The 275,532-nt window shown below is 48.2% G+C and overlaps 2 protein-coding genes across 3 annotated transcripts; one reads left to right on the top strand and one right to left on the bottom strand.

Moving 5' to 3' along the window:
- Positions 1–55,452: 55,452 nt before the first annotated feature.
- Positions 55,453–174,644, bottom strand: LOC121004788 (minichromosome maintenance complex binding protein). Its single transcript, XM_040437148.1, has 16 exons — positions 174,454–174,644; positions 170,983–171,065; positions 165,823–165,963; positions 165,617–165,658; positions 152,268–152,370; positions 151,757–151,864; positions 144,077–144,216; positions 115,157–115,254; positions 114,729–114,907; positions 114,530–114,653; positions 91,527–91,644; positions 91,249–91,414; positions 90,425–90,558; positions 89,095–89,259; positions 56,124–56,212; positions 55,453–56,022 (listed from the first exon to the last, which is right to left on the bottom strand). The coding sequence occupies exons 1-16, from the start codon at positions 174,536–174,538 to the stop codon at positions 55,896–55,898; spliced, it is 1,902 nt and encodes a 633-aa protein (XP_040293082.1). The 5' UTR covers positions 174,539–174,644; the 3' UTR covers positions 55,453–55,895.
- Positions 174,645–174,881: 237 nt separating this feature from the next.
- LOC121003178 (SEC23 interacting protein) lies at positions 174,882–226,919 on the top strand. Of its 2 annotated transcripts, XM_040434814.1 has the most exons (20): positions 174,882–175,045; positions 179,337–179,722; positions 179,792–179,890; positions 182,886–183,105; positions 183,187–183,380; positions 193,509–193,598; positions 194,667–194,784; positions 198,418–198,507; positions 199,921–200,062; positions 205,541–205,749; positions 214,259–214,362; positions 214,446–214,589; positions 216,427–216,522; positions 216,617–216,787; positions 217,165–217,320; positions 217,408–217,510; positions 217,600–217,785; positions 217,864–218,023; positions 218,348–218,442; positions 226,617–226,919. In XM_040434814.1, exons 1-19 carry the CDS (start codon positions 174,934–174,936, stop codon positions 218,427–218,429), a joined length of 2,862 nt encoding a protein of 953 aa, XP_040290748.1. In that variant the 5' UTR covers positions 174,882–174,933; the 3' UTR covers positions 218,430–218,442; positions 226,617–226,919. The 2 variants fall into 2 exon arrangements, with proteins under 2 accessions (XP_040290748.1, XP_040290747.1); XM_040434813.1 differs by having other exon boundaries at positions 179,337–179,890.
- The last annotated feature ends 48,613 nt before the right edge of the window (positions 226,920–275,532 follow it).

The following is a 275,532-nucleotide window of genomic DNA, read 5'->3' as shown; positions in this document are numbered from 1 at the left end:
AGAGGCTAATGTTATACCGGAGATGTAGCGCAGGTAATGTCACTGCTGTCACCAGCGGCTAATGTTATACAGGAGATGTAGCGCAGGTAATGTCACTGCTGTCACCATCAGCTAATGTTATACAGGAGATGTAGCGCAGGTAATGTCACTGCTGTCACCAGCGGGTAATGTTATACCGGAGATGTAGCGCAGGTAATGTCTCTGCTGTCACCAGCGGCTAATGTTATACAGGAGATGTAGCGCAGGTAATGTCACTGCTGTCACCAGCGGTTAATGTTATACCGGAGATGTAGCGCAGGTAATGTCACTGTCACCAGCGGCTAATGTTATACAGGAGATGTAGCGCAGGTAATGTCGCTGCTGTCACCAGCGGCTAATGTTATACAGGAGATGTAGTGCAGGTAATGTCACTGCTGTCACCAGTGGCTAATGTTATACAGAAGATGTAGCGCAGGTAATGTCACTGCTGTCACCAGCGGCTAATGTTATACAGGAGATGTAGCGCAGGTAATGTCCCTGTCACCAGCGGCTAATGTTATACAGGAGATGTAGTGCAGGTAATGTCACTGCTGTCACCAGCGGCTAATGTTATATAGGAGATGAAGCGCAGGTAATGTCACTGCCGTCACCAGCGGCTAATGTTATACAGGAGATGTAGTGCAGGTAATGTCACTGCTGTCACCATCAGCTAATGTTATACCGGAGATAAAGCGCAGGTAATGTCGCTGCTGTCACCAGCGGCTAATGTTATACAGGAGATGTAGCGCAGGTAATGTCACTGCCGTCACCAGCGGCTAATGTTATACAGGAGATGTAGTGCAGGTAATGTCACTGCTGTCACCAGCGGCTAATGTTATACAGGAGATGTAGCGCAGGTAATGTCACTGCCGTCACCAGCGGCTAATGTTATACAGGAGATGTAGCGCAGGTAATGTCACTGCTGTCACCAGCGGCTAATGTTATACAGGAGATGTAGCGCAGGTAATGTCACTGCTGTCACCATCAGCTAATGTTATACCGGAGATAAAGCGCAGGTAATGTCGCTGCTGTCACCAGTGGCTAATGTTATACAGGAGATGTAGCGCAGGTAATGTCACTGCTGTCACCAGCGGCTAATGTTATACAGGAGATGTAGCGCAGGTAATGTCTCTGCTGTCACCAGCGGCTAATGTTATACAGGAGATGTAGCGCAGGTAATGTCTCTGCTGTCACCAGCGGCTAATGTTATACAGGAGATGTAGCGCAGGTAATGTCACTGCCGTCACCAGCGGCTAATGTTATACAGGAGATGTAGTGCAGGTAATGTCACTGCTGTCACCATCAGCTAATGTTATACCGGAGATAAAGCGCAGGTAATGTCGCTGCTGTCACCAGCGGCTAATGTTATACAGGAGATGTAGCGCAGGTAATGTCTCTGCTGTCACCAGCGGCTAATGTTATACAGGAGATGTAGCGCAGGTAATGTCACTGCCGTCACCAGCGGCTAATGTTATACAGGAGATGTAGTGCAGGTAATGTCACTGCTGTCACCATCAGCTAATGTTATACCGGAGATAAAGCGCAGGTAATGTCACTGCTGTCACCATCAGCTAATGTTATACCGGAGATAAAGCGCAGGTAATGTCGCTGCTGTCACCAGCGGCTAATGTTATACAGGAGATGTAGCGCAGGTAATGTCGCTGCTGTCACCATCAGCTAATGTTATACAGGAGATGTAGCGCAGGTAATGTCACTGCTGTCACCAGCGGCTAATGTTATACAGGAGATGTAGCGCAGGTAATGTTACTGCTGTCACCATCAACTAATGTTATACAGGAGATGTAGCGCAGGTAATGTCACTGCTGTCACCAGCGGCTAATGTTATACAGGAGATGTAGCGCAGGTAATGTCCCTGTCACCAGCGGCTAATGTTATACAGGAGATGTAGCGCAGGTAATGTCTCTGCTGTCACCAGCGGCTAATGTTATACAGGAGATGTAGCGCAGGTAATGTCCCTGACACCAGCGGCTAATGTTATACAGGAGATGTAGCGCAGGTAATGTCCCTGTCACCAGCGGCTAATGTTATACAGGAGATGTAGCGCAGGTAATGTCCCTGTCACCAGCGGCTAATGTTATACAGGAGATGTAGCGCAGGTAATGTCCCTTTCACCAGCCGGTAATGTTATACAGGAGATGTAGCGCAGGTAATGTCACTGCTGTCACCATCAGCTAATGTTATACAGGAGATGTAGCGCAGGTAATGTCACTGCTGTCACCATCAGCTAATGTTATACAGGAGATGTAGCGCAGGTAATGTCACTGCTGTCACCAGAGGCTAATGTTATACAGGGGATGTAGCGCAGGTAATGTCACTGCTGTCACCAGCGGCTAATGTTATACAGGAGATGTAGCGCAGGTAATGTCACTGCTGTCACCAGCGGTTAATGTTATACAGGAGATGTAGCGCAGGTAATGTCCCTGTCACCAGCGGCTAATGTTATACAGGGGATGTAGCGCAGGTAATGTCACTGCTGTCACCAGCGGCTAATGTTATACAGGAGATGTAGCGCAGGTAATGTCACTGCTGTCACCAGCGGTTAATGTTATACAGGAGATGTAGTGCAGGTAATGTCGCTGCTGTCACCAGCGGCTAATGTTATACAGAAGATGTAGCGCAGGTAATGTCGCTGCTGTCACCAGCGGTTAATGTTATACAGGAGATGTAGCGCAGGTAATGTCGCTGCTGTCACCAGCGGCTAATGTTATACAGAAGATGTAGCGCAGGTAATGTCGCTGCTGTCACCAGCGGTTAATGTTATACAGGAGATGTAGCGCAGGTAATGTCACTGTCACCAGCGGCTAATGTTATCCAGGAGATGTAGGGCAGGTAATGTCACTGCTGTCACCAGAGGCTAATGTTATACCGGAGATGTAGTGCAGGTAATGTCACTGCTGTCACCAGCGGCTAATGTTATACAGGAGATGTAGCGCAGGTAATGTCCCTGACACCAGCGGCTAATGTTATACAGGAGATGTAGCGCAGGTAATGTCACTGCTGTCACCATCAGCTAATGTTATACAGGAGATGTAGCGCAGGTAATGTCACTGCTGTCACCAGCGGCTAATATTATACAGGAGATGTAGCGCAGGTAATGTCACTGTCACCAGCGGCTAATGTTATACAGGAGATGTAGCGCAGGTAATGTCACTGCTGTCACCATCAGCTAATGTTATACAGGAGATGTAGCGCAGGTAATGTCACTGCTGTCACCAGCGGCTAATGTTATACAGGAGATGTAGCGCAGGTAATGTCGCTGTCACCAGCAGCTAATGTTATACAGGAGATGTAGCGCAGGTAATGTCACTGCTGTCACCAGCAGCTAATGTTATACAGGAGATGTAGCGCAGGTAATGTCGCTGCTGTCACCAGCGGCTAATATTATACAGGAGATGTAGCGCAGGTAATGTCACTGCTGTCACCATCAGCTAATGTTATACAGGAGATGTAGCGCAGGTAATGTCACTGCTGTCACCATCAGCTAATATTATACAGGAGATGTAGCGCAGGTAATGTCTCTGCTGTCACCATCAGCTAATGTTATACAGGAGATGTAGCGCAGGTAATGTCACTGCTGTCACCAGCGGCTAATGTTATACAGGAGATGTAGCGCAGGTAATGTCTCTGCTGTCACCAGAGGCTAATGTTATACAGGAGATGTAGTGCAGGTAATGTCACTGCTGTCACCAGCGGCTAATGTTATATGGGAGATGTAGTGCAGGTAATGTCACTGCTGTCACCAGCGGCTAATGTTATATGGGAGATGTAGTGCAGGTAATGTCTCTGCTGTCACCAGCGGCTAATGTTATACAGGAGATGTAGTGCAGGTAATGTCACTGCTGTCACCAGCGGCTAATGTTATACAGGAGATGTAGCGCAGGTAATGTCACTGCTGTCACCAGCGGCTAATGTTATATGGGAGATGTAGTGCAGGTAATGTCACTGCTGTCACCAGCGGCTAATGTTATATGGGAGATGTAGTGCAGGTAATGTCTCTGCTGTCACCAGCGGCTAATGTTATACAGGAGATGTAGTGCAGGTAATGTCACTGCTGTCACCAGCGGCTAATGTTATACAGTAGATGTAGCGCAGGTAATGTCTCTGCTGTCACCAGCGGCTAATGTTATACAGGAGATGTAGCGCAGGTAATGTCACTGCTGTCACCAGCGGCTAATGTTATACAGGAGATGTAGCGCAGGTAATGTCACTGCTGTCACTAGCGGCTAATGTTATACAGGAGATGTAGTGCAGGTAATGTCCCTGTCACCAGAGGCTAATGTTATACAGGAGATGTAGCGCAGGTAATGTCACTGCTGTCACCAGCGGTTAATGTTATACCGGAGATGTAGCGCAGGTAATGTCCCTGTCACCAGAGGCTAATGTTATACAGGAGATGTAGTGCAGGTAATGTCACTGCTGTCACCAGCGGCTAATGTTATATGGGAGATGTAGTGCAGGTAATGTCACTGCTGTCACCAGCGGCTAATGTTATATGGGAGATGTAGTGCAGGTAATGTCACTGCTGTCACCAGCGGCTAATGTTATATGGGAGATGTAGTGCAGGTAATGTCTCTGCTGTCACCAGCGGCTAATGTTATACAGGAGATGTAGCGCAGGTAATGTCTCTGCTGTCACCAGAGGCTAATGTTATACCGGAGATGTAGCGCAGGTAATGTCTCTGCTGTCACCAGCGGCTAATGTTATACAGGAGATGTAGCGCAGGTAATGTCACTGCTGTCACCAGCGGCTAATGTTATACAGGAGATGTAGTGCAGGTAATGTCACTGCCGTCACCAGCGGCTAATGTTATACAGGAGATGTAGTGCAGGTAATGTCACTGCTGTCACCATCGGCTAATGTTATATGGGAGATGTAGTGCAGGTAATGTCTCTGCTGTCACCAGCGGCTAATGTTATACAGGAGATGTAGCGCAGGTAATGTCACTGCTGTCACCAGAGGCTAATGTTATACAGGAGATGTAGTGCAGGTAATGTCACTGCTGTCACCATCGGCTAATGTTATATGGGAGATGTAGTGCAGGTAATGTCTCTGCTGTCACCAGCGGCTAATGTTATACAGGAGATGTAGCGCAGGTAATGTCCCTGTCACCAGAGGCTAATGTTATACAGGAGATGTAGCGCAGGTAATGTCACTGCTGTCACCAGCGGCTAATGTTATATGGGAGATGTAGTGCAGGTAATGTCACTGCTGTCACCAGCGGCTAATGTTATATGGGAGATGTAGTGCAGGTAATGTCTCTGCTGTCACCAGCGGCTAATGTTATACAGGAGATGTAGTGCAGGTAATGTCACTGCTGTCACCAGCGGCTAATGTTATACAGGAGATGTAGCGCAGGTAATGTCACTGCTGTCACCAGCGGCTAATGTTATACAGGAGATGTAGCGCAGGTAATGTCACTGCTGTCACCAGCGGCTAATGTTATACAGGAGATGTAGTGCAGGTAATGTCCCTGTCACCAGAGGCTAATGTTATACAGGAGATGTAGTGCAGGTAATGTCACTGCTGTCACCATCGGCTAATGTTATATGGGAGATGTAGTGCAGGTAATGTCTCTGCTGTCACCAGCGGCTAATGTTATACAGGAGATGTAGCGCAGGTAATGTCACTGCTGTCACCAGAGGCTAATGTTATACAGGAGATGTAGTGCAGGTAATGTCACTGCTGTCACCAGCGGGTAATGTTATACAGGAGATGTAGTGCAGGTAATGTCGCTGCTGTCACCAGCTGCTAATGTTATACAGGAGATGTAGCGCAGGTAATGTCCCTGTCACCAGAGGCTAATGTTATACAGGAGATGTAGCGCAGGTAATGTCACTGCTGTCACCAGCTGCTAATGTTATACAGGAGATGTAGCGCAGGTAATGTCCCTGTCACCAGAGGCTAATGTTATACAGGAGATGTAGTGCAGGTAATGTCACTGCTGTCACCAGCGGCTAATGTTATATGGGAGATGTAGTGCAGGTAATGTCTCTGCTGTCACCAGCGGCTAATGTTATATGGGAGATGTAGTGCAGGTAATGTCACTGCTGTCACCAGCGGCTAATGTTATACAGGAGATGTAGTGCAGGTAATGTCACTGCTGTCACCAGCGGCTAATGTTATATGGGAGATGTAGTGCAGGTAATGTCACTGCTGTCACCAGCGGCTAATGTTATACAGGAGATGTAGTGCAGGTAATGTCACTGCTGTCACCAGCGGCTAATGTTATACAGGAGATGTAGCGCAGGTAATGTCACTGCTGTCACCAGCGGCTAATGTTATACAGGAGATGTAGCGCAGGTAATGTCACTGCTGTCACCAGCGGCTAATGTTATACAGGAGATGTAGCGCAGGTAATGTCACTGCTGTCACTAGCGGCTAATGTTATACAGGAGATGTAGTGCAGGTAATGTCCCTGTCACCAGAGGCTAATGTTATACAGGAGATGTAGCGCAGGTAATGTCACTGCTGTCACCAGCGGCTAATGTTATACCGGAGATGTAGCGCAGGTAATGTCCCTGTCACCAGAGGCTAATGTTATACAGGAGATGTAGCGCAGGTAATGTCGCTGCTATCACCAGAGGCTAATGTTATATGGGAGATGTAGTGCAGGTAATGTCTCTGCTGTCACCAGCGGCTAATGTTATACAGGAGATGTAGCGCAGGTAATGTCTCTGCTGTCACCAGAGGCTAATGTTATACCGGAGATGTAGCGCAGGTAATGTCTCTGCTGTCACCAGCGGCTAATGTTATACAGGAGATGTAGCGCAGGTAATGTCACTGCTGTCACCATCAGCTAATGTTATACAGGAGATGTAGCGCAGGTAATGTCACTGCTGTCACCATCAGCTAATATTATACAGGAGATGTAGCGCAGGTAATGTCTCTGCTGTCACCATCAGCTAATGTTATACAGGAGATGTAGCGCAGGTAATGTCACTGCTGTCACCAGCGGCTAATGTTATACAGGAGATGTAGCGCAGGTAATGTCTCTGCTGTCACCAGAGGCTAATGTTATACAGGAGATGTAGTGCAGGTAATGTCACTGCTGTCACCAGCGGCTAATGTTATATGGGAGATGTAGTGCAGGTAATGTCACTGCTGTCACCAGCGGCTAATGTTATATGGGAGATGTAGTGCAGGTAATGTCTCTGCTGTCACCAGCGGCTAATGTTATACAGGAGATGTAGTGCAGGTAATGTCACTGCTGTCACCAGCGGCTAATGTTATACAGGAGATGTAGCGCAGGTAATGTCACTGCTGTCACCAGCGGCTAATGTTATATGGGAGATGTAGTGCAGGTAATGTCACTGCTGTCACCAGCGGCTAATGTTATATGGGAGATGTAGTGCAGGTAATGTCTCTGCTGTCACCAGCGGCTAATGTTATACAGGAGATGTAGTGCAGGTAATGTCACTGCTGTCACCAGCGGCTAATGTTATACAGTAGATGTAGCGCAGGTAATGTCTCTGCTGTCACCAGCGGCTAATGTTATACAGGAGATGTAGCGCAGGTAATGTCACTGCTGTCACCAGCGGCTAATGTTATACAGGAGATGTAGCGCAGGTAATGTCACTGCTGTCACTAGCGGCTAATGTTATACAGGAGATGTAGTGCAGGTAATGTCCCTGTCACCAGAGGCTAATGTTATACAGGAGATGTAGCGCAGGTAATGTCACTGCTGTCACCAGCGGTTAATGTTATACCGGAGATGTAGCGCAGGTAATGTCCCTGTCACCAGAGGCTAATGTTATACAGGAGATGTAGTGCAGGTAATGTCACTGCTGTCACCAGCGGCTAATGTTATATGGGAGATGTAGTGCAGGTAATGTCACTGCTGTCACCAGCGGCTAATGTTATATGGGAGATGTAGTGCAGGTAATGTCACTGCTGTCACCAGCGGCTAATGTTATATGGGAGATGTAGTGCAGGTAATGTCTCTGCTGTCACCAGCGGCTAATGTTATACAGGAGATGTAGCGCAGGTAATGTCTCTGCTGTCACCAGAGGCTAATGTTATACCGGAGATGTAGCGCAGGTAATGTCTCTGCTGTCACCAGCGGCTAATGTTATACAGGAGATGTAACGCAGGTAATGTCACTGCTGTCACCAGCGGCTAATGTTATACAGGAGATGTAGTGCAGGTAATGTCACTGCCGTCACCAGCGGCTAATGTTATACAGGAGATGTAGTGCAGGTAATGTCACTGCTGTCACCATCGGCTAATGTTATATGGGAGATGTAGTGCAGGTAATGTCTCTGCTGTCACCAGCGGCTAATGTTATACAGGAGATGTAGCGCAGGTAATGTCACTGCTGTCACCAGAGGCTAATGTTATACAGGAGATGTAGTGCAGGTAATGTCACTGCTGTCACCATCGGCTAATGTTATATGGGAGATGTAGTGCAGGTAATGTCTCTGCTGTCACCAGCGGCTAATGTTATACAGGAGATGTAGCGCAGGTAATGTCCCTGTCACCAGAGGCTAATGTTATACAGGAGATGTAGTGCAGGTAATGTCACTGCTGTCACCAGCGGCTAATGTTATATGGGAGATGTAGTGCAGGTAATGTCACTGCTGTCACCAGCGGCTAATGTTATATGGGAGATGTAGTGCAGGTAATGTCTCTGCTGTCACCAGCGGCTAATGTTATACAGGAGATGTAGTGCAGGTAATGTCACTGCTGTCACCAGCGGCTAATGTTATACAGGAGATGTAGCGCAGGTAATGTCACTGCTGTCACCAGCGGCTAATGTTATACAGGAGATGTAGCGCAGGTAATGTCACTGCTGTCACTAGCGGCTAATGTTATACAGGAGATGTAGTGCAGGTAATGTCCCTGTCACCAGAGGCTAATGTTATACAGGAGATGTAGTGCAGGTAATGTCACTGCTGTCACCATCGGCTAATGTTATATGGGAGATGTAGTGCAGGTAATGTCTCTGCTGTCACCAGCGGCTAATGTTATACAGGAGATGTAGCGCAGGTAATGTCACTGCTGTCACCAGAGGCTAATGTTATACAGGAGATGTAGTGCAGGTAATGTCACTGCTGTCACCAGCGGGTAATGTTATACAGGAGATGTAGTGCAGGTAATGTCGCTGCTGTCACCAGCTGCTAATGTTATACAGGAGATGTAGCGCAGGTAATGTCCCTGTCACCAGAGGCTAATGTTATACAGGAGATGTAGCGCAGGTAATGTCACTGCTGTCACCAGCTGCTAATGTTATACAGGAGATGTAGCGCAGGTAATGTCCCTGTCACCAGAGGCTAATGTTATACAGGAGATGTAGTGCAGGTAATGTCACTGCTGTCACCAGCGGCTAATGTTATATGGGAGATGTAGTGCAGGTAATGTCTCTGCTGTCACCAGCGGCTAATGTTATATGGGAGATGTAGTGCAGGTAATGTCACTGCTGTCACCAGCGGCTAATGTTATACAGGAGATGTAGTGCAGGTAATGTCACTGCTGTCACCAGCGGCTAATGTTATATGGGAGATGTAGTGCAGGTAATGTCACTGCTGTCACCAGCGGCTAATGTTATACAGGAGATGTAGTGCAGGTAATGTCACTGCTGTCACCAGCGGCTAATGTTATACAGGAGATGTAGCGCAGGTAATGTCACTGCTGTCACCAGCGGCTAATGTTATACAGGAGATGTAGCGCAGGTAATGTCACTGCTGTCACCAGCGGCTAATGTTATACAGGAGATGTAGCGCAGGTAATGTCACTGCTGTCACTAGCGGCTAATGTTATACAGGAGATGTAGTGCAGGTAATGTCCCTGTCACCAGAGGCTAATGTTATACAGGAGATGTAGCGCAGGTAATGTCACTGCTGTCACCAGCGGTTAATGTTATACCGGAGATGTAGCGCAGGTAATGTCCCTGTCACCAGAGGCTAATGTTATACAGGAGATGTAGCGCAGGTAATGTCGCTGCTATCACCAGAGGCTAATGTTATATGGGAGATGTAGTGCAGGTAATGTCTCTGCTGTCACCAGCGGCTAATGTTATACAGGAGATGTAGCGCAGGTAATGTCTCTGCTGTCACCAGAGGCTAATGTTATACCGGAGATGTAGCGCAGGTAATGTCTCTGCTGTCACCAGCGGCTAATGTTATACAGGAGATGTAGCGCAGGTAATGTCACTGCTGTCACCAGCGGCTAATGTTATACAGGAGATGTAGCGCAGGTAATGTCACTGCTGTCACCAGCGGCTAATGTTATACAGGAGATGTAGTGCAGGTAATGTCGCTGCTGTCACCAGCGGCTAATGTTATACAGGAGATGTAGTGCAGGTAATGTCACTGCCGTCACCAGCGGCTAATGTTATACAGGAGATGTAGCGCAGGTAATGTCGCTGTCATCAGTGGCTAATGTTATACAGGGGATGTAGTGCAGGTAATGTCCCTCCTGTCACCAGCGGCTAATGTTATACAGGAGATGTAGCGCAGGTAATGTCACTGTCACCAGCGGCTAATGTTATACAGGAGATGTAGCGCAGGTAATGTCACTGCTGTCACCATCAGCTAATGTTATACAGGAGATGTAGCGCAGGTAATGTCACTGCTGTCACCAGCGGGTAATGTTATACAGGAGATGTAGCGCAGGTAATGTCACTGTCACCAGCGGCTAATGTTATACAGGAGATGTAGCGCAGGTAATGTCACTGCTGTCACCATCAGCTAATGTTATACAGGAGATGTAGCGCAGGTAATGTCACTGCTGTCACCAGCGGCTAATGTTATACAGGAGATGTAGCGCAGGTAATGTCACTGCTGTCACCATCAGCTAATGTTATACAGGAGATGTAGTGCAGGTAATGTCACTGTCACCAGCAGCTAATGTTATACAGGAGATGTAGCGCAGGTAATGTCGCTGCTGTCACCAGCGGCTAATGTTATACAGGAGATGTAGCGCAGGTAATGTCACTGTCACCAGCGGCTAATGTTATACAGGAGATGTAGCGCAGGTAATGTCGCTGTCACCAGCAGCTAATGTTATACAGGAGATGTAGCGCAGGTAATGTCACTGCTGTCACCAGCAGCTAATGTTATACAGGAGATGTAGCGCAGGTAATGTCACTGCTGTCACCAGCAGCTAATGTTATACAGGAGATGTAGTGCAGGTAATGTCACTGTCACCAGCGGCTAATGTTATACAGGAGATGTAGCGCAGGTAATGTCGCTGTCACCAGCAGCTAATGTTATACAGGAGATGTAGCGTAGGTAATGTCACTGCTGTCACCAGCGGCTAATATTATACAGGAGATGTAGCGCAGGTAATGTCTCTGCTGTCACCATCAGCTAATGTTATACAGGAGATGTAGTGCAGGTAATGTTACTGCTGTCACCAGCGGCTAATGTTATACAGGAGATGAAGCGCAGGTAATGTCCCTGTCACCAGCGGCTAATGTTATACAGGAGATGTAGTGCAGGTAATGTCACTGCTGTCACCAGCGGCTAATGTTATACAGGAGATGTAGCGCAGGTAATGTCGCTGCTGTCACCAGCGGCTAATGTTATACAGGAGATGTAGTGCAGGTAATGTCCCTGTCACCAGCGGCTAATGTTATACAGGAGATGTAGCGCAGGTAATGTCGCTGCTGTCACCAGCGGCTAATGTTATACGGGAGATGTAGCGCAGGTAATGTCACTGCTGTCACCAGCGGCTAATGTTATACAGGAGATGTAGCGCAGGTAATGTCGCTGTCACCAGCGGTTAATGTTATACAGAAGATGTAGCACAGGTAATGTCACTGCTGTCACCAGCGGCTAATGTTATACAGGAGATGTAGCGCAGGTAATGTCGCTGTCACCAGCGGTTAATGTTATACAGGAGATGTAGCGCAGGTAATGTCACTGCTGTCACCAGCGGCTAATGTTATACAGGAGATGTAGCGCAGGTAATGTCGCTGTCACCAGCGGCTAATAAAAAATTACAGGGAATGTCACAGCTATTTGGAATGCAGAAACGTTTTACAGGAGATGAGGCGCAGGTAATGTCACTGTCCGCAGAGTCTACGGAAATAATACACTGGATGTCCGATATTTTTAGTATGCGCACGCGTTAAACTGGAGATGTAGCGCAGATAATGACGCTGTCCGCAACGTCTACATAAAAAGTAAAGTGGATGTCACAGATATTTTTAGGATGCGCAAACGTTATACAGGAGATGTAGTGCAGGTAATGTCGCTGCTGTCACCAGCGGCTAATGTTATACAGGAGATGTAGCGCAGGTAATGTCACTGCTGTCACCAGCGGCTAATATTATACAGGAGATGTAGCGCAGGTAAAGTCGCTGCTGTCACCAGCAGCTAATGTTATACAGGAGATGTAGCGCAGGTAATGTCGCTGCTGTCACCAGCGGCTAATGTTATATGGGAGATGTAGCGCAGGTAATGTCACTGCTGTCACCAGCGGCTAATGTTATACAGGAGATGTAGCGCAGGTAATGTCACTGCTGTCACCAGCGGTTAATGTTATACAGGAGATGTAGCGCAGGTAATGTCTCTGCTGTCACCAGCGGGTAATGTTATACAGGAGATGTAGTGCAGGTAATGTCACTGCTGTCACCAGCGGCTAATGTTATACAGGAGATGTAGCGCAGGTAATGTCACTGACATCAGCGGCTAATGTTATACAGGAGATGTAGCGCAGGTAATGTCACTGTCACCAGCGGCTAATGTTATACAGGAGATGTAGCGCAGGTAATGTCACTGCTGTCACCAGTGGCTAATGTTATACAGGAGATGTAGCGCAGGTAATGTCACTGCTGTCACCAGTGGCTAATGTTATACAGGAGATGTAGTGCAGGTAATGTCACTGCTGTCACCAGCGGCTAATGTTATACAGGAGATGTAGCGCAGGTAATGTCACTGCTGTCACCAGCGGCTAATGTTATACCGGAGATGTAGCGCAGGTAATGTCGCTGCTGTCACCAGCGGCTAATGTTATACAGGAGATGTAGCGCAGGTAATGTCCCTGTCACCAGCGGCTAATGTTATACAGGAGATGTAGGGCAGGTAATGTCTCTGTCACCAGCGGCTAATGTTATACAGGAGATGTAGCGCAGGTAATGTCTCTGCTGTCACCAGCGGCTAATGTTATACAGGAGATGTAGCGCAGGTAATGTCTCTGCTGTCACCAGCGGCTAATGTTATACAGGAGATGTAGCGCAGGTAATGTCACTGCTGTCACCAGCGGCTAATGTTATACAGGAGATGTAGCGCAGGTAATGTCACTGCTGTCACCAGCGGGTAATGTTATACAGGAGATGTAGCGCAGGTAATGTCACTGCTGTCACCAGCGGCTAATGTTATACCGGAGATGTAGCGCAGGTAATGTCGCCGTCACCAGCGGCTAATGTTATACAGGAGATGTAGCGCAGGTAATGTCACTGCTGTCACCAGCGGTTAATGTTATACCGGAGATGTAGCGCAGGTAATGTCACTGCTGTCACCAGCGGCTAATGTTATACAGGAGATGTAGCGCAGGTAATGTCACTGTCACCAGAGGCTAATGTTATACAGGAGATGTAGTGCAGGTAATGTCCCTGTCACCAGCGGCTAATGTTATACAGGAGATGTAGCGCAGGTAATGTCACTGTCACCAGAGGCTAATGTTATACCGGAGATGTAGCGCAGGTAATGTCACTGCTGTCACCAGCGGCTAATGTTATACAGGAGATGTAGCGCAGGTAATGTCACTGCTGTCACCATCAGCTAATGTTATACAGGAGATGTAGCGCAGGTAATGTCACTGCTGTCACCAGCGGGTAATGTTATACCGGAGATGTAGCGCAGGTAATGTCTCTGCTGTCACCAGCGGCTAATGTTATACAGGAGATGTAGCGCAGGTAATGTCACTGCTGTCACCAGCGGTTAATGTTATACCGGAGATGTAGCGCAGGTAATGTCACTGTCACCAGCGGCTAATGTTATACAGGAGATGTAGCGCAGGTAATGTCGCTGCTGTCACCAGCGGCTAACGTTATACAGGAGATGTAGTGCAGGTAATGTCACTGCTGTCACCAGTGGCTAATGTTATACAGAAGATGTAGCGCAGGTAATGTCACTGCTGTCACCAGCGGCTAATGTTATACAGGAGATGTAGCGCAGGTAATGTCCCTGTCACCAGCGGCTAATGTTATACAGGAGATGTAGTGCAGGTAATGTCACTGCTGTCACCAGCGGCTAATGTTATATAGGAGATGAAGCGCAGGTAATGTCACTGCCGTCACCAGCGGCTAATGTTATACAGGAGATGTAGTGCAGGTAATGTCACTGCTGTCACCATCAGCTAATGTTATACCGGAGATAAAGCGCAGGTAATGTCGCTGCTGTCACCAGCGGCTAATGTTATACAGGAGATGTAGCGCAGGTAATGTCACTGCCGTCACCAGCGGCTAATGTTATACAGGAGATGTAGTGCAGGTAATGTCACTGCTGTCACCAGCGGCTAATGTTATACAGGAGATGTAGCGCAGGTAATGTCACTGCCGTCACCAGCGGCTAATGTTATACAGGAGATGTAGCGCAGGTAATGTCACTGCTGTCACCAGCGGCTAATGTTATACAGGAGATGTAGCGCAGGTAATGTCACTGCTGTCACCATCAGCTAATGTTATACCGGAGATAAAGCGCAGGTAATGTCGCTGCTGTCACCAGTGGCTAATGTTATACAGGAGATGTAGCGCAGGTAATGTCACTGCTGTCACCAGCGGCTAATGTTATACAGGAGATGTAGCGCAGGTAATGTCTCTGCTGTCACCAGCGGCTAATGTTATACAGGAGATGTAGCGCAGGTAATGTCTCTGCTGTCACCAGCGGCTAATGTTATACAGGAGATGTAGCGCAGGTAATGTCACTGCCGTCACCAGCGGCTAATGTTATACAGGAGATGTAGTGCAGGTAATGTCACTGCTGTCACCATCAGCTAATGTTATACCGGAGATAAAGCGCAGGTAATGTCACTGCTGTCACCATCAGCTAATGTTATACCGGAGATAAAGCGCAGGTAATGTCGCTGCTGTCACCAGCGGCTAATGTTATACAGGAGATGTAGCGCAGGTAATGTCTCTGCTGTCACCAGCGGCTAATGTTATACAGGAGATGTAGCGCAGGTAATGTCACTGCCGTCACCAGCGGCTAATGTTATACAGGAGATGTAGTGCAGGTAATGTCACTGCTGTCACCATCAGCTAATGTTATACCGGAGATAAAGCGCAGGTAATGTCACTGCTGTCACCATCAGCTAATGTTATACCGGAGATAAAGCGCAGGTAATGTCGCTGCTGTCACCAGCAGCTAATGTTATACAGGAGATGTAGCGCAGGTAATGTCGCTGCTGTCACCATCAGCTAATGTTATACAGGAGATGTAGCGCAGGTAATGTCACTGCTGTCACCAGCGGCTAATGTTATACAGGAGATGTAGCGCAGGTAATGTTACTGCTGTCACCATCAACTAATGTTATACAGGAGATGTAGCGCAGGTAATGTCACTGCTGTCACCAGCGGCTAATGTTATACAGGAGATGTAGCGCAGGTAATGTCCCTGTCACCAGCGGCTAATGTTATACAGGAGATGTAGCGCAGGTAATGTCTCTGCTGTCACCAGCGGCTAATGTTATACAGGAGATGTAGCGCAGGTAATGTCCCTGACACCAGCGGCTAATGTTATACAGGAGATGTAGCGCAGGTAATGTCCCTGTCACCAGCGGCTAATGTTATACAGGAGATGTAGCGCAGGTAATGTCCCTGTCACCAGCGGCTAATGTTATACAGGAGATGTAGCGCAGGTAATGTCCCTTTCACCAGCCGGTAATGTTATACAGGAGATGTAGCGCAGGTAATGTCACTGCTGTCACCATCAGCTAATGTTATACAGGAGATGTAGCGCAGGTAATGTCACTGCTGTCACCATCAGCTAATGTTATACAGGAGATGTAGCGCAGGTAATGTCACTGCTGTCACCAGAGGCTAATGTTATACAGGGGATGTAGCGCAGGTAATGTCACTGCTGTCACCAGCGGCTAATGTTATACAGGAGATGTAGCGCAGGTAATGTCACTGCTGTCACCAGCGGTTAATGTTATACAGGAGATGTAGCGCAGGTAATGTCCCTGTCACCAGCGGCTAATGTTATACAGGGGATGTAGCGCAGGTAATGTCACTGCTGTCACCAGCGGCTAATGTTATACAGGAGATGTAGCGCAGGTAATGTCACTGCTGTCACCAGCGGTTAATGTTATACAGGAGATGTAGCGCAGGTAATGTCGCTGCTGTCACCAGCGGCTAATGTTATACAGAAGATGTAGCGCAGGTAATGTCGCTGTCACCAGCGGCTAATAAAAAATTACAGGGAATGTCACAGCTATTTGGGATGCAGAAACGTTTTACAGGAGATGAGGCGCAGGTAATGTCACTGTCCGCAGAGTCTACGGAAATAATACACTGGATGTCCGATATTTTTAGTATGCGCACACGTTAAACTGGAGATGTAGCACAGATAATGACGCTGTCCGCAACGTCTACATAAAAAGTACACTGGATGTCACAGATATTTTTAGGATGCGCAAACGTTATACAGGAGATGTAGCGCAGGTAATGTAACTGTCCGCAGTGGACACAGTCTACGGAAAAAGTACACTGGATGTTACAGATATTTTTAGGCTGCGCACACATTCAACAGGAGATGGGGGAGGAGCTGCTGACTGCTCAACACTTTCCCTGGGTGGCAAACTTGCCACGGCCGGAGCCTCTGTGGGTACCAGGGCAAGGACAATCCACCATTCCTCCTCCTCTAAGGGGATTTCCTCTGTACTCTGAGCAGGAGGAGGCATCTCCTCCACGCACACGGGCTCATATAAATTGCAATGCCTTAACATGTTATGGTGCAAGTTTTGTGAGGGCCCCCCAGTCCCTATTGGCTCTACCTCATAGACCAGGATGGCAGGGTCTACCCTCCTCTAGGACCGCCTATCCAACTCCGCAGACGGCCGGTTGGCTTTCACCATCACTCGGGCATACCCATCCGTCTGCACTGGTCTTGGGTTAGTGTGTACCACTTGTCCCAGGCGCTCCCCCACACCCTTGTGGATTGCTCTCAGCCGGCGGCGGTGCTCTTGCACTCATGCGGTGGTATTTCTCAGTGGTGGCTCCATTGGATCCGGCTTGTGGAGATCTTCAAAAAAGGTAAATTCCAGCTCGCCAAATCCTCCCCATGCACGGAACGAACTGGACAAGTCCTCTCAACATGCAAAATAAAAGGAAAGGTTCCAGCACTTCATATTCTGGTTACGGATTCACCTTTATTTCATTACTGGTTGCAGATTACATCTGGTGGAAATCACGTCCCACCACCGCAACAGGTGAACATGTTTGGAACTCCAACGTTCTTAATCATAACCCTGTGTGGTGTTCAGCTTCAGGGGTAAAAATGGACATCAACCTCCAATAGGAGAATAGGGAGGGAAGAAAAAACATGGGAGGGGGATGGGAAGGAAGAAAAAAACATGAGGAAAGGGGGATGGGAATTCACCCTGGGCTGAACACCTCACAATCAGTCACCTGTCACACTTATAGTCAAACACCAATTGTTGTTTTCAGTGGTTGAACACTAATGTTTTTCTCAATTGCATAAATAAAATCTATACATTCTATAAATGCATTAATTTCACATACAATGGATCGCATAGAAAGAGAAAAACGGTAAGAAAAGAGGAAAAACCCAAAACTGCATGGTGTGAACATGGACATCACAATGGAACGCACTGTGAAAATAAAACCCCTCCTCTAATCAGGGATATCTGATGTATTTAAGATGTTATCCAATATTATATTTTTCATCTCAGACAATTCCCTTTATGTTGTATTTCCGTGCGTTTTGTTACTGCGGTTTCAGATGTTATTTGCCTTTTTATTTTCCATATTAGACTCCACTATCATTAATAAAAAATACATTAACTCCCTTTTCAGAATCAGTCCCGATGGATGTCAGGTATTCAATCTGAAGATCCAGTAAGCTTCTCGTAACAGTGTTTTCTATTTCCACCCCGGGTGAGACCGTTACTTTCTCAATGGCACAATATGTACAGACGCCGTCCAGGCCTCGGTCAGGCTCTTCATAAAGTGATTCGCTGCCCCCCATGTCCCAACTGCCCGGGGTTAGTGATAGAATTAAGATGCTCTCGTCATCTGGTTTTGTATTTTCTGCTCGTACTTCCCACATAGACTAGATTGAGCATTTTATCATATAGACAACCCCCGATGTATTGCAATTATCGGAAAGGTTTCTGTATGTGAAGCAGAGACTCGTGTGAACAGCGATGGAGACAATCAGCTGTGGTGCGAGGTCGCCTCGATACGATCCTACATCCATTCCTTAAATCCTATAGAAGGTCATCCTCATAGAATTGGGAGACATTTCCTTATTGCTTTCTGTATTAGGGGAACTGGAAACTATATGTGAGCACAAGGATAGGTTTTTTGTCATCTCCTATTTATTTTTTTCTGCCTTTTTTATTTGTATTTTTTTTATATCTGTCTTTTTGGATTTAAAAAGGAGCTCTGTTCTCTTTGTATTGTTTGCTGTATCTAGAGCTCTTGAGAACATCCAATTTGCGTCCCCTCTCTGTTTCAAACGTGTCCCAATTAGTTGGCATTCTTTCTGATAAGCTAGATCACTACCAGTTTCTCCTTCCCTTATAAATTCACCCACTGGGACGGCCTTTATTGGGCGATGGCTATTTGCCTTTAATATGGTATTAGACCTCCTTGCGGAAAGTCTGTGTGAATATTCTGATTTGAAATTGGAGTCAGTTTTAAATCCAAAAAGGACACAGATAGTGCGTCCATCTGGTGGGTGAATTATAAATTATACGTATTATTATTATTAACATCATTTATAAAGTCTGGTATGGCAGACACATCAGTGCCCCAGGCAAGAAGCAAATCGTCGATGTATCTGCCATACCAGACTACTGCGTCCGAAAAAGGGTTATCAGAAAAAAGAAAGCGTTCTTCCCAATATGCCATAGTTATGTGAGCAAGAGATGGTGAAAATCTCGCTCCCATTATGGGGGTCTGTGGCTGACACTGCTATGGGGGGGATCTGTGGATGGCATGATACTGCTTTGGGGGGTATCTGTGGATGACATATAAATAGCATCCACAGACCCCCCCCCCCCCTCCATAAGTGTCTCTGTGTAGTGTGAATGACCCCCAATACAGGGGGTGGGGGCCGGCATCTAGTTTTGTAATGGCAGCGGGGCCCGGTGCAGTCACTGTATTCTATTGCACCGGGCCCCGCTCACCGTAGTAATCTTATCGAAGTGCAGGCATTGTTTAACAATAGAATTAATCTTCATTCCAGCAGCCTGTACTACTGTACTTACTAACTTCCGTAGTAGGCAGGGGGCCGGGCTGTAGCGTAACTCACTACGTCACGCGCCCACTTCATTTATAAAGTGGGAGGAGCAGGCGCGTGACGGAGTGAGTTACGCTACAGCCCGGCCCCCCTCCAGCCTACTACGGAAGTTAGTAAGTACAGGCTGCTGGAATGAAGGTTAATTCTATTGTTAAACAATGCCTGCACTTCCATAAGATTACTACAGTGACTGCACCGGGCCCCGCTGCCATTCCTAAACCAGACGCCGGCCCCCAGCCCCTCCCCCCCGATACACCATCCGGCCACACTGTGCAGCATGATGTCGGCAGTGTATCAGTGTAAACTGCAGCATTCACCCCATAAGACGCATGGGGGGGGGGGGGGGGGGGGAGTGCGTCTTATAGGGCGAAAAATATAGTAGTTGTGCATCATAAGAAAAGCAGTCACCTCCTAGATATAGTCAATAAATCCTATTGAAAGACTACTATATCTGTGGAGGTGATATTCAAGTGCTAAAATAGCTAAATTGTGGGGGATCGAGGGATAAAGTGAAGTTACATCCACGGTTAACCAGGATTTGATACTCCATGGTTCTTCATAAAATGCTGGTAACACATCTGATGAGTCTTTAATATACCCTGGTAATCTTCTAACCAAGGGCTGTAATAGCGCATCCAGCCTCTCCCCCATTTTTTCTAGGAGAGACCCAATTCTCGAAACTATCGGTCTTAGAGGAGGGGGATTCGTATTTTTGTGTGTTTTAGGCAGTGCATGTATAATTGGTGTGACTGGTGCCTCGACATGTAGGAAATCAAACGCTTTCTCATTTAGATAACCATTATTTTTACCTTTTATTTAAAATCAGTATATATTCCTTCTGATATTTTTCTATAGGATTTCCTTCTAGTTTCCTATATGTAGAGGCATCAGACAACACAACCATCATTTGTTGAACATAAGCCTCTGTCTAGCACGACAACTGAACCCTAACCCTTATCATTGTTATAATCAGCGCTCCTCTCATTGTTATAATCAGCGCTCCTCTCATTGTTATAATCAGCGCTCCTCTCATTGTTATAATCAGCGCTCCTCTCATTGTTATAATCAGCGCTCCTCTCATTGTTATAATCAGCGCTCCTCGCATTGTTATAATCAGCGCTCCTCTCATTGTTATAATCAGCGCTCCTCTCATTGTTATAATCAGCGCTCCTCTCATTGTTATAATCAGCGCTCCTCGCATTGTTATAATCAGCGCTCCTCTCATTGTTATAATCAGCGCTCCTCATCATTGTTATAATCAGCGCTCCTCATCATTGTTATAATCAGCGCTCCTCTCATTGTTATAATCAGCGCTCCTCTCATTGTTATAATCAGCGCTCCTCGCATTGTTATAATCAGCGCTCCTCTCATTGTTATAATCAGCGCTCCTCATCATTGTTATAATCAGCGCTCCTCATCATTGTTATAATCAGCGCTCCTCATCATTGTTATAATCAGCGCTCCTCTCATTGTTATAATCAGCGCTCCTCGCATTGTTATAATCAGCGCTCCTCGCATTGTTATAATCAGCGCTCCTCTCATTGTTATAATCAGCGCTCCTCTCATTGTTATAATCAGCGCTCCTCGCATTGTTATAATTAGCGCTCCTCTCATTGTTATAATCAGCGCTCCTCTCATTGTTATAATCAGCGCTCCTCATCTTTGTTATAATCAGCGCTCCTCTCATTGTTATAATCAGCGATCCTCTCATTGTTATAATCAGTGCTCCTCATCATTGTTATAATCAGCGCTCCTCTCATTGTTTTAATGCTTCCTTTTGTTTTCTGTTTATTGTAAAGTTCTGAATTGTGTATTGCAGTAAGTTCTTTTTCCAGGGCGTCTTGGAACATATCCATACTTTTCCGCAAGGAGGTCTAATACCATATTAAAGGCAAATAGCCATCACCCAATAAAGGCCGTCCCAGTGGGTGAATTTATAAGGGAAGGAGAAACTGGTAGTGATCTAGCTTATCAGAAAGAATGCCAACTAATTGGGACACGTTTGAAACAGAGAGGGGACGCAAATTGGATGTTCTCAAGAGCTCTAGATACAGCAAACAATACAAAGAGAACAGAGCTCCTTTTTAAATCCAAAAGACCGATATAAAAAAAAAATACAAATAAAAAAGGCAGAAAAAAATAAATAGGAGATGACAACAAACCTAGACTTGTGCTCACATACAGTTGCCAGTTCCCCCTAATACAGAAAGCAATAAGGAAATGTCTCCCAATTCTATCAGGATGACATTCTATATGATTTTTTAAGGAATGGATGTAGGATCGTATCGAGGCGACCTCGCACCACAGCTGATTGTCTCTATCGCTGTTCACACGAGTCTCTAGTAAACCTAAAAGCACTTGGATGAAATATTTGGGTTTTACCATGTGCGGGGGACATCCATGTAAAACATGCAAATATGCCCAACCAACTACAGCCTTTGATAACGCTACACATACAGAAACCTTTCCGATAATTGCAATACATCGGGGGTTGTCTATATGATAAAATGCTCAATTTGGATCTAGTATATGTGGGAAGTACGAGCAGAAAATACAAAACCAGATGACGAGAGCATCTTAATTATATCACTAACCCCGGGCAGTTGGGACATCGAGGGCAGCGAATCACTTTATGAAGAGCCTGACCGAGGCCTGGACGGCGTCTGTACATATTGTGCCATTGAGAAAGTAACGGTCTCACCCAGCGGTGGAAATAGAAAACACTGTTACGAGAAGCTTACTGGATCTTCAGATTGAATACCTGACATCCATCGGGACTGAATCTGAAAAGGGAGTTAATGTATTTTTATCAATGAGTGGAGTCTAATATGGAAAATAAAAAGGCAAATAACATCTGAAACCGCAGTAACAAAACGCACGAAAATACAACATAAAGGGAATTGTCTGAGATGAAAAATATAATATTGGATAACATCTTAAATACATCAGATATCCCTGATTAGAGGAGGGGTTTTATTTTCACAGTGCGTTCCATTGTGATGTCCATGTTCACACCATGCAGTTTTGGGTTTTTCCTCTTTTCTTTTCTTACCGTTTTTCTCTTTCTATGTGATCCATTGTAGTTGAAATTAATGCATTTATAGAATGTATAGATTTTATTTATGCAATTGAGAAAAACATTAGTGTTCAACCACTGAAAACAACAATTGGTGTTTGACTATAAGTGTGACAGGTGACTGATTGTGAGGTGTTCAGCCCAGGGTGAATTCCCATCCCCCTTTCCTCATGTTTTTTCTCCCCTCCCATGTTTTGTTTCCACCCTCCCTATTCTCCTATTGGAGGTTGAGTTTGATGGGCGGTGGTCCTAGAGGAGGGTAGACCCTGCCATCCTGATCTATGAGGTAGAGCCAATAGGGACTGGGGGGGCCCTCACGAAACTTGCACCATAACATGTTAAGGCATTGCAATTTTTATGAGCCCGTGTGCGTGGAGGAGATGCCTCCTCCTGCTCAGAGTACAGAGGAAATCCCCTTAGAGGAGGAGGAATGGTGGGTTGTCCTTGCCCCGGTACCCACAGAGGCTCCGGACGTGGCAAGTTTGCCACCCAGGAAAAAAAAGTGTTGAGTAGTTAGCAGCTTCTCCCCCATTAGATATGCCTGACATCCCCAGTGCTTCTGAGCCTATCACTAGGTCAACGAGGCCCAATGCTGGTGTGCTCCTACAGCGCTATGCCCAGGAGGAGTTTGTATTGGGAGGGCTGCCGAGGACGCCAACCTCTAGTGGGATTGCATGTGAGATGGGGAAACAGCTCTCATTGTCTGAACACTGTTCATAGATTAAATTTAATGATCTGGACTGACATTCTGCTGTTTGGCCGCAAGATGCCGCTGATTCCTAAACAAATCTAACAGACTGCATATATTTCCATATTCATAAGAGGTGGAGTTACAGAGCCTGGAGAAGAAATGGAGCAGCCATCTTAGAGGAAGCAGAGGATCCGACGGCATCCAGGTGTGGGAGCATACCTCGGGGACCGGAGCTGCAGCTAAGGCTACTTTCACACTAGTGTTTTTTTCCGTTACTGATAATACAACCATCTGCATCTGTTATGAACGGATCCAGTTGTATTATCTTTAACATACCCAAAACGGATCCGTCATGAGCTTCATTGAAAGTCAATGGGGGACGGATCCATTTTCGATTGGGTCTGCTCTACATCCCAGGACGGGAAGCAAACCACAGCATGCTGCGGTTTGCTCTCCGGTATGAGAACGGAGCAGAATGTATTTTGGAGCATTCCATTCTGTTTCATTTTGTCCCCATTGACAATGAATGGGGACAAATCGAAAGCGTTTTTTTTCAGTTATTGAGACCCTATGACGGATCTCAATACTGGAAAATATTAACGCTAGTGTGAAAGTAGCTGATAAGAGCCGAGGAGCAAAGTGACATACACTGCGGGACTGCATGCTTGATGGAGATTTGTTCTGTTCAGAGTCACTAGCAGATGCAGAGCAGACCCGGGTCGGTAAGATCGTGCACGCACCTCATTACAGTGTTGGTGCCTAGAGACTGAGACCAGGCCTGTAGTTAGAGTTCTCTGTTTGTGTCAGGCCACAAATGTTAATACTGTTCACTGCAAGGACTCCACAACTTAAAGTAACATTTCACATTGGAGAGCTGATAAACTTCCCACAAACTCAAGCCAGGCTGGCGTTTTGCTCAGAAGGAATAGTCGTGCTACAGGACCAGTTATGGGAGGGGAAATACTGTAGAGCTTTGTAAGATTGTAAGATGTTGCGCTGCACCGCAGGCTAGCCTGTACCACACACCCATACAGTGGTTCTTGTTTTTTTAGGGTAATAACAGGTAAGGTGTGGCAGTTTAGTTGTGGCCACCAGTAGGTAAATTACTGCACTTTCCTCTTGCATCCATCGGAGGGCGCAGTGCAGCACAAGGGCCTCAGCCTTCGGGCTGGGTTTATGTAAATTTATTGTCTGTTCCCAGCATTTGTGGTTGTGTTCATTGCCACGTTTAAGTAAAATTCTGTTTAGAGGGTTCCCCCACTGTGCCCCCTTTCTGGTTTGCCACCCTGTATGTAAATCCATACCATCGGTACAGGGAGGAGGAGACAGCCGTGTTTCTGAAAGGGCATCTTCTTCTACCTGGCTGTGAGCGGGCCAATCGCAGCGGAGCACATTACAGCCTGGGAGGTGGTTGTGAAGCTCTCCACTGCGACTGGACAGCTCCCAGCCAGGGAGAAGGAGACGCCCGATGAGAAACACCCCCCTGTACCGATGGTATGGATTTATATACATAGCAGCAAACATGAACAGGGGGCACAGCGGGGGAACGGAGCATCACAAATATAGAATACTTTTTTTTTTAAAGCAGCAATATCACATGTCCTCAATATGCCCTACACTGCCAGGTATTTATATTGTAATGTCAGGATCGGTGAAAGGTCCTCTTTAAGGGAGACTTGGGAGTTTGGGGACCCTAGATCCCTTGAAGTGGGTTTCTTGAATAAAAACCCCACAGGACTTTAGTGTACACAGTAAAAGAAGCACATGGTTTCTCTTATTGGGCGAATCCTTTGACATTAAAGTTGGTAAAGGTACAGAGTGAGATAGAAGTATCTAAGAAGGGGAGATGGTTGTCTCAGATGGATAAGAACTGGCCTAGCAAAGACCAAAGGTCCAGGAGAAAAATAAGGATGAAAAAAGGAGGAGGAGAAAAATAAAAAATGATTACACTTACCGGTAATGGGATTTTCCAGACCCCACGACAGCACCACAGAGAGGGATCCACCGCCAGGGACAGGAAACCTACAGAATAAAAAGGTGGAGCCTCTCTACCCCTTCAGTGGATTTCAGAGCAAGAGAGCGACTCCTACACAATCAATCATTCTGAACGAGCATATAGACAATATAACACATTTTTGATTTATTTTTGCTACTCCATGTGAAAACACACAACCCATCACCAAGAGAGGGAATTGGGAAGGGTGCTGTCGTGGGGTCTGGAAAATCTGATTACCAGTAAGTGTAATCATAATTTTCCCCCTCCCCCACGATAGCACCACAGAGAGAATTACAGAGGAATAGAACCCTTCCTAGGGAGGGACCACCGCTTGTAAAACCTTTCTACCAAAAGAAAGATCAGAGGAAGAGTGCAGATCCAAACGGTAGTGACGGAAAAAGGTACAAGGCGATGACTACGTGGTCGCCTTACAAAGAGAGCGAGTAGAGTGAGCCTTCACCGAGACTGGAGGAGACAGACCAACCTCCACGTAAGATTGTATAATACCTAGTCTAAACCACCTAGACAAGGTACTCTTTGTAGCCTTCTTCCCTTTATTTGATCCCAAAAAAAGAACAAACAAAGCAGAAGACTTTCTCCATCCTTCTGTAACTTTGAGATACTGTAACAAGCATCTCCGGACATCTAGAGTATGAAATTCTATTTCCCTAGAATTTTTAGGATGGTCACAAAAAGGAAGGAAGAATTATTTCTTGAGACCTATGAAATTTAGAGGACACTTTGGGTAAAAAGGCCGGATCAGGTTGAATAACGACTCATCCAGAACCCTAGTGAAGGGAGGATTAATGGAAATAGCCTGCCACTAGCTTATCCTTCTAGCAGTGGTGAGGGCCACCAATAAAACTATTTCATAAGTAAGATGTTTTTACGCTAGAAGAACAATGGGTTCAAAGGGTGCCTGGGTTAAGGAGTTAAGCACAAGATCCCACGGGGGGACCCTGGGGGACGAGACTGGAGTCATCCTATCTACCGCTTTAAAAAACCTAATGACCCAAGGTTTTGAGGCAAAGTTTTGTTCAAATAGTACCGACAGGGCAGAGATCTGTACTTTAAGAGTATTCTTTGCCAACCCTAATGAAAGACTGTTCTTTAAAAATTCCAGGACCTGGGAAATAGGGACAGATAAAAGGTAAATGTATTGGTTTAAGATTCCCCAAATCTATAAACTTCTCCCAGGTTCTAGCATAGATTGAAATAGTCACAGGCTTTCTGCTTTTAAGCAAAGTTGCAATGAGTTCCTGAGAAAACCCCTTCTTGATTAATAGGTTCCTCTCTAATTCCAAGCAGTCAGATGGAGACCACTTACTGCTGGATGAAATACCAGACCCTGGGACAGCAGATCCGGGATCTCGGGTAGAATCCAGGGGTCTGATACCGACATGGTCCGGAGGAGAGTAAACATGCCCTCTTGGGCTAGAAGGGGGCAATGAGCATAACCCTTGCTTTCTCCTTCCTGATCTTTTTCAGGACTGCTGGTGGGGGAAATGCATAGGCTAGAGGGAAGTTCCACTTCAGAAGAAAGGCGTCCCCCCCCATAGGGGAACTCCCTGGGATTTAGCGAGAAAAATTGGTCTACTTTCTTGTTCTGGCTTGAACCAAACAGATCTATCACCGGCATGCCCCAAGACTTTGTGATCATGGCAAAAATAGAACTGTTCAGGGACCACTCCCCCTGCTTCAGGGGGTACCTGCTTCGAAAGTCTGCGTGAACATTCTCCTTCCCTTTTATATGGAGAGCCGATACATGACTGACCTGTTTTTCTAATATTCCTAGCAATCTCCTCGCTTCCCACCCCAGGGTTATCGATCTTGTTCCTCCCTGATGATTCAAATATGCCACGGTCCCCTGATTGAGAGAATCCTCACGTGGCCCGTGCCTAGAAGGGACTGAAGCTTTCACGGCCAGTCTTACCGCCACTAATTCTTTCCGATTGGAAGAGAACATTTTCTGCAACTGACGGGAGTGAAGTTGAGCCCACTCCACCGCAGGGATGCAAGAAACTAGAGACCCCAGAACCGACATTGCTTTCCGAAGAGTCAAAGAAGTGGAGGAAGTGACTCCAAATTTTTTAAATCTTCTCTTCTGGAAGATATACTCTGTGTTTCTGAATTCAGAGCTAGGCCCGGAAACCTCTGTTTCTTTACCGGTTTTAATCTGGATTTTTTGCAGTTTATTATCCACCCTAGTTCTTGAAAAGTCTGCACGACCATCTGAACGGCCCTCTTGCAGTCGAACCGGGAGTCCGCTATGATCAAAAAAAATCGTCCAGGTATGGTACTATCAACACGTTCTTGAGTCTTATGAATGAAACCATCTCTGCTACCACCTTTGTGAATATCCTTGGGGCCATGGACAGGCCAAAGGGCAATGCCTGGAACTGATATTGTTGAATGTGACCCTCCATCGGAATCGCCACCCTGGGGTATTTCTGAAATTCCTGGTCTTTTAAATCTATTACCGTCATGAAACAATGAGGGAAAAGAAGCTGGACTGTATTCCTCATTGTTTTCATTTTTAACTATTTGTACACCAGAAATTTGTTCAAATCCCTCAGATCAATGATTGTCCTGTAAGAACATTCTGGCTTTGGAACTAGAAAAAGATGGGAGAAATAGCCTTCAGATTGTTCTTCTAGGGCAGTGGTCGGCAAGCCGCGGCTCGCGAGCCACATGCGGCTCTTTACACACTTTAATGCGGCTCTTCTGCAGGGCTCCAGATGCCATTTGCGACTGGACCCGCCGCCGCAGCTCTGCTCAATACAGCGGCGGGGCACAGGAGCTGATAGTTCTCAGCAGCGCAGGAGGAGTCTCTCCCTCCCCCCTGTCCCCGCCGCTGCCAATAAGAAGAGGCAGGAGGAGGAGGGGAGGGGCTGTGGCCACTGCGCCACCAATGAAGATAACTGACCTGAATACAAATACAGGAGGCGGGTGCTGGAATCAAATAGCCGGCACCCGACCTCTGTGACAGGGAGCTGCGATCAGCTGCAGTTGAGTTAACCCTTCAGGTGCGGTACCTGAGGGGTTAATTGTAGCTGATCGCAGCTCCCTGTCACAAAGGTCGGGTGCCGGCTATTTGATACCGGCACCCGCCTCCTGTATTTGTATAAGAAACGTTGGTGGCACAGTGCGCCCCCCCCCCCCTAGTATAAGAAACATTGGTGGCACAGTGCGCCCCCCCCTAGTATAAGAAACGTTGGTGGCACAGTGCGCCCCCCCCCTAGTATAAGAAACGTTGGTGGCACAGTGCGCCCCCCCCCCCCCTAGTATAAGAAACATTGGTGGCACAGTGCGCCCCCCCCTAGTATAAGAAACATTGGTGGCACAGTGCACCCCCCCTAGTATAAGAAACGTTGGTGGCACAGTGCGCCCCCCCCCCAGTATAAGAAACGGTGGCACAGTGCGCCCCCCCCTAGTATAAGAAACATCGGTGGCGCAGTGCCCCCCCCCCCCCCCTTCCCCATTATAATAAACATTGGTGGCGCAGTGCCCCCCCCCCCCCTTCCCCATTATAATAAACATTGGTGGCGCAGTGGGAAGTGCCAATGAGGGTTAAAAATAATAAAAGAAAATTTAATCACCTCCTCGAGTTCATCGCGTAACTACCGGTCTCCTGTACTTACTTCTTTCTTCAGGACCTGTGGTGACGTCACTGAGCTCATCACATGGCCCATTACCATGGTGATGGATCATGTGATGAGCACAGTGATGTCACCACAGGTCCTGCGTCCTGAAGAAACTAGAAAGAAGTAAGAACATGAGACGATCAATTGTAGGAGGTGAGTTAATTTTTTATTTTTTTTTTAACCCTCATTGGCACTGCCCACTGCACCACCAATGTTTATTATATTGGGGTGATGGGGGGGGCACACTGCGCCACCAATGTTTATTATATTGAGGGGGGGCGCACTGCGCCACCAATGTTTATTATATTGGGGTGATGGGGGGGCGCACTGCGCCACCAATGTTTATTATATTGAGGGGGGGCGCACTGCGCCACCAATGTTTATTATATTGGGGTGATGGGGGGGCACACTGCGCCACCAATGTTTATTATATTGAGGGGGGGCGCACTGCGCCACCAATGTTTATTATATTGGGGTGATGGGGGGGGGCGCACTGCGCCACCAATGTTTATTATACTGGGGTGATGGGGGGGGGGCGCACTGCGCCACCAATGTTTCTTATATTGACCTTCTACTATGCCGTCTGTATTCAGAATGCTATTACTTTCCCTTAGAACCATGTTGTTATAAAGGGAAAATAATACAGTGAATAGACTTTCATCCCAGGAACCAAGCGTGAAAATCGCGCCGCATCCGCACTTGCTTGCGATTTCCACACAGCCCCATTAACTTCTATGGGGCCTGCGTTGCGCGAAAAACGCACAACAGAGCATGCTGCGATTTTCACGCAACGCACAAGTGATGTGTGAAAATCACCGCTCATGTGCAGAGCCCCATAGAAGTGAATGGGTCCGGATTCAGTGCGGGTGCATTCCGGTATTCTGAATGCCGGATCTGGCACTAATACATTCCTATGGGGAAAAATGCCAGATCCGGCATTCAGGCAAATCTTCATTTTTTTTCGCCGGAGATAAAACCGTAGCATGCTGTGGTTTTATCTTTTGCCTGATCAGTCAAAATGACTGAACTGAAGACGTCCTGATGCATCCTGAACGGATTACTCTCCAGAATGCATGGGGATGAAACTGATCAGTTATTTTCATGTATAGAGCCCCTGTGACGGAACTCTATGCCGGAAAAGAAAACCGCTAGTGTGAAAGTACCCTAAAATATTAAGTTTAAATCCCCCCTTTCCCAATTTTACATATAAAATATATAAACAATAAATAAATAAACATATTACATAGCCTTTTTAGTCACCTTGTCACCCCAAAAAATAGGATAGGACGGTTCTATTATGGGCCGAATGTTTCATAAAATGCGAAATGCACGCGGCTTTTTTTGGTGTTTTTTTTTTTGCGCGGTATTGAGTATCACAATACTTTTTTATGGTGACGAAAGCGAATCAAAATTTTGGTTTCAAAACAACCCTACGCCGATCTGATCGGCGCAGCATTGTCATGATACCAAAATTTTGATTCAGTTTCGATTTGGCTCCTAAATTTTTCAGTTCAGGAGCCAATGGCTACTAGGAATTTTTTTTAGTCTGGAGCACTGTTCTGTGTGCCGGGCGCCTGCTCCCCTCCCTCCTCTCGGGGGCGGCAGCCTGCGGCTGTCCTGCCTACATGTGTGCCGTGCGGCGCTCAGGCCAAAGGAGACGTCACTGACTGTCAGTGGGGCCGCGGCGGAGGGAGGCGAGGAGGCGGAGCTGCTCTGTCTGCTATGGCCTGTAAAAGCTGCCCCTCCAGGCTGGCAGCAGAAGAACACAGTCACAGAGTAACACTGAGGCACGACTTGTTGGAACTTGGCCGACCCTGCTGGACTCTAGTCTGGACTCTGGAGAAGACACCTTAAGGCAGAGCCAGCTGAGATTGGAGCCAGGACCAGCCAGACCCCAGTGATATATCAGGTACCGACTCCAACATTGTCCCTCATCATGTCACCCCCCCGATGGTGCAGACTCCAACATTGTCCCCCATTAGGGAGCATAATGGATGGGGGCTGACGGCTGTCATGGGGGGCATGATGGCTGACATGGGAGTAATGATGGATGGGTGCTGACAGCTGACATGGGCATGATGGATGGGGTGCTGACATGGGGGGCTGACGGCTGACATAAGGTCATGATGGCTGACATGGGAGTAATGATGGATGGGTGCTGACAGCTGACATGGGCATGATGGATGGGGGCTGACGGCTGACATGGGCATGATGGATGGAGTGCTGACATGGGGGGCTGATGGCTGACGGCTGACATGGGGTGCTGACGGCTGACATAGGGGCATGACGGCTGACATGGGGGGCATGATGGATGGGGGCTGACAGCTGACATGGGCATGATGGATGGGGTGCTGACGGCTGACATGGGCATGATGGATGGGGTGCTGACATGGGGGGCTGACGGCTGACATGGGGGGCTGACGGCTGACATGGGGGGCATGATGGATGGGGGCTGACAGCTGACATGGCCATGATGGATGGGGTGCTGACGGCTGACATGGGCATGATGGATGGGGGCTGACGGCTGACATGGGCATGATGGATGGGGTGCTGACGGCTGACATGGGCATGATGGATGGGGTGCTGACATGGGGGGCTGACGGCTGACATGGGGGGCTGACGGCTGACATGGGGGGCATGATGGATGGGGGCTGACGGCTGACATGGGCATGATGGATGGGGTGCTGACGGCTGACATGGGCATGATGGATGGGGTGCTGACATGGGGGGCTGACGGCTGACATGGGGGGCTGACGGCTGACATGGGGGGCATGATGGATGGGGGCTGACGGCTGACATGGGCATGATGGATGGGGTGCTGACGGCTGATATGGGGGGCTGATCTGAGGTATGATTAACATTGGGGGTCTGATTGGTGGTCTGACCTGAGGTATAATGGAAAATATTGTTTCTTATTATACTCCTCTAAAACCTATGTGCATCTTATAGGGCGAAAAGTACAGTCCTCAAACCAGATTGAAGCAGAGCGAAGATATCAGGACCACACAGAGGAGAAGCCAGCTGCTGCAGACGGGACCAGGACCAGGTGAGCTGCGGGCGGGGCGGGGGGAGGGGGGGGGTCACCGAGATGTAGCTTCGCTTGTGTTGCCAAAAAATCCTTGCACAGGCTCTGGTCACGTTCACGTGACAGGGCTGGTGCAAAGAGTCCCACAGTACCCGACCTATGTGGATACTTGCATGCACAATATTCTCAATAAAAACTTATTGAAACTAAAAACAGTGTACCATCCTATGTATTTTCGGTTTTAAAAATGTGGCTCTCAAAATAAATTTCAATCGTGGTTTTGGCGAGATTTGGCTCAGTTGAAAAAAAAGGTTGCCCACCACTGTTCTAGGGGAACAGGAATCAGGACATCTTTCTCTATAAGGTCTAATACTTCCTTTATTATGGGAAAACCGGAATTAGACTTACCGGTAATTCAGTTTCCATGAATCCACCCTGACGGCACACATAAGAGATTGACCCCTGACCTCTGTAGGGGGAGGAACAGAGAAAGGTTAAATTGACCCCTCCCACCACCATACACCAGTGAGTTCCAGATTACAGTGCTCCGACCCACTATAAGTGTAACATGCATTTTTTTTAATTTTTTTGGGTATTTCCTCATACCGGTATATATTTTGATTTTTTTTTTTTTGTATTTGCTCATACCAATATATTTTTATATACAGTTGCAAGAAAAAGTATGTGAACCCTTCGGAATGATCTGGATTTCTGCACAAATTGGTCATAAAATGTGATCTGATCTTCATTTCAGTCACAACAATAGACAATCACAGTCTGCTTAAACTAATAACACACAAAGAGTTAAATGTGACCATGTTTTTATTGAACACACCATGTACACATTCACAATGCAGGTGGAAAAAGTATGTGAACCCTTGGATTTAATAACTGGTTGAACCTCCTTTGGCAGCAATAACTTCCACCAAACGTTCCCTGTAGTTGCAGATCAGACACAACGGTCAGGAGTAATTCTTCACCATTCCTCTTTACAGAACTGTTTCAGTTCAGCAATATTCTTGGGATGTCTGGTGTGAATCGCTTTCTTGAGGTCATGCCACAGCATCTCCATCGGGTTGAGGTCAGGACTCTGACTGGGCCACTCCAGAAGGCGGATTGTCTTCTGTTTAACCCATTCTGTTGTTGATTTACTTCTATGCTTTGGGTCGTTGTCCTGTTGCAGCACCCATCTTCTGTTCAGCTTCAGCTGGTGGACAGATGGCCTTAAGTTCTCCTGCAAAATGTCTTGATAAACTTGGGAATTTATTTTTCATTTGATGATAGCAATCCGTCCAGGTCCTGACGCAGCAAAGCAGCCCCAAACCATGATGCCCCCTCCACCATACCTCACAGTTGGGATGAGGTTTTGATGTTGGTGTGCTCTGCCTCTTTTTCTCCACACATAGGGTTGTGTGTTTCTTCCAAACAACTCCACTTTGGTTTCATCTGTCCACAGAATATTTTGCCAGTACTGCTGTGGAACATCCAGGTGCTCTTGTGCAAACTGTAAACGTGCAGCAATGTTTTTTTGGACAGCAGTGGCTTCCTCTGTGGTATCCTCCCATGAAATTCATTCTTGTTTAGTGTTTTACGTATCATAGATTCGCTAACAGGGATGTTAGCATATTCCAGAGACTTCTGTAAGTCTTTAGCTGACACTCTAGGATTCTTCTTCACCTCATTGAGCAGTCTGCGCTGTGCTCTTGCAGTCATCTTTACAGGACGGCCGCTCCTAGGGAGAGTAGCAGCAGTGCTGAACTTTCTCCATTTATAGACAATTTGTCTTACCGTGGACTGATGAACGGCAAGGCTTTTGGAGATACTTTTATAACCCTTTCCAGCTTTATGCAAGTCAACAATTCTTAATCGTAGATCTTCTGAGAGCTCTTTTGTGCGAGGCATCATTCACATCAGGCAATGCTTCTTGTGAAAAGCAAACCCAGAACTGGTGTGTGTTTCTTATAGGGCAGGGCAGCTGTAACCAGCACCTCCAATCTCATCTCATAGATTAGACTCCAGTTGGCTGACACCTCACTCCAATTAGCTCTTGGAGATGTCATTAGTCTAGGGGTTCACATACTTTTTCCACCTGCACTGTGAATGTTTACATGTTGTGTTCAATAAAAACATGGTAACATTTAACTCTTTGTGTGTTATTAGTTTAGGCCGACTGTGATTGTCTATTGTTGTGACTTAGATGAAGATCAGATCACATTTTATGACCAATTTGTGCAGAAATCCATATCATTCCAAAGGGTTCACATACTTTTTCTTGCAACTATATATTTTTTTATTTCATTTTTTGGGTGGGATATTGTGCCGTCATAGTGGATTAATGAAAACTGAATCAACGGTAAGTCTAATTCCGGTTTTCCATTTCACCATGGCGGCACACATGAGACCTCACAGATTACCAACATTAAGGGGAAGGGGGGGCTATGGCTTGTAAAACTTTCCTCCCGAAAGAAAGATCTGAGGATCTGGATAAGTCAAATCTATAGTGTCTTGCAAAAGTATTCATACTAGACCATGTGGCTGCTCTGCATATTTGTTCCAGAGAAGCCCCTGCTCTTTCTGCATATGATGAGGAAATTGCCCTGGTATAATGGGCTTTAACTCCTACGGGGCAACTAATACCCTGAATATTGTAACAATCTGAAATCGTCAGTCTGATCCATCTAGCGATGGTTGCTTTTGATACTGCTTTGCCCTTATTTTTTCCTCGGAATTGGATAAGTAAATTATCTACTTGGAGTAAATCCTTGGTGTTTTGCAGGTATTAGAGGGTCGTTCTTCTGACATCCAGGCAGTGGAATTGCTTCTCCCCAGGATTTTCGGGGTTTGTGCAGAAGGAAGCGTCAATTTTGACGTAAATTTGTTTTCCCTTAGTCCTAACAGCAGCACAAGTGGGGTATTCGCCCCTGTGAAGCTGGTCAGGACAGGCGGAATTTTTGCTGAATAAAATTCTGCATCCCAAGTAATTAATTAATTAATTAATTAACTCCCCCCCTCCTTATATAGGCCGCCCTCCACAGGGCTAGTTGCTTTTTTAACAAGTAATCATAACAGCATAGAGGGAGGGATATTTGTGTGCTGCTGTTAGGACTAAGGGAAAACAAATTTACATCAAAATTGACGCTTCCCTTTCGTCCTAACCAGCAGCACAAGTGGGGAAGTAGCAAGGAACCTCGCACAAATTTGCTCTAAAGGGATCAGCCAACAGTCAAGGTCAGCTGCACACAGAAACTGAGTGCAACACTGACCCAGCCAGCAGCCTGGCCTTATATAGCAGGAAGGGGAGGGAGGGGGGAGGAGGGAGCAACAGCTCCTCCTCCAACAATCCCCAGGCTCCACACTGTGGAACTAACTTATGAAATATAGAAAGTTCCCACTGAGATATAGATATTTCCCCTCCTCCCCGCCCCCCCCAGCAAGAATAATACAGCTTAACAACTGTATTTTGTCACGGCCCTGGATTAAACTGCGGACCGGAAGTGACAGTGACGCACTTCCGGTTTCGCGTCTGACTCACCGGAGCTGAGACGCGATCTCAGAGGCCGGACCGAAGGTACAGAGGGAAGGGAGGGGAGGTGAGGGGACGGACAGGAGCGGAGAAAGGACAGGGGAAAAGGGGGCTCCATAGCTCCGCACATATTTTGAACCTGTGCACTTCCCTGTCAAACTTACCGGCTACATCTAGCCAGGATGTTCTTATACTTACGCCCGCTGACAGGCAGGAGACAGCCGTCCTCTGCCTGAACCTGTAAGAGAAGATTTATAAATATAAATATAAGAATAAATATAAAAATAAATGCAGAAATTAGCAATTTCTCCCCAAAACTACAGGGGGAGAGACTCTGGGTAGAGTCATGCCTGTCTGACCAAACCCACAGGACAGAAAAAAAGCAACTAGCCCTATGGAGGGCGGCCTATATAAGGAGGGGGGAATTAATTAACTAATTAATTACTTATGATGCAGAATTTTATTCAGCAAAAATTCCGCCTGTCCTGACCAGCTTCACAGGGGCGAATACCCCACTTGTGCTGCTGGTTAGGACGAAAGGGAAGTTAATATTTCTTGGTTTCTATGGAAATCGGTTACTACATTGGGTAAAAACCCTGGATCTAGTTTGAGGGTTATCCTGTCTTCTTATATAGTGAGGAATGGTTCACGAATTCAAAGGGCCTGGATTTCACTTAACCTCTTAGCTGATGATATGGCTATCAGGAAAGCCGTTTTCTGTGAAAGGTTCGTTAAAGAGATGTCTTCTAAAAGGTTTAAATGGAGCCCCTGTCAGTCCTTTAAGAACCGTATTTAAGTCCCAGGAAGGAATCCGGGGTCTGATTGAAGGTCTTAGTCTAGATGTGGATCTAATAAATCTCCTGATTCATCTATGACTGGCCAGTTCAATGTCAAAGAAGGCACTTAGGGCTGAAATCTAAGCCCTCAGAGTAGAGGGTCTGGGCCCCAGTTCTAGACCCTTTTGAAGAAAGTCTAGGATCTTCTGAATATTGGGCTCTGAGTGGTTAGGGGCGTCCTCTCCACTCCGGATACAGAATTGTTTCCATATTTTGAGGTAAATGGCACCGGTTACCTTTTTTCTACTTGCCTTGAGAGTAGATATTACCTTCTCAGAAAGGCCTTTGCGGATTCAGGATCCATGCTGTTAGTTTAAAGAGTTCCGGATGTGGATGTGAGATCGGGCCCTGGACCAAGGTATCCTTCCTGAGTGGAATAGTTAAAAGGTTCCTGTGGAGATAGTTTCATTAGTATAGAGAACCAACTTCTCTTGGGCCAGAACGGGGTTATTAATATTAGTTTTGCCGACTCCTGCTTGGCTTTCTGTAGAACCCTGGGTATTAGCTGGAATGGGGGAAAGGCATAAGCGAGGTCCCAATTCCAGTTTTGGGAAAACGCATCTATTGCCCAAGGATTGTCCCTTGGGTTCAGGGAGCAAAATAATGGGACTTTTGCGTTTAGTTGGATGCGAATAGGTCTATAGATGGGAGACCCCACTTTTCTACCAACAGGTTGAATATCTCGCTGTTTAAGGACCATTCTCCCTGATCTTTGGTGGTCTTGCTCAGAAAATCTGCTATTAAGTTCTGTTCTCCTTTTAGGTGAATGGCCGAGACAGATTTTACTTTTCCCTCTGCCCAGGAGAATATTTTTGTGGATAGATTCTGTAGTCTTACTGATCTTGTACCCCCCTGATGTTTTAGGTAGGATACTGTTGTTACATTGTCAGATCTTTATGTGGTTGTTTACTATTTCTGCCGAGGCTGCCTTCAAGGTCTCCCATACTGCTCCTAGTTCCAGATAGTTCGAGGATCGCATTGCTATCTCCGTAGATAAGATCCCGATAGAGGTTTTTGTTGACTTTGCTCCTTTTCCCGTGCCGCTTGCGTCGATGTGGATTTCCCTTGATTAAACTGGGGACGAAAGGGCAATTTTCTTTTTGTCGGCTTTTCTTCAGGAAAACCTTTTTTCTTGTTGTTAGCTTTTTCTAGGATTGTGTCCAGGACGGGGCCCAAATACATACTCCCCAGAAAAAGCTAACGAGCATAACTTCATTTTGATGCTATATCTCTTCCCCCCCAGGATTTCATCCAAAGAGCTCTTCTGGCGGCATTGGATAAAGCCGCGTCTTTAGCTGAAAAACGGATAGTTTCTGCTGAGGCATCAGCTAGGAAGACTGTAGCTGATTTCAATAAGGGAATTGAATCTAATATCTGTTCTCGCGATGTTTTATTAATTAGAGGTCTCTCTAGTTCATTCAACCAGAGATACATCGACCTAGCCACTGAGGTTGCGGTGATATTTGTCTTAATGTAATACATTGCCGCTTCTCAAGACTTCCTCAGAAGGCTATCCGCTTTCCTTTCCATGGTATCTTTTAATTGGGAAGAGTCCTCAAAAGATAGCGAGGTTTTTTTTTATTTACCTTTGCTACCTGGATGTCAATTCTAGGTATTTCATCAAATACTTTAGGTTCAGTGGGGTCAAATAATAACCTGCTCTTGAATTCCTTAGACATGCCTAATTTTTTCTCAGGGAATGCCCACTCATCCATAATCATTTCTTTAATGTTTTCGTTTATGGGAAACACTCTAAAGCGTTTAGTTTTTAATCCCCCAAACATCTCCTCCTGACCTGAGAGAGGGTTTTGTACATCCTCTACTCCCATACTATTTCTAACCGCCTTTAAAAGATTATTCATCTCCGTCGTGGAGAAAAACCAGAGTCTGAGGAGGATATATCTATACATTTTGGGCGTTTTGGCGGAGGCGCTGCAAGGGCTTCTTCGCGAAAGGATGCCAATGAAGATCTAACTTCCTTTTGAATCATGGACTTGAATTCTTGCATGACAGACGGCTGTTCCTCTCTCACAATTTTTGTAATACACTCTTTACAGAACTTTTTAGTATATTTATCAGGAAGTTTAGCACAGCATTGGATGCATCTCATAGTCTTCCTGGGTTTCTTCAAGGTTTGTTTAGAGACCTATGAAAGAGCAGCTGTATCAATGCAGGATTCTGTGTATAGTACATCAACAGAAAGTGCAGTATACATTGAAATGTGGGGTACTAGACCAAGGGGAGGCATTCCATAGTAGTTATTTAAAACTACCTCCTATAATCCCCACTATGGACCCTTTTATTGGTGGGTCTGCTGCCACTACACAAAAAAGTGTGCACTCTTTTGTAGGGTTTGGAGCGTTGGAGCGTCAGGCTCTTTTGGCTGCTGTAGCTCCTGGTCCGACATGTTGTGACTGTGTCGGCAAGGTATGGAGCTTTTTTTAAATTCCTCGCCTGAGATAAAGTCACTTCCGGGTATACTCCTTGACCCGGAAGTGACGTCAGACGCCCACACACGTGCGACGCCTCGGCCAGCTGATCTCACTAGGAGAAGGAGGCCCGTGGCAGCCGCAGGGCAGGCTCCTGATTAACAGGGAGCGTGACCCTGCCGTCTCCCTGTCAGCTTCGGCATACGCCTCCGGAGAGCAGAGGACGTACCTGGAACGAGATCTCTGCAAGGGAAGCGCCGAGCTCCCGATGTAGCTCCCAGGTACTAAGAAAATAAAAAAAAGGGGGTACATAATACGTTTCACCTCCCTGACTGGCAGAGAGGACTTTCTCCGTCCTGGCCACTGTAGGGGCAGGAACACACTGGTGTATGGTGGTGGGAGGGGTCAATTTAACCTTTCTCTGTTCCTGCCCCTACAGAGGTCAGGGGTCAATCTCTCATGTGTGCCGTCAGGGTGGTGAAATGGAAAACAGCCTTTTACACAAACGTTTTTTGTAGTAACAAATCTTTGCGGCGGCAAGGAAAGAAATTCTAGTTTTAGACCTGAACGAATGACATCTAAGACTCAAGGCCCCGCAATTTTCTCCCAGGCTGACAGGAAGAATTTTAGCCTTCCTCCCATTTTTGCCCTGGTGTCATTGTTGAGGTTGTTTCTCATTTGTAGAGTTAGAGTTCCCAAATAGGAATCCTCTCCCTCCCAAATTCTTGGATCTGTATCTCTAGTCCTTGTCTCTGACTGCTCTTCTACCAACGTTATTCCTATAAGGACGAAAGTACTGCCTGTTACTACAACCAAATACCCTGAAGGGTTAGGGACCGGAAATCTTCTTTTCCCATCAGCTCCTTTTTCTGATAGGTCATCTAGCTCAGGACTGAACAAAATTTCTCCCTGACAGGGGATGCCACATAATTTTTGTTTTGAGGCCACATCCCCACAACTCCAACTCTTAAGCCAAAGTGCCCTCCGAGTGGAGCTGGTAAGGTATGCAGACTTCCAGTTACTGCAACCAAAGAGCTAATGTCCTAGCCGTAACTGTAGAAGCTATAGCCGGGCGAAAAGATAACGTGGAGGCCTCCCAAGCTCCCCTAAGGAAAGACTCAGCTTTTTTTATCTAAGGGTTCTTTAAGCACACCAGTATTCTCAAAGGGAAGAGAAGATCTTTTTGATACTGTAGAATTGGCTACATCAATTTTTGGGGCTTTCCCCCAAGAGGAGGAATTTACTTCTTCAAAAGGATACTTGAGCTTAAAGGAACTAGTGGCAAAGACCTTTCTACCTGGCTTTTTCCACTGCCTTTGAATTAAGGACATGATACTATTGTGTACAGGAAAACACCCTTTCCTTTCCTGTAAACCTTCAAACAAAGGTCCTGTCATTACTGCAGCGCTCCTCTCCTCCTCCTTTTCAGTCCAGGAGCCGAGGAGAGAGGAGCGCTGCATCGGATCTCCAGCCAGCACCCCCATCTGTTCAAAGATCAGGATCCAGAGATCATCATCCAGCACCCCATCTGTGCCCCAGCACCCCCATCTGTGCACCCAGGTATTTAGGGAAAGGTTAGGTTAGGCAGGGATATTCAGGGAAAGTTAGTGGAAGAAAAGAAAAACGTTTGAATGAATCACCCTAAATCGGGTGTCTGGGGTCCAGATAAAGCAGCATGTCCCCCCCAAGGTGTTCCTGCCTATGACCGCCTGTACAAAATCAGGCGGCCATCGATCACTTTGGGGCCAAATTTGTACAGGCCTATGTACCTGGAAGGGAGGTCGCGGTTGATGAGTCTCTCATTGCTTTCAAGGGGAGATTCATTTTCCGCCAGTATGTTCCCTCAAAGCGGGCAAGGTATGGCGTGAAGCTGTACAAACTTTGTGAGAGTACCTCAGGGTACTGTTACAAGTTTCGTGTGTACGAGGGGCGAGATTCCCGTATTCAACCCCAAGAATGTCCCCCCACTCTGGGTGTTAGCGGGAAACTTGTGTGGGACCTTATGAACCCACTGCTAGATAAGGGTTAACACCTGTACGTGGATAACTTTTATACTAGTATCCCCTTGTTCCAGTCCCTCGCTGCCAGATCCACGTCCGCTTGTGGGACCGTGTGGAAAAATCAACGCGGCCTCCCTACCCACCCCCTCCAGGTACCTATCCCCAGGGGTGCGACCCGTGCCCTTACCAGTGGAAACCTGTTGCTGGTCAGATATAAGGACAAGAGGGATGTCCTTGTACTGTCCACAATCTACGGTAACAGCACCACCCCTGTCCCTGTGCGAGGTACCGCGGCTACGGTCCTCAAGCCCGATTGCATCGTCGGTATATGGGAGGAGTTGATCTCTCTGATCAAGTCCTCAAGCCATATAATGCCATGCGCAAAACCCGGGCATGGTATGAAAAAGTTGTGGCCTACTTAGTGCAGGTTGCCATGTACAACTCTTTTGTACTATCCCGGAGCGCTGGCAGCACAGGGACATTCCTCCAGTTCTATGAGGCAGTCCTCAAGACCCTGATCTTTTCTGACCGGGAAAGAGCAGGCCGGAGTACCTCGGGAACTGGAGGCGCCCGGATCGTCCCTGGCCAACACTTTCCAGGTGTGGTCCCCCATACTGGAAAGAAGGGACGGACCAAAAAAAGATGCATAGTGTGTCACAGGAGGGGAATACGGAAGGACACCACTACTCAGTGCGACACGTGCCCCGATCATCCGGGCCTCTGCATTGACGGTTGCTTCAGGGAGTACCACACTTCCATGGAGTACTAAATTTATATCCCAATTTAGCCACTGACAATCGGATAAAAAAAAAAAAAAATATGGTTCTCAGACTTGAGACACTAAAACAAAAAATGTTTTTTTTCTAAAATATTATTTAGTAAAACTAAAATAAAATAAAATAAAAAAAGTAGACATATTAGGTATCGCCACGTCCGTAAGAATCTGCTCCTTATAAAAATACCCCATGACCTAACCCCTCAGATGAACACTGTCAAAAAAATAAAATAAAAAAGGTATTTTTTTGTCACCTTACATCACAAAAATTGTAATAGCAAGCGATCAAAAAGTCATATGCCCCCCAAAATAGTGCCAATAAAACCGTCCTCTCATCCCGCAAAAAATGAGCCCCTACCTAAGATAATCTGCTAAAAACGAAAAAAATAATGACTCAGACTGTGGAGATACTAAAATGTTTTTTTTTGTTTATAAAAAGAGGATATAGTGTAAAACATAAATAAATAATAAAAAAAAAACATTAGGTATCGCCGCGTCCGTAAGAATCTGCTCTATAAAATTACCCCATGACCTAACCCCTCAGATGAACACGATCAAAAAATAAAATAAAAATGGTGACAAAACTTTTCCAAATTTTCCATTTTTATCAGTTTTTTTCCAGTAACAAAGCAAGGGTTAACAGCCAAAACAAAACTTAATATTTATTACCCTGATTCTGGAGTTTACAGAAACACACCATATGTGGTCGTAAAACTGCTGTATGACCAAACGGCAGGGCGCAGAAGGAAAGGAACGCCGTATGGAAGGCAGATTTTGATGGCCTTTTTTTTGGCACCATGTCCCATTTGAAGCCCCCCTGATGCACCCCTAGAGTTGAAACTCCATAAAATCGACCCCATCTAAGAAGCTACACCCCTCACGGTATTGAAAACTGATTTTAAAAACGTTATTAACCCTTTAGGTGTTCCTCAACAGTTTATGGCAAATGAGGATGAAAATTCAGAATTTCTATTTTTGGTAACCTTGCCTCACAAAAATGTAATATAGATAAACCAAAAATCATATGTACCCTAAAAATAGTCCCAAAAAAACTGCCACCTTATCCCTTAGTTTCCAAAATGGGGTCACTTTTATGGAGTTTCTACTCTAGGGGTGCATCAGGGGGGCTTCAAATGGGACATGGTGTAAATAAACCAGTCCAGCAAAATCTGCCTTCCAAAAAGCACACGCCGCACCTTTCCCTCTACGCCCTACTGTGTGCCCGTACAGTAGTTTACGACCACATATGGGGTGTTTGTGCAAACTACAGAATCGGGGCAATAAATATAGCATTTTGTTTGGCTGTTAATCCTTGCTTTGCTACTGGAAAAAATAGATTAAAATGGAAATATTTGCCAAAAAATTCTTAACCCTAAATTCTGAAATTTATCTCCATTTGCCATTAACTCTTGTGGAACACCTAAAGGGTTAACGACGTTTGTAAAATCAGTTTTGAATACCTTGAGGAGTGTAGTTTCTAGAATGGGGTCATTTTTGGGTGGTTTCTATTATGTAAGCCTCACAAAGTGACTTCAGACCTGAACTGGTCCCTAAAAATTGGGTTTTTGAAAATTTCTGAAAAATTTAAAGATTTGCTTCTAAACTTCTAAGCCTTGTAACGTCCCCAAAAACTAAAATGTCATTTCAAAAATGATCCAAAACATGAAGTAGACATATGGGGAATGTAAAGTAATAACTATTTTTGGAGGTATTACTATGTATTATAGAAGTAGAGAAATTAAAACGTGGAAATTTGCAATTTTTTCCAAAATTTTGATAAATTTGGTATTTTACCAGTGTCATGAAGTACAATATGTGACGAAAAAACTATCTCAGAACAGCCTGGATAAGTCAAAGCGTTTTAAAGTTATCACCACTTAAAGGGACACTGGTCAGATTTGCAAAAAATGGCCGGGTCCTTAAGGTGAAATAAGGCTGTGTCCTTAAGGGGTTAAACTGCAAAAATAAAAACTATCAATAAAACCAAGTAAAATAGCAAATAACTGCTACAGCCAAGAGCCTCAATGCAGATTTTGGCCTTGCATAGGGGACCAAAGAGGTTAACAAAGAGAACTAACTAGAAGCTAGCTATATGAAGAGTCCTGTACCCCAGCTCATGTGTCAGTATGATCTTCGGAGCAGGCCAACCTATTCATGACATAGCATAAATAGGAGGTTAAGTCCTTCTCACAACGGGTCTTAACTTAATTAATAACAAATCTTACCCTTCAGCCATATACCACCAGAGGGCGGATAATGTGCATTGCAGCAACTCCCCACACGAACTGAAACAAGAACTCCATATCAGAGAGGTGAGTATTCAGAGAAGAGCCATCAAGTTCTTAAGGCGGGGTAGGTGGGGCCAGCGATGGCTGCTTGTCTACCTTTTGTCAAGATTCAATCTTCAGAAGTGTTGCGATGGGGGGGGGGGGGGAGTATTATTTACAGGTATTAAAGAAGGTACATAGATGGGAGGAATACCTACAGTTGACCAGGCTTGTTGGAGGTTTTCCGGGGTTTGGGAATGTTCTTCTGGCGTAGTTCTAGAAGAGGACACAAGTCTTAGCCAAGATTGATGAAGCAACGTCCTGGTAGATTCTGACTTCCAAGCCTTCATATCGCACCAGGGACTGGCAGCTGCCAAAATCTTAGCAGTATCCACAAAGGACAGGAGTCCACAAATAACGTCACAATGAGGGTCAGATGGTTTAGGTCGGGGCCGGAGAGATCTGCGAATCCTGTCGATAGCGATGGATGCAGTGGGCTCCTCACCCACTAGACTGGCTATGAGCTCTGCGCTGCGATTGGCCAGCGCTGCAGCAAGACACGCCTCATACAAAAAAATCAGTCAGAGGGAGCGCAGACACCGGAGCCTATACCGGGCGAACGGAGTGGCGCCCAGACATACTAGTAAGTGCAGGGGGACCCCTGGGCGCCGCTCTGCCCACTGATATATAGTTAGTTTTTAGTTTCTACAGTTGTGAAAGGTCCTCTTTAAGGGCTTTGGGGGATACTGAGGTTAGGAATGAAAGTGCTGCCCACCATTCCAGGTAGGTTTCCAGGTGCTGGCACATGCCTCACACCACATTTAGAATCTTTTTTTGCGGTGTCCAATATTGGGGCACAGCTTAATTTGAATCTACAACAAAATGGCCTACAATTTTGGAATATAATTCTGGGACCTAGACCTAGTAAGCTAATAAAGTTAAGACTAGATAGTAACTACCACCATAGATCTGGCATATTCTTAGAATATCTAAATCTTAAGCCACATTAGTACATCTGTCCATTGCTTACACTGTGCATTGGCTGTATGTATGGGGATATTCTCCCCGCGTAGCACTGCTTCTACCTCTGTGCACACAGTAGCTGAGTAGACTCCTCTTTTGAGTCATAGAATCCAAAGAAAAAAAGACGAGAAGAGGGAAACCATTTTGTCCTGTCTACAACAGCCATATTATTGCATCATACATATACAAAATGTGGTCATACATCTAAGTATCGGTGGGAATGCAGCAGGTCAGTCATGTGCCAGATTGTTTGCACAAACCATGCAGCCATCTATGTGCCAGACTAAATTAGCGGATTTGGGAATTACATAAAGTTAGAAGGCACCAGAATGGGCCTGCAAGTGATCAGCTCCATTTACACATACATGTCATACACTTGCATGGCCAAACAGAAGCCAACCAGACATCATATTGCAATTGTTTAGAAATTCTACGCAATCAGCAGCTGAAATAGTCGAGATCCGGCACTGCAGGGAAGTTATCTTCTGCACGTGGCCAGCTTTAGGGGGTGCACCTATCACAAGTCTATCGGCTGCCCCAGTAGAGACTAAGCTTATGCAGGGTGGGGGGGGGGGGGGGGGTCAGCGGTCCTTAATACCCAACGAAAAGCATCATCTGTTGTTCTAGGAAAGGCTTGTTCACGGAGCAGATCATCACCCAAAACTGACTGATGTGAAGAGTGTTCCAGTTTAAAGATTACATGTCACCTCTGCCTATGTACCGGCTGAAAGAAAAAAACCATAACCAGCTGCTCAGTTCCAGCAAACTGGCTCTCGCCACTGGTCTTACAGTCCCCATCTGTAACCTTCTGGATGGACAGGGACACGTGCCACAGTGGTGACAGTGACCAAGTGGCACTTCACTGCAGTCGGGCATCCTGGCCCAACTGCGGGTCTAATGATCCAAACACATGTTGTTGGTGGCTCCAAAACATACAGAAGGCAAACCAACACGAAGCCAGCAACGCCATAGTGCAGAACCAAATACCCCAATGGAGCACAATATATTGGCGTCCATGCCAAAGAAGGAAACTGTATCATGGTCCTGAGGATGGCAACAGAGGTGCATTCAGGAAGGCACGTGCAGTCACATTAATACTGAGAGCATCAGATCTTTATGTACCTGGCTGGCGGCCATGAAGAGGGTCTAGGCGACCCTGCCTTCCCCCAGTCATCGCAGCCCTGGGTCTGACTGCAGGAGGCCTCCACCACTGCAATAGATTTTAAAGAGGACCTTTCACCGTTTTTGGTAAACCAAGTACCTCTACCTGCCATGTACGCTCCGCCGATGCTGCTAGAACTCTTCTTTTTTCCCCCCAAACGCCCCTTGGCTGCCCCCAATCCGTTTTCACGCCCTGCATGTTAATAGGATCGGTACAGGGAGGAGACGACACCAGCGTTTCTCAGGGGGCGTCTCCTTCTCCCTGACTGTGGCATGGTCCAATCACAGAGCTCCATGTCACAGCCAGGGAGAAGGAGACGCCCCCTGAGAAACGCTGGTGTCTCCTCCTCCTTGTGCCGATGCCATCTATTAGCATACAGGGCACGAAAACAGGAGGAGGAGGACAGCCGAGGGGGGTTTGGAAAAAAAAAAAAATTATAGCAGCATCAGCAGAGCATACCCCGCTTGGAAAAGTACATCGTTTAACAAAAAAAAAAAAAGGGGTTGTTCACCCCCAGGGCAGACACCCCTCCCCACCCCCACTCCTCCACCTTAGTGTGGCCAGACCTGCACAGGGAATCCTAAATACCTTATCCACACCAATGGTTTGTCTCCTTTGCTGCCCTTTCGCCGCTGCAGGTCCCCAGTCTCCCTACGTCCACATTTAGATTGAGGTGGGTCACGTGTCTGCTGCTGTTGTCCTGCATGGGGGGACACCAGCGATTGCCTGCAGCAGGCATGTGGCCCACATCTAACCAGGCGTGGACACAGGGAGACCAGAGATCTGCACCAGATCCTAGACCCATAAGGTAAGAACGATTCCCTCCAGAGGTCTGCCAACGCTGGGGGTCTGCCCAAAAGGCGATCAAGAGGAGGAGGGGAGTTAATTATTATTATTTTTTTAACCCTCAATTGACCTTCTACTAAGCATTCTGTATTAAGAATGCTATTATTTTCCCTTATAACCATGTTATAAGGGAAAATAACACAGTGAATAGACTGTCACCTTAGCAACATGTGTGAAAATCGCATCGCATCCGCACTTGCTTGCGGATGCTTGCGATTTTCACGCAGCCCCATTCACTTCTATGGGGCCTTCGTTGCGTGAAAAACACACAAAGAGCATGCTGCGATTTTCACGCAACGCACAAGTGATGAGTGAAAATCACTGCTCATCTGAACAGCCCCAAAGAAGTGAATGGGTCCGGATTCAGTGCGGGTGCAATGCGTTCACCTAACGCATTGCACCCGCGTGGAAATCTCGCCCGTGTGAACCCAGCCAAAATGAATGAAAAAGAAGTGGCAGAGCGGCTATTTGAATTGGTCCTTTCCACATGCTACCTATGTAGTCTACCACCTCATTCCAAAAAGTTTGAAACTTAGGGCACATCCATATAAATCAGTACCCGCTTTTGGCACTTAGGGCAGGCCACCAACCTTTCTGGATTAGCAGGGGAGATAGGTATATTAAAGCCATAGTATGCCAAGTGCATTAGCTCAAAATGCGATTCTCGCCATTTCTCACTAATTATATGTGACCTGCGACCAGCCTTCCAGAATCTGAGGGCCTACCTCTGAGACCTTGAAAGCTGTAGACTATTTTCTGAAATTAAAAGGAACTAACCCTATACTAAACGCATCACGTATAGACTCATATATATATATATTCGATAAAGATCTCTTTTTGTCAACCCCTATAAAAGAATCAAATAGCTGATCTCCAGTCTCCATCAAATAATCTTTAAAGGGAACCTGTCACCTGGATTTTGGGTATAGACATGGGTTGCTAGATGGCCGCTAGCACATCCGCAATTTCCAGTCCCCATAGCTCTGTGTGCTTTTATTGTGTAAAAAACAAAAAACGATTTTACAGATATGTAAATTAACCTTAGATGAGTCCAGCGTTCTCTAACCGTGGCGTTGTCCGACTGTACTCTGACCGGATGACCCTGCAATTGGGGAGTCCAATGGCGAGGGGAGAGGTAGATGGTCCAGAGCTCCAGGATGTTGATGGGCAGTTTGGACTCCGATGGAGACCAAACGCCCTGGACCGTCCAGGTGGCAAAAACCCCACCCCAGCTGTGGAGGCTGGCGTCGGTTGTAATGACAGTCCACGTCACAGGGAGAAAGGATTTCCCCGAAGACAGGTGCGCAGACACGATCCACCAACTGAGTGCATAACGCACTTGTCGAGATAGACGAATCCTGAGCTCCAGAGTCCAGGGATTTGTCCCAGGATGACAAAATGGCCCGCTGAAAACACCTGGTGTGGAATTGGGCGAAAGGAATCGCCTCAAAAGAGGCTAACATTAAGCCCAGGACCCGCATACAGTTGCGGATAGACTTACTGTGGCGCTGGAGTAGCAGACGCACAGACCTCTGAATGTCTAGTGCCTTGTCCAGCGGCAGACGTACCACGGCTGCACCTGAATCTAACATCATGCCTAGGAACCTGACTTGAGTGGCGGGAGATAGGAAGGACTTCTGCAGATTGACTATCCACTTGAAGCGGGATAGAGTGCTCACAGTGATCTGAAGACTCTCCTCGCATTGAGATGCCGTAGGAGCCTTGATCAGATGTTGTCCAGATATGGGACAAGAGTAATGCCTCTGGATCGCAAAAGGCCCAGAAGGGGGGCGAGCACCTTTGTGAATACTCGCGGAACTGTCGCCAGACCGAATGTTAGGGCGACAAATTGGTAATGGGTCGAATGAATGGCAAACCGAAGAAAATGTTGGTGAACGGTTGCGATGGGAACGTGGAGGTAGGCATCCAGGATGTCTATGGATGCCATAAATTTCCCTTGTACCAATGAGGCAACCACGGAACGGAGGGACTCCATCCTGAATCTCTGAATACGGAAGAAGCGGTTCAATAACTTGAGGTCTAGCACTGGGCGCATATCGCCCTCCTTTTTGGGGACTACGAACAGGTTGGAATAAAAACCTGTAAACCTTTCCTCTAAGGGTACCGGCGTTATCACCCCCCGTGAGAGAAGGGATTGAACTGTGTTTAAGAATGCCGCGGCTCGAACTGGATCCCTGGGAGGCTGAGAGAGGAAAAAACGGTTGGGGGGGGGGGGGGGATAGACTTGAACTCTATCTTGTAGCCCGAGGAGATGACCTCGAGTGCCCATGTTTTTCAAATATGGGTTCGCCAAAGGACGGGCCCTTCCGTCGGTCTTGAGTGGACGGTCCCACCGTTGAGGTGGGTGCTGGACGGGTACCCGAGAACCGGTAAAAGGACTGGTAACGGGAGGAGGAAACTCTAGAATGAAAGGGATGCTTCGCCTTGGGTTGGGGCAGATGGGTGCTTTTCCCACTCGTTGCTTCCGAAATAATCTTGTCCAGCCGGGCATCAAAGAGTCGTGGCCCAGCAAAGGGAAGCCTCAAAAGCGAGTGCTTAGAGGATGAGTCTGCCTTCCAGACCTTGAGCCATAACTCTCGGTGGATAGATATCACAAGAGCCGAGGAACGGGCGACCATCGTCCCAGCGTCGAGCCGCTTCGCAGAGATACTTCCCTGCCTGAAAAATTTGGAGCGCTAAGGACTGAAGGTCAGCGGGGGGGAAGGTCGGACGCTAGGTCTTGGTTCAAACGGAGAGCCCACTCAGAGACCGCCTTGGCCACCCATGCAGAGGCGAAGATCGGACGTAATGCCGAACCACTAGCCGCAAAGATAGATTTCGAGAGTGATTCTATGCGATGGTCTACTGGGTCCTGGAGAGAAGAGCCATCCGCCACTGGAATAGCCGTGTTCTTAGTCAGACGAGCGACCGGTGGGTCCACTTTCGGTGGGGAAGCCCATTTTTCCACGCAATAGCCTGGAAAGGGATAGAGTAAGTCCAGTCGCTTCGGAACAATGAAACTTAGACCTGGCCGGTCCAAAATTTTTGCGACAACCACTGAAAAGTCGTTGTGTAATGGGAAAGACTTAGGTGCCTGCCTTGAACGCAGAAATGACACCCCCTGGTGGCTAGTGGAGGGAATAGCCTCCTGAACATGGAAGGTGTCACGTATAGCTGATGAATGAGAGGAGAAAGAAGGGGCCACTGGGGATCAAAAAAAGAAAAAAGAAAAAAAAAAAACAACAACTTATAATGGCGCCAAAGGATACCTCTATATAAATGTCTTAGTGGCAACCGGTAAACTGTCGTGAAGGTTCAGGAGAAGTAATATTACTGAATAGAAAAAGAACATATAATATAAAAATGTAAGGTAAAAAACAAACCATGTAAGTGACTCACTTCACCCAGGAGGAGCAGGGTGGGATAAAGCTAAAGACACCCGCCGTGCTTCCTCCTGCACCTGGGTCGCTTTGTAAAGATCTTAGGATTGACGGCAGTCCAAACGCGGTACTTCTTGTCTAAATCCTTTATTCCAGCACAGGGTGAGGGTAAAGAGTGGCTCAACACGTTTCGGGGTTTTATATATCCCCTTCATCAGGATCATGGAGTATACAATGTGACATACAGTATTTAAAGCTAAAAAAGAGCGCCAACGAACACGTACGTCGTCACTTCCGGTTTGCCGTCATGCATGACGTCACTTCCGGTTGTATAGTGGAGCGCACCAGAAGTGACGTATAGTTGGAAACATAAATGAATATGATAACAACAAGGTAAAAAAGATAAAAAAGAAAGATGCGGCTTATAAACATGTAAAATATACTACATAAAACGTGCACCAACATGATGTGAAAATGCATTGTGATTCGGAGGCCTCTCGCCGGGAGTGATATCACTTCCGGTTCGGGAAAGGGGTAACCACTACTGACTAGGATGTAACCTGAAACCTTTGCAAACCTATTCAGCAAAGGTTTCATAGGGAAAGGAAATGCTCCTTGTTCTAGCGCTTCAGTGAAAAAAAACAGCGTCCCTGCCCCCGATCACTTGAGGCGCTGGGGGCCATTATCAATGGAGTGCAAATGAAAGCCTAGTTTCAAAGAGCTTCCGGTTTCCAATGGAATGCAGGACCGGAGTGCAAAAGCGCATGCACGGTCACTTATATGGTTACATGGGAGTACTAGCCAAAAAGGCCGGACTGATGGTGTACTCTATAGATAATCAAAAAAGTGATAGCGTAGATAGAAAGAGGGCATTGTGTGTAATTTATCATAGCATAAAAAAAACTGTGCATTCCATTGGTGAAATATATAAATCTCTAGATATACATATCTCTATATATAAAAAGTAGTACAATGGTAGAGCCGTATCAAGAGCGATGTGGGTATGTGTCATCCCTATACAGGGCTTCTCTCTTTTCGAACCACAGCTCAAACTGGGCTCTGGCGTTCTTCCATGCCACAAACATATCGTCCGAAGGATGGTTTGAAAATCCAGATAATCTTTCTGCGAGGTGTTACTGGATGACATGTATTTGTTATGCACTACTTTCTTCATTCGAGCCACATATGCAATAATATGACCCCTAATAACAGCCTTTGCCGTCTCCCAAAACAGCGCCGGTTCTTCCTTGTGAGCACCATTACCGATTTCGAAATCCCCCCTACCATTTGTGTAGCTGCTCCTTGAAATTAGCATCATGCAGCAAAAATGAAGGGAAGTGCCAAGAGTAGGCCTGTGCAGTGGGGCGGTAGTCTTCTTGTTTGAAGGCTATGTACCCCTTTGGGGGCAATATTTTTTATTATTGCATTTTACTTATTTTGAGCTAAAAAAATCTTTTCTTCAATTGGTCTTTATTAACAATATGGAATACTTTTTTCTGTACAGAGCTGAGATGCTCTACTAGCTCCTTATCTCTGCTCTGTCAGACCGGGAGCAGACGGGCTCCTCATCTCTGCTCTGTCAGACCGGGAGCTGACTGGCTCCTCATCTCTGCTCTGTCAGACCGGGAGCAGACGGGCTCCTCATCTCTGCTCTGTCAGACCGGGAGCTGACTGGCTCCTCATCTCTGCTCTGTCAGACCGGGAGCTGACTGGCTCCTTATCTCTGCTCTGTCAGACCGGGAGCTGACTGGCTCCTTATCTCTGCTCTGTCAGACCGGGAGCTGACTGGCTCCTTATCTCTGCTCTGTCAGACCGGGAGCTGACTGGCTCCTTATCTCTGCTCTGTCAGACCGGGAGCTGACTGGCTCCTTATCTCTGCTCTGTCAGACCGGGAGCTGACTGGCTCCTTATCTCTGCTCTGTCAGACCGGGAGCTGACTGGCTCCTTATCTCTGCTCTGTCAGACCGGGAGCTGACTGGCTCCTTATCTCTGCTCTGTCAGACCGGGAGCAGACGGGCTCCTTATCTCTGCTCTGTCAGACCGGGAGCAGACGGGCTCCTTATCTCTGCTCTGTCAGACCGGGAGCTGACGGGCTCCTTATCTCTGCTCTGTCAGACCGGGAGCTGACTGGCTCCTTATCTCTGCTCTGTCAGACCGGGAGCAGACAGGCTCCTTATCTCTGCTCTGTCAGACCAGGAGCAGACGGGCTCCTTATCTCTGCTCTGTCAGACCGGGAGCAGACGGGCTCCTTATCTCTGCTCTGTCAGACCGGGAGCAGACGGGCACCTTATCTTTGCTCTGACATAACAAAAACTCATTGCACAGGTCTTACTGATAAGAATGTGGCTTAAAATAAGTGTTTATGTAATCTTAGTAGTTTAGAGAGAAGGGTAATTAGAGGCACAAAGTGAAAGTACCAGTCACACAGCTAGAAAAACTGTTAACCCTTTCTGACTGAACCACTCAATATTTTTAATAAAGGCCAATTGAAAATATATGATTTTTAGCCAAAAATAAGTTAAATGCCATCATAAAAACATTGACTCCAAAAGGTGTGCATAGCCTTTAAGCCTAACTGGTGCATGGTCTGATATCAGCATTTGTTCAATATTAGCAGATGATACTCTGGAAAGTAAAGAACGGCTGATAAAAATATAATCTATTTGGGACACGAGAATGTATATTCCTTGCCATCCGAGTGGCCACGTCTCCATGAATCTATCAAGTTGCGGTCCGATATCAAGGGACCCAAAACCTTATCTTAGGGCCTGGGAGCTGATATCAGGGCTGATATGGTTCCAGAACCATAGTTACATTAAAATCTCCCCAATACCTGGGGATCCAATGACAAGGTTGCGGAGACTGAAAGAACTCTATTTTCACCTTTTGGACCACAGATATATTAAATGGTAGGCGCACCACTGCATGTGCTACTCTCCCCTCCGAATCAGCCTCATTCAACTGCAAGGTGAACGACAGATTTTTATGAAACAATATAAGGACACCCGCTTTACAGTTGACCGCTGGAGACCCCAAAACTTCCCCAACCCAGAGTTTTTTCATGCAGTGAAAATCAGATACCGGTAAGTGCGTCTCCTGTAAGAGTGCAATATCTGGCTTTAACTTTTTGAGATGTCGAAAGACCATCAAACGCTTCCGGGAAGAGCAGCCCCTTCACATTCCAGGTTATGACATTACTCATTTTTCATCACCCTCTAAGATACTTAGCATTTTCCGTGGAACCCCCACCATCTAGTTCCACTAGCCAGATAAATACAGTAGAGTGGTATGAGGTACGGTTCCCCTGTGGTGCCAAATCAAAACATGTGGCATAGTAAAACATACAGAAAAAACTACTGAAACCGCCTTCAGGGAATGTCGCTCTTCTATGGGGCTTCACTTTTTTCTGACATGCGAGATCCCCCCACACCCCTAAGAAGCAAGACATCTAGCACACGAACAAACCAAAAAGGTCCATTGTAAAGTATTTATCTCCCGAACATAGATGAAAGGCACAGAAAAGCTCTCGCCAGAGAGAGTGAAGGTAAGTCAATGAGCGACCTGAACTGAGAGCGTCATATAGCCTGGTCAAAATGACCTTTTACTTGCCACCTCTGTGGTGGGGAGTCTTGGGGGGCCTCTGTGCCTTGGGAACTTAACTTGGAGGAATACTGTCCACTGAGGATCCCGGCGATTTCTGGGGATCAGAGGGGTCCGTGGCTTCTGAAGACTGAGACAAATATTCCGCTAAAGCTGCCTCGGCCTCTTGGGAATCTCGGAATTAATGCAAGGATCCTTCTGGGTAGGTTAGTCGCAATGTGGCTGGATACCGTAGCTGGCATCTCCATCCCTATTTATGCAACCCTGAGCACAGATGGCTAAATCATCTCCTTTGTTTGGTCAGCTCGGCCAAGTAGTCAGCGAAGATGAGGATCTTTAAGTTGGAGATATTAACCGGAATTTGTATTTCACCATGACTTTGCGAGGTCTAGCCGGTTTGTTGTGGCCTTCCATGATCCTGGTTTTCGTGTGTTCCGTAAAAACAGGCAATTGGCTTTTTCAACCCTGCATAGTGAAGCAATTCCCAAAGCGCCGGGAAATCTTCCGAACACAACTTGTGTAACTCAGCAGGAGGAACCGATTTCGGGACTCCTACTCTACGGAGGTTGTTGCGGCAATCTATTTTCCAGGTTTTCTATTTTTTCAGCCATGCAGGTCTGGGTCTGGATTCGGTCCCTGATATGTAAATGGGCGCGCACCATGTCATCTTCTGTGGCTGATATGCGCTGCTCCGCTTTCCCAAATCTGGTCATATTCGACGCTCTCTCTTTCTGCAGGGTCTTCAACGAGGCCTGTACTGTGGAGGCAAGGGTGGATAGTATATCGGGGGTAATTCTTTTTGGCACTGCCACAGCCACAGCTAGATTTTTGTACTCTATGCGGAGGTGCTGCGTACTCGAGTCTGAGTCGCCTTCATTGTCTGGGCTGGGCGGTGGTGCACGTGTTTCTTCTCTTTGGTGAAGCACGGCCCAGTGCCACATGGTGGGAGACATTGTTGGTCTGCATGTATTTCATCTCCTATGTTATCGGATGTAGGAAGATAGAGTGCTGAAGCAGCGTCTTTCTCCAAAACAAATGGGAAAATAGGGCAGAAAAGCGGAGCAGTCTGAGTGAAGTAGGCAAGGCGTGGACGGAGCTACTCTCTGCCCACATGTCAGTGCTGGAAGCCCAAATTTATCATTTCTAGAGTTAGCATTCCTTTAAACAGTTTCAATGGATAATTGCATTTGTACTCATATCTGCATTACCGGTACCTACACCCAACAACTGTGCATGGATCTCTTAAAAAGGGTTTTCTGAGATCCTGATATTGATGACCTAACCCCAGGACAGGTCATCAATATCAGATCGGTGGGAGTTCGACATCCACAACACCAGCCAATCAGCTGTTTGAGGAGACGGTAGACTCCTGGCTGCTTACCAGGCACAGTGCCATGTCCATTGGAGAGCGGCTGTGCTCGATATTGCAGATTATCCCCATCCACTTAAATGTGAGTGAGCTGGGCCTAGGCCATGTGAAGTCACTGGCCAAGGACTAGGCTGCAGAGCCCACTAGAGGCCATGGCCTCTTTAAACAGCTAATCAGCAGAGGTTTTGGGACTTGGAGCCCCACCAACCTGATATTGATGACCTATCCTGAGGAGAAGTCATCAGTATTAGGATCTCAGAAAACCCCTTTAATGAATAATTATATCCTGGATCAGTCTCTGAACTTTGGAAAAGACTCGAGTTCATTGCAAGAGATCAGTCAATAATGTATTGTAACATTTTAATAGCAAAAAATATCCTCTCTAGAAACAAATGCAAGAATCTAAAACCAACAAAGACTAAGGGGGAGATTTATTAAGACTGGCGCTTTCTGTGCTTGCCTTGATCTCCCCCGAGTCACATGCCTCACCCCCCTGTAGTCCGTGCACCTAACCAGAGCTGGTGTAGATTTCTGCCTTCATTTACACAAGGAAACTGGTGTAAAAGATGATAAATTTGTCGCTGAGGCTGGTCATGCCCCCTTACCGGCCCTTGTCACACACCCTTTTAAAAACGTGGCGAGGACTGCAAAAAAGGGGTGATGCAACAATTTTTTCAAAAGTGGCTCTTGTGACTTTAACACCACTTAGTTTATCAGGAGGCATCCATCCCAAGAGGGAGCGGACAGCACATCCATTGTAGATGGAGGGGAACCTCTGCCAGGATTACAGTTCGTTGCTATTCAGATACTTCTGATCCTGCAGTCGATTCTTTCTTTGCATTTCCAGCTCTTTGGCTCGGAGCCAGGTCTCGCGAGACAACGAGGTTTGACCAGTGCCGAGTGACAGCAACCTGCAAAGAGGGGATTGATCACACGTCATATAACCAAAGACCAATATCACATGTTGCTGGGGAAAAGCCCCAAAACTACACTCTGCCCTGGGGTCACTCACCGCGCTACCACCAGCAAGCGATGCAGGTCGTCTGCGCTGATACTCTGCGGGTCGCCTTTCCTCATGTCTACAAAATCATCCTCCACAGCCTGAAGAAAGCACAAAACACAGAGACACAATCAATATACAAAGCATGGGAGAGCCGGATATTCATCGAGAGACCCCGAGGAGTCTACATCAGGCAGAAATGCAGCTTTCACAGGGGAAAAAATAATAATAATTTATATATATATTCGATAAAATGAGGACAGCACTATATAGATATAATGAGGGCAGCACTATAGATATAATGAGGGCAGCACTATATAGATATAATGAGGGCAGCACTATATATATATATAGATATAATGAGGGCAGCACTATATATATATATAGATATAATGAGGGCAGCACTATATATATATAATGAGGGCAGCACTATAGATATATATATAATGAGGGCAGCACTATATATATATATATAATGAGGGCAGCACTATAGATATATATAATGAGGGCAGCACTATATATATGTATAATGAGGGCAGCAATATAGATATATATATATAATGAGGGCAGCACTATATATATATATAATGAGGGCAGCACTATATATATACAGTGGGGGAAATAATTATTTGACCCCTCACTGATTTTGTAAGTTTGTCCAATGACAAAGAAATGAAAAGTCTCAGAACAGTATCATTTCAATGGTAGGTTTATTGTAACAGTGGCAGATAGCACATCAAAAGGAAAATCGAAAAAATAACTTTAAATAAAAGATAGCAACTGATTTGCATTTCATTGAGTGAAATAAGTATTTGAACCCTCTAACAAAAAAAGACTTAATACTTGGTGGAAAAACCCTTGTTTGCAAGCACAGAGGTCAAACGTTTCTTGTAATTGATGACCAAGTTTGCGCACATTTTAGGAGGAATGTTGGTCCACTCCTCTTTGCAGATCATCTCTAAATCCCTAAGGTTTCGAGGCTGTCTCTGTGCAACTCTGAGCTTGAGCTCCCTCCATAGGTTTTCGATTGGATTAAGGTCCGGAGACTGACTAGGCCACTCCATGACCTTAATGTGCTTCTTCTTGAGCCACTCCTTTGTTGCCTTTGCTGTATGTTTTGGGTCATTGTCGTGCTGGAACACCCATCCACGACCCATTTTCAGTTTCCTGGCAGAGGGAAGGAGGTTGTCGCTCAGGATTTCACGATACATGGCTCCGTCCATTTTCCCGTTTATGCGAATAAGTTGTCCTGTGCCCTTAGCAGAAAAACACCCCCAAAGCAAAATGTTTCCACCCCCATGCTTGACGGTGGGGACGGTGTTTTGGGGGTCATAGGCAGCATTTTTCTTCCTCCAAACACAGCGAGTTGAGTTAATGCCAAAGAGCTCTATTTTGGTCTCATCAGACCACAGCACCTTCTCCCAGTCACTCTCTGAATCATTCAGGTGTTCATTGGCAAACTTCAGACGGGCCTGCACATGTGCCTTCCTGAGCAGGGGGACCTTGCGAGCCCTGCAGGATTTTAATCCATTGCGGTGTAATGTGTTTCCAATGGTTTTCTTGGTGACTGTGGTCCCTGCTAATTTGAGGTCATTAACTAACTCCTCCCGTGTAGTTCTAGGATGCTTTTTCACCTTTCTCAGAACCATTGACACCCCACGAGGTGAGATCTTGCGTGGAGCCCCAGAGCGAGGTCGATTGATGGTCATTTTGTGCTCCTTCCATTTTCGAACAATCGCACCAACAGTTGTCACCTTCTCTCCCAGCTTCTTGCTAATGGTTTTGTAGCCCATTCCAGCCTTGTGCAGGTCTACAATTTTGTCTCTGACATCCTTGGACAGCTCTTTGGTCTTTCCCATGTTGGAGAGTTTGGAGTCTGCTTGATTGATTGATTCTGTGGACAGGTGTCTTTTATACAGGTGACTAGTTAAGACAGGTGTCCTTAATGAGGGTGACTAATTGAGTAGAAGTGTCTAACCACTCTGTGGGAGCCAGAACTCTTAATGGTTGGTAGGGGTTCAAATACTTATTTCACTCAATGAAATGCAAATCAGTTGCTATCTTTTATTTAAAGTTTTTTTTTTCGATTTTCCTTTTGATGTGCTATCTGCCACTGTTACAATAAACCTACCATTGAAATGATACTGTTCTGAGACTTTTCATTTCTTTGTCATTGGACAAACTTACAAAATCAGTGAGGGGTCAAATAATTATTTCCCCCACTGTACATAATGAGGGCAGCACTATATATATATATATATATAATGAGGGCAGCACTATATATATAATGAGGGCAGCACTATATATATATAATGAGGGCAGCACTATATATATATATAATGAGGGCAGCACTATAGATATATATAATGAGGGCAGCACTATATATATATATATATATATAATGAGGGCAACACTATATATATATAATGAGGGCAGCACTATATATATAATGAGGGCAGCACTATATATATAATGAGGGCAGCACTATATATATATATAATGAGGGCAGCACTATATATATAGATATAATGAGGGCAGCACTATATATATATATATATAATGAGGGCAACACTATATATATAATGAGGGCAGCACTATATATATAATGAGGGCAGCACTATATATATAATGAGGGCAGCACTATATATATATAGATATAATGAGGGCAGCACTATAGATATATATAATGAGGGCAGCACTATATATATAATGAGGGCAGCACTATATATAGATATAATGAGGGCAGCACTATATATATATATAATGAGGGCAGCACTATAGATATATATAATGAGGGCAGCACTATATATATATATATATAATGAGGGCAACACTATATATATAATGAGGGCAGCAATATATATATATATAATGAGGGCAGCACTATATATATATAGATATAATGAGGGCAGCACTATAGATATATATAATGAGGGCAGCACTATATATATATATATAATGAGGGCAGCACTATATATAGATATAATGAGGGCAGCACTATAGATATATATAATGAGGGCAGCACTATATATATATAGATATAATGAGGGCAGCACTATATATAGATATAATGAGGGCAGCACTATATATATATATATAATGAGGGCAGCACTATAGATATATATATATAATGAGGGCAGCACTATAGATATATAATGAGGGCAGCACTATATATAGATATAATGAGGACAGCACTATATATATATATATAATGAGGGCAGCACTATAGATATATAATGAGGGCAGCACTATATATAGATATAATGAGGGCAGCACTATATATATATATATAGATATAATGAGGGCAGCACTATATATAGATATAATGAGGGCAGCACTATATATATATATAATGAGGGCAGCACTATAGATATATATATATAATGAGGGCAGCACTATAGATATATATAATGAGGGCAGCACTATATATATATATATAATGAGGACAGCACTATATATATATATATAATGAGGGCAGCACTATAGATATATAATGAGGGCAGCACTATAGATATAGATATAATGAGGGCAGCACTATATATATATATAGATATAATGAGGGCAGCACTATATATATATATAGATATAATGAGGGCAGCACTATAGATATATAATGAGGGCAGCACTATATATATATATAATGAGGGCAGCACTATATATATATAATGAGGGCAGCACTATATATAGATATAATGAGGGCAGCACTATATATATATATAATGAGGGCAGCACTATATATATATATATATAATGAGGGCAGCACTATATATATATATATAGATATAATGAGGGCAGCACTATATATAGATATAATGAGGGCAGCACTATATATAGATATAATGAGGGCAGCACTATATATATATAATGAGGGCAGCACTATATATATATATAATGAGGGCAGCACTATATATATATATATATAATGAGGGCAGCACTATATATATATATAATGAGGGCAGCACTATAGATATATATATATAATGAGGGCAGCACTATATATATATATATATATATAATGAGGGCAGCACTATATATATATAATGAGGGCAGCACTATATATAGATATAATGAGGGCAGCACTATATATATATATATAATGAGGGCAGCACTATATATATATATATAGATATAATGAGGGCAGCACTATATATATATATATAATGAGGACAGCACTATATATATATAATGAGGGCAGCACTATAGATATATAATGAGGGCAGCACTATATATATATATATAATGAGGGCAGCACTATAGATATATAATGAGGGCAGCACTATAGATATATAATGAGGGCAGCACTATATATATAGATATAATGAGGGCAGCACTATAGATATATATAATGAGGGCAGCACTATATATATATATATATAATGAGGGCAGCACTATATATATAATGAGGACAGCACTATATATATATATATATATATAATGAGGGCAGCACTATAGATATATATAATGAGGGCAGCACTATATATATATATATATATATATATAATGAGGGCAGCACTATAGATATATATATATAATGAGGGCAGCACTATATATATATATAATGAGGGCAGCACTATATATATATATATAATGAGGGCAGCACTATATATAGATATAATGAGGGCAGCACTATAGATATATATAATGAGGGCAGCACTATATATATATATAATGAGGGCAGCACTATATATATATATAATGAGGGCAGCACTATATATAGATATAATGAGGGCAGCACTATAGATATATATAATGAGGGCAGCACTATATATAGATATAATGAGGGCAGCACTATATAGATATAATGAGGGCAGCACTATAGATATATAATGAGGGCAGCACTATATATATATATATATATATATATAATGAGGGCAGCACTATATATATATATAATGAGGGCAGCACTATATATATATATAATGAGGGCAGCACTATATATATATATAATGAGGGCAGCACTATAGATATATAGATATAATGAGGGCAGCACTATAGATATATATATATATATAATGAGGGCAGCACTATATATATATATATATATAATGAGGGCAGCACTATATATATATATAATGAGGGCAGCACTATATATATATATAATGAGGGCAGCACTATAGATATATAATGAGGGCAGCACTATATATAGATATAATGAGGGCAGCACTATATATAGATATAATGAGGGCAGCACTATATATATATATAATGAGGGCAGCACTATATATAGATATAATGAGGGCAGCACTATATATAGATATAGATATAATGAGGGCAGCACTATATAGATATAATGAGGGCAGCACTATATAGATATAATGAGGGCAGCACTATATATAGATATAGATATAATGAGGGCAGCACTATAGATATATATAATGAGGGCAGCACTATATATAGATATAATGAGGGCAGCACTATATATAGATATAGATATAATGAGGGCAGCACTATATATAGATATAGATATAATGAGGGCAGCACTATATAGATATAATGAGGGCAGCACTATATATAGATATAGATATAATGAGGGCAGCACTATAGATATATAATGAGGGCAGCACTATATATATATATAATGAGGGCAGCACTATAGATATATATAATGAGGGCAGCACTATATATAGATATAATGAGGGCAGCACTATATATAGATATAATGAGGGCAGCACTATAGATATAGATATAATGAGGACAGCACTATATATATATATAATGAGGGCAGCACTATAGATATATAATGAGGGCAGCACTATATATAGATATAATGAGGGCAGCACTATATATAGATATAATGAGGGCAGCACTATAGATATATATAATGAGGGCAGCACTATAGATATATATAATGAGGGCAGCACTATATATAGATATAATGAGGGCAGCACTATATATAGATATAGATATAATGAGGGCAGCACTATATATAGATATAGATATAATGAGGGCAGCACTATAGATATATAATGAGGGCAGCACTATATATATATAATGAGGGCAGCACTATATATAGATATAATGAGGGCAGCACTATATATATATAATGAGGGCAGCACTATAGATATAGATATAATGAGGGCAGCACTATATATATATATAGATATAATGAGGGCAGCACTATAGATATAGATATAATGAGGGCAGCACTATATATATATATAATGAGGGCAGCACTATATATATATATATATAATGAGGGCAGCACTATATATAGATATAATGAGGGCAGCACTATATATATATATAATGAGGGCAGCACTATAGATATAGATATAATGAGGGCAGCACTATATATATATATAATGAGGGCAGCACTATATATATATATATATATAATGAGGGCAGCACTATATATATATATAATGAGGGCAGCACTATATATAGATATAATGAGGGCAGCACTATAGATATAGATATAATGAGGGCAGCACTATATATATATATATATATATATAATGAGGGCAGCACTATATATATATATAATGAGGGCAGCACTATAGATATATATATATATAATGAGGGCAGCACTATATATATATATATATAATGAGGGCAGCACTATAGATATATATAATGAGGGCAGCACTATATATATATATAATGAGGGCAGCACTATAGATATATATAATGAGGGCAGCACTATATATATATATATAATGAGGGCAGCACTATATATATATATAATGAGGGCAGCACTATATATATATATATATATAATGAGGGCAGCACTATATATAGATATAATGAGGGCAGCACTATAGATATATATATAATGAGGGCAGCACTATATATATATATAATGAGGGCAGCACTATAGATATATAGATATAATGAGGGCAGCACTATATATATATATAATGAGGGCAGCACTATAGATATATAGATATAATGAGGGCAGCACTATAGATATATATATATAATGAGGGCAGCACTATAGATATATATATATATATAATGAGGGCAGCACTATATATATATATATATAATGAGGGCAGCACTATAGATATATAATGAGGGCAGCACTATATATAGATATAATGAGGGCAGCACTATATATATATATATATAATGAGGGCAGCACTATATATATATATATATATAATGAGGGCAGCACTATATATAGATATAATGAGGGCAGCACTATAGATATATATATAATGAGGGCAGCACTATATATATATATAATGAGGGCAGCACTATATATATATATAATGAGGGCAGCACTATAGATATATATATAATGAGGGCAGCACTATATATATATATAATGAGGGCAGCACTATATATATATATATATATATATAATGAGGGCAGCACTATATATATATATAATGAGGGCAGCACTATAGATATATAGATATAATGAGGGCAGCACTATATATATATATATATATATATATAATGAGGGCAGCACTATAGATATATATAGATATAATGAGGGCAGCACTATATATATATAATGAGGACAGCACTATATATATATATATAATGAGGGCAGCACTATATATATATAATGAGGGCAGCACTATATATATATATAATGAGGGCAGCACTATAGATATATATAATGAGGACAGCACTATATATATATATATAATGAGGGCAGCACTATATATATATATAATGAGGGCAGCACTATATATAGATATAATGAGGGCAGCACTATATATATATATAATGAGGGCAGCACTATAGATATATATATAATGAGGGCAGCACTATATATATATATAATGAGGGCAGCACTATATATATATATATAATGAGGGCAGCACTATAGATATATATAATGAGGGCAGCACTATATATATATATAATGAGGGCAGCACTATATATATATATATAATGAGGGCAGCACTATATATATATATAATGAGGGCAGCACTATAGATATATATAGATATAATGAGGGCAGCACTATATATATATATATATATATAATGAGGGCAGCACTATAGATATATAATGAGGGCAGCACTATATATATATATAATGAGGGCAGCACTATAGATATATAATGAGGGCAGCACTATATATATATATATATATAATGAGGGCAGCACTATATATATATATAATGAGGGCAGCACTATAGATATATAATGAGGGCAGCACTATAGATATATATAGATATAATGAGGGCAGCACTATAGATATATAATGAGGGCAGCACTATATATATATATAATGAGGGCAGCACTATAGATATATAATGAGGGCAGCACTATATATAGATATAATGAGGGCAGCACTATATATATATAATGAGGGCAGCACTATATATATATAATGAGGGCAGCACTATAGATATATAATGAGGGCAGCACTATATATATATATATATATATATAATGAGGGCAGCACTATATATATATATAATGAGGGCAGCACTATAGATATATATATATAATGAGGGCAGCACTATAGATATATATATATATAATGAGGGCAGCACTATATATATATATAATGAGGGCAGCACTATATATATATATATATATAATGAGGGCAGCACTATATATATATATATATAGATATAATGAGGGCAGCACTATATATAGATATAATGAGGGCAGCACTATAGATATATATAATGAGGGCAGCACTATATATATATATATATAATGAGGACAGCACTATATATATATAATGAGGGCAGCACTATAGATATATAATGAGGGCAGCACTATATATAGATATAATGAGGGCAGCACTATAGATATATATAATGAGGGCAGCACTATATATATATAATGAGGGCAGCACTATATATATATATATATATATATAATGAGGGCAGCACTATATATATATATATAATGAGGACAGCACTATATATATATATAATGAGGGCAGCACTATATATATATAATGAGGGCAGCACTATATATATATATAGATATAATGAGGACAGCACTATATATATATATAATGAGGGCAGCACTATAGATATATAATGAGGTCAGCACTATATATATATATAATGAGGGCAGCACTATAGATATATATAATGAGGGCAGCACTATATATATATATAATGAGGGCAGCACTATAGATATATATAATGAGGGCAGCACTATATATATATATAATGAGGGCAGCACTATATATATATATATATATATAATGAGGGCAGCACTATAGATATATATATATAATGAGGGCAGCACTATATATATATATATAATGAGGGCAGCACTATATATAGATATAATGAGGGCAGCACTATATATATATATAATGAGGGCAGCACTATATATAGATATAATGAGGGCAGCACTATATATAGATATAATGAGGGCAGCACTATATATAGATATAATGAGGGCAGCACTATATATATATATAATGAGGGCAGCACTATATATATATATAATGAGGGCAGCACTATATATATATATATAATGAGGGCAGCACTATATATATATATAATGAGGGCAGCACTATAGATATATATATATATAATGAGGGCAGCACTATAGATATATATATATATAATGAGGGCAGCACTATAGATATATATAATGAGGGCAGCACTATATATATATATAATGAGGGCAGCACTATATATATATATAATGAGGGCAGCACTATATATATATATAATGAGGGCAGCACTATATATATATATATAATGAGGGCAGCACTATATATAGATATAATGAGGGCAGCACTATATATATATATATATATAATGAGGGCAGCACTATATATATATATATAATGAGGACAGCACTATATATATATAATGAGGGCAGCACTATAGATATATATAGATATAATGAGGGCAGCACTATATATATATATATAATGAGGACAGCACTATATATATATATATATAATGAGGGCAGCACTATAGATATATAATGAGGGCAGCACTATATATATATATAATGAGGGCAGCACTATATATATATATATATAATGAGGGCAGCACTATAGATATATAATGAGGGCAGCACTATATATATATATATAGATATAATGAGGGCAGCACTATATATATATATAATGAGGGCAGCACTATATATATATATAATGAGGGCAGCACTATATATAGATATAATGAGGGCAGCACTATATATATATATATAATGAGGACAGCACTATATATATATAATGAGGGCAGCACTATAGATATATAATGAGGGCAGCACTATATATATATATATAATGAGGGCAGCACTATAGATATATAATGAGGGCAGCACTATAGATATAGATATAATGAGGGCAGCACTATATATATATATATATAATGAGGACAGCACTATATATATATAATGAGGGCAGCACTATAGATATATAATGAGGGCAGCACTATATATATATATATAATGAGGGCAGCACTATAGATATATAATGAGGGCAGCACTATAGATATATATATAATGAGGGCAGCACTATAGATATATATATAATGAGGGCAGCACTATAGATATATATATAATGAGGGCAGCACTATATATATATAATGAGGGCAGCACTATAGATATATATATAATGAGGGCAGCACTATATATATATATATAATGAGGGCAGCACTATATATATAATGAGGGCAGCACTATATATATATATAGATATAATGAGGACAGCACTATATATATATAATGAGGGCAGCACTATATATATATATAGATATAATGAGGGCAGCACTATAGATATATATATATATATAATGAGGGCAGCACTATATATATATAGATATAATGAGGGCAGCACTATATATATATAGATATAATGAGGGCAGCACTATATATATATATAATGAGGGCAGCACTATATATAGATATAATGAGGGCAGCACTATAGATATATATATATATAATGAGGGCAGCACTATATATATATATAATGAGGGCAGCACTATATATAGATATAATGAGGGCAGCACTATAGATATATATATATATATAATGAGGGCAGCACTATAGATATATAGATATAATGAGGGCAGCACTATAGATATATATATATATATAATGAGGGCAGCACTATAGATATATAATGAGGTCAGCACTATATATATATATAATGAGGGCAGCACTATATATATATAGATATAATGAGGGCAGCACTATATATATATAGATATAATGAGGGCAGCACTATATATATATATAATGAGGGCAGCACTATATATAGATATAATGAGGGCAGCACTATATATATATATATATATATAATGAGGGCAGCACTATAGATATATATATATAATGAGGGCAGCACTATATATATATATATAATGAGGGCAGCACTATAGATATATATAATGAGGGCAGCACTATAGATATATATAATGAGGGCAGCACTATATATATATAATGAGGGCAGCACTATATATATATATATAATGAGGGCAGCACTATATATAGATATAATGAGGGCAGCACTATATATATATATAATGAGGGCAGCACTATAGATATATATATAATGAGGGCAGCACTATAGATATATATATAATGAGGGCAGCACTATATAGATATAATGAGGGCAGCACTATATATATATATAATGAGGGCAGCACTATAGATATATATAATGAGGGCAGCACTATATATATATATAATGAGGGCAGCACTATATATATATATAATGAGGGCAGCACTATATATATATAATGAGGACAGCACTATAGATATATATAATGAGGGCAGCACTATATATATATATAATGAGGGCAGCACTATAGATATATATATAATGAGGGCAGCACTATATATATAGATATAATGAGGGCAGCACTATAGATATATATAATGAGGGCAGCACTATATATATATAGATATAATGAGGGCAGCACTATATATAGATATAATGAGGGCAGCACTATAGATATATATATAATGAGGGCAGCACTATATATATAGATATAATGAGGGCAGCACTATAGATATATATAATGAGGGCAGCACTATATATATATAGATATAATGAGGGCAGCACTATATATAGATATAATGAGGGCAGCACTATATATATATATAATGAGGGCAGCACTATATATATATATATAATGAGGGCAGCACTATATATATATAATGAGGGCAGCACTATATATATATATAATGAGGGCAGCACTATATATATATATAATGAGGGCAGCACTATATATATATAGATATAATGAGGGCAGCACTATAGATATAGATATAATGAGGGCAGCACTATATATATATATAGATATAATGAGGGCAGCACTATAGATATAGATATAATGAGGGCAGCACTATATATATATATAATGAGGGCAGCACTATATATATATATAATGAGGGCAGCACTATATATATATATAATGAGGGCAGCACTATATATATATACAATGAGGGCAGCACTATATATATATAATGAGGGCAGCACTATATATATATATAGATATAATGAGGGCAGCACTATAGATATAGATATAATGAGGGCAGCACTATAGATATAGATATAATGAGGGCAGCACTATATATATATATAATGAGGGCAGCACTATATATATATATATAATGAGGGCAGCACTATATATAGATATAATGAGGGCAGCACTATATATATATATAATGAGGGCAGCACTATATATATATATAATGAGGGCAGCACTATAGATATATATATAATGAGGGCAGCACTATATAGATATAATGAGGGCAGCACTATATATATATATAATGAGGGCAGCACTATAGATATATATAATGAGGGCAGCACTATATATATATATAATGAGGGCAGCACTATATATATATATAATGAGGGCAGCACTATATATATATAATGAGGACAGCACTATAGATATATATAATGAGGGCAGCACTATATATATATATAATGAGGGCAGCACTATAGATATAGATATAATGAGGGCAGCACTATAGATATATATATAATGAGGACAGCACTATATATAGATATAATGAGGGCAGCACTATAGATATATATAATGAGGGCAGCACTATATATATATATAGATATAATGAGGGCAGCACTATAGATATATATAATGAGGGCAGCACTATATATATATATATAATGAGGGCAGCACTATAGATATATATAATGAGGGCAGCACTATAGATATATATATAATGAGGGCAGCACTATATATATATATAATGAGGGCAGCACTATATATATATATAATGAGGGCAGCACTATATATATATATAATGAGGGCAGCACTATATATATATATAATGAGGGCAGCACTATATATATATATATATATATATATAATGAGGGCAGCACTATATATATATATATAATGAGGGCAGCACTATAGATATATAGATATAATGAGGGCAGCACTATATATATATATATAATGAGGGCAGCACTATATATATATATATATATATATAATGAGGGCAGCACTATAGATATATATAGATATAATGAGGGCAGCACTATATATAGATATAATGAGGGCAGCACTATATATATATAATGAGGACAGCACTATATATATATATATAATGAGGGCAGCACTATATATATATAATGAGGGCAGCACTATATATATATATAATGAGGGCAGCACTATAGATATATATAATGAGGACAGCACTATATATATATATATAATGAGGGCAGCACTATATATATATAATGAGGGCAGCACTATATATAGATATAATGAGGGCAGCACTATATATATATATAATGAGGGCAGCACTATATATATATATAATGAGGGCAGCACTATAGATATATATAATGAGGGCAGCACTATATATATATATAATGAGGGCAGCACTATATATATATATAATGAGGGCAGCACTATATATATATATAATGAGGGCAGCACTATATATATATATAATGAGGGCAGCACTATATATATATATAATGAGGGCAGCACTATAGATATATATAGATATAATGAGGGCAGCACTATATATATATATATAATGAGGGCAGCACTATATATATATATAATGAGGGCAGCACTATATATATATATATAATGAGGGCAGCACTATATATATATATAATGAGGGCAGCACTATAGATATATATAATGAGGGCAGCACTATAGATATATATAATGAGGGCAGCACTATATATATATATAATGAGGGCAGCACTATAGATATATATAATGAGGGCAGCACTATATATATATATAATGAGGGCAGCACTATAGATATATATAGATATAATGAGGGCAGCACTATATATATATATATAATGAGGGCAGCACTATATATATATATATATATATAATGAGGGCAGCACTATAGATATATATAATGAGGGCAGCACTATAGATATATAATGAGGGCAGCACTATATATATATATAATGAGGGCAGCACTATAGATATATAATGAGGGCAGCACTATATATATATATATATAATGAGGGCAGCACTATAGATATATATATATAATGAGGGCAGCACTATAGATATATATATATAATGAGGGCAGCACTATATATATATATATATAATGAGGGCAGCACTATAGATATATAATGAGGGCAGCACTATAGATATATATAATGAGGGCAGCACTATAGATATATAATGAGGGCAGCACTATATATAGATATAATGAGGGCAGCACTATATATATATAATGAGGGCAGCACTATAGATATATAATGAGGGCAGCACTATATATATATATATATATATATATATAATGAGGGCAGCACTATATATATATATAATGAGGGCAGCACTATAGATATATATATATAATGAGGGCAGCACTATAGATATATATATATATAATGAGGGCAGCACTATATATATATATATATAATGAGGGCAGCACTATAGATATATAATGAGGGCAGCACTATATATAGATATAATGAGGGCAGCACTATATATATATAATGAGGGCAGCACTATAGATATAGATATAATGAGGGCAGCACTATAGATATATAATGAGGGCAGCACTATATATATATATATATATATAATGAGGGCAGCACTATATATATATATATAATGAGGGCAGCACTATAGATATATAGATATAATGAGGGCAGCACTATAGATATATATAATGAGGGCAGCACTATAGATATATATAATGAGGGCAGCACTATATATATATATAATGAGGGCAGCACTATATATATATATAATGAGGGCAGCACTATATAGATATAATGAGGGCAGCACTATATATATATATAATGAGGGCAGCACTATATATATATATAATGAGGGCAGCACTATATATATATATAATGAGGGCAGCACTATATATATATATAATGAGGGCAGCACTATATATAGATATAATGAGGGCAGCACTATATATATATATAATGAGGGCAGCACTATAGATAGATATAATGAGGGCAGCACTATATATATATATAATGAGGGCAGCACTATATATATATATAATGAGGGCAGCACTATATATATATATAATGAGGGCAGCACTATATATATATATATAATGAGGGCAGCACTATATATATAGATATAATGAGGGCAGCACTATATATAGATATAATGAGGGCAGCACTATATATATATAATGAGGACAGCACTATATATATATATATATAATGAGGGCAGCACTATATATATATAATGAGGGCAGCACTATAGATATATATAGATATAATGAGGGCAGCACTATATATAGATATAATGAGGGCAGCACTATATATATATAATGAGGACAGCACTATATATATATATATATAATGAGGGCAGCACTATATATATATATATAATGAGGGCAGCACTATATATATATATAATGAGGGCAGCACTATATATATATAATGAGGGCAGCACTATATATAGATATAATGAGGGCAGCACTATATATATATATAATGAGGGCAGCACTATAGATATATATATAATGAGGGCAGCACTATATATATATATAATGAGGGCAGCACTATATATATATATAATGAGGGCAGCACTATAGATATATATAATGAGGGCAGCACTATATATATATATAATGAGGGCAGCACTATATATATATAATGAGGGCAGCACTATATATATATATAATGAGGGCAGCACTATAGATATATATAGATATAATGAGGGCAGCACTATATATATATATATATATATAATGAGGGCAGCACTATAGATATATATAATGAGGGCAGCACTATAGATATATAATGAGGGCAGCACTATATATATATATAATGAGGGCAGCACTATAGATATATAATGAGGGCAGCACTATATATATATATATATATAATGAGGGCAGCACTATATATATATATATATAATGAGGGCAGCACTATAGATATATATATATATAATGAGGGCAGCACTATAGATATATATATATAATGAGGGCAGCACTATATATATATATATATAATGAGGGCAGCACTATAGATATATAATGAGGGCAGCACTATAGATATATATAGATATAATGAGGGCAGCACTATAGATATATAATGAGGGCAGCACTATATATATATAATGAGGGCAGCACTATAGATATATAATGAGGGCAGCACTATAGATATAGATATAATGAGGGCAGCACTATAGATATATAATGAGGGCAGCACTATATATATAATGAGGGCAGCACTATATATATATAATGAGGGCAGCACTATAGATATATAATGAGGGCAGCACTATATATAGATATAATGAGGGCAGCACTATATATATATAATGAGGGCAGCACTATAGATATAGATATAATGAGGGCAGCACTATAGATATATAATGAGGGCAGCACTATATATATAATGAGGGCAGCACTATATATATATATAATGAGGGCAGCACTATAGATATATATATATAATGAGGGCAGCACTATAGATATATATATATATAATGAGGGCAGCACTATATATATATATAATGAGGGCAGCACTATATATATATATAATGAGGGCAGCACTATATATAGATATAATGAGGGCAGCACTATATATATATAATGAGGGCAGCACTATAGATATATAATGAGGGCAGCACTATATATATATATATATATATATATAATGAGGGCAGCACTATATATATATATAATGAGGGCAGCACTATAGATATATAGATATAATGAGGGCAGCACTATAGATATATATATATAATGAGGGCAGCACTATAGATATATATATATAATGAGGGCAGCACTATATATATATATATATAATGAGGGCAGCACTATAGATATATAATGAGGGCAGCACTATATATAGATATAATGAGGGCAGCACTATATATATATATATATAATGAGGGCAGCACTATATATATATATATATATAATGAGGGCAGCACTATATATAGATATAATGAGGGCAGCACTATAGATATATATATAATGAGGGCAGCACTATATATATATATAATGAGGGCAGCACTATAGATATATATAATGAGGGCAGCACTATATATATATATATAATGAGGGCAGCACTATATATATATATAATGAGGGCAGCACTATATATATATATATATATATATAATGAGGGCAGCACTATATATATATATAATGAGGGCAGCACTATAGATATATAGATATAATGAGGGCAGCACTATATATATATATATAATGAGGGCAGCACTATAGATATATATAGATATAATGAGGGCAGCACTATATATAGATATAATGAGGGCAGCACTATATATATATAATGAGGGCAGCACTATAGATATATATATAATGAGGGCAGCACTATATATATATATATAATGAGGGCAGCACTATATATATATATATAATGAGGGCAGCACTATATATATATAATGAGGGCAGCACTATAGATATATATAATGAGGGCAGCACTATAGATATATATATAATGAGGGCAGCACTATATATATATAATGAGGGCAGCACTATATATAGATATAATGAGGGCAGCACTATATATATATATATAATGAGGGCAGCACTATATATATATATATAATGAGGGCAGCACTATATATATATAATGAGGGCAGCACTATAGATATATAATGAGGGCAGCACTATATATATATATAATGAGGGCAGCACTATATATATATATAATGAGGGCAGCACTATATATAGATATAATGAGGGCAGCACTATATATATATATATATAATGAGGGCAGCACTATATATAGATATAATGAGGGCAGCACTATATATAGATATAATGAGGGCAGCACTATATATATATATAATGAGGGCAGCACTATATATAGATATAATGAGGGCAGCACTATATATATATATAATGAGGGCAGCACTATATATAGATATAATGAGGGCAGCACTATATATAGATATAATGAGGGCAGCACTATATATATATATAATGAGGGCAGCACTATATATATATATATATAATGAGGGCAGCACTATATATATATAATGAGGGCAGCACTATATATATATATATAATGAGGGCAGCACTATATATATATAATGAGGGCAGCACTATAGATATATATAATGAGGGCAGCACTATATATATATATATAATGAGGACAGCACTATATATATATAATGAGGGCAGCACTATATATATATATATATAATGAGGACAGCACTATATATATATAATGAGGGCAGCACTATAGATATATATAATGAGGGCAGCACTATATATATATAATGAGGGCAGCACTATATATATATAGATATAATGAGGACAGCACTATATATATATATAATGAGGGCAGCACTATAGATATATAATGAGGTCAGCACTATATATATATATAATGAGGGCAGCACTATAGATATATATATATAATGAGGGCAGCACTATATATATATATAATGAGGGCAGCACTATAGATATAGATATAATGAGGGCAGCACTATATATATATATAATGAGGGCAGCACTATATATAGATATAATGAGGGCAGCACTATATATAGATATAATGAGGGCAGCACTATATATATATATAATGAGGGCAGCACTATATATATATATAATGAGGGCAGCACTATAGATATATATATATAATGAGGGCAGCACTATAGATATATATATATATAATGAGGGCAGCACTATAGATATATATAATGAGGGCAGCACTATATATATATATAATGAGGGCAGCACTATAGATATATATATATAATGAGGGCAGCACTATAGATATATATAATGAGGGCAGCACTATATATATATATAATGAGGGCAGCACTATATATATATATAATGAGGGCAGCACTATAGATATATATAATGAGGGCAGCACTATATATATATATAATGAGGGCAGCACTATATATATATATAATGAGGGCAGCACTATATATATATATAATGAGGGCAGCACTATATATAGATATAATGAGGGCAGCACTATATATATATATATATAATGAGGGCAGCACTATATATATATATATATAATGAGGACAGCACTATATATATATAATGAGGGCAGCACTATATATATATATATAATGAGGACAGCACTATATATATATATATAATGAGGGCAGCACTATAGATATATAATGAGGGCAGCACTATATATATATAATGAGGGCAGCACTATATATATATATAGATATAATGAGGGCAGCACTATAGATATATATAGATATAATGAGGGCAGCACTATAGATATATAATGAGGGCAGCACTATATATATATAATGAGGGCAGCACTATATATATATATAGATATAATGAGGGCAGCACTATAGATATATATATATATATAATGAGGGCAGCACTATAGATATATATAATGAGGGCAGCACTATATATATATAGATATAATGAGGGCAGCACTATATATATATATAATGAGGGCAGCACTATATATAGATATAATGAGGGCAGCACTATATATATATATATATATATAATGAGGGCAGCACTATAGATATATATATAATGAGGGCAGCACTATATATATATATATAATGAGGGCAGCACTATAGATATATATAATGAGGGCAGCACTATATATATATAATGAGGGCAGCACTATATATATATATATATAATGAGGGCAGCACTATATATATATATATATAATGAGGGCAGCACTATATATATATATAATGAGGGCAGCACTATAGATATATATATAATGAGGGCAGCACTATATATAGATATAATGAGGGCAGCACTATAGATATATATATAATGAGGGCAGCACTATATAGATATAATGAGGGCAGCACTATATATATATATAATGAGGGCAGCACTATAGATATATATAATGAGGGCAGCACTATATATATATAATGAGGACAGCACTATAGATATATATATAATGAGGACAGCACTATATATAGATATAATGAGGGCAGCACTATATATATATATAATGAGGGCAGCACTATATATATATATATATAGATATAATGAGGGCAGCACTATATATATATATAATGAGGGCAGCACTATATATATATAATGAGGGCAGCACTATATATATATAGATATAATGAGGGCAGCACTATAGATATAGATATAATGAGGGCAGCACTATATATATATATAATGAGGGCAGCACTATATATATATATATAATGAGGGCAGCACTATATATAGATATAATGAGGGCAGCACTATATATATATATAATGAGGGCAGCACTATATATATATATAATGAGGGCAGCACTATAGATATATATATAATGAGGGCAGCACTATATAGATATAATGAGGGCAGCACTATAGATATATATAATGAGGGCAGCACTATATATATATATAATGAGGGCAGCACTATATATATATAATGAGGACAGCACTATAGATATATATAATGAGGGCAGCACTATATATATATATAATGAGGGCAGCACTATAGATATAGATATAATGAGGGCAGCACTATAGATATATATATAATGAGGACAGCACTATATATAGATATAATGAGGGCAGCACTATAGATATATATAATGAGGGCAGCACTATATATATATATAGATATAATGAGGGCAGCACTATATATAGATATAATGAGGGCAGCACTATAGATATATATAATGAGGGCAGCACTATAGATATATATAATGAGGGCAGCACTATATATATATAATGAGGACAGCACTATATAGATATAATGAGGGCAGCACTATATATATATATAGATATAATGAGGGCAGCACTATAGATATAGATATAATGAGGGCAGCACTATATATATATATATATAATGAGGGCAGCACTATATATATATAATGAGGGCAGCACTATATATATATAATGAGGGCAGCACTATATATATATAATGAGGGCAGCACTATATATATATATATAATGAGGGCAGCACTATAGATATATAATGAGGGCAGCACTATATATATATATATAATGAGGGCAGCACTATATATATATAATGAGGGCAGCACTATATATATATATATAATGAGGACAGCACTATATATATATAATGAGGGCAGCACTATATATATGTATAATGAGGGCAGCACTATAGATATATATAATGAGGGCAGCACTATATATAGATATAATGAGGGCAGCACTATATATAGATATAATGAGGACAGCACTATATATATATATATAATGAGGGCAGCACTATAGATATATATAATGAGGGCAGCACTATATATAGATATAATGAGGGCAGCACTATATATATATAATGAGGGCAGCACTATATATATATATATAATGAGGGCAGCACTATATATAGATATAATGAGGGCAGCACTATATATAGATATAATGAGGGCAGCACTATATATATATAATGAGGGCAGCACTATATATATATATAATGAGGGCAGCACTATATATATATATAATGAGGGCAGCACTATATATATATATAATGAGGGCAGCACTATAGATATATAATGAGGGCAGCACTATATATAGATATAATGAGGGCAGCACTATAGATATATATAATGAGGGCAGCACTATATATAGATATAATGAGGGCAGCACTATATAGATATAATGAGGGCAGCACTATAGATATAGATATAATGAGGGCAGCACTATATATAGATATATAATGAGGGCAGCACTATAGATATATAATGAGGGCAGCACTATATATATATATATATATATATAATGAGGGCAGCACTATATATATATATAATGAGGGCAGCACTATATATATATAATGAGGGCAGCACTATATATATATATAGATATAATGAGGGCAGCACTATAGATATATATAATGAGGGCAGCACTATAGATATATATAGATATAATGAGGGCAGCACTATATATATATATAATGAGGGCAGCACTATAGATATATATAGATATAATGAGGGCAGCACTATATATATATATAATGAGGGCAGCACTATATATATATATAATGAGGGCAGCACTATATATATATATAATGAGGGCAGCACTATAGATATATAATGAGGGCAGCACTATATATATATATATAATGAGGGCAGCACTATAGATATATAATGAGGGCAGCACTATATATATATATATATATATAATGAGGGCAGCACTATAGATATATATAATGAGGGCAGCACTATAGATATATATAGATATAATGAGGGCAGCACTATAGATATATAATGAGGGCAGCACTATATATATATATATAATGAGGGCAGCACTATAGATATATAATGAGGGCAGCACTATATATATATATATAATGAGGGCAGCACTATATATATATATAATGAGGGCAGCACTATAGATATATATAATGAGGGCAGCACTATATATATATATATAATGAGGGCAGCACTATAGATATATATAATGAGGGCAGCACTATATATATATATATATATATATAATGAGGGCAGCACTATAGATATATATATAATGAGGGCAGCACTATATATATAGATATAATGAGGGCAGCACTATAGATATAGATATAATGAGGGCAGCACTATATATATATATAATGAGGGCAGCACTATAGATATATATATAATGAGGGCAGCACTATAGATATATATAATGAGGGCAGCACTATAGATATATATAATGAGGGCAGCACTATATATATATATATAATGAGGGCAGCACTATAGATATATATAATGAGGGCAGCACTATATATATATATATATATATATATAATGAGGGCAGCACTATATATATATATATAATGAGGGCAGCACTATAGATATATATAATGAGGGCAGCACTATAGATATATATATAATGAGGGCAGCACTATATATATAGATATAATGAGGGCAGCACTATAGATATAGATATAATGAGGGCAGCACTATATATATATATAATGAGGGCAGCACTATAGATATATATATAATGAGGGCAGCACTATAGATATATATAATGAGGGCAGCACTATAGATATATATAATGAGGGCAGCACTATATATATATATAATGAGGGCAGCACTATAGATATATATAATGAGGGCAGCACTATATATATATATATATAGATATAATGAGGGCAGCACTATATATATATAGATATAATGAGGGCAGCACTATAGATATATATATATAATGAGGGCAGCACTATATATATAGATATAATGAGGGCAGCACTATATATAGATATAATGAGGGCAGCACTATATATATATAATGAGGGCAGCACTATATATATATAATGAGGGCAGCACTATATATATATATATAGATATAATGAGGGCAGCACTATAGATATATATATATAATGAGGGCAGCACTATATATATAGATATAATGAGGGCAGCACTATATATATATATATATATAATGAGGGCAGCACTATAGATATATATATATATATAATGAGGGCAGCACTATATATATATAGATATAATGAGGGCAGCACTATATAGATATATATATATAATGAGGGCAGCACTATATATATATATATAATGAGGGCAGCACTATATATATATAGATATAATGAGGGCAGCACTATATAGATATATATATAATGAGGGCAGCACTATATATATAGATATAATGAGGGCAGCACTATAGATATATATATATATATAAAATGAGGGCAGCACTATAGATATATATATATATAATGAGGGCAGCACTATATATATAATGAGGGCAGCACTATATATATATAGATATAATGAGGGCAGCACTATATAGATATAGATATAATGAGGGCAGCACTATATAGATATAGATATAATGAGGGCAGCACTATATATATATAGATATAATGAGGGCAGCACTATATAGATATAGATATAATGAGGGCAGCACTATATATATATATAATGAGGGCAGCACTATATATATATAGATATAATGAGGGCAGCACTATAGATATATATATATAATGAGGGCAGCACTATATATATATAGATATAATGAGGGCAGCACTATATATATATATAATGAGGGCAGCACTATATATATATATATATATATATATAATGAGGGCAGCACTATATATATATATAGATATAATGAGGGCAGCACTATAGATATATATATATAATGAGGGCAGCACTATATATATATAGATATAATGAGGGCAGCACTATATAGATATATATATAATGAGGGCAGCACTATATATATAGATATAATGAGGGCAGCACTATAGATATATATATATATATAAAATGAGGGCAGCACTATAGATATATATATATATAATGAGGGCAGCACTATATATATAATGAGGGCAGCACTATATATATATAGATATAATGAGGGCAGCACTATATAGATATAGATATAATGAGGGCAGCACTATATATATATAGATATAATGAGGGCAGCACTATATAGATATAGATATAATGAGGGCAGCACTATATATATATAGATATAATGAGGGCAGCACTATATATATATATATATAATGAGGGCAGCACTATATATATATAATGAGGGCAGCACTATATATATATATAATGAGGGCAGCACTATATATATATATAATGAGGGCAGCACTATATATATATATAATGAGGGCAGCACTATATATATATATAATGAGGGCAGCACTATATATAGATATAATGAGGGCAGCACTATATAGATATAGATATAATGAGGGCAGCACTATATATATATAATGAGGGCAGCACTATATATATATAATGAGGGCAGCACTATATAGATATAATGAGGGCAGCACTATATATATATATATATATATAATGAGGGCAGCACTATAGATATATAATGAGGGCAGCACTATATATATATATATAATGAGGGCAGCACTATATATATATATAATGAGGGCAGCACTATATAGATATAATGAGGGCAGCACTATATATATATATATAATGAGGGCAGCACTATATATATATATAATGAGGGCAGCACTATATAGATATAATGAGGGCAGCACTATATAGATATAATGAGGGCAGCACTATATATATATATATATATATAATGAGGGCAGCACTATATATATATATAATGAGGGCAGCACTATATATATATATAATGAGGGCAGCACTATATATATATAATGAGGGCAGCACTATATAGATATAATGAGGGCAGCACTATATATATATATATATATATAATGAGGGCAGCACTATAGATATATATAATGAGGGCAGCACTATATATATATATAATGAGGGCAGCACTATATATATATATATAATGAGGGCAGCACTATATATATATATATATAATGAGGGCAGCACTATAGATATATATAATGAGGGCAGCACTATATATATATATAATGAGGGCAGCACTCCGGTCTGGTGATGAAAACAGGTGGATTTTATTACATGGTCCAGGGATTAAAGGTGGGATTTGCACCTGGCAATTTACAGAGTGCTGCTGCCTGTTTTTCATATATATATATATTTTTTATTTTATTTTTTGTTCTAAACCTGCGTAGCCGTGTTTTCCAAATGGCGTATATGTGAAACCGGACCAAGGCCTCTTTCACATGAGCGACGTGGATTGCTTCAGGATCTCTTTGGTTTGGCACATGTTGAATAAGTTGTTTCTGTGATTGCGTTCAGTGGGACTTTTTTCCGTCTGGATTGTATCTGGATTACAGATATTTTTCACGCGCGTGAAGAAAAACTGAAGAATAACCCTCAACATCTCCTAGCAACCATCAGTGAAAAACACCTTGCATCTGGATGCCTTCAGATTTTTACACAAGCCCCATTAATGTCTATGGAGCCAGAGTTGCATGAACCACAATACAGAACCTGCTGCGATTTCTCCTGAACATAAGGACGATGCACAGAACCGTTGAATGGGTCAGGATTCCCACCAGATGCTGGGCTTGTGATATTGCGGTTTGGTGTGGATTTAGCACTGAAAATAATACAATACAAACCACATTGACACATAGCAGAAGTGGGTGCTAGAAGGTGTCCACGGTTCGGTGGCACGGAGCGGTACATGCAGGACACCAGGCAGGTTCTAGTGATAGAATGCCACTGCTGACGTCCAGAGGCGGCGGCATGCTCTGCCATGTTGGATTGCTACCCGCAGTCTGGAGTAACGTCCTGGTATAAAGGCGCAGTCTCTTATCCAGTCCAGGAAACCCACCATTACAGAGCATCCCCTGCTGGGGCAATTCCTCCCCTCTCATATGGTTCTCACAATACAACCTGCATTTGCCGTGATGCCTCTGGCTTTGCAGAGTCCTATCTGGTTGCTCCTAAAATGGCATCAAGGGATAAATCACATTTGGGTGGGTATTAACGAGCTACATCCCACAAATGCCTGACTCGCACCATTTAAAGAGGTTTCCAACTACTTTCTTCAGGCAAATATATGGATACTAAAGCATGTCACTGCTCCTCTCAATCCACCTAAGGAACTAATAGATGGGGCCCCCACCAAACGTATACTTACTGATGGTGGGGGAGAGCTGCCCGCACTATATTAAACTGACTGACGGCTGCTCTCCCCACCACTGTCCACCATACACCGGTGCCCCATATACCAGTTACACCATCAATAACAACAGAGCTCAACCCCCATGCACCAATCCCATCCAGTCCCCCCCCATTCAGACTAACCATCCTAACCCCCAAAAATAGTCAGAGAGCCTGTTCACCACCCCCACAATCGTTTTCAGGCTCACCACTCCCCGCTCCCCAAATTAGTCAGTGCTCATCACTCCATCTCCACAAGCTCACCATCCTCCCTCCATCTCCGATCTGGTCACAGTGCTCATTCCTCCATCTTCACAAGCTCACCATCCTCCCTCCATCTCCGATCTGGTCACAGTGCTCATTCCTCCATCTCCACAAGCTCACCATCCTCCCTCCATCTCCGATCTGGTCACAGTGCTCATTCCTCCATCTCCACAAGCTCACCATCCTCCTCCCTCCATCTCCGATCTGGTCACAGTGCTCATTCCTCCATCTCCACAAGCTCACCATCCTCCCTCCATCTCCGATCTGGTCACAGTGCTCATTCCTCCATCTCCACAAGCTCACCATCCTCCCCCCACCTCCGATCTGGTCACAGTGCTCATTCCTCCATCTCCACAAGCTCACCATCCTCCCCCCACCTCCGATCTGGTCACAGTGCTCATTCCTCCATCTCCACAAGCTCACCATCCTCCCCCCTCCTCCGATCTGGTCACAGTGCTCATTCCTCCATCTCCACAAGCTCACCATCCTCCCCCCACCTCCGATCAGGTCACAGTGCTCATTCCTCCATCTCCACAAGCTCACCATCCTCCCTCACCTCCGATCTGGTCACAGTGCTCATTCCTCCATCTCCACAAGCTCACCATCCTCCCTCACCTCCGATCTGGTCACAGTGCTCATTCCTCAATCTCCACAGGCTTACCATTCTCCCCCCTCCTCCGATCTGGTCACAGTGCTCATTCCTCCATCTCCACAAGCTCACCATCCTCCCCCCTCCTCCGATCTGGTCACAGTGCTCATTCCTCCATCTCCACAAGCTCACCATCCTCCCCCCTCCTCCGATCAGGTCACAGTGCTCATTCCTCCATCTCCACAAGCTCACCATCCTCCCCCCTCCTCCGATCTGGTCACAGTGCTCATTCCTCCATCTCCACAAGCTCACCATTCTCCCTCCACCTCCGATCTGGTCACAGTGCTCATTCCTCCATCTCCACAAGCTCACCATCCTCCCCCCTCCTCCGATCTGGTCACAGTGCTCATTCCTCCATCTCCACAAGCTCACCATTCTCCCCCCTCCTCCGATCTGGTCACAGTGCTCATTCCTCCATCTCCACAAGCTCACCATCCTCCCCCCTCCTCCGATCTGGTCACAGTGCTCATTCCTCCATCTCCACAAGCTCACCATCCTCCCTCTACCTCCGATCTGGTCACAGTGCTCATTCCTCCATCTCCACAAGCTCACCATCCTCCCCCCTCCTCCGATCTGGTCACAGTGCTCATTCCTCCATCTCCACAAGCTCACCATTCCCCCCACCTCCGATCTGGTCACAGTGCTCATTCCTCCATGTCCACAAGCTCACCATCCTCCCTCACCTCCGATCTGGTCACAGTGCTCATTCCTCCATCTCCACAAGCTCACCATCCTCCCCCTCCTCCGATCTGGTCACATTGCTCATTCCTCCATCTCCACAAGCTCACCATCCTCCCTCCACCTCCGATCTGGTCACAGTGCTCATTCCTCCATCTCTACAAGCTCACCATCCTCCCTCCACCTCCGATCTGGTCACAGTGCTCATTCCTCCATCTCCACAAGCTCACCATCCTCCCCCCTCCTCCGATCTGGTCACAGTGCTCATTCCTCCATCTCCACAAGCTCACCATCCTCCCCCCACCTCCGATCAGGTCACAGTGCTCATTCCTCCATCTCCACAAGCTCACCATCCTCCCCCCACCTCCGATCTGGTCACAGTGCTCATTCCTCCATCTCCACAAGCTCACCATCCTCCCTCCACCTCCGATCTGGTCACAGTGCTCATTCCTCCATCTCCACAAGCTCACCATCCTCCCCCTACCTCCGATCTGGTCACAGTGCTCATTCCTCCATCTCCACAAGCTCACCATCCTCCCCCCTCCTCCGATCTGGTCACAGTGCTCATTCCTCCATCTCCACAAGCTCACCATCCTCCCCCTCCTCCGATCTGGTCACAGTGATTATTCCTCCATCTCCACAATCTCACCATCCTCCCCCCACCTCCGATCAGGTCACAGTGCTCATTCCTCCATCTCCACAAGCTCACCATCCTCCCTCCACCTCCGATCTGGTCACAGTGCTCATTCCTCCATCTCTACAAGCTCACCATCCTCCCTCCACCTCCGATCTGGTCACAGTGCTCATTCCTCCATCTCCACAAGCTCACCATCCTCCCTCCATCTCCGATCTGGTCACAGTGCTCATTCCTCCATCTCCACAAGCTCACCATCCTCCTCCCACCTCCGATCAGGTCACAGTGCTCATTCCTGCATCTCCACAAGCTCACCATCCTCCCTCCATCTCCACAAGCTCACCATCCTCCCTCCATCTCCGATCTGGTCACAGTGCTCATTCCTCCATCTCCACAAGCTCACCATCCTCCTGCCACCTCCGATCAGGTCACAGTGCTCATTCCTCCATCTCCACAAACTCACCATTCCCCCCACCTCCGATCTGGTCACAGTGCTCATTCCTCCATCTCCACAAGCTCACCATCCTCCCTCCATCTCCGATCTGGTCACAGTGCTCATTCCTCCATCTCCACAAGCTCACCATCCTCCTCCCACCTCCGATCAGGTCACAGTGCTCATTCCTCCATCTCCACAAACTCACCATTCCCCCCACCTCCGATCTGGTCACAGTGCTCATTCCTCCATCTCCACAAGCTCACCATTCTCCCCCTACCTCCGATCTGGTCACAGTGCTCATTCCTCCATCTCCACAAGCTCACCATTCCCCCCCCCGCCCCACCTTCGATCTGGTCACAGTGCTTGTTCCTCCATCTCCACAAGCTCACCATCCTCCCCCCCTCCTCCGATCTGGTCACAGTGATTATTCCTCCATCTCCACAAGCTCACCATTCTCCCCCCTCCTCCGATCTGGTCACAGTGCTCATTCCTCCATCTCCACAAGCTCACCATTCTCCCCCTACCTCCGATCTGGTCACAGTGCTCATTCCTCCATCTCCACAAGCTCACCATTCCCCCCACCCACCTTCGATCTGGTCACAGTGCTTGTTCCTCCATCTCCACAAGCTCACCATCCCCCCCCCCTCCTCCGATCTGGTCACAGTGATTATTCCTCCATCTCCACAAGCTCACCATTCTCCCCCCTCCTCATATCTGGTCACAGTGCTCATTCCTCCATCTCCACAAGCTCACCATTCTCCCCCCACCTTCGATCTGGTCACAGTGCTCATTCCTCCATCTCCACAAGATCACCATCCTCCCCCCACCTCCGATCAGGTCACAGTGCTCATTCCTCCATCTCCACAAGCTCACCATTCTCCCCCCACCTTCGATCTGGTCACAGTGCTCATTCCTCCATCTCCACAAGCTCACCATCCTCCTCCCACCTCCGATCAGGTCACAGTGCTCATTCCTCCATCTCCACAAGCTCACCATTCCCCCCCACCTCCGATCTAGTCACAGTGCTCATTCCTCCATCTCCACAAGCTCACCATTCTCCACCCCACCTCTGATCTGGTCACAGTGTTCATTCCTCCATCTCCACAAGCTCACCATTCTCCCTCCACCTCCGATCTGGTCACAGTGCTCATTCCTCCATCTCCACAAGCTCACCATTCTCCCCCCACCTCCGATCTGGTCACAGTGCTCATTCCTCCATCTCCACAAGCTCACCATCCTCCCCCTACCTCTGATCAGGTCACAGTGCTCATTCCTCCATCTCCACAAGAGCTCACCATCCTCCCTCCACCTCCGATCTGGTCACAATGCTCATTCCTCCATCTCCACAAGCTCACCATCCCCCCCCCACCTCCCATCAGGTCACAGTGCTCATTCCTCCATCTCCACAAGATCACCACCCCCCCCCCCCACCTCCAATCTGGTCACAGTGCTCATTCCTCCATCTCCACAAGCTCACCATCCTCCCTCCACCTCCGATCTGGTCACAATGCTCATTCCTCCATCTCCACAAGCTCACCATTCCCCCCACCTCCAATCTGGTCACAGTGCTCATTCCTCCATCTCCACAAGCTCACCATCCTCCCCCTACCTCCGATCTGGTCACAGTGCTCCTTCCCCATCCCTCAAATTTACCATCCTCCCTCCCCCTCCGATCTGGTCACAGTGCTCATTCCTCCATCTCCACAAGCTCACCATCCTCCTCCCACCTCCGATCAGGTCACAGTGCTCATTCCTCCATTTCCACAAGCTCACCATCCTCCCTCCACCTCCGATCTGGTCACAGTGCTCATTCCTCCATTTCCACAAGCTCACCATCCTCCCTCCACCTCCGATCTGGTCACAGTGCTCATTCCTCCATCTCCACAAGCTCACCATTCCCCCCCACCTCCGATCTAGTCACAGTGCTCATTCCTCCATCTCCACAAGCTCACCATCCTCCCCCTACCTCCGATCAGGTCACAGTGCTCATTCCTCCATTTCCACAAGCTCACCATCCTCCCTCCACCTCCGATCTGGTCACAGTGCTCATTCCTCCATCTCCACAAGCTCACCATTCTCCCCCCCACCTCTGATCTGGTCACAGTGCTCATTCCTCCATCTCCACAAGCTCACCATTCCCCCCCACCTCCGATCTGGTCACAGTGCTCATTCCTCCATCTCCACAAGCTCACCATCCTCCTCCCACCTCCGATCTGGTCACAGTGCTCATTCCTCCATCTCCACAAGCTCACCATTCTCCCCCCACCTCCGATCTGGTCACAGTGCTCATCCCTCCATCTCCACAAGCTCACCATCCTCCCCCTACCTCCGATCAGGTCACAGTGCTCATTCCTCCATTTCCACAAGCTCACCATCCTCCCTCCACCTCCGATCTGGTCACAGTGCTCATTCCTCCATCTCCACAAGCTCACCATTCCCCCCCACCTCCGATCTAGTCACAGTGCTCATTCCTCCATCTCCACAAGCTCACCATTCTCCCCCCCACCTCTGATCTGGTCACAGTGTTCATTCCTCCATCTCCACAAGCTCACCATTCTCCCCCCACCTCCGATCTGGTCACAGTGCTCATCCCTCCATCTCCACAAGCTCACCATCCTCCCCCTACCTCTGATCAGGTCACAGTGCTCATTCCTCCATCTCCACAAGAGCTCACCATCCTCCCTCCACCTCCGATCTGGTCACAGTGCTCATTCCTCCATCTCCACAAGCTCACCATCCCCCCCCCACCTCCCATCTGGTCACAGTGCTCATTCTTCCATCTCCCCAGGTGCACCATCCTCCTCCCAAACACCAGTCCATTCACATACCTTTCTTAATCTGTGGCAGTCCTGAGGAGGAGCAGTGTAGTTAGGTAAGCAAGCAGGCAGTAGCGTAGCAGAGTTCCAATCTCTTTGGGGGCCAAGGCAGGAAGCATGAAGGTGGTCCTAGCAGACATGGCATGTGTGGCACATCTGAAGGTTCTGTTCATTAAAAGGTAAAGCGCGGCGGTGGGGCAACTAACAAATGGTCACAGGACTGAACAGTCTTGCTGTCGTTTGGAAACAGCTGGCCCGCCAGCAGAAAAACGGTCTGCAGGTCTCCTCTGGCACGCATGGGGCAGGTGGCCGACCCCTGGTATACACAGTGAAATCTCTGCTACTACTCAGTGCAGTCCCGGCCTATCGGGTAAAGCATATGATATCTTCATCAGCACTTTGTACATGAGGAGACACACAACAAGAGGAGTGAAGCTTCGCGGTCTGGAAGCTATCAGAAGGGATTTAATGGCAGCTGATGTAAACCTGCAGTTGGTGAGAAGTCCTCCATGGCGGTCTACACAGGAGAACAAGCTCTGATCTGGCGGCCAGACTGGGTTACGTAGCTGTCCATACTGAAAGGGCTAATTAAGTGGCTATCAGGAGGAGAACATCGTCTGAACAGGGCCTAATATCAGGATTGCTCCTTTCTGTTCAGCATTTGCAGTCACAAGACAGACATGAAAAACTCTGACAACAGGTAGCGGAGCATCTGGACCTTCATAGCATCATCAACTCTTTGTTACCTTGGTGACCTCTTCAGAGATGTTGTAATCCATATTTTGTAGAAGACTCCGGTACATGCGGAACTTGTTGAGCAGGGAAGGGAGGGTGGCGGACATCAGGGCCTCGGTGTACTGCTCCAGGCTGGGTGGACACAGCTGTGGCTTCAGGTGCACGTGGCAGTCTGACTGAAAGAGAAAACACAGACTATGGATCATCAGGGGGAAATGGAATTCAGAAACCATTTGTGGTCACCTCAGTAACGTGGACTTATACCTGCACCCATGGCTTCCTGCTACCTCACCCACCAGCTCAGACAGACTGTCTCTGGGGGTAAACCAATCAAAGCCGCCGTCCGGGCCGCACTTACTGTCAGTTCAGATTCTTCTGGCCTTGCCCTAAACTTCATCAGCTCGCCATATACTCTCTCAACGCATTCATATTCTGGAAGCAGAGCAGCATCCTAAGCCTCTAACGAGACAACCAACCTCGGACTCCAATCGACAAAGCAGCCAAGGTTGAACCACTTGCAACGGAAGAGGTTCCGCTTCGGCGCAAAACCACCGGTGGAGAGGGTCTTATTTGATAAATTCTTTTTTAATTAAAGGAAGCGCATCAATAGAAAACAACGCCTTCATCAGGTTGTGAAGGTGAAGTGTTTGCTATTTATGCGCTTCCTTTAATTAAAAAAGAAGAATTTATCTAATAAGACCCTCTCCACCGGTGGTTTTGCGCTGAAGCAGAACCTCTTCCGTTGCAAGTATCCTTTGGGGGACTGGACATCCTATCCAAAAGAAAACTCTGTCTGCGGCCCCGGCGTAAAGGTGTCATTTACACAAGTTTACAGTAGGGTTGTGCCTATATTAGCCCATAAGGTGAGCCTCCAGATCCCGCACTTCTTTTTTGCATTTGCATGAACATACTACCCTATTGTGCGCCCCTTTCTCTCTTTTCTCTATCTAGATACGTCCATTATCAAAAAAAAAATGTTGAACCACTGACCACAGCAGAACAGTGGACATGTTCTTTAACTGCAAGAATTCAGCGTCTCATAGAAGGTGAGGAATAGGAGCCAGTGGGAGCAGTGACCTCCCAATGACATCAGGGACATTAATGAGAAAGAATTTACATTGTAGGAAATGTCATAATCGATGAAGATGGAATGATCCCCACAGACCTAGGTGCAGCAGAGCTTGATGTGCGCTGCTGGGGGGGGGCACTATGTTCCTTCTGGTTGATATAAGAGCCTGTAATATGACAGGAGCAGAACACACAGCTCTAGACTGGAGACCTGGGACACAACCAGGAGAGGACATGTTCACACAAGGACAAGCAGCAGGAAGGAATACTCACTGGAAGCAGTGACCTGCCCTCTGAGGCAACCAGGACATTAATATTACAGGGGAATTCCATCTGATGGTAACTGAAGTCGTAGTCCACCTTCTGCCAGGTGATCAGGTTACCCAGTGCAGTCAAATTGCGGACTCCTAAAGAACAGATAGATGATTATAAGCACTAAGGAATATTAGTAACCCTCCCCTCACCTGCCCTGACCGGCCAGCCCCTCACCTGCCATGACCGGCCAGCCCCTCACCTGCCCTGACCGGCCAGCCCCTCACCTGCCATGACCGGCCAGCCCCTCACCTGCCCTGACCGGCCAGCCCCTCACCTGCCCTGACCGGCCAGCCCCTCACCTGCCCTGACCGGCCAGCCCCTCACCTGCCCTGACCGGCCAGCCCCTCACCTCCCCTGACCGGCCAGCCCCTCACCTCCCCTGACCGGCCAGCCCCTCACCTGCCCTGACCGGCCAGCCCCTCACCTGCCCTGACCGGCCAGCCCCTCACCTCCCCTGACCGGCCAGCCCCTCACCTCCCCTGACCGGCCAGCCCCTCACCTCCCCTGACCGGCCAGCCCCTCACCTCCCCTGACCGGCCAGCCCCTCACCTCCCCTGACCGGCCAGCCGCTCACCTCCCCTGACCGGCCAGCCGCTCACCTCCCCTGACCGGCCAGCCGCTCACCTCCCCTGACCGGCCAGCCCCTCACCTCCCCTGACCGGCCAGCCCCTCACCTCCCCTGACCGGCCAGCCGCTCACCTCCCCTGACCGGCCAGCACCTCACCTCCCCTGACCGGCCAGCCCCTCACCTCCCCTGACCGGCCAGCCCCTCAGCCACTAACCTGCTGTGTCGAGCTGGCCCTGCTCCAGGACGGTCTCATCTACCACCAGCAGGGTGTGTGACGGCAGCTGCAGGAGGCCACTCACCAGACGGTTTGCGGAGTAATCTTTGCAGGGAATGAAGCGCATGGTGTTCATGTTTTCTATGGTCATTGGAAGATAATGAGACTGCAGAAGGAGAATAAAAATAAAAAACTATCAGGATACTTCACGAGGGCACAGCGTGGGATTTTTCTGGACTGATGTACAACCATTTATCGCACCACACATACTGACTTACCACAGCTACAATTTGCTGCAGGACACGATAAAAATGTTGGGTGAAGCCACTGTTTCGCGGACAACCGCTGAGGTTTAGGGAGAATTTCCCCAGGGGAAGAACGTCTCTCCGTGCATATCTGTCAATGATCAGAGACCAAAAACGTTACTGCGCCACATGACTACTGAACGAGGAGAGACCGAGCCAAACGTCTGCTCGTCTACTCACGACTTAGAGAACCTGTCATGACAACCTACAAAACCACCACCACACCAACCTGTCATCCATGACGGTGACAGGTTCAATGGTGTCCAGATTCAGCAGAATACAGAGAAAGTGTAAATGAAGCGAGAGCCGCACACCTGGGGTCAGAGGTGGCCAAGTGGTCAGACCGCCTTTTGATCGGCACCTCGGAAATAATTGCTTGGTGCTGCGAATAAACTTAAGTTAAAATTGTGTTTTTTTTTCCCAGTTCAACCACACAAATTTTTATTTATTTATTTTTTAACAGTTTCTCCAAACATTTTATGACCCATTAAATGGTTCCATTAAAAACTCTAATTTGTCCCGCAAAAAACAGGCTCTCACAAAAAAATGTGTTATTCTCATTCAAAGAGCTTTTCCTGTGTCATGATGAACCTTCCTGGACACGGAAAGACATCCGTGTGACCTCGTCATCGGCTGGTGGCGGTTTTGGGGACAAAGTCCTCATTTCTCTTAAATAACTGTCAAATTAAAGAGCTGCTAAAATGACACATTCAGGAGATATCACAAAACAAAAAACTATCGGGTGCATAAAACACACAGAAAACTACAATGTATTGCCAGTTTAGGGTTAAAAAAGCCACCCAATAAGCCCCGTGGACCCCCACCCATTTTCAGGGCCCTTCACTGTGGACTAAGACTCGCAGAAGGAATATCCAAAGTATTTAGACTCTGAAAACAACATTTTCGAATTTGGTAAAACTGAATTTTCTAATATTCTCTTGCAAGTTGCACCAAATGTATAAAACTACCGGTGGTAACTGGGGACCGGTCTCTGCACTCATCTGTGGTCTGGTGTTGGACACCCGGACGTGCGATTTGAAGATTTTAATAGTTTATATCTATATGTCAAAACCAGGCTTCCAGCTACTGGAGATGGAGATTTGCCGGTTTCTCTCACAGGAACATTTTTGGCTGTGACCATAATCTGAGGTACAAGCTCCGTCAGATGGGAAAAAAGGAAGGAGACGTTTATTCTGAAGCAATTGACAAGAAAGCCCTTTATTTAACCATCCTCCCCCCTCCTCCGATCTGGTCACAGTGCTCATTCCTCCATCTCTACAAGCTCACCATCCTCCTCCCACCTCCGATCAGGTCACAGTGCTCGTTCCTCCATCTCCACAAGCTCACCATCCTCCCCCTACCTCCGATCAGGTCACAGTGCTCATTCCTCCATCTCTACAAGCTCACCATCCTCCCTCCACCTCCGATCTGGTCACAATGCTCATTCCTCCATCTCCACAAGCTCACCATCCTCCCCCCCCCTCCGATCTGGTCACAGTGCTCATTCCTCCATCTCCCCAAGCTCACCATCCTCCCTCCACCTCCGATCTGGTCACAGTGCTCATTCCTCCATCTCCACAAGCTCACCATCCTCCCCCCCCCTCCGATCTGGTCACAGTGCTCATTCCTCCATCTCCCCAAGCTCACCATCCTCCCTCCACCTCCGATCTGGTCACAGTGCTCATTCCTCCATCTCCACAAGCTCACCATCCTCCCCCCCCCCCCGATCTGGTCACAGTGCTCATTCCTCCATCTCCCCAAGCTCACCATCCTCCCTCCACCTCCGATCTGGTCACAGTGCTCATTCCTCCATCTCCACAAGCTCACCATCCTCCCCCTACCTCCGATCAGGTCACAGTGCTCATTCCTCCATCTCCACAAGCTCACCATTCTCCCTCCACCTCCGATCTGGTCACAGTGCTCATTCCTCCATCTCCACAAGCTCACCATCCTCCCCCCACCTCCGATCTGGTCACAGTGCTCATTCCTCCATCTCCACAAGCTCACCATCCTCCCTCCACCTCCGATCAGGTCACAGTGCTCATTCCTCCATCTCCACAAGCTCACCATCCTCCCTCCACCTCCGATCAGGTCACAATGTTCATTCCTCCATCTCCACAAGCTCACCATCCTCCCTCCACCTCCGATCTGGTCACAGTGCTCATTCCTCCATCTCCACAAGCTCACCATCCTCCCTCCACCTCCGATCTGGTCACAGTGCTCATTCCTCCATCTCCACAAGCTCACCATCCTCCCCCCTCCTCCGATCAGGTCACAGTGTTCATTCCTCCATCTCCACAAGCTCACCATCCTCCCCCCTCCTCCGATCAGGTCACAGTGCTCATTCCTCCATCTCCACAAGCTCACCATCCTCCCTCCACCTCCGATCTGGTCACAGTGTTCATTCCTCCATCTCCACAAGCTCACCATCCTCCCCCCTCCTCCGATCTGGTCACAGTGCTCATTCCTCCATCTCCACAAGCTCACCATCCTCCCTCCACCTCTGATCTGGTCACAGTGTTCATTCCTCCATCTCCACAAGCTCACCATCCTCCCCCTACCTCCGATCAGGTCACAGTGGTCATTCCTCCATCTCCACAAGCTCACCATCCTCCCCCCACCTCCGATCAGGTCACAGTGCTCATTCCTCCATCTCCACAAGCTCACCATCCTCCCTCCATCTCCGATCTGGTCACAGTGCTCATTCCTCCATCTCCACAAGCTCACCATCCTCCCCCCTCCTCCGATCTGGTCACAGTGCTCATTCCTCCATCTCCACAAGCTCACCATTCTCCCTCCACCTCCGATCTGGTCACAGTGCTCATTCCTCCATCTCCACAAGCTCACCATCCTCCCTCCACCTCCGATCAGGTCACAGTGCTCATTCCTCCATCTCCACAAGCTCACCATCCTCCCTCCACCTCCGATCTGGTCACAGTGCTCATTCCTCCATCTCCACAAGCTCACCATCCTCCCCCCTCCTCCGATCTGGTCACAGTGCTCATTCCTCCATCTCCACAAGCTCACCATCCTCCCCCCTCCTCCGATCTGGTCACAGTGCTCATTCCTCCATCTCCACAAGCTCACCATCCTCCCCCCTCCTCCGATCTGGTCACAGTGCTCATTCCTCCATCTCCACAAGCTCACCATTCTCCCTCCACCTCCGATCTGGTCACAGTGCTCATTCCTCCATCTCCACAAGCTCACCATTCCCCCCCCCCCCACCTTCGATCTTGTCACAGTGCTTGTTCCTCCATCTCCACAAGCTCACCATCCTCCCCCCTCCTCTGATCTGGTCACAGTGCTCATTCCTCCATATCCCCCAATCTCACCTAGATGGGAAAAAAGGAAGGAGACGTTTATTCTGAAGCAATTGACAAGAAAGCCCTTTATATACTCCCTAGCTGAGGACACAGAGTCCTACATCAACAGGGAGACCACCAAGCATCACTAATGAGACGGAGATTGTGGAGGTGAGGTCCAAGACAGAGGAATGACAGCTGGAGAAGAGCGCATGGTCCATCCAGTCTGACCGGCCCCCTAGTACAGTGTTGGCGAACCTATGGCACGGGTGCCAGAGGCGGCACTCGGAGCCCTCTCTGTGGGCACCCGCACCCTGGAAAAAGTCTATGGCACACTAATGATTTTTCCTGCCCTTCATCAGCGCAGGGCTCGCTATGAACAGCACAGGCAGCGCACTGAGTGTAGCAGGCTATTATAGCTAAATGATAGAGTACATGGAAGATATACTATGTTTGACTTTAGAATTCAGGTTAAATTACCGTGTTGGCACTTTGCGATAAATAAGTGGGCTTTGGGTTAAAGTTTGGGCACTCAGTCTCTAAAAGGTTCACCATCACTGCCCTAGTAGATAGGTTTGGGAGCCCGAGTGGCGGGGGGAGCTGCTCCGACACCACAGATCTGCTCACATCCTGTCCCCTTTCCTAGTGGTATCATTATCTTTATTAGAAAACGACACTGTACATTTTTAATCATAATTCAAATACAAAATTAATATACTTTATGTCCCCCTTAAACCCCTCCCTTGTGATGCATCTCAGATCCCTCCATCACTCGGGAAAGAAGAAACAAGAGAGGAAAAAGGAAAATTTCTCTTGAGCATTTCTTTGCTTATAGAGAATATTTTCATATTTATCCATGTGTTCGGCTCTGGAACATATGGTGAAAACCAGGGCCGAGCGATCAGAAGTCCAGCCAGAAACCATATTCTTCCTAAAAGGTATCACTCGGTATCCAACATTCTACCATAACAGGAATCTGCAATCTCAATTTATGAATGAGGACATTATTAATAGCGCTCCAATAGTCTTCGTTTTGGACAAGAGCAGATGGAGATACGCCTTCATCGGGATGTTCTCGGAGCTGCCTGCTCCCGGTGACCGCATGCGTTTCAGAGAGCTCGCGGCGCAGGTAAGGACTTACCTCTGCATCGCCGGGCTTGGGAATAAAGATGGCCGATCTCACTGCTTAGGAGAACTCGAAAGTCAATCAACTGGACCTGGACGTGCCAAAGGGTGGGTAGACCGAGCCTCTAGGTGCTGAAGCAACGCCCTAATAGCACCTAGAGGCTTATTTTAGGAGAACGGTGGCAGGCAGGGAGTTATAAAGCTCACTGTCATGTACTGCCGACATGAGCCCATCACTAATGTCAGTCCGCTTCTGAGCAGAGCACTTATGTCGCTGGTTCCTACACTGCCCTGAATATTGTAGGCTCAGGTAAGTCCAAAGAGAGGCGGTATCTTTAGTGATAGGGACCCAAAAATAACCTCGCCACTGGGTTTTGGAGGGGCCTCCTGCCCCAGGATTATGGCCCATATACTAACTTTGAAGGAGAAGACAGACCGGCCGCACACCCTAAATCTGTGGAACTGTTTTGGGCAGGAAAGCCATGCTTGCGGTCGGCCAAATGTGACTTCCATGGAATTCGGGAACCCCTGCTCGGATCTGGGTGATTTTTGGATATGTTGTTCGCCCAGATCAGAGATATCCATAGATGTATAAATTATGGGGATATGTGGGGTTTTGAGGTGTTTTCGGTGTTTTGGGAAAAATGTGTGTTTTCTGCCTGTGAGTGACTAAGATAGCCCATTATGTTTGGTAATTGTATCACAGGCAGAGCCCATTGTGTTCTGGTAATTGTATTTTGTTGATTGCGTCACAGACAATGCCCATTGTATTTTGTTGATTGCGTTACAGACAGAGGGAAGGGGCTTTTGTGTACAATTGCTGGGAGGGTTTTAATACTGTAAATGCATGTGATTGGCTGATATATAAACTGTCACAGTCTTCTACAAGGTCCCCAGGGGGAGTGTCCCTTGCTAGGAGACCTGCATAAAAGGCTGAAAAATAACCCATTAAAGAGTTCCTGTTTTACATTCCCCATAGAGCCTCGTCTCATGTGTGGGGGATTGCTATACGCTGTATACTCCCCTGGCTATAACCCCTAGCTCTTGTAAGAGCTGTTCCTGGTCCTTGTTCCTGTGGTGGTTACGGTGTACAGCGGAGTGCTTGGAGCCCTCGGGAAGCACTAGGAGCATCCATCAACGGAGGTACCCGGTCGGGGTGCCAGGAGATCCGCTACAGGCCCGACACACGTTTGATCAAATATGTGCGCTAAGAGCATCCATTGACTTTTAGAATGACCCCCATTTCTTAGCTCTATTGTTTGTATGTATTAGGGTGTGCAGCCATTTTCTTTTTTATAGTCCGCTACATAACGTTATTTCTCATGACAGAAACCCTTTAAATTCGCAAATATGTTTCCCCATCCCTCTGGTTGAATACCTGGACAGTCAACTCCCCATGGCCTTTGTCCTGGCGATTGTATTTTAATAAATCGTGCCTTAAGTAATAATAATAGGATCCATCTTAACTCTCTGTTCTAAGTTTACTATCAAATCCTTTAAACAACTGGCCGTGCATCTCCAGAATGGATCTATCCTTTACACCAAGGATTGACGATCACAACTGAAAATATCTAAACCATGACAGATCATCCAAAGTCTCGCTTTGTGCGAGCTCCAAAAACGATGATCTCTCTATTCTCCACCACAGGTAAAACATATAAAATACTGATCTCCGGCAATGCGATCTGCAGCCTGTAGCTGGAGATTATACCAATGATTATACCACTGGAGCCATGATCTAGTCGTGCACCAGGATAACCGCTTTCTAGCCGCTCTATAGTCCTGTTCCACATTCATCGATTGGCCAGATTCTAGTAAGGTAAATCTATTGTTGTAGGAAGTCCCGTAGACAATGCACTTTTCTCCCATTCACGATATAACCATAACTGCCCGGCTATAAAACAGCCCTTGAAGTGGGGAAGATTCAAAGCCCCTCGCTCCAGGGGGTATATAAAGCCTTACCCTAAGTCATTAATCCTTCTTTCCATAAGTTAGAACAACTTGTCCTCTATCCATACGGGGGGGGGGGGGGGGGGGGGGGGGGGCTCCTAAGAATAGAGAGGCGTTGGGGTAGGGTCACCCCTTAACCAGGGACACTCTAGATAAGGGGAGACAAAGCCAAACACCAGTTTAGTCAACAGTGGGATCAGATTAAGCTGTAAAGAAATCTTCAATCTTGGGCGATCTAATCAAACCTAAATATTGGAAGGAGTAGGAGACGTGCAACCTACTCCAAAACCCCTCGCTGGAGGGCACACAACTATCCACTGGCAGAAGAGGAGTTTTTGACCAGTTATTTTTAATCTAGGCCTGAAACCCTGCCAAAGGAATTAACTATTCGGATGACTCTTGGAAGACTAGTGTCCGTATGCTCTATAAAGAATAGATCATCTGCGAAATGCGATCCTTAACCCTTCAATTCTAGTATCCTGCCTGATGGCCAAGGGCTCAATACAGATATCACATAACAATGGGGATAATGGGCGACCTGGGCGAGTAGCCCTATTCAAGGTAAAACTAGGTGTCAAACGCCCATCAATATTCAGTCTCGCCAAGGGAGATCTATATAGTAGCTTAATCATATCTCCAAATCTCTCTCCAAATCCCATCCTACCCCAAACCTTCCAGAGGAATCTCCACTCCACCCTGTGAAGGCCCTAGAGCAGTGATGGCGAACCTTTTAGAGACCGAGTGCCCAAACCTAAAACCCACTTATGTATCGCCAAGTGCCAACACGGCAATTTACCCTGAATACTACAGTCCAATATAGTATACGCTCCACGTACTTTATCATGTAGCTATAATAGCCGGCATTCAGTGCGCCGCCTGCTCTGGTCATGGTGCGCCGCCTGCTCTGGTCATGGTGCGCCGCCTGCTCTGTTCATGGTGCGCCGCCTGCTCTGGTCATGGTGCGCCGCCTGCTCTGTTCATGGTGCGCCGCCTGCTCTGTTCATGGTGCGCCGCCTGCTCTGGTCATGGTGCGCCGCCTGCTCTGGTCATGGTGCGCCGCCTGCTCTGGTCATGGTGCGCCGCCTGCTCTGGTCATGGTGCGCCGCCTGCTCTGGTCATGGTGCGCCGCCTGCTCTGGTCATGGTGCGCCGCCTGCTCTGGTCATGGTGCGCCGCCTGCTCTGGTCATGGTGCGCCGCCTGCTCTGGTCATGGTGCGCCGCCTGCTCTGGTCATGGTGCGCCGCCTGCTCTGGTCATGGTGCGCCGCCTGCTCTGGTCATGGTGCGCCGCCTGCTCTGGTCATGGTGCGCCCTGCGCTGATGAATGGCGGGAAAAGTCTAAGGCCTCTTTCACACTTGCGTTGTCCGGATCCGGCGTGTACTCTATTTGCCGGAGGTGCCCGCTGGATCCGGAAAAACGCAAGTGTACTGAAAGCATTTGAAGACGGATCCGTCTTCAAAATGCGTTCAGTGTTACTATGGCAGCCAGGACGCTATTAAAGTCACGTGATCCATGCGCTTGGGGTGCCCTGACGTCACTCTGAAGCGCCCCGGGGAGCCGCACGGACGGTAAGTATGCTGCTCCCCCGCTCCCCGCTACACTTTACCATGGCTGTCAGGACTTTAGCGTCCTGGCAGCCATGGTAACCATTCAGAAAAAGCTAAACGTCGGATCCGGTAATGCGCCGAAACGACGTTTAGCTTAAGGCCGGATCCAGATCAATGCCTTTCAATGGGCATTAATTCCGGATCCGGCCTTGCGGCAAGTGTTCAGGATTTTTGGCCGGAGCAAAAAGCGCAGCATGCTGCAGTATTTTCTCCGGCCAAAAAACGTTCAGTTTCCGGAGCTGAAGACATCCTGATGCATCCTGAACGGATTACTCTCCATTCAGAATGCATTAGGATAATCCTGATGAGGATTCTTCCGGCATAGAGCCCCGACGACGGAACTCTATGCCGGAAGACAAGAACGCAGGTGTGAAAGGGCCCTAAGGCATATTGGTCCACCATAGACTTTTTCCAAGAAGTGGGTGCCTACAGAGAGGGCTCCGAGTGCCATAGGTTCGCCACCACTGCCCTAGAGGCATCCAAAGCCAGGATGGAGCGAGAGTCCCCCCCGGGAGACTGAATATTGGTAAATCGGGGATGTGGGTGAAGAGGAGTACCTTTATTTGGAATAAACCCATTCTGATCTGGATGTATAATTGGAAAGCCCGGAGCCAGAATCCTCGAGAGAAGCTTCACATCCGTATTGAATAATGATAGATCTATATGACCCCAAATCTAGCGGGTCTTTACTTTTTTTCAAAATTAATATAATTACAGCTTCTGTCATTGACTCCAGTAAACTCCCGTTCTCCAATGTCTCATCGAAGACCTTCAACGACCTGGGAGAATAACTCCCCTATATTTACTGTACAATTCATATGGAAACCCATCTGAACCAGGGGGGGAATTCCCAAAGCATGCGAGTCCCTTGGGATGTCCGTGATGGCATCTATAGAGGCGTCTAGAACGTCATCCGGAATATTACTATGGTTCAGAGAAGATCCTGATCAGTAACTATTTTACCGTTATCTATTAAGCGGATGTTACCGATTTGTTTTTTATCATCCTGATTAGAGATCACTCGACAGTCATTTACCGGACGTCCTGATTCAGTAAAATATTTTTGAATTATAGCCTCTGTTGGGCCTTCTCCAACACCAGGTCAGGAGAGGCTTTTCTCCGGTCTTGGTCCTAGAACAGGACTGGGTGGATCAGATCACTGCTTCTTTTAAGGTCTTCTCGTTGATGCTATGTCCTGTCCTTAGATTAGCAATATTCCCCTCATGAATGCCTTAAAGGCATCCCAGACGACCCGAGTCCTGGCTGATTAGGATTCCCCAGTCCAGACATCCAGTAGGGTCTCAATGAGGGTCTCGCCAGATCATCAGGGGACAGCGGTACATGGTCCGAATGAGACCTGGCCTCATATTTCATCCCTTTTACATCACTCATATATTTTACATTACGGTCATAGCTTTTCCAGATTTACTTCCACAGGAGTGAGATCTTCTCCCATGACCTAACCACCCCCAAACGTCCCCAAAACCTGACAAAAGCGTGCCAAGGGCGACCATTGGGCAAGCGTAGAGTCGTCGTCCCTAACAGGCTTCACACAGGGTGAACAGTCCTCTTGGGATTGCTTTTAAATGAAGCCGAGAAGAATTAGGGAATAAACCCGCCCCCCCCCCCCCCCGGTAAGTTTTTGCTCATCCGTGGCATTAAATCTCCGTCATTAACGTAAAGTGTAACTCGTTTCGGTTTAGAGGGCCGTCAGCAGATCTGTCCCTAGGACGCTGGCTGACCGGTTACTTGTGCGCTCGGCAGCTGAAGGCACCCGTGTTGGTACCGTGTTCACATGTGCCCGCACTGCTGAGAATAATAAGGTTTTACTATATGTAAATGAGCTTCTCGGAGCAACAGGGGCGTGGCCATTACACCTAGAGGCTCCGCTCTCTCTGCACTTAGGCAGTAAAAGCATCATCATCACGCCTTCCGGGCAAAGTGCAGAGGACGCAGCAGATGCAGAGAAAGTGGAACCCCGAGGAGTTAATGCCCTCGTTGCTTCTAGAGACTCATTTGCATATAATGAAAGAATATGAACATGGGACCAACAAAGATGTAGCTGTATCCTTCTGACCTGATGATACACTTTTAACTCTTGATGCACGTAGCACTTTTGTATCACACTCTATACAGGCCCTTCGCTCCTATATGTTGGATAAGAAGGGATATGGATATAGGTGTAAGATTACACTTTATGCTAATATTTGCCTCATCACTGAAAGTTTGACACTTTGTATTGACAAGGATTTACTGATAATATGGATGTGTCAGAGGGTCATGTGACAGAGCACCGAGGGGAATCATGGGATTGATAACATGTGACGGCTCTGGCTGTGGGTATATAATCCCTGTGTGGCTTGACAAAGGCCGAAACGTGGCTGGGGAATAAAGTTTGGGGTCTTCACCGAAATCTGGAAGTGCTGCCTTTGGAAAGTATACATCGTGGAGGAGAAGCCGACCTCCGTGAGGAACTGCACCCAGTGCACGCGGTCTGCAGACTAAAAAAAACACCTGGTCGCCATTGGCTCCTGAACGGAAAAATTTAGGAGCCAAATAAAATTTTTAGTCGCCAAATCGAAACCGAATCAAAATTTTGGTATCGTGACAACGCTGCGCCGATCAGATCAGAGTAGGGTTGTTTTGAAACCAAAATTTTGATTCGCTTTCGTCACCATAAAAAAGTATTGCGATACTCAATACCGCGCAAAAATAAAAAAACACCAAAAAAAGCTGTGTCTCAGTTATTCCCACTGTCATAGCTATCATCCAGCCGTGTCTCAGTTATTCCCACTGTCATAGCTATCATCCAGCAGTGTCTCAGTTATTCCCACTGTCATAGCTATCATCCAGCCGTGTCTCAGTTATTCCCACTGTCATAGCTATCATCCAGCCGTGTCTCAGTTATTCCCACTGTCATAGCTATCATCCAGCCGTGTCTCAGTTATTCCCACTGTCATAGCTATCATCCAGCAGTGTCTCAGTTATTCCCACTGTCATAGCTATCATCCAGCCATGTCTCAGTTATTCCCACTGTCATAGCTATCATCCAGCCGTGTCTCAGTTATTCCCACTGTCATAGCTATCATCCAGCAGTGTCTCAGTTATTCCCACTGTCATAGCTATCATCCAGCCATGTCTCAGTTATTCCCACTGTCATAGCTATCATCCAGCTATGTCTCAGTTATTCCCACTGTCATAGCTATCATCCAGCCGTGTCTCAGTTATTCCCACTGTCATAGCTATCATCCAGCCATGTCTCAGTTATTCCCACTGTCATAGCTATCATCTAGCCGTGTCTCAGTTATTCCCACTGTCATAGCTATCATCCAGCCATGTCTCAGTTATTCCCACTGTCATAGCTATCATCCAGCAGTGTCTCAGTTATTCCCACTGTCATAGCCATCATCCAGCCGTGTCTCAGTAATTCCCACTGTCATAGCCATCATCCAGCCGTGTCTCAGTTATTCCCACTGTCATAGCTATCATCCAGCCGTGTCTCAGTTATTCCCACTGTCATAGCTATCATCCAGCCGTGTCTCAGTTATTCCCACTGTCATAGCTATCATCCAGCCGTGTCTCAGTTATTCCCACTGTCATAGCTATCATCCAGCCGTGTCTCAGTTATTCCCACTGTCATAGCTATCATCCAGCCGTGTCTCAGTTATTCCCACTGTCATAGCTATCATCCAGCGGTGTCTCAGTTATTCCCACTGTCATAGCTATCATCCAGCCGTGTCTCAGTTATTCCCACTGTCATAGCTATCATCCAGCCGTGTCTCAGTTATTCCCACTGTCATAGCTATCATCCAGCCGTGTCTCAGTTATTCCTACGGTCATAGCTATCATCCAGCCATGTCTCAGTTATTCCCACTGTCATAGCTATCATCCAGCCGTGTCTCAGTTATTCCCACTGTCATAGCTATCATCCAACCATGTCTCAGTTATTCCCACAGTCATAGCTATCATCCAGCCGTGTCTCAGTTATTCCCACTGTCATAGCTATCATCCAGCCGTGTCTCAGTTATTCCCACTGTCATAGCTATCATCCAGCCGTGTCTCAGTTATTCCCACTGTCATAGCTATCATCCAGCCGTGTCTCAGTTATTCCCACTGTCATAGCTATCATCCAGCCGTGTCTCAGTTATTCCCACTGTCATAGCTATCATCCAGCCGTGTATCAGTTATTCCCACTGTCATAGCTATCATCCAGCCGTGTCTCAGTTATTCCCACTGTCATAGCTGTCATCCAGCCGTGTCTCAGTAATTCCCACTGTCATAACTATCATCCAGCCATGTCTCAGTTATTCCCACTGTCATAGCTATCATCCAGCCATGTCTCAGTTATTCCCACTGTCATAGCCATCATCCAGCCGTGTCTCAGTTATTCCCACTGTCATAGCTATCATCCAGCCATGTCTCAGTTATTCCCACTGTCATAGCTATCATCTAGCCGTGTCTCAGTTATTCCCACTGTCATAGCTATCATCCAGCCGTGTCTCAGTTATTCCCACTGTCATAGATATCATCCAGCCGTGTCTCAGTTATTCCCACTGTCATAGCTATCATCCAGCCATGTCTCAGTTATTCCCACTGTCATAGCTATCATCCAGCCGTGTCTCAGTTATTCCCACTGTCATAGCTATCATCCAGCCGTGTCTCAGTTATTCCCACTGTCATAGCTATCATCCAGCCGTGTCTCAGTTATTCCCACTGTCATAGCTATCATCCAGCCGTGTCTCAGTTATTCCCCCTGTCATAGCTATCATCCAGCCGTGTCTCAGTTATTCCCACTGTCATAGCTATCCTCCAGCCGTGTCTCAGTTATTCCCACTGTCATAGCTATCATCCAGCCATGTCTCAGTTATTCCCACTGTCATAGCTATCCTCCAGCCGTGTCTCAGTTATTCCCACTGTCATAGCTATCATCCAGCCGTGTCTCAGTTATTCCCACTGTCATAGCTATCATCCAGCCGTGTCTCAGTTATTCCCACTGTCATAGCTATCATCCAGCCGTGTCTCAGTTATTCCCACTGTCATAGCTATCATCCAGCCGTGTCTCAGTTATCCCCACTGTCATAGCTATCATCCAGCCGTGTCTCAGTTATTCCCACTGTCATAGCTATCATCCAGCCGTGTCTCAGTTATTCCCACTGTCATAGCTATCATCCAGCCATGTCTCAGTTATTCCCACTGTCATAGCTATCATCCAGCCGTGTCTCAGTTATTCCCACTGTCATAGCCATCATCCAGCCGTGTCTCAGTTATTCCCACTGTCATAGCTATCATCCAGCCGTGTCTCAGTTATTCCCACTGTCATAACTATCATCCAGCCGTGTCTCAGTTATTCCCACTGTCATAGCCATCATCCAGCCGTGTCTCAGTTATTCCCACTGTCATAGCTATCATCCAGCCATGTCTCAGTTATTCCCACTGTCATAGCTATCATCCAGCCGTGTCTCAGTTATTCCCACTGTCATAGCTATCATCCAGCCATGTCTCAGTTATTCCCACTGTCATAGCTATCATCCAGCCATGTCTCAGTTATTCCCAGTCATAGTTATCATCCAGCCGTGTCTCAGTTATTCCCACTGTCATAGCCATCATCCAGCCGTGTCTCAGTTATTCCCACTGTCATAGCTATCATCCAGCCATGTCTCAGTTATTCCCACTGTCATAGCCATCATCCAGCCGTGTCTCAGTTATTCCCACAGTCATAGCTATCATCCAGCCGTGTCTCAGTTATTCCCACTGTCATAGCTATCATCCAGCCGTGTCTCAGTTATTCCCACTGTCATAGCTATCATCCAGCCGTGTCTCAGTTATTCCCACTGTCATAGCTATCATCCAGCCAGGTCTCAGTTATTCCCACTGTCACAGCTATCATCCAGATGTGTCTCAGTTATTCCCACTGTCATAGCTATCATCCAGCCATGTCTCAGTTATTCCCACTGTCATTCTTCTCCTCAGAGATTACGACTTATAGAAGGTCTATAAGATCTTGCAGAATCTGGGTTCCTAATAGTTGATTTTCTCTAATATTAACCCCTTCACTGATGATGTTCTGACGGCAATTAGGCATCGAGTGGTTGACAGTGAACCGGGTCTAACCAAATACTGAAATGCAATGGGAAGAGCGGAGCCTTGTCTGGTACCTCTGACCACATCGGGGCATTGCGTCCGCTCACCATGAGGCCTCTTTCATACGTTCCCCCCCCCCGTTTATAGGCCGTTTTTGGCATTCCGTATACGGTCCATATACAGAACCATTCATTTCAATGAATCTACTCCGTGTGCGTTCTGTTCCAGTGAAAGACAGAACGTGTCCTATTATTGGCTGCAAATCACGTTCCGTGGCTCCATTCAAGGCAATGGGTCCGCAAAAAAAACCAGAATGCATTCCGTAGGTCTTCGGTATCCGTTCCGTTTTTGCAGAACCATCTATTGAAAATGTTACGCCCAGCCCAATATTTCCTATGTAATTACTGTATGAGCCATACGGAAAAACGATGGAAACAAAAAACGGATCCGGGAAATACGGCCGCAAAACATTGAAAAAGCCATTCGGTCGTGTGAAAGAGGCCTCAGGGTGGTAGGAACATCTGACGGGAGCGGATGAGATGACAGAAGGTAGAAGCACCTGCAGGTCGGGCAGCTTCCAACGAGCGCCAAGAAACCGCATCGTTGAGGCTTCACAGCAGCGCGGGGGGAGGGGTCATAATGGTTTGACGGTTAGTGGTGACTGAGTGTGCATAATGGGTTAACATCGGGGTGAACTGAGATCATTGGGGCCAGAAGCCTCGTTATTAGGGGAGGAGGCAAGGATCCCATCTTCTTCCAGGAGGTCACCGCCTGCGGGGTCACGTCGTCCCGGACGTTCCCCATATCGGTGGCTGCGACATTAGTATTCGGGTCCTCGAGGGAGTGAACGGCTGCAGCAAACCCGCCCGTCACCCGTGCACAATAAGCCTCGCAGACGACCCCTTATAGGAGGACCCCGAGGACAGACCTCACATCTTCTGAAGCCTCTCCTGATTTTGGCTCCACTAACGAGGGATGAGCGAATCGACTTCGGAGGCATTGCCTCAGATGAGCCGAAGTTACCGCTTCGTTAAGTCTCACGAGACTTCGCACAAATAATCTACTGTAAAAAAAACATTTCCCGAACTTGGGTTCGGTTCCAAGCAATAACTTCGGCTCATCGGAGCCAATACATTCTAGTAGTGTACGGAGCTCCCGCTACCTACAGCAGGTTTCATCCGAAGTCGATTCGCTAATTCCCCAACACTAACCTGTAAACAGACTCTGCAGTAAATCACGGAGGAGGATGTGCGCTCCTGCTCACTCCTCACCCCTCCCCTCTGCATACAGTGAGTAATGGGATCCTTCTGTGTGATGGGATCCTCCTGTGTGATGGGGTCCTCCTGTGTGATGGGGTCCTCCTGTGTGATGGGGTCCTCCTGTGTGATGGGGTCCTCCTGTGTGATGGGGTCCTCCTGTGTGATGGGGTCCTCCTGTGTGATGGGGTCCTCCTGTGTGATGGGGTCCTCCTGTGTGATGGGGTCCTCCTGTGTGATGGGGTCCTCCTGTGTGATGGGATCCTCCTGTGTGATGGGATCCTCCTGTGTGATGGGATCCTCCTGTGTGATGGGATCCTCCTGTGTGATGGGGTCCTCCTGTGTGATGGGGTCCTCCTGTGTGATGGGGTCCTCCTGTGTGATGGGGTCCTCCTGTGTGATGGGGTCCTCCTGTGTGATGGGATCCTCCTGTGTGATGGGATCCTCCTGTGTGATGGGATCCTCCTGTGTGATGGGGTCCTCCTGTGTGATGGGGTCCTCCTGTGTGATGGGATCCTCCTGTGTAATGGGGTCCTCCTGTGTAATGGGGTCCTCCTGTGTAATGGGGTCCTCCTGTGTAATGGGGTCCTCCTGTGTAATGGGGTCCTCCTGTGTGATGGGGTCCTCCTGTGTGATGGGGTCCTCCTGTGTGATGGGGTCCTCCTGTGTGATGGGGTCCTCCTGTGTGATGGGGTCCTCCTGTGTAATGGGGTCCTCCTGTGTAATGGGGTCCTCCTGTGTGATGGGGTCCTCCTGTGTGATGGGGTCCTCCTGTGTGATGGGGTCCTCTATGGGGCTGACATCTCGCACTGGTCACCTCTACTAGTGACTTATGTCGTGTGAAATGTTGGTGATCTGTTATAGGAAGGCGTCGCACAGTTTGGTGGCCTATTATATACTTATTACGGCTGGTCATTGACCGTTAGGCGCCTTCTTTTCATTTGCCTTTTACTCATTTAAAAATTCACTTTTATTTTTCTTCATTACAAGTATTACGGAGAGGAAGAAAAAGCTAACAAAGGGGTCGTCTCATCACGGACAATGGGGGCTTATCGCTAGGAAATGCCCCCTTTGACTTATAGGTGCAGGTCCCACGCCGGGACCTGCACCTATATCGAAAACGGAGCCCTGCAAGTGAAGGAGGGCGCACTGCGCATGCGCAGCCGCCCTCCATTCATTCTCTATGGGGCCTTTGAAAATAGAGCGCTGGCTCTGCTATTTCTGTCGACCCCATGGAAATGAATGGGAGTGGGGTCCACGCATGCGCGGTCCACTCCCATTTACTTCTATGGGGAGCCGGCTTAGTGTTGGATGGACCAGAGTCCAACACCTTGCGGGGCTCCGTTCTCAATATAGGTGCAGGTCCCATCGGTGGTACCCGCACCTAGCGATATGCCCCCATCGTCTATGATGAGACAACCCCTTTAAAACATCAGGGGGCAGCAAGACCAATCTGATTTAGGGCTCGTTCACATGAACATGTGCTGCCCTAAATGTGGGGTTCCGTTCTGTGCCTCCCCACCGCAAAAAAGATAGAACATGCTCTATCTTTTTGCGGAACGGAGAGATCGCGGACCTATTCAAGTTAATGGGTCCACGATCCCCATGCGGCCGCCCCACGGACGGTGCCCGTGCGTTGCGGACCGCAATTTGCATTGGACGGGTACGGCTTCACATGGTCGTGTGAATGAGCCCTTAGGGACAGCTGTAGAGGCTGTGTTTATGTAATAGGAGGCAGAGTAATCCCCCGAGGGCGCCAATGTTCAACCATTACATGGCAGCACTGCCCAATCCCCCGAGGGCGCCAATGTTCAACCATTACATGGCAGCACTGCCCAATCCCCTGAGGACGCCAATGTTCAACCATTACATGGCAGCACTGCCCAATCCCCCGAGGACGCCAATGTTCAACCATTACATGGCAGCACTGCCCAATCCCCCGAGGGCGCCAATGTTCAACCATTACATGGCAGCACTGCCCAATCCCCTGAGGATGCCAAAGTTTCCCCATTACATGGCAGCACTGCCCAATCCCCTGAGGGCGCCTATGTTTCCCCATTACATGGCAGCACTGCCCAATTCCCTGAGGGCGCCTATGTTTCCCCATTACATGGCAGCACTGCCCAATCCCCTGAGGGCACCAATGTTCAACCATTACATGGCAGCACTGCCCAATCCCCCGAGGGCGCCAATGTTCAACCATTACATGGCAGCACTGCCCAATCCCCCGAGGGCGCCAATGTTTCCCCATAACAGGGCAGCACTGCCCAATCCCCCGAGGGCGCCAATGTTCAACCATTACATGGCAGCACTGCCCAATCCCCTGAGGACGCCAATGTTTCCCCATTACATGGCAGCACTGCCCAATCCCCTGAGGATGCCAAAGTTTCCCCATTACATGGCAGCACTGCCCAATCCCCTGAGGGCGCCTATGTTTCCCCATTACATGGCAGCACTGCCCAATCCCCTGAGGGCACCAATGTTCAACCATTACATGGCAGCACTGCCCAATCCCCCGAGGGCGCCAATGTTCAACCATTACATGGCAGCACTGCCCAATCCCCCGAGGGCGCCAATGTTTCCCCATAACAGGGCAGCACTGCCCAATCCCCCGAGGGCGCCAATGTTCAACCATTACATGGCAGCACTGCCCAATCCCCTGAGGGCGCCTATGTTTCCCCATTACATGGCAGCACTGCCCAATCCCCTGAGGGCGCCTATGTTTCCCCATTACATGGCAGCACTGCCCAATCCCCTGAGGGCACCAATGTTCAACCATTACATGGCAGCACTGCCCAATCCCCCGAGGGCGCCAATGTTCAACCATTACATGGCAGCACTGCCCAATCCCCCGAGGGCGCCAATGTTTCCCCATAACAGGGCAGCACTGCCCAATCCCCCGAGGGCGCCAATGTTCAACCATTACATGGCAGCACTGCCCAATCCCATGAGGGCGGCAATGTTCAACCATTACATGGCAGCACTGCCCAATCCCCTGAGGGCGCCAATGTTCAACCATTACAGGGCAGCACTGCCCAATCCCCTGAGGGCGCCAATGTTTTACCATTACAGGGCAGCACTGCCCAATCCCCTGAGGGCGCCAATGTTCAACCATTACAGGGCAGCACTGCCCAATCCCCTGAGGATGCCAATGTTTTACCATTACATGGCAGCACTGCCCAATCCCCCGAGGACGCCAATGTTTTACCATTACAGGGCAGCACTGCCCAATCCCCCAAGGACGCCAATGTTTTACCATTACAGGGCAGCACTGCCCAATCCCCTGAGGGCGCCAATGTTCAACCATTACATGGCAGCACTGCCCAATCCCCCAAGGACGCCAATGTTTTACCATTACATGGCAGCACTGCCCAATCCCCCGGGGACGCCAATGTTCAACCATTACATGGCAGCACTGCCCAATCCCCTGAGGATGCCTATGTTTCCCCATTACATGGCAGCACTGCCCAATCCCCTGAGGACGCCAATGTTTCCCCATTACATGGCAGCACTGCCCAATCCCCTGAGGACGCCAATGTTTCCCCATTACATGGCAGCACTGCCCAATCCCCTGAGGATGCCAATGTTTTACCATTACATGGCAGCACTGCCCAATCCCCTGAGGATGCCAATGTTTCCCCATTACATGGCAGCACTGCCCAATCCCCTGAGGATGCCTATGTTTCCCCATTACATGGCAGCACTGCCCAATCCCCTGAGGATGCCAATGTTCAACCATTACATGGCAGCACTGCCCAATCCCCTGAGGACGCCAATGTTCAACCATTACATGGCAGCACTGCCCAATCCACTGAGGGCGCCAATGTTCAACCATTACATGGCAGCACTGCCCAATCCCCTGAGGACGCCAATGTTTCCCCATTACATGGCAGCACTGCCCAATCCCCTGAGGATGCCAATGTTTTACCATTACATGGCAGCACTGCCCAATCCCCTGAGGATGCCAATGTTTCCCCATTACATGGCAGCACTGCCCAATACCCCGAGGACGCCTATGTTTCCCCATTACATGGCAGCACTGCCCAATCCCCCGAGGACGCCAATGTTCAACCATTACATGGCAGCACTGCCCAATCCCCCGAGGGCGCCAATGTTCAACCATTACAGGGCAGCACTGCCCAATCCCCTGAGGACGCCAATGTTTCCCCATTACATGGCAGCACTGCCCAATACCCTGAGGATGCCAATGTTCAACCATTACATGGCAGCACTGCCCAATCCCCCGAGGACGCCAATGTTCAACCATTACATGGCAGCACTGCCCAATCCCCTGAGGACGCCAATGTTCAACCATTACATGGCAGCACTGCCCAATACCCTGAGGATGCCAATGTTCAACCATTACATGGCAGCACTGCCCAATACCCTGAGGATGCCAATGTTCAACCATTACATGGCAGCATTGCCCAATCACCCATTACAGGGCAGCACTGCCCAATCCCCCGAGGACACCATATAATGGGGAAAACGCGACTAATCCGTTTTTAGGAAGAAAAAAGGGTTTACAACTTGCAGTTGAGAACGGCTGTGTCTTCTCCTTGTGTCCAGACCGTGTGGCCATTGATAGATCCACCTCGTGGCCCAGGAGGCCCCCGCTGCCGACAGCCCCCGCAGTTCACATTTAACCGCTGGGTCTCCTATTACAATAAACACGGCCTCTACAGCTGCCCCCCGACATGTCACCAAAAGTTTTGATACCTTTTTCTTCCTAACCCTAATACTTATGAAGAAAAATAAAATAATTTTTAAAGCAGTAAAAGGCAAATGAAAAGAAGGCGCCTAACAGTCCACGACCAACAGTAAGAAGTAGACTTTTAGGGTCGCACAGTTTTTGTGGCAATTTCTGATTCACTTTTTGAACCAAAGCGAGAAGTGGCTTGGAGGCGAATAAGTAACATAAAGACATCTACGTCTCCTTCCTGCTCCTAGAACTGCCCTAAAGGTACAAACACTAATGAAAGAGTTGCGGCGAGGAGTTGGCCACCGTAGGAAATGCCGAGGAACACGATTACAATAAAGGTAGTGACGTCTGAGTTCATGATCACAGGATATTCCGATTGCACACGGTTCCCGTCCATAACCACGGCAAAGCCCAACAGATCTGGAAGAAGACCCCGCATGTATACTCAGACCCTACTATCTCAGACAACGCAGCATGCACCGGTGCCGCACATTGCACAGCCGCACAGCACGCACCGGTGCCGCACATTGCACAGCCGCACAGCCGCGCACCGGTGCCGCACATCGCACAGCACGCACCGGTGCCGCACAGCACGCACCGGTGCCGCACATCGCACAGCACGCACCGGTGCCGCACATCGCACAGCACGCACCGGTGCCGCACATCGCACAGCACGCACCGGTGCCGCACATCGCACAGCACGCACCGGTGCCGCACATCGCACAGCACGCACCGGTGCCGCACATCGCACAGCACGCACCGGTGCCGCACATCGCACAGCACGCACCGGTGCCGCACATCGCACAGCACGCACCGGTGCCGCACATCGCACAGCACGCACCGGTGCCGCACATCGCACAGCACGCACCGGTGCCGCACATCGCACAGCACGCACCGGTGCCGCACATCGCACAGCACGCACCGGTGCCGCACATAGCACAGCACGCACCGGTGCCGCACATCGCACAGCACGCACCGGTGCCGCACATCGCACAGCACGCACCGGTGCCGCACATCGCACAGCACGCACCGGTGCCGCACAGCACGCACCGGTGCCGCACATCGCACCGGTGCCGCACATCGCACCGGTGCCGCACATCGCACCGGTGCCGCACATCGCACCGGTGCCGCACATCGCACAGCACGCACCGGTGCCGCACAGCACGCACCGGTGCCGCACATCGCACCGGTGCCGCACATCGCACCGGTGCCGCACATCGCACAGCACGCACCGGTGCCGCACAGCACGCACCGGTGCCGCACATCGCACCGGTGCCGCACATCGCACCGGTGCCGCACATCGCACCGGTGCCGCACATCGCACAGCACGCACCGGTGCCGCACATGGCACAGCACGCACCGGTGCCGCACATCGCACCGGTGCCGCACATCGCACCGGTGCCGCACATCGCACCGGTGCCGCACATCGCACCGGTGCCGCACATCGCACCGGTGCCGCACATCGCACAGCACGCACCGGTGCCGCACATCGCACCGGTGCCGCACATCGCACCGGTGCCGCACATCGCACAGCACGCACCGGTGCCGCACAGCACGCACCGGTGCCGCACATCGCACCGGTGCCGCACATCGCACCGGTGCCGCACATCGCACCGGTGCCGCACATCGCACCGGTGCCGCACATCGCACCGGTGCCGCACATCGCACAGCACGCACCGGTGCCGCACATCGCACCGGTGCCGCACATCGCACCGGTGCCGCACATCGCACAGCACGCACCGGTGCCGCACATCGCACAGCACGCACCGGTGCCGCACATCGCACAGCACGCACCGGTGCCGCACATCGCACAGCACGCACCGGTGCCGCACATCGCACAGCACGCACCGGTGCCGCACATCGCACAGCACGCACCGGTGCCGCACATCGCACAGCACGCACCGGTGCCGCACATCGCACAGCACGCACCGGTGCCGCACAGCACGCACCGGTGCCGCACAGCACGCACCGGTGCCGCACATCGCACCGGTGCCGCACATCGCACAGCACGCACCGGTGCCGCACATCGCACAGCACGCACCGGTGCCGCACATCGCACAGCACGCACCGGTGCCGCACATCGCACAGCACGCACCGGACCCGCACATCGCACAGCACGCACCGGTGCCGCACATCGCACAGCACGCACCGGTGCCGCACATCGCACAGCACGCACCGGTGCCGCACATCGCACAGCACGCACCGGTGCCGCACATCGCACAGCACCGCACATCGCACAGCACGCACCGGTGCCGCACATCGCACAGCACGCACCGGTGCCGCACATCGCACAGCACGCACCGGTGCCGCACATCGCACAGCACGCACCGGTGCCGCACATCGCACAGCACGCACCGGTGCCGCACATCGCACAGCACGCACCGGTGCCGCACATCGCACAGCACGCACCGGTGCCGCACATCGCACAGCACGCACCGGTGCCGCACATCGCACAGCACGCACCGGTGCCGCACATCGCACAGCACGCACCGGTGCCGCACATCGCACAGCCGCACCGGTGCCGCACATCGCACACCCGCACAGCACGCACCGGTGCCGCACATCGCACAGCCGCACCGGTGCCGCACAGCACGCACCGGTGCCGCACATCGCACAGCCGCACCGGTGCCGCACAGCACGCACCGGTGCCGCACATCGCACAGCACGCACATCGCCGCACATCGCACAGCCGCACATCGCACACCCGCACAGCACGCACCGGTGCCGCACATCACATCGCACAGCACCGCACAGCACGCACCGGTGCCGCACATTGATGGAACAGCAACTCGCTGAGATTTCTACTCTTGGGAGGGAGACTTTGGGTCCAAAAGGTGCAGATTTTAGGGCCTCAGACCATTCAGTGCGGCCCCTCATTGGTCACCTAGTGATGTCCTGCACACAATCCCTGAATGGACGGTTCACTCAGCACGCAGTAGGCATTAGTACTCACACAGTGGAGATGAGGTGGAGGATGAGGTACTCGGCTGCAAGGCTGTCCCCCAACAGCGCATGCGTAAGAAACCCCAGCAGTTCTGCTCTCACAGACGACAGCTCAGACATGAGGCTGGATACACCTGAGAATGGAGAAGGACATGAGACGCGAGATGTCACAGGAGGTGCTGGCTGGAAGGTTGGCATCCATTACTTACCCTGCTTGCTTTCCTCCGTCTCACACCCCGAGTTTGGGATCAGTGGGTTTGTGTGCAGCAGTTTCTGGATGACTATGGCATGGATTCTGGACACAAGTGATGTGGGGGGGCTGTGTGCCCGCTGCTCCTCTAGGGTGTCCATACACTCTGCGGGGTCCAGGAGAGATGTCACAGAGTCCCTACAAGAAAACGGCCCCAAGCGAGGGTCAGATTCCCTTCTGGCCAATGGCATGCATATCCTGAGACGGAGCCATGACAGATGGAGACCCGGGCTGCACCTTGTGGTGGACAGTGGGGTTCTGCTTCACATGACATGAGTCTGGAACGTGAGGTTGACATGTTGTGCGCAGCGATCTGCACTTTATTACTATATATTAAGATTATGCCCAATGTTCAGGACCTGGTGTCCTATGTGAGGGGACACTTACCGGTCTTCATTCAGTACACTCAGCGCCGGCTCCACAGACAGAACGCCATACACCTCCAACACGTCATTCACTTTAAAGCTCTCCCAGTTCTCATACACCTGCCACAGAAAAGTCTGTTATAGCCAAGCACGCTGCAATGGCCGAGGGTCACCTCCTCCCATAGACATTCCCCTCAAATGAATCATCTCAGGTAAACCATGTGGGAAAAACCAGCCCGAGACCAGTAAAGGACTGTCAGGTGCCTAAGGACCACCTAAGAGCTTCAATGACCATACATGTATGGGCGCCTGCCGGGAGATGTAAGAAACGAAGGTTCAGCAGGGGAGCCTTCACCTCATCCCATTATCAGCTCCCAAGATAGACCAGCTCCTCTGCCAAGAGAGTCCAGAGAGAAAGAAGAAGACACAGAGGAATCCAGAGGAATCCAGGGAGAGAAAGAAGACACAGAGGAATCCAGAGGGAGAGAAAGAAGACAGAGGAATCCAGGGAGAGAAAGAAAAAGACACAGAGGAATCCAGAGGGAGAGGGGAGAGAAAGAAAAAGACACAGAGGAATCCAGGGAGAGAAAGAAGACACAGAGGAATCCAGGGAGAGAAAGAAGACACAGAGGAATCCAGGGAGAGAAAGAAGACACAGAGGAATCCAGAGGGAGAGGGGAGAGAAAGAAAAAGACACAGAGGAATCCAGGGAGAGAAAGAAGACACAGAGGAATCCAGAGGGAGAGGGGAGAGAAAGAAAAAGACACAGAGGAATCCAGGGAGAGAAAGAAAAAGACAGAGGAATCCAGGGAGAGAAAGAAAAAGACACAGAGGAATCCAGGGAGAGAAAGAAAAAGACACAGAGGAATCCAGGGAGAGAAAGAAAAAGACACAGAGGAATCCAGGGAGAGAAAGAAAAAGACACAGAGGAATCCAGGGAGAGAAAGAAGACACAGAGGAATCCAGGGAGAGAAAGAAGACACAGAGGAATCCAGGGAGAGAAAGAAGACACAGAGGAATCCAGGGAGAGAAAGAAGACACAGAGGAATCCAGGGAGAGAAAGAAGACACAGAGGAATCCAGGGAGAGAAAGAAGACACAGAGGAATCCAGGGAGAGAAAGAAGACACAGAGGAATCCAGGGAGAGAAAGAAGACACAGAGGAATCCAGGGAGAGAAAGAAGACACAGAGGAATCCAGGGAGAGAAGACGCAGATGAGTGAGAGAGCAATGGAACATAGAAGGTTAAGATCTTACCTGATGATTTATCACAATTTTGAGGGCTTCTGCAAGTTATACTTTGCCCTCTACTGAACCCATCAGGACCACCACAGAACCTGGGATTCTAGTACCGGTGCCTTTTTGAATCTATGGGACTTTTGGGCCTACATTTCCCGTTACATAGTCTGAATCCCAGACGTTAACTGAGCCACCACACCCGCGGGAAGGGTATACCCATTGTGTCCAAGAGGTGGGCTCCCACGCGGCAGCTCAGACTACCACATCTGTTCGGGCCCTCTCACACATCAGGCCTTTTATTATAGCTCAGTGAAGTGTTTCTCACCAGACCAGAGTGCAATATTCCGCACTGACCATCTACACATACTGGTTTTTGTTCCAGATACTCCTGCATCCCACCCGGTCATGAACAGCCGGTGTGTGTACCCACTGGTCCACGTTTTCAACCTCCTCTAAGGACGTTGTCTAAGTGAACCCCTCAATCTTCACAGTACCCCTTGGCGGGGATAGACTTTCCCGAGGGGAACACCAGGTCACTACCTCTTGATGAGGATAGGCACACGAGGCAGCTGGTCCAGGTGGACCAGGAGGTACCAGAGGTACAGGCGTGGTCATCAGGCCGAGTTGTAACCAGGACCGAAGGATGAGGCAGAGGGGAAGTCAGACAGGCAATAGGTCAGGGCAGGCAGCACAGGTACAGGTCAGGCAATCCAGGTTGGCTAGCAGGCAGGGATCAGATGGGTAGCAGAGTCCAGGAACACAGGCAGATATCAGAAACCTTAGCAGGACACAAGGACCTTGACACTGAGGCATCTGGGAAGGGGCGGAGCCACTTGTATATGTACAGGGGGTCTAGGATTGGTCAGCGAGGTCACATGACCTAATCCATAAATGACAGGGAGTGACGCGCGCTGGCCCTTAAGGAAGTGCTGCAGGAAACAAGCAGCAAGCATGCTGTGGCCAGGGCGGAGAGGAAACTGTGGAGCAGATCCCAGAACAGCAGAACCTACAGAGACAGAGCCCAGGACTGCAGTGGTGAATGGGAATGGCAGCAGATCCCCGCTGAACACAGCGCCCAGGACCGCAGCAGTAAGCAAGGGAACAGCGGCGCACAGCAGCCGCTGTCCCCCCCCCCCCCCCCCAATCATCTGTATACAAGTTATACCACCCTAGTGTCACATTAATCCCTTCAGCGACACGTGCTCTAATTTCCTCTGGCTTCAGTTTCCTGGAGCACGGCTTTTGGACGGTGCCGAGATGTAGCTGCTTCCATATTGGAGAAGCAGCGCACACTGTTCTTTAAAGGGGTACTCCCATCTCAGTGATCATAGTGTAAGCTTTTACTTAGGTGCCATGGATAATTTTTTATCTAAGGGTACTTTCACACTTACGTTGTTGGATTCCGACAGGCAGTTCCAGAATTTTGGACAGTCAAAATACCACAGCATGCTGCGGTAATTTCTCCAGCCAATTACTGTAAGAGTGACTGAACTGAAGACGTCCTGATGCCTCCTGAACAGGTGGTTCACCATTCAGAATGCATTAGGATAAAACTGATCAGTTCTTTTCCGGTATTGAGCCCCAAGGATGGAACTCAATACTGTAAAACTTTAACGCTAGTGTGAAAGTACCTAATTCCCACCTTTTTGACAAAATTCATTCCCTCCTACCCCATTGTTGTATGAAGGTAACCATTAGATACGTCCACCACTTCTTTCCCGAATCCAGGGGCCGCGCTTGCGCAGAAGACCCTTTATTTTCACCCAGCTGGCCGCTCATTGCAGTCCTGAACGTGCACGCTGCCACGCATGCGCAAAGCTTATTTCTTCAGTGGAGGGTCTTATACAGATCCGTGCATTCTCTGTATGCAGCGCGGCAGAGATTGGACTTGGAGGACGTGCCCTGCATCTGAGGACCGGGAGAACAGAAGGCCTGTGTGAGTGGCAGGTGTACTATGGAGTTCATGGACACTGGGGGAGGAGGCCATGGAGTTCATGGACACTGGGGGAGGAGGCCATGGAGTTCATGGACACTGGGGGAGGACGCCATGGAGTTCATGGACACTGGGGAAGGAGGCCATGGAGTTCATGGACACTGGGGGAGGAGGCCATGGAGTTCATGGACACTGGGGGAGGAGGCCATGGAGTTCATGGACACTGGGGGAGGAGGCCATGGAGTTCATGGACACTGGGGGAGGAGGCCATGGAGTTCATGGACACTGGGGGAGGAGGCCATGGAGTTCATGGACACTGGGGGAGGAGGCCATGGAGTTCATGGACACTGGGGGAGGAGGCCATGGAGTTCATGGACACTGGGGGAGGAGGCCATGGAGTTCATGGACACTGGGGGAGGAGGCCATGGAGTTCATGGACACTGGGGGAGGAGGCCATGGAGTTCATGGACACTGGGGGAGGACGCCATGGAGTTCATGGACACTGGGGGAGGACGCCATGGAGTTCATGGACACTGGGGGAGGACACTATGGAGTGGGAATACTGTCTCCATGAAGGAGCAGGCAAGGACTGAGTTCTCAGTGTGAGGTCAGAAAGAGGAGTGGACGGCCTTCACTCAAACTGCCTAAGCCCCCCCAGCCTTAGAGGCAGGAGACCAGGAGGTGAACAGCAGAGCTGGATGCAGGTGAGGAGGCATTAGCAAGATGTGAAAACCCCTCTAATTGTTTTTCACCGAATTATAGATATCCTTGATACGACCAAAAACAGTTGCTAGTACATTGTGACCATGGTCAAAGTGGGGAAACTATAAGAGTCCTTGCCTCTAAACCAAAAAGAGCGCAATCTGAATTGGATATGTTCTTACAGAAGACATCTGAGACCCAAAGCTAGGAGCAGCTCCTTCAGATATTGCTGACAATGCAGATTATCCCTTGTCTGATGATGATGGTTCTAGCAAAGACTCTTCAGAAAATAACTTCATCTGCTTTAAAGCCAGTAATGAAGGAATGGACAGATGTTAAGTGAGACATCAGAAAAAAATCTGTGGAAGAATGGAGCACCTTGAAGAAACTCAAGCCTCCCTTGTCTCCTTTGGCGAATCCACCTCCACAGACTTACACAATTGCCAGTCAGATCTCAATGGATTGCGGCCCTAGATTGAAGGTCAGGATAACATCTCTCCTGAACCATCAGCATCGTGGTAAGATCCTGAAGTAGGCATCAGAGGACATTATGTCCAGAAGCTTTCAAAAACTCACATCACCCTCAACAAGAGGCACAGATTGAAACCTGTAACAGATGCCCTAGGAGCTGAAGGCATTCCTTACCAATGGCCGATTCCCTTTGAGGTGGCCTTCTCTCTTCAAGGCTCTAGTAAAAGTTATCCAACACCTAGAAACTATCCTACCTATTTGAGAAGCAACTGGCCTGGCTTCTTCCAACATACCATCATGGCTATAAATCACCGATTTGGCCGATATTCAAACCATAGCACCCATTCAAACCTGGAAGATGCAGTGAAGTTGCAAACATCTGGCTGATCCTCAAGATTAGGTATCTGGACCAGGACTTTGGAGTTTGCTTCAGGTGTACATGGATGTAGACCTGTACAGGTTTGCTTACATTTCTCAGTAACCACTCCGTTATAGCTCTTTGATACTTCCTTTTTTGGATGCATTTTTACCTCTTCTGCTGGGGGGGTTGGGGGGGCATGTCTCCCAGCCTAGATCCCTGGCCCACCCAGTAAGTTCCCTCTTACAGACTCCGTTATATACACAGTATAGATTTTTTTCATTTACTTTTGACTATGTAATGTTTACATTGGAAAGTATAAACTCGCCCTGTTTACCCACTGGGGTGAGGTGCAGACTCTGAGAACCTCTAGTTTCAAGGTTCCTGGGGGTGGGCATCTCTTCCCTTGCTTGTATTACTTTTCTTACAAAAAGGTCTTGTATAGAGATGAGAGAATCGAAGTTGACGAAGTGGAAAGCCATACGAATTTCAGGAAACATTGGATTCATCCCGAAGTAGAGTTTCCTCGCGCTTCGTGGTAACAAATCATATTTTTTCTAAAATTGCTGCTGCACATGTTAGAAAGAGGAAGTAAGAACCTGGAAAGAGGGATCACCCATAATGTTGTGCAGCCAATCAGCAGATAGCCAGCCCTTGTGATGTCACAGCGCTAAAAAAAGTCTCCATTTTACAGGGAACTTCGTTCAGGGAAAGACGTTACAGGCACTAGGGGCAGTGATTAAGACTATTCACAAAATATTACTATTAAGTAGTTCAGGGCCAGCTAAGAGATAATGTAGGGATATAATAGGGAGGATTTATCCACACTATAGGGAGAGTGCAGGGACAGCTTAGTGATAGTGTAGGGATATAATAGGGAGGATTTATCCACACTATAGGGAGAGAGCAGAGACAGCTTAGCGATAGTGTAGGGATATAATAGAGAGGCATTATCCACACTATAGGGAGAGAGCAGGGATAGCTTAGAGATAGTGTAGGGATATAATAGGGAGGATTTATCCACACTATAGGGAGAGAGCACGGACAGCTTAGAGATAGTGTAGGGATATAATAGGAAGGCTTTATACACACTATAGGGAGAGAGCAGGGACAGCTTAGTGATAGTGTAGGGATATAATAGAGAGGCTTTATCCACACTATAGGGGGAGAGCAGGGACAGCACAGAGATAGTGTAGGGATATAATAGGGAGGCTTTATCCACACTATAGGGAGAGTGCAGGGACAGCTTAGTGATAGTGTAGGGATATAATAGGGAGGCTTTATCCACACTATAGGGAGAGTGCAGGGACAGCTTAGTGATAGTGTAGGGATATAATAGGGAGGCTTTATCCACACTATAGGGAGAGTGCAGGGACAGCTTAGTGATAGTGTAGGGATATAATAGAGAGGCTTTATCCACACTATAGGGAGAGAGCAGGGACAGCTTAGTGATAGTGTAGGGATATAATAGGGAGGATTTATCCACACTATAGGGAGAGAGCAGGGACAGCACAGAGATAGTGTAGGGATATAATAGGGAGGCTTTATCCACACTATAGGCAGAGAGCAGGGACAGCTTAGAGATAGTGTAGGGATATAATAGGGAGGCTTTATCCACACTATAGGGAGAGTGCAGGGACAGCTCAGAGATAGTGTAGGGATATAATAGAGAGGCTTTATCCACACTATAGGGAGAGAGCAGGGACAGCTTAGTGATAGTGTAGGGATATAATAGGGAGGCTTTATCCACACTATAGGGAGAGTGCAGGGACAGCTTAGAGATAGTGTAGGGATATAATAGGGAGGCTTTATCCACACTATAGGGAGAGAGCAGGGACAGCTTAGTGATAGTGTAGGGATATAATAGAGAGGCTTTATCCACACTATAGGGGGAGTGCAGGGACAGCACAGAGATAGTGTAGGGATATAATAGGGAGGCTTTATCCACACTATAGGGAGAGTGCAGGGACAGCTTAGTGATAGTGTAGGGATATAATAGGGAGGCTTTATCCACACTATAGGGAGAGTGCAGGGACAGCTTAGTGATAGTGTAGGGATATAATAGGGAGGCTTTATCCACACTATAGGGAGAGTGCAGGGACAGCTTAGTGATAGTGTAGGGATATAATAGAGAGGCTTTATCCACACTATAGGGAGAGAGCAGGGACAGCTTAGAGATAGTGTAGGGATATAATAGGGAGGCTTTATCCACACTATATGGAGAGAGCAGGGACAGCTTAGTGATAGTGTAGGGATATAATAGGGAGGCTTTATCCACACTATAGGGAGAGAGCAGAGACAGCTTAGAGATAGTGTAGGGATATAATAGGGAGGCTTTATCCACACTATAGGGAGAGAGCAGGGACAGCACAGAGATAGTGTAGGGATATAATAGGGAGGCTTTATCCACACTATAGGGAGAGAGCAGGGACAGCACAGAGATAGTGTAGGGATATAATAGAGAGGCATTATCCACACTATAGGGAGAGTGCAGGGGCAGCACAGAGATAGTGTAGGGATATAATAGAGAGGCTTTATCCACACTATAAGGAGAGAGCCGGGACAGCACAGAGATAGTGTAGGGATATAATAGGGAGGCTTTATCCACACTATAGGGAGAGAGGAAGGACAGCTTAGAGATAGTGTAGGGATATAATAGGGAGGCTTTATCCACACTATAGGGAGAGAGCAGAGACAGCTTAGAGATAGTGTAGGGATATAATAGGGAGGCTTTATCCACACTATAGGGAGAGAGCAGAGACAGCTTAGAGATAGTGTAGGGATATAATAGGGTGGCTTTATCTACACTATAGGGAGAGTGCAGGGACAGCTTAGTGATAGTGTAGGGATATAATAGGGAGGCATTAGCCACACTATAGGGAGAGTGCAGGGGCAGCACAGAGATAGTGTAGGGATATAATAGGGAGGATTTATCCACACTATAGGAAGAGTGCAGGGGCAGCACAGAGATAGTGTAGGGATATAATAGGGAGGATTTACCCACACTATAGGGAGAGTGCAGGGGCAGCTTAGAGATAGTGTAGGGATATAATAGGGAGGATTTATCCACACTATAGGGAGAGAGGAAGGCCAGCTTAGAGATAGTGTAGGAGTATAATAGGGAGGCTTTATCCACACTATAGGTGGATAGCAGGGGCCAATAGAACAGTGTAAAGCTTGGCTAATAAAAGCTATTCTATTACACCTTGCCGCACTAATTGGGGTTAAAAGACGTCCTAATACTACTGATTTTAGGTTGTTTGCATTCTTTTACACATAAGTAATTCCATTAATCCTGGATTTTGTTATTGGAGTTAAACTGCGGCCCGATACTACATTTTTTGAGGGGTTCACGTTCTTTTATACGTAATTCAATCCTCCTTAATTGTGTATTTGGGGTGAGATTGGGGCCTGATACTACAGATTTTAGGGTGTTTACTTCCTGTTATACATAAGCATATTAGTTAATCCCAAATTGTTTAATTGGGGTGAAATTGCACCCTGATACTACTGCTATTTAACCCTTACAGTTACAGTATGTCCAACAGACAGGTGCCAGGCCCTTCTAAAGGGAACGAACAGTGGCCAAAATTTTTCTGGAGCTGGCATAAGTAGCAGCAAAAGAGGGGGGTGGTAGCAGCGGTCACAGTGACAGGCCAGAGCTGCCAGTGTCATTCAGCGGTCGTGTTTTGACCAGCAACCCAGCTGTCCTTGAATGGTTGACTGTCTTCAAGATCATCTCAAGTGACATCAGACACCCCCAGCCAGAAGTCAGTGGGTTCCTCTGACATCATGCTTCGTTGGCATGGCCCGCAAGCTCTGTGCCCCCTCTTGTCCTGAACCTGCCTCTTTGATTTTCTGTTCCTTCTGCTCAGGATTATACAGTGCCTTGCAAAAGTATTCACGACCCCTTGACTTTTTTCTTGTTTTGGCGCCTAACAACCTGCCACATCTGACCGCTGGGATTGCCGCCCCCGTTCCTCCTTGCAGAACAGCTCCGGCTCCTTCAGGTTGGATGTTTGCGCTTGTGAACAGCGATCTTTACGTCTGACCACAGATTTTCTATTGGATTGAGGTCTGGGCTGTGACTCTGCCATTCTAACACATTTCCATGTCTCCCCTTAAACCCCTCAAGTGTTGCTTTAGCCGTGTGTTTGGGGCCATTGTCCTGCTGGAAGGTGAGCCTCCGTCCTGGCCTCAGGTCACGCACAGAGTGGGGCAGGTTCTGCTGAAGAATATCCCTGTATTTAGCACCGTCCATCTTTCCCTCAGCTCTGACCAGTTTCCCAGTCCCCCCAGTATGATGCTGCCACCACCAGGTCTCACTGTGGGGATGGTGTTCTGTGATGTGATGTGTTGGGTTTGTGCCAGACATAACGTTTTCTTTGATGGCCAAAAAGTCCAATTCTAGTCTCATCAGACCAGAGCCCCTTCCTCCGTACATTTTGGAGTCTCCCACAGGCCTTTTTGCAAACTCACAACACGCCTTTTTGTTTTTAGCTGACAGTAATGGCTTCTTCTGGCCACTCTGCCATAAAGCCCAACTCTATGGAGCGTACGGCTTATTGTCCTCCTCTGTACAGATCCTCCAGTCTCTGCTGTGGAACTCTGCAGCTCCTCCAGGGTTACCTTAGGTCTCTGTGCTGCCTCTCTGATTAATGCCCTCCTTGCCCGGTCCGTCAGTTTTGGTGGGCGGCCGTCTCTTGGCAGGTTTGCTGTGGTGCCATGTTCTTTCCATTTGGTTATGATAGATTTGATGGTGCTCCTGGGAATCATCAAAGACTTAGATTTTTTTTTTATAACCTAACCCTGACTTGTACTTCTCAACAACATTGTCCCTTACTTGTTTGGAGAGTTCCCTGGTCTTCATGGCAGTGTTTGGTTAGTGATGCCTCTTAGGTGCTGCAGCCTTTGGGGCCTTTCAAAAAAAAAAGTGTGTATATGTAATGACAGATCATGCGACACTTAAGCCCCTTTCACACGGATGAGCATTTCATGCGCGAGGTGAACGCATTGCACCCGCACTGAATCCTGACCTATTCACTTCAATGGGGCTGTTCAGATGAGCAGTGATTTTCATGCATCACTTGTGCATTGCGTGAAAATCACAGCATGTTCTATATTCTGCGTTTTTCATGCAACGCAGGCCCCATAGAAATGAATGGGTCTGCGTGAAAATCACAAGCATTCGCAAGCAAGTGCGGATGCGGTGCGATTTTCGCGCATGGTTGCTAGGAGATGTAAGTAAATTGATAAGTCAATTTACTGTATTATTTTCCCTTATAACATGTTACAAGGGAAAATAATAGCATTCTGAATACAGAATGCTTACAAAAATGTGGCTTTACGGTTTAAAAAAAAAAATTGACTCTCCTCATCCTGTTGTTCGCGCAGCCGGCATCATCATCTTTCTTCTTCTTTCAGGACCTGCCAAAGGACCTTTGATGACGTAAGTCGCACTCACCATGTGGTGAGCGCGGTGATGTCAGCGCAGGTCCTGCTGAATGAAGATAGAAATCTTCTTTCAGCAGGACCTGCGCCGATGTCACCGCGCTCACCACATGGCGAGTGCGATTATGTCATCAAAAGGGCCTTTGGCAGGTCCTGAAAGAAGGAGAGTTAATTTTTTTAAACCGTAAAGCCACATTTTTGTAAGCATTCTGTATTCAGAATGCTATTATTTTCCCTTATAACCATGTTATAAGGGAAAATATTAAAATATACAGAACACCTAACCCAAACCCGAACTTTAGTGAAAAAGTTTGGGTTCGGGTACCACAGTCAGTTTTTTATTACGCACGTGCAAAACGCATTGCACCCGCGAGATAAAAACGGAACATCGGAACACAATCGCAGTCAAAACTGACTGCAATTGCGTACCTACTCGCACGATTTTCCCTGATCGCAGACACGCTTGTCTGCAAGGTGCCTTAGATTGCACACAGGTGACATCATTTCACTAATTATGTGACTTCTGAAGGTAATCGGTTGCACCAGAGCTTTTTATGGGCTTCCTAACAAAGGGGGTGAATACATACGCACAGGACAATTTTCTGTTTTCCATTTCTAAACAATAGTTTTATTTATATATTTTCTCATTTCTCTTCACCGACTTAGACCATTGTGTTCTGCTCCATCACATAAAATTCAGGTTAACAAAACATTGAACTTAAGGCTGTAATGTAACAAAACACGAAAAATGTCAAGGGGGGGGGGGGTGAATACTTTCGCAAGGCACTGTATGCGGTCGGCTCGGCTTTTCAGCGAGGACGAGCTTCTAGGGGACAGTCATCAGCTACTGCCCAGCAAAGATATGGAAGAGAGATCGGCTGCTTCCTCCGGTAGGCATGCAGACAGTGTGGATGATTACCATGTAACTGATCGCACGTGGGAGCAGCGTTAAGAGGGGACTTCATCATCATCACCAGGGGAGAGGGTGGCAGCGGCTGAGCCAGCAGGGTGGTACTGTGGCCGCGAGTCAGCAGTGGGAGGTCAAATGTGTCTGCCCGGAAAGAACTAGCGGTGCACAGGTTCACGCAGGCAGTGGCAGCAGGGAGTGGTGGGGGAAAATGCCATACTCGCCAGTGTGGGAGTTTTTCATTAAGCCACCAGAGGACGTCAGTATGACCATTTGTAGAATCTGTGGGCAGAAGGTGAAGCGTGGCCAGGGTGCCAATGTTAGAACCACAGCCAGAGTCACCATAAAGTGGCCTGGGAAAACAGTGGCGCTAAAGTAGTTGTACAGTCTGACGCAGCAACTGCTGCATCACCCAGTGGCCCGCACCCCTTCTCCAGCAGTCAAGGCTTCACCACCTCAACAGAAGGGGGCTGGGTTTCCTTCCCATGATCTACTGGTCCTGATGCTCCTGCTCCTCCTCGTCACTCGTTTCGCAATCGATCACAGAGGCGACTGCAAAAAGAAGACAGTATGCGTGAACCCACCCAACGGCGCAGAAACTGAACATGCTTGTGGCCAAGTTGCTGGTACTACAATCCTTCCCTTTGCATATGGTGGACTCTGCACCTTTCAGAGAACTGATGGCTTGTGGTGAGCCAAGGTGGAGTCCTAAGCAGTCATTACTTCCCCAAAATGGCTGTACCAGCCCTGCACACGTATGCTGAACAGATGGTGGGCCAGCCTGAGTCTGCTAAAGTTCACGGGAGCGCCGACGTGTGGATCTGTAACTATGGTCAAGGACCATATATGTCCTTTACGGCCCACTGGGTAAATGTGGTTCCTGCCCAGCCACACCAGCAACTTGGCCAAGTGACGGCACTGCCACCTCCGCGTTCTCAAGCTGCAAGTCCTGCGTCAATGTCCTCTTCTGCCTTCTCATCCTCCACCTTGTCCTCCACTGCAGGCACAATTCGGAGTGCTCCTCCAGCATACCACCTATGCAGAGCACTGCGGTGTCATGCTCTTCTGCACTTGGTTTGCCTGGGCGAACGTAGTCGCACCGGGGAGGAACTGCTCCGCATCCTTCAAGAGGAAATCGAATCCTGGCTCTCTCTGCGCCAAGTGAAAATTGGAACCATGGTCACCGACAACAGGAAGAACATAGTGTCTGCGCTGCATCAAGGACGGCTGACCCATGCGCTCTGCATGGCGCAGGTCTTTTATCTGGTTGTAAGGTGGTTCTTCCACTCAACTGCAAGACATCCTGAAAATGGCCAGGAAACTGTGCATGCACTTCAGCAACTCTTGCACTGCAAAACATGCTCTCCTTGAGCCACAAAGGCAAAATATCATTCCCCAACATCTCCTGATATGACGTTTCCACCCATTGGAACTCCACCCTCCACATGGTGGATCAACTATATGAGCAGAGGAAGGCCCTAAACGATTTCTTGATGATGCAGGCGGACAGGAGCACTCTCCTGTGTAACTTTAACGTTTGCTTAGACCCTTTGAGGAGGCCACTTTGTCAGTCACCAGGACTACGGGATGAAGGTCATTCCACTCCCTCACGTCCTGGAGCAGATGCGGATAAATCTGGCTGGCCTGGCGACAGGAGACGTGGTGCCTACATGTCACAGCCACCTGAGCCCTGTGGGGGCTGAACTGGAGGAGGAGGACATTCACACACAAGCAATATATACATAAATGGGCGGTTTATCTGCACAGGTGACCGGAGAGGAAGACCAGGCATATAACCGTGGCAGTATGCAGTGGAGATGGAGGCAGGAATCCCTTGGGTAGATGGCCAGATGCATGCTCAATTGCTTGTGTAGTGACATCCGAATTATCACCATTCGGGAGAGGGATGCCCTCCTCGGCTCTCCACCATGTTAGACCCTCACCATGTCAGACGCTCCAAAATGGGAAGCTGAGACAGAGGATAAACTCAACTACTATCAAGACATCCTATGTAGTCAGTTGGCACTGCCTGTGTGTGCAATCGCTCATCCTCGTGAAGGTCTGACCAGGGGGCCCTCAGCGCTCATGCTCCACTGCTGGAGGGGTACGGGGGGCACGAGCAGCACCAGCGCCATCAGCAGTAACCCTAACGCAAAAAAAGCTCCCCTTTCCCCACGCTGAATATCCTGTGCGCAGATGAAAACATCTGGGGCGGGGGGCTTTTGGCAGGCAGGGACGAGCCTCCCTAGAGTCACCCGCGATGCTAGGGAGGCTTGTCTCCATCTGCCATTGGCTGTTCCCCCTCCTTCCCGGCACCAGATGTTTTAATCTGCACACTGGGAGAAGCAGTGGTGGTGCGGGGACCAGGGGTGCAGGGAGTGGGGACCCGGGTAAGTATATTCAGCGTGGGGGGGCTTTCTTAGGATCCCTTTAAGTCTGGGGTCTCTAATGAGCACTTTTCTTCACCCATCTACTGAAGAAAGCACCCAGCAGCAGCAGTAAGACATGGAGCAGAACGTGAATCAGTAGGTGGTGGCCTACTAGTGTGGGGTGGCAGGGTGCAGTCCAAGACCCCTTGGACTACTGGGCAGCCAAACACTATTTGTGGCTGCAACTGCCAGAGTTTGCCCAGGACAAGCTTTCCTGCCCAGCCAGTAGTGTGGCATCAGAGCGGGTGTTTAGTGCGGCGGGGGGGCATAGTTACCCCAAGGAGAACTCGCCTTTCCACCCAAAATGTTGATAGACTGGCTGCCAGAGGATGAATCAGGCATGGATCAGCCAGGATTTCCACTCTGTGACCGGGCCACTAGTCTCCCCGTTTGGCCTCGTTGAGATCACCATGTATTTTACCCTTCTTCTGATCTGTCTGAAGGACAGAATGAGAAACCACGGATCCTCTCTATGTAGCAGCTGTACGGCCGGCATCAGGATTGGCTCATGATTTGGAAGACAAAAGCAGGAGAGGATCCAAAACCCAGAAGACATGTAAATATTCCATTCACGTGTCATCTCTGTTTTGGATCCACTTTATTTTTTTTGGGACTTAGCAATACTGATGAAGTACTGACCAAATGCTGACCGAGTGAAGGCGGACGCTCCACAGACAGGGTTGTTCTTACGACGGATGAGAAGGGCAAATAATCAGTGACGTCACCACAAACTTACAGCTGACCCCTCTACTCTGTCAGGGGGGCACCATTTGTATAAGGTTCTGTAGACATCTATATATAAAGACGCTCTTTCACGCTATAGTAGGATCTTGGGGCTCTGCACGTTCTTTATACCTGGCGCTAACATCGACCTGGAAGGCTGGAGTTATTTGGTCAGTGTTGGCCCCGTGACGGCCCCAATAAGTGCAGTGTGCAGTGATTGTAAGAGCGACGCCTGTCATCTGCATGTCATACGGACTCACAGTATTATTACACTGCCACAGCAGACTCCCTAAGTGTGTTACTGCAAGGCACAGTGCTCTACACCGCCATACAGGCACAGTGCTCTACACCGCCATACAGGCACAGTGCTCTACACCGCCATACAGGCACAGTGTTCTACACCGCCATACAGGCACAGTGTTCTACACCGCCATACAGGCACAGTGTTCTACACCGCCATACAGGCACAGTGTTCTACACCGCCATACAGGCACAGTGTTCTACACCGCCATACAGGCACAGTGTTCTACACCGCCATACAGGCACAGTGTTCTACACCGCCATACAGGCACAGTGTTCTACACCGCCATACAGGCACAGTGTTCTACACCGCCATACAGGCACAGTGTTCTACAACCGCCATACAGGCACAGTGTTCTACACCGCCATACAGGCACAGTGTTCTACACCGCCATACAGGCACAGTGTTCTACACCGCCATACAGGCACAGTGTTCTACACCGCCATACAGGCACAGTGTTCTACACCGCCATACAGGCACAGTGTTCTACACCGCCATACAGGCACAGTGTTCTACACCGCCATACAGGCACAGTGTTCTACACCGCCATACAGGCACAGTGTTCTACACCGCCATACAGGCACAGTGTTCTACACCGCCATACAGGCACAGTGTTCTACACCGCCATACAGGCACAGTGTTCTACAACCGCCATACAGGCACAGTGTTCTACACCGCCATACAGGCACAGTGTTCTACACCGCCATACAGGCACAGTGTTCTACACCGCCATACAGGCACAGTGTTCTACACCGCCATACAGGCACAGTGTTCTACACCGCCATACAGGCACAGTGTTCTACACCGCCATACAGGCACAGTGTTCTACACCGCCATACAGGCACAGTGTTCTACACCGCCATACAGGCACAGTGTTCTACACCGCCATACAGGCACAGTGTTCTACACCGCCATACAGGCACAGTGTTCTACACCGCCATACAGGCACAGTGTTCTACACCGCCATACAGGCACAGTGTTCTACACCGCCATACAGGCACAGTGTTCTACAACCGCCATACAGGCACAGTGTTCTACACCGCCATACAGGCACAGTGTTCTACACCGCATACAGGCACAGTGTTCTACACCGCCATACAGGCACAGTGTTCTACACCGCCATACAGGCACAGTGTTCTACACCGCCATACAGGCACAGTGTTCTACACCGCCATACAGGCACAGTGTTCTACAACCGCCATACAGGCACAGTGTTCTACACCGCCATACAGGCACAGTGTTCTACACCGCCATACAGGCACAGTGTTCTACACCGCCATACAGGCACAGTGTTCTACACCGCCATACAGGCACAGTGTTCTACACCGCCATACAGGCACAGTGTTCTACACCGCCATACAGGCACAGTGTTCTACACCGCCATACAGGCACAGTGTTAAACACCGCCATACAGGCACAGTGTTCTACACCGCCATACAGGCACAGTGTTCTACACCGCCATACAGGCACAGTGTTCTACACCGCCATACAGGCACAGTGTTCTACACCGCCATACAGGCACAGTGCTCTACACCGCTATACAGGCACAGTGCTCTACACCGATATACATGATCTCTGCAACCAGGAAATAACTGATTTTAATGCGATTCGTCATGAACAGATTCGGATTGAATCTAATTTTTTTGTCCGAATTAAATTTTTGAAAACTTCGCTCATCTCTAGTCTTGTATCTTTAACTGCTGAGGACCATACTCATATACCAATTTTTCAAGAGACCCATTTTCAGCTTGGTAAGAACCCTACATTTCTTAATCAAATTTTTCACAAGAGTTCCATTCTTGCCAACTCCGCAACCCAAGGTGTAATTTGCACCTTCACCCCGTCTTCCAAGTGTTGTTGATCATGAAGGCACATTTTTGAATGACTGGTATCTCTGCTTCCAATACCAACCAGGTACCATGGCCTATAGACCCGTTACAAAGACATGCAGCTATGGATCCATCTATTCTCATCCATCTTCCCCTAATTTCTAAACCTACTATACACAACATTACGGTTCCAGATAACGCTCCAGTGACCGTCTCTTTTACGTGGCATCTTAATGAAACCTTGCTGAACGAAGAATCACATAATTGATGAATGGAGTAACAAGTTTAGGGGCACACCAAATAATATACGGAGTGCAGGGGGCGGTGAAAACAAGCATGAGACAATGAAACCTAACCCAAGAGAGGGTCATAAGAACCACCCCATAAATGCACATCCGACAATAAGTCAGTATCAAAAATATGTATAAAGTTTATTAGACACATTAAGAAATTGTATACAATTAGAACAAAGTGCGGTATGCAGTCAGTATTCTGTAACCAGTACATACAGGTCCACTGGGTTGCCCCACCATAGACACATACAATAAAAACCAGCATATAAGAGTATCAATGTGGAGCATGAAGAAAATGTAACACAAGGTGAGACCTCTGAAAATACAGACCTGGATAGGGTCACAATGAAAGCGCCAAACCTACACTGCCTGCAGATTACATGGTGACAGGTTCTCTATATATATATATAATCTGCTCAGCTCCTCCTGCTCTATAACACACTGCCTGCTGATTACATGGGGACAGGTTCTCTTTATATATAATCTGCTCAGCTCCTCCTGCTCTATAACACACTGCCTGCTGATTACATGGGGACAGGTTCTCTGTATATATAATCTGCTCAGCTCCTCCTGCTCTATAACACGCTGCCTGCTGATTACATGGTGACAGGTCCTCTTTATATATAATCTGCTCAGCTCCTTCTGCTCTATAGCACGCTGCCTGCAGATTACATGGTGACAGGTTCTCTTTATATATAATCTGCTCAGCTCCTCCTGCTCTATAACACACTGCCTGCAGATTACATGGTGACAGGTTCTTTATATATAATCTGCTCAGCTCCTCCTGCTCTATAACACACTGCCTGCAGATTACATGGTGACAGGTTCTCTTTCTATATAATCTGCTCAGCTCCTCCTGCTCTATAACACACTGCCTGCAGATTACACGGTGACAGGTTCTCTATATATAATCTGCTCAGCTCCTCCTGCTCTATAACACGCTGCCTGCAGATTACATGGTGACCGGTTCTCTGTATATATAATCTGCTCAGCTCCTCCTGCTCTATAACACGCTGCCTGCAGATTACATGGGGACAGGTTCTCTGTATATATAATCTGCTCAGCTCCTCCTGCTCTATAACACACTGCCTGCAGATTACATGGTGACAGGTTCTCTGTATATATAATCTGCTCAGCTCCTCCTGCTCTATAACACGGTGACAGGTTCTCTGTATATATAATCTGCTCAGCTCCTCCTGCTCTATAACACGCTGCCTGCAGATTACACGGTGACAGGTTCTCTGTATATATAATCTGCTCAGCTCCTCCTGCTCTATAACACGCTGCCTGCAGAGTACACGGTGACAGGTTCTCTGTATATATAATCTGCTCAGCTCCTTCTGCTCTATAACACACTGCCTGCAGATTACACGGTGACAGGTTCTCTATATATAATCTGCTCAGCTCCTCCTGCTCTATAACACGCTGCCTGCAGATAACACGGTGACAGGTCCTCTTTATATATAATCTGCTCAGCTCCTCCTGCTCTATAAACACGCTGCCTGCAGATTACATGGTGACAGGTTGTCTTTATATATAATCTGCTCAGCTCCTCCTGCTCTATAACACGCTGCCTGCAGATTACATGGTGACAGGTTCTCTTTATATATAATCTGCTCAGCTCCTCCTGCTCTATAACACACTGCCTGCAGATAACACGGTGACAGGTCCTCTTTATATATAATCTGCTCAGCTCCTCCTGCTCTATAACACACTGCCTGCAGATTACATGGTGACAGGTCCTCTTTATATATAATCTGCTCATCTCCTCCTGCTCTATAACACGCTGCCTGCAGATTACATGGTGACGGGTTCTCTGTATATATATTCTGCTCAGCTCCTCCTGCTCTATAACACGCTGCCTGCAGATTACATGGGGAGAGATTCTCTTTATATATAATCTGCTCAGCTCCTCCTGCTCTATAACACGCTGCCTGCAGATTACATGGTGACAGGTTCTCTTTATATATAATCTGCTCAGCTCCTCCTGCTCTATAACACACTGCCTGCAGATTACATGGTGACAGGTTCTCTATATATAATCTGCTCAGCTCCTCCTGCTCTATTACACGCTGCCTGCAGATTACATGGTGACAGGTTCTCTGTATATATAATCTGCTCAGCTCCTCCTGCTCTATAACACGCTGCCTGCAGATTACATGGGGACAGATTCTCTTTATATATAATCTGCTCAGCTCCTCCTGCTCTATAACACACTGCCTGCAGATTACATGGTGACCGGTTCTCTGTATATATAATCTGCTCAGCTCCTCCTGCTCTATAACACACTGCCTGCAGATTACATGGGGACAGATTCTCTTTATATATAATCTGCTCAGCTCCTCCTGCTCTATAACACGCTGCCTGCAGATTACATGGTGACAGGTTCTCTGTATATATAATCTGCTCAGCTCCTCCTGCTCTATAACACGCTGCCTGCTGATTACACGGTGACCGGTTCTCTTTATATATAATCTGCTCAGCTCCTCCTGCTCTATAACACGCTGCCTGCAGATTACACGGTGACAGGTTCTCTTTATATATAATCTGCTCAGCTCCTCCTGCTCTATAACACACTGCCTGCAGATTACATGGTGACAGGTTCTCTTTATATATAATCTGCTCAGCTCCTCCTGCTCTATAACACACTGCCTGCAGATTACATGGTGACAGGTTCTCTGTATATATAATCTGCTCAGCTCCTCCTGCTCTATAACACGCTGCCTGCAGATTACATGGTGACAGGTTCTCTTTATATATAATCTGCTCAGCTCCTCCTGCTCTATAACACACTGCCTGCAGATTACATGGTGACAGGTTCTCTCTATATATAATCTGCTCAGCTCCTCCTGCTCTATAACACACCGGTCAGGCCAAGGTACAGGACGTTGCGCCCCAGCGCCATTACTTTTTCAGACTCTTCTCCCGTCTTCTGAATATTATAACATGTCCTTGTGGCTATAGTTGAAGGGCATCTATCAGCAGTTCTGTCCCTCTGCCACATGTGCTCCTGGCCCCATGCTCATCTGTGCCGCATTACTGAGAATTGATTTAATATATGCAAATGAGCCTCTAGGATCAACAGGGGCGTTACCGTTACACATGGCGTCTAAACGAGATCATGCCGGGCCCTGACCTTTCTAATGTCTCGCGCTGCGCTTCAGTATCCAGCACAGGCGCAGAGCGAGACTTTACACATACAGGAAAAAGGCTTGCAGAATGGGGGAGACCTGCTAGCGAGCCGCCTCCTGTACTGCGCCAGCGGTGGACACTGAGGCTCACAGTGCAGCGCGAGGATCAGAGCCAGGTGTGAAGACATTTACGCTGCTGGGCCCGGTTCCTGAAAGTGGAAAGGGCACGACAGCAGCAGAGACAGCAGACCCTCTAGGTGTAACAGTAAAGCCCCCATTGCTCCTAGAAGCTCAGCAATGTGGACACATGTGAACACGGGACCAACACAGAAACCTTCAGCTGCCAGGAGCACGTGTAACAGGTCATCTGGTGAAACAGGGACAGAACTGCTGACAGACGCTCTTTACAGCTATGATTCCATTATACTGGAGGCAAACGTTCGCGCCCCTCAGGGTCAGACTGGCCATAGACCCTACAGGAAATTTTCCCGGTGGGTTGATGTCCATAGGGCCACCAGAACCCTCCTGCCGATGTGGCGTCCCCTCAGCGGCAGTGATGACCTGCCGATGTGGCGTCCCCTCCAGCGGCAGTGATGACCTGCCGATGTGGCGTCCCCTCCAGCGGCAGTGATGACCTGCCGATGCGGCGTCCCCTCCAGCGGCAGTGATGACCTGCCTCACAAGCAGGAGCGGACTGGCCTTAGACCCTACTGGGAAATGTCCTGGTGGGCCGATGTCCATATGAGTAGAGCTATCTAGCAGCCTTGGTTGGCTTTTTCCTCTCCTCTTCCTTACGGGGGATCAGAGGCAGAGTTTAGTTGGAGCCGATAGAGACGGTAAAGACCACGTGGAAGTCGTACAGATTTGCTCAATAGAAACAAACATTAACCCTTTCAGCCCAAGAGGTAGAGACGGCGCCAGTAGAAGGTGCTCTCAGGAGACCACCCAGAAGAGGTGCAAGTCAGAGAAATAAGGGTCCTAATCCATCTGGCTGGTGACCTCTGAGGCCACAATAAGCGCAGAGGACCTTCCTCAATACTTGGTTACCCCCAGGTATAAGGCGTCTCCGGACATCCAGACGGTGGCAAGGTATGTTCCTTCTGATCCCTGGGCCTATCAAAAGTGCTTGTAATCCAAGCCAAGACCACCCAGACAGGATCATAGGGAACCCAAAGGCTAACAAGAAGTCCGAACTAAAAGAATAATAAATAAATATTGGATCAATAAACATAGAAATGTTAATACTAGACACCGTACCTGTACGCCCGGTGTATTTCCGGTGATCGGAACTGGGTGCCTGCTGAAATCAATCAGCAGGCACCCTGGGTCAATGACCCCCCCCCCCCACCCATCGGCGATCGCTGTGGATTAACCCACTCTTTGCCACTACCGGGGGTTTGTGTTCGAGGGAGCCCATCGAGTCCCCGCGTTGCTGTGGCGGGGACTCAATGTCTCAGAAGGCAGCCCGATGCCATGCAAAGGCTGCCCAATCAATGCCTTGGACGGCATCGGGAACTGCCTTCTACGAGTGCTGAGAGATACGGCATCGGGAACTGCCTTCTACGAGTGCTGAGAGATCCAGCCTCGGGCCCGGTCTCCTGGGCAACCTGTCCAGCCTCGGGCCCGGTCTCCTGGGCAACCTGTCCAGCCTCGGGCCCGGTCTCCTGGGCAACCTGTCCAGCCTCGGGCCCGGTCTCCTGGCAACCTGTCCAGCCTCCGGGCCCGGTCTCCTGGGCAACCTGGTCCAGCATCGGGCCCGGTCTCCTGGGCAACCTGTCCAGCCTCGGGCCCGGTCTCCTGGGCATACCTGTCCAGCCTCGGGCCCGGTCTCCTGGGCAACCTGTCCAGCCTCGGGCCCGGGTCTCCTGGGCAACCTGTCCAGGCCCCCCCCTCGGGCCCGGTCTCCTTTGGCAACCTGTCCCAGCCCTCGGGCCCGGTCCTCCTGGGCAAACCTGTCCAGTCCTCGGGCCGGTCTCCTGGGCAACCTGTCAGCCTCGGCCCTGTCTCCTGGGCAACCTGTCAGCCTCGGGCCCGGTATCCTGGGCAACCTGTCCAGCCTCGGGGCCCGGTCTCCTGGCAACCTGTCCAGCCTCGGCCCGGTCTCCTGGGCAACCTGTCAGCCTCGGGCCCGGTCTCCTGGGCAACCTGTCCAGCCTCGGCCCGGTCTCCTGGGCAACCTGTCCAGCCTCGGGCCCGGTCTCCTGGGCAACCTGTCCAGCCTCGGGCCCGGTCTCCTGGCCACCTGTCCAGCCTCGGGCCCGGTCTCCTGGGCAACCTGTCCAGCCTCGGGCCCGGTCTCCTGGGCAACCTGTCCAGCCTCGGGCCCGGTCTCCTGGGCAACCTGTCCAGCCTCGGGCCCGGTCTCCTGGGCAACCTGTCCAGCCTCGGGCCCGGTCTCCTGGGCAACCTGTCCAGCCTCGGGCCCGTCTCCTAGGCAACCTGTCCAGCCTCCGGCCCGGTCTCCTGGGCAACCTGTTTGTGAATTACTCACTGTAGTACACAAACAGGCAATGCAATACAATACAAAATGTATTGTAATGCATTGCAGAGGGGATCAGACCCCCAAAAGTGAACATCAGAAATAAAGTAAAGTAAAAAAAAAAAGGTGTTTAATAAAATTAATAAAGTTAAAAAAAACAAAAAAAAACACCCCCCCCTTTCCCCTTACTTTATAATAAACTGAAAACAAAAAACAAAACACACATTAGATATTGCCGCGCCCGTGATGACCGGCTCTATAAATATATATCACATGATCCACCCTGTCCGATAAATACCATAAACAATAAATTTAAAAAAAGCAATTTTTGTCACCTTACATCATAAAAAGTGCAACACCAAGTGATCAAAAAGGTGTATGCCCCCCAAATTAGTACCAATCTAACAGTCACCTCATCCTACAAAACATGAGCCCCTATCTAAGCCAATTGCCCAAAAAAAAACAAAAAAAAACAAAAAACAAAAAAAACACTATGGCTCAGAATATGAAGACACAAACATTTTTTTGTTTCAAAAATGCTGGTATTGTGTAAATAAAAAAAAAAAACAAAAAAAAAAAACATACATATTAGGTATCGCCGCATCCGTAAGAACCTGCTCTACAAAAATATCACATGACCTAACCCCTCAGGTAAATACCGTAAAAAAAAAAGCAATTTTTGGTCACCTTACATCAAAAAAAGTGTAATAGCAAGCGATCAAAAAGTTATACACACCCCAAAATAGTGCCAATCAAACCATCATCTCATCCCCAAAAAAAGAGCCCCTACACAAGACAGTCGCCCAGAAAATAAATAAAACTATGGTTTTCAGAATGTGGAGACACTAAAGAAAAATTATTATATATATGTTTTTTAAATGGTTTGTTATGTAAAACTGAAACAAATATCCCCAAAAAGTAGTCCTATTTGGTTTCGCCGCGTCCGTGACAACCTGGTCTATAAAAATATCACATGATCTAACCTGTCAGATGAATGTTGTAAATAACAAAAAATAAAAAACTGTGCCAAAACAGCTATTTCTTGTTACCTTGCCTCACAAAAAGTGTAATATAGAGCAACCAAAAATCATATGTACCCTAAACTAGTACCAACAATACAGCCACCCTATCCCGTAGTTTCCAAAATGGGGTCACTTTTTTGGAGTTTCTACTCTAGGGGTGCATCAGGGGGGCTTCAAATGGGACATGGTGTCAAAAAACCAGTCCAGCAAAATCTGCCTTCCAAAATCCGTAAGGCGTTCCTTTCCTTCTGCGCCCTGCCGTGTGCCCGTACAGCGGTTTACGACCACATATGGGGTGTTTCTGTAAACTACAGAATCAGGGCCATAAATATTGAGTTTTGTTTGGCTGTTAAGTGTTAACCCTTGCTTTGTAGCTGGAAAAATGGATTCAAATGGAAAATCTGCCAAAAAAAAGGGAAATTTAATCTCTCTTTTCTATTAATTCTTAAGGAACACCTAAAGGGTTAATAAAGTTTGTAAAATCAGTTTTGAATACCTTGAGGGTGTAGTTTGTAAAATGGGCACATTTTTGGGTGGTTTCTATTATGTAAGCCTCGCAAAGTGACTTCAGACCTGAACTGGTCCCTAAAAAAGTGGGTTTTTGAAAATTTCAAGATTTGCTTCTAAACTTCTAAGCCTTGTAACATCCCCAAATTGATCCAAACATGAAGTAGACATATGGGGAATGTAAAATAACTATTTTGGGAGGTATTACTATGTATTATAGAAGTAGAGAAATTGAAATTTGGAAATTTGCTAATTTTTTCAAACTTTTTGTAAACTTGGTATTCAGTACAATATGTGACGAAAAAACAATCTCAGAACGGCCTGGATAAGTCAAAGCGTTTTAAAGTTATCAGTACATAACGTGACACTGGGCAGATTTGCAAAAAATGGCCTGGTCCTTAAGGTGAAATATGGCCGTGTCCTTAAGGGGTTAAAGAGGTTGTCCGGGTTCAGAGTTGAACCCAGACATTGCTCCATTTTCACCCAGCCAGCCCCCCCTGAAGCTCATATGGGTTTCTCATCAAGTGTTTATCAAAATAACAGATTTAACGAAACATCTTAGAGAAGAACTTATCTTGACAACGAATGATCAGAACTGAAGACGACTGCTGAGCACCGATTCCTTGATCCAAGATCCACTGGAGGCCCTTTGTTACATTACCAGAAGAGCTTTAGACATCAAAATCTCCAAATTTCCTTGCAATCTGGCATTCATGATGGAACCCAACCGTGGCATCCATCCCCTGGAGGAGGTCCAAAGAGCCCCCTGGAACCTTCAGACCCCCTAGGGTCCCCACCGCCGGAACTACCGCACGAACGACCCCGCCGACCCTTTAGGGCCTCCCTGGGAAGTTCTAGATCAGCAGCAAGTATTTATACGGTTTTGCTGGTGAACCATAACTCCTGTATGCCATCCAGACTAAATGTTCCAGCCCATCTTCTTACTCCCAACCAGGAGCCATATGGGCTTTGCTGGTAAGCCATACATCCTGTAGGCCATCCCAGCAATATGGTCCAGCCCATCTTCTCACTCCCCACTAAGAGCATTATAGGCCTTTGTTGGAGTGCTATGCTTATTGTAGACAATCAGACATAGCCACAGAGCTAGTTCACCCTGCCTGCATTGCCACCAAGGTAGACCGCCACAGAGACCAGGCGGAACCTCAAGCACAGCTGGTCACATAGACATCCACTCAGAGTCGAGAACAGTCTTCTAGACCCTGCTGCATGAGCTGTCAGCCATCAAGACACGGCAACAGGAGACAACAGCCCCATAGACCCGGCGGCAGAAACTGTCAGCCATGCAGACCCGGCGGCAGACACAACTGCACTAGATAAGTCCAGCAGCAGACCGCTACGATGCGAGGCTGCAGGAGCAGTCATCCCAGCAGGCATAAACACAGAAGCAATCCGCTCCATAGGCACATGAGGCCATCCAGGCATATACTAAAAGGCAGTCAGCCGACCAGGCGTTCAATAAAACAGGTATAAAAGCAAGACATTCAGCCAACCAGGCCCCGAGGCAGCCAACCGGGCCCCGAGGCAGCCAACCAGATTCATACCAATCACATAACACAAATATTCGCTGTAAAACCTACGTTCCATCCATCATAAGGTATTCCTTGTTTCACAGCCATGGAGGCTGCATGCTCCAGGCTCCTCTGTCCAGAGGACAGGAAACCGCACCTTGAAGACATGTTCTCCTCATGAATCCGGGCCGCATGCGGTTGAACGCAACCACCCCCTCCTGGGGCTGCTTCCCATTCAACTCCAGAATCGCGTGGCCTCACTCCCCTGGAGGAGCACACGCACCTGCCGCAAGAGCCACGTGGAAGCACCGGACAACCACCGGCTCCTAGGGTCCTGCCAGCCCATCCTCTGGCCGATAGACTCCAGCAGGTATGTTACCAACTAGCCCTCCAGAAGATATCTGGGACTTCCAGACTAGCTGTAGTGACCTGAAAAACAAACTGCAGGTCTCTCACTCCAGGGACAGGAAACCACTGAGGTGGGAGAGAGGCTCCGCCTTTTTATTCTGCAGGTTTCCTATTCCTGGGGGCGGATCCTCTCTCTGTGGTGCTGTTGTGGGGGAAGGGAAGTTCTCAGGAAGTGTATCTGTAAGAGCCGATGTGGGATCTGAAGGTCATGTCTGAATGTAGGCTTCCATTCAGATCAGCAGATCCGGTTTACGCACTGCACTAATATATTCCGGCATACACGGTCAAGTTCTCATCAGAGGGTTAGCCCCTAACATAAGACCTCAGCACACAGAACAGGGGTCCGCAGGGAGGGAAACAAGACACAGGGGTCCGCAGGGAGAGAAACAAGACACAGGGGTCCGCAGGGAGAGAAACAAGACACAGGGGTCCGCAGGGAGAGAAACAAGACACAGGGGTCCGCAGGGAGAGAAACAAGACACAGGGGTCCGCAGGGAGAGAAACAAGACACAGGGGTCCGCAGGGAGGGAAACAAGACACAGGGGTCCGCAGGGAGGGAAACAAGACACAGGGGTCCGCAGGGAGGGAAACAAGACACAGGGGTCCGCAGGGAGAGAAACAAGACACAGGGGTCCGCAGGGAGGGAAACAAGACACAGGGGTCCGCAGGGAGGGAAACAAGACACAGGGGTCCGCAGGGAGGGAAACAAGACACAGGGGTCCGCAGGGAGGGAAACAAGACACAGGGGTCCGCAGGGAGGGAAACAAGACACAGGGGTCCGCAGGGAGGGAAACAAGACACAGGGGTCCGCAGGGAGGGAAACAAGACACAGGGGTCCGCAGGGAGGGAAACAAGACACAGGGGTCCGCAGGGAGGGAAACAAGACACAGGGGTCCAGAGGAAGAGAAACAAGACACAGGGGTCCAGAGGAAGAGAAACAAGACACAGGTGTCACGGATGCGGTGTGGGTGGGAAACTCCACACCAAGTAGAGGAGGAAAGGGGATAGGAACTAGGCCTGGAAACTAGGGTCACCTCCTAGAACAACCCTAATCCAAGTCCTGACTAACTATCAGTATGAACTGACCTCGATGGTAGGAAAGTTCATACACAGGAACCTAGAGCCCCAACACACCCTGTAGGGCCCTGGTTTAGTGACAGGACTTGAGACAACCTATTCCTCCACCTGAAGGATGAACAGGAGTCTCCCTCAGGCCAAGATACAAAAGACAGGGAAATACAACAAACAAAATACAAATAGGGAAGACAACAACTTCACGTGGAGCAAAGGCAGCGCCAGGAGCTCAGAGATCCACCAACCAGCAGGCCCGAGTCCAGAAACTGACGCTATAAACTGCACCCCCAGAAGGGGTAAGCAGTAATAAATAGGGGAAGATAAATGACCAAACCAACACCTGCCAGAGGTCATTACCGAAACACAGACACAAATGATTCACAAGGAACCATTCAGATTAACCCACGTATTGCCAGTCTCTCTGATCTCTTGGCACCGGTCACGGGAGTGTCCGTGACAACAGGGGTCCACAGGGAGAGAAAAGAGACAGAGGAGTCCACGGTCATCTCGTGTCGGCGGTCATCTCGTGCATATATGATTGAGGTGGAAGGATTAACATAATTTAGAAGGCTAAAAAAAAAAAAAATCTGTCCATCCAGTTCAACCTGTAAGTTGATCCAGAGGAAGGCAAAAAAAACACAACATGCAAGGTAGAAGCCAATTTTCCTCACTTTGGGGAAAAAAATTCCTTCCCGACTCCAATCAGGCATCAGAATAACTCCCTGGATCAACGACCCCTCTCTAGTAGCTATAGCCTGTAATATTATTACACTCCAGAAATACATCCAGGCCCCTCTTGAATTCCTTTATTGTACTCACCATCACCACCTCCTCAGGCAGAGAGTTCATAGTCTCACTGCTCTTACCGTAAAGAGTCCATAATCTCACTGCTCTTACAGTATAGAGTCCATAGTCTCACTGCTCTTACAGTAAAGAGTCCATAGTCTCACTGCTCTTACAGTAAAGAGTCCATAGTCTCACTGCTCTTACAGTATAGAGTCCATAGTCTCACTGCTCTTACAGTATAGAGTCCATAGTCTCACTGCTCTAACAGTAAAGAGTCCATAGTCTCACTGCTCTTACAGTATAGAGTCCATAGTCTCACTGCTCTTACAGTACAGAGTCCATAGTCTCACTGCTCTTACAGTAAAGAGTCCATAGTCTCACTGCTCTTACAGTAAAGAGTCCATAGTCTCACTGCTCTTACAGTATAGAGTCCATAGTCTCACTGCTCTTACAGTAAAGAGTCCATAGTCTCACTGCTCTTACAGTAAAGAGTCCATAGTCTCACTGCTCTTACAGTATAGAGTCCATAGTCTCACCGCTCTTACAGTAAAGAGTCCATAGTCTCACTGCTCTTACCGTAAAGAGTCCATAGTCTCACTGCTCTTACAGTAAAGAGTCCATAATCTCACTGCTCTTACAGTATAGAGTCCATAGTCTCACTGCTCTTACAGTATAGAGTCCATAGTCTCACTGCTCTTACAGTAAAGAGTCCATAGTCTCACTGCTCTTACAGTATAGAGTCCATAGTCTCACTGCTCTTACAGTAAAGAGTCCATAGTCTCACTGCTCTTACAGTATAGAGTCCATAGTCTCACCGCTCTTACAGTAAAGAGTCCATAGTCTCACTGCTCTTACAGTAAAGAGTCCATAGTCTCACCGCTCTTACAGTAAAGAGTCCATAGTCTCACTGCTCTTACAGTACAGAGTCCATAGTCTCACTGCTCTTACAGTAAAGAGTCCATAGTCTCACTGCTCTTACAGTAAAGAGTCCATAGTCTCACTGCTCTTACAGTAAAGAGTCCATAGTCTCACTGCTCTTACAGTAAAGAGTCCATAATCTCACCGCTCTTACAGTAAAGAATCCATAGTCTCACCGCTCTTACAGTAAAGCATTAAGGGTTGGGGTTAACCCAAACAAGCCCCAAACAGGTGGACAGAAACCAAGCAAATCTATTTCTTCAATTTAATACCCTTCATTAAAGAAATAAAAGCAGGGATCTGGTTGTTTGCTGGGTTAAGACCCTAACCCCAGGGAGAGCTCCTGGTGCACACACCAGCATACGAGGTGTCAGTAAGAAGCCTGGTAAAAGGAGTCCCATAAAACCTGCAGAAGGGTCCCTAGTCCCTGCCCCCTAGTTCTACGCCTCAGTACCTTCACTAGGCAGGCTGGACCCATTTCTCCAGGGAGAGGAAAGTACAGGTCCAATGACTGCGAACTTCTCGAGGCCCCAGCCTCCTGTTGCTTTTCTTGATGCTCCATCTCCAGTCTCTTGCATTTCTCCTGAACATCACCTGCAACAGCAAAAAGGAAGCAACTTCAAAATGTGAGAAAGTTCTGCAGCAGCTACATCACTAGAATTAATTATAGAAGGGTCGTTACGATTAACAACTGGTGCAGTCACTGTGTACATACATTCCATCCTATATTATACTCTAGAGCTGCACTCACTATTCTGCTGGTGCAGTCACTGTCTACATACATTACTTATCCTGTACTGATCCTGAGTTACATCCTGTATTACACTCCAGAGCTGCACTCACTATTCTGCTGGTGCAGTCACTGTGTACATACATTACTTATCCTGTACTGATCCTGAGTTACATCCTGTATTATACCCCAGAGCTGCACTCACTATTCTGCTGGTGCAGTCAGTGTACATATATTACTTATCCTGTACTGATCCTGAGTTATATCCTGTATTACACTCCAGAGCTGCACTCACTATTCTGCTGGTGCAGTCACTGTGTACATACATTACTTATCCTGTACTGATCCTAAGTTACATCTAGTATTATACCCCAGAGCTGCACTCACTATTCTGCTGGTGCAGTCACTGAGTACATACATTACTTATCCTGTACTGATCCTGAGTTACATCCTGTATTATACTCCAGAGCTGCACTCACTATTCTGCTGGTGCAGTCACTGTCTACATACATTACTTATCCTGTACTGATCCGGAGTTACATCCTGTATTATACTCCAGAGCTGCACTCACTATTCTGCTGGTGCAGTCACTGTGTACAGACATTACTTATCCTGTACTGATCCTGAGTTACATCCTGTATTATACTCCAGAGCTGCACTCACTATTCTGCTGGTGCAGTCACTGTGTACATACATTACTTATCCTGTACTGATCCTGAGTTACATCCTGTATTATACTCCAGAGCTGCACTCACTATTCTGCTGGTGCAGTCACTGTGTACATACATTACTTCTCCTGTACTGATCCTCAGTTACATCCTGTATTATACTCCAGAGCTGCACTCACTATTCTGCTGGTGCAGTCACTGTGTACATACATTACTTATCCTGTATTGTACCCCAGAGCTGCACTCACTATTCTGCTGGTGCAGTCACTGTGTACATACATTACTTATCCTGTACTGACCCTGAGTTACATCCTGTATTATACTCCAGAGCTGCACTCACTATTCTGCTGGTGATTTGCGTGCTGACACTTCGCACAGTAGGTCGTGCACATTGTATACGATGCAGATTGTTTTCTCCGCAGAATATCAATGTATCTTATTTTTCCTGACCGGATTTTCTTCATTCACCAGTTGATGCGGATCGACGGCACAGATTTGCCTGCGAACACCTGCGGATTCTTCACGTGTGCATGACCCCCGGCAGAGCCGCACTCCAGCACCGTCTTCAGAAGAAGGATCAGGTATAGGAGAGACCCTTCACTGTTCGGGAAGCACCAGGAGCGGTAAGATGGGAGGACTATGTCTCCCAAGATGAAACCTCCAGCCGACGTCTGGTACATCGATGACCGGCTACAAGTCTGGACAACCACCCGACTCCCTGGATACAACTGCATCCATCCAGACCAGCAGACCGTCTACTGGAAGACTATAGGGTCAGGGCTGTCCGGCATCCAGAACACACAAAGAAGTCCATCATCTACAGCCAAGCTCTGCGGGATATCCAGAAGACGCCCGATGACAAGGACACCATCCCGAGAGATGACAAGACCCTCAGAACCTCAAGGATCACAAACAGAAGTGTCCCCCCATCCACAGCGGGACTACAGAACCACCGGCACCTTCTCATGGGCATCCCCGATGTGGTGGACACGATGCATGAAGCGTCCCAAGGACCGCATCGGAGAAACCCTGCAGAATCCCCCTCCTAGAATGACACAGGCAACAGATAACGCAGACCCTTGTCTGGACCCCAGGACCGTGGACTTAAAGGTCTCAACAACATTCCAGTCATTGAAGAAAACTACGACATCTGGATTTCCCACCACATGGACGCCCTTCAGACAGCTGGATTAACGGACGCCCTTCAGACAGCTGGATTAACGGACGCCCTTCAGACAGCTGGATTAACGGACGCCCTTCAGACAGCTGGATTAACGGACGCCCTTCAGACAGCTGGATTAACGGACGCCCTTCAGACAGCTGGATTAACGGACGCCCTTCAGACAGCTGGATTAACGGACGCCCTTCAGACAGCTGGATTAACGGACGCCCTTCAGACAGCTGGATTAACGGACCCCCTTCAGACAGCTGGATTAACGGACGCCCTTCAGACAGCTGGATTAACGGACGCCCTTCAGACAGCTGGATTAACGGACGCCCTTCAACCTCCTCCCCGTTAGGCGGACTCAAAACCACAGCCTGATGCTACAGCTAATGGTCAAGAAGCGTTCCTTCCTGACAGTCGGCTGCTCGTCAGTGGAGGAGACAGTTACATGCAGCGATCTCCTCCACAGTATAGGGAGCTGTGATCTCTAATGTAATTGCTCATCCACATACAGAAGCGTTCCTTCCCGACAGTCGGCTGCTCGTCAGTGGAGGAGACAGTTACATGCAGCGATCTCCTCCACAGTATAGGGAGCAGTGATCTCTAATGTAATTGCTCATCCACATACAGAAGCATTCCTTCCCGACAGTCGGCTGCTCGTCAGTGGAGGAGACATTTACATGCAGCGATCTCCTCCACAGTATGGGGAGCAGTGATCCCTGATGCCATCATTTGTCCCCATACAGAAGTGTTCCTTCCTGACAGTCGGCTGCTCGTCAGTGGAGGAGACATTTACATACAGCAATCTCCTCCACAGTATAGGGAGCAGTGATCTCTAATGTAATTGCTCATCCACATACAGAAGCGTTCCTTCCTGACATTCTCCTGCTCGTCAGTGGAGGAGACATTTACATACAGCAATCTCCTCCACAGTATGGGGAGCAGTGATCTCTAATGTAATTGATCATCCCCATACAGAAGCGTTCCTTCCCGACAGTCGGCTGCTCGTCAGTGGAGGAGACATTTACATGCAGCGCTCTCCTCCACAGTATAGGGAGCAGTGATCTCTAATGTAATTGCTCATCCACATACAGAAGCGTTCCTTCCCGACAGTCGGCTGCTCGTCAGTGGAGGAGACATTTACATGCAGCGCTCTCCTCCACAGTATAGGGAGCAGTGATCTCTAATGTAATTGCTCATCCACATACAGAAGCATTCCTTCCCGACAGTCGGCTGCTCGTCAGTGGAGGAGACATTTACATGCAGCGATCGTCCTCATACAGAGTCGTCGGTTTGGGGCAGTAGATTGCAGTTTAGACCACATGATCTGCCGGCCAGAAAGGAGAATTGGTGGCCTCCACGAGTGACTGGATCACGTGACGAACGGGCGTTTTGCTCACTCATGGGGTGATCGGCAGCACATTTACACAGGCAGACCTTTGGCTTTAACCCCCTCCCGCCTGTCCATCACCTGGAGGACGTGTCACCTCAGTCTCTTGTATGTACACTGACGACACGCTGAAAGCTGGTTCACCAATAAAGGGATCAATGCTCGAATACGTTCCTCTTTTTTACACACAGACGTATTTAAAGGGGTCCTCTAACTTCAGTAAACGGCACTTATTATGTGGAGGGCGGTAATACCCGGCACTTCCTAATGTCTTGTGATTCTCCATGTTGCCTCCTGTGTCGGCTGGATTCACTTTTCCATCACATTATACCCCGCTTGTTTCCATGGTTACGACTAGAGATGAGCAAAGCGATCATCAGATGCCAAATCCGAACCCGCTTTGCTAAAACATTGGTTATAACACTGTACGGAGATCGTCGGTGTACAGTGTTAGAATGTATGGGCTCCGATGAGCTGAAGCAGAGTTCGGTCCCAAGGTTTTTCACTTTCGCATCAGAGGACGTCCGTACAGCATTATAGGTCCGCCTCGGGGGCGATCTACTGGTGACACTGGTTTATTACCACCAGGCGACTAAGGAACTCCAACCGGAAGATCCACTGAAAGCTTTAAATGGAGGAAGCGTCCGCCATCGGTGCGCAGGGTGACCGGCCGGGCTTCACCGATATTGTGCTGGTGGAGCTCCGGGGTCAGGATTGGGGATCACTCTAGATTCAGCCAGCCGCCATCTGCCCGGGGCTTCTACAAATACAGCTCCGTCACCTCCCTGAACATTGGGGGTTAGTGGAGGTGCCCATCTGCAGATGCCACCTGGATGCCGGCAGATGGGCATAAAGAGCCAACATTATGTATAGTAGGTAGAGTACCACTTTAATCCAGAATAATCCCTAATCCTTAGTTCTATTGTTTGCATGTGTAATGGTTTGCTGTCATATGAGTGCAGCTCTGGAGTATAATGCAGGATGTAACTCAGGATCAGTGCAGGATAAGTAATGTATGTACACAGTGACTCCTCCAGCAGAATAGTGAGTGCAGCTCTGGAGGATAATACAGGATGTAACTCAGGATCAGTACAGGATAATGTATGTACACAGTGACTGCACCAGCAGAATAGTGAGTGCAGCTCTGGAGTATAATACAGGATGTAACTCAGGATCAGTACAGGATAAGTAATGTATGTACACAGTGACTGCACCAGCAGAATAGTGAGTGCAGCTCTGGAGTATAATACAGAATGTAACTCAGGATCAGTACAGGATAAGTAATGTATGTACACAGTGACTGCACCAGCAGAATAGTGAGTGCAGCTCTGGAGGATAATACAGGATGTAACTCAGGATCAGTACAGGATAAGTAATGTATTACACAGTGACTGCACCAGCAGAATAGTGAGTGCAGCTCTGGAGTATAATGCAGGATGTAACTCAGGATCAGTACAGGATAAATAATGTATGTACACAGTGACTGCACCAGCAGAATAGTGAGTGCAGCTCTGGAGGATAATACAGGATGTAACTCAGGATCAGTACAGGATAAGTAATGTATTACACAGTGACTGCACCAGCAGAATAGTGAGTGCAGCTCTGAGGATAATACAGGATGTAACTCAGGATCAGTACAGGATAAGTAATGTATGTACACAGTGACTGCACCAGCAGAATAGTGAGTGCAGCTCTGGAGGATAATACAGATGTAACTCAGGATCAGTACAGGATAAGTAATGTATTACACAGTGACTGCACCAGCAGAATAGTGGAGTGCAGCTCTGGAAGTATAATACAGGATGTAACTCAGGATCAGTACAGGATAAGTCATGTATGTACTCAGTGACTGCACCAGCAGAATAGTGAGTGCAGCTCTGGGGTATAATACTAGATGTAACTGAGGATCAGTACAGGATAAGTAATGTATGTACACAGTGACTGCACCAGCAGAATAGTGAGTGCAGCTCTGGAGTATAATACAGGATGTAACTCAGGATCAGTAATGTATGTACACAGTGACTGCACCAGCAGAATAGTGAGTGCAGCTCTGGAGTATAATACAGGATGTAACTCAGGATCAGTACAGGATAAGTAATGTATGTACACAGTGACTGCACCAGCAGAATAGTGAGTGCAGCTCTGGAGTATAATACAGGATGTAACTCAGGATCAGTACAGGATAAGTAATGTATGTACACAGTGACTGCACCAGCAGAATAGTGAGTGCAGCTCTGGAGTATAATACAGGATGTAACTCAGGATCAGTACAGGATAAGTAATGTATGTACTCAGTGACTGCACCAGCAGAATAGTGAGTGCAGCTCTGGGGTATAATACTAGATGTAACTGAGGATCAGTACTGGATAAGTAATGTATGTACACAGTGACTGCACCAGCAGAATAGTGAGTGCAGCTCTGGAGTATAATACAGGATGTAACTCAGGATCAGTGCAGTATAAGTAATGTATGTACACAGTGACTGCACCAGCAGAATAGTGAGTGCAGCTCTGGAGTATAATACAGGATGTAACTCAGGATCAGTACAGGATAAGTAATGTATGTACACAGTGACTGCACCAGCAGAATAGTGAGTGCAGCTCTGGAGTATAATACAGGATGTACCTCAGGATCAGTACACGGATAAGTAAGTATGTACACAGTGACTCCACCAGCAGAATAGTGAGTGCAGCTCTGGAGTATATGCAGGATGTAACTCAGGATCAGTGCAGGATAAGTAATGTATGTACAAAGTGACTGCACCAGCAGATAGTGAGTGCAGCTCTGGAGTATAAATACAGAATGTAACTCAGGATCAGTACAGGATAAGTAATGTATGTACACAGTGACTGCACCAGCAGAATAGTGAGTGCAGCTCTGGAGATAATACAGGATGTAACTCAGGATCAGTACAGGATAAGTAATGTATGTGCACAGTGACTGCACCAGCAGAATAGTGAGTGCAGCTCTGGAGTATAATACAGGATGTAACTCAGGGTCAGTACAGGATAAGTAATGTATGTACACAGTGACTGCACCAGCAGAATAGTGAGTGCAGCTCTGGAGGATAATACAGGATGTAACTCAGGATCAGTACAGGATAAGTAATGTATTACACAGTGACTGCACCAGCAGAATAGTGAGTGCAGCTCTGGAGGATAATACAGAATGTAACTCAGGATCAGTACAGGATAAGTAATGTATTACACAGTGACTGCACCAGCAGAATAGTGAGTGCAGCTCTGGAGTATAATGCAGGATGTAACTCAGGATCAGTACAGGATAAGTAATGTATGTACACAGTGACTGCACCAGCAGAATAGTGAGTGCAGCTCTGGAGTATAATACAGGATGTAACTCAGGATCAGTACAGGATAAGTAATGTATGTACTCAGTGACTGCACCAGCAGAATAGTGAGTGCAGCTCTGGAGTATAATACAGGATGTAACTCAGGATCAGTAATGTATGTACACAGTGACTGCACCAGCAGAATAGTGAGTGCAGCTCTGGAGGATAATACAGGATGTAACTCAGGATCAGTACAGGATAAGTAATGTATGTACACAGTGACTGCACCAGCAGAACAGTGAGTGCAGCTCTGGTGTATAATGCAGGATAAGTATGTATGTACACAGTGACTGCACCAGCAGAATAGTGAGTGCAGCTCTGGAGTGTAATACAGGATGTAACTCCGGATCAGTACAGGATAAGTAATGTATGTACACAGTGACTGCACCAGCAGAATAGTGAGTGCAGCTCTAGAGTATAATACAGGATGTAACTCTGGATCAGTACAGGATAAATAATGTATGTACACAGTGACTGCACCAGCAGAATAGTGAGTGCAGCTCCGGAGTATAATACAGGATGTAACTCCGTATCAGTACAGGATAAGTAATGTATGTACACAGTGACTGCACCAGCAGAATAGTGAGTGCAGCTCTGGAGTATAATACAGGATGTAACTCAGGATCAGTACAGGATAAGTAATGTATGTACACAGTGACTGCACCAGCAGAACAGTGAGTGCAGCTCTGGAGTATAATGCAGGATAAGTAATGTATGTACACATGTACTCAAGCTGTAAGGAAGTTCGCTGTGGTCATTGCATGCATCAAGTAGACTGTAACCTATGGATTATATAGGTCCATGTACAGCACAGAGGAGGGTCATCTATTACCTGCAGTCAGCGGCAGCTCGTCCTCCTCCTCCAGGCACCTCTTCAGCCGTTTTGGGGCATCAGACGTTGAAGCACATGCCCTGCTCTGGAGGGAGCCGCTATACATGTAAATAGATTAAGGAGAATGCCAGGACATCAGAAAGTGATCAGCAGCCTCGTTCTCTGCCCCGGGGCCACTTATCAATACTCCAGATCCCATTCCTTGCTTACAATGGCGACTCTGGAGTATAGGACGGGGCTGAAATTGAGCACATACGGCTGTAGGACCCCCTCTAAAAGCGGACCACTAGCACTATGCCCTAAAGCAGGCATCCTCAACCTGCGGCCCTCCAGCTGTTGCAAAACTACAACTCCCAGCATGCCCGAACAGCCTAGAGGTATCAGCCTACAGCAGGGCATTGTGGGAGTTGTAGTTTTACAACAGCTGGAGGGCCGCAGTTTGAGGATGCCTGCCCTAAAGGGTAATACTGAGGAGCGGTCCGCACATGCGCACACACAGCAAGGATATCTCCTTCACCCATGGGGGACTCTCCAGGGACAGGAACACAGTAGAAGGTCTGCCGCTCCAGGGTCACGGGTCCCGAGAGGGAATGGAAAACCACTTCCTGATGTGGCTGCAAGAGGAGACATTGGAAGGATGAAAGCATTAGGGGGAGTAGTGGACGGAGGCCATCAGTCCATGCTGAGGGTAGTAGTACATCAGGTGTCAGGCAGGAGCACAGCGTCACCTCCACTGGTCAGGTCGGGATTGTGCTGGTCTGTAAGGCAACAAAAACAAAAAAAACAACACACACGTCTCTCTAAGTAAAAAAGATGTAAATCCCATTTATTGAAGTATGTTAATAATAAAAGGCGAATCCCCCTCAGACGCTTGCGCGTTTCGAGCTGCAGCAATCTGAGTAAGCGCCCTGGACTGCAGCTTAAAGCCTGCGAGGGTCGGCGGGGACGATGGCAGGTCAGGAAAGGTAGAATGAAGGTCACCCCCTCTGGACCTACCGTCTGGAGAGTCCGATGTCACTCATACCCATTGAGAAGTGATCTACATTATAGACACACATTTTTTGGGGGGTTGGAGGATTCAGCAAAAGGAAGTTACCCTTAAGTGTAATCCAATTTTTCCATTTCGCCCTCCACGACATCACTAAAGTGAGATGAACCAGAGGACACAACTAGGGTGGGCCTGAACCTCCACCCTGTAAGGTCCTACAAACACGTGAGGCTTGGACCAAGGGGCCGCAGATCTGCTGTATAGAGCCCAGGAGGCCGGTGCAGGATGAGCCCCAAGCTTTATGGAGGCTCCTTTTCGATCACTAATTGATCATTTTTCTTCATCGTGCCGGGAACTCGTTGCTCCGAGACCATGATTTACACCCCGAAACAGATGTTACATTTCCTGAATGATTGGGGTCTTCCAAAATATTACAGAATGCAACGTCCCTGTGCATCGCAGTTCACCTCCCCTTGTACTCACAAGCTGAAGGGTAGGAATGGGGAGCAGGAGCGCTGCTGTGGGGGAGAAGACTTCAGCTTGTGAGTCCAGGTGGAGACACAGCGGAGATCATCTACACCGGCCGAGAGCGGAGCTTACAGAGGGCTCGGTGCTCTGCGTTCTCACATCTCCTTCACACAGTGTCTCCCAGACAAAACAAGCTAAAAGACCTTCCATTTCATTTAGAATAGGGTTTTCTGTGCCACTAGGAGGCGACACTAGACTCCCGCAGACACCGAGCTAAATCAGATTGTACAAGAGATCTGGAGATGGGTCAGAACCAAGAACAGGTGGGACCCACCAAAAAGAACCAGCAATGTACCTACTGGGTGGGTGCTGTGTCCCCCAATGAACTCAGCGAGAAAAGGATTTTTACAGGTAAGCACAAAAAAAAAAAAAAAACAACTGATTTTCTCGCTTGTGTCATTTGGTGACACAGGAGACCATGGGACGTTCCAAAGCATGGGGAGGGAAGAGAAGACTAGAAGAAATCAAAGGCTGGCCATGAGATCCCGCACAGAAATATGGGGAACGGGTGCACGGGAACCCCGAAAAGGACAGCAAGGTCAGCCGGAGCGTAGAACGCACGGCCTCTTAGACTGGGCAAAAAGAGGAGCTCGAGGGGCTTCAGAAGATGTTGATAGCAGCACATAATATCCACAAGAAGGATAAGCTCATCTGACGGCTGAAGACGATGTGCGGAAGGTACTTCTGGATAACGAGGACCACAGAACTGCTGTTGGGACCTGGCCGTCTTGCATAGTAATAGGCCCCATGGAAAACTGAGGGCGTTTACTCAACAGAAAGGAACCTGTAGAATCCAGGTATGAGACCTGGCCAACGAGCAACAGGAAAACCCAGACACGACAGCACCAAATGTGTAAGTGTCAGGATGGGACACAAAAACCTGGAAAAACTGGAAGGAATTACTGGGCAACTGGACGAGGACTAGTCCTGTAGGGATCTCCCAGGAGACCCCCGTGGGCCAATCTGTAGAAGAAAAACAGCAAGGAGCCACTAATTTGTAAAGAGCCAGCATGAGAAGAGACTAAAAAGTATGAAATATGATCAAGACAGAGCTAAGGAATGGCCCAAGGGGACAAAAAGCCACAACGGGAACCAGAGGTAGAAAATGAGAAACCATAGACAAATGGGGAGTAGTCAGAGGAGAAGACTGTGTCCCGGGGATCAATAGCCTCCGCCACTGGAGTGATGCCGGATCCAGGACCATATGACGGGCATTAGACAGCCTGAGGAAGCCGAGCAATACATGAGAGCGCACACATACACTGGATGGCAGCATACATCTCTGCACCCCCTAAGGAGCAGGTACAGTGGAAGACAGAGAGGCTTGGCGGGAGACTTCTAACAAACTGCCTGGATCAGGAAGACCCAACTATAGGCTGAAGAAGACCACCACCGGAGGGGTGTAGACGAGTCAGACCATCCACTGCCTGAAGGGGACAATGCGGTCATCAGCGGAAGCACAGATTGGTCCGAGATGGGAGAAATACTTCTCCAGGAGAGAATGTGAGGACTACGTCCGACGTCACAAAAACACCAGAGAAAATCTGGACACAAGAAAAAACATTGCAGGCGTTCCAGAACAGTAAGGGTCCATTCACACGTCCGTTTTTTCTTTCCTGATCTGTTCCGTTTTTTCAGGAACAGATCTGGACCCATTCATTTTCAATGGGTCCTGGAAAAAAATCGGACAGCAGAATCTGTGCTGTCAGTTTCCGTTGTTCCGTTCCGCATGTCCGTTTAAATATAAAACATGTCCTATTCTTGTCCTGAAAAATCGGATCCTGGACCAATACAAAGTCAATGGATCCACAAAAAACGGAAGACATTCGTATGTCATCCGTTTTATGCGGATTCCGTTCCTGGAAATTAGGCTTCCTCCCCAGTATTAAATGTGCCCCCCCTCCCTCTATATTCATTGGTGGCCAGTGCGGCAGTGCGGATTCCCAGTAAGTTTTCTACAGATCTGATTTTCACTTCGTGAAAAACTCAGATCCGACAGTATATTCTAACACAGAGGCATTCCCATGGTGATGGGGACGCTTCTAGTTAGAATATACTGAGAACGGTGTACATGACTGCCCCCTGCTGCCTGGCAGCACCCGATCTCTTACAGGGGGCTGTGATCTGCACAATTAACCCCTCAGGTGCTGCGCCTGAGGGGTTAATTGTGCATATCATAGCCCCCTATAAGAGATCAGGGGCTGCCAGGCAGCAGGGGGCAGACCCCCCTCCCTCCCCAGTATTAAATGTGCCCAGTGCGGCCTCACCTCTCCCCCCCCCCCCCCCCATCATCGGTGGCCAGTGCGGATTCCCAGTATTAATAAATGTGCCCAGTGCGGTCTCACCTCCCTCCCCCCCCCATCCCATCATTGGTGGCAGCGGAGAGTACCGATCGGAGTCCCAGTTTAAATCGCTGGGGCTCCGATCGGTTACCATGGCAGCAAAGACGCTATTGCAGTCTTGGCTGCCATGGTTACTTAGCAATAAATACAAGCATTATACTTACCTGCGACTTGCGATGTGTGTCCGGCCGGGAGCTCCTCCTACTGGTAAGTGACAGGTCTGTGCTAAAAGCAATGCGCCGCACAGACCTTTCACTTACAAGTAGGAGGAGCTCCCGGCCGGTCAGACATCGCAGCTCGCAGTCGCAGGTAAGTATAATGCTTGTATTTATTGCTAAGTAACCATGGCAGCCAAGACTGCAATAGCGTCTTTGCTGTCATGGTAACCGATCGGAGCCCCAGCGATTTAAACTGGGACTCCGATGGGGGGGGGGGGCGCAGGGAGGCGAGACCGCACCGGGCACATTTAATACTGGGGAGGGAGGGGGGTCTGCCCCCTCCTGCCTGGCAGCACCTGATCTCTCACAGGGGGCTATGATTCGCACAATAATTGTGCGGATCACAGCCCCCTGTAGATCGGGTGCTGCCAGGCAGCAGGGGGCAGTCATAGACACCGTTCTCAGTATATTCTAACTAGAAGCGTCCCCATCACCATGGGAACGCCTCTGTGTTAGAATATACTGTCGGATTTGAGTTTTCACATGTTTCCGTTTTTTGCGGATCCGCAAAAAACGGATGACATACGGAAACATTTTCAGGAACAACGGATCCGCAAAAAACGGACCGAAAATCGGGATGTAGAAAAATACGGACGTGTGAATGTAGCCTTAGGAGTATGGACACTGGCCATGTAGACAAACAATCGGGGGGGGCAGAAAGTCGAAAGGGTGCTGCGTTCCGGCAACTAAACATCTATTAGCATTGGCAACATGCGACAGCAGCATAGTCCCGTCCAGTGAGGGGGGAAGCAGTTGAAGCACAGTTATGTGCCCTGAATAGGTGTGTCCCCTACATAAGGACATGTCACAGTGTTAATGGTGTCACGGCATCAACAGTAGCGCCAATGTCCCACTTAAAATAAGAACCATGTGGTGGACCAAGGTCACAGAAACCAGGGCGACCCCTGCAATAGTGCGCGCCAGAAGGGAACGGCTCATCAGCTGTAGCATGCTGGCTGATACAAACACCTGGTCAGAGAATGGAAGCCCAGCAGGTGACCATGTCCTCAGGAACGAGGGGACAGAGCAGCTAAAACTGCAAGAGCAAGCATAGAGACCATTGGTGGTGTACAGTGAGCTGGAGATCCAGAGGGAATGTAGACGCCATCGCCACACCTCGGAGAGAAGCTCCAGCACATGGACCGGCACAGAAGGCAACGTGGTAGAAGCCACAGAACCAGAACATATATGGTGATGGCACCACACTCCACCTGATGAGGCCACCATACAGAAGGAGCCACGGGATGTAGTACGAACCCAAATACTCCAACCAGGGGGGGGGGGGGAATGTTCATGGCATGAAGTGTCGTGAAATCACAGCTAAGACGAGATCCCGTCAGAGGGAGAATAATCATGGGTGGCATCATGTATAGATCGTTTAGTCACAGGGTGCCCCCGTTATAAAACGTAGCCTTTAATAATTGTATACGTATAAAATAACAAACTCCCACAAAAAACAACACAAAGGGAAAAATAAAAAGGACAAGGCATGAGTGGATATACACCTCGTATACTCTGAGGAAATGTACCGTAATGTAGGCAGGATAGTCGCTCTTGGGTCTATCCCTGAAAATGACCCTTTACTGCCTAAAAAAACAGAATGGCCGCCCCGATAGGGGTGATCCCGTGTTCAGGAACCTCCTAAAATGCCCTAGACTGACCCTATTAAGGGATGGAACGGGCAGAGCCAGATCGGAGGCCCAGTTATATAGTGGCCTAGTCTTCGGTACATAAGGTGTAGAACAACCACTGCTCGGCGCGCACTGTACACCAAGGACAATACTGCAGGTCGTCGTTTACGATAAAACAAATCTGTTGTGGAAAAATTGTTTATCCTATGGGAGATGAGCAGATTCATTCGCATTGCGCAGTAACTTTCGCACGATGGTCTGGTCGTCCCGACCTGTAGGTGATTTGTGCCCGGCCTGGTATTCCTGTGTCATGGCGCTGGCTGAGGCAGGAGGGACGGGGACTGTCCAACAAAGGTTTCTTCATCCACGAGGATAAGTGCGGCAACGGAAAGGGAGCGAATAAGTGTGCGAACGCGCGAATCATTCACATCTTCACCAGCCAATCACTTCATACCATAACCTGTCTCCCCATTGGTCATGATTGTAAGACCGCCTTCCAGCCAATCACCTGTCTCCCCATTGGTCATGATTGTAAGACCGCCTTCCAGCCAATCACCTGTCTCCCCATTGGTCATGATTGTAAGACCGCCTTCCAGCCAATCACCTGTCTCCGCATTGGTCATGATTGTAAGACCGCCTTCCAGCCAATCACCTGTCTCCCCATTGGTCATGATTGTAAGACCGCCTTCCAGCCAATCACCTGTCTCCCCATTGGTCATGATTGTAAGACCGCCTTCCAGCCAATCACCTGTTTCCGCATTGGTCATGATTGTAAGACCGCCTTCCAGCCAATCACCTGTCGCCGCATTGGTCATGATTGTAAGACCGCCTTCCAGCCAATCACCTGTCTCCGCATTGGTCATGATTGTAAGACCGCCTTCCAGCCAATCACCTGTCTCCCCATTGGTCATGATTGTAAGACCGCCTTCCAGCCAATCACCTGTCTCCCCATTGGTCATGATTGTAAGACCGCCTTCCAGCCAATCACCTGTCTCCCCATTGGTCATGATTGTAAGACCGCCTTCCAGCCAATCACCTGTCTCCCCATTGGTCATGATTGTAAGACCGCCTTCCAGCCAATCACCTGTCTCCCCATTGGTCATGATTGTAAGACCGCCTTCCAGCCAATCACCTGTCTCCCCATTGGTCATGATTGTAAGACCGCCTTCCAGCCAATCACCTGTCTCCCCATTGGTCATGATTGTAAGACCGCCTTCCAGCCAATCTTTATGGGGATTTCAGATAATCGCTCAAAGGGAGTTCCTGTTAAGGAAGAGAACACTAAATGTAGGTCCCAAGGAGGAACCGTAGGCCTGACTATAGCTTGGTTTCTCCGAGCCCCTTGAATCTTTTTATAAGTTCACAATCTGCCAATCTAGTGTCTAAAAAGGCACTCAAGACAGCTACATGAACTTTCATTGTAGTGACCTCTAGCCCCTTGTCTAGGCTTGGAAAAAATGTGGGTGATTCAGTCAGCACAACCCTGGATGTAGGTGCACGTCGCTATGGCGAAATACATATACAAACGCAAAACACAAATGCAATGGCACTCAGCAACCAGCACTCTGCCCTGCCTCCATGCTGGATGAGGCATTGGTGTACATTATGGCCAAAGCGTAATAAGCCACTCACCACGTCAAGGTCGCCTCTATGAGTGGTCCCTAACACTAGTACCTACCTGTTATGGGCCATGACAGCCACACAAAGTCCAGGGAGCGCAGGTACAGCATGCATGCCAGGCACACTCTGCTTTTAACCCCGTCCGGTGCCGTGACAGCTTTCATCGGATCCAGGGTTAGTACCAACAAGTACTAACCCTAACCCTGGTCTAGGCTTGCTTGAAGGAAATCAAGGATAACCGGTATGTTCAAGGCTTCTGGATTTCCTAGCCTATTTCTAGAGAATTTTAAAAAGGCTTCCCAGGCTCTACGATATATGTTAGACTTAATGGGCTTTCTACTTTCTAAATAGTGGAAATTACCGAAGCTGAAAGACCTTTCTTTTAGCAATTCCCGTTCAACCTCCAGGCCGTCAGACGTAGCTGTGCTGTCTTGGAGTGGAAGACTGGACCTTGGTGGAGAAGGTCTGGGAGGATGGGTAGGATCAAATAGGCTGAGTAACAGCGGGAACCATGTCCGTCTTGGCCAGATTAGGATTGATCTGGTTTTTTCCTCCAATACCTTTGTCAATGTCTTCAGAATCAGAGAGAGGGCGGGGAAAACGCTTACAGACTTTCCTCTGGCCAGGGGCGAGAGAGCACGTCTACAAATATGGATGGTCTTTGCAAGACAGGGAACAAAACCTGTCTGTCCTGTAGAGTTGCAAAAAGGTCTAGATATGGTAGCGACCATCTGTTATCAGGAGAAAACCCTATGGTTCAGACTCCATTCTCTCTCCTTTAATGAATCTCTGCTTAGGAAATCCGCTACTTTGTTTTCTTCCCCTTTTATAGGAACTGCAGAAATACAGGAGAAGCTACATTTTCTCCTGCCCAATAAAAAAAAAAAAAAAAATCTTCTTTGAAACTTTTGCCAAGGATATACTTCTTGTACCTCCTTTTCCGTTAAAGTAAGTGACGTAGTGATGTTGTCTGAGGAGATCTTTACATCGCCTTATCTCTGGGCTTCCCATACTGCCGAAAGATCCCTTAGTTCAAGGAAAGTGGGATCAGCAATCAAGTCGGGCCTCCTCCACTCTATGGAGGGATCTGAAGGCGCCCCCCAACCAGTCTTGCTGGCGTCTGTTAGAATTATGGGATTTTCTTGTCGCCAACACACCCCTCAAAGCCACCAAAGCTGGTGAAATCTACACTAGATGAGGAATAGTCACTTTCTCATCTAAAGAGATGAAGCTTTCGTTCCAGTTCTGCAGCAGAAAACCTGGAGGAGTCCGGAGTGTGTGAAGTACAAGAGCGAGGCGGCTCTAGGACTCAAAAAGATGGAATATGGCGCACAACCCAAACAAGGCCTACCCAACGCTTGTGGACGGATGGCACTCAAATCATTTGTGGTTATGGAAATGAAGATCTATTAAGGGATGGCTTAGTAAGCCTAATCGTATAAAAGACTATGTTAAATATAAAAAGGTATAAAAAAAGAGCGGTATAACATCAAAGCAAATAACTAATAGATAAATATCAAATATAAAAAGGACATAGTAGTATCAATATAAAAGAGAGGTGGTAATATAGTAAGATGGTAAAATGGTATAATAAATGTCAATTTTGTCGAATCCTGCTGAAGAAAAAAAAGCAAGTCTTATATGCCTGTTGGAAAAAAATCCAGTCTCATGTTATGATGTCCGGTAATAAGATGAAGTATCCGGATATACAATAAAATACATTAAATGGCAGTTTTGTAAAATCCTGCTGGAAAAAGAGGAAAGCAAGTCTTCTAAACCTGTTGACAAACAGGTCCAATCTTATCCCATGGTATCCGGTAATGAAATGAAGTCTCCTGATATGGGCTGGAAAGTGAATGACTTTAGGTTTGTATCTCCTGTTGTTAGGGATAATCACATCAGATTTTGTTTAGATGGTTTTTTCACAGGTCCAACAGTAATGGGGCTGTGGAATATCAGACTGCTGTGTAAGCAGGTACATTACCCTGCTGGTGGCTGGTGGTGAACTGGTCAGCGGCTCCTGCCTGGGGGACGGCGTCTACCAATGTTTTAATACTGGGGTTTTGGGGGGAGGGGGGGCGCACCGCGCTACCAATGAGGGAGGACAAGAGAAGGGGGAGGGGCTGTGGTCACTGCGCCACCAATGATGATGACTCACTCATTCATATACAGGAGGCGGGAGCTGGCTGCAGAATCACGAAGCCGGCTCCCAACCTCTATGAGCGGTAGCTGCGATCCGCGGCAGTTAACCCCTCAGGTGCAGCACCAGGGGTTAACTACTGCAGATCGCAACTACTTGTCATAGAGGTCGGGAGCCGCTATATGATTCTGCAGCCAGCTCCCGCCTCCTGTTGAATGAATGAGTGAGTCAACATCATTGGTGGCGCAGTGACCACAGCCCCTCCCCCTTCTCTTGTCCTCCCTCCCTCATTGGTGGCGCAGTGGCCAAAGCCCCTCCCCCTCTTCGCCTTCCTCCTCTCATTGGTGGCAGCGGCACAGGGGGAGGGAGACACTGCTTCCTTCTCCCCTGTGCTGCTGAGGGAACACGGAGAGCGCGGTCAGCAGCGCGTTCTGTGTTCCCAATACGTTATCAGTATATCGGCAAAATAAATGACGATAACGGTCAAAATCCTGAATATCAGCCGATAATATTGGTAAAACCGATAAATTGGTCGATCCCTAGTAGATAGACAAAAAATAAATATGTAGCTGGTGTCTATATACACAAAGCGTTCTCCTCCAATCTTTATGGTCGCACCGCTATTGACCATGTAACGCATTGTCCCAAAATGAAAAAAAAAAAAAGGTCATCACAGCTCATGCTGGTGGTGATTATGTCCAACACTGAGCTTGGATCCTTTTATAAAACATACCCCAATATAGTGCTAGCACATCAATAGTGTTTAAATATAGGGATCATTTGTAATCGTCCACTGGCTGGTTGTAGATACAGATTGAGGTGTAATTGATACAGAGGGCCCATAATCCTGGGGCAAGAGGCCAGCAGCAAGGCCCCTCCAAAACCCAGTGGCGAGGTTGGTTTCGCCACACTAATATATTGTGTATTGTCACCATGTCCCTCAGTGTCAGGGTAAACCATTGGAGTGGATATCTTCCCGTGTATGTCCTGTCACAGCTGCCGGGCGCAGAGGTCTCCGTCGGCGAATGGTCCATGTGCTAAGCGCTGGGCTGTGGGCCGGGGGAGACTGATGTGTTCAGCAGAGCAGTGTTTTGTTGGCTGATGTATGGACGCCGGCTAGGGCCCCCGCGCAAGACGTGGATTTATTGGCTTGGCGTGGATGCATTTGTTAAGAGAACAATATATGAAAGGACCGTGCGTTTGTGGTCTCTAGTGCGCCTGATCAGCCGCTGGAGATAATGACGCTGTCCTGTAAATAAACATGCATGAGGATCATAGTAACTGTATCTGGCATCAATCACTGAGTGAGGATGGATGGGGTTCGCTCCAGTGGTAATGGGAGATTATTGTATACATGTGTTTGTGAGCTGGCTGTGTTATTCTAAATGATGTGTCTTGTCTTCCTGTGTCATCACTTCCACTAAGTATCAAAGTTACCTACAGTAGAAGTCTTTTATATATTTTTTTTTTAAGCAAGTGGTAATACAGCCGTCATGGCTGTGTGGGTAAATGCCTTGCCTCTGATGTGTAAAGGTTGTGAGTTCGAATCCCAGGAGAAAAAAAACAAAAAAAAACAAACACTTTCAGAAAATTAAATATCTGACTGTTACTTTACTGCCACGGGGGAGGGGGGGGCTCTGAAGGGCCAAAGCCCGACCTCTGTTAAAAGACTTTTGTTTCTGTGGGAAAAATGACCCGAGAAGTCTGTACCCCTGACACAGTTTATTCTTTGAGGCCGTGTCACCCGACCACGATCTTAACCATACCGCTCCCCTAGTGGCATGAGAGAGGGCTACAGATCTAGCGGCTAGGTTCCCCGTGTCCGCAGAGGCGTCTGCTGCTTGATTTAACATAGGCAGGGACATAATATCTTCTCTTGGGGTTCCTGCTACTAAATGCTCCTCCATCTGACTGATCCCGATGGACATAGATCACGCAGTGTAAGTGGCTGCTTCACTCTAATCCATCAGATCTCGAAGGAGACCAACATTCTCCAAGGGGAGGGCAGATTTCTTTGTTATTTTTGCCACGGGTGCATCTACCTTAGGGCATTTATCCCAGAGGGTGGCATCTTCTGAGAGAGGATATTTTCTCTTGAAAATTCTGGAGACCCCTGGTTCTTTCCCTGGGTCGCCCACTCTTTCTGTGGAGAATGAACACGGTATGGCTTTCCCCAATCCTTTGGTCCTGGACTGACTCCGGCCGCTTAGAATCCTCTAAGATGAAGGTCGCTCAGATGGCCTTTAGCAAAGCATCCGTTTCCGCAATAAAGCAGAGCGGACGACCCGTCTCATCTTCCGAGGAATCAGAGTTCATTTCCCCTTCAGCACAATCCTCGTCTTGAGTCCATTTCAGAGGAAGTGGAGAACATGCCAGTAGAGGTGGAAGGTTTTTGACACATGGACGCCATCTTGCAATCCACTGCGCTGCTTGCTTCCTCCTTGATTATAGATCTGATATTGTCTAATAGAGATGGCGACTCCAGATATTAGTTTATCCAGGAGGCTTCTTATATCCAGGAGGTAGACGTTTCATGCATATGGAACACTTTAGTGCGCCGAGATCCTTCAGCCGCCTTTTCAGTTTCCCTGACCTAAGGGTATACCAAACATAATCCGGAGGAAACCCCACCACCGACTGGTGTATTAAATTATATCACCTTCAATAAGTGAGCAAACAGGGGAGGAGGACTCACCGGGTCTGCAGACTTCCGCATGGCGTCTGACTCACGTGGTCCTGACATCCTGAAGCCAAGAAAAGAAGATGGCCAGAAAATCTCCTTCCAGTTGTTAAACAGCTGGTTGCCTCGGATTAAGGGCCGGCCCGGAAGCACTCAGATCTCAAACCCACCGAGATCCCATCTACCTCCGCTCATGTGACCTGGCATCCTCTTGTGAGATTTTGCACGGACGCTGCCTCCACTGGAGGACTTATGCCTAAGAGTAGGAAGGGCTGCACCAGAAGCCCCGCTCACTATCCAGCCTCCACTGGAGGACTTATGCCCAGGAGTAGGACGGGCTGCACCAGAAGCCCCGCTCACTATCCAGCCTCCACTGGAGGACTTATGCCCAGGAGTAGGACGGGCTGCACCGGAAGCCCCGCTCACTATCCAGCCTCCACTGGAGGACTTATGCCCAGGAGTAGGACGGGCTGCACCGGAAGCCCCGCTCACTATCCAGCCTCCACTGGAGGACTTATGCCCAGGAGTAGGACGGGCTGCACCTGAAGCCCCGCTCACTATCCAGCCTCCACTGGAGGACTTATGCCCAGGAGTAGGACGGGCTGCACCGGAAGCCCCGCTCACTATCCAGCCTCCACTGGAGGACTTATGCCTAAGAGTAGGACGGGCTGCACCGGAAGCCCCGCTCACTATCCAGCCTCCACTGGAGGACTTATGCCCAGGAGTAGGACGGGCTGCACCAGAAGCCCCGCTCACTATCCAGCCTCCACTGGAGGACTTATGCCCAGGAGTAGGACGGGCTGCACCTGAAGCCCCGCTCACTATCCAGCCTCCACTGGAGGACTTATGCCCAGGAGTAGGACGGGCTGCACCTGAAGCCCCGCTCACTATCCAGCCTCCACTGGAGGACTTATGCCCAGGAGTAGGACGGGCTGCACCGGAAGCCCCGCTCACTATCCAGCCTCCACTGGAGGACTTATGCCCAAGAGTAGGACGGGCTGCACCTGAAGCCCTGCTCACTATCCAGCCTCCACTGGAGGACTTATGCCCAGGAGTAGGACGGGCTGCACCTGAAGCCCCCTCACTATCCAGCCTTCTTTTAAAACTGGAGAAGAACAGGCTGGGCGTCCTGACAAGACTCCATAGGCACGCACCTACAGGAGATCTCCACACCAAGAGACAGCAAACAACTGGAGCAGGTAAGTGGAGGGGCCAGTCAAAGTGTTTCCTGTCCCTAGGGAGGCAGGGTAATCTCCTAATAGTCCGTGCCGCTGTGGAGGCGTTGGGAAAAATGGTGTTATTACATGTTTTACTGGAGGAGAGCCGGAGAAGCGTCTCCCTTGCTGGATCACTATTGGCCGGTCTGCGGTCCTTCTCCGGAGCACAGTGTGAACAGAGTCCTGCATTCATGAGCGGAAAGTGCCTTCTAGGAACAGAGGAGAGGAGGAGTTGTAGTCCTCTATTTACAGGGGATAAGTACATCGGGTTACGTGTTCCATGTACACAGTATAACACTGCAGACTAAGTGAATGGCGCCAGCAACACTGCAACTCCCATCATTGCCACCACTTCAAACCCTTGAATAAAACAAACTAACGACTACAACTCCAGTTATCAATGGCTTTTTTACAAACTGCATGCAGGGCTCAGCACACGTCATGTGTAGCATTGGGAACATGGACTTTACATGTCGGCAGTATGTGCGGTACTTACCGTACAATCCGCCACATCTCTATACTTCCCGAGGTGCAGGGCCTAGAGATAGAAGCACAAGGGGTTACAATGTGGTCGCACCGCAAGACTCTGCTTTCAGACCCCCGCACTGACAGACGCTGCTCAGTCTGCCCCCATTACTGAACAGCTGGGACCCCAAATACCCCCCACCCCACCCCGTACCACAGGCCCCGAACATCACTCACCCGGGCACCGGTGTCAAGATGGACAGTCTCATAGATGCCCATGTAAAACTCAGGATCAAACATGTCCTGGATCATACAGCGGAAGCGGACCAGGCCCCCCGGCTTCAGGTAATGAAGGGGGGAGTCGTTCAGGCTGGGGACCTGTGGGAAAAGATCAGGGGCATGAGGAACCACAAGTACCAGCAACACTGAGAGGTGGGTTATACAATATATGAGAGATCACTGTGTATAATGTATCTATAGAATATATGAGAGATCACTGTGTATAATGTATCTATAGAATATATGAGAGATCACTGTGTATAATGATCTATAGAATATATGAGAGATCACTGTGTATAATGATCTATAGAATATATGAGAGATCACTGTGTATAATGGATCTATAGAATATATGAGAGATCTCTGTGTATAATGTATCTATAGGATATATGAGAGATCACTGTGTATAATGGATCTATAGAATATATGAGAGATCACTGTGTATAATGTATCTATAGAATATATGAGAGATCACTGTGTATAATGTATCTATAGAATATATGAGAGATCACTGTGTATAATGGATCTATAGAATATAGGAGAGATCACTGTGTATAATGTATCTATAGAATATATGAGAGATCACTGTGTATAATGTATATATAGAATATATGAGAGATCACTGTGTATAATGTATCTATAGAATATATAAGAGATCACTGTGTATAATGTATCTATAGAATATATAAGAGATCACTGTGTATAATGTATCTATAGAATATATGAGAAATCACTGTGTATAATGGATCTATAGAATATATGAGAAATCACTGTGTATAATGGATCTATAGAATATATGAGAGATCACTGTGTATAATGTATCTATAGAATATATGAGAGATCACTGTGTATAATGTATCTATAGAATATATAAGAGATCACTGTGTATAATGTATCTATAGAATATATGAGAGATCACTGTGTATAATGGATCTATAGAATATATGAGAGATCACTCTGTATAATGTATCTATAGAATATATGAGAGATCACTGTGTATAATGTATCTATAGAATATATAAGAGATCACTGTGTATAATGTATCTATAGAATATATGAGAGATCACTGTGTATAATGGATCTATAGAATATATAAGAGATCACTGTGTATAATGTATCTATAGAATATATGAGAGATCCCTGTGTATAATGTATCTATAGAATATATGAGAGATCCCTGTGTATAATGTATCTATAGAATATATAAGAGATCACTGTGTATAATGTATCTATAGGATATATGAGAGATCCCTGTGTATAATGGATCTATAGAATATATGAGAGATCACTGTGTATAATGGATCTATAGAATATATGAGAGATCACTCTGTATAATGTATCTATAGAATATATGAGAGATCACTGTGTATAATGTATCTATAGAATATATGAGAGATCACTGTGTATAATGTATCTATAGAATATATGAGAAATCACTGTGTATAATGGATCTATAGAATATATGAGAAATCACTGTGTATAATGGATCTATAGAATATATGAGAGATCACTGTGTATAATGTATCTATAGAATATATGAGAGATCACTGTGTATAATGTATCTATAGAATATATGAGAAATCACTGTGTATAATGGATCTATAGAATATATGAGAAATCACTGTGTATAATGGATCTATAGAATATATGAGAGATCACTGTGTATAATGTATCTATAGAATATATAAGAGATCACTGTGTATAATGTATCTATAGAATATATGAGAGATCACTGTGTATAATGGATCTATAGAATATATGAGAGATCACTCTGTATAATGTATCTATAGAATATATGAGAGATCACTGTGTATAATGTATCTATAGAATATATAAGAGATCACTGTGTATAATGTATCTATAGAATATATGAGAGATCACTGTGTATAATGGATCTATAGAATATATGAGAGATCACTCTGTATAATGTATCTATAGAATATATGAGAAATCACTGTGTATAATGGATCTATAGAATATATGAGAAATCAGTGTATAATGGATCTATAGAATATATGAGAGATCACTGTGTATAATGTATCTATAGAATATATGAGAGATCACTGTGTATAATGGATCTATAGAATATATGAGAGATCACTCTGTATAATGTATCTATAGAATATATGAGAGATCACTGTGTATAATGTATCTATAGAATATATAAGAGATCACTGTGTATAATGTATCTATAGAATATATGAGAGATCACTGTGTATAATGGATCTATAGAATATATAAGAGATCACTGTGTATAATGTATCTATAGAATATATGAGAGATCCCTGTGTATAATGTATCTATAGAATATATGAGAGATCACTGTGTATAATGTATCTATAGAATATATGAGAAATCACTGTGTATAATGGATCTATAGAATATATGAGAGATCACTGTGTATAATGTATCTATAGAATATATGAGAGATCACTGTGTATAATGGATCTATAGAATATATGAGAGATCACTCTGTATAATGTATCTATAGAATATATGAGAGATCACTGTGTATAATGTATCTATAGAATATATGAGAGATCACTGTGTATAATGTATCTATAGAATATATGAGAGATCACTGTGTATAATGTATCTATAGAATATATAAGAGATCACTGTATATAATGTATCTATAGAATATATATGAGAGATCACTGTGTATAATGGATCTATAGAATATATGAGAGATCACTGTGTATAATGGATCTATAGAATATATGAGAGATCACTGTGTATAATGTATCTATAGAATATATGAGAGATCACTGTGTATAATGTATCTATAGAATATATGAGAGATCACTGTGTATAATGTATCTATAGAATATATGAGAGATCACTGTGTATAATGTATCTATAGAATATATGAGAGATCACTGTGTATAATGTATCTATAGAATATATGAGAAATCACTGTGTATAATGGATCTATAGAATATATGAGAGATCACTGTGTATAATGTATCTATAGAATATATGAGAGATCACTGTGTATAATGTATCTATAGAATATATGAGAGATCACTCTGTATAATGTATCTATAGAATATATGAGAGATCACTGTGTATAATGTATCTATAGAATACATGAGAGATCACTGTGTATAATGTATCTATAGAATACATGAGAGATCACTGTGTATAATGTATCTATAGAATATATGAGAGATCACTGTGTATAATGTATCTATAGAATATATGAGAGATCACTCTGTATAATGTATCTATAGAATATATGAGAGATCACTGTGTATAATGTATCTATAGAATACATGAGAGATCACTGTGTATAATGTATCTATAGAATACATGAGAGATCACTGTGTATAATGTATCTATAGAATATATGAGAGATCACTGTGTGTAATGTATCTATAGAATATATGAGAGATCACTGTGTATAATGGATCTATAGAATATATGGGAGATCACTGTGTATAATGTATCTATAGAATATATGAGAGATCTCTGTGTATAATGGATCTATAGAATATATGAGAGATCACTGTGTATAATGTATCTATAGAATATATGAGAGATCACTGTGTATAATGTATCTATAGAATACATGAGAGATCACTGTGTATAATGGATCTATAGAATATATGAGAGATCACTGTGTATAATGATCTATAGAATATATGAGAGATCACTGTGTATAATGTATCTATAGATTATATGAGAGATCACTGTGTATAATGTATCTATAGAATATATGAGAGATCACTGTGTATAATGTATCTATAGAATATAGGAGAGATCACTGTGTATAATGGATCTATAGAATATATGAGAGATCACTGTGTATAATGGATCTATAGAATATAGGAGAGATCACTGTGTATAATGGATCTATAGAATATATGAGAGATCACTGTGTATAATGGATCTATAGAATATATGAGAGATCACTGTGTATAATGTATCTATAGAATATATGAGAGATCACTGTGTGTATAATGTATCTATAGAATATATGAGAGATCACTGTGTATAATGGATCTATAGAATATATGAGAGATCACTGTGTATAATGGATCTATAGAATATATGAGAGATCACTGTGTATAATGATCTATAGAATATATGAGAGATCACTGTGTATAATGTATCTATAGAATATATTAGAGATCACTGTGTAATGTATCTATAGAATATATGAGAGATCACTGTGTATAATGTATCTATAGAATATATGAGAGATCACTGTGTATAATGTATCTATAGAATATATGAGAGATCACTGTGTATAATGGATCTATAGAATATATGAGAGATCACTGTGTATAATGTATCTATAGAATATATGAGAGATCACTGTGTATAATGTATCTATAGAATATATGAGAGATCACTGTGTATAATGGATCTATAGAATATATGAGAGATCACTGTGTATAATGTATCTATAGAATATATGAGAGATCACTGTGTATAATGTATCTATAGAATATATGAGAGATCACTGTGTATAATGTATCTATAGAATATATGAGAGATCACTGTGTATAATGTATCTATAGAATATATGAGAGATCACTGTGTATAATGGATCTATAGAATATATGAGAGATCACTGTGTATAATGGATCTATAGAATATATGAGAGATCACTGTGTATAATGTATCTATAGAATATATGAGAGATCACTGTGTATAATGGATCTATAGAATATAGGAGAGATCACTGTGTATAATGGATCTATAGAATATAGGAGAGATCACTGTGTATAATGGATCTATAGATTATATGAGAGATCCCTGTGTATAATGGATCTATACAGGGCCGGGGAGGGGAATACTATCTGCCTGTTAGGGCTCATCACATGAATGTATTTTTTTTCCGTGTCCGTTCCGGGGTTTTTATTGGACCGTATTCAGAACCATTCATTTCAATGGATCCCAACAAAAATTTTAAAACTGGAAGTTTCTCTGTGTGATTCTGTTTTCGTATTTCCGTTCCGCCCCAAAAAAAAAAAATTATATATAACATGTAGCATTACGGACAAGGATAGCACTGCTCTATTATGAGGCAGCTGAAGTCATGTATTTTTTGCGGACCGGTCATGTGGATGAGCCCTCATCTGCTTATCAGCCGCCCTTCTTATAACTCACCCGGCTGCACTGCTTGTTCTGTAGCTTCTCATGAAAGTAGTCGGTGACCTTCTTCTCCCAATCTGGAGACGTCTCATTCTGAGCTGCAGAGAGATTAATATTAAGGTGTAGTCAGGCGCAGGCAGAGCGGTCGTGGCAGAGTCACAGTCGGGCGCAGCGGTCGTAGTCTAGTCACAGTCGGGCGCAGCGGTCGTAGTCTAGTCACAGTCGGGCGCAGCGGTCGTAGTCTAGTCACAGTCGGGCGCAGCGGTCGTAGTCTAGTCACAGTCGGGCGCAGCGGTCGTAGTCTAGTCACAGTCGGGCGCAGCGGTCGTAGTCTAGTCACAGTCGGGCGCAGCGGTCGTAGTCTAGTCACAGTCGGGCGCAGCGGTCGTAGTCTAGTCACAGTCGGGCGCAGCGGTCGTAGTCTAGTCACAGTCGGGCGCAGCGGTCGTAGTCTAGTCACAGTCGGGCGCAGCGGTCGTAGTCTAGTCACAGTCGGGCGCAGCGGTCGTAGTCTAGTCACAGTCGGGCGCAGCGGTCGTAGTCTAGTCACAGTCGGGCGCAGCGGTCGTAGTCTAGTCACAGTCGGGCGCAGCGGTCGTAGTCTAGTCACAGTCGGGCGCAGCGGTCGTAGTCTAGTCACAGTCGGGCGCAGCGGTCGTAGTCTAGTCACAGTCGGGCGCAGCGGTCGTAGTCTAGTCACAGTCGGGCGCAGCGGTCGTAGTCTAGTCACAGTCGGGCGCAGCGGTCGTAGTCTAGTCACAGTCGGGCGCAGCGGTCGTAGTCTAGTCACAGTCGGGCGCAGCGGTCGTAGTCTAGTCACAGTCGGGCGCAGCGGTCGTAGTCTAGTCACAGTCGGGCGCAGCGGTCGTAGTCTAGTCACAGTCGGGCGCAGCGGTCGTAGTCTAGTCACAGTCGGGCGCAGCGGTCGTAGTCTAGTCACAGTCGGGCGCAGCGGTCGTAGTCTAGTCACAGTCGGGCGCAGCGGTCGTAGTCTAGTCACAGTCGGGCGCAGCGGTCGTAGTCTAGTCACAGTCGGGCGCAGCGGTCGTAGTCTAGTCACAGTCGGGCGCAGCGGTCGTAGTCTAGTCACAGTCGGGCGCAGCGGTCGTAGTCTAGTCACAGTCGGGCGCAGCGGTCGTAGTCTAGTCACAGTCGGGCGCAGCGGTCGTAGTCTAGTCACAGTCGGGCGCAGCGGTCGTAGTCTAGTCACAGTCGGGCGCAGCGGTCGTAGTCTAGTCACAGTCGGGCGCAGCGGTCGTAGTCTAGTCACAGTCGGGCGCAGCGGTCGTAGTCTAGTCACAGTCGGGCGCAGCGGTCGTAGTCTAGTCACAGTCGGGCGCAGCGGTCGTAGTCTAGTCACAGTCGGGCGCAGCGGTCGTAGTCTAGTCACAGTCGGGCGCAGCGGTCGTAGTCTAGTCACAGTCGGGCGCAGCGGTCGTAGTCTAGTCACAGTCGGGCGCAGCGGTCGTAGTCTAGTCACAGTCGGGCGCAGCGGTCGTAGTCTAGTCACAGTCGGGCGCAGCGGTCGTAGTCTAGTCACAGTCGGGCGCAGCGGTCGTAGTCTAGTCACAGTCGGGCGCAGCGGTCGTAGTCTAGTCACAGTCGGGCGCAGCGGTCGTAGTCTAGTCACAGTCGGGCGCAGCGGTCGTAGTCTAGTCACAGTCGGGCGCAGCGGTCGTAGTCTAGTCACAGTCGGGCGCAGCGGTCGTAGTCTAGTCACAGTCGGGCGCAGCGGTCGTAGTCTAGTCACAGTCGGGCGCAGCGGTCGTAGTCTAGTCACAGTCGGGCGCAGCGGTCGTAGTCTAGTCACAGTCGGGCGCAGCGGTCGTAGTCTAGTCACAGTCGGGCGCAGCGGTCGTAGTCTAGTCACAGTCGGGCGCAGCGGTCGTAGTCTAGTCACAGTCGGGCGCAGCGGTCGTAGTCTAGTCACAGTCGGGCGCAGCGGTCGTAGTCTAGTCACAGTCGGGCGCAGCGGTCGTAGTCTAGTCACAGTCGGGCGCAGCGGTCGTAGTCTAGTCACAGTCGGGCGCAGCGGTCGTAGTCTAGTCACAGTCGGGCGCAGCGGTCGTAGTCTAGTCACAGTCGGGCGCAGCGGTCGTAGTCTAGTCACAGTCGGGCGCAGCGGTCGTAGTCTAGTCACAGTCGGGCGCAGCGGTCGTAGTCTAGTCACAGTCGGGCGCAGCGGTCGTAGTCTAGTCACAGTCGGGCGCAGCGGTCGTAGTCTAGTCACAGTCGGGCGCAGCGGTCGTAGTCTAGTCACAGTCGGGCGCAGCGGTCGTAGTCTAGTCACAGTCGGGCGCAGCGGTCGTAGTCTAGTCACAGTCGGGCGCAGCGGTCGTAGTCTAGTCACAGTCGGGCGCAGCGGTCGTAGTCTAGTCACAGTCGGGCGCAGCGGTCGTAGTCTAGTCACAGTCGGGCGCAGCGGTCGTAGTCTAGTCACAGTCGGGCGCAGCGGTCGTAGTCTAGTCACAGTCGGGCGCAGCGGTCGTAGTCTAGTCACAGTCGGGCGCAGCGGTCGTAGTCTAGTCACAGTCGGGCGCAGCGGTCGTAGTCTAGTCACAGTCGGGCGCAGCGGTCGTAGTCTAGTCACAGTCGGGCGCAGCGGTCGTAGTCTAGTCACAGTCGGGCGCAGCGGTCGTAGTCTAGTCACAGTCGGGCGCAGCGGTCGTAGTCTAGTCACAGTCAGGCGCAGCGGTCGTAGTCTAGTCACAGTCAGGCGCAGCGGTCGTAGTCTAGTCACAGTCAGGCGCAGCGGTCGTAGTCTAGTCACAGTCAGGCGCAGCGGTCGTAGTCTAGTCACAGTCGGAGCGGTTGTAGTGTCGTCACAGTCGGAGGGGTTGTAGTCTAGTCACAGTCGGGCGCAGCGGTCGTAGTCTAGTCACAGTCGGAGCGGTTGTAGTGTCGTCACAGTCGGAGGGGTTGTAGTGTCGTCACAGTCGGAGCGGTTGTAGTGTCGTCACAGTCGGGCGCAGCGGTCGCAGTCTAGTCACAGTCGGAGCGGTCGTAGTCTAGTCACAGTCGGAGGGGTTGTAGTGTCGTCACAGTCGGAGCGGTTGTAGTGTCGTCACAGTCGGGCGCAGCGGTCGCAGTCTAGTCACAGTCGGAGCGGTCGTAGTCTAGTCACAGTCGGAGGGGTTGTAGTGTCGTCACAGTCGGAGCGGTTGTAGTGTCGTCACAGTCGGGCGCAGCGGTCGCAGTCTAGTCACAGTCGGAGCGGTCGTAGTGTCGTCACAGTCGGAGCGGTCGTAGTGTCGTCACAGTCGGGCGCAGCGGTCGCAGTCTAGTCACAGTCGGAGCGGTCGTAGTGTCGTCACAGTCAGGCGCAGCGGTCGTAGTCTAGTCACAGTCGGAGCGGTCATAGTGTCGTCACAGTCGGAGGGGTTGTAGTGTCGTCACAGTCGGAGCGGTCGTAGTCTAGTCACAGTCGGAGCATACCTAGTACATTTACATTCAGGCAGAGAACCGTCAGGGGCATGGTCCACTTACCGAACACCGCCTGCACCAGACTGAGAGGCCGGCTCATCCAGTCACGGGTCCCGGGGGGAGCACTCATCTCGGCGGAGTGAAGCATGTTACTCTCAGACTAGAAAACTACAGAGGCTTTGGCGGGAAAATGTGGTCATCCTAAAAAGGCGTGGGCTCCCAGACTGGCGGAAGAACTAGCACAGGCCGCCATGTTGCGGATGGCAGTACGCTATCACATGACATTAAAGTCTTCGATCACATGGAACGCCATCTAGAAGCAGATTGGGTGCTGCGCTGTATGGGCGGGAAAATGAGTGCGGGGAAGAATCTGATTGGCTAGGAAAGCACCTATCAGTAACGTCAAGCTGAGGTCGGCCCGTGTCTTTCATTGGCTGATGCTGTTGGGAAGGCGGGACAAGTGGTATGGGAGGCGCTGTGATTGGTCAATTCGCTGTCAGTCTGCTGAATTCCGGCTCGGGGACGTGGAGTTTCTGAGTAGTCATGGCCGAAAACAGGACGAGTGGGGCGAATAGGAACCTCCTGTTCTCCCCCTCCGAGCTCAGCTTCTCCGTGCCCTTCATTCCTGTCAGCCGCCCCGGGCCCTTGTCTTCTGGTGAGTATAGCCCGGGCTCCGAGGGCAGCAATTACCATGGAGATGATGGGGTAGTAGTGATTCCAGTGGTGGGATCAGTGGAGAATACCATAGGGTTAGAGGCAGGAGCCCCAGTGCTTGAGGCGGCCTGGGTGGCAGGGGCCACGGTGGGGGACCTACTAAAAGGAATGACAGAGTGGGATGCCCATAGAGAGTAATGGACCGGAGTGGGATGCCCATAGAGAGTAACGGAGCGGAGTGGGATGCCCATAGAGAATAATGGAGCGGAGTGGGATGCCCATAGAGAATAACGGAGCGGAGTGGGATGCCCATAGAGAATAACGGAGCGGAGTGGGATGCCCATAGAGAATAACGGAGCGGAGTGGGATGCCCATAGAGAATAACGGAGCGGAGTGGGATGCCCATAGAGAATAACGGAGCGGAGTGGGATGCCCATAGAGAATAACGGAGCGGAGTGGGATGCCCATAGAGAATAACGGAGCGGAGTGGGATGCCCATAGAGAATAACGGAGCGGAGTGGGATGCCCATAGAGAATAACGGAGCGGAGTGGGATGCCCATAGAGAATAACGGAGCGGAGTGGGATGCCCATAGAGAATAACGGAGCGGAGTGGGATGCCCATAGAGAGTAACGGAGCGGGATGCCCATAGAGAAGAGCGGAGCGGGATGCCCATAGAGAAGAGCGGAGCGGGATGCCCATAGAGAAGAGCGGAGCGGGATGCCCATAGAGAAGAGCGGAGCGGGATGCCCATAGAGAAGAGCGGAGCGGGATGCCCATAGAGAAGAGCGGAGCGGGATGCCCATAGAGAAGAGCGGAGCGGGATGCCCATAGAGAAGAGCGGAGCGGGATGCCCATAGAGAAGAGCGGAGCGGGATGCCCATAGAGAAGAGCGGAGCGGGATGCCCATAGAGAAGAGCGGAGCGGGATGCCCATAGAGAAGAGCGGAGCGGGATGCCCATAGAGAAGAGCGGAGCGGGATGCCCATAGAGAAGAGCGGAGCGGGATGCCCATAGAGAAGAACGTAGCAGAGTGGGATGCCCATAGAGAAGAACGTAGCGGAGTGTTATTCTCTATGGGCATCCCACTCCGCTCCGTTATTCTCTATGGGCATCCCACTCCGCTCCGTTATTCTCTATGGGCATCCCACTCCGCTCCGTTATTCTCTATGGGCATCCCACTCCGCTCCGCTATTCTCTATGGGCATCCCACTCCGCTCCGTTATTCTCTATGGGCATCCCACTCCGCTCCGTTATTCTCTATGGGCATCCCACTCGGGTCCGTTATTCTCTATGGGCATCCCACTCGGGTCCGTTATTCTCTATGGGCATCCCACTCCGCTCCGTTATTCTCTATGGGCATCCCACTCCGCTCCGTTATTCTCTATGGGCATCCCACTCCGCTCCGTTATTCTCTATGGGCATCCCACTCCGCTCCGTTATTCTCTATGGGCATCCCACTCCGCTCCGTTATTCTCTATGGGCATCCCACTCCGCTCCGTTATTCTCTATGGGCATCCCACTCCGCTCCGTTATTCTCTATGGGCATCCCACTCCGCTCCGTTATTCTCTATGGGCATCCCACTCCGCTCCGTTATTCTCTATGGGCATCCCACTCCGCTCCGCTATTCTCTATGGGCATCCCACTCCGCTCCGTTATTCTCTATGGGCATCCCACTCGGGTCCGTTATTCTCTATGGGCATCCCACTCCGCTCCGTTATTCTCTATGGGCATCCCACTCCGCTCCGTTATTCTCTATGGGCATCCCACTCCGCTCCGTTATTCTCTATGGGCATCCCACTCCGCTCCGTTATTCTCTATGGGCATCCCACTCCGCTCCGTTATTCTCTATGGGCATCCCACTCCGCTCCGTTATTCTCTATGGGCATCCCACTCCGCTCCGTTATTCTCTATGGGCATCCCACTCCGCTCCGCTATTCTCTATGGGCATCCCACTCCGCTCCGTTATTCTCTATGGGCATCCCACTCCGCTCCGTTATTCTCTATGGGCATCCCACTCGGGTCCGTTATTCTCTATGGGCATCCCACTCGGGTCCGTTAATCTCTATGGGCATCCCACTCCGCTCCGTTATTCTCTATGGGCATCCCACTCGGGTCCGTTATTCTCTATGGGCATCCCACTCCGCTCCGTTATTCTCTATGGGCATCCCACTCCGGTCCGTTATTCTCTATGGGCATCCCACTCCGCTCCGTTATTCTCTATGGGCATCCCACTCGGGTCCGTTATTCTCTATGGGCATCCCACTCCGCTCCGTTATTCTCTATGGGCATCCCACTCGGGTCCGTTATTCTCTATGGGCATCCCACTCCGCTCCGTTATTCTCTATGGGCATCCCACTCCGCTCCGTTATTCTCTATGGGCATCCCACTCCGCTCCGTTATTCTCTATGGGCATCCCACTCCGCTCCGTTATTCTCTATGGGCATCCCACTCCGCTCCGTTATTCTCTATGGGCATTCCATTCTGTCCTTCCTCTTGTCATTGCATAAAACCCAATGATAATCCCACTTAATCTTAATTTAAAATAATCCCACCAAGTTTGGAGAGTATGTCTGCTAAATATTTATTAGAGATGTCAAATGGTTTTGTCTCTCATTCAAATATTACATGTCCATTCCACTCCGGTCCATTATTCTCTATGGGCATTCCACTCTGTCATTCCTTTTAGTAGGTCCCCACGGTGGCTAGTTTGGCTATGATGGGGGCTTGAATTGGCGGGGGTCGGGGCCGATAGTGGTTGAGGTGGCTGTCAGTGGTTTTTCTGCTGTCAGTGAGGCAGGCAGAGCTGTTCCTGTGTGGTGGTCGGCTGCTGAGCGGTGCTCCTGGATGTGCTGGGGTTTCCTGCTGTCAGTGAGGCAGGCAGAGCTGTTCATGTGTGGTGGTCGGCTGCTGAGCGGTGCCCCTGGATGTGCTGGGGATTCCCGCTGTCGGTGAGGCAGGCAGAGCTGTTCATGTGTGGTGGTCGGCTGCTGAGCGGTGCTCCTGGATGTGCTGGGGTTTCCCGCTGTCAGTGAGGCAGGCAGAGCTGTTCATGTGTGGTGGTCGGCTGCGGAGCGGTGCCCCTGGATGTGCTGGGGTTTCCCACTGTCGGTGAGGCAGGCAGAGCTGTTCATGTGTGGTGGTCGGCTGCTGAGCGGTGCCCCTGGATGTGCTGGGGTTTCCTGCTGTCGGTGAGGCAGGCAGAGCTGTTCCTGTGTGGTGGTCGGCTGCTGAGCGGTGCTCCTGGATGTGCTGGGGTTTCCTGCTGTCGGTGAGGCAGGCAGAGCTGTTCATGTGTGGTGGTCGGCTGCTGAGCGGTGCCCCTGGATGTGCTGGGGAATCCCGCTGTCGGTGAGGCAGGCAGAGCTGTTCCTGTGTGGTGGTCGGCTGCTGAGCGGTGCCCCTGGATGTGCTGGGGATTCCCGCTGTCGGTGAGGCAGGCAGAGCTGTTCCTGTGTGGTGGTCGGCTGCTGAGTGGTGCTCCTGGATGTGCTGGGGTTTCCCGCTGTCGGTGAGGCAGGCAGAGCTGTTCCTGTGTGGTGGTCTGCTGCTGAGCGGTGCTCCTGGATGTGCTGGGGTTTCCTGCTGTCGGTGAGGCAGGCAGAGCTGTTCATGTGTGGTGGTCGGCTGCTGAGCGGTGCTTCCGGATGTGCTGGGGTTTCCCGCTGTCAGTGAGGCAGGCAGAGCTGTTCATGTGCGGTGGTCGGCTGCGGAGCGGTGCCCCTGGATGTGCTGGGGTTTCCTGCTGTCGGTGAGGCAGGCAGAGCTGTTCATGTGTGGTGGTCGGCTGCTGAGCGGTGCTTCCGGATGTGCTGGGGTTTCCCGCTGTCAGTGAGGCAGGCAGAGCTGTTCATGTGCGGTGGTCGGCTGCGGAGCGGTGCCCCTGGATGTGCTGGGGTTTCCCGCTGTCGGTGAGGCAGAGCTGTTCATGTGTGGTGGTCGGCTGCTGAGCGGTGCCCCTGGATGTGCTGGGGTTTCCCACTGTCGGTGAGGCAGGCAGAGCTGTTCATGTGCGGTGGTCGGCTGCTGAGCGGTGCTCCTGGATGTGCTGGGGTTTCCCACTGTCGGTGAGGCAGGCAGAGCTGTTCATGTGCGGTGGTCGGCTGCGGAGCGGTGCCCCTGGATGTGCTGGGGTTTCCCACTGTCGGTGAGGCAGGCAGAGCTGTTCATGTGTGGTGGTCGGCTGCTGAGCGGTGCTCCTGGATGTGCTGGGGTTTCCCACTGTCGGTGAGGCAGGCAGAGCTGTTCATGTGCGGTGGTCGGCTGCTGATCTCTGGTTTCTCTCTCCTACAGATGAGTCGGCGGAGGTTGGAGAGGAGGACAGCTTTCTGGGGCAGACTGCTAGTACCATTAACCCTCCACAAACCTTCAGCTACTTTTCCCAAACCTCAAGTCTCACCACCAGCAGTGACCCATTTGCCAGCATAGGGCAACCCTTGGTCACCACAGCTTCTCAGTTGCCAGGTGCTAATGCTTTCCCTAAGACCCCAGTGTCTGTGCCGCTGCCCCCTGCAGTTCAGAATGGACAGAACATCGTGGCTCCACCCAGGACCTCATCTCCATTTCCCACCAATCCTCCGTCAGTTTCCAGTGACTCCGCTGGGGGTTTCCCTCCAAACACACAGATGTGCCCTCCTCCAAGCGTGAACCTGGCACCACCGCCCCCCGTCTCTTCTCAGGCAAGCTATAACCCTTACCGCCATAACATACAGAGCAGCCGGGCCTATCCCTACCGGACTCCTCCACAGCTGCAGCCGGATACCACAGGGGGCCACACCAGCCAGGCCTTCCAGGTGGCGTCGGGGCCTCCTCCATTGTACCACAGTTCTTCAGCCTCCCTGCCTCCTGTAAGTTTCCTCTGCCTTTACCGCCCCGTATACATTAGTTATGCCGTGTGGGGGGACCTCCAGGATAGGCCAGAGATGTCATATTATGGGGCCCTTGTTCCACCCGTCCAGGAGGCTGCACGTTGCTTGGCTGGTAGACTTGCCTAGAGAGCCCCACCGTCTCGGCTCGGTGCAGCGGGGGTCTAAGGTGGGGGGATCTCTTTAAAGTGTAATGTGTAAAGGCAGTGATTGAGCCACTTTACAGCCATTTTTCTAATAGAATTGGGCGATTTCAGTAATTAAAGTATATTACATTACAAGTAGGGGTGGGCGATATGGCCTAAAATCTATATTGCGATAGAATTTTAAGCATGTGCGATATGCGATATATTGTTTTCTATATTTGGGGGGGTGTTTAAACTTTTTTTTCACTTTTTATTTAATAACTATTAGTCTCCTTAAGGGCTAGAACGTAGAACCCTTGTCATATTCACCCTAACAGAGCTCTATCAGGGTGAATAGGACTTTACACTCTCCCTTCTGCCCTGTGCTTTGTGCACACAACAGCAGGGAGCTGATCCCCCTCCCCTAAATGGTGCCATCCACAGATCCCCCCCCCTCCCCTAAACAGTGCCATCCCCAGATCCCCTCCCGTCCCCTAAACGGTGCCATCCACAGATCCCCCCCCGTCCCCTAAACGGTGCCTTCCCCAGATCCCCCCCCTCCCCTAAACGGTGCCATCCCCAGATCCCCCCCGTCCCCTAAACGGTGCCATCCCCAGATCCCCCCCGTCCCCTAAACGGTGCCATCCCCAGATCCCCCCCGTCCCCTAAACGGTGCCATCCCCAGATCCCCCCCGTCCCCTAAACGGTGCCATCCCCAGATCCCCCCCGTCCCCTAAACGGTGCCATCCCCAGATCCCCCCCGTCCCCTAAACGGTGCCATCCCCAGATCCCCCCCGTCCCCTAAACGGTGCCATCCCCAGATCCCCCCCGTCCCCTAAACGGTGCCATCCCCAGATCCCCCCCGTCCCCTAAACGGTGCCATCCCCAGATCCCCCCCGTCCCCTAAACGGTGCCATCCCCAGATCCCCCCCCGTCCCCTAAACGGTGCCATCCCCAGATCCCCCCCCGTCCCCTAAACGGTGCCATCCCCAGATCCCCCCCCCGTCCCCTAAACGGTGCCATCCCCAGACCCCCCCCCGTCCCCTAAACGGTGCCATCCCCAGATCCCCCCCGTCCCCTAAACGGTGCCATCCCCAGATCCCCCCCCGTCCCCTAAACGGTGCCATCCCCAGATCCCCCTCCTCCCCTAAACGGTGCCATCCCCAGATCCCCCCCCCCTCCCCTAAACGGTGCCATCCCCAGATCCCCCCCCTCCCCTAAACGGTGCCATCCACAGACACCCCCCCCCCCCCTCCCCTAAACGGTGCCATCCACAGACACCCCCCCCTCCCCTAAACGGTGCCATCCACAGACACCCCCCCCCCTCCCCTAAACGGTGCCATCCACAGACACCCCCCCCTCCCCTAAACGGTGCCATCCACAGACACCCCCCCCTCCCCTAAACGGTGCCATCCACAGACCCCCCCCCCTCCCCTAAACGGTGCCATCCACAGACCCCCCCCCTCCCCTAAACGGTGCCATCCACAGACACCCCCCCCCCTCCCCTAAACGGTGCCATCCACAGACACCCCCCCCTCCCCTAAACGGTGCCATCCACAGATCCCCCCCCGACGCTCACAGGAATACATTTAAAAACTAATCAGTAACTGTAACTTTATTCATTGGTGATCTCTTTACTGTATACCAACCTTACTAGGTCTTAGCTCCGATAACAGCAGGCAGTGCGGGGGGCGGCGCTCACTCACTGACGTCACGCGCCTGCGCCGCCTAGTGGGAGGAGCAGGCGCGTGACGTCAGTGAGTGAGCGCCGCCCGCCCGCACTGCCTGCTGTTACCGGAGCGAAGACCTAGTAAGGTTGGTATACAGTAAAGAGATCACCAATGAATAAAGTTACAGTTACTGATTAGTTTTTAAATGTTCTACTGTCAGCGGCGTGGCCCTGTATATTCTAACCCCAGGAAAGCGTCCCTGTCACCATGGGAACGCCTGGGGGTTAGAATATACCATCGGATTTGAGTTTTCACGCGCTCACTGAGATCGTGAAAACTCAATGATTTACTGTCAGTCCCTCCCCTCCTCCTCCTCTTGTCATTGGTGGTCAGCGGCAGCCGCGCACAGTGGGGAGGGAGGGACTTTCTCCTTCTCCACTGTGCCCAGTGTGCAGGCTCAGGAGAAGATGGTGCGCGCAGAGAGCGCGATCATATCGCGGTCCGGCGATATAGGCGATATGCTCAAAATCCATATCGTGGCACAAATTTATATCGCATATCGCCTATATCGTCTATATCGTCTATATCGCCCACCCCTAATTACAAGTCTATTATATCACTGCCCCCGCACATTACACAAATACGGTGAGAGCTCCAATGTTGGTCGCCAGCAGTGACGCATCTTCTCCAGTTCATGTAATACCTGCACTATTTGCTGCATTCCCATATCTGGAAGATAACGCCATTAACCCATAACCTGCCATTAGATTCTTGAAGAAATCTTTATACCCGTCTTACATATGGGACACAAGCCAAGTAATGGCAGGTGTATGGGGCGGATGTGTCCGCCTCTGTGCGTCACTATTCTGTAGAGGAATAACGGGCAGATGTGCGACGCCTTCCATCTTTACCAGAGGCTGGAATCGGACCGCTTGCTGTTGGCAAGAACCGGGATCGTCTGGCAGGGTGGTTCTGCCCACTACCTGGGTGGCTCTGCCCACTACCTGGGTGGCTCTGCCCACTACCTGGGTGGTTCTGCCCACTACCTGGGTGGCTCTGCCCACTACCTGGGTGGCTCTGCCCACTACCTGGGTGGCTCTGCCCACTACCTGGGTGGCTCTGCCCACTACCTGGGTGGCTCTGTGTCTGGATCGTGCATTGATTGTGTGTTTTGTCTTGCAGCCCCCTGAGGCATCTACTTTTATGCCAGGACAAATGGTGCAGTCCTATTCAAATGTCAGACCTGCAGCTCCTCCAGTGTCGGAGCCCGTGCCCTTCACGCCCAACCAGTATGAGCCCGTCCAGCCACACTGGTTCTTCTGCAGGCTTGTGGAAGGTCGGGAGATTTGGCTGCCATTCAGCAACTATGATTCTGCCAACCTGGAAGAAGTCTACAACTCTGGTAATGGGGGGCTCCCTGCGGAGGACTACTGGGGTGGGATTCATCTGTCTTTTTGTGATGCTCAGCTTTTCTCTTGTTCAGTTCAGCCAGACCCTGAGAGCGTTGTAGTACGTACAGCAGGGGGCCGCTATGATGTCTACCTGTATGACCGGGAGATGAAGGCCGTGTACTGGGAGGAAGAAGACTCTGAAGTCAGACGCTGCTCTTGGTTCTACAAAGGAGATGCTGACAGCAGATTTGTCCCTTACAGTGAGGACTTCAGTGAGAAGCTGGAGGTGAGTGCACTGGAACCAACCCCAGGAGGCCATCGCTCCATGCTCAGAGGAGCTCACGGCTCTCCTACCCCTCGGCCATTTCTGGAGGAACGTGACTTTTTGTGCCCCTCTAAATAAGAAGTGCAGCATGCCACACGAGTGCACAAGGATAAGGGTCTATTGAAAGCCCTCTCCATAAGAGCAGGGTCCCCATAAGGCCCTGTGGGGGACAGATGGCCAACCTCAGCCGAAGCCAATGAAGAGCTGGTTGTGCATTGGGTTAGACATTGCTTTAGAATTGTGGTTGAACAGAATAATTTATACAACAGACTAATGGACTGGACACAAATGATGATATTCTAGCCTTTAGAGGCAATCCAGTGATGTCGTCACTCTCAATGAGTCCACAGGTATTTTGGCCATTCCTGGTGAGGTTTCAGCTCCTTCCACCGATGTTCTGTAGGATTTGGATCAGGGTTTATAGAAGATCACTTCAGATTAGTCCTAGTCTTTGTTCTCAGCCATTCCTGGATGTTCTTAGCTGTGCTTTGGGTCATTATCCTGTTGGCGGACCCCTGACCTGCGACTGAGACCAGGCTTTCTGACACCGGGCAGCACATTCCGCTCCAAAGTGTCTCGCTAGTCCTGACCTTTCTCTGTACTCTGCACAGATGCAAGACACCCTGTGCCAGATACATCACTTCCCCGGCCGCCTCCATGTCTCACAGGAGGTACTGCATTCTGTTCTTTCTGTGAAGATAGAGCTGCTGCGAGTTGCCATAAAGCTGCAGTTTTGTCTCGTTTGTCCAAAGGACCTTCCGCTTTGGCTCAGATGGGTGGCACGATCTGACAGCGATGCACCTCGACTTTGGCTTTCACCTCTAATCCATTTGGGGACTGCGAAGATCTGAGGTTGGGGGTCGTATTAATCACCTAGGCAGGATAACGATGCAAATGGTGATAGATGGCCCGGATAAGCTGCACCCAGTCCACGATATCCCCAGCTGGGACCTGTAGTTCCACTGCCCCATACCAGGCTTTAGCCCAATGTTTTAGCTTGGTCCACAGCTTTAGTATCACTTGCCGGTATATTTTTACAGCCGATGCTTATCCACACAACAGACACCACAACCTAAGCGCATGGATCCCACTTCAACCAGCAACCCCCCTCATCCCCTGGTCAGTGTCCAAAGTACCCCAATGCCACCCCCATGTCTGAGCACGTCCCCCTGGGAACACCCCCACCCAATGTTAACTGCGTAAGACTGAGCTACATGTGAGACACTAATTGCCCGTTCTCCCCCGCTACCCGATGTCGGCGGCTCAAGTGATTGTGGTCCGTTACTATAGAGAATTCCCGCCCATACACATGGTGCCCAGACAAGAGCCAGGCTTTCTGTAGGGTGGCGTCCTCCCAGTCTAACGCCACTGGGTGTTCCTGCCCTGTACCATCCCAGCCCACTGTCTGATGCATCAGCGGGCACAGCAAGCACAGGGACCCCCACCACAAACGCCTGCGGACCTCAGCCATCCCCAAATGGTCTCCCCCTTACATGCTGCAGGTGCTCCTATCTGGTCTTGCTGAACATGGCAATATCGTCCAGATGACCCTGGGAGAACTCCTGACGGCCTGCAAGCATGACCTGCTCCCTGAAAGGTGGCTGCCGCATGCTTCACCCCGAATCGCATCACCGTAAATTGGAACCGACCAAAGGGGGTGATGACAGCTGAACACTCCTGGGCGTCGGGTGTCAAGGGGATCTGCCGATAGCCCTTACTGATATCGAGAGTAGACCCGAATATCGCTCCCCGGATCTGGTCTAACAGGTCCTTTACTGAGGGCATGCATCCCTTGTGCAGTCTCCAGTAGTCCATGCAGAACCCTCCGGTCCAGCCGCTGCATGAGGGGATCGCACTCCCAATTCTAACATTTCCTTCACTTCCTTCCAAATCCTCTGCTGAACCTCGGATGACACCCGATCCAGCAGCTGCCGAATTGGCCTTGCTGTCCCAGTTTCCACCCGATGCTCCGCCAGAGTGGTTAGAGAAGAGCTCACATACTGGTCTTATACCCCCGTAGTTGACTGGGTTGTGCTGGGGCGAGGGGATCTCTTAAAGTGACCTGCTCCACCCCTCCGAGGGGGATTGGGTTCCGAGGTCTATGGGCGTGGACAGCATATAGCCACAGCACGTGGATCCCTGGCCTGGTACGATGTGGATCCTCTGTGTGTGGTGGGGGTTTAAAGCTGCCTGAGAGGTGACTGCTCCTTTCTGCCCACTATGGTGTAGGGACCCTCCCAGTTGGCCTGTAACTTGTCGTGGTGGATGGGGATTAGTACCATCTTTTACTGGACTGTGTGCCCCTATCATAGTAACCCTTGTATCCTCTCTCGTAATCGCCTCACGTAGCGGAGTCGGACTAATCTTCCCAGTGTTCTCACAGCCCCGAGGCTGCCTGACATATAAGAGGTCAATAGGGGAGAAGCCGGCAGCACCTCTCTGTAGGTTGAGTTGTGGCAGAGCCTCTCCCCAAACCCCTCACCCCCCTCTAAGTATGTGCAGATCAACCGTTTTTAGGGCCCCTCTTTGGCTGGGTCTCCCTGTGGTTTACCTCCCCAGGTCAGTCTCTGTCACAATAATCGGCATTGTGTTTTGGGTATTACCACTGGCAGGGGGTAGTCCTGGTGGGCCCGTGACCTTCCCTCTCGGCTGACATAGTGGGAACCTGGCTTTGGGTTATGACATTTGCCCAGTGGCACACCAACCCTGCAGGTGCCGCACTACTACACCCACCAGCCCATGACTGGGACCCCAGTCTAGATGTAGTCGGGCTCTTCGAATGTTCAGAGATTCTCCTCCGGCCACTTTGACGAACATACGGCCGGAGGGAACAAGACATTTGTCCAGTACTAGATGGTCTTTGATCAATGTGACCAAGGATCCTGAGTCACGTGGGTGAGGCGTCCCACCTGGTCTGGGATACTTGTCATTGTACCACACATGCCTTTAACCTCCTCTGGCCGGAGTAGTGGAATCCTCTCGCTGTGCCTTCCAGCCCCATTGCAACACAGTGTTCACAGGTTGGGGACGAGGACGGTTTGAACCCGACCATTCCTGGGCAAAATGTCCCACGTGTCCACAATTATGGCAGGTTAACCCCTTTGCACCATTGCGGGAGGTATTTGGGAGCCTTGAGACCCTCTACCTCTTTGCGAAAGCCGAAATCCCCGAGGTGCCACCTCTCATTGGTCTATGGGTCTCACTGTCCTCCATGGTAGCACCTCGGGCTGCAGTAAACGATTATTTTAGTAATCGAGTATTCAATTGATTATTTTTTACGATTAATCGAGTAATCTAATAATAAAAAATTCATTAATAGACTGTTTTTCTTTAAAACTCATCAGACCCCAACACCCTTCGCCCCCCTGTGCGATCAGCCAGTGCCATCGGCTCCGTTCCTCCAGTGCCATCAGCTGTCCCCCACCCCAGTGCCGTCGGCCTCTCCATGCCATCCATTGCCATGTCCCCCACAGTGCCATCAGATCGGCCCCTCCATGTCCCCCACTGCCCCTCCTTGCCATCCATTGCCATGTCCCCCACAGTGCCATCAGATCCGCCCCTACATGTCCCCCACTGCCCTCCTTGCCATCCATTGCCATGTCCCCCACAGTGCCATCAGATCAGCCCCTCCATGTCCCCCACTGCCCCTCCATGCCATCCATTGCCATGTCCCCCACAGTGCCATCAGATCAGCCCCTCCATGTCCCCCACTGCCCCTCCATGCCATCCATTGCCATGTCCCCCACAGTGCCATCAGATCAGCCCCTCCATGTCCCCCACTGCCCCTCCATGCCATCCATTGCCATGTCCCCCACAGTGCCATCAGATCGGCCCCTCCATGTCCCCCACTGCCCCTCCATGCCATCCATTGCCATGTCCCCCACAGTGCCATCAGATCGGCCCCTCCATGTCCCCCACTGCCCCTCCATGCCATCCATTGCCATGTCCCCCACAGTGCCATCAGATCAGCCCCTCCATGTCCCCCACTGCCCCTCCTTGCCATCCATTGCCATGTCCCCCACAGTGCCATCAGATCAGCCCCTCCATGTCCCCCACTGCCCCTCCTTGCCATCCATTGCCATGTCCCCCACAGTGCCATCAGATCAGCCCCTCCATGTCCCCCACTGCCCCTCCATGTCCCCCACTGCCCCTCCATGCCATCCATTGCCATGTCCCCCACAGTGCCATCAGATCAGCCCCTCCATGTCCCCCACTGCCTCTCCATGCCATCCATTGCCATGTCCCCCACAGTGCCATCAGATCAGCCCCTCCATGTCCCCCACTGCCCCTCCATGCCATCCATTGCCATGTCCCCCACAGTGCCATCAGATCAGCCCCTCCATGTCCCCCACTGCCCCTCCTTGCCATCCATTGCCATGTCCCCCACAGTGCCATCAGATCAGCCCCTCCATGTCCCCCACTGCCCCTCCATGCCATCCATTGCCATGTCCCCCACAGTGCCATCAGATCAGCCCCTCCATGTCCCCCACTGCCCCTCCTTGCCATCCATTGCCATGTCCCCCACAGTGCCAACAGATCAGCCCCTCCATGTCCCCCACTGCCCCTCCATGTCCCCCACTGCCCCTCCATGTCCCCCACTGCCCCTCCATGTCCCCCACTGCCATGTCCCCCACAGTGCCATCAGATCAGCCCCTCCATGTCCCCCACTGCCCCTCCATGTCCCCCACAGTGCCATCAGATCAGCCCCTCCATGTCCCCCACTGCCTCTCCTTGCCATCCATTGCCATGTCCCCCACTGCCCCTCCTTGCCATCCATTGCCATGTCCCCCACAGTGCCATCAGATCAGCCCCTCCATGTCCCCCACTGCCCCTCCATGCCATCCATTGCCATGTCCCCCACAGTGCCATCAGATCAGCCCCTCCATGTCCCCCACTGCCCCTCCTTGCCATCAGATCAGCCCCTCCATGTCCCCCACTGCCCCTCCATGTCCCCCACTGCCCCTCCATGCCATCCATTGCCATGTCCCCCACAGTGCCATCAGATCAGCCCCTCTCATGTCCCCCACTGCCTCTCCATGCCATCCATTGCCATGTCCCCCACAGTGCCATCAGATCAGCCCCTCCATGTCCCCCACTGCCCCTCCATGCCATCCATTGCCATGTCCCCCACAGTGCCATCAGATCAGCCCCTCCATGTCCCCCACTGCCCCTCCTTGCCATCCATTGCCATGTCCCCCACAGTGCCATCAGATCAGCCCCTCCATGTCCCCCACTGCCCCTCCTTGCCATCCATTGCCATGTCCCCCACAGTGCCATCAGATCGGCCCCTCCATGTCCCCCACTGCCCCTCCTTGCCATCCATTGCCATGTCCCCCACAGTGCCATCAGATCGGCCCCTCCATGTCCCCCACTGCCCCTCCTTGCCATCCATTGCCATGTCCCCCACAGTGCCATCAGATCGGCCCCTCCATGTCCCCCACTGCCCCTCCATGCCATCCATTGCCGGCTGTCCCCCTTCAGTGCCATGTCCTCAGCGCCAGTGAAATAAAATACTTGCCTTCCCTGTGGGGGCGCCGCTGCACAGCTCCTTCCTCTTCTCCGGGCGCTGCACTGGATCCTGACGTCGCACAGCGTCGGGTCATAGTGCGCACTTACAAGCCCTATGACCTGACAATGTGTCAGGATGCAGTGCAGCGCGGTACGGGACGGCGGGTGACCACGGAGCGGTAAGTAATAGCAAGCGCTTCACTCCCGCTCCATGGTCACATGACACAAACAAATCCTCGGTGCCAAAAGTTTGCATTTATTTATTTATTTTTTGTGTGTTTTCATTACTCGATCCTTTGAGCCCTAGTATCGCCTGTCCCCAATTTGATGGGACTTTCCTTCTCTGTAGCCCTGGTTGATTAGCGGACCAATCATAAGCCAGTCTTGTGGCCTCATCCAGACTTGGTGGTTTTCTGTCCGCCACCCACTCCAGCATGAATACATCCAAGATCTGTCCTACTTCCCGAGCTCCTTCCATCCACCACATGTCGTTTATAATGTATTGTGAGTGCGCGCCCCGGGCTTGTAAGTCTCTGATAGGGTTCAGGCGTGACTGCATACCTGTCTAGTACCTCACCGACACCTCGTGCAGCAAGCAAATGTTCTCACATAACCGGAGATGCTCATCAATATCAGAGGTGTCTTCATTAAATTGTGGTATATCCTGGTAACTTAAGGGTGTGGGTCCCTCTCTCATGTTATCGGGGGTACTGCGACATGCACACCAAGATATTTGCTTACCACTGCCGGCGGCACGATCTCCGGGGCATGCTTTCCTAGCACGGCCAGCATCCGCCCATCTCAGTTGGTCGATCCTCCGCAATCTAGGTGGCATCCTATGCTGTGGTTCCTCCACGGAGCTGCCCTCCCCCTCATCCGATCTGACTTCTTCCTGTGGATGTTCCCGGTCCCACTTGACCAAGCGTTGTATTGGGGTCGCCTGGTCTTCCGCCAGCAACCACTTCACCTCTCCCCCGGAGCAAATGACTCTGCTGCCACCACTTGCAAGGATCTGAGGTTGGGGTTTGTATTAATCGTCTAGGCAGAATAACGGGGCATCTGTCCTTTTTCTTTCATCCACAGTTATACAGCAGATGCAGGTAGACGGCCCAGACAAACTGCACCCCTGGACATCTAGGCGGATGCCCTCAGAGACTCAGTCCACCCTCCGAAAGCCAGCTGGGACCTGTAGTTCCACTGCCCCATACCAGGCTTTACCCACTTTGTCCCAACGTTTTAGGTTGGTCCACAGTTTTAGTATCACCAGCCAGTATATTTTGCAGTCCCAGTCGATGCTTATCCAGACCACGTATACCACGACCGAAGCGCATGGATCCAACTCCCACCAGCCCTCATCCCCTGGTCAGTGTCCTAAGAACCCCAATGCCACCCCCAGGTCTGAGCACGTTTCCCTTGAAAAACCCCCACCCAATGCTAACTGTGCATAAGACGGAGCCCCTCACCTGAGACTATATGTGAGACCCCCTGTGGGGACAGCACCACTGGGTCTACCCATCACCATCCACATAATGGGAGTAGTGGCTGGAAGAACAAGGGTTTAATGGACGCCCCCGAGACACTAACGAGGCTAATGGACTGATTGCTTTACTCTAGTTACCAATCGCATGCCTGGCCTTATCTGGACATTAGGTCTAGCCAGCATGTCTCGCCTCATGGCTCCCTAACCCTTTCTGGGACCTTCTTTCAACGAAAGATCTTTCGTCAGACTAAACCTTGTCCTGTTATACTGAGGTCAGACAGATGTCTCGTCTCGTCCTGTTATACGGAGGTCGGGCAAATGTCTCGTCCTGTTATACGGAGGTCGGGCAGATGTCTCGTCTCGTCCTGTTATACGGAGGTCGGGCAAATGTCTCGTCCTGTTATACGGAGGTCAGACAGATGTCTCGTCTCGTCCTGTTATACGGAGGTCGGGCAAATGTCTCGTCCTGTTATACGGAGGTCGGGCAGATGCCTCGTCCTGTTATACGGAGGTCAGGCAGATGCCTCGTCCTGTTATACGGAGGTCGGGCAGATGTCTCGTCCTGTTATACGGAGGTCGGGCAGATGTCTCGTCCTGTTATACGGAGGTCGGGCAGATGTCTCGTCTCGTCCTGTTATACGGAGGTCAGGTAGATGCCTCGTCCCGTTATACGGAGGTCAGGCAGATGCCTCGTCCTGTTATACGGAGGTCAGGTAGATGCCTCGTCCCGTTATACGGAGGTCAGGCAGATGCCTCGTCCTGTTATACGGAGGTCAGGCAGATGCCTCGTCCTGTTATACGGAGGTCAGGCAGATGCCTCGTCCTGTTATACGGAGGTCGGGCAGATGCCTCGTCCTGTTATACCGAGGTCGGGCAGATGCCTCGTCCTGTTATACGGAGGTCGGGCAGATGCCTCGTCCTGTTATACGGAGGTCGGGCAGATGCCTCGTCCTGTTATACGGAGGTCGGGCAGATGCCTCGTCCTGTTATACGGAGGTCGGGCAGATGCCTCGTCCTGTTATACGGAGGTCGGGCAGATGCCTCGTCCTGTTATACCGAGGTCGGGCAGATGCCTCGTCCTGTTATACCGAGGTCGGGCAGATGCCTCGTCCTGTTATACCGAGGTCGGGCAGATGCCTCGTCCTGTTATACCGAGGTCGGGCAGATGCCTCGTCCTGTTATACCGAGGTCGGGCAGATGCCTCGTCCTGTTATACCGAGGTCGGGCAGATGCCTCGTCCTGTTATACCGAGGTCGGGCAGATGCCTCGTCCTGTTATACCGAGGTCGGGCAGATGCCTCGTCCTGTTATACCGAGGTCGGGCAGATGCCTCGTCCTGTTATACCGAGGTCGGGCAGATGCCTCGTCCTGTTATACCGAGGTCGGGCAGATGCCTCGTCCTGTTATACGGAGGTCGGGCAGATGCCTCGTCCTGTTATACCGAGGTCGGGCAGATGCCTCGTCCTGTTATACCGAGGTCGGGCAGATGCCTCGTCCTGTTATACCGAGGTCGGGCAGATGCCTCGTCCTGTTATACCGAGGTCGGGCAGATGCCTCGTCCTGTTATACCGAGGTCGGGCAGATGCCTCGTCCTGTTATACCGAGGTCGGGCAGATGCCTCGTCCTGTTATACCGAGGTCGGGCAGATGCCTCGTCCTGTTATACCGAGGTCGGGCAGATGCCTCGTCCTGTTATACCGAGGTCGGGCAGATGCCTCGTCCTGTTATACCGAGGTCGGGCAGATGCCTCGTCCTGTTATACCGAGGTCGGGCAGATGCCTCGTCCTGTTATACCGAGGTCGGGCAGATGCCTCGTCCTGTTATACCGAGGTCGGGCAGATGCCTCGTCCTGTTATACCGAGGTCGGGCAGATGCCTCGTCCTGTTATACCGAGGTCGGGCAGATGCCTCGTCCTGTTATACCGAGGTCGGGCAGATGCCTCGTCCTGTTATACCGAGGTCGGGCAGATGCCTCGTCCTGTTATACCGAGGTCGGGCAGATGCCTCGTCCTGTTATACCGAGGTCGGGCAGATGCCTCGTCCTGTTATACCGAGGTCGGGCAGAGGGCAGCCATGCTCTCGGATCAATTTTTTTCTGTTCAGGATGGAAACTTGGTTCCAACCCCATGGACCTCAGAAGGGCCTGTAGGCTGCTGGTTATAACCATGGGCGGTTGTGAACTGTGGACAGGGAAAGGAGAGGGAGTGGCGGCCTCCATCTGTGTCCTCTACTGAAGGACAGCTGCCTCCGGAGGGCTCTACTGTACCAGTTGTCTGTTCTCTTAGTTTCTAGCTTCTGCTTAAAGGGCCCCGTCCAGTACTCCAGGTTGCCATGTCTGGTAATCTGGAAACAGCTCTAACAATAGGCCGACCTTTGTGTTGTGTTCACTTGGGTGGGGGTTGCAATCATCTGATTATAGGGAAGATTACAATGAAGGGTAAAATCTAATGGCTATGGGAATACAACTCCGCGCCTCACTCCACCAATCGCAGAGCATGCCCACCGCAGTCTCCTATAGAAAACAATGGATGGTTCTAGCTAATTCTTCCCCAGAGTGTGTGGAATGGCTTGGACCTAGACCCCTTCCCCCAATCTCTGGGTGCCTCACATACGGTGGCGCAGCAGTAAGTGCACCGGACAGAGCCACGTTTTGTGCTTTTTAGCGCTGCTGTGAGGTCACCGATGTAAAGCCGGTTTCCCCACTGACCAGCCGACCCCAGGTCCTGCTCTGGTGGTTGTGGTTGCCGAGAGCGTCTACTAGAACTGTGCAAGGTGCCCACGGACACCTACCTCCCTACTCCTGTGTAAATGTTTTTGTTTTGCCGCTTACTCCTGAGTGTCTCTCCAGCCAGTGTGTACCCCGGGTGACAAGCCTCCGCCCTGTATGATCGTAGCCTTAGCGGCGGTGCTTGGCTTTGCATCTCGCCAGGTTCTTCTTGGTCTTCTACAGCTGCTGGTGGCCGTTCTCACTGTGCTGGTCATGAACGATGCAAGTGGTTGTCATCTGCTGAGCGGCTTTTGATCTTACTGGTTATGGATCAGGAAGCTCGGGGTGAACCCTCTCCCCTGATAATCATGGAGGGTCATTTCTTTGTCTTCTGCAGGCTGAGTACAGAAAGGCTGTGAGCAGCAACCAGTGGCACCGGAGGCTGGAGTTTCCCGGAGGAGAGACCATTGTAATGCACAACCCCAAGGTACGTGTGATACCCCCCAACCATCCTGAAGCTGTAATGTCCCCTGTGTAAGTGTCTGCCGCAGCTGTAGTTCAGCCTCCACTGGACCTTGGATCCATAGAGACGTCTTCTGGGCAGGAACACTTTTCTATCTGATGATCGTCTGATGGACGACTGATTAGTGCCAGGAGAACGTTGCCTGCCTGACTGCATTGTGCCAGCTCTAAAGTCTGTGGGGTGGGGGGCGATAATGCAATGAGGGGGGTTTTTCAGGAGTCTTAAAGGAGTTGTCCAGGACCAGAATAAAATGTCTGCTTTCTTCAAAAATACACCACCACCCCTGTCCATGTGTTATGTTTCATTTTGCAGCTCAGCTTCATTGGAGTCAATGGATTACAGCTGCAATAGCGCACAATGTGCTGCCATTGGGTTAACATTGGAGATCTTTCTGTAATCCTGAACAGCCCCTTTAATGCTTCAGCAGACACGACATCATGGCCAATTCTAAGCTTCCTACTTTCTGGGAACAGTTTGGGGAAGGCCTCGTTCTTCTCCTTGACTGCGCCCCGGTGCACAAGCTCTATAAAGGCATAGTCGGTTTAGTCTGGAAGAACTTGGTCACACAGGGCTCTGACCTTAGCCCCATCCATCACCAGAATGGAGTCTGCAAGCCAGGGCCGCCCCTCCTCCAACATCCGCGTCTGCCCTCATAAATGATCTTCTGGGTAAGGTGTGAAAATTCCCACAGACGCCCTCCAAAATCTTCTAAAGAGCCTTCCCAGAAGAGCGAAGAGGGAACGACTCCATATTATAGCCCATACATGTAGAATGGGAGGGGATGACACCTGGAGGGTCCAGCCTTGCATCCATATATTGTGCATGACTAGAATGAGTTATTTATTTGTAAAAGACCTCCATGCTCTATTATACCAGAAGAATACAACCCCCGCATGGTACGGTGTTGCCTTCTTTACTATTGTCCATAGTGACCACAGCAGATATGTTCGAGGTGGCCTTTATTTCCGTTTTATGTCCTGGTGTAACAGACTGCGGCCATAAGACTGACTTGTCCTGTGTCTGCACTTGCAGGTGATCGTCCAGTTCCAGCATAGTGCCATTCCAGATGAGTGGGGCTCCCCTCAAGATGGTCAGGCCAGACCACGAGTTGTAAAGAGGGGCATAGATGACCATGATGACATTCCAGATGGTAATCTAGGACTGGGAACTCTGAATTTCTATTCTGTGTGTCGCCTATGGAGTGCAGCACCCTCCAGCCAAAATCTGAATGGAGAGATATGCAGTCCCGGAGAAGCATCATGAATGTAGTAGTGGGGATGTCGCAGTAATAGCTGACCTCCTCAGGGGGAGCTGTGTGTGTGGACAGGGTAGGGCTTAGAAGACAGAATAAGGGGGTTAAGGTGCAGACAACGAAATTCAAAAGTTTACCCCAGACTTAACTGAACAAAACTGCCCCTCTCTACACTGACAAGAGGAGATAACTTTGGGTTAGGGGTTTTAAGCAGTATCACCTCTGCATGCTAAATCTCCAATTTTCAGTTGTCCCTTAGCTTCTGGGTATAGTTTAGCAGTTAACATGTCTGCCCATAACTACACATAGATACAGGAGATTCTGCTGACTAGAGAAGTACTAAGCAGAATAGATGTGAATAAAACACTGGAGGTGAGATATAACACTAAGGCTACTTTCACACTAGCATCGGGGTTCTGCTTGTGAGCTCCGTTTGAAGGATCTCACAAGCGGCCCCGAACGCATCCGTCCAGCTACCAATGCATTCTCAGTGGAGGCGGATCCGCTCAGAATGCATCAGTCTGGCAGCGTTCAGCCTCCGCTCCGCTCAGCAAGCGGACACCTGAACCCTGCTTGCAGCGTTCAGGTGTCCGCCTGGCCGTGCGGAGGCGAGCGGATCCGTCCAGACTTACAGTGTAAGTCAATTGGGACGGATCCGTTTGAAGATGACACAGTATGGCTCAATTTTCAAACGGATCCTTCCCCCGTTGACTTTCAATGTAAAGTCTGGACGGATCCGTCTGAAGCTACTTTCACACTTAGAATTTTTTCTACAATATAATGCAGACGGATCCGTTCTGAACGAATCCCAAGTCTGCATTATATGAGCGGATCCAATCTGAACGAATCCCAAGTCTGCATTATATGAGCGGATCCGTTCTGAACGAATCCCAAGTCTGCATTATATGAGCGGATCCGTTCTGAATGAATCCCAAGTCTGCATTATATGAGCGGATCCGTTCTGAACGAATCCCAAGTCTGCATTATATGAGCGGATCCGTTCTGAACGAATCCCAAGTCTGCATTATATGAGCGGATCCGTTCTGAACGAATCCCAAGTCTGCATTATATGAGCGGATCCGTTCTGAACGAATCCCAAGTCTGCATTATATGAGCGGATCCGTTCTGAACGAATCCCAAGTCTGCATTATATGAGCGGATCCGTTCTGAACGAATCCCAAGTCTGCATTATATGAGCGGATCCGTCTGGGCAGACATCAGACGGACCCGCTCTAAACGCAAGTGTGAAAGTAGCCTTAGCTGTAACAGTGTCTGCCCATGACTACACATAGATACAGGATATTCTGCTTACGAAGTCTCTCAGAATCTCCATATAGGACATTATAGAGAAGTACTGAGCAGTATAGATGTGAATAAAGCACTTGCGGTGAGATGATGCTTACTATTTGCTGAATCATGCCAGTACATCTTTCATACTCAGCATTTTACACCCCTCCCTCTACATAATCTTCTATGGGCAACTGTAATCTGATTCTTCAGTGAGCTACCAGCCCATTTTGCTCTTAGAGCAGATTTATCACAGAATTAAGAGTGATGTTAGTTTGGGAAAGGGGGAGAGAATAACTGAAGAACAAGGGCGTTTTTCTCTGATAAGATATATTACAAAGTTTCTCATAGTGACCATTAAAGGCCACCTAACATAGATGCAGTAATGGTCTTCAAAACACTTGCAGCAGCATCTAATCTTCTGGAGCTTGTAGTTCTTCAGGTGCACTTCTCAGCAACTCCAGATGAAAGGACCATGGAGCGCACAGGTAATCGAGGAGGAGTCCGTCGTGTGAGCATAAATGAAGCCTAATACCCGACTTTCGTTATCCATTAAAAGGGGGTTATTCTACTCACACAATGAGAACAATCTGAAAAGGGTGAACTAGGGTTTGGCGATTTCAAAGACATTCCCATGATAACGATATGAAGAAATTTAGAACAATAACAATATATATTGTGATAAATGCCCATTTAGAAGAAAAAAACACTCAAAACATGTACTGGTGTTTCCTTGTTTCCCCCCATACATATAATGACTCCTTGATGCCCCCATACAGTGATATCTCTTAGTTGCCCACCAAGAATGTGGTCACCCCCCCCCCCCCCCAATCTGATGGAGCGGCCACCCTGCGGCTAAATTCATTCTCTATGGGAGTGCTGGCAGCGATCAGCCATCTTTAGCTCTCCCATAAAAAATGGGACCTGCTGGTGGAAAACCCTGATAAGTGGGTTGTTCAGAGTGTGCCCATCACAGGTGCACATTGTCAGGAAGGGCACGCTGGCATCATAAATGTGTCTTTCAGCCAAATAAAGCATTGGGGGTCATTTACTCAAGACTGGCGCTTCACATATCGGTCTTAGTCCCCACACACTGCAGTCATATTACCTCAGCAGCCTCCGGAGCACAGGGATTGTTACAGCGTTCACCGTATAGGAGATATGCGGGTCAGGCTGTTACCTGCCGTGCTGCTGTTTTATTAGAGTTTGGTTTCTTGGTTAACGCTAAGCCTCGGACATTGGGTGGAGAAGTGTGCCTGGAGAACTACAAGCCTCAGACACTGGGTGGGAAAGTGAGCCTGGAGAACCAGAAGCCTCAGACATTGGGTGGAGAAGTGAGCCTGGAGAATTACAAGTCTCAGAGATTGGGTGGGGAAGTGTGCCTGGAGGACCAGAAGTCTCAGACATTGGGTGGAGAAGTGAGCCTGGAGAACCAGTTTAGACATTGGGTGGAGAAGTGTGCCTGGAGAATTACAAGCCTCAGACATTAGTGGAGAAGTGTGCCTGGAGAACTACAAGCCTCAGACACTGGGTGGGAAAGTGAGCCTGGAGAACCAGAAGCCTCAGACATTGGGTGGAGAAGTGAGCCTGGAGAATTACAAGTCTCAGAGATTGGGTGGGGAAGTGTGCCTGGAGGACCAGAAGTCTCAGACATTGGGTGGAGAAGTGAGCCTGGAGAACCAGTTTAGACATTGGGTGGAGAAGTGTGCCTGGAGAATTACAAGTCTCAGACATTAGTGGAGAAGTGTGCCTGGAGAACCAGTTTAGACATTGGGTGGAAAAGTGTGCCTGGAGAATTACAAGCCTCAGACATTGGGTGGAGAAGTGTACGGGGGAGAACTACAAGCCTCAGACATTGGGTGGAGAAGTGTGCCTGGAGAACTACAAGCCTCAGACATTGGGTGGAGAAGTGTACGGGGGAGAACTACAAGTCTCAGACATTGGGTGGAGAAGTGTGCCTGGAGAACTACAAGCCTCAGACATTGGGTGGAGAAGTGTACGGGGGAGAACTACAAGTCTCAGAAATTGGGTGGAGAAGTGAGCCTGGAGAACTACAAGCCTCAGACATTGGGTGGAGAAGTGAGCCTGGAGAACCAGAAGTTCAGACATTGAGTGGAGAAGTGTACGGGGGAGAACTACAAGCCTCAGAAGGACATTGGGTTAGGCCAGTGGTGTGACGCACATTACTATATTTACAGGGAACTCTGTTTCTTATTCCCTTTGATTTTCTGTGTCTCCCCGTAGGGGAGGTGCCGCAGGCTGACCATCTTGTGTTCATGGTTCATGGGATTGGACCGGTGTGTGACCTTCGGTTCAGGAGTATCGTTGAATGTGGTGAGTGCCAGTTGTCTTTATTGTAGTTCTGACCTAGACCTGCTCACACAGCTGGTGAGTTTGCTCCAATGTATCGGTGTATCTGCATCATTACTGAGGGGGGGACACTATGGGAGACATTATTACTGGGGGGGGGACACTGGGAGACATTATTACTGAGGGGGGGACACTGGGAGACATTATTACTGAGGGGGGGACACTATGGGAGACATTATTACTGAGGGGGGGGACACTATGGGAGACATTATTACTGGGGGGGGGGGCACTGGGAGACATTATTACTGAGGGGGGGACACTATGGGAGACATTATTACTGAGGGGGGGGACACTATGGGAGACATTATTACTGGGGGGGGGGGGCACTATGGGAGATATTATTACTGGGGGGGACACTATGGGAGATATTATTACTGGGGGGGGACACTATGGGAGATATTATTACTGAGGGGGACACACTATGGGAGACATTATTACTGAGGGGGGACACTATGGGAGATATTATTACTGAGGGGGACACACTATGGGAGACATTATTACTGAGGGGGGACACTGGGAGACATTATTACTGAGGGGGGACACTATGGGAGACATTATTACTGGGGGGGGAACACTGGGAGACATTATTACTGAGGGGGGGACACTATGGGAGACATTATTACTGAGGGGGGACACTATGGGAGACATTATTACTGGGGGGGGGGACACTATGGGAGATATTATTACTGAGGGGGACACACTATGGGAGACATTATTACTGAGGGGGGACACTATGGGAGACATTATTACTGAGGGGGGACACTATGGGAGACATTATTACTGGGGGGGGGACACTGGGAGACATTATTACTGAGGGGGGGACACTATGGGAGACATTATTACTAGGGGGGGACACTATGGGAGACATTTTTACTGGGGGGACAACACTATGGGAGACATTATTACTGGGGGACGACACTATGGGAGATATTATTACTGGGGGGGGGGGACACTATGGGAGACATTATTACTGAGGGGGGACACTATGGGAGACATTATTACTGAGGGGGGACACTATGGGAGACATTATTACTGGGGGGGGGGGCACTGGGAGACATTATTACTAGGGGGGGACACTATGGGAGACATTATTACTGGGGGGACGACACTATGGGAGACATTATTACTGGGGGGGGGACACTATGGGAGATATTATTACTGGGGGGGGGGGGGGGGAACACTGGGAGACATTATTACTGGGGGTGGACACTATGATGGACATTATTACTGGGGGGGGGGGACACTAGTGAAGCTCTCTAGCACCGAAGTACTGCCCCAGGTGAATGCAGACAATATAGTGCCCTTGGCTCAGACCGCATGGTAGGGGGGAGTCCAAGACCTGTAACCCTGGAACTTCTGTCTTGTTTTTCTGGTCAGTGGATGACTTTAGGACCGTGTCTCTGAAATTGCTGCAGTCTCACTTTAAAAAGTCTGTGGACGAGGGTAAAGTACGACGCGTGGAGTTCCTGCCGGTCCATTGGCACAGTGCCCTCCATGGTGATGCTACCGGGGTGGATAGGTCAGTAAATCCTAAACAAACCTTTAACCCCCACACATCACATGTGGAAGAATCCAGAAAGTCCACGTTGCCACCCTATACTGGTGACCTTCCCTGCAGCCCACGTTTCAGCAATGCCGCCCCAAACAGATGTACAGCAGATAGATGATAAAGCAAAGAAGTGTCAACGTCCCTCCAAAATGGCGCCAATCCCTTCCTTCTACAAAGTTAGATATGGAACCACCGATCAGCAAACCTCGCAGCAGAGATTAATTGTAGATTATACTACTCCCAATCAGTACCTGTGTATTAGACACCCCAGTGTTCCCTCCTGGTAATCGGCAGAGGACACCGCTGCTATTACATGCAGCCATCAATCGCTATGCCATCGCTCATCCCCATGCAGGACAGCGGTGTGTTGGTGGCAGATCGCTATTGGACAAAGCGATCTGCCACCGGAAAATCCAGATCTAACGAGCGGTCATAGGAACGGACAGAAAATCTATCGGTCTAATATACCCCTAAGCCAGAAGAATCAATGCCAGGCAACCGAAACCTCAAACTTAGAAATTGTGCCCCACTTCCTATTCACCCCCTTCCAAGATTAGGGTCTGTAGATGTCCAAGATATGACATGTCATAGCCAACGGCAGTGGAGATTGTCCCTTGACCTCTGGAGACAGAAACAGAAGTCAGAAAGCTTCTGCCGCCATCTCCCTGTGGTGTTCACAGGTCACCAATCGGCGGTGAGCAAAAGGAAAATCTGTGGGCGACCACTCGGTGCAGATAACCCCCTGCCCATCTCTCAGCTGTAAGTCATGGCAACAAACAGAGAGGCGCTCGTAGGGTGAGTGCCCTCAAACAGGGGGAGATGGTTTGCTCACCTATTTGGTTTGCACCAAAATGGGCACAACCACAGTGAAGGCAAGATCTAGAAGGTTACTGGTTGGTGCAGCCAAACCTGTCCAATAACTTTGGGCGGGAGCCAAACCCCCGGTTGGATAGACAATAGTACTGGAGGGTCGCTGGACCGTGAAAGTCGAGCAAACGTGTGGACAACAAAGGGCGCCAGATCACAACCAGATGTCACATAGAGTTTGGGGGTACATCGGACCCCTTTATCAAGTCTAAAAAGTCGTTTTAATATAAAGATTGATGGCAATAAAACACTCAATAAAATGGAGGAAGAAGAGATGATACATTTAAAATGCTTAGTGTAAACATTAGTATAAAATTGATCTTTAAAAAAGAATAAAGGGACACAACCCCATAAGTGTGTGTATATATATATATATATATATATATATAATATAGTCGGGGGGGGGGGGGGTCCTATCAATTCATGTGTGTTAGGATACAATGCCTGGTATAGGATCTAGCTTTGGGGCACTTATATACCATATGTGATGAAAAAGGAATGGTAAATAATAAGTGTCCCAACTAAGGGGCCCATCTAAATGAAGGCGAGCTTCCCCGTGAACGCAAGGGGAAACACGGGGGTCGATAACCTGTAGGGAGAAAAAAGGTAGCGGGGTGGCTACAGCTGTTCAGAAGCACGGTCGCCGCTTGTCAGCACGCGGGGCGTTGGAATGGCGGTGTGCTCACAGCGCGCGCTTGCTGTAGGAGGGTAAAGCCCTGATGTGGGAGGGATGGGCGCGCTGGTTGAAGATGAGCAATCACAAAGCTTTCGATCGGGAATTCGTCTCCAGTTACATTTCTCCTGAAGGTTTTAATCCGATTGGAGATGCTGGGGCAACAAGTCCACTGGGGAGGACTGAATGTGCAGCTTCCCACATGATCAGAACAACATCAAGTCCACTGGGGAGGACTGAATGTGCAGCTTCCCACATGATCAGAACAACATCAAGTCCACTGGGGAGGACTGAATGTGCAGCTTCCCACATGATCAGAACAACATCAAGTCCACTGGGGAGGACTGAATGTGCAGCTTCCCACATGATCAGAACAACATCAAGTCCACTGGGGAGGACTGAATGTGCAGCTTCCCACATGATCAGAACAACATCAAGTCCACTGGGGAGGACTGAATGTGCAGCTTCCCACATGATCAGAACAACATCAAGTCCACTGGGGAGGACTGAATGTGCAGCTTCCCACATGATCAGAACAACATCAAGTCCACTGGGGAGGACTGAATGTGCAGCTTCCCACATGATCAGAACAACATCAAGTCCACTGGGGAGGACTGAATGTGCAGCTTCCCACATGATCAGAACAACATCGAGTCCACTGGGGAGGACTGAATGTGCCGCTTCCCACATGATCAGAACAACATCAAGTCCACTGGGGAGGACTGAATGTGCAGCTTCCCACATGATCAGAACAACATCGAGTCCACTGGGGAGGACTGAATGTGCAGCTTCCATTATGCTCAGAACATCTGGAGGCGACTGTGGACACTTTCCTGGTCAGTGCACTTGGTGCTAGGAGGTTTCTCAGGGTCCTCGCCCTCCTGAAGGCAATCTGTCGTCTAGATGGAATAGTCTCCTTCCAATGTGGATGATTTGTCAATATATGCCAATGTTTTGTTAAAATACTTCTCTGGATCTGGTGATTAGGATTATAGGTGGTGATGAAGGAGGACTGGTATCTCCTGGGGTTCTCCGCTTCATAGGACTTGTCCTTCATCGCCGGGCACTCTTCCTGGCTGACGGCTGGCTCCCAAGAAAGCCCCTTACATGATCCCTCTGGGGGACTTGTTATTAAAGAAATCTTCAACGTAAAAGTTGACTTTGTGAATTAACATCACTCGTAGCGGTTCCTTCCTATTAGTGTAAATTGGCTGAAAGGAATATTGGCTTTCCATTTTTTGCAGTGCGCACTTCTATAGTCCAAATAACTATTACCATCAACGCTTTTCGTTGTCCGAATATAGAATTAGATCCCAATATTCAGTGGAGGAGGTTGAGCCATGAGATTAAACGTTGATCTTGGTTTTAGGTCGGTATGGGTGGTGGTCAGAGGGAATGCATCCGGGCTCGGCCTTTTCTGTACATCACCTCTCCAACCACCACCCAGACCGGATTCAAAACCAAGATCCACATTTAATCCCATTTATCACAAAGCAATCACATTAATACCTTTTTTTCATTGGTATCCAAAGACGTCAGAAATATCTTTATATATATATATATATATATACACTTATGGGGTTGTGTCCCTTTATTCTTTTTTTAAAGATTAATTTTATACTTATGTTTACACCAAGCATTTTAAACGTATCATCTCTTCTTCCTCCATTTTATTGAGTGTTTTATTGCCATTATTTTTTACATATAAATCAATCTTTATATTAAAGCTACTTTTTAGACTTGATAAAGGGGTCCGATGTACCCCAAACTCTATGGGAGATCTGGTTGTGATCTGGCGCCCTTTGTTGTCCACGCGTTTCCAGTACACTTCTCTGCTGTGGGGTTTCATGTCGGCTCCTCTTTGGCAGGGTCCACTGCAGCTCCTTCCTCGTCATATGTCACCCTATGTTCTAAGGCCATGTTGTGAATTCCTGAAGGCTAACCTCTGGATCCCGCTGTGACGGATACAAACGGAATGCCCGCTGGCCCCATAAAGTATAATGCGTGCTGCGGTTTGTGTCCGAACAATTCTCTGCTTGTCTGCCGGAACAGCATGTCAGAGGTGTGAAGCTAGAGACCCTCCGTCTGTGAGGGTCTGCACATTATATGGCTGTTGCTGAGTATTGGCAAGAAGTTTCCCACACCCCTTTCCTGAATTTCGCAAATGTACCCACTGGGGAAAGGGTGGCCTGACATGCCCCCCCCCCCGCAAGCTCTCAAGCGATGCGACATGCCCCCCCAAGCTCTCGAGCCATGCGACATGCCCTCCCCCCCCCCCAAGCTCTCGGGCGATGTGACATGCCCTCCCCCCCCAAGCTCTCGGGCGATGCGACATGCCCTCCCCCCCAAGCTCTCGGGCAATGCGACATGCCCTCCCCCCAAGCTCTCTGGCGATGTGACATGCCCCCCCCAAGCTCTCGGGCGATGCGACATGCCCCCCCCCCCAAGCTCTCGAGCCATGTGACATGCCCTCCCCCCCCCCAAGCTCTCGGGCGATGTGACATGCCCTCCCCCCCCCAAGCTCTCGGGCGATGCGACATGCCCTCCCCCCCAAGCTCTCGAGCGATGTGACATGCCCTCCCCCCCAAGCTCTCGGGCGATGCGACATGCCCTCCCCCCCCAAGCTCTCGAGCCATGTGACATGCCCTCCCCCCAAGCTCTCGGGCCATGTGACATGCCCTCCCCCCCAAGCTCTCAAGCGATGCGACATGCCCTCCCCCCCAAGCTCTCGAGCGATGTGACATGCCCTCCCCCCCCCCAAGCTCTCGGGCGATGCGACATGCCCTCCCCCCCAAGCTCTCGAGCCATGTGACATGCCCTCCCCCCAAGCTCTCGGGCGATGTGACATGCCCTCCCCCCCAAGCTCTCAAGCGATGCGACATGCCCCCCCCCCCCCCCCCAAGCTCTCGAGCCATGCGACATGCCCCCCCCCCCCCCCAAGCTCTCGGGCGATGCGACATGCCCTCCCCCCAAGCTCTCGAGCCATGCGACATGCCCTCCCCCCCCCAAGCTCTCGGGCGATGCGACATGCCCCCCCCCCCCCCCAAGCTCTCGAGCCATACGACATGCCCTTCCCACCCCCCCCCCCCCAAGCTCTCGGGCGATGCGACCTGACCCCCCCCCCCCCCGCCCCCGGCGACGTGACCTGCCCTCCCCCCAAGCTCTCGGGCGATGCGACATGCCCCCCCCCCCCAAGCTCTCGAGCCATACGACATGCCCTTCCCCCCCCCCCCCCCCAAGCTCTCGGGCGATGCGACCTGACCCCCCCCCCCTCAAGCTCTCGGGCGACGTGACCTGCCCCCCCCCCCCAAGCTCTCGAGCCATGCGACATATGCCCTCCCCCCCCCCCAAGCTCTCGGGCGATGCGACATGCCCTCCCCCCAAGCTCTCGAGCCATGCGACATGCCCTCCCCCCCCCCCCAAGCTCTCGAGCGATGCGACATGCCCCCCCCCCCCCCCCAAGCTCTCGAGCCATACGACATGCCCTTCCCACAACCCCCCCCCCCCCCCCAAGCTCTCGGGCGATGCGACCTGACCCCCCCCCCCCCCAAGCTCTCGGGCGACGTGACCTGCCCCCCCCCCCAAGCTCTCGAGCGATGCGACATGCCCCCCCCCCCCAAGCTCTCGAGCCATGCGACATGCCCTTCCCACCCCCCCCCCCCCCCCCAAGCTCTCGAGCCATACGACATGCCCTTCCCACCCCCCCCCCCCCCCAAGCTCTCGGGCGATGCGACCTGACCCCCCCCCCCCCCCCCAAGCTCTCGAGCCATGCGACATGCCCTTCCCACCCCCCCCCCCCCAAGCTCTCGAGCCATGCGACATGCCCTCCCCCCCCAAGCTCTCGGGCGATGCGACACGACCTTCCTACCCCCTCCCCTGTCAATCATCATTCATCGTTTCTTTTACAGGCACATCAAAAAGATCACCCTGCCCAGTATTGGGCGTCTGAGACATTTCACCAACGAGACGCTGCTGGACATTCTGTTCTACAACAGTCCCACCTACTGCCAGACCATTGGGGACAAGGTCAGCTTCGAGGTGAACCGTCTCTACGAGCTCTTCATGAGCCGGAACCCAGACTTCACGGGAAGGGTGTCTGTCGCTGGCCACAGTCTAGGTATGGCGTCCTCGTCTTCATCTGTCTCCTCTTAATGGGTTATTCCAATCTTAAGATATGTCAAAAATGCCTAAAAGGACGAGTTCCCAGCTCTTGTTAGATGGGGGTCTCCATGTACGACAGCAGCGATTGGTACGCGCCTCTCACCCCTTTAAACCCTTCCTGACCAGGCAGGTTTTCAGCTCAGCCGGTTAAAGCCTATTGGATGGAAAGAGAAGAGCGGGCGCTGCTTTTCAAATCCAGAATTTTTTTTCCATTTTATTTTCCGTGTTGCGGATCTACGATGCTAAAAACCATTGACTGCAATGCATGAGAGACATACAGCTGCAGATCTTAAAGGGACCGTCCGGCATCAGCTGGAAATGGCAGACGGACTGGACCGTCCGGCCAGCGGGCTCCGGCCCCCCAACATTTCTGCACATTAAGAGTCCAGCAGCAGTCACATGGGTGGATACGGAGTGTCAGCGTCCCAGAAACGGTCGGACAATCCCTTTAACCCCTATTCCCCTTTTAGGTGTCATGCATGTTCTGGAGTTCCTCCCCTGCAGGGACGGACTGGGAACTTAAAGTGGCCCTGAAACAAAAACTAAAAGTGGCCCCGTGTTGTGGGGGGGGTTTCAAAGGCGGGGCAGCACAAGTAGGCGGGGTCAGCAATGCCATAGAGCCAAATAACCATATACTGCAGCTGTTCCTCCGTGGCGGCCATTATTAGCGGCCATCTTCTGTCCTCCTCCATTTGTTTCTGATTAACTCCTTAAAGGGGACCTGTCACCGGGATTTTGGGTATAGAGCTGAGGACATGGGCTGCTAGATGGCCGCCAGCACATCCGCAATACCCAGTCCCCATAGCTCTGTGTGCTTTTATTGTGTAAAAAAAACCAATTTGATACATATGGAAATTAACCTGAGAGGAGTCAGAGCTTGAAAATATGACTCTTCTCTGGTCACACAAGTAAGATAGGACTCTTTTATGTTAATTTGCATATGTATCAAATAGGTTATTTTACACAATAAAAGCACACAGAGCTATGGGGACTGGGTATTGCGGATGTGCTGGCGGCCATCTAGCAACCCATGTCCTCAGCTCTATACCCAAAATCCAGGTGACAGGTTCCCTTTAAAGACCCAGGACCAGAATGCTCGACCTAAATGGCTGGTACTTTGTGCCCCAGGACGAGCCTTCTGTTCCCCCATATGCGGTGCCGAGATCAGCGGCAGGGATCCGGCTGTTACTGACGCCGCTGCATCCACCAGCATCGGTGATAACGCAGAGACCGGTGGATTAACCCCTCATATGCTGCGATCAGCGCTGACCGTGGCATATGGGAAGATTGCTCTCCCTCTCCTGAGCCATCGGGTCCCCGCGCTGCGGTGATGGGGACCCAATGGTTGCCATAGCAGCCCCAAGCCATTGAAAGGCTTTGGGATCCGGCCGCTACGGAGGCCTCGTAGGCAAACGATCAGTGTATTACAGTCAATGCAGCACAATACAGATTTATTGGGATCAGACCCTGTGATGGTCCCATAGTGGGACAAAAATAATAAGTGTTTTTAACAATAAAATATATATATTTTTTTAAAGCCTCTTTCCCATAAAAAGAGACCTATATAAAATAGAAAAAAACAGACCTATTGGGTATCTCTACGTGCGTAACAACCTGCGCTATTATAAATATCACATGATCCACCCTGTCTGGTCAACACTGTAAAATAATAAAAATTGTGCTAATAAAATATATTTTTTTTGTCCCCTTTTATCACAAAGTGTAATACCAAGTGATCAAAAAGTCATATGTACCCAAAAATAATACTAATCAAACCGTCATCTCATCCTGCAAAAAATGAGATCCTACCTAAGACAATCGCCCAAAAAAATAAGACTTTCAGAAAATGGAGCCATAAAAACATTTTTTTTTTGTTTGAAAAATGCTTTTATTGTTTAAAAACAAAATATCTTTTTTTTTTAAAACAGACATATTGGGCATCGCTGCGTCTGTAACAACCGGCTCTATAAAAATCACCGTAAAAAAAAAAAAAAAGTGCCAACAATCAATATTTTGCGAGGTAATGTAGAACAGAAGAAAGTAGCGGCACTCACCAGTGTGTAGTCAGGATATTCAGCTTTATTTAATCCAGGGTTACATCAGGCAGGGGGCAGACGATTCAAGACACGCATTGATCAGCGGCGGCCGTTTCGCGCTAAATGCGCTTCGTCTGGCTGTGCGTCAATGCGTGCTAGCACACCGCTCCTTTTAAATGCTGGCGTGGACCGTTGCCATAGAGACTGACAACCCGGGCCGCATCAGCAAAGAGGAGGTGGCTAAAGCGAAACACATATATAAGAACAATATAAAAACAATAACAAATGCAATATCCAAGGAATGAGCATAGATTGTGCAGTAGAAAAATGTATACATATGAGGACATCACAGAAAAGGACTCAGATCGTTTCTGTCGTTGAGTCCTAATTCCCCTAGGGCATGGGTACGTAATATCCAATTAGCTTCTCTCCGCAACAAGAGGCGGTGTCTGTCTCCCCCTTGGGGGGGGGGCAGACACAATCTCCAAGCCAGAGAAAGAGATACAGCTGGTATCACCATTGTGGAAACTTCTAATATGTTCTATCAATCTAGGACAACCTTTACCTGTCTTGATAGAATTAAAATGTTCCCTCACTCGTTCAAAAAGACATCTGATAGTTTTACCGATGTAGAAACGTCCACATGTGCACAACAATAAATAAACTACATAAGTACTACGGCAGTTAATGAAGGTATTGACTGTGTGCCGGATACCGGCAAATTCAATGCTCTTCTTCTGCGAATTATTAGTGCACAGTGAACAGTTTCCACACCGGTAATTGCCTTTGGGTAGACTACTCTTGAGCCAGTTCTTGCTGCTATCTTTTTGAAGCCTACTCCTGACGAGTTTGTCCTTAATAGTGTGACTCCTTCTGAATGAGACGAGGGGTCTCTGTCCTGTCAGCTCATTCAGAGTTGCGTCCCTCCTCAAAACATCCCAGTTCTTAAATATGACTGATCGGATACGATCAGCCATAGGGCTGTATTTGAAGGAGAACGCAAATCTGTTGCCCTTAATCGGATCCACACCATTACCTTTTTTCCGGTTATCACCCCTTAAAAGAAAATCCTGTGAGAAATTCTCCTCCACTCTTTCCATATCCTTATTTAAAGCCTCCTCAGGGTAGCCTCTTTTTACTAGACGTTGTTTGAGGTCCCTGGCCTGTCTATGATAGCCGCTGTCTTTGCTGTTTATACGTCTAAGTCTGATGAACTGTCCGTATGGTACGGCTTTTTTGACACTGCCTGGATGGAAGCTGTCGTGGTGGAGCAAGGAGTTGGTCGCCGTGGGCTTACGGAAGCCCTCCGTGACCAACTCGTCATCCACCACCAGGACAGCCACATCCAGAAACTCCAACTTATTTCCTCCAAAATTCATGGTGAAGGTCATGCCCATGTCATTCTTGTTCATATAGTTAACAAATTCGTTGCACTCATCTTCTGTGCCTTCCCAGACTATAAATATGTCATCTACAAAACGTAAATACGTTTTCAATTTAGAGAGGAAAGGATTGTTAACAGAGTAGACATATCTATCCTCTAGTCTGGAAAGGTACATATTAGCAAAGGTGCAGGAGACGGGGGTCCCCATAGCCGTGCCCAGCTTCTGCCTAAACCACTCGTCACCAAACTGAAATACATTATTGGTTAAAATAAACCTGAGAGCCTCCCCTACGAACTCGCAATAAATAGGGCTTTTACCTAGGTTCGCCACGATGTCAAGGATCGCCTCCACACCGGCATCATGAGGGATGCGGGTGTAGAGGCTCTCCACATCGAGGGATACCAGTTGGTAATCTTTCTGCCAATAGATCTCTTTCAGGGCCAATAAGAATTCATTGGTATCCCTGAGGTAAGCGGGGGCGCTGCTGAGTACAGGTCGAAGGAGCCAATCCACATATTTGGATAAAGGTTCAGTCACTGAGCCAATCCCCGCGACGATGGGACGTCCCGGAGGGTGACTCAGCGACTTGTGAACCTTTGGGAGGAAATACCAAGAAGGTTTGGCTGGAGATAACGGGACAAGTTTGTCCAACATGTTTTTGGGTAAAAAACCGATCTCCGCGTATTTCTTGACGAGGGATTGCAACAGTCGCTGGGCATTAGGCAGGGGGTCCCCCCGTAACCTTTCATAGACCTCGGTATCACCCAACTGTCTATGGGCTTCGCCAACATAAAATGCCCTAGACATGAGGACGACATTGCCCCCCTTGTCCGCTGGTTTCACTATTATGTCTTCCTGTGAACGTAGCCACTGTAGGGCTTTTTGTTCCTCAATAGTAATATTGGGTTGAGCAGTAGAGTATATCACCGCTTTGATATCCCTCATGACTTGATATTGGAAGATATCAATGCTACTCCCAGCGGGCATGGGTGGGCAAAAGGTGGATCTAACTCCACCAATGAAAGGATCCACGGAGGCGCCAGCTGAGGGCGTCTTAGGGGTATCCATTCCAGTAAGGAATTCCAGGCAGGCTCGTTCATCTTCATTAAATTTATTAGACACTTGAAAGGCCCCAGAGTCAAGCTGGAGTGGTGACTCTCCCAGGGTAGTAGGTAACCCTAATCAATATTTTGCACCATACATCACAAAAAGTATAAACAATCAAAAAGTAGTATGCACCCCAAAATAGTACCAATCAAACCGTCACCTTGTGCCTCGAAAAAATGAGCCCCTACATAAGATAATCGCCCAAAAAATATAAATATGGCTTTCAGAAAAAGGAGACAAACTTATTTTTTTTTCAAAAATGCTTTATGTAAATCTGAAACAAAATAAAAATGAAAGTCGACGTATTTGATATCGTCGCCTCCACAACCACCTGCTCTATAGAGATTGCACCTGATCCACCCTCGTGTCAAGTGAACACCGTGAAAAATAAACTGTGCCAGAACACCCATTTTTTGGTTAACTTGCCTCACAAAAAGCGTAATATAGAGCGATCAAAAATCATATATACCACAAAATAGTACCAATAAGTGTCACCTTATCCTATAATTTCCAAAATGGGGTCACTTTTTGGGAGTTTCTACTCTAGGGGTGCATCAGGGGGGCTTTAAATGTCATAGGGAAATGTAAAATTATCCCAGTGAAAGCCCTCCGAAATCCATACGGCGCTCCTTCCCTTCTGCACCCTGCCATGTGCCCGTACAGCAATTTACGACCACATATGGGGTGTTTCTGTAAACTGCAGAATCGGGGTAGTAAATATTGTTTTATTTGGCTGTTAACCCTTCATGTGTTACAGGGAAAAAATGAATTAAAATGCAAAAACCGCCAAAAAAGGGAAACTTTAAAATTCCATCTCCTTTTTCCTTTAACCACCTCCGGACCGCCTAACGCAGATTCGCATTCCGGAGGTGGCAGCCCTGCGCTCAGCGACGCATATACGCGTCATCTCGCGATGGCCGAGATTTCCTGTGAACGCGCGCACACAGGAGCGCACGCTCACAGTATCGGAAGGTAAGAGAGTGGATCTCCAGCCTGCCAGCGGCGATCGTTCGCTGGCAGGCTGGAGATGTGATTTTTTTTTAACCCCTAACAGGTATATTAGACGCTGTTTTGATAACAGCGTCTAATATACCTGCTACCTGGTCCTCTGGTGGTCCCCTTTGTTTGGATCGACCACCAGAGGACACAGGTAGCTCAGTAAAGTAGCACCAAGCACCACTACACTACACCCCCCCCCCCGTCACTTATTAACCCCTTATTAACCCCTGATCACCCCATATAGACTCCCTGATCACCCCCCTGTCATTGATCACACCCCTGTAAAGATCCATTCAGACGTCCGCATGATTTTTACGGATCCACTGATAGATGGATCGGATCCGCAAAACGCATACGGACGTCTGAATGGAGCATTATAGGGGGGTGATCAATGACAGGGGGGTGATCACCCCATATAGACCCCCCCTGTCATTGATCACCCCCCTGTCATTGATCACCCCCCCTGTCATTGATCACCCCCCCTGTCATTGATCACCCCCCCTGTCATTGATCACCCCCCCTGTCATTGATCACCCCCCCCTGTCATTGATCACCCCCCCTGTCATTGATCACCCCCCTGTAAGGCTCCATTCAGAAATTTTTTTGGCCCAAGTTAGCGGAATTTTTTTTATTTTTTCTTACAAAGTCTCATATTCCACTAACTTGTGTCAAAAAATAAAATCTCACATGAACTCCCCATACCCCTCACGGAATCCAAATGCGTAAAATTTTTTTAGACATTTAGATTTCAGACTTCTTCTCACGCTTTAGGGCCCCTAGAATGCCAGGGCAGTATAACTACCCCACAAGTGACCCCATTTTGGAAAGAAGACACCCCCAGGTATTCACTGATGGGCATAGTGAGTTCCTAGAACTTTTTATTTTTTGTCACAAGTTAGTGGAATATGAGACTTTGTAAGAAAAAAAAAAAAAATCATCATTTTCTGCTAACTTGTGACAAAAAATAAAAAGTTCTATGAACTCACTATGCCCGTCAGCGAATACCTTAGGGTGTGTACTTTCCGAAATGGGGTCATTTGTGGGGTGTTTGTACTGTCTGGCCATTGTAGAACCTCAGGAAACATGACAGGTGCTCAGAAAGTCAGAGCTGCTTTAAAAAGCGGAAATTCACATTTTTGTACCATAGTTTGTAAACGCTATAACTTTTACCCAAACCATTTTTTTTTTACCCAAACATTTTTTTTTTATCAAAGACATGTAGAACAATAAATTTAGAGCAAAATTTATATATGGATGTATTTTTTTTTGCAAAATTTGACAACTGAAAGTGAAAAATGTCATTTTTTTGCAAAAAAAACGTTAAATTTCGATTAATAACAAAAAAGTAAAAATGTCAGCAGCAATGAAATACCACCAAATGAAAGCTCTATTAGTGAGAAGAAAAGGAGGTAAAATTCATTTGGGTGGTAAGTTGCATGACCGAGCAATAAACGGTGAATATAGTGTAGGTCAGAAGTGTAAAAAGTGGCCTGGTCATTAAGGGGGTTTAAGCTATAGGGGCTGAAGGGGTTAAAGGGTTTCTGTATCTGACGGAGATGAGCGATGTGCTGATGTCCGCAGAACATCACGCCCTGCCGCCGTTCCCTCAAAATAAAGACTTGTATAATATGCTAATGAGCCTCTAGGTGCTACGGGGGCGTTGCTGCAGCACCCAGAGGCTCCGTCCTCCCGCCGTTTGGCACGCCCATGTCCAGTTGATTGACGTCCGAGTTCTCCTCGGTGTCCCGTAAATCCTGCGCCTTATAAGATCCTAAAAATGAAATTGTGAAGTACAATGTGTCGCAAGAAAACAATCTCCAAATCACTTGGATAAGTAAAAGCGTTCCACAGTTATCACCACATAAAGCGACACATGGCAGGCTCCTTATGGTGCCGGGGCTTAGGAGGGCATGGGCGGTCGCTGGCTAGGTACGGGCGCACCTGATTCTCACAGCGTTTATTACCACTGACGTACCTGGCCAGAGGAGGGCATGGGCGGCCCCCTAACCAGTGCTCTCGCTGCGCTCCCTGGTCAGTGGGGGCCAACTCCCATCACTCCTGCCAATCAGCCCTGTCCTCCTACTGTACCAAGCACGGCGCCATACAATATCTAGTGGCTGTGCTTGGTATTGCAGGTGCATTCACTTGAATAGGACTGAGCTGCACAAAGGCAGCATGTGACCGATGGTCAGGCCTATGTAGAGGCCACAGGGCCCACCTTCACCGGTGACATGTCCACAAGAGGCATGTCACCGTTGGGCCGTGGCAAAACATCACCAGGGCCAATGATGGGGAGGAGCTATACGCAATCTGGGCGTTATTAGGGGAGGGGCTGGAGCGTTAGCAGAGAATGAGACGTGCATCCTACATGATCCAGTCCCTATAATGACCTCCAGAATGCCTGGGCCCCTCGTATGGATTATACTTACCACGTCCCTAGCATCGCGGGTGACTCTAGGGCGGCTGTTCACCGTCACAGCTTGCTATTGGCTGCTCCCCCCCCATCGCCCATCTGTGCGAAGGGGAGATGCAGCGGCGGCCGTGCAGGGATCCCGAGGGACGCGGGTCCCGGGGAGCAGGTAAGTATAATCCATACGAGGGGCCCGGGCATTCTGGGGGTCATTAAAAGGAATGGGTAACCCCTTAAAGATGATGTTCAGGGGTTTGGTGACTCCCAGTTCTCACCTAGACCCCATGATACAAGACTTGCAGTAAGAACCCCGTCAGAGCCGGCGTAGGACATTTTCTTCCATCTGCTTCTATGAATATTGTGCTCTTTATTATAAACCCTAAACTAATAGGAAAAGATGTCAGGGGTGCAGAGGGTTTCCTTAAATGGCTCCCATGTAGCATCTGGGCCGCGGTCAGAATGTAAGAGTCCGATGCTCTTCTCCTAGGGCTGGTGTCTGGACCCTAACCTTCTCCCCTCCTTTTCTAGGGTCTCTGATTCTGTTTGACATATTGTCCAATCAAACGGACATAACTGCCTCTCCACCCGCATCGACTAAAGTGAAGAAGGGTGAATCGGCTGTGCAAAAGCAGGTGGGTCCAGTCAGAGGAGGAGGCTGGGTGCCTATCCCCTGCTGTAGCTACAGGTCACTCTCACCCTCTTCATCTGTCTCCAGAATAACCTTCCAGAAACAAGAGAGTCCAATGAAGCTGGCCTGCCTCAGGAAGACTTGCCTGGCCTGCAGGAGGCGCTGGCAGCGCTCACCCTGGCAGAGTACACCTCTGTGCTTGAGAAGGAGAAGATGGACATGGAATCTCTGGTAACTGGATGCTGAACCTATTGTCTGGACACAACTTCAGGGACCTCTGTGGGGTGGGGTGGCAAGTCACCATGCCAAGATCATTGGAAAGAATTCCCTCTCCTTTATGACCACTTCCTTTCCAAGTGGTTAAACTGACCTGATGTAGAGCCGTGTGCTGCCCCCTAGTGGCCGCGGAGAGAGGGCAGGAGATGTCCTCTGAGGAGAGAGAACTCCCGTACATGGTCTGTCATGAAGGTTACTTATTCAGATCAGGTCAGTATTTAGAAGCCAAATTAGGTTTAGGGAACAGGAGAAGTATAAACCATTCCTTTGTAGTTTCCCTGTGTTTGCAAACCAGTCTTGGTTGTGGCTTCAACATCTAGTGTGTGAATAAGGCCTAAAGGCTTTGAACCCTACACGTAGTCTTATCTCATTATGAAGCTGCACTCACTATTCTGCTGGTGCAGTCACTGTGTACATACATTACTTATCCTGTATTATCCTCCAGAGCTGCACTCACTATTCTGCTGGTGCAGTCACTGTGTACATACATTACTTATCCTGTACTGATCCTGAGTTACATCCTGTATTATACTCCAGAGCTGCACTCACTATTCTGCTGGTGCAGTCACTGTGTACATACATTACTTATCCTGTATTATACTCCAGAGCTGCACTCACTATTCTGCTGGTGCAGTCACTGTGTACATACATTACTTATCCTGTACTGATCCTGAGTTACATCCTGTGTTATACTCCAGAGCTGCACTCACTATTCTGCTGGTGCAGTCACTGTGTACATACATTACTTATCCTGTACTGATCCTGAGTTACATCCTGTATTATACTCCAGAGCTGCACTCACTATTCTGCTGGTGCAGTCACTGTGTACATACATTACTTATCCTGTACTGATCCTGAGTTACATCCTGTATTATACTCCAGAGCTGCACTCACTATTCTGCTGGTGCAGTCACTGTGTACATACATTACTTATCCTGTACTGATCCTGAGTTACATCCTGTATTATACTCCAGAGCTGCACTCACTATTCTGCTGGTGCAGTCACTGTGTACATACATTACTTATCCTGTACTGATCCTGAGTTACATCCTGTATTACACTCCAGAGCTGCACTCACTATTCTGCTGATGCAGTCACTGTGTACATACATTACTTATCCTGTACTGATCCTGAGTTACATCCTGTATTATACTCCAGAGCTGCACTCACTATTCTGCTGGTGCAGTCACTGTGTACATACATTACTTATCCTGTACTGATCCTGAGTTACATCCTGTATTATACTCCAGAGCTGCACTCACTATTCTGCTGGTGCAGTCACTGTGTACATACATTACTTATCCTGTACTGATCCTGAGTTACATCCTGTATTATACTCCAGAGCTGCACTCACTATTCTGCTGGTGCAGTCACTGTGTACATACATTACTTATCCTGTACTGATCCTGAGTTACATCCTGTATTATACTCCAGAGCTGCACTCACTATTCTGCTGGTGCAGTCACTGTGTGCCCCCAGTATAGTCCCCAGATTGCCCTGTTCTTGCAGCTTGTTTTCAGCAGTGTCGGTAGTTGCCTCGATTGCTGTCTGTGCAGTATTTATCCCATCCACCGCACAGATGTCACCACTGATGGTTCTGCTTGTCTCATAGACCTCCCGCTGAGGAGGTTCTGCTTCTCCTGGTTATTTGGCCAGGTGTACGATTATTACCCTTGCTCAGTAGGGGTACATATGGGTCCTCCAGAACGCAGTGCTAGTGTCTGTGTGTAGCTGCTTACAGCCAGTCCAGTCTTCCCCGAGCTGCTCCTCATGTGTTTGCCTTCACTCTCAGCTCATGTGCACAATCGATGACCTGAAGGAGATGGGGCTACCTCTGGGTCCGAGGAAGAAGATTGCCAAATATGTAGAGGAACTGTCTGCTCGGCAGGTAAGTGCTCTCTACAGCCTTTGCATGTCTCACATGGTGGTCGCTCCTCTCATGATGAACGCATTATCATTGAGTTATTTTATTTCTGATGAAGGCTGAAAAAAAAAGTCTCCCCGACAAAAGAAATGCTCACACCAAGCAAGAGGAGTCTCCTCCCTTTGAGGTCAATGATGGTTTGGAGCCTCAAAGGCGGAAACTGCCAGTTGGTGCCTCAGTCTCTTCCATACATGTTGATTATGAACATTTCGAGACTGGAACTGGACAGGTAATGAATGATGCATTGTGGGGTGAATGTGAAGGGGACATGTGCCGGGTTCTTCTGTGCAGCCGGTGGATGATATTCCAGTGGGGCCTCCTCCGTGCTCCAGAGTCTGCCAGTTATGAGGCTGGGTAGTCAGGACAGCAGGGATCCTGGCAGAGGTGGTCACTGTCCAGGAACTCGTAGTCGGACAGGACCCAGGACAGGGTCTCGGGTGTTACTGGCACCTCTTATGACCTTACCTCAGCTTATAGCCACGTAATGATTACTACTCGGCAGGCTAACCTACCAGCTGGCCGCAGTGCACCCTAACCTTCGATGATACACCTATAAGGTGCCAGTCTCCTTTGGTATAACACAGAATCGGCATGTTTTCTGCCCAGGTGTCTGTGCGCTATAACTCTCTGGACTTTGAACCTGTGAACTTCTTCGCCCTTGGCTCGCCTATTGGCATGTTCCTTACAGTCAGAGGTGTGAACAGGATTGAAGAGAACTACAGATTGCCAACCTGTAAGGGCTTCTTCAACATTTACCACCCGGTAAGTTCTAAGTCCACGTTTCCATGGACTATGAGTTGTCCTAAGCACTGCTCTCACCATGCCTTGCGCTGGGCTTTGTTTTCTTAGTTGGATCCTGTTGCATATAGATTGGAGCCAATGATTCTGCCTGATCTGGACTTGAAGCCTCTGCTGGTCCCACATCACAAGGGCAGGAAGCGCTTGCACCTTGGTATGTGACTGAGAAGTAATAGTAGTAGTTTATTTCTTGCTTCAGATATCTGCAGGGACTCACAATACACAATTCCTTCTATTCGGCAGAGTTGAAGGAAAGCCTAAGCCGCATGGGGTCTGACCTCAAGCATGGAGTCATGAGTTCCCTGCGCTTGGCATGGCAGACCCTGAATGAATTTGCTCGCGCTCACACGACTTCATCTGAGCTTCAGGCAGAGCTGGAAAAAGTTGCCGATCAAATTAAAGAGGAGGAGGATAAGCAGCAAGTAGAAGGTGACAGGGGTGGTGTATGGAAGCCTAAACTCCTACGTAACTCTAAAACTGAACCCATCCTTCTCTCTTGAATTGTAGCTGACAAGCTGGAGGGCTCCGAGTCCTGGCGAGAAGAGGAGCTGTCCGTGAAGATCGGCATGCTGAATGGGGGGCGCAGAATCGACTATGTCTTGCAGGAGAAGCCCATTGAAAGCTTCAATGAATATCTTTTTGCGCTACAGAGCCACCTCTGCTACTGGTGAGTGTCAGGTGGGGGGCATCGACATGATAGAGTGGGCCTCTTCTGTGACCTTGGCCGGTAATGTCACAGCCCCCAGCGACTTCGTCACAAGCCACCCACCCCCACCTTGTTTTCATGATTTAAGCTAAAAGACCTGTTTGTGCCATCTACATCCCAGGTGTCTGCGTCCACCACAAATTGGCCCCTTCGCCAGTTATCAAGTGATAGCATGGGCTAGTGGTAGAGAGGAAGAGCCCTTTAAGTGTCCTGTTCAGGACACAACGTTTTCTTCTTAAGTCAAGAAGACCGTTCTTACAGAGAATCCGACTATTTCTGTTGCAGGGAATCTGAAGACACAGCGCTCCTGATCCTGAAGGAAATCTACAAGTCCCTCAATGTGTTTCCTGATTTAATGTTACATTAACCCTTTGTGCCCGGTAAGTGATCTGTGTGTTGTAGGACTGGTGGGAAGATGTCACATTGATGCTATTTTACATGTACATATGTTGCTATCCGAATTAATAGTCCTGACCATAGGAGCTTACAATCTATAAGAGGAGATGCAAGAGGAGGAGGCCTAAGAGTCCTGACCATAGGAGCTTACAACTTACCGATATAAGAGTCCTGACTGTAAGGATCCTACTAAAAATGTTACAAATGACAGGAGTTAAACCAAGCTGTCATTCCCCTACCATTGTTCTGGCCGCTTCCCCAGTACTTTAGGTCTCTGCTTGTACTTTGGGTTCTTTGGAGTCTGTTTTCTCTAATGATCCTGAATGCTCCCTTGTTACATAGTTAATATGGTCAAAAAAGACATAAGTCCATCAAGAGATGGGTAGGGATGTGAATAAAAAAAAAAAGGGGGAGTGCAACCCAGATTTCTACACATTATACACTGCTCAAAAAAATAAAGGGAACACTTAAACAACACAATGTAACTCCAAGTCAATCACACTTCTGTGACATCAAACTGTCCACTTAGGAAGCAACACTGAGTGACAATCAGTTTCACATGCTGTTGTGCAAATGGGATAGACAACAGGTGGAAATTATAGGCAATTAGCAAGACACCCCCAATAAAGGAGTGGTTCTGCAGGTGGTGACCACAGACCACTTCTCAGTTGCTTCCTGGCTGATGTTTTGGTCACTTTTGAATGCTGGCAGTGCTTTCACTCTAGTGGTAGCATGAGACGGAGTCTACAACCCACACAAGTGGCTCAGGTAGTGCAGCTTATCCAGGATGGCACATCAATGCGAGCTGTGGCAAGAAGGTTTGCTGTGTCTGTCAGCGTAGTGTCCAGAGCATGGAGGCGCTACCAGGAGACAGGCCAGTACATCAGGAGACGTGGAGGAGGCCGTAGGAGGGCAACAACCCAGCAGCAGGACCGCTACCTCCGCCTTTGTGCAAGGAGGAACAGGAGGAGCACTGCCAGAGCCCTGCAAAATGACCTCCAGCAGGCCACAAATGTGCATGTGTCTGCTCAAACGGTCAGAAACAGACTCCATGAGGGTGATATGAGGGCCCGACATCCACAGGTGGGGGTTGTGCTTACAGCCCAACACCGTGCAGGACGTTTGGCATTTGCCAGAGAACACCAAGATTGGCAAATTCGCCACTGGCGCCCTGTGCTCTTCACAGATGAAAGCAGGTTCACACTGAGCACATGTGACAGACGTGACAGAGTCTGGAGACGCCGTGGAGAACGTTCTGCTGCCTGCAACATCCTCCAGCATGACCGGTTTGGCATTGGGTCAGTAATGGTGTGGGGTGGCATTTCTTTGGAGGGCCGCACAGCCCTCCATGTGCTCGCCAGAGGTAGCCTGACTGCCATTAGGTACCGAGATGAGATCCTCAGACCCCTTGTGAGACCATATGCTGGTACGGTTGGCCCTGGGTTCCTCCTAATGCAAGACAATGCTAGACCTCATGTGGCTGGAGTGTGTCAGCAGTTCCTGCAAGACGAAGGCATTGATGCTATGGACTGGCCCGCCCGTTCCCCAGACCTGAATCCAATTGAGCTCATCTGGGACATCATGTCTCGCTCTATCCACCAACGTCACATTGCACCACAGACTGTCCAGGAGTTGGCAGATGCTTTAGTCCAGGTCTGGGAGGAGATCCCTCAGGAGACCGTCCGCCACCTCATCAGGAGCATGCACAGGCGTTGTAGGGAGGTCATACAGACACATGGAGGCCACACACACTACGGAGCTTCCTTTTGACTTGTTTTAAGGACATTACATCAAAGTTGGATCAGCCTGTAGTGTGTTTTTCCACTTTAATTTTGAGTGTGACTCCAAATCCAGACCTCCATGGGTTGAAAAATTTGATTTCCATTTTTTTTATTTTTGTGTGATTTTGTTGTCAGCACATTCAACTATGTAAAGAACAAAGTATTTCAGAAGAATATTTAATTAACTCAGATCTAGGATGTGTTCTTTTTGTGTTCCCTTTATTTTTTTGAGCAGTGTAGTAAGCATTAATCCCTCTACCCGTCCCCTAATCCTGCTCTGACCACGTCCTGAGACGACTACTCCACATATTTACAGTTCTTGTAGTAAAGAAGCCTTGATGCCTCTGGAGACTGAACTTTCTCGCTTATATCAATGGGGGACACAGGACCGTGGGTATAGCTGCTTGCTGCCACTAGGAGGCGACACTAGGCTGAAAACTGTTAGCTCCTCCCCCGCCAATTATACCCCCTCCGGCCAGGAGAGAGCCTTCAGTTTTTAGCTTAGTGTCATAGGAGGCAGATGGCAGGGTGGCTGTTATTCTTATTTTATTTTTATTTTTATCTTCTCTTTTAGGTTGGGGGTCCAGGGCTATGAAGGGCAGAGGGGGGGGGGGGGGGGGGGGGGGGGGGGGGGCGACCGGTGACGCTTATTCCACCGCTCTGCCCCCCACAAGAAGACAAAGTGGACCAGGAGGGCTGGATTTTCTAACTGTGACTGTACCTGGGGATGGCAGGCCCACATATACCTATCTGCAGGGCACCTCCAGCACGGGGGGAGTTAATCTGGCACCCAGTCGGACAATGCGGCGGCTTCTTCTCTCCACCTCAGCGTTTCGTGAGTGGCGGCGCTGTGCTTGCCGCCTCTCTCCCCCCTCTTGTTCTGGCCCCGGGAGTTCACAGGCAGGAACGCGGGCCCGGCGCTTACTATATGCCTTGGCTGGGACCCCTTCTCTCCGGATCCCGCCAGCGAGGTAGCGCACGGCAGCAGGGAGGGGCGCAGCTTCGCGCAGTCATTTCGATTCTTCCGCCTGGAGGCTGGCGGAGCCTAATTTTCCCGCCGCACTTCCCTTCCTGCCTGCTCCAGCCGGAAATACATCGCTCGTGCGCACGTTTCCAACCTGAGGGGAACGTCGCTTGCCGCAGAGCGCCGCATCCTGCCTCCTGGGGACACGTTCCAGCAAGGGTTAAACTGCTCCACTCTGGTTGGACCAGCGCTGCTCCCCTCCTCTGTACCCTCTCTTGCCCCTGGCTCAGGTCATGTCGGACCCAGCGGATCCCGCGCTCCAAGTCCTTGGTAGGGCTACCCATTATGCCTGCACTTCATGGGTCGCTTGGTGGAGACGTCGTCACCTGCGCAACCTGCTATCTCCCAGGGCGCATCATCCAGGAGCAGACACCCCAGCAAGCGTCCCAGGCAGGAACGCCTCTCCTCCTCCGATACATCTCCTTCTCCCCCCGGTTCGCTGTCCAGGGCGTCCTCGTTGGTTGGGGACCCTTCGTCCGGAGGAGAACTCGCCGAGTCGGACACGGATCTGGATCCGGACCGCTCGTCCCAGATGGCTGCCTTAGTGGACAGTCTGGTCTCGGCAATCCGGGACACCTTTCAACTTCAAGAGGAGGGCCCCTCTTCCAGTCACCAGGGAGTTTGTTTCCTGCGTAACAAGCAGGCTCCCAAGTCGTTCCCGGTACATGACGACTTTTCTATTCTCATCGCTAAAGCATGGGAACAGCTAGGTTCACGTTTCCTGATCCCCAAGCGGCTGGATCTTCTTTATCCGTTCCCCCCGGATTGGGTGGGTAAGTGGTCTTCCCCCTCCAAAGGTGGACTCACTGGCGAAGTCGTTTTTTTCTGCCACCAGTTCGGCACTTCGTCCCATTTTCGCTTCTGCGTGGGTGGCTAAGGCGGTTTCTGAATGGGCCCTCTGCTTACATCAGGATTTAGACTCGGACCTTTCCCGCACAGACCTCAAGGCTCTGGCGGCCCAGATATCCCAGGCGGGGAAGTACCTTTGCGAGGCGGCTCTGGACGCGGGCTCCATGGTCGCGCGGTCCTTTGCCGTCTCCATTCGGCGGGAACTCTGGTTAAAGGCCTGGCAGGCTGATTCTTCCAAGCATTCCCTTCTCTTCCTTCCTTTCGCTGGTTCTTGTCTTTTTGGGCCCAAACTTGACGAAATCATTTCTGAGGACACGGGTGGCAAAAGCACCCATCTTCCGCAGCCCAAACCCAAACGTTCTTCCCTTCCGCGCCTCGCCAGTCCTTTCGTCGCTTCACGGGCACCCGCCCGCCGGCTCCCTCGACCGCAAGGCAGCCCACCCAGGAGCAACGGCAGAAGCCTTCATTCAAGCCACAGTCCACTTGGCGTTCCCGAGCGCAGCCTCAGCGCTCTTCCTCCGGCAAGCAATCCCCAGCATGAAGGTGCGCCCCCACCTTCCTGGGTGGGGGGTTGGCTCCTTCATTTTCAGGAGGTTTGGCAGGCCCACATCTCAGACGCCTGGGTGCTCAAGGTGGTCTCTTTGGGCTACAAGTTGGAGTTCAAATCCATGCCTCCAAACCGTTTTTTTTCTGTCCCGTCCCCCTAGGGATCAGTCTCATGCGGGAGTTTTCCTTTAAGCGGTTCAAGATCTGCTGGTCAGGGGAGTAATCTCCCCCGTTCCGGCGAGGGAGCGGTTTTCCGTTTTTTACTCCAACCTCTTCATGGTGCCCAAGAAGGAAGGAACGTTCCGCCCAGTGTTGGACCTCAAGTTGGTAAACCGTTACCTTCGGGTCCGCCGTTTTCGCATGCAGTCTCTTCGCACCGTGATAGCTTCCTTGGCGCAAGGGGAATGGCTAACTTCCGTGGATATCCAGAACGCATACCTGCACGTCCCCATCGCAATTGCCCACCAGCGTTTTTTGCGCTTCGCGGTCCACTCGGACCACTACCAGTTCGTCGCCCTGCCATTTGGTCTGGCGACTGCGCCGAGGGTGTTTTTACCAAGGTGATCGCTCCGCTTATGGGCCTTCTTCGCTCCAGAGGCATCACCTTGATTCCGTACCTGGACGACATTCTCATCAAAGCGTCGTCGTTCCGGCAGTGCGAGGAGAGTCTGCAGATCATCTTGGACACCCTCGCCCGCTTTGGGTGGATAGTGAACCTTTGGAAATCCTCCCTGATCCCGTCCACTCGGATTCAGTTCCTTGGTATGATTCTGGACTCCGGGGCAGCTCAGGTGCGTCTTCCAGCGGACAAGTTGAAGGACCTTCGCAGTGCGGTGCTCCTGTTGCTTCGGCAGCGCACAGTCTCCATCCGGACTTGTATGCGGGTGTTGGGCCTTATGGTGGCCTCGTTCGAGGCGGTGCCATTCGCTCAATTTCACACCCGGGCTTTTCAGCGAGCGATCCTCTTGACCTGGGACAAGTCCCAGGAGTCCTTGGATCGTTGGTTTTCCCTTCCTCAACAGGTTCTGTCGGACCTCCATTGGTGGCTCTCCCCAACTCACCTGGAGATGGGGTAAGTCTTTCCTTCCGATCAGATGGACGGTCATTACGACAGACGCCAGTCTTCGGTACTCGGACTGCCCAGGGCGTATGGTCTCTGTCGGAGTCCAGACTATCCATCAATGTCTTGGAGCTTCGTGCAATTTTCCGCTCACTGCGCCATTGGTCTCACCTCCTGCGGGGCCTTCATGTCCGAGTTCAGTTGGACAATGCCACAGTGGTAGCATATGTCAACCATCGGGGGGGGGGGGGACTCGCAGCTCGAACGCCATGTCGTAGAAGGCGAGGATCCTCAAGTGGGCGGAGGTCCATGTTCCGGCCCTGTCGGCGGTCCACATTCCTGGCGTTGTCAATTGGATGGCAGATTTCCTGAGCCGGACGACGATAGACCCCGGGGAATGGTCTCTCCATCCGGAAGCATTTGACGCTCTGTCATCGCTGGGGACGGCCGGAAGTGGATCTGATGGCCTCCGGCCTCAATCACAAGCTTCCGTGCTACTTCGCCCGTGCAAGGGATCCCGCAGCTTGTGGAGTGGACGCGCTCGTGGCGCCGTGGGACGGGTTCACGTTCCTCTGTCTTTCCGCCGTTGTTCCGCCCGCAAGGGCCCGTCTTCCACCCGAGTTTAGATACTCTGTTTGACGTCGTGGCTCTTGAAACCTTCCTTTTGAAGCAGCAGGGTTTTTCCGATGCAGTGGTTCGGATGCTCATTCGGGCCAGGAAACCTACCTCTTCCAGGATTTATTATAGAACCTGGAAGTCCTTCCTTCGTTCCTGTGAGAAGCGGGACTGATCTCCCAGCTGGTCGTTTTGGCCTTCCTTCAGTCCGGACTGGAATTGGGCATGGCGCTCAGCTCCTTGAAGGGCCAGGTGTCGGCCCTTTCCATTTTCTTTCAGCGATCCTTGGCGGGACTGGGTCCTGTTAGGACCTTCTTTCAGGGTGTTGCACACTCCGCTCCGCATTACCGTCCCCCGCTTCATCCGTGGGATCTCAACTTGGTATTGGGGGTTCTGCAAGCTTCTCCTTTCGAACCCTTGCGGGAGGCTTCCCCCCGCCTGCTATCCTGGAAAGTGGCCTTCCTGATGGCCATCACATCCATACGAAGGGTTTCAGATTTGGCAGCTCTGTCATGTCGTGAACCATTCCTAGTCTTTCATCAGGACAAGGTGGTCCTCCGTCCGGTCCCTTCCTTTTTGCCCAAGGTAGTGTTGACTTTTCACCTCAATGAGGACATTGTCCTGCTGTCCTTTTGCCCTGGGCCCTCCTTTCAGAGAGAGGTGTCGTTACACCGTCTAGATGTGGTGCGGGCTCTGCGGATTTACCTTTTGGCCGTGGCTCCCTTTCGGCGCACGGACGCCTCGTTCGTCCTTCCGGAGGGTTATAGGAAGGGATTGGCAGCTTCAAAGGTGACGATCTCCCGGTGGATTCGCTCCACTATTTTGGAATGTTACCGCATTCGGGACAGGAAGCCCCCTCTGGGGATCACGGCCCACTCTACCAGGGCACTTGGGTCCTCCTGGGTTCACTTTCACCGTGTGTCGGCAGCTCAGTTGTGTAAAGCCGCGACCTGGTCTTCCCTCCACACTTTTTTACAAAGTTTTACAGGGTTCTCACACTCGCTTCTGCGGACGCCGCTCGGTCTGCAGACCTCGGTTGCGAGGTTCTCTACCTACTTCGCTCTATTTTGTGTTCCCTCCCCAGGGACTGCTTTAGGACGTCCCATGGTCTGTGTCCCCCAATGATATAAGCGAGGAAAACGAGATTTTGTGAAACTCGCCTGTAAAATCTGTCTCTTGTTTGATTCATTGAGGGACACAGCACCCACCCCGTTTGGGTCCGTTGACCGTGGAGTTGGTTGATGTTTTATCCTTCTGCTTCTCCTACTGCTTTTGCACAAACTGAAGGCTCTCTCGTGGCCGGAGGGGGTATAGCTGGCGGGGGAGGAGCTAACAGTTTTCAGCCTAGTGTTGCCTCCTAGTGGCAGCAAGCAGCTATACCCATGGTCTGTGTCCCCCAATGATATAAGCGAGAAACTGACTTTACAGGTGAGTTTGACAAAATCTCGTTTTTTCTTCTCCAGATGGAGGCAGTGTCCCCTTGTCTTCTGAGGGGATTTTTACTTGGAGCAAGCTTTTCACCTTAATTTTTGTATGGCCCATTTACCCGTATTTTTTTCGCCCTATAAGACGCACCTGCCCATAAGACACAGCTAAGAGGACAATAAGAAAAAAATAATAATTTAATCTCCGCTCAGAGCATTAATCAGACCTCAGCTCAGACCCTGAATGTTAATATTAGGAGGAGCAGTACTGAAAAATGTGCACCCCTATCTAGGGCTAACAACATGTCTGGTATCATGGCATTACACACGGGCACCATGTACCAGACCACAACGTGTGTAGTCCCGAAGCCACTGCCTCTTCCAGTGACTATTGCAATATGCTATTGGCTACCAGTTTAGAAAGCTGTGAATGTGAAGACTGCTGAGACTTCTAGTTCTCCAGAATCTGCTGCACGCAGTCGAGTCCAGTAGCTGTCCCCCTCTTACTGCTGATAATGACTGTGTCCCCATGCAGTGACACGGCCAGCGCCGCCCGTCAGGGCTCATAAGCACTGCTCTCACTATGCCTTGCGCCGCCATATTTGATCAGACCACAAAACCTGCCACACGGTAGCTTCTGCAAGAGAAGACCAGGAAGCGGTGAGTACAGAGCCCAGGAAGCGCTGCATTCACTGATTCCCAGTCCTCCTGTACTAATGAGCGCTTCCAATCTCTTTAATCTTTCCTCATAACTAAGACCCTCCAGGCCCCTTATCAGTCGGGTTAGGGACATGTTGGCTTCTGGTCTTCAGTCTTAATTGTGGTGTTTGATGCCAGTTTTTCTCTTTTATGTATACAGGGGACCATCGGCCTGGACAGCGTTTCATAGACTAGACAAGTCTATGTCGCAGAAGGAATTCCAAGACTTCTTTGGCTTGAATGTCAATCTTTTACGGATGAATTGTTTTATTGACAATAAAGGCCAGTTCTGATGTTCTGACATGTAGCCATTGCCTGGATTGTAGACTACTTTGATGATGTTTCACCAAATAGAACTGCAGGGGTTTTTGCATTGACTTCTCCATTTATTTCTAGCAGAATATTTCTCCCTGCCCAGGAAATGGAAATCCATGGAACAATAAAAGTTTTTATTAATATTTAATTCACTTTGATTTGTTGTGGGTTTTTTACATTTTTTATTTTTTTCACCCAGATACATTGCACAACAGACACAATGGCATGGCAGATATGCAACACTATGGCCCCTTTCACATGGGCGAGTATTCCGCGCGGATGCGATGCGTGAGTTGAACGCATTGCACCCGCACTGAATACCGACCCATTCACTTCTATGGGGCTGTTCACATGAGCGGTGATTTTCACGCATCACTTGTGCGTTGCGTCAAAATCGCAGCATGCTCTATATTCTGCGTTTTTCACGCAACGCAGGCCCCATAGAAGTGAATGGGGTTGCATGAAAATCGCAAGCAAGTGCAGATGCGGTGCGATTTTCACGCATGGTTACTAGGAGACAGTCTATTCACTATATTATTTTCCCTTATAACATGCTTATAAGGGAAAATAATAGCATTCTGAATACAGAATGCTTAGTAGGTGATCAATTGAGGGTTAAAAAAAAATAAAATAAAAATTAACTCCCCTTCTCCTCTTGTTCGCGTAGTTCCCGGTCTCTTCTTTACTTCTCAAAAGAGGAACTATCGGCTAGGACCTGTGGTGACGTTGGATCACATGGTCCATCACCACGGTGATGGACCATGTGATTGGAGCATGTGATCTGACGTCACCAAAGGTCCTTTAGCCCACAGCTCATCATTAAAGAAGTAAAGAGACCGGGAACTACGCGAACAAGAGGAGAAGGTGAGTTAATTTTTATTTATTTTTTTTAACCCTCAAGTGATCACCTACTAAGCATTCTGTATTCAGAATGCTATTATTTTCCCTTATAACCATGTTATAAGGGAAAATAATACAATCTACACAACACCTAACCCAAGCCCGAACTTCTGTGAAGAAGTTCGGGTTTGGGTACCAAACATGCGTGATTTTTCTCACGCGAGTGCAAAACGCATTACAATGTTTTGCACTCGCGTGGAAAAATCGCGGGTGTTCCCGCAACGCACCCTCACATTTTCCCGCAACGCCCGTGTGAAAGAGGCCTATATCTGCACAAGGACAGTTCTTTATTTTTACTGGTGTTCCTGTCTATAAAGGTAGCCCTACACATTAGATAGAAGTCTGCCTGTCTCTTAACATTGGGGCGTCTGGGACTGTTCGTCCGTACCTTTGGTCTGTGGGCGTCTGGGACTAGGTGTCTGTAACAACTCATCACTGTTACTGAGCTTGTTTTACTTTATAGACCTTCATTCAAAATTAAAACAAAAACAGGTGGTTGTTTTTTTCCCACTACCCACAGGGCTCCATGACCAAAAAATGGAGCAAAGGTTGTATAGGGTGGAGCAGGTATACATATGAGACTTCAGATAGTGGAAAGGACACTGCTTCAGGGGCAGACATAGAAGGACATGTATTTATGTTTCAAAAAGTACTTATTGGCAAAATTGCATGAATGCAAGTTCACCGGGTTTGTCAAAGGTTATGCACATAAATGAATATGAATATCCAAAAGTAATGCTTAAAGCCAAGTAGAATCTGAGCAAACAGTAAGTAGAACAACCAAATAGTTTAAGAGCGGTGAACATTTATAACCAAAAATATATATGGATAATGTGATACCGATAAAGGCTCAGCCCTCGTGACTCTCCTGGTCCCAGGGATGAAGAAGGGAGGGGAAGTGCAATGGTCAGATCCTCCAGAAGGCATCATATATGCTTCTAAAAATAGGAAGTATTGTAAATCAGGAGAATTGGAACATGTCGGCCATGGATGCCATATTGCTGAACATTATGCTCTGCTATCATTTAGAGTAGTGTATTGTAAGGGTATTTTGAAGTATTGATTGGTTCTGTCCCCTTTAATTCTGTCTCTTTTATATTACCTTTTAACCCCCTCAGCCCCTATGGCTTAAACCCCCTTAATGACCAGACCACTTTTTACACTTCTGACCTACACTACTTTCACCGTTTATTGCTCGGTCATGCAACTTACCACCCAAATGAATTTTACCTCCTTTTCTTCTCACTAATAGAGCTTTCATTTGGTGGTATTTCATTGCTGCTGACATTTTTACTTTTTTTGTTATTAATCGAAATTGACCGAAATTATTGCAAAAAAATGACATTTTTCACTTTCAGTTGTAACATTTTTCAAAAAAAACTAAATTTCTATATAAATTTTTCTCTAAATTTATTGTTCTACATGTCTTTGATAAAAAAAATATGTTTGGGTAAAAGTTATAGCGTTTACAAACTATGGTACAAAAATGTGAATTTCCGCTTTTTGAAGCAGCTCTGACTTTCTGAGCACCTGTCATGTTTCCTGAGGTTCTACAATGGCCAGACAGTACAAACACCCCACAAATGACCCCATTTCTGAAAGTAGACACCCTAAGGTATTCGCTGATGGGCATAGTGAGTTCATAGAACTTTTTATTTTTTGTCACAAGTTAGCGGAAAATGATGATTTTTTTTTTTTTCTTACAAAGTCTCATATTCCACTAACTTGTGACCAAAAATAAAAACTTCCATGAACTCGCCATGCCCATCACGAAATACCTTGGGGTGTCTTCTTTCCAAAATAGGGTCACTTGTGGGGTAGTTATACTGCCCTGGCATTTTAGGGGCCCGAATGCGTGAGAAGTAGTTTGAAATCAAAATCTGTAATAAATGACCTGTGAAATCCGAAAGGTGCTCTTTGGAATGTGGGCCCCTTTGCCCACCTAGGCTGCAAAAAAGTGTCACACATCTGGTATCGCCGTATTCAGGAGAAGTAGGGCAATGTGTTTTGGGGTGTCTTTTTACACATGCCCATGCTGGGTGAGAGAAATATCTCTGTAAAATGACAACTTTGTATAAAAAAAATGGGAAAAGTTGTCTTTTAGAGAGATATTTCTCTCACCCAGCATGGGTATATGTAAACATACACCCCAAAACACATTGCCTTACTTCTCCTGAGTACGGAGATACCAGATGTGTGACACTTTTTTGCAGCCTAGGTGGGCAAAGGAGCCCACATTCTAAAGAGCACCTTTAGGATTTCACAGGTCATTTTTTACACATTTTGATTTCAAACTACTTCGCACCCATTAGGGCCCCTAAAATGCCAAGGCAGTATAACTACCCCACAAGTGATCCCATTTTGGAAAGAAATCACCCCAAGGTATATTGTGATGGGCATAGTGAGTTCATGGAAGTTTTTATTTTTTGTCCCACTAACTTGTGACAAAAAATAAAAAATTTTAGGAACTCGCCATGCCCCTCACGGAATACCTTGGGGTGTCTTCTTTCCAAAATGGGGTTACTTGTGGGGTAGTTATACTGCCCTGGCATTTTAGGGGCCCTAATGCGTGAGAAGTAGTTTGAAATCCAAATGTGAGAAGAAGTCTGGAATCCAAATGTCTAAAAATGCTCTCCTAAAAGGAATTTGGGCCCCTTTGCGCATCTAGGCAGCAAAAAAGTGTCACACATGTGGTATCGCCGTATTCAGAAGAATTAGGGCAATGTGTTTTGGGGTGTATTTTTACATATACCTATGCTGGGTGAGAGAAATATCTCTCAAAGTCAACTTTTCCATTTTTTTTTTGTGATTATAGAGAGATATTTCTCTCACCCAGCATGGGTATATGTAAAAAGACACCCCAAAACACATTCCCCAACTTCTCCTGAGTACGGCGATACCACATGTGTGACACTTTTTTGCAGCCTAGATGCGCAATTCCTTTTAGGAGGGCATTTTTAGACATTTGGATTCCAGACTTCTTCTCACGCTTTAGGGCCCCTAAAATGCCAGGGCAGTATAAATACCCCACATGTGACCCCATTTCGGAAAGAAGACACCCCAAGGTATTCAATGAGGGGCATGGCGAGTTCATAGAAGCTTTTTTTTTTTTTTTTTTTTTGGGCACAATTTAGCGGAAATTAATTTTTGGGTTTTTGTATTTTCTCACAAAGTCTCCCTTTCCGCTAACTTAGGACAAAAATTTCAATCTTTCATGGACTCAATATGCCCCTCACAGAATACCTTGGGGTGTCTTTTTTCCGAAATGGGGTCACATGTGGGGTATTTATACTGCCCTGGCATTTTAGGGGCCCTAAAGCGTGAGAAGTCGTCTGGAATATAAATGTCTAAAAAATGTTATGCATTTGGATTCCGTGAGGGGTATGGTGAGTTCATGTGAGATTTTATTTTTTGTCACAAGTTAGTGGAATATGAGACTTTGTAAGAAAAAACAAAAAAATATCAATTTCCGCTAAGGCCTCTTTCACACTTGCGTTGTTGGGATCCGGCATGCACTTCCGTTGCCGGAGGTGCCTGTCGGATCCGTAACAACGCAAGTGTACTGAAAGCATTTGAAGACGGAACCGTCTTCCAAATGCTTTCAGTGTTACTATGGCACCCAGGACGCTATTAAAGTCCTGGTTGCCATAGTAGTAGCGGGGAGCGGGGGAGCGGTATACTTACAGTCCGTGCGGCTCCCCGGGCGCTCCAGAATGACGTCAGAGCGCCCCATGCGCATGGATGACGTGATCCATGTGATCACGTGATCCATGCGCTTGGGGCGCCCTGACGTCACTCTGGAGCGCCCGGGGAGCCGCACGGACGGTAAGTATGCTGCTCCCCTGCTCCCCGCTACACTTACCATGGCTGTCAGGACTTTAGCGTCCCGGTAGCCATGGTAACTATTCAGAAAAAGCTAAACGTCGGGTCCGGCAATGCGCCGAAACGACGTTTAGCTTAAGGCCGGATCCGGATCAATGCCTTTCAATGGGCATTGATCCCGGATCCGGCCTTGCGGCAAGTCTTCAGGATTTTTGGCCGGAGCAAAAAGCGCAGCATGCTGCAGTATTTTCTCCGGCCAAAAAACGTTCCGTACCGGAACTGAAGACATCCTGATGCATCCTGAACGGATTTCTCTCCATTCAGAATGCATTAGGATAATCCTGATCAGTATTCTTCCGGCATAGAGTCCCGACGACGGAACTCTATGCCGGAAGACAATAACGCAAGTGTGAAAGAGCCCTAACTTGTGCCCAAAAAAATTCTGAATGGAGCCTTAGAGGGGGGTGATCAATGACAGGGGGGTAATCACCCCATATAGACTCCCTGATTACCCCCCTGTCATTGATCACCCCCCTGTAAGGCTCCATTCAGACGTCCGTATGTATATCTGCGGATCCATGGATCGGATCCGCAAAACACATACTGACGTCTGAATGAAGCCTTACAGGGGGGTGATCAATGACAGGGGGGTAATCAGGGAGTCTATATGGGGTGATCAGGGGTTAATAAGGGGTTAATAAGTGACGGGGGGGGGGTGTAGTAGTGTTTGGTGCTACTTACAGAGCTGCCTGTGTCCTCTGGTGGTCGATCCAAGCAAAAGGGACCACCAGAGGACCAGGTATATTAGACGCTGTTATCAAAACGGCGTCTAATATACCTTTTAGGGGTTAGAAAAAAAAAAAAAATCGCATCTACACCCTGCCAGCGAACGATCGCCGCTGGCAGGCTGTAGATCAACTAGTTTACCTGCATTTCCTGTGACCGCGCACGCCTGTGTGCGCGCGTTCACAGGAAATCTCGTGTCTCGAGGGGATGATGAGCCGGCGCGTCCAGGAGGAATAACAGGGCCGCCACAAAGACGCAATCCTGCGTACGGCGGTCCTGAGCTGGTTAATATTGTGTATAATGAATTATTTTCTTTGTAGTGGGTTAGAGATATAGTTTGTATCCATCCCCCATTGTGCTAAGACCACACTGTAGGCAGGACTGATGGGAATAACTGGTCTGCACTGACAATTAGGGGGGAATCCACTTGGAACTTTATCCTAGGTAGAATGTAAGTATTAATTTGCCCTATCTCTTGTACATCTTGGAATGTCAGTCATGTGTTAGAACATGGTAGACAGCCCTGTGGTATGGCATGGCCGGCCGGAACCCTACCCCATATTGCATATTTAGGCTCATGATATTTATTTACTTTTCATTATTCACACTTAGTAAATATATTTCTTCACTTAGCCTGCGTAAGCTTATTCATTCTCAAATATTTTGAATTTATGTTACAAGTAACATAGTTTCTCATGTAATGAGATTCTTTTAACCCTACAAATAACCTCTGAAGACGACCTCTACCTGAAGGCAAAATGTATTCTCGCAGACATCGATATACTGTAAAAGTTTGTAGGCCTTATTATTAAATGTTGCTGGTTTAAACCCCAGCAAGTATACAGGTGCTGACAAAGGAAGATCTCTTCCAAATACCTCAAATAATCAACTGCGGAAACTGGTCCAGAACGATCTAACTATTGGACAGGTCCGTCATATGTGTAGGGTATTACAAACTTCCTGGAGGGTAAACCATTGGGTAAATAAGGTGCAGTCTAGAGGGCACCATATGTACTCTAGGAAGTATCTTTAGAATTACCTGCCAGCGACCTTTGCTAGTGGCCATGAAACGTTCATGCCAGTTACCCTAAAGAAAATGGATTTACCTGACATTTTCATTTCCTGTAGTCCTACAGCAGCACAGTCACAAATGGCTTCAAGTAGGTGGCACAGAAAACGCTATTCAATTATTCCATTGATAAAAGAGGCCTCGCACAAAACTTCGGAATAATACTGTACTGTACGTCTCTGTACATTATTAGAATGTATGGGCTCCGATGAGTTATTCACAACGTCGCAAGGTACTAGTCAGAACCAAAGCGGAGTTTGGTTTCAAGTTTTAAATTGTTTTTACATTTTAAAAATCAACCACTCTATGGGATACTGCAAAAGCGGTGCTGCGAGGCAGAGTGACCTCTAAGGTTGAGGTCACACGGGCGAGTGACCCATTCATTTCTATGGGGCTGTGCACTTGAGCAGTGATTTTCACGCATCACTTGTGCGTTGCCTGAAAATCGCAGCATGTTCTATATTGTGGGTTTATCACGTAACGCAGGCCCCACAGAAGTGAATGGGGCTGCGTGAAAATCGCAAGCAAGTGCGGATGCGGTGCGATTTTCATGCACGGTTGCTAAGAGACGATCGGGATGAAGACCCGATCATTATTATTTTACCTTATAACATGGTTATAAGGGACAATAATAGCATTCTTAATACAGATTGCAAAGTACAATAGCGCTGGCGGGGTTAAAAAATAAAAATAAAATAATTTAACTCTCCTTAATCCACTTGCTTGCGCAGCCGGCATGTCTTCTGTCTTCTTTTTTGCTGTGTGCAGGAAAAGGACCTGTGGAGACGTCACTCCGGTCATCACATGGTCCACCACATGATCCATCACCATGGTAAAAGATCATGTGACGGACCATGTGATGACCGGAGTGACGTCACCACAGGTCCTTTTCCTGCACACAGCAAAAAAGAAGACAGAAGAGATGCCGGCTGCGCGAGCAAGTGGATTAAGGCGAGTTAAATTATTTTATTTTTTAACCCCTCCAGCGCTATTGTACTGTGGATTCTGTATTCAGAATGCTATTATTTTCCCTTTATAACCATGTTTTAAGGGAAAATAATACAATCTAACCAGCACCTACCCCAAACCCGAACTTCTGTGAAGAATTTCGGGTTTGGGTACCAAACATACAGATTTTTCTCACGTGAGTGCAAAACGCATTGCAATGTTTTGCACTCACGCAGAAAAATCGTGCATGTTCCCGCAACGCACCCGCACCTTTTCCCGCAACGCCCGTCTGAACTCAGCCTAAAGGTTCACTCCCTGAGAGTTAAAACTAGAACCACACTAGATGCGGCCACGTTGAAACTGCGCACTACCTATAGTGCATTTCAAACTACCCCTTTGAACAATAATTGGGTTAGGGTATCGGCAAAAAAAATAAAAATACGAGATGTGGTATAGGAAATGGGAAAATATGCATTGGTCACAAATTGAAGCTAACCTGTTTAGATATGGTAACAAAACTGGTTGGCTGTTAGCACGCCTGATAAAAGGTCCAAAGGGGACACTGTATCGCACCACTGACCGACCATCAGGGTACACTACACACCGTGAAGAAGTACTTGACACTTTTAGATTCTTTATAATAGAGATCCACCTATGTAGTGCCCTGGAGCAGGGATACTTTGCATAGGGGAAATAGGCAACATGTTCACAAATGTCAAAGTTAAAACGTATACTGTTTATTACTGTGTTACTGTCACAGTGCGGTTCATTGTGACAGTTGTGTCCGTGTAGGCTGGCTGCATGCCCTCTCATGTACTGGCTGCAGGCTGAGTGCTGGCTGCAGTGTCTTCTGCCTGTGAAAGTTTGCTCTCCCCATGATGCTTCTCTGTTTGTCAGTGTTATACGAATTGTTTGTGTTCTTGCGTACTGGCTGCAGTGGTCTCCGTGTATACTGGTTGCCAGGGGCAATGTCCTGTACTGCAACCTGTGTGTTTTGTAGTTCTGCTACTCCTGTTCTGATGGGGTTTACGGCCCCTGATCTGTGGCTTAGCACATGCCCTCATTAAGCAGCTATTTCCATCTGTGAGCTGTGGGGCTTGTGGTCAGTCTTTCCTGTGCCTTGCTGGGTGTAGCCTCTCGCTGCTCACCCAGGAGGTCAGTCTTTCCTGTGCCTTACTGGGTGTAGCCCCTCGCTGCTTACCCAGGAGGTCAGTCTTTCCTGTGCCTTACTGGGTGTAGCCCCTCACTGCTCATCCAGGAGGTCAGTCTTTCCTGTGCCTTACTGGGTGTAGCCCCTCGCTGCTCACCCAGGAGGTCAGTCTTTCCTGTGCCTTACTGGGTGTAGCCCCTCGCTGCTCACCCAGGAGGTCAGTCTTTCCTGTGTCTTACTGGGTGTAGCCCCTCGCTGCTCACCCAGGAGGTCAGTCTTTCCTGTGCCTTGCTGGGTGTAGCCCCTCGCTGCTCACCCAGGAGGTCAGTCTTTCCTGTGCCTTGCCGGGTGTAGCCCCTCGCTGCTCACCCAGGAGGTCAGTCTTTCCTGTGTCTTACTGGGTGTAGCCCCTCGCTGCTCACCCAGGAGGTCAGTCTTTCCTGTGCCTTGCTGGGTGTAGCCCCTCGCTGCTCACCCAGGAGGTCAGTCTTTCCTGTGCCTTGCCGGGTGTAGCCCCTCGCTGCTCACCCAGGAGGTCAGTCTTTCCTGTGCCTTGCTGGGTGTAGCCCCTCGCTGCTTACCCAGGAGGTCAGTCTTTCCTGTGCCTTACTGGGTGTAGCCCCTCACTGCTCATCCAGGAGGTCAGTCTTTCCTGTGCCTTAATGGGTGTAGCCCCTCGCTGCTCACCCAGGAGGTCAGTCTTTCCTGTGCCTTGCCGGGTGTAGCCCCTCGCTGCTCACCCAGGAGGTCAGTCTTTCCTGTGCCTTGCTGGGTGTAGCCCCTCGCTGCTCACCCAGGAGGTCAGTCTTTCCTGTGCCTTGCTGGGTGTAGCCCCTCGCTGCTCATCCAGGAGGTCAGTCTTTCCTGTGTCTTGCTGGGTGTAGCCCCTCGCTGCTCACCCAGGAGGTCAGTCTTTCCTGTGTCTTACTGGGTGTAGCCCCTCGCTGCTCACCCAGGAGGTCAGTCTCTCCTGTGTCTTACTGGGTGTAGCCCCTCGCTGCTCACCCAGGAGGTCAGTCTTTCCTGTGTCTTACTGGGTGTAGCCCCTCGCTGCTCACCCAGGAGGTCAGTCTTTCCTGTGTCTTACTGGGTGTAGCCTCTCGCTGCTGACCCAGGAGGTCAGTCTTTCCTGTGTCTTACTGGGTGTAGCCCCTCGCTGCTCACCCAGGAGGTCAGTCTCTCCTGTGTCTTACTGGGTGTAGCCCCTCGCTGCTCACCCAGGAGGTCAGTCTTTCCTGTGCCTTACTGGGTGTAGCCTCTCGCTGCTCATCCAGGAGGTCAGTCTTTCCTGTGCCTTGCTGGGTGTAGCCCCTCGCTGCTCACCCGGGAGGTCAGTCTTTCCTGTGTCTTGCTGGGTGTAGCCCCTCGCTGCTCACCCAGGAGGTCAGTCTTTCCTGTGCCTTACTGGGTGTAGCCCCTCGCTGCTCACCCAGGAGGTCAGTCTTTCCTGTGTCTTACTGGGTTTAGCCCCTCGCTGCTCACCCAGGAGGTCAGACTTTCCTGTGCCTTACTGGGTGTAGCCCCTCGCTGCTCACCCAGGAGGTCAGTCTTTCCTGTGCCTTACTGGGTGTAGCCTCTCGCTGCTCATCCAGGAGGTCAGTCTTTCCTGTGCCTTACTGGGTGTAGCCCCTCGCTGCTCACCCAGGAGGTCAGTCTTTCCTGTGCCTTACTGGGTGTAGCCCCTCGCTGCTCACCCAGGAGGTCAGTCTTTCCTGTGCCTTACTGGGTGTAGCCCCTCGCTGCTCACCCAGGAGGTCAGTCTCTCCTGTGTCTTACTGGGTGTAGACCCTCGCTGCTCACCCAGGAGGTCTGTCTTTCCTGTGCCTTACTGGGTGTAGCCCCTCGCTGCTCACCCAGGAGGTCAGTCTTTCCTGTGCCTTACTGGGTGTAGCCCCTCGCTGCTCACCCAGGAGGTCAGTCTTTCCTGTGTCTTACTGGGTGTAGCCCCTCGCTGCTGACCCAGGAGGTCAGTCTTTCCTGTGCCTTACTGGGTGTAGCCCCTCGCTGCTCACCCAGGAGGTCAGTCTTTCCTGTGCCTTACTGGGTGTAGCCCCTCGCTGCTGACCCAGGAGGTCAGTCTTTCCTGTGCCTTACTGGGTGTAGCCCCTCGCTGCTCATCCAGGAGGTCAGTCTCTCCTGTGTCTTACTGGGTGTAGCCCCTCGCTGCTCATCCAGGAGGTCAGTCTTTCCTGTGTCTTACTGGGTGTAGCCCCTCGCTGCTCACCCAGGAGGTCAGTCTTTCCTGTGCCTTACTGGGTGTAGCCCCTCGCTGCTTACCCAGGAGGTCAGTCTCTCCTGTGTCTTACTGGGTGTAGCCCCTCGCTGCTCACCCAGGAGGTCAGTCTTTCCTGTGCCTTACTGGGTGTAGCCTCTCGCTGCTGACCCAGGAGGTCAGTCTTTCCTGTGCCTTACTGGGTGTAGCCCCTCACTGCTCACCCAGGAGGTCAGTCTTTCCTGTGTCTTACTGGGTGTAGCCCCTCGCTGCTGACCCAGGAGGTCAGTCTTTCCTGTGCCTTACTGGGTGTAGCCCCTCGCTGCTCACCCAGGAGGTCAGTCTTTCATGTGTCTTGCTGGGTGTAGCCCCTCTCTGCTGACCCGGGAGGTCAGTCTTTCCTGTGTCTTACTGGGTGTAGCCCCTCGCTGCTCACCCAGGAGGTCAGTCTTTCCTGTGTCTTGCTGGGTGTAGCCCCTCGCTGCTCACCCAGGAGGTCAGTCTTTCCTGTGCTTTATTGGGTGTAGCCCCTCGCTGCTCATCCAGGAGGTCAGTCTTTCCTGAGCCTTGCTGGGTGTAGCCCCTCGCTGCTCACCCAGGAGGTCAGTCTTTCCTGTCTTACTGGGTGTAGCCCCTCTCTGCTCACCCAGGAGGTCAGTCTTTCCTGTGTCTTACTGGGTGTAGCCTCTCGCTGCTCATCCAGGAGGTCAGTCTTTCCTGTGCCTTACTGGGTGTAGCCCCTCGCTGCTCACTCAGGAGGTCAGTCTTTCCTGTGTCTTACTGGGTGTAGCCCCTCGCTGCTGACCCAGGAGGTCAGTCTTTCTTGTGTCTTACTGGGTGTAGCCCCTCGCTGCTCATCCAGGAGGTCAGTCTTTCCTGTGCCTTACTGGGTGTAGCCCCTCGCTGCTCACCCAGGAGGTCAGTCTTTCCTGTGTCTTACTGGGTGTAGCCCCTCGCTGCTCACCCAGGAGGTCAGTCTTTCCTGAGCCTTGCTGGGTGTAGCCCCTCGCTGCTCACCCAGGAGGTCAGTCTTTCCTGTGTCTTACTGGGTGTAGCCTCTCGCTGCTCATCCAGGAGGTCAGTCTTTCCTGTGCCTTACTGGGTGTAGCCCCTCGCTGCTCACTCAGGAGGTCAGTCTTTCCTGTGTCTTGCTGGGTGTAGCCCCTCGCTGCTCACCCAGGAGGTCAGTCTCTCCTGTGTCTTACTGGGTGTAGCCCCTCGCTGCTCACCCAGGAGGTCAGTCTTTCCTGTGTCTTACTGGGTGTAGCCCCTCGCTGCTCATCCAGGAGGTCAGTCTTTCCTGTGTCTTACTGGGTGTAGCCCCTCGCTGCTCATCCAGGAGGTCAGTCTTTCCTGTGTCTTACTGGGTGTAGCCTCTCGCTGCTCACCCAGGAGGTCAGTCTCTCCTGTGTCTTACTGGGTGTAGCCCCTCGCTGCTCACCCAGGAGGTCAGTCTTTCCTGTGTCTTACTGGGTGTAGCCTCTCGCTGCTGACCCAGGAGGTCAGTCTTTCCTGTGCCTTACTGGGTGTAGCCCCTCGCTGCTCACCCAGGAGGTCAGTCTTTCCTGTGTCTTGCTGGGTGTAGCCCCTCGCTGCTCACCCAGGAGGTCAGTCTTTCCTGTGTCTTACTGGGTGTAGCCCCTCGCTGCTCACCCAGGAGGTCAGTCTTTCCTGTGTCTTACTGGGTGTAGCCCCTCGCTGCTCACTCAGGAGGTCAGTCTTTCCTGTGTCTTGCTGGGTGTAGCCCCTCGCTGCTCATCCAGGAGGTCAGTCTTTCCTGTGTCTTACTGGGTGTAGCCCCTCGCTGCTCACCCAGGAGGTCAGTCTTTCCTGTGTCTTACTGGGTGTAGCCCCTCGCTGCTCACCCAGGAGGTCAGTCTTTTCTGTGTCTTACTGGGTGTAGCCCCTCGCTGCTCACCCAGGAGGTCAGTCTTTCCTGTGTCTTACTGGGTGTAGCCCCTCGCTGCTCACCCAGGAGGTCAGTCTTTCCTGTGCCTTACTGGGTGTAGCCCCTCGCTGCTCACCCAGGAGGTCAGTCTTTCCTGTGTCTTGCTGGGTGTAGCCCCTCGCTGCTCACCCAGGAGGTCAGTCTTTCCTGTGCTTTATTGGGTGTAGCCCCTCGCTGCTCATCCAGGAGGTCAGTCTTTCCTGTGCTTTATTGGGTGTAGCCCCTCGCTGCTCATCCAGGAGGTCAGTCTTTCCTGAGCCTTGCTGGGTGTAGCCTCTCGCTGCTCACCCAGGAGGTCAGTCTTTCCTGTCTTACTGGGTGTAGCCCCTCTCTGCTCACCCAGGAGGTCAGTCTTTCCTGTGTCTTACTGGGTGTAGCCTCTCGCTGCTCATCCAGGAGGTCAGTCTTTCCTGTGCCTTACTGGGTGTAGCCCCTCGCTGCTCACTCAGGAGGTCAGTCTTTCCTGTGTCTTACTGGGTGTAGCCCCTCGCTGCTGACCCAGGAGGTCAGTCTTTCTTGTGTCTTACTGGGTGTAGCCCCTCGCTGCTCATCCAGGAGGTCAGTCTTTCCTGTGCCTTACTGGGTGTAGCCCCTCGCTGCTCACCCAGGAGGTCAGACTTTCCTGTGCCTTACTGGGTGTAGCCCCTCGCTGCTCACTCAGGAGGTCAGTCTTTCCTGTGTCTTACTGGGTGTAGCCCCTCGCTGCTCATCCAGGAGGTCAGTCTTTCCTGAGCCTTGCTGGGTGTAGCCCCTCGCTGCTCACCCAGGAGGTCAGTCTTTCCTGTGTCTTGCTGGGTGTAGCCCCTCGCTGCTCACCCAGGAGGTCAGTCTTTCCTGTGTCTTACTGGGTGTAGCCTCTCGCTGCTCATCCAGGAGGTCAGTCTTTCCTGTGTCTTACTGGGTGTAGCCCCTCGCTGCTGACCCAGGAGGTCAGTCTTTCTTGTGTCTTACTGGGTGTAGCCCCTCGCTGCTCACCCAGGAGGTCAGACTTTCCTGTGCCTTACTGGGTGTAGCCCCTCGCTGCTCACTCAGGAGGTCAGTCTTTCCTGTGTCTTACTGGGTGTAGCCCCTCGCTGCTCATCCAGGAGGTCAGTCTTTCCTGTGCCTTGCTGGGTGTAGCCCCTCGCTGCTCATCCAGGAGGTCAGTCTTTCCTGTGCCTTGCTGGGTGTAGCCCCTCGCTGCTCATCCAGGAGGTCAGTCTTTCCTGTGTCTTGCTGGGTGTAGCCCCTCGCTGCTCACCCAGGAGGTCAGTCTTTCCTGTGTCTTGCTGGGTGTAGCCCCTCGCTGCTCACCCAGGAGGTCAGTCTCTCCTGTGTCTTACTGGGTGTAGCCCCTCGCTGCTCACCCAGGAGGTCAGTCTTTCCTGTGCCTTACTGGGTGTAGCCCCTCGCTGCTCACCCAGGAGGTCAGTCTTTCCTGTGCCTTACTGGGTGTAGCCTCTCGCTGCTCACCCAGGAGGTCAGTCTTTCCTGTGTCTTACTGGGTGTAGCCCCTCGCTGCTCATCCAGGAGGTCAGTCTTTCCTGTGCCTTACTGGGTGTAGCCTCTCGCTGCTCACCCAGGAGGTCAGTCTTTCCTGTGCCTTACTGGGTGTAGCCCCTCGCTGCTCACCCAGGAGGTCAGTCTTTCTTGTGTCTTACTGGGTGTAGCCCCTCGCTGCTCATCCAGGAGGTCAGTCTTTCCTGAGCCTTGCTGGGTGTAGCCCCTCGCTGCTCACCCAGGAGGTCAGTCTTTCCTGTCTTACTGGGTGTAGCCCCTCTCTGCTCACCCAGGAGGTCAGTCTTTCCTGTGTCTTACTGGGTGTAGCCTCTCGCTGCTCATCCAGGAGGTCAGTCTTTCCTGTGCCTTACTGGGTGTAGCCCCTCGCTGCTCACTCAGGAGGTCAGTCTTTCCTGTGTCTTACTGGGTGTAGCCCCTCGCTGCTGACCCAGGAGGTCAGTCTTTCTTGTGTCTTACTGGGTGTAGCCCCTCGCTGCTCACCCAGGAGGTCAGTCTTTCCTGTGCCTTACTGGGTGTAGCCCCTCGCTGCTCACTCAGGAGGTCAGTCTTTCCTGTGTCTTACTGGGTGTAGCCCCTCGCTGCTCATCCAGGAGGTCAGTCTTTCCTGAGCCTTGCTGGGTGTAGCCCCTCGCTGCTCACCCAGGAGGTCAGTCTTTCCTGTGTCTTGCTGGGTGTAGCCCCTCGCTGCTCACCCAGGAGGTCAGTCTTTCCTGTGTCTTACTGGGTGTAGCCCCTCGCTGCTCATCCAGGAGGTCAGTCTTTCCTGTGCCTTACTGGGTGTAGCCCCTCGCTGCTCACTCAGGAGGTCAGTCTTTCCTGTGTCTTACTGGGTGTAGCCCCTCGCTGCTGACCCAGGAGGTCAGTCTTTCTTGTGTCTTACTGGGTGTAGCCCCTCGCTGCTCACCCAGGAGGTCAGACTTTCCTGTGCCTTACTGGGTGTAGCCCCTCGCTGCTCACTCAGGAGGTCAGTCTTTCCTGTGTCTTACTGGGTGTAGCCCCTCGCTGCTCATCCAGGAGGTCAGTCTTTCCTGTGCCTTGCTGGGTGTAGCCCCTCGCTGCTCATCCAGGAGGTCAGTCTTTCCTGTGCCTTGCTGGGTGTAGCCCCTCGCTGCTCATCCAGGAGGTCAGTCTTTCCTGTGTCTTGCTGGGTGTAGCCCCTCGCTGCTCACCCAGGAGGTCAGTCTTTCCTGTGTCTTGCTGGGTGTAGCCCCTCGCTGCTCACCCAGGAGGTCAGTCTCTCCTGTGTCTTACTGGGTGTAGCCCCTCGCTGCTCACCCAGGAGGTCAGTCTTTCCTGTGCCTTACTGGGTGTAGCCCCTCGCTGCTCACCCAGGAGGTCAGTCTTTCCTGTGCCTTACTGGGTGTAGCCTCTCGCTGCTCACCCAGGAGGTCAGTCTTTCCTGTGTCTTACTGGGTGTAGCCCCTCGCTGCTCACCCAGGAGGTCAGTCTTTCCTGTGTCTTACTGGGTGTAGCCTCTCGCTGCTCACCCAGGAGGTCAGTCTTTCCTGTGCCTTACTGGGTGTAGCCCCTCACTGCTCACCCAGGAGGTCAGTCTTTCCTGTGCCTTACTGGGTGTAGCCCCTCGCTGCTCATCCAGGAGGTCAGTCTTTCCTGTGCCTTACTGGGTGTAGCCTCTCGCTGCTCACCCAGGAGGTCAGTCTCTCCTGTGTCTTACTGGGTGTAGCCCCTCGCTGCTCACCCAGGAGGTCAGTCTCTCCTGTGTCTTACTGGGTGTAGCCCCTCGCTGCTCACCCAGGAGGTCAGTCTTTCCTGTGCCTTACTGGGTGTAGCCCCTCGCTGCTCATCCAGGAGGTCAGTCTTTCCTGTGCCTTACTGGGTGTAGCCCCTCGCTGCTCAACCAGGAGGTCAGTCTTTCCTGTGTCTTACTGGGTGTAGCCCCTCGCTGCTGACCCAGGAGGTCAGTCTTTCCTGTGTCTTACTGGGTGTAGCCCCTCGCTGCTGACCCAGGAGGTCAGTCTTTCTTGTGTCTTACTGGGTGTAGCCCCTCGCTGCTCATCCAGGAGGTCAGTCTTTCTTGTGTCTTACTGGGTGTAGCCCCTCGCTGCTCACCCAGGAGGTCAGTCTTTCCTGTGTCTTGCTGGGTGTAGCCCCTCGCTGCTCATCCAGGAGGTCAGTCTTTCCTGTGCCTTACTGGGTGTAGCCCCTCGCTGCTCATCCAGGAGGTCAGTCTTTCCTGTGCCTTACTGGGTGTAGCCCCTCGCTGCTCACCCAGGAGGTCAGACTTTCCTGTGCCTTACTGGGTGTAGCCCCTCGCTGCTCACTCAGGAGGTCAGTCTTTCCTGTGTCTTACTGGGTGTAGCCCCTCGCTGCTCATCCAGGAGGTCAGTCTTTCCTGTGCCTTGCTTGGTGTAGCCCCTCGCTGCTCATCCAGGAGGTCAGTCTTTCCTGTGTCTTGCTGGGTGTAGCCCCTCGCTGCTCACCCAGGAGGTCAGTCTCTCCTGTGTCTTACTGGGTGTAGCCCCTCGCTGCTCACCCAGGAGGTCAGTCTTTCCTGTGCCTTACTGGGTGTAGCCCCTCGCTGCTCACCCAGGAGGTCAGTCTTTCCTGTGCCTTACTGGGTGTAGCCCCTCGCTGCTCACCCAGGAGGTCAGTCTTTCTTGTGTCTTACTGGGTGTAGCCCCTCGCTGCTCACCCAGGAGGTCAGTCTTTCCTGTGTCTTACTGGTTGTAGCCCCTCGCTGCTCATCCAGGAGGTCAGTCTTTCCTGTGCCTTACTGGGTGTAGCCCCTCGCTGCTCACCCAGGAGGTCAGTCTTTCCTGTGCCTTACTGGGTGTAGCCCCTCGCTGCTCATCCAGGAGGTCAGTCTTTCCTGTGCCTTACTGGGTGTAGCCCCTCGCTGCTCACCCAGGAGGTCAGTCTTTCCTGTGCCTTACTGGGTGTAGCCCCTCGCTGCTCACCCAGGAGGTCAGTCTTTCCTGTGCCTTACTGGGTGTAGCCCCTCGCTGCTCACCCAGGAGGTCAGTCTTTCCTGTGCCTTACTGGGTGTAGCCCCTCGCTGCTCACCCAGGAGGTCAGTCTTTCCTGTGCCTTACTGGGTGTAGCCCCTCGCTGCTCACCCAGGAGGTCAGTCTTTCCTGTGTCTTACTGGGTGTAGCCCCTCGCTGCTCACCCAGGAGGTCAGTCTTTCTTGTGCCTTACTGGGTGTAGCCCCTCGCTGCTCACCCAGGAGGTCAGTCTTTCCTGTCTTACTGGGTGTAGCCCCTCGCTGCTCACCCAGGAGGTCAGTCTTTCCTGTGTCTTACTGGGTGTAGCCCCTCGCTGCTCACCCAGGAGGTCAGACTTTCCTGTGCCTTACTGGGTGTAGCCCCTCGCTGCTCACCCAGGAGGTCAGTCTTTCCTGTGCCTTACTGGGTGTAGCCCCTCGCTGCTCATCCTGGAGGTCAGTCTTTCCTGTGTCTTGCTGGGTGTAGCCCCTCGCTGCTCACCCAGGAGGTCAGTCTTTCTTGTGTCTTACTGGGTGTAGCCCCTCGCTGCTCACCCAGGAGGTCAGTCTTTCCTGTGTCTTACTGGGTGTAGCCCCTCGCTGCTCACCCAGGAGGTCAGTCTTTCCTGTGCCTTACTGGGTGTAGCCCCTCGCTGCTCACCCAAGAGGTCAGTCTTTCCTGTGTCTTACTGGGTGTATCCCCTCGCTGCTCACCCAAGAGGTCAGTCTTTCCTGTGCCTTACTGGGTGTAGCCCCTCGCTGCTCACCCAAGAGGTCAGTCTTTCCTGTGCCTTGCTGGGTGTAGCCCCTCGCTGCTCACCCAGGAGGTCAGTCTTTCCTGTGTCTTACTGGGTGTAGCCCCTCGCTGCTCATCCAGGAGGTCAGTCTTTCCTGTGCCTTACTGGGTGTAGCCCCTCGCTGCTCACCCAGGAGGTCAGTCTTTCCTGTGTCTTACTGGGTGTAGCCCCTCGCTGCTGACCCAGGAGGTCAGTCTTTCTTGTGTCTTACTGGGTGTAGCCCCTCGCTGCTCATCCAGGAGGTCAGTCTTTCCTGTGCCTTACTGGGTGTAGCCCCTCGCTGCTCACCCAGGAGGTCAGTCTCTCCTGTGTCTTACTGGGTGTAGCCCCTCGCTGCTCACCCAAGAGGTCAGTCTTTCCTGTGCCTTGCTGGGTGTAGCCTCTCGCTGCTCACCCAGGAGGTCAGTCTTTCCTGTGTCTTACTGGGTGTAGCCCCTCGCTGCTCACCCAGGAGGTCAGTCTTTCCTGTGTCTTACTGGGTGTAGCCCCTCGCTGCTGACCCAGGAGGTCAGTCTTTCTTGTGTCTTACTGGGTGTAGCCCCTCGCTGCTCATCCAGGAGGTCAGTCTTTCCTGTGCCTTACTGGGTGTAGCCCCTCGCTGCTGACCCAGGAGGTCAGTCTTTCCTGTGTCTTACTGGGTGTAGCCTCTCGCTGCTCATCCAGGAGGTCAGTCTTTCTTGTGTCTTACTGGGTGTAGCCCCTCGCTGCTCACCCAGGAGGTCAGTCTTTCCTGTGTCTTACTGGGTGTAGCCCCTCGCTGCTCACCCAGGAGGTCAGTCTTTCCTGTGCCTTGCTGGGTGTAGCCTCTCGCTGCTCACCCAGGAGGTCAGTCTCTCCTGTGTCTTACTGGGTGTAGCCCCTCGCTGCTCATCCAGGAGGTCAGTCTTTCCTGTGCCTTACTGGGTGTAGCCCCTCGCTGCTCATCCAGGAGGTCAGTCTTTCCTGTGCCTTACTGGGTGTAGCCCCTCGCTGCTCATCCAGGAAGTCAGTCTCTCCTGTGTCTTACTGGGTGTAGCCCCTCGCTGCTCATCCAGGAAGTCAGTCTCTCCTGTGTCTTACTGGGTGTAGCCCCTCGCTGCTGACCCAGGAGGTCAGTCTTTCCTGTGTCTTACTGGGTGTAGCCCCTCGCTGCTCACCCAGGAGGTCAGTCTTTCCTGTGTCTTACTGGGTGTAGCCCCTCGCTGCTCATCCAGGAAGTCAGTCTCTCCTGTGTCTTACTGGGTGTAGCCCCTCGCTGCTCACCCAGGAGGTCAGTCTTTCCTGTGCCTTGCTGGGTGTAGCCCCTCGCTGCTGACCCAGGAGGTCAGTCTTTCCTGTGCCTTGCTGGGTGTAGCCTCTCGCTGCTCACCCAGGAGGTCAGTCTTTCCTGTGTCTTACTGGGTGTAGCCCCTCGCTGCTCACCCAGGAGGTCAGTCTTTCCTGTGCCTTGCTGGGTGTAGCCCCTCGCTGCTCACCCAGGAGGTCAGTCTTTCCTGTGTCTTACTGGGTGTAGCCCCTCGCTGCTCATCCAGGAGGTCAGTCTTTCCTGTGCCTTACTGGGTGTAGCCCCTCGCTGCTCACCCAGGAGGTCAGTCTTTCCTGTGTCTTACTGGGTGTAGCCCCTCGCTGCTCACCCAGGAGGTCAGTCTTTCCTGTGTCTTACTGGGTGTAGCCTCTCGCTGCTCACCCAGGAGGTCAGTCTCTCCTGTGTCTTACTGGGTGTAGCCCCTCGCTGCTCACCCAGGAGGTCAGTCTTTCCTGTGTCTTGCTGGGTGTAGCCCCTCGCTGCTCACCCAGGAGGTCAGTCTTTCCTGTGCCTTACTGGGTGTAGCCCCTCGCTGCTCACCCAGGAGGTCAGTCTTTCCTGTGTCTTGCTGGGTGTAGCCCCTCGCTGCTCACCCAGGAGGTCAGTCTTTCCTGTGTCTTACTGGGTGTAGCCCCTCGCTGCTCACCCAGGAGGTCAGTCTTTCCTGTGTCTTACTGGGTGTAGCCCCTCGCTGCTCACTCAGGAGGTCAGTCTTTCCTGTGTCTTGATGGGTGTAGCCCCTCGCTGCTCATCCAGGAGGTCAGTCTTTCCTGTGTCTTACTGGGTGTAGCCCCTCGCTGCTCACCCAGGAGGTCAGTCTTTCCTGTGTCTTACTGGGTGTAGCCCCTCGCTGCTCACCCAGGAGGTCAGTCTTTTCTGTGTCTTACTGGGTGTAGCCCCTCGCTGCTCACCCAGGAGGTCAGTCTTTCCTGTGTCTTACTGGGTGTAGCCCCTCGCTGCTCACCCAGGAGGTCAGTCTTTCCTGTGCCTTACTGGGTGTAGCCCCTCGCTGCTCACCCAGGAGGTCAGTCTTTCCTGTGCCTTACTGGGTGTAGCCCCTCGCTGCTCACCCAGGAGGTCAGTCTTTCCTGTGCCTTACTGGGTGTAGCCCCTCGCTGCTCACCCAGGAGGTCAGTCTTTCCTGTGTCTTGCTGGGTGTAGCCCCTCGCTGCTCACCCAGGAGGTCAGTCTTTCCTGTGCCTTACTGGGTGTAGCCCCTCGCTGCTCACCCAGGAGGTCAGTCTTTCCTGTGCCTTGCCGGGTGTAGCCCCTCGCTGCTCATCCAGGAGGTCAGTCTTTCCTGTGCCTTACTGGGTGTAGCCCCTCGCTGCTCACCCAGGAGGTCAGTCTTTCCTGTGCCTTGCCGGGTGTAGCCCCTCGCTGCTCATCCAGGAGGTCAGTCTTTCCTGTGCCTTACTGGGTGTAGCCCCTCGCTGCTCACCCAGGAGGTCAGTCTTTCCTGTGCCTTACTGGGTGTAGCCCCTCGCTGCTCACCCAGGAGGTCAGTCTTTCCTGTGTCTTGCTGGGTGTAGCCCCTCGCTGCTCACCCAGGAGGTCAGTCTTTCCTGTGTCTTGCTGGGTGTAGCCCCTCGCTGCTCATCCAGGAGGTCAGTCTTTCCTGTGCCTTACTGGGTGTAGCCCCTCGCTGCTCACCCAGGAGGTCAGTCTTTCCTGTGCCTTACTGGGTGTAGCCCCTCGCTGCTCACCCAGGAGGTCAGTCTTTCCTGTGTCTTACTGGGTGTAGCCTCTCGCTGCTCACCCAGGAGGTCAGTCTTTCCTGTGCCTTACTGGGTGTAGCCCCTCGCTGCTCACCCAGGAGGTCAGTCTTTCCTGTGTCTTGCTGGGTGTAGCCCCTCGCTGCTCATCCAGGATGTCAGTCTTTCCTGTGTCTTACTGGGTGTAGCCCCTCGCTGCTCACCTAGGAGGTCAGTCTTTCCTGTGCCTTACTGGGTGTAGCCCCTCGCTGCTCACCCAGGAGGTCAGTCTTTCCTGTGTCTTACTAGGTGTAGCCCCTCGCTGCTCACCCAGGAGGTCAGTCTTTCCTGTGTCTTACTGGTTGTAGCCCCTCGCTGCTCATCCAGGAGGTCAGTCTTTCCTGTGTCTTACTGGGTGTAGCCCCTCGCTGCTGACCCAAGAGGTCAGACTTTCCTGTGCCTTACTGGGTGTAGCCTCTCGCTGCTCACCCAGGAGGTCAGTCTTTCCTGTGTCTTACTGGTTGTAGCCCCTCGCTGCTCATCCAGGAGGTCAGTCTTTCCTGTGCCTTACTGGGTGTAGCCCCTCGCTGCTCACCCAGGAGGTCAGTCTTTCCTGTGTCTTACTGGGTGTAGCCCCTCGCTGCTCATCCAGGAGGTCAGTCTTTCCTGTGCCTTACTGGGTGTAGCCCCTCGCTGCTGACCCAGGAGGTCAGTCTTTCCTGTGTCTTACTGGGTGTAGCCCCTCGCTGCTCATCCAGGAGGTCAGTCTTTCCTGTGCCTTACTGGGTGTAGCCTCTCGCTGCTCATCCAGGAGGTCAGTCTTTCCTGTGTCTTGCTGGGTGTAGCCCCTCGCTGCTCATCCAGGAGGTCAGTCTTTCCTGTGCCTTACTGGGTGTAGCCTCTCGCTGCTCACCCAGGAGGTCAGTCTTTCATGTGTCTTACTGGGTGTAGCCCCTCGCTGCTCACCCAGGAGGTCAGTCTTTCCTGTGCCTTACTGGGTGTAGCCTCTCGCTGCTCACCCAGGAGGTCAGTCTTTCCTGTGTCTTACTGGGTGTAGCCCCTCGCTGCTCACCCAGGAGGTCAGTCTTTCCTGTGCCTTACTGGGTGTAGCCTCTCGCTGCTCACCCAGGAGGTCAGTCTTTCATGTGTCTTACTGGGTGTAGCCCCTCGCTGCTCACCCAGGAGGTCAGTCTTTCCTATGTCTTACTGGGTGTAGCCTCTCGCTGCTCACCCAGGAGGTCAGTCTTTCCTGTGCCTTACTGGGTGTAGCCCCTCGCTGCTCATCCATGAGGTCAGTCTTTCCTGTGCCTTACTGGGTGTAGCCCCTCGCTGCTCACCCAGGAGGTCAGTCTTTCCTGTGTCTTACTGGGTGTAGCCCCTCGCTGCTCACCCAGGAGGTCAGTCTTTCCTGTGTCTTACTGGGTGTAGCCCCTCGCTGCTGACCCAGGAGGTCAGTCTTTCCTGTGCCTTACTGGGTGTAGCCTCTCGCTGCTCACCCAGGAGGTCAGTCTTTCCTGTGCCTTGCTGGGTGTAGCCCCTCGCTGCTCACCCAGGAGGTCAGTCTTTCCTGTGCCTTACTGGGTGTAGCCCCTCGCTGCTCACCCAGGAGGTCAGTCTTTCCTGTGCCATACTGGGTGTAGCCCCTCGCTGCTCATCCATGAGGTCAGTCTTTCCTGTGTCTTACTGGGTGTAGCCCCTCGCTGCTCACCCAGGAGGTCAGTCTTTCCTGTGCCTTACTGGGTGTAGCCTCTCGCTGCTCACCCAGGAGGTCAGTCTTTCCTGTGTCTTACTGGGTGTAGCCCCTCGCTGCTCACCCAGGAGGTCAGTCTTTCCTGTGCCATACTGGGTGTAGCCCCTCGCTGCTCACCCAGGAGGTCAGTCTTTCCTGTGTCTTACTGGGTGTAGCCCCTCGCTGCTCACCCAGGAGGTCAGTCTTTCCTGTGACATACTGGGTGTAGCCCCTCGCTGCTTATCCATGAGGTCAGTCTTTCCTGTGTCTTACTGGGTGTAGCCCCTCACTGCTCACCCAGGAGGTCAGTCTTTCCTGTGTCTTACTGGGTGTAGCCTCTCGCTGCTCACCCAGGAGGTCAGTCTTTCCTGTGTCTTACTGGGTGTAGCCTCTCGCTGCTCACCCAGGAGGTCAGTCTTTCCTGTGTCTTACTGGGTGTAGCCCCTCGCTGCTCACCCAGGAGGTCAGTCTTTCCTGTGTCTTACTGGGTGTAGCCCCTCGCTGCTCACCCAGGAGGTCAGTCTCTCCTGTGTCTTACTGGGTGTAGCCCCTCGCTGCTCACCCAGGAGGTCAGTCTTTCCTGTGCCTTACTGGGTGTAGCCTCTCGCTGCTCATCCAGGAGGTCAGTCTTTCCTGTGCCTTACTGGGTTTAGCCCCTCGCTGCTCATCCAGGAGGTCAGTCTTTCCTGTGTCTTACTGGGTGTAGCCCCTCGCTGCTCATCCTGGAGGTCAGTCTTTCCTGTGTCTTACTGGGTGTAGCCCCTCGCTGCTCACCCAGGAGGTCAGTCTCTCCTGTGTCTTACTGGGTGTAGCCCCTCGCTGCTCACCCAGGAGGTCAGTCTTTCCTGTGTCTTACTGGGTGTAGCCCCTCGCTGCTCACCTAGGAGGTCAGTCTTTCCTGTGTCTTACTGGGTGTAGCCTCTCGCTGCTCACCCAGGAGGTCAGTCTTTCCTGTGCCTTACTGGGTGTAGCCCCTCGCTGCTGACCCAGGAGGTCAGTCTTTCCTGTGCCTTACTGGGTGTAGCCCCTCGCTGCTCATCCAGGAGGTCAGTCTTTCCTGTGCCTTACTGGGTGTAGCCCCTCGCTGCTCACCCAGGTGGTCAGTCTTTCCTGTGCCTTACTGGGTGTAGCCCCTCGCTGCTCACCCAGGAGGTCAGTCTTTCCTGTGCCTTACTGGGTGTAGCCCCTCGCTGCTCACCCAGGAGGTCAGTCTTTCCTGTGCCTTACTGGGTGTAGCCCCTCGCTGCTCACCCAGGAGGTCAGTCTTTCCTGTGTCTTACTGGGTGTAGCCTCTCGCTGCTCACCCAGGAGGTCAGTCTTTCCTGTGCCTTGCTGGGTGTAGCCCCTCGCTGCTCACCCAGGAGGTCAGTCTTTCCTGTGTCTTGCTGGGTGTAGCCCCTCGCTGCTCACCCAGGAGGTCAGTCTTTCCGGTGTCTTGCTGGGTGTAGCCCCTCGCTGCTCATCCAGGAGGTCAGTCTTTCCTGTGTCTTGCTGGGTGTAGCCCCTCGCTGCTCACCCAGGAGGTCAGTCTTTCCTGTGCCTTACTGGGTGTAGCCCCTCGCTGCTCACCCAGGAGGTCAGTCTTTCCTGTGCCTTACTGGGTGTAGCCCCTCGCTGCTCACCCAGGAGGTCAGTCTTTCCTGTGTCTTACTGGGTGTAGCCCCTCGCTGCTCACCCAGGAGGTCAGTCTTTCCTGTGCCTTACTGGGTGTAGCCCCTCGCTGCTTACCCAGGAGGTCTGTCTTTCCTGTGTCTTACTGGGTGTAGCCCCTCGCTGCTCACCCAGGAGGTCAGTCTTTCCTGTGCCATACTGGGTGTAGCCCCTCGCTGCTCATCCATGAGGTCAGTCTTTCCTGTGTCTTACTGGGTGTAGCCCCTCGCTGCTCACCCAGGAGGTCAGTCTTTCCTGTGCCTTACTGGGTGTAGCCCCTCGCTGCTCACCCAGGAGGTCAGTCTTTCCTGTGTCTTACTGGGTGTAGCCCCTCGCTGCTCACCCAGGAGGTCAGTCTTTCCTGTGCCTTACTGGGTGTAGCCCCTCGCTGCTCACCCAGGAGGTCAGTCTCTCCTGTGTCTTACTGGGTGTAGCCCCTCGCTGCTCATCCAGGAGGTCAGTCTTTCCTGTGTCTTGCTGGGTGTAGCCCCTCGCTGCTCACCCAGGAGGTCAGTCTTTCCTGTGCCTTACTGGGTGTAGCCTCTCGCTGCTCATCCAGGAGGTCAGTCTTTCCTGTGTCTTGCTGGGTGTAGCCCCTCGCTGCTCACCCAGGAGGTCAGTCTTTCCTGTGCCTTACTGGGTGTAGCCTCTCACTGCTCATCCAGGAGGTCAGTCTTTCCTGTGTCTTACTGGGTGTAGCCCCTCGCTGCTCACCCAGGAGGTCAGTCTTTCCTGTGTCTTGCTGGGTGTAGCCCCTCGCTGCTCACCCAGGAGGTCTGTCTTTCCTGTGTCTTGCTGGGTGTAGACCCTCGCTGCTCACCCAGGAGGTCTGTCTTTCCTGTGCCTTACTGGCTGTAGCCCCTCGCTGCTGACCCAGGAGGTCAGTCTTTCCTGTGCCTTGCTGGGTGTAGCCCCTCGCTGCTCACCCAGGAGGTCAGTCTTTCCTGTGTCTTGCTGGGTGTAGCCCCTCGCTGATCACCCAGGAGGTCTGTCTTTCCTGTGTCTTGCTGGGTGTAGCCCCTCGCTGCTCACCCAGGAGGTCTGTCTTTCCTGTGTCTTGCTGGGTGTAGCCCCTCGCTGCTCACCCAGGAGGTCTGTCTTTCCTGTGTCTTACTGGGTGTAGCCCCTCGCTGCTCACCCAGGAGGTCATCTTTCCTGTGCCTTACTGGGTGTAGCCCCTCGCTGCTCATCCAGGAGGTCAGTCTTTTCTGTGTCTTACTGGGTGTAGCCCCTCGCTGCTCACCCAGGAGGTCAGTCTTTCCTGTGCCTTACTGGGTGTAGCCTCTCGCTGCTCACCCAGGAGGTCAGTCTTTCCTGTGCCTTACTGGGTGTAGCCTCTCGCTGCTCATCCAGGAGGTCAGTCTTTCCTGTGTCTTGCTGGGTGTAGCCCCTCGCTGCTCACCCAGGAGGTCAGTCTTTCCTGTGTCTTACTGGGTGTAGCCCCTCGCTGCTCACCCAGGAGGTCAGTCTTTCCTGTGTCTTACTGGGTGTAGCCCCTCGCTGCTCACCCAGGAGGTCAGTCTTTCCTGTGTCTTACTGGGTGTAGCCCCTCGCTGCTCACCCAGGAGGTCAGTCTTTCCTGTGTCTTACTGGGTGTAGCCCCTCGCTGCTCACCCAGGAGGTCAGTCTTTCCTGTGCCTTACTGGGTGTAGCCTCTCGCTGCTCATCCAGGAGGTCAGTCTTTCCTGTGTCTTACTGGGTGTAGCCCCTCGCTGCTCACCCAGGAGGTCAGTCTTTCCTGTGTCTTGCTGGGTGTAGCCCCTCGCTGCTCACCCAGGAGGTCTGTCTTTCCTGTGCCTTACTGGGTGTAGCCCCTCGCTGCTCACCCAGGAGTTCAGTCTTTCCTGTGCCATACTGGGTGTAGCCCCTCGCTGCTCATCCATGAGGTCAGTCTTTCCTGTGTCTTACTGGGTGTAGCCCCTCGCTGCTCACCCAGGAGGTCAGTCTTTCCTGTGCCTTACTGGGTGTAGCCCCTCGCTGCTCATCCAGGAGGTCAGTCTTTCTTGTGTCTTACTGGGTGTAGCCCCTCGCTGCTCACCCAGGAGGTCAGTCTTTCCTGTGTCTTGCTGGGTGTAGCCCCTCGCTGCTCACCCAGGAGGTCAGTCTTTCCTGTGCCTTACTGGGTGTAGCCCCTCGCTGCTCACCCAGGAGGTCAGTCTTTCATGTGCCTTACTGGGTGTAGCCCCTCGCTGCTCACCCAGGAGGTCAGTCTTTCCTGAGCCTTACTGGGTGTAGCCCCTCGCTGCTCACCCAGGAGGTCAGTCTTTCCTGTGTCTTGCTGGGTGTAGCCTCTCGCTGCTCATCCAGGAGGTCAGTCTTTCCTGAGCCTTACTGGGTGTAGCCTCTCGCTGCTCACCCAGGAGGTCAGTCTTTCCTGTGTCTTGCTGGGTGTAGCCTCTCGCTGCTCACCCAGGAGGTCAGTCTTTCATGTGCCTTACTGGGTGTAGCCCCTCGCTGCTCACCCAGGAGGTCAGTCTTTCCTGAGCCTTACTGGGTGTAGCCTCTCGCTGCTCACCCAGGAGGTCAGTCTTTCCTGAGCCTTACTGGGTGTAGCCTCTCGCTGCTCACCCAGGAGGTCAGTCTTTCCTGTGTCTTACTGGGTGTATCCCCTCGCTGCTCACCCAGGAGGTCAGTCTTTCCTGTGTCTTACTGGGTGTAGCCTCTCGCTGCTCACCCAGGAGGTCAGTCTTTCCTGTGTCTTGCTGGGTGTAGCCTCTCGCTGCTCATCCATGAGGTCAGTCTTTCCTGTGTCTTACTGGGTGTAGCCCTTCGCTGCTCACCCAGGAGGTCAGTCTTTCCTGTGCCTTACTGGGTGTAGCCCCTCGCTGCTGACCCAGGAGGTCAGTCTTTCCTGTGCCTTGCTGGGTGTAGCCTCTCGCTGCTGACCCAGGAGGTCAGTCTTTCCTGTGCCTTACTGGGTGTAGCCCCTCGCTGCTCACCCAGGAGGTCAGTCTTTCCTGTGTCTTGCTGGGTGTAGCCCCTCGCTGCTCACCCAGGAGGTCAGTCTTTCCTGTGCCTTACTGGGTGTAGCCCCTCGCTGCTCATCCAGGAGGTCAGTCTTTCCTGTGTCTTACTGGGTGTAGCCCCTCGCTGCTCATCCAGGAGGTCAGTCTTTCCTGTGTCTTACTGGGTGTAGCCCCTCGCTGCTCATCCAGGAGGTCAGTCTTTCCTGTGCCTTACTGGGTGTAGCCCCTCGCTGCTCACCCAGGAGGTCAGTCTTTCCTGTGTCTTACTGGGTGTAGCCCTTCGCTGCTCACCCAGGAGGTCAGTCTTTCCTGTGCCTTACTGGGTGTAGCCCCTCGCTGCTCACCCAGGAGGTCAGTCTTTCCTGTGTCTTACTGGGTGTAGCCCTTCGCTGCTCACCCAGGAGGTCAGTCTTTCCTGTGTCTTACTGGGTGTAGCCCCTCGCTGCTGACCCAGGAGGTCAGTCTTTCCTGTGTCTTACTGGGTGTAGCCCCTCGCTGCTCACCCAGGAGGTCAGTCTTTCCTGTGCCTTACTGGGTGTAGCCCCTCGCTGCTCACCCAGGAGGTCAGTCTTTCCTGTGTCTTACTGGGTGTAGCCCTTCGCTGCTCACCCAGGAGGTCAGTCTTTCCTGTGCCTTACTGGGTGTAGCCCCTCGCTGCTCACCCAGGAGGTCAGTCTTTCCTGTGTCTTACTGGGTGTAGCCCTTCGCTGCTCACCCAGGAGGTCAGTCTTTCCTGTGTCTTACTGGGTGTAGCCCCTCGCTGCTCACCCAGGAGGTCAGTCTTTCCTGTCTTACTGGGTGTAGCCCCTCGCTGCTCACCCAGGAGGTCAGTCTTTCCTGTGTCTTACTGGGTGTAGCCCCTCGCTGCTGACCCAGGAGGTCAGTCTTTCCTGAGCCTTACTGGGTGTAGCCCCTCGCTGCTGACCCAGGAGGTCAGTCTTTCCTGTGCCTTACTGGGTGTAGCCCCTCGCTGCTCATCCAGGAGGTCAGTCTTTCCTGTGTCTTACTGGGTGTAGCCCCTCGCTGCTGACCCAGGAGGTCAGTCTTTCCTGAGCCTTACTGGGTGTAGCCCCTCGCTGCTCACCCAGGAGGTCAGTCTTTCCTGTGTCTTGCTGGGTGTAGCCCCTCGCTGCTCACCCAGGAGGTCAGTCTTTCCTGTGTCTTGCTGGGTGTAGCCTCTCGCTGCTCATCCAGGAGGTCAGTCTTTCCTGTGTCTTACTGGGTGTAGCCCCTCGCTGCTCACCCAGGAGGTCAGTCTTTCCTGTGTCTTGCTGGGTGTAGCCTCTCGCTGCTCACCCAGGAGGTCAGTCTTTCTTGTGTCTTACTGGGTGTAGCCTCTCGCTGCTCACCCAGGAGGTCAGTCTTTCCTGTGTCTTACTGGGTGTAGCCCCTCGCTGCTGACCCAGGAGGTCAGTCTTTCCTGTGTCTTACTGGGTGTAGCCCCTCGCTGCTCACCCAGGAGGTCAGTCTTTCCTGTGTCTTACTGGGTGTAGCCCCTCGCTGCTCATCCAGGAGGTCAGTCTTTCCTGTGTCTTACTGGGTGTAGCCTCTCGCTGCTCACCCAGGAGGTCAGTCTTTCTTGTGTCTTACTGGGTGTAGCCCCTCGCTGCTCACCCAGGAGGTCAGTCTTTCCTGTGTCTTACTGGGTGTAGCCCCTCGCTGCTCACCCAGGAGGTCAGTCTTTCCTGTGCCTTACTGGGTGTAGCCCCTCGCTGCTCACCCAGGAGGTCAGTCTTTCCTGTGTCTTGCTGGGTGTAGCCCCTCGCTGCTCACCCAGGAGGTCAGTCTTTCCTGTCTTACTGGGTGTAGCCCCTCGCTGCTCACCCAGGAGGTCAGTCTTTCCTGTGTCTTACTGGGTGTAGCCCCTCGCTGCTCACCCAGGAGATCAGTCTTTCCTGTGTCTTACTGGGTGTAGCCCCTCGCTGCTGACCCATGAGGTCAGTCTTTCCTGTGCCTTACTGGGTGTAGCCTCTCGCTGCTCACCCAGGAGGTCAGTCTTTCTTGTGTCTTACTGGGTGTAGCCCCTCGCTGCTCACCCAGGAGGTCAGTCTTTCCTGTGTCTTACTGGGTGTAGCCTCTCGCTGCTCACCCAGGAGGTCAGTCTTTCCTGTGTCTTACTGGGTGTAGCCCCTCGCTGCTCATCCAGGAGGTCAGTCTTTCCTGTGTCTTACTGGGTGTAGCCCCTCGCTGCTCACCCAGGAGGTCAGTCTTTCTTGTGTCTTACTGGGTGTAGCCTCTCGCTGCTCACCCAGGAGGTCAGTCTTTCCTGTGTCTTACTGGGTGTAGCCCCTCGCTGCTCATCCAGGAGTTCAGTCTTTCTTGTGTCTTACTGGGTGTAGCCTCTCGCTGCTCACCCAGGAGGTCAGTCTTTCCTGTGTCTTACTGGGTGTAGCCCCTCGCTGCTCACCTAGGAGGTCAGTCTTTCCTGTGCCTTACTGGGTGTAGCCCCTCGCTGCTGACCCAGGAGGTCAGTCTTTCCTGTGCCTTACTGGGTGTAGCCTCTCGCTGCTCATCCAGGAGGTCAGTCTTTCCTGTGTCTTACTGGGTGTAGCCCCTCGCTGCTCACCCAGGAGGTCAGTCTTTCTTGTGTCTTACTGGGTGTAGCCTCTCGCTGCTCACCCAGGAGGTCAGTCTTTCCTGTGCCTTACTGGGTGTAGCCCCTCGCTGCTCACCTAGGAGGTCAGTCTTTCCTGTGTCTTACTGGGTGTAGCCCCTCGATGCTCACCCAGGAGGTCAGTCTTTCCTGTGCCTTACTGGGTGTAGCCTCTCGCTGCTCACCCAGGAGGTCAGTCTTTCCTGTGCCTTGCTGGGTGTAGCCCCTCGCTGCTCACCCAGGAGGTCAGTCTTTCCTGTGTCTTACTGGGTGTAGCCCCTCGCTGCTGACCCAGGAGGTCAGTCTTTCCTGTGCCTTACTGGGTGTAGCCTCTCGCTGCTCATCCAGGAGGTCAGTCTTTCCTGTGCCTTACTGGGTGTAGCCTCTCGCTGCTCATCCAGGAGGTCAGTCTTTCCTGTGCCTTACTGGGTGTAGCCTCTCGCTGCTCATCCAGGAGGTCAGTCTTTCCTGTGCCTTACTGGGTGTAGCCCCTCGCTGCTCACCCAGGAGGTCAGTCTTTCCTGTGTCTTACTGGGTGTAGCCTCTCGCTGCTCACCCAGGAGGTCAGTCTTTCCTGTGCCTTACTGGGTGTAGCCCCTCGCTGCTCATCCATGAGGTCAGTCTTTCCTGTGTCTTACTGGGTGTAGCCCCTCGCTGCTCATCCAGGAGGTCAGTCTTTCCTGTGTCTTACTGGGTGTAGCCCCTCGCTGCTCACCCAGGAGGTCAGTCTTTCCTGTGTCTTGCTGGGTGTAGCCCCTCGCTGCTCATTCAGGAGGTCAGTCTTTCCTGTGTCTTACTGGGTGTAGCCCCTCGCTGCTTACCCAGGAGGTCAGTCTTTCCTGTGCCTTACTGGGTGTAGCCCCTCGCTGCTCACCCAGGAGGTCAGTCTTTCCTGTGTCTTGCTGGGTGTAGCCCCTCGCTGCTCACTCAGGAGGTCAGTCTTTCCTGTGTCTTACTGGGTGTAGCCCCTCGCTGCTTACCCAGGAGGTCAGTCTTTCCTGTGTCTTACTGGTTGTAGCCCCTCGCTGCTCACCCAGGAGGTCAGTCTTTCCTGTGTCTTGCTGGGTGTAGCCCCTCGCTGCTCACCCAGGAGGTCAGTCTTTCCTGTGTCTTACTGGGTGTAGCCCCTCGCTGCTCACCCAGGAGGTCAGTCTTTCCTGTGCCTTACTGGGTGTAGCCCCTCGCTGCTCATCCAGGAGGTCAGTCTTTCCTGTGCCTTACTGGGTGTAGCCCCTCGCTGCTCACCCAGGAGGTCAGTCTTTCCTGTGTCTTACTGGGTGTAGCCCCTCGCTGCTCACCCAGGAGGTCAGTCTTTCCTGTGCCTTACTGGGTGTAGCCCCTCGCTGCTCACCCAGGAGGTCAGTCTTTCCTGTCTTACTGGGTGTAGCCCCTCGCTGCTCACCCAGGAGGTCAGTCTTTCCTGTGTCTTGCTGGGTGTAGCCCCTCGCTGCTCACCCAGGAGGTCAGTCTTTCCTGTGTCTTGCTGGGTGTAGCCCCTCGCTGCTCACCCAGGAGGTCAGTCTTTCCTGTGCCTTACTGGGTGTAGCCCCTCGCTGCTCATCCAGGAGGTCAGTCTTTCCTGTGCCTTACTGGGTTTAGCCCCTCGCTGCTGACCCAGGAGGTCAGTCTTTCCTGTGCCTTACTGGGTGTAGCCCCTCGCTGCTCATCCAGGAGGTCAGTCTTTCCTGTGCCTTACTGGGTTTAGCCCCTCGCTGCTCACCCAGGAGGTCAGTCTTTCCTGTGTCTTACTGGGTGTAGCCCCTCGCTGCTCACCTAGGAGGTCAGTCTTTCCTGTGTCTTACTGGGTGTAGCCCCTCGCTGCTCACCTAGGAGGTCAGTCTTTCCTGTGCCTTACTGGGTGTAGCCCCTCGCTGCTCACCCAGGAGGTCAGTCTTTCCTGTGTCTTACTGGGTGTAGCCCCTCGCTGCTCACCCAGGAGGTCAGTCTTTCCTGTGTCTTACTGGGTGTAGCCCCTCGCTGCTCACCCAGGAGGTCAGTCTTTCCTGTGTCTTACTGGGTGTAGCCCCTCGCTGCTGACCCAGGAGGTCAGTCTTTCCTGTGTCTTGCTGGGTGTAGCCCCTCGCTGCTCACTCAGGAGGTCAGTCTTTCCTGTGTCTTACTGGGTGTAGCCCCTCGCTGCTTACCCAGGAGGTCAGTCTTTCCTGTGTCTTACTGGTTGTAGCCCCTCGCTGCTCACCCAGGAGGTCAGTCTTTCCTGTGTCTTGCTGGGTGTAGCCCCTCGCTGCTCACCCAGGAGGTCAGTCTTTCCTGTGTCTTACTGGGTGTAGCCCCTCGCTGCTCACCCAGGAGGTCAGTCTTTCCTGTGCCTTACTGGGTGTAGCCCCTCGCTGCTCATCCAGGAGGTCAGTCTTTCCTGTGCCTTACTGGGTGTAGCCCCTCGCTGCTCACCCAGGAGGTCAGTCTTTCCTGTGTCTTACTGGGTGTAGCCCCTCGCTGCTCACCCAGGAGGTCAGTCTTTCCTGTGTCTTGCTGGGTGTAGCCCCTCGCTGCTCACCCAGGAGGTCAGTCTTTCCTGTGCCTTACTGGGTGTAGCCCCTCGCTGCTCATCCAGGAGGTCAGTCTTTCCTGTGTCTTACTGGGTGTAGCCCCTCGCTGCTCATCCAGGAGGTCAGTCTTTCCTGTGCCTTACTGGGTTTAGCCCCTCGCTGCTGACCCAGGAGGTCAGTCTTTCCTGTGCCTTACTGGGTTTAGCCCCTCGCTGCTCACCCAGGAGGTCAGTCTTTCCTGTGTCTTACTGGGTGTAGCCCCTCGCTGCTCACCTAGGAGGTCAGTCTTTCCTGTGCCTTACTGGGTTTAGCCCCTCGCTGCTCACCCAGGAGGTCAGTCTTTCCTGTGTCTTACTGGGTGTAGCCCCTCGCTGCTCACCTAGGAGGTCAGTCTTTCCTGTGTCTTACTGGGTGTAGCCCCTCGCTGCTCACCCAGGAGGTCAGTCTTTCCTGTGCCTTACTGGGTGTAGCCCCTCGCTGCTGACCCAGGAGGTCAGTCTTTCCTGTGCCTTACTGGGTGTAGCCCCTCGCTGCTCATCCAGGAGGTCAGTCTTTCCTGTGTCTTACTGGGTGTAGCCCCTCGCTGCTGACCCAGGAGGTCAGTCTTTCCTGTGTCTTACTGGGTGTAGCCCCTCGCTGCTCACCCAGGAGGTCAGTCTTTCCTGTGTCTTGCTGGGTGTAGCCCCTCGCTGCTCACCCAGGAGGTCAGTCTTTCCTGTGCCTTACTGGGTGTAGCCCCTCGCTGCTCATCCAGGAGGTCAGTCTTTCCTGTGTCTTACTGGGTGTAGCCCCTCGCTGCTCATCCAGGAGGTCAGTCTTTCCTGTGCCTTACTGGGTTTAGCCCCTCGCTGCTGACCCAGGAGGTCAGTCTTTCCTGTGCCTTACTGGGTTTAGCCCCTCGCTGCTCACCCAGGAGGTCAGTCTTTCCTGTGTCTTACTGGGTGTAGCCCCTCGCTGCTCACCTAGGAGGTCAGTCTTTCCTGTGCCTTACTGGGTTTAGCCCCTCGCTGCTCACCCAGGAGGTCAGTCTTTCCTGTGTCTTACTGGGTGTAGCCCCTCGCTGCTCACCCAGGAGGTCAGTCTTTCCTGTGCCTTACTGGGTGTAGCCCCTCGCTGCTCATCCAGGAGGTCAGTCTTTCCTGTGCCTTACTGGGTGTAGCCCCTCGCTGCTCACCCAGGAGGTCAGTCTTTCCTGTGTCTTACTGGGTGTAGCCCCTCGCTGCTCACCCAGGAGGTCAGTCTTTCCTGTGTCTTACTGGGGGTAGCCCCTCGCTGCTCACCCAGGAGGTCAGTCTTTCCTGTGCCTTACTGGGTGTAGCCCCTCGCTGCTCACCCAGGAGGTCAGTCTTTCCTGTGTCTTGCTGGGTGTAGCCCCTCGCTGCTCACCCAGGAGGTCAGTCTTTCCTGTGTCTTACTGGGTGTAGCCCCTCGCTGCTCACCCAGGAGGTCAGACTTTCCTGTGCCTTACTGGGTGTAGCCTCTCGCTGCTCACCCAGGAGGTCAGTCTTTCCTGTGCCTTACTGGGTGTAGCCCCTCGCTGCTCACCCAGGAGGTCAGTCTCTCCTGTGTCTTACTGGGTTTAGCCCCTCGCTGCTGACCCAGGAGGTCAGTCTTTCCTGTGTCTTACTGGGTGTAGCCCCTCGCTGCTCACCCAGGAGGTCAGTCTTTCCTGTGTCTTACTGGGTGTAGCCCCTCGCTGCTCACCCAGGAGGTCTTTGCTCTCAGCCCTTGTTTGTGGTGTCACCTGGTAATGCATTGTCTGATGATTTATCACCTGAATGTGAACGATTATTACAGCGTGGTCTGGGCTTTAGTCTGGTTGAGGGCTTTAGTATTACCGACTTTGAGATCGATTTGTTCAAAGCTGTTAGAAAATTAAATCTAAAGCGGATACACAGTAATCCACATGATAGTGGTGCCTACAACCCGACTAAAGAGGGTGAATGTCCCGCTTCCAATGGACCGTTGGGGTTTAGTACCCATGCCAACTTCAGTGATTCTGAGATATCTTGTTTGGAGTTATTGACTGACATGAATATACAGAAGACAGGCGATACTGTTACACCTCAGGAGTTTACAGGTGGCGTCCGTTCAACCTTTTGCCCCCCCCCCCCCCTTTCCCGCCGGCAGTCAACTAGATGTCTTCCAACATAAAGTTTTAGAGGGGGTCAGGGCTTTATTTTACCCCAGGGTGAGCAAAAATATTACACCACAGGAAGAAAAAGCATTGGTTTGGCTTCAATCCCAAAAAGATATCATAGTGAAGCCGGCGGATAAGGGGGGAAAAATTGTTTTGCTAAGTAAAGAGTATTATATCTCGGAGGCACTTAGGCAACTGAATGACATCTTTACTTATGAGAAGTTACAGGGAGATCCTACATTCAAAATCCAGAATTGCTCTCTAGAAGTAAGGCAGAGAAACTTTTTCCAATACACCCTAGGAAACCGACATGGTATTTTCTCCCCAAGGTTCATAAGTTGCTGACCCACCCCCCTGGGAGACCTATTGTCTCGGGGGTCGGGTCAGCGACTGAACCTTTGTCACGATACATTGATTGGTTACTCCGACCACTAGTGCAGAAGGTCCCCTCACATCTCGGGGACACCACTGATCTCCTCCAGTCACTGGCTTTGATCCAGTGGTCGGAGGAGTATCACCTGGTGTCCCTGGATGTAGAGAGTCTGTATACGCGCATCCCCCAAGAAAAGGGTATCCAGGCCATATCGGAAATTCTCTAATACAGACAAAAGCCAGGTCTTCAGAGATCTCATTGTAGATGGCCTAAGACTGATACTGAGCAAGAATGCCGTCTATGGGAATGCGTGGTTCAGACAATGCGTCAGTACCGCGATGAGTACTCCCGCCGCGTGTACCTTCACAAATTTATACCTTGCACATTTAGCAGATAAATGTATCTATTTGGTCTCCAACCCATATGTAGCATATATACAAACATTTTTACGATCCATCGATGAAATTCTCATCATTTGGACTGGTACTGAAGCTACAGATTTTGTGCAATATCTAAATCGTGTTACTGATATGAATATGCATTTCACCTATAACTATGGAGGCGATCGCCTTGAATTTTTGGATGTATTGATAAAGGTGAGATCTCGCTTAAGAGCAAGGGGTTACCCCCCCCCCCCCCCCAGGCTCCTGGACGAGGCTTTGACCAAGGCCACTCTACTAGGACGTGATAACTTTTATAAATCAGATTCCATTCTGGAATCGTCAAAAATCCGGGGAAAAAAGCCTCTTGTTTTCTCTTTTAGGTATAGCCGGATGGCTGAGGTTAGATAACTGGAGTATCATTGCCAACGACACACGTTCCTATCTTAAGGATTCCCGCCCCTTGTCGCCTTTAGACGCTGCCATACGTTACGTGACAAATTGGTTCGCAGCCACTTTCAAGATTTGAGAAATAAGACTTGTCTGGACGCATGGCAACCGAAGGGCAACAAACGCTGCGGTAATTGTTCTATGTGCCGCTTTAACCCTCAGTGGTCCACAGTGAATTTTGCGGGCATTTTTCATAGAGTAAATACTTTGATCACTTGCAAAACAAAATTAGTAGTTTACATTGTGCAGATGTGGTATCTTCTACATTGGTAAAACAGTGCGCAGTTTATTGGAACGTATCCGGGAACATATCCATTCAGACGGGTAAAGGGGTCTCCCGGTTAATTGATCATATTAGATCTGCACACAATGGCGATGTATCTGTCCTCAGGTTTGCTGGACTTGAAACCGTACCTCTCGCTCCCAGAGGGGGCCACAGGGGACGCGGTCTATTGAAGAGAGAAGGACGCTGGATCACACGCTCCGCAGCCACTGGCCCCTTAGCTTTACATGATAAACTGGACATGAGGGTTTTTCTGTGACATCATCAATCTGACTGCTCTGATTATTGCTTTTAATGATATGTGTCGCTATGTTTCTGTTTGGCGGACACCAGGGGGCAGTTACGCCCATGATGCAGGCCCCACAATTAGTGCATTTAGTCAGCACCTGTGGTACTACTGGGCGCATAAAAATGCTGTCACTCCTTGAGAGTCAGTCAAACGTGGCCAGATGAAGCGTGGACAACGCGAAACGGCCGTCGCTATGTAACCTGCGATTGTATCCTGTTTTGTATCCCTCCCCTCTGCTGAAATAAAAAGGACATTTTGCAACATAAGGTGAGTGCCGCCATTCATCTTTATTCACTGGATGTTTGCATCTTCCCCTACGTGGCCGAGCACCACTTGCTGCTTCTCAGTGATCCCCCGAATACATTTGTGTCTCGGATCCAGATGCAGGAATTCTGGGATTTGTAGTGCCACCACTATTCTGTCTGAACTTGCAACAGGAGGGTGCAGAGAAGGCAAAGGTCTGGCTGCCGGTACCGGTACCTCTAGAAGAGGGAGTGGGAATGCATTGTTGGAAGCGGTGGGGTGGCTGCAGGACAGTGGCAGGAGCTGCTGCGACCACCCTGTATCTGGTCCCACTCCCACCAGTGGTTGCCTTTCAGGTGCTGGGTAAGCGCAGTGGTACCCAGCCGAGCAAGTGACCTCCCTCTCCTCACCCTGGCATGGCACGACTGACAGATGGCAATTGTCTGATCTTCTTCAGCCAGGGTGAAGTAAGCTCAAACAGGCGACTTACGCACCATCCTCCTGTCAGATGGGGTGCTGCTGGCCTGCGCTTGTTCGGGCTCGGTGCTCAGAGGTGGAGGCGGCACCTGCTGCTATTAATCCTTGGTGACCTTGCGCACCGTTTGCCTCATCAGGAGGTGGCATTCATTCTTGGTCACCCTCCTGTTCGTTGCCTGCAATGTCAGACCTAAGGTTGACCAGTGGTGGACTTAGGGGAGCAGCAGACGTGGAGCCCCTGACCTGGCTCTGCTGTCCCCCTGCTGACGCCTGGCTCTGACTATGTGCGAGGTTTCTGGGGCTGAAACCATCTGCACCAGTTGGAAGGGATGTCACTGGGGTACTGACCGTCGTGCCCCCCTCCTCATAGAAACATAGAATGTGTCGGCAGATAAGAACCATTTGGCCCATCTAGTCTGCCCCATATACTGAATACTATGGATAGCCCCCGGCCCTATCTTATATGAAGGATGGCCTTATGCCTATCCCATGCATGCTTAAACCCCTTCACTGTATTTGCAGCTACCACTTCTGCAGGAAGGCTATTCCATGCATCCACTACTCTCTCAGTAAAGTAATACTTCCTGATATTACTGTTAACCCTTTGCCCCTCTAATTTAACACTATGTCCTCTTGTAGCAGTTTTCCTTCTTGTAAATCTTCTCTCCTCTTTTACCGAGTTGATTCCCTTTATGTATTTAGCAGTTTCTCTCATCTCCCCTCTGTCTCGTCTTTCTTCCAAGCTCTACATGTTAAGGTCCTTTAATCTTTCCTGGTAAGTTTTATCCTGCAATCCATGGACTAGTTTAGTAGCTCTTCTCTGAACTCTCTCCACAGTATCAGTATCCTTCTGGAGATATGGTCTCCAGTACTGCTGCCTCCTCTATCCCTTCCAAAAGGTTCTGAGCATCCGGACCAAGCTGCAGCTCCCTCTCCTGCATTACCTCCCCCAAGATGGGGGATGGGGGCTCGTCCTGCAGGAGGCAGAGAGCTTCTGCTGCTTAGAGCTGGGGCAGAGGACTCCGTGACACTGGCTTGTGTCATGAAAGTCACAACTGCCTCGGCGTCCTGAGACGAAATGGGGCGGCTGCCACACCCAAAAAAACTCAGATGAGGTGGACACCCCTGCCAGTTGCGCCTGCCCCTCCATGGGTATAGGAACCAACCCCCCTACCATGACCACGGCTGCCTGCACGTCCACGTCCACTCATGATCAGCCAAAAATAAAATTAAAACCCCCCCAAAATATACTAAGAAAATATGGAGGGACTTTGGGAATAACTTTATTGGGTTGGTGACAATGGGGCAAAAATAAAATAAAATAGAGATTTAGAAAAACAGTATTGTTATTTATTTTTTCAAAGACGAAAGATTGTGACAATAATCCCCCCCCAGCACAGTAATTCCTAAACTAACACACTAAACCCTAATAATCCCCCCCAGCACAGTAATTCCTAAACTAACACACTAAACCCTAATAATCCCCCCCAGCACAGTAATTCCTAAACTAACACACTAAACCCTAATAATCCCCCCCCAGCACAGTAATTCCTAAACTAACACACTAAACCCTAATAATCCCCCCCCAGCACAGTAATTCCTAAACTAACACACTAAACCCTAAGACAGTGACACTAAACACTAGCAAAGTAATCCCTAAAACAGCAGACTAAACGCAGCCCCTATGACAGCACACGATCCCTCCCGAACTCCCTGCACTATCCCCCACTAACTACCTGTATTATATATAACTCTAATGCAATGTATGGTGACACAGCAATGATACGTCTGTCTCTCTCACAACTGCAGGAAAGGGCTGCTGGGGAGGTTCTTATATAGGAAGGGGGAGGGGCAGCCCTCCTATTGGTTGCTAAGCTCTGACAAAGACATTGCTGCCTTCTCATTGGCCCACAAGATAGAAGAAGAGAGGAATCTTCTGTTCTGATAAATAAAAAATCGAATGTTCGAGATTACGAATATATAGCACTATATTCTAAATATTTGTGAATTCTGAAAGTGGCGATATTCGCGATTAAAATTTGCCATACGAATGTTCGAGATCCACACTACCAGGGAGGAGACTGGAGAAGCCGGCCCTGTGCCTCGCCTGTATTGTTTTGTACCTGAACTCCTCCAGTAAAGAAGCCCCCTGGTTTACTGCAGACCCCGACTCTCTGGACTTGTTTCCCAATGGGGTGCACCACGCCTTGCCGTCCCTTCCAGAGAGCAGCAACATGTGGTGACACCTTGATGGTGTTGGGGGGACCAGCGGAGCGTTGGGGCCACCCCAAACCCAGCCACTGCAATTTACACTGCATCCTGAATAGAATTCCTGGTTAAGATATGTCTGGCAAAACTACAGACTGATCACCTGTCTGCTCTACATGATTGGATGACCTTATTAATCTCATCACTAAGACCAGGTAAGGCCCCAGGACCGGACTGACACATCAGGGAATTAGATAACATCCTCCGATGGGACATCTCATCTCTCCTAGCTATTTCTTTCAATGAGGTGCTTAATGGACAGCAGCTAGTAATATGGTGTACACTAAATTAAAGCGGGGAAAGACCTATCCCAGCCAGCATCTTACCCTCGAATATCACTTATTAATGTAGACCTTAAGATCCTGTCTAAAATAATGGCAGATAGACCGGGAGAATTTATGCCTAAGTTAATTGGGCCCTTACAAGTAGGTTTTGTAAAGGGGAGATCTGCAGACTTTAATATTCTTAGGTTCCTCACAGTGCTTGACCATGTGAACAAGCCAAATAGGGGACCTCTCTGACCAGCCCTCCTAACTGCTGAAAATGCTTTTGATAACGTTGTCGGGGGTGGGTTGGGAGAGGACTTACTTGAGTGCTCTCTACTCTACACCTCAGGCACAGATAGAAGAAAACCACAGAAATAAGATAATAATGCACTTAGTAAAGTAGATGCAAGCAATTCATAATATCTGAGACACTTAGTCAATATATTTTGATCAAAACACATCTGAGCCCGCCTACCGAACGCCAAGGTGGTCTCAGGTCAGGCGGGTCCTACGCTAAACCTACCTAAGCCGTTGGGCTTCTATGTTCAGGAGCGCAGACGCCGCACATATGGTGGGCTGCTCCTAGTCACCTCCATGTGCATCAAGCAACCAATGGGAGGAGGAGCCAGCACAGCCATATGTACCAGCTAATCAAGGCGCTCTATTGGATAGGGGAGGGGGGCAAAAGATAATAGGTGCGCATTCACACTTGAAGGTGCCACTCCCTGAAGCACTTTAATAAGTGCATTATTATCTTATTTCTGTGGTTTTCTTCAATAATATGGCCAGGGACATCCGCACATTTGCATATCATATCCTGCAGGATGTTTTTATCTTAGTTTTTTCTGTGGATTTTTTTTTTTCAGGCACAGATAGCCCTACCTTGATTTCTCTCTAGGCTTTTTAGGCTTATGAAAGGCACATGACAGGGCTGCCCCCTCTTCTCATTGCTTTTCAATTTGGCGATTGAGCCCTTAGCCCACTACCTAAAAGATACTGAAATCTTTGAAGGATACATATTGGGTCACAGGAAACCCACTTCTCCCTTTTCGCAGATGACATAATCCTATATCTAGCCAACCCGTCCAGAGATATGCCCTAGATCTTTACTATAGTACATAAATTCGGAATAGTAACAGGCATTAAAGTTCATCCTAGAAAATGTGAACTACTATTCATTGGACCAGGTAGTCATGGAGAAGGCTTTCATCAACAAGGTTACCCAGTCTCAGTGGCCCGATCTCACTTCACATTCCTGGGGGTCAAGATAGGTCGCACAGTCCACTCTCTATATTCACTTAATTAAATACCATTAATCCAACAAATAAAAGCAGATTTCATTTGATGGCTGTATTGTAAGGGTATTTTTAAGTACTGATAGGGTTCTGTCTCCTTTAATTCTGTTTAATACTATGTGTAATAGTAGTTTTCCTTGTAATGAGGTGGGTTAGAGATAGTACCCATCCCCCACTGTGCTGATAAGAACACATTCCTGAGTGATCTCAGAGACATGTGTGATGCACACTGGACGGTTAGGGTTACCCTAGCCCTATCTTTTGTACACCCTGGGGAGTCAGTCATCTGTTATAACGTGGTAGACAGCCAAGGGTTATAGCATGGCCAACTGGATCCCTACCCAATATTTAGGCTAGTGATGTCTATTTAGTTTGTATTATTCTGTATGTGATTGTGTTATTGTGTATATACTCACACTTACTAAGTATACTTATTCACTTAACCTGCGTAAGCTTATTCATTCTCAAATTTTGAATTCATGTTACATTACACTTGGTGTCAGAAGTGGGATTTGAGCAAATGAATGTGCTTATCGTTGATAGGGTGTTACATAGAGATAGGGTAGTTTGGACCCGCCACTCGAACCTTGGCATTTGTGGGAATTAATAATCTACGGGCAGATTATTAGGGTTAGTGTGAGTGGAGCTGTAGTAGACTTGGTAGAATCTAGCAACGCTATTTTGAAACTCAGTGAAGTAAGGGTTTGCAGACTGTGGACATCAGAGCTCCTGTGTTAAGGGGGGGGGGGGGGGTTCTGATGAGTTGGAAAACAGACCAGTGTCAAGCAGTTAATTTATGGCCCCAGTAAGAGAGAAATCACTGACGTGTCTACAATCAGAAAGGCACTTGTGTTAAATGTTCAGAAATGAACTGTTATGTTTTGTTACCCTAATGCTATGTGTGTATGTCTAAGTAAGAAAGACCTGTGGCAATAGCATTAGAGCAGTAAAGGGTGGTAAGTGTGTACATCAGGGGCTGTGTCAGTTAATGAATAAGTATTGTACCTAGTGTGTGCCAATAGATCTGCGGCTAGCACTAAGAAGATGAAGATGAAGGTGTTCTGGTTTCTAGAGGGAGAGAGGGTTCGTCCCCTGTGCGGAATGGACTGCTCCTCCACGGCCGCTGAGCGGGAATTTCAAAATCCAGAGATCAGCCAATCACTGTAACGTACTTGTTATGTAGCCCCGCCCCCATAGCTCATCCTATCCGCCAGTCCCAGCTGATGGGCGTGTCTCCAGGTAATAAGCCACTCCTACATGAAGCGGGAGGTCAGTCTCTTCCCACCGCCTCCTCCTCAGACGAGCTCCACTCCGCCCTTCTGCCCTCGTTCTCCGCTCACAGCGGGCGGGGGCTCCGGCTCTTCTGCGGGCAGGAATAGGGGGCGGGTTAACCCTGTCAGCGCCGCTCTCTTCAGTCTATCAGGGCCTCACTGCTCTGCTGATAACCGCCCCTCACTGCGCCCCGCCCCCTGCTGGTAGTGATGCCGCCGCTGAGTGTACTGTGCCTGCAGGGGGGTCGTGCGCTCTATCCCTGGACACCAGCGCAGCGATGGAGCCGCTCTTCTCCGCACAGTGAATACGGGACTGTTCTCCCCTCCTTGTGCAGGACAGGAGGACGAGGCTCCTACGGGCACATAACGGCTGCGGGGTCCAGAGCTCTGCTATTGGCTGGGAGAGATCAGCATCTCGTCGCTCATTGGCTCATTTCAATTTCCCGCCTATAGTTGAGCTGCTGATTTACAGGTGGAGCCGGTCATGTGACCTGTACCAGCGCCGCTCATTGGCGGGACGGATTAACCCCTCAGTCTCCGAGCACAGCTCGGCTCGTAGCTGCGGGGGTAGAGGAGCGGTGAACACCCGGGGCTCGGCATAGATTATTGGGGGGTTTCTGTAATGTAGACCTCCGGCTGTACTGAGCACAGGGCGCCGCTGATCTCCTGATGGGCGGGCGGTGTTAACCCCTCAGTGGAATTGTAGCCCCTCCCCGGGAAGATGTGGGCGGCTCTGAGAAGAGCCTTTGTGCTGTGAGGACGGAGGAGGCGGCAGCATTAACCCCCGAAGCCGTAGAGAGTGCGGCCCTGGCGCTTGAGCGCGTAGACCACGTCCATGGCGGTGACGGTCTTCCTCTTGGCGTGCTCGGTGTAGGTGACGGCGTCCCGGATGACGTTCTCCAGGAAGACCTTCAGCACCCCGCGAGTCTCCTCATAGATGAGGCCGGAGATGCGCTTGACGCCTCCCCTGCGAGCTAGGCGGCGGATGGCAGGCTTGGTGATGCCCTGGATGTTATCACGGAGCACCTTCCTGTGCCGCTTGGCGCCGCCTTTCCCGAGCCCTTTCCCTCCTTTACCGCGACCAGACATCTTCTAGGTGTGAGGAGCAGAGAGCAGTGACTGCTCAGCCCAGAGCCCTCCTTTATATGGAGCATGGGCGGACCTGAAAGAGAACTGGGGGCGGGGCTGTTCCTGAACTCCAGGCCCCGCCCTCCAGCTCTGATTGGCTGAGCTCAGAAGTGCTGGTGGTTTGCATTTTCCAGCCTCCATGTTACCAGCCTGTATATTACATCATATCCTTCGCATTAAAATAAAGTCTCTATATTATATTATCAACCTCAACATTATATTACAGCCTCCATACTACCAGCCTCCACATTCTATTACAGCCTCTGCTTAACATTATAGCCTCCACCTTATATTACAGCCTCCATATTACATTATCTTCCTCCACATTATATTACAGCCTCTACATTACATTACAGCCTCCATACTACCAGCCTCTACATTACATTACAGCCTCCACATTACATTACCAGGCTCCACATAATATCACAGCCTTCACAATACATTACAGCCTACATATAATATTACAGCTTCCACATTATATTCCAGCCTCCACATGATATTACAGCCTCCATATTATATTACAGCTTCCACAATATATTACAGCCTCCATATTATATTATGAACCTCAACATTATATTACAGCCTCCATATTTAAAGCCTCCACATTACATTATAGTCTCCACATTACATCACAGCCTCTATATTATCATCCTCAACATTATATTACAGCATCTACATTATATTACAGCCTCCATATTAATGGCCTCCACATTACATCACAGCCTCCATATTATATTATCAACCTCAACAACATATTACAGCCTCTACATTACATTATAGCCTCCATGTTACATTACCAGCCTCTGTATTACCATCCTCTACATTACAGTCTCCGTGTTAGATTACCAGACTCCACATTATATTACAGACTCCATATTACCGTCCTCTACATTACATCACATCCTAAACATTACAATACTGCCTCCACATTACATCACAGCCTCTACATTATATTACAGCCTTCTTATTACCAGCCTCTGCATTACATTACAGCCCTCAAATTATATTACAGCCTCCATATTACTAGCCTCCATCTTATATTATCAACCTCAACAACATATTACAGCCTCTACATTAGATTATAGCCTCCACATTATTTTACAGCCTAAATATTACCAGCCTCCATGTTATATTACAGCCTCCGTATTAACGGCCTCTACATTACAGTCTCCATGTTAAATTACCGGCCTCCACATTATATTACAGACTCCATATTACCGGCCTCTACATTACATCACGGCCTAAACATTACATCACAGCCTCCATACTTCCAGCCTTCACATTACATCACAGCCTTAATATTACCAGCCTCTGCATTACATTACAGACTCCAAATTATATTACAGCCTCCACATTATATTGCAGACTCCATATTACCGTCCTCTACATTACATCACAGCCTAAACATTAAGTTACAGCCTCCATATATTCAGCCTCCAGATTACATCACAGCCTCCATATAACTAGCCTCTACATTACATTACAGCCTCCATACTACAAGCTTCCACATTACATTACAGCCTCTATATTTCATTACTGGCCTACACATTATATTACAGCTTCCATATTACCGGCCTCTACATTACAGTCTCCATATTATATTACATTACTGGCCTCCACATTATATTACAGCCTCTGTATTACCGGCCTCTACATCACAGCTTAAACATTATGTTACAGCCTCCATATTTTCAGCCTCCACATTACATCACAGCCTCCACATTAATTGACAACCTCCATATTACCAGCCTGTAAATTACATTATATCCTCTGCATTATATTAACGCCTCTATATTATATTATTAACCTCAACATTATATTACAGCCTCCACATTACATTATAGCCTCCACATGATATTACAGACTTCATACTATATTACAGCCTCCACATAATATTACAGCGTCCATATTACCAGCCTCCACATGATATTACAGCATTCATCTGACAGACTCAACATTATATAACAGCCTCCATATTACCGGCCTCCACATTATATTACAACCTCCACATTACATTACAGCCTCCACATTATAATTACAGCCTCAATATTATATTACAGCCTTCATATTACATTACAGCCTCTATATTATATTACAGCCTCCACATAATATTACAAACTCCATATTACCAGGCCCCACAATATATTAAAGCCTTCACATTACCAGCCTCCACATTATTACAGCCTCCATATTATCAGGCTCCACATGATATTACAGCCTCCATATTACCAAGCTTCACAAGATATTACAGCCTCCCTATTACCAGGCTCCACATTACATTATAGCCTCCATATTATATTACAGCCTTCACATTACATTACAGCCTCCAAATTATATTACAGCCTCCACATTACATTATAGCCTCCATGTTATATTATAGTCTCCACATTACATTATAGCCTCCATAATATATTACAGCCTACACGTTATATTACAGCCTCCACATTACAGCCTCCATATTATATTACTGCTTCCACATTATATTACAGCCTCCAAATTACATTACAGCCTCCACATTACATTATAGCCTCCATATTATATTACAGCCTACACGTTATATTACGGCCTCCATATTATATTAAAGCCTCCACATTACATTATAGCCTCCATATTATATTACAGCCTCCACATTACATTATAGCCTTCATATTATTTTATAGCCTCCACATTATATTACAGCCTCCATATTATATTACAGCCTCCACTTTACATTATAGCCTCCATATTATATTACAGCTTCCACATTATATTACAGCCTCCATATTACCAGACTCCACATTATATTACAGCCTCCACATTACAGCCTCCATATTATATTAAAGCCTCCACATTACATTATAGCCTCCATATTATATTACAGCCTCCATATTATATTACAGCCTCCACTTAACATTATAGCCTCCATATTATATTACAGCTTCCACATTATATTACAGCCTCCATATTACCAGGCTCCACATTATATTACAGCCTCCTTATTACATTATAGCCTCCATATTATATTACAGCCTCCACATTACATTATAGCCTTCATATTATTTTATAGCCTCCACATTATATTACAGCCTCCATATTATATTACAGCCTCCACATTACATTATAGCCTTCATATTATTTTATAGCCTCCACATTATATTACAGCCTCCATATTATATTACAGCCTCCACTTTACATTATAGCCTCCATATTATATAACATCTTCAACATTATATTACAGCCTCCATATTACCAGGCTCCACATTATATTACAGCCTCCACATTACAGCCTCCATATTATATTAAAGCCTCCACATTACATTATAGCCTCCATATTATATTACAGCCTCCATATTATATTACAGCCTCCACTTAACATTATAGCCTCCATATTATATTACAGCTTCCACATTATATTACAGCCTCCATATTACCAGGCTCCACATTATATTACAGCCTCCTTATTACATTATAGCCTCCATATTATATTACAGCCTCCACATTACATTATAGCCTTCATATTATTTTATAGCCTCCACATTATATTACAGCCTCCATATTATATTACAGCCTCCACATTACATTATAGCCTTCATATTATTTTATAGCCTCCACATTATATTACAGCCTCCATATTATATTACAGCCTCCACTTTACATTATAGCCTCCATATTATATAACATCTTCAACATTATATTACAGCCTCCATATTACCAGGCTCCACATTATATTACAGCCTCCACATTACAGCCTCCATATTATATTAAAGCCTCCACATTACATTATAGCCTCCATATTATATTACAGCCTCCACATTACATTATAGCCTCCATATTATATTACAGCCTCCACTTAACATTATAGCCTCCATATTATATTACAGCTTCCACATTATATTACAGCCTCCATATTACCAGGCTCCACATTATATTACAGCCTCCACATTACATTATAGCCTCCATATTATATTACAGCCTCCACATTACATTATAGCCTTCATATTATTTTATAGCCTCCACATTATATTACAGCCTCCATATTATATTACAGCCTCCACTTTACATTATAGCCTCCATATTATATTACAGCTTCCACATTATATTACAGCCTCCATATTACCAGACTCCACATTATATTACAGCCTCCACATTACAGCCTCCATATTATATTAAAGCCTCCACATTACATTATAGCCTCCATATTATATTACAGCCTCCACATTACATTATAGCCTCCATATTATATTACAGCCTCCACTTAACATTATAGCCTCCATATTATATTACAGCTTCCACATTATATTACAGCCTCCATATTACCAGGCTCCACATTATATTACAGCCTCCACATTACATTATAGCCTCCATATTATATTACAGCCTCCACATTACATTATAGCCTTCATATTATTTTATAGCCTCCACATTATATTACAGCCTCCATATTATATTACAGCCTCCACTTTACATTATAGCCTCCATATTATATTACAGCTTCCACATTATATTACAGCCTCCATATTACCAGGCTCCACATTATATTACAGCCTCCACATTACAGCCTCCATATTATATTAAAGCCTCCACATTACATTATAGCCTCCATATTATATTACAGCCTCCACATTACATTATAGCCTCCATATTATATTACAGCCTCCACTTAACATTATAGCCTCCATATTATATTACAGCTTCCACATTATATTACAGCCTCCATATTACCAGGCTCCACATTATATTACAGCCTCCACATTACATTATAGCCTCCATATTATATTACAGCCTCCACATTACATTATAGCCTTCATATTATTTTATAGCCTCCACATTATATTACAGCCTCCATATTATATTACAGCTTCCACATTATATTACAGCCTCCATATTACCAGGCTCCACATTATATTACAGCCTCCATATTACCAGGCTCCACATTTTATTACAGCCTCCATACTACCAGGCTCCAAATTATATTACAGCCTCCACATTAAATTACAGCCTCCATATTATATTACAGCTTCCACATTATATTACAGCCTCCATATTACTAGGCTCCACATTACATTGCAGCCTCCATATTACCAGGCTTCACATTATATCACAGCCTCCACATTAAATTACAGCCTCTATATTACCAGTCTCCACATGATATTACAGCCTCCATATTATATTACAGCCTTCACATTATATTACAGCCTCCACATTATATTACAGCCTCCACATTACATTATAGCCTCCATATTATATTACAGCCTCCACATTACATTATAGCCTTCATATTATTTTATAGCCTCCACATTATATTACAGCCTCCATATTATATTACAGCCTCCACTTTACATTATAGCCTCCATATTATATTACAGCTTCCACATTATATTACAGCCTCCATATTACCAGGCTCCACATTATATTACAG

Source organism: Bufo bufo, chromosome 6 (assembly GCF_905171765.1).
Source record: "Bufo bufo chromosome 6, aBufBuf1.1, whole genome shotgun sequence".
NCBI classification, from domain to species: domain Eukaryota; kingdom Metazoa; phylum Chordata; class Amphibia; order Anura; family Bufonidae; genus Bufo; species Bufo bufo.
The sequence above is the reverse complement of the archived record's forward strand: the minus strand, read 5'-3'. Positions and strand labels throughout refer to the sequence as shown.

What these genes read in the sequence shown, in the direction of transcription:
- LOC121004788 (XM_040437148.1), bottom strand. Translation starts at nt 174,538, where the DNA reads ATGCTTCACTCCGCCGAGATGAGTGCTCCCCCCGGGACCCGTGACTGG. An exon ending in AGAACAAGCAGTGCAGCCGG is followed by an intron (nt 165,964 to 170,982) that starts GTGAGTTATAAG and finishes CTTTTCCCACAG; the next exon opens with GTCCCCAGCCTGAACGACTC. An exon ending in ATCTTGACACCGGTGCCCGG is followed by an intron (nt 165,659 to 165,822) that starts GTGAGTGATGTT and finishes TTCTATCTCTAG; the next exon opens with GCCCTGCACCTCGGGAAGTA.
- LOC121003178 (XM_040434813.1), top strand. Translation starts at nt 174,934, where the DNA reads ATGGCCGAAAACAGGACGAGTGGGGCGAATAGGAACCTCCTGTTCTCC. An exon ending in TCTTCAACATTTACCACCCG is followed by an intron (nt 217,321 to 217,407) that starts GTAAGTTCTAAG and finishes TTGTTTTCTTAG; the next exon opens with TTGGATCCTGTTGCATATAG. An exon ending in GGATAAGCAGCAAGTAGAAG is followed by an intron (nt 217,786 to 217,863) that starts GTGACAGGGGTG and finishes CTTGAATTGTAG; the next exon opens with CTGACAAGCTGGAGGGCTCC.